Source organism: Emys orbicularis, chromosome 8, assembly GCF_028017835.1.
Source record: "Emys orbicularis isolate rEmyOrb1 chromosome 8, rEmyOrb1.hap1, whole genome shotgun sequence".
In the NCBI taxonomy this organism is placed as follows: Eukaryota; Metazoa; Chordata; order Testudines; family Emydidae; genus Emys; species Emys orbicularis.
The window spans coordinates 55,166,385-55,392,877 of record NC_088690.1 but is presented as its reverse complement, the minus strand read 5'-3'; the positions used below and the strand labels follow the sequence as shown (position 1 = coordinate 55,392,877).

The 226,493-nt window shown below is 43.2% G+C and overlaps 2 protein-coding genes across 3 annotated transcripts; both read right to left on the bottom strand.

Annotated features, from left to right (window-relative positions):
* Window positions 1–27,596: 27,596 nt before the first annotated feature.
* EDEM3 (ER degradation enhancing alpha-mannosidase like protein 3) lies at window positions 27,597–70,632 on the bottom strand. Of its 2 annotated transcripts, XM_065409037.1 has the most exons (21): window positions 70,561–70,631; window positions 66,930–66,975; window positions 61,781–61,881; window positions 60,195–60,234; window positions 57,350–57,462; window positions 55,835–55,988; window positions 54,483–54,617; window positions 51,850–51,955; window positions 51,154–51,251; window positions 46,614–46,739; window positions 44,967–45,050; window positions 43,743–43,826; window positions 43,007–43,131; window positions 41,657–41,822; window positions 38,170–38,324; window positions 37,090–37,243; window positions 34,214–34,402; window positions 32,962–33,127; window positions 31,445–31,630; window positions 28,681–28,728; window positions 27,597–28,003 (listed from the first exon to the last, which is right to left on the bottom strand). In XM_065409037.1, the coding sequence occupies exons 1-21, from the start codon at window positions 70,587–70,589 to the stop codon at window positions 27,597–27,599; spliced, it is 2,712 nt and encodes a 903-aa protein (XP_065265109.1). In that variant the 5' UTR covers window positions 70,590–70,631. The 2 variants fall into 2 exon arrangements, with proteins under 2 accessions (XP_065265109.1, XP_065265110.1); XM_065409038.1 differs by lacking the exon at window positions 28,681–28,728 and having other exon boundaries at window positions 70,561–70,632.
* A 7,408-nt stretch (window positions 70,633–78,040) lies between these two features.
* On the bottom strand, window positions 78,041–201,680 carry NIBAN1 (niban apoptosis regulator 1). Its single transcript, XM_065409902.1, has 14 exons — window positions 201,626–201,680; window positions 141,574–141,704; window positions 139,234–139,365; window positions 138,237–138,351; window positions 136,602–136,769; window positions 110,090–110,205; window positions 89,695–89,799; window positions 89,445–89,607; window positions 88,200–88,387; window positions 87,758–87,919; window positions 84,224–84,334; window positions 83,131–83,238; window positions 80,249–80,360; window positions 78,041–79,353 (listed from the first exon to the last, which is right to left on the bottom strand). Exons 1-14 carry the CDS (start codon window positions 201,678–201,680, stop codon window positions 78,041–78,043), a joined length of 2,979 nt encoding a protein of 992 aa, XP_065265974.1.
* Window positions 201,681–226,493: the final 24,813 nt, after the last annotated feature.

The window sequence follows — 226,493 nt, the reverse complement described above, 5'->3', positions numbered from 1 at the left end:
CACAGTTTTAGGCCCTTCACAATTAAATCAGGGGGCTGCTAGTCAGCTTGTCAGCTGATCCCCATTGTTTGGGATCTTACAAGGAAATAAATGGAGTCTGAGATATTCAGTATCCGACTCAACAATGGTTTTAAAGATTAAAACCAACACCTTAAATTGCATCTGCAAGCCAGAATAAATCTCTGAGCAGAGCCACAGCTTGTTTCTAGTAAGAAATCCCCTTAACAAATGGGTGAAAGTTTGAGTAGCCCCCATATAGGGAGCACTGCAGGTGACAGAGGAGCGGGTCACTATGGCAAAGTCCATATCTGAAAGAAAAGGTACTAACTTTTCTGGCCAAGGTTAAATGATACACGGTGCTCTTGGCTGCTGCCATAGCCAGGGCATCCAGAAACAGCTGAGGCTCCGACATGCGCCCCAGCTTGCTAAGCTAAACTCTCTCAATTGAGGGAGCTGATGTCACTCTTGATGTTTCTTCCAATGTCCCCACCCCATGCTGCCAGCATAACTTTAGTCTGTTCTAAATTAAATTTGGCAGTTTTGCCTTTATCCAAGTCTCAATCCAGGCAGCTGACTGAGTAAGACCTACTAACCAGGAAATGCCACCCATGTTTTGGAGATGCCACAGCACTCTGCCTCCCCCACAGCCTCATAGATGTTATACAGGTGACATGACTGAATAGAAGAAGGCCCTTCAAGGAGCAGATGAGCAATTATACTATATTACTCTCTGGGACATCTCAGCAAGGATAGAAGAGAGTCATACAGAGTCCTATATCCTTCCTAGCACAGGTCAACAACACTGTGTCAGTAAAATCAAAATCAGCTTGGTTTTCATCCTCAGCTAAAGATCACCAGCCAGCCAAACCAAAGTGCTCACACTACCATTCTCAGGGTTAAACCAAAAGGAGCAGGGTTAAGGAAGTCAGATGACACCGCCCTCTCTGCGTATACAACTGTTCTATTAAAAAGGAAGATTGGAGACAGGGTGACAATTGGAGAGATTATCAGTGTCAAGGAATGGTTTCCTGAGCAAAGATGAAGCAATCACTTGTTTCAGGAATGGTTCCAATATTCCCTCCTGAAGGGAAGTCACTGGCAGTCCCCTCAAATCATGGACCCATTGTCTCTTCACTACATTTGACCAGCCAGGAAGGACAAGGGTCCCATCTCACTCTTGAATAGTAGCCTGAAGCTCCATCAGAGCCTTAAGTGATGCAGACCAAATCTCAGCGAACAACTCTGCATTTGCTCAGCCTTTATGGAAGCCGAAAGCTCGGTCTGTCAAACTATCTTATTATGCAATAAAAACATCTACAGTGAGAAACACTCAACTTCACCCCAACGTGGAGACAACAAGGATCCATCTAGCTGTCTGCCTTCTAGAAGAGGCCCATTGATCATGACTAAGGATACGATTTTGTCATGGAGGTCATGGAATCCATGACTTCCAAAGACCTCTGTGACTTCAGCCCCTGCGGCTGGGAGCTGCAGGGTCCCGCTGCCTCCCACAGCGGCAAGAAGCTTTGAGGTACCCCCACCGCCTGAGGCAGCAGGCCCCAAGCTCCAAGCTGCCGCAGGCAGCAGGGGTACCCTGCAGCTCTCGGCCGCCGCAGGCGTAGGATCCCCGGCCACGGCGGCTGGGGGACCCTGGCAGCTCCCTGGCTGCTGCTGCGGAGCAGGGGGACCCCTGCAGCTCCCCACCAGCCATTGCAGCAGGGCGACCTCGGCAGCTCCCCCGCTGTGGCGGGGCTTGGGAATCCCTGCAGCTCCTCACTCTGGCAGCGGCAGAGGGATTCCCGCATCACCTCATCGCTGGGGAAGGGGCAGGGGGACCCTGCAGCTCTGAGCCCCCATGGGTGGTGGTGGCCCCAGAACTCTCAGCCACCCTGCAGCTACCCAATCCCTTCCCATTTTATCACGGATATTTTTAGTAAAAGTCAGGGACAGGTCACGGGCTTCCATGAATTTTTCTTTATTGCCCATGACCTGTCCCTGACTTACTAAAAAATATCCGTGACAAAATCTTAGCCTTAATCATGACTTTAAGGGTGATTTCCATTAGCGACCCCTGTTCTGAATTGCTGCAAACAATGAAAAAATTCTCTTTTTGACTTAGTTGCTTTATAGCTGTTTGAAAATCACCTACTTAACACAGGTGAAGGATGTGATAAGTTGTCAGGTGCACTGTCCAGGAGAGACATACTAGGTAGTTGGAAGCAACTGCAGTGGTCCTCCTTAAACTAGCCAGTTGCCTTGGAAAACTAGGTAACATGAACCTCAGTAGTTGAAGTATTATAGATACTGCCTATGCTAAGTCTAGGGAACACAGCAAATGCCATGTAACTTTTGTAAGAAAAAATTAGCTAAATTGTAAAGATGACAACTGTAGTTAAGAGTGAAACTCATCCCAGCATAAGAGGACATATGCATCACTTAAGGAGGGAGCAGGAGGAATTTAAGTGGTACATAGAGTCTTGAGGGAAATATCGGAGGTGAAATGTTACTAAATGCATACTGGATGGTTCAAGAAGCATACAAGCTCTATTTGCATATTGGCTATATCCAGTTGTCATTGTCTATTTCTGATTTAGTGGCAGGTTGCTATGTAACAAGGTAAGAATCCTGCTGTCTCTTTCCTTACTCTGTCGGATTGACTTCATTCCTCTGTGCTGTTGTGTGATCTCATTCTGGGCTCGTAGCTCTTTAAAATCCTGAAATTAACAGTGAAGGAGACACAAGTGAGTTTATTTTAAGATTGATAATAGTGACAGTTTCACCTTAACTGGTCCATTAACATGAAGCATTTTCCTGAATCTGTTTTAATCCACTGTGCTAGGCACTGGTTGAATGTAATACAAATGAATGTATAAAACTAATAATTAGCATCTTGAATCAATATCAAGCTTTTTTCTTTCAAGGGTTTGAAGGTGTATAGCTCTGTGTTGAATAGAAAATATGTCCTTTCTGTTCAAAACATCTTGAAACACAAAGGTTTAAAATGAGATTGTGGTTAAAGCCTAGATAAATACATGGAGACTGAATGAAATTCTCAGTTTCTAGCATTCTGATATTGCATCTATTAATAGCCTTTTTGAATGAGTCATATGGAGATGTATTTATTCACTGAGCTGAAGAGAGCAGCTACCTAAAATAGCTATGTAATTTTATATGATGCTGTAATGCCAGTGACATCATTTTACAGAGATACATTATTGCAAAACTTAATATAATTAATGCCAAACCTACTCTCTGTTATATAAAATATTTATGGAAATATCTCCTGTCCCTTGTAGCTCCTTCCACTTTTCCCATAGCTCCTTTTCTATTTTATTTTCTTAACTGGACAAAATGTTTCTTGAAACCTTTTTTCTAATTTTCCAAAACTCAGCTTTACGGGTGGAAAGGGATGTATAAAAATCTCCCCAAAACCCCAATATTGTCTATTATATAGATGCCACCAATGTGAAGAAGAGGGCCACATGAAAAAAAAAAATCACAGAACCATGTATTAAATCGTACAGTATCGACCTTTAAGCACCTCACCTGCACTCTGCCCACCAATTTATTTTACCTAGTGTTGCTTCTAGTATTGCAAACCTCGGCAGAGCTTCAAACAGCTGTCATTTAAATAAAAGCCACAGATGATGCTCTTTTGTCCCAAAGAAATTCTTAATTTTAGCTCAATGCACATTACGCAAAATTTAATTTTATCTCCACACACAACCCAAAATACAACAATTGAGGCAGGCAACATTCAGTACTGGAGCAGGGACTGGTTCAAGTTCCGATATCCTGTAACCCATTAGGGCTAGAAATGGCTGATTTATGCCATGGAAGAGCTGAGCATTCCTAGCTCCCTAACGTGAGAGACAGCACTTGCTTCTAACCCTAGAAGGTCCCAAAGTGTTGACCTTAAAAACAAAAACAAAATCACATTATATATAGAGACAAGCTATTTGGTAATTTATTTATTTTTAGATTTTAAAAGTGTCATTGGTTATAATTTTCTTTTCCTTCTCTGGCCTGTACAGTTGGACTCATGATACTCCGAGAACCCGGTTTTCCAGACAGTGGGACATGCAACTCATTACCAAAACTGTTGTTAAACCACTGTAAAACATTTGAAAAGGTCTTTCTGTAAAATGTCGTATTCAGAACATATGAGGATGTGGAGTAAAGGTTGTTTTAGCACTCATTTGGGACGGCCTGCGTAATTCACTCATGGCTTTGCCACTTGGGTCTTTCCACTGCTCCAAACTCCCCTTGCTAAAACATGTATGTAATCATCTGTTATACAGAATGTTGTTGTTGTTGTGGTGTGTGTGTGTGTGTGTGTGTGTGTGTGTGTGGAGTATGTATATGTACATGTGTGTATGTAGGTCTAGATATATATGTGTGTAAACACCCACACAAACACATTGTTTAGCCTTTGTTAATCTTCTTAATGTACAGCCTTCCTTGAGCCTTAAGGTCCCAATTCAGCAAAGCACTTAAATACGTGCTTACATGATTTGCTGAACTGAGGCTAGAACGAACCCTTGTGTGTTAGTGCCTTTGTTAGCCTTCCTACTGCATATTTCCCAGCATCCAAAAGTTAATAAAGATGAATTATCCTACATCAGTGTTTAATATCTTGATTGAACCTTTCTGTAACCAGCTGTTTTATAGAGGCCATTTGAGCATGACACATGTATTAACATTTTTTTTTATATAGGGCTTAGCATGGCAAATAGGGCTCTTGCACCATCAAAGCCTGGCTAGGTTTCCTCCCGAAGTTCAGTCTGTTGCAGAACTGGCTGGCTGGCTCCACAGGAACCAGGATCCAGTTTTTCATGAGAACACCTCGTTCCGCAAGATGTGTCCACAGTGAAAGAATTCGGAGTGCCTCTCCCTTCTCTGTGTTGTACTGAAGTAATCTTTTGTTTCTATTCATAGACAGGGCAAAACCCTGACTTGTTGTAATATTCCTCTTTTATCCTCCAGAGGGTTCAATTGTTTGCTGTTGTCTCTGATGGCTTTCCATTGAAAGTTTTGAGACTTAGCAATGCTAAACAGTTGAGCCTTGCATTGCATGGCCAGTTATACAGGACTGATGACAACTCCCTCCTACTTGAACGTGCCATCAACAAGACATTATTCCCCTGGTGACTGGTTACTCCAAATCCATACAGCATTCTTTCAATATAACTAAATTATTCCTTAAATATTACCCACACATGCATCTCACAATGATTACGAATCTTGACAAGTTATGAGCTTTTTGTAGATACCTTACATACTACTCTTTATGCATAAATATCCCATAAGTTTGGTGCAGTGAGTTTGTAGGGTCTGAGGTGAGAGTTGTTTGCAAAGAACAGGGGACCCTTTCCCTCTGTCACAACCTCCCTTCCTGTTTATCACCCAGCTTCACCTCCCCTTCCATTCATGTAGCAGCCCTGTGGCAGCTACAGCACTTGCTTACATGGCAAAAGTAAGAGTGGGGATGAATTTGAAAGCAATCTAGTGTCTGAAAGTGAGGAAGAGGGCTAGAGTAAGGTGAGTAGCAAGTGCTCTGTGAAACACCATTGATTAACCTCAGTTTCTGACCCCCAACATTTCTTCCGAAGCGAAGTCCCACCATGGCCAGGTTCCCATTTATTTGTAGCTTGGTGAACAATGCTACAAATATCCTAGAGCGAATCCCTTATCAGTTATCAACTGTACTATACTGATTGATATATCTTGAAACTGGCTGTTTTGCCATTAAAAATTATTCTCTGTTCTCTTCTATAGCACCTTTCATCTGTTGACCTCAAACCACTTTTCCGGCATTAATTTAAGCTTGTAACACATGGCGTAAGTAAATATTATTATTCCCATCTTATGGATGCATACATTAAAGTATAAAGAGTTTAAGTGAGTTACCCATGATCTCTCAGGCAGGCAGTGGCAAAGCTGGGATCCAGAAGTCCTGGCTCCTAGTTCTGTGCTTTAATCACTAGATATGCTGCCTTATTAATGTTCTCTTGTCACTGTGATCAAGTTCAGGGTTTCCTTGAGGACTCAGATGTTTTCCTAGGATTTTGACTGGAAAAGAATTTGCTTTGGTCTTTACTGGCTGATTTCTTATTTGGGAATGGTGTGGTACTTTGGGAAGTAGACAGACAACCCTGTGGCTAAATGGATGCCGCATAAGCATAATTTGCTACCTTATATTTTCAAGTGTCTGACCTTGTGTGTGGTGATCATCCCAAAACAGAGAATGAAATTACAATCACACATTGGGGGCCAGATTGGGGGGCCTTTATGCGAGGAGTCCCACTGGAGGGGTTTACAATCTGGCCCTGGAGCCTCTACAATTTCAGTTGTTTTGGGTAGACAGAAATACAGCTGCCTCTTCTACTCCTATAGCAGATCAAGTTATCATTGTAATGGCAGAGAAGGATGGGCAATTTGTGACAGGAGCAGAAACCTCTTAGTTAAATAATATAGAATCATAGGACTCGAAGGGACCTCGAGAGGTCATCTAGTCCAGTCCCCTGCACACATGGCAGGACTAAGTATTATCTAGACATAATGGATAAAGATGTAATAGAGAATTATTTAAAAAACAAACAAACCTGAAAACACAGAAAGCTACTTCCCTTTGCAAATCTGAATTCTCAAAGGGCTAACGGAGGCCATTACTAAGAACAGAACACTCCATCTCTCTTACAGGCTTCAGATCTTTGGGAGCTTTTATTACTAATTTTGGGGGGGGGGGGAGAACTGGAGCTTGCTCCATATTGGCTTAAAGGGCTCTCTTACCAACCCCGATAACCTAAAGTCCAATTCTCTACTTTCTGCTATTGTTAAATAAACTTTTGAACAGTATCAGAACTGGGGATTGAAAACTGAAACAGAAAGCAATTTGCCATAGGACTTTATACATCATAAATTAAAACTGGTGATTTCACTCTAGGGGTGACCTACTGATAAGTTGCTGAACTGCAAGAATGAAGGAAAGAGAGCAGATCACAGAGACAAGGATGAAGGAAAGAGAGCGGATCACAGAGACAAGGGCTGAGGGAAGGAAGAAGATCTTTGTAAGGAAGATGAAGTTTAGCAGAGGTGTTGCTGGTGCTGCTCCTCAGACTCCTGGGCCTTGATCCCACACACTCAAGTCCAGGAAAAAACTCCCATTGACTTCATTGGGCTCTAGATCAGGCCCTTTGTCCCAGACATCACCAGTGTATTTATGATATGTATTATGGTAACACCTACAGATTGCAGCTGAGATCAGGGCCTCGTTTGGCTAGGCACTGTGTGGGACACACAGCAAGAGATAACATTGCCTTGGAAAACTTACAGTCTCAATGGAGAAGATGAAGGGTGAATATGCACACAGCGGTGAAGTGACTTGGCCGCAGCAGGTTGGTGCCAGAGCCAGTAACAGGACTGAATCCCAGTCCAGTGCCATATGCACTAGACCATGCTGCCTTCCTATACAGAAAAGGAAATGGAGGCAGGAATTATAAATATTCATACTTAGGGTGACCATATGTACTGTTTTGGCTGGGACAGTCCCTTTTTTAAGCCCTGTCCCGGCTGTCCCAACTTTTTTGGCAAGATGGCCATTTGTCCCGTTTGCTTTTGCCACCTGATCAAAAAGTAGGGTGCAGACTAGAGAAACATTGGGGAGGCAAGCGGTGACACCAGCCCTACACAGAGTGGGAGGCGGGGCTTGGGCAAGCAGCGACAACAACCCCAGCCTCGCATAGGATGCAGGCAGGGCTCAGGCGAGCAGCAATGCCAGCCCCCTGGGATGGGGGCTTGTGCAAGCGGCTTGGGCCAGCCCCACATGAGCGGGGTGCGGGGGAGCTTGGGCAAGTGACTGGAGCCATCCCCGCGCAAGGGGAAGGAGGAGTGGGGCTTGGGCAAGCGACTGAGGCCATTCATGTGCCGGGGGGCCTTGGGGTAGCCCCATGTGTTGTCCCATTTTCCCTTTGGGAAATATGGTCACCCTATTCATACTCCACCTCCCACTAGAGTTTTATAATGGAAGGTTTTGTTTTGACTAGATACTCACTTTCCGTGTGTGTGTGTTTCCAACTGAACAATGGCCCCTTTGGGCATTGGTTCATTAGAAAGGCGTAACGCACTGAGTCGTCATCACCACCTTTTTCGCCACTCTGAGCTTTCCTTTAGTCTCCTATCCAAATAATGAACAAGACTGGCCCTGCGTATCTTGTGATATTTGACAAAATAGCTTGTATGGGTGCTGGGAAATGCACCAATCTCAGAGCATGAGATATCCTCTCAGCTAGAAGAACTTTGTGGCAGTTTTCAGTATATTAAGATACTCTTTTGTAATTAAGAAAAGCTACTAATCTTTCCCAGGTGAGCTAGATTCCCACACCATTATGCCCAGGATTGTGTCTGATTGAATTACAAGGGTTTGTAATTTTTCAGATAGGAAAAAATCAGACTAGAGATTAGAATGAAACGTCCATATTCCACAATAGCATTGCTTGTCTCGTGCGATTAGCTCATTCAGCAGGACCTTAACATAACTGCAGGGAGATGGAATTGACACATTGCAGCATCTTGGGGGGGAGGAGGGGAGTGAGTGATGCTTTGACTCAGTCTGTGAAGCTGAAGCAGAGCAATGAAGGAGAGTAGGGAATGAGGATGCAGATGCCTCTGTTTTGCTTTGTATTTCCAGTGGATTTTTTTTTTTTTTTAATGTTCTGATTCAAACCTCCGGTCTAGTTTCACCATCTGCTGGCTAGAACCCCCAAACAGAGCTCTGAAGCTGGTTTCCCAGTGCTACTCTCTGACTTCAGCTGCTGGAGAAGGTTTTTTAGTTCACAGAACATTCTTCTTGAAGGGAGCAGATTTAAGCCTGTCCCGCTCTATAAGCAGTGAACAAACAATCAGAGGTGCCTCAGCATTAAGCGGAGAAGGAGAGGGCAGTGTCAGGGTGAAATATAGCCCAAATCACCAGCGTTTTGGTGGGCAGCTCAGCATGGCTGGGGGGTGGGAAGTGAAGCATCTCACCCTATTTTGTGGGCAGGGTTCCCTTCAAGGGTGTCAAACCCCTGGCCTGCATGATGAATTTGTCACCTGCGTGAGACAATCAGATTGTGCACAATCTAACTTTTTTTTTAAATGCATGTTTCTGGCCCTCACAAGTGCAAAGAGAACCTGCCAACCATGAACTGAATGTAACTGAGGGAGTGATGTCTGCCTGAGTCTGCTGACAGCCTGAAAAAATGGCTCTTAGAGGTGGGGACTCCTCTGTCTCTTTCAGTCACACTGGGATGTAAATTGTGACGCCCAACAACGATACTTTAATGTCAACATTTGACTGTTGCATTATGGATCATTTTAGGGGATGAAATGGAAAAGGGAGTGGCAATTGTTCCAGGGAAAGAAGAGCAGAGGGGAGACTAAAAAATGAAGAGAGAGACAAAGGGCAGAAACAGTGAGGCTCCTAAAAGCAAGCGTATTTTCCTATTAAGTGACATAAGTGGCATAAGCCAGTGAACAAATAAGTAATAATGGAAAGTTCAGTTATTTCAGCCTTCATCTTTGTGAAAACTTCCCTTTGACATCTGCGGGAGAGCCACTGTAGATGCATAGTCCTAAATTTATACCCTTGACCAATGAACCATAATTAGAAATGGAATTCAGTCCTCGGGACAGAATGAGTTTGACACCCTGATCTAAAGTAGCTAGGCAAGCACACTATTCCCATCACTGTTCTATCTGGCTATCTGGACTAGAATAGCATCAGCTGCCACTCTGCTAGAGTTTTGGGCCACTAGATCTGTGTAAACATGGCTCTTGAACCTACCCTCTGCTCCCAAATAGCCCCTCTACACCAGCCTGTTTGGGGTTCCTGCAGATCCCCATCTCCCAAAGTAATATGCAGAGGGCACAGAGGACCGTTGAATGGCTACTCTGCTAGTGCCCCCCTCTGCAGGTGACTTGTTTAGTGTGAACATCCTTGTTTAGCCTCTAAGGGTATGTCTACACTACGAGAGTAGTTCGATTTTACTTAAATCGAATATGTGGAATCGATATTACAAAGTCTAACGTGTGTGTCCACACTAAGGACAGCTATTTCACCCGCAGAATCTTCTCTCCTTGTGTAGAGTAGTCTGAGTGTATCTAGTTAACATTCACCCCGACTGACCCACTGTTGTGCTGCTGTTTTATCTCTATTCATCTCCCTATTGTTCCATCAAGTTTTGTGGCCGCCCTGCCAGCATTTTCATATCTTGATTCCAGAGTGAGACTGAGCAGAAGGCTGTGTGCTTGCCTGTTAGCGCCCCCCCCCCCCTTCCTCCCCCCCGTGTAGCATAATGGAATAGTGGCTTGTTGCTATTTCCAAATTCTCTGAAAAGAAACATCCTCTTAACACTGGGGTTAGTTATTTTGAAAATGTTATGGACTCCTCATGCTCTGGCTGTTTATCAGACTGCAAACTTTCCCCCACTGTTTCTGAAGAAATAATCCCCTAGCCCCATCTCTCTGTCACATACCCCTCCTCACTCCTTTCTCTCCCTCCCCTTTGGGTAAATTTTTTTAACTAATTTTATTCCGCCCTCTTTTTCTGAGAAGCACAGGTTTGTGTACGAATCTTGGGCAGATTTCTTAATTTGAGGGCCTCTGAATAATTTTCTTCCTATCTTCCTTTGGCATATTGCTTTATTTCCATTTCTGTCCATCCCTGATAAAACTCTGGGCTATCAGCCTTTCAAAAAGGCTGTTTCTGTTGAAGCAGCTTCACTGTCTCCCCCACATTGGCGTATTAACTCTGTCTGTGACTACATTACTTTGAGCTATTTCTGATTGCCGGTTTCTTTACATAATCTTTCTAGTGCAGCAGCCTCTCTTTACTACACATTATTCCCATGTGTGCAGTTTGCTTTTCTCCCTGCACTAATTGTTCTAATAAGTTTGATACTACTACTTTAGCTGAAGTCCAGCTTCAGCACCACAAAACCAATATTGTACCTGAGATGCATCGCTGATCTTTTCATGCTCTGGACAGATGGCTTAAACGCCATCATAGATTTCCATTAAACTCTCTCTGGAACACTTGCACACCAGCATCTACTTCCTGGACACCACAATCAGCTTCAATAATGGAATCCTACAGACAACCATATACAAGAAACCCCAGGATCACCACATCTGCCTTCACAGATCCAGTAACCACCCCAAACACACCAAGAAATCTGTTATCTACGGCCAGGCACTCAGATACCAAAAATATTCTCCCAGGAGAGAGGTTGGGTTATGCACCTTAACACACAAAACCATCTTCACCAAATAAGGACACTCTACCAGAAAAGCAGATCACATCATGGATCAGGCCATCCAAATACCCCAAGAGTACCTGATTCAATATATAAATAACGCCCCCCTCTGACCTCACGCCCCTAGTTGTCACCTACCACTCCACACTGGAAGCCATATGGGGTATCATCAAACAGCTACAACCAATACTTGATGGGGAGCCCATCCTGAATGAAATCTTTCCTGATTCCCCTCTTCTGGCCTTCAAACAACCCCCCAAGTTCATCATCAGAAGCAAGTTCCCCACAGACCAGGATACACCAACTCAGAGCGGCACCAGATCCTGGCAGAACAACAAATACAAAACTTGCAGACCGATCTCCACTGCTACAATGGTCGACACCCCCCACACCTTTCAAGATCCATGGGTCCTACACATGCCTATCACAACATGTGGTGTACCTCATCCAGTGCACTAAATCCCCAGTAACAACTATATGGGTGAAACTAGACAATTACTACGCTCTCAAATGAACTTCCACAGGAAAATGATAAGACAAAAACACTGTATCACCTGTGGGTGAACACTTTTCACAAAGCACTCTCCCTGTCTGATCTATCAGTCCTCATCCTCAAAGGAAACCTGCACAACACTTTCAATAGATGAGCCTGGAAGCTTAAATTCATAACTCTGTTGGACACCACAAATCATGGACTGAACACAGACAGTGGATTTATGGCTTATTACAACACTCTGTAACCCACAAAGTCCCATTTTTGTCCTATGACTGCAGAGGTGTTAACTCTATCTTGAATGGTCCCTTAGAACAAGGGTTCTCAACCTTTTTCTTTCTGACTCCCCCCCACCCCCACCCCGACATGCCATAAAAACTCCCTGGCCCACCTGTGCCACAATAACTGGTTTTCTGCATATAAAAGCCAGGGCCGGCGTTAGGGGGTAGCAAGCAGGGCAATTGGCAGGGGCCCCTGTGGTGTGGGGCTAAGTTGCTCAAGCTACTGCTTCAGCTCCACGTGGCGGGGCTCAGGGCCTTGGGCTTCATTCTCATGCAGTGGGGCTTCGGCTTTCTGCCCTGGGCCTCAGCAAGTCTAACACTGGTCCTGCTTGGTGGATCCCCTGAAACCTGCCTGCAGCCCCCTGGTTGAGAACGACTGCCTTAAAATATGTGTTAACTGCTTATGCTAAACAACCTGTTCCACCTTGCATTTAGCTGAGATGCTGGAAGTACCTTTCCAGGATCTAAAGAAGAGCTCTGTGTGGCTCAAAAGCGTGTCTCTCTCACCAACAAAAGTTTGTCCAATAAAAGATATTACTTCACGCACCGTGGCTCTCTAACATCCTGGGACTGACATGGCTACAACCAAACTGCATACAGCTTTAGCTGGTCTGTTGTTGCTGTGTTATAATAGCAGTAAGCCTCCACTGGTCATCTGATGGGTTCTTGGCGGGAGTCCTTATCCCTATAACCCATATAATGACATGAGGCATTTCTGAGCTGCCTTTCCTTCTGAATAGTACGTTTTCCTCTCCATAAACATCAGGTCGCTCTAGAAGGAGAATTCTCACTGTGGGCTCAAGCTTGGAAGGCACTGCGCGCCCTCCGCTCCCGCGGAGGTCGATGAGCATCTGGCAGGATCTGAATAAAATGCAGTGGCTCTTTTCCTTGTGTGTCTCTTACCAGGCTAGGTGGATAGCTATCCTCTGAAGGGGTATTTGGCATTTAGAGAATTGTTTTTCTTCTCTCTGTTTAATACCTGATGGCTAATGGGCCTTTAAATAAATGAATTTTATGCTTATGTGAAAATCTCCTTTCCAGGAATTGTAGATTGATGGGAAGGATTCCACAATCCTCCTGGTTAGTAATGGGCCACACAGGAGAAACCTCCTCTTCTTCTAGCTAGAAGAGATTCCCTTGGCCCCAGTGAGATGCCTGGGCCTTAGTCCTCCATTTATTGGAGTTAGGGGATAGAATTTATCAGGGATGAGTCTTGCCATATTGATTCTTGGAGAAGTGCTTTTGTGAGGAGTCTGGGCACCAGTTGATAGAGTTAATTGTTCCTGCCATAGGCGGATTAAATCAGGCCCATGTAATTGTTGTAAACCCCCTTCCCAATAGGGTGGTGGAATAGGTGAGGTGTTGCTGGCTAGTTGGGAGCTCATGCAGGAGTGGGGAGCTACAGCCTTGTATTCCATAGTATTTCCTTTGTGGCACCGCCATCCCCAGTAGCATGAAGACTTGTTTTGGTAGCAGGGTGAGGTGTGGGCACAATCTCTACCGTAGCATATATGGATCAGCAGCCAAAATGCACTGCGAAGAGAGGAAAGCCTTTGTGCCTAGACTTCTAACTGACTTCCTCACAAATTCTCCAGCTGAATCCTTGGGAATGCACCCCTTGTTTCTTTACAGGATGTTTGGTTTGTTAAACCCCCGTGCAAGACTGAACAGACTGTCGAGAATTTGGATCTGATGATTATTAGAAAAATGCCTTCAATGCAGAAGCAAACTAGTGCCACTAATTCCACATCGCTATGCATTAGTGGCTGTTCACTGGCTGTGAAAGCCATCATGTTGACCTAGGTCTTGTGTAATAATCTCCAAAAGTTGCTAGTGTTTCAGCCAATTTTGGGGCAATTGGTTACTCATATGCAAACAACTATACGTCTCCTTCAGAACCATTTTGTACCTGTAGTAGAACTAACTGTATTAAGCTGCACTCTTATACTATCTTCCTAGTATTAGTATTCTAAAATTACAAAATGATGTCTCCTTTCAGAGGAGAAGTGTGACTAGTGGTTAAAAGAGAGCATGGGGAATTGGGAGGTCTGCCTCCCATTCCCACTACAACATGCTGCATGATATTTGGCGCTAACTCATCTCTGCCAATATACCCATCTGTTAAATAGGTAGGTTAAAACTTGCAGATCTCAACAGCCTGACTCTTCTAAAGGCCTGAGATCCAGCAAGCTGCTGGGCACCTTCAACTCGCATTGAAGAAAATGCATGTTGAGGGCTTCTAGCACATTCCATGAGCTGGCCATACACCGAGTGCTAATGAAGTATGATTTTTGTAGACTGCATTTATAAGGAATTTTAGAGTTAGTCCTTATTTTTGGATTCAAATGTCTGAAAGTTTAATGCAAGCTAAAGGGTATATTCTAGATTAAATACAGAAAATTATCCCAAAGTAATCTAAACATCTGACTTAAAATGATAAAAGTATAAACTGTTGGAATTGTGGCTGCCAGTCTGTTAAGAGGTAAGTGATGTGTGAGACACAACGTGCCTGTAAATAGAGCCACTTAATGTTTATGAAATCCTGGTTTCTATCAATATTGTACACAGATCGTACAACCCTGAGTTGGGCGAGAGGTCCCACTGAAGTCACTGATGTGCTGCAGGACTGGGCCTTTGGAAGTTATCACCAGAATTATGTGCTCAGTATCAAAAGTTGATTTGTTTTATGAAAACAAAAAAACCCCTCACCATTCTGTGACTGTGGCCCCTACTGTTCTCTTTAACTCTCTCTCCTTGCTCTTGTCCAAGTGAGATCTTTATTGTTTAATAATAAAAATGCAAAAATAAAGGACCTGAAAATAACTTCCATGGCCATTACCCCCAGTTCAGCCTACGGAGCCTTGGCAATAAGGAGTCAACTACATCTCGCTTGGTAATGAAATGAATGTGTTGGTTTGTGCAGAACACCTGCCCTCTACTGGAGGAAATATCAACTCTGCTGCAGTTGCTGCACTGCTGGAGCAGTGGTTCCCAATCTTTACAACCTGTGAACCCCTTTCACTAAAATGTCAAGTCTCGCAAACCCACTCCTAAAAATGAATATTTCCAGGGATTTTCTCCTTTATCTGAGTATAAATTATAAAAGCAGTGATCTTGGAAATATAAAAATTTGTTTTTATGACATGCGTATTACACACTATTATTAATTACTATTTATCATTACAGTATTTTTATTACATTATGAAAACGGCAACACTCTTCCAAGATCTCACTTTCGTAGCTTGTAGCACTTTGAATAAGTCTGTTATAAGACAAGGCTCCTATGTTTCATCAAGGAGTATCAGATGTGAAACAGCATGAAGGTATTTAAGAAGCCAACTCAAAGAGTTCCTTCTACACAAGCATTCAGGTCTTAAGCAGTCCAAGGAAACAACGCACATTGCGACAAAGCTTAAACTTGTTCTTCATAATAATTTTAAAAACAACACTAGCTGCCTATTTAATTTTAAAAACAGCAAAAAATATCCTTCCCCTTTCCATTTCTTATAAGGAGTCTTGAAATTTAAATCTCCTCAGTGTGATAGATATGCTTGCTTTGATCTGCTTAGCTCTTGGAAGTCCAGGGGCTCCGGGCTGCTGGCCCTGTGCTGTCCAGGGTCCCTAGGGACAGCTCTGCCTACCATTAGGGAATTAGCCCATTGTATCTAGTTATGCAGAAGAATGACTAGTTTAAAAAGTTACTGTCTCTTTATGCAGTGTTAATATTTATACAATGGGCAATAATTACTCACTGCATGTGTTTAAGGAACTGCTTGTCATTACCCAGCTTTTTTTTTAAAAGCAAACAAACAAAAAAACCAATCAGTTAAGTCAAATTAAGATATTGTACCTGATCGTAAAAGATGTTTTAGCTCAGTTGCTCTCAACCTTTCCAGACTACTGTACCCCTTTCAGGAGTCTGATTTGTCTTGCGCACTCCAAGTTTCACCTCACTTTAAAACGACTTGCTTACAAAATCAGACATAAAAATACAGAAGTGTCACACCGCACTATTACTGAAACATTGCTTACTTTCTCATTTTTACCATATAATTATAAAATAAATCAATTGGGATATAAATATTGTACTTACATTTCAGTGTATATTATTTACAGCAGTATAAACAAGTCATTATATGAAATTTTACTTTCTACTGACTTGGCTTGTGCTTTTTATGTAGCCTATTGTAAAACAAGGCAAATATCTAGATGGGTGGATGTACCCCCTGGAAGACCTCTGTGTACCCCCAGGGCTATGCATACCCCTGGTTCAGGAACCACTAAGAACATAAGAATGGCCCTACTGGGTCAGACCAAAGGTCCATCTAGCTCAGTATCCTGTCTTCCAACAGTGGCCAATGCCAGATGCCCCAGAGGGAATGAACAGAACAGGTAATCATCAAGTGATCCATCCCCGTCGCTCATTCCCAGCTTCTGGCAAACAGAGGATAGGGACACCATTTCTGCCCATCCTGGCTAATAGCCATTGATGGTCCTATCCTCCATGAATTTATCTAGTTCTTTTTTGAACCCTGTTATGGTCTTGGCCTTCACAACATCCTCTGGCAAGGAGTCCCACAGGTTGACTATGCGTTGTTTGAAGAAATACTTCCTTTTATTTGTTTTAAACCTGCTGCCTATTAATTTTATTTGGTGATCCCTAGTTCTTGTGTTATGAGAAATAGTAAACAACACTTCCTTATCTACTTTCTCTACACCAGTCATGATTTTATAGACCTCAATCATATCTCCCCTAAGCCGTCTTTTTTCCAAGATGAAAAGTCCCAGTCTTATTAATCTCTCCTCATATGGAAGCTGTTCCATACCCCTAATAAATTTTGTTGCCCATTTCCAATGCCAATATATCTTTTTTGAGATTGGGGCGACCACATCTGCACATGGTATTCAAGATGTGAGCGTACCATGGATTTATATAGAGGTAACATGATATTTTCTGTCCTACTATCTATCCCTTTCTTAATTATTTCCAGCATTCTGTTAGCTTTTTTGACTGCTGCTGCACATTGAGTGGATGTTTTCAGAGAACTATCCATAGTGACTCCATGATCTCTTTCTTGAATGGTAACAGCTAATTTAGACCCCATCATTTTATATGTATAGTTGGGATTATGCTTTCCAATGTGCATTACTTTGCATTTATCAACATTAAATTTCATCTGCCATTTTGTTGTCCAGTCACCCAGTTTTGAGAGATCCTTTTGTAGCTCTTTGCAATCTGCCTGGGTCTTAACTATCTTTAGTAATTTTGTATCATCTGCAAATTTTGCCACCTCACGGTTTACCCCCTTTTCCAGTTCATTTATGAATATGTTGAATAGGACTGGTCCCAGAACAGACCACTATTTACCTCTCTCCATTCTGAAAACTGACCATTTATACCTACTCTTTGTTTCCTATCTTTTAACCAGCTACCAATCCATGAGAGAACCTTCCCTCTTATCCCGTGGCAGCTTACTTTGCGTAAGAGCCTTTGGTGATGGACCTTGTCAAAGGCTTTCTGAAAATCTAAATACACTATATCCATTGGATCCCCTTGATCCACATGCTTGTTGACTCCCTCAAAGAATTCTAGTAGATTAATGAGGCATGATTTCCCTTTACTAAAACCATATTGACTCTTCCTCAACAAATTATGTTCATCTGTGTGTCTGACAATTTTGTTCTTTACTATAGTTTCAACCAGCTTGCCCGGTACTGAAGTCAGGCTTACAGGCCTGTAATTGCCGGGATCACCTCTGGATCCCTTTTTAAAAATTGGTGTCACATTAGCTATCCTCCAGTCATCTGGTACAGAAGCTGATTTAAATTATAGGTTACAGACTACAGTTAGTAGTTCTGCAATTTCACATTTGAGTTCCTTCAGAACTCTTGGGTGAATACTATCTGGTCCTGGTGATTTATTACTGTTTAGTTTATCAATTTGTTCCAAAACCTCAATCTCGGACCGTTCCTCAGATCTGTCACCTAAAAAGAATGGCTCAGGTTTGGGAATCTCCCTCACAGCCTCAACCGTGAAGACTGATGCAAAGAATTCATTTATTTTCTCCACAATGGCCTTATCGTCCTTGAGTGCCTCGATCGTCCAGTGGCCCCACTGGTTGTTTAGCAGGCTTCCTGCTTCTGATGTACTAAAAAAAAAATTGCTATTACTTTTTGAGTCTTTGGCTAGCTGTTCCTCAAATTCTTTTTTGGCCTGCCTAATTGTATTTTTACCCTTCATTTGCCAGTGTTTACGCTCCTTTCTATTTTCCTCACTAGGATTTAACTTCCACTTTTTAAAGGATGCCTTTTTGCCTCTCACCACTATCTTAGCTCATCTAACTAATCTAATATTAAATGTCTCTAGGGATGGGGATTTTCACTATTTTCCTTGAGGGGTTATTGCTACTGATAGAGGTTGGGCAACATTTTTCTGATCCTTAGCCTAAATTTTCCTTTTCTTCATGTCCTCCTCAGTTCCTTGTTACACTCCTCCCTATGGTGTCTACACACATCAGATACTTGGGGAGATGGCCATCATTTACCCAAGCTTTTCCTTTTTAATCTTTTCTCATGAGTTAAAATATTTCCAGTCCCTTAATCATGTATGTTGCTCTCCTCTGACTTCTTCCTCCAGTTAGTCAGTCTTTCTGACAGTGAGGTGCCCAGAACTGAGTGCAGCATCTGGTGTGGTAAGACCAGAAACAGTGCCTCACCTTCCCATTTCATGATATAAGAACTCTTTCTGCATGCCAAAGTCTTATTAACTTTTTATTTGCTTCTATAGCGCATTGCAAGACCAAAGCTAATTTGCTTTAGTACATAACCGCCTTCAGCCATAGTCACCAACCATTCAATCGCGATCTCTGGCTGCGCAGCGGAGCTGCAGCTAAGGCAGGCTCCCTGCCTAACCCAGCCCCATGACACTCCTGGAAGCGGCAAGCGTGGTCCACAGCCCTGGGGACAGCGGTCTCCCGCCACACGCTGCTCCTGCCTGTAAGCACTACCCCCGCAGCTCCCATTAGCCAGGAATAGGGAGCTGCAGCCAATGGGAGCTGCTGGGGCGGTGCTTGCAGGGACGGGCAGCGTGCGGAGCCACATGCCACCCCACCCCAGGGGCAGCAGGGGCACATTGGCCCTTTCCAGGAGTGGCATGGGGCTGAGGTAGGCAGGGATCCTGCCTTAGTGGCAGCCACACTGCGCCACCGACCGGGAGCTGCTGGAGGTAAATGCTGCCTGGTGGGAGGCCGCACCCCAGCCCTGAGCCCCCTCCCAGAGCCAGCACCCCAAACCAGCCCTGAGCCCCCTCCCAGAGATGGCACCTCATACCCCCTCCTGATCCCCCTCCCAGAGCCAGCACCTGTACCCCTTCCTGCACCCCAAGCCCTGACTCCGGTCCCAGAGCCAGCACCCTATACCCCCTCCTGCACCCCAACACTCTGCCTCAGTCCAGAGCCCCCCCTGCACCCAAACTCCCTCCTGGAGCTTGCACCCCTCACCCCCTTCTGCACCCGAGCACCCTCCCACACTGTGAACCCCTCGGCCCCAGCCCAGAGATTGCGCGCACACACCAACCCCAACCCCAGCCCCAGCCTGGTGAAAGTGAGTGAGGTGGGAGGAGAGCGAGTGATGGAGTGAGTGGGGTGTGGCCTTGGGGAAGGGGCAGGGCCTCAGGGGAAGGGCGGGGTAGATCCTGGGTTGCCCTTAAATTCAAAAAGTTATCTTGGCGTAAAAAGGTTGGAGATCACTGCCCTACAGTATGTCACTCGAGCTACTCCTCGCTGGGCAAGGTGTATTTGCAGCCTCACCGGACACTGCTATTCGAAGGCTCTGAGCCCAAGCATCCATTGTTTGCAGTGATCTAGGCAGGCAGTCATCTCAAAGAGCCATCATTACTATGGTAAGTAATTTACAATTAATTTTTGTTAAGATAAATTGAGAAGCGTTGTGACAGTTATGTATGTGTGCACTTAAACTGCCGTTTTCTTCTGTCTCATCCTAAACGAAGACATTAGATAGGACTGGCCCGCAGACTGGTCCCTCAGCGGCCCAAGACACATTTAGAGTACCTGCACCATTTCATTTTTCAATAAGTAAATGGCTTATTGAACATCTGGGATAGGGATGAAAATATTTTATCCCTAACAAGTACCTGAACCACAGTTAAAATGAAACTTGCCCCCAGCTCCAGGTTAGGTCAGAATTTATTTATTTTTTAAGTTGCACTTTTGCTGATATTGGGGAAGTTTTTACAGAAATACGGCAGAGCCAAAACAACAGGGCTGCTTTAAATAGGAAGATTGCCTATTATAGTCGAGACAGTCACTTAAACAGGTTATTTGCCTCAAACTGGAAGATCTACATGCTTGGGATAGGCCTATACGATCCATCTCTGAGCTGGAACTCCTGTCTGACCTTTGGCTGTTAGAACTCTGGGCATACAAACTCCTTGTGATACTGAATGTTTAGACCCAAGATTCTACAGGAGTCATGGGCTGCTGTTTAATTCTTTTAATTAAAACTCCATCACTTGGACTTAAAAGAAGTGGAGCTGGGTCATGTGGAGCTGTACAGGGAATCAAAGAACTCATTACAACAGAGTACATGGTTCACTCTGAGTATTGCCTACATATATAGAGTGTCATTCCCGAAAGTTTTACTAGCAATCATCCTTGTGGAAGATCTAATTAAATAAAGACAAACAGCCACATAGAACATCAGATTCCGAGGCTATACCTAGGGAGTAACAGTGTGAAAGAATGGATGATTCTCTGTGTAGCAGCTGTGCATTTCAATATTTGAGACAAGCAGTGGTGATCAGAGCTTGGTAAAAATTTTCAATGAATAGTACAGTAGCTGGAAAATACATTTTGCGGGAGCTCTGAAACTGACTTCAGGTCAAATTTGGCAGTTTGGGCCAAAAAAAATTTTTTTTGGCCCAAAGTCTAAACTGTTTAGTTTTACCATTTAGAAACAACATTTCAATCCTTCATTTCACTTTTCATTTTGAAAATTAGCTATATTTAAGCAAACATGAACAACGCCCAAAGAGAAACAAAAAACTTAATTTTGTTTTATTTCAGTTTTTTTTCCATTTCTGGTGTGTTTTGATCTGAAATGAATTTTTCAACTCTGTCTTGGTAAGAAAAAAAATAAGTTTTGGTTTCAAACAGATTTTTTGGAAGGGATCTTTTGGTTGGTCCCCTAAACCGAAAAATTAATTATTTGCCCAGTTCTAGTGGTGGTTGCTTTGGCTCAGTGGCTTGAGAACTGTGACGCTTAACCAGCCCCTTACTTTGCATCAAGACATGTTACAATTTGTTACATAGCTGTGGGTTTATGCCCATAAGCTACAAATAAATGAGGGGACATTTCAACTGAATAAAATCTACTAAGATAATAGCTCAGTGCACTCTTGACATACAAGCTATGTGGTTTAGGGCAGGTCTACTCTTCAAATGCTGCATTGGTGCAGCTGTAGCACTTAAGTGAAGATACTCCAATGCTGATGGGAGAGCTTCTCCCATCGGCATAGTTACTCCACTTGCACGAGAGGCAGTAACTATGTTGACAGGAGATGCCCTCGCACTGACAGCACTGTGTGTTAGCTTGGTGTGACTATGTCACTCAGGGCTGTGGATTTTTCATTCATATATATCTATATATAGTGGATATAGTTATACCTATGTAAGTCAGTAGTGTAGACCTGGCCTTAGTCTTTGTTGGTAATTCTTCTGGTTTGGTTGGGAGGTTGAGACTGCTAGATTAAAACTTCAGGTGCGGCTGGAAGGTCACCCTATCTTCAGGGAAAATTGTATATGAGAACACCCACCAATTTAATAACCCTCCTCTCTGATGTCAATAAAACAAGGAGGATGGAGAGCTATTTGAAAAAGTGTGTGTGTGCGCGCGCGCATTGGCTTGCTAAACCCAGGGTTGTGAGTTCAATCCTTGAGGGGGCCACTTAGGGATCTGGGGCAAAAACAGTACTTGGTCCTGCTAGTGAAGACAGGGGGCTGGACTTGATGACCTTTCAAGGTCCCTTCCAGTTCTAGGAGATAAATTTAAATAAAATTAATGGAGATATCCTAAGTGTGTTGAGGGGTAGTTTAAATCTCATAGGTGTGGGTCTATGAACAGATGGCATGTCATATCATAGCCTCTTGAGAAATCTCTTCACTGAAAAATGACCGAACAGAGTGGAGTCTTGAAAGGGAATCTGCAGCAGGATGGACTCTGTCAGTAGTAGGAGATGGAACAACAGCAGACCCAAGCTCAGTCTGGTTGCAGATTGCCCCAGTAGAGAATATTTTCCATTTTGCAGCATGGGTTTATCTAGATCAGTGGTTCCCAAACTTTAACAACCTGTGAACCCCTTTCACTAAAATGTCAAGTCTCACAAACCCTCTCCTAAAAATGAGTATTTCCAGGGATTTTCTCCTTTACCTGAGTAAATTATAAAAGCAGTGATCTTGGAAATATAAAATTTGTTTTTAATGACATGCTTATTACACACTATTGTTAATTATTATTTATCATTACAGTATTTTTATTACATTATGAAAATGGCAACACTCTTCCAAGATCTCACTTTCGTATCTTGTATCACTTTGAATAAGCCTGTTATAAGACAAGGCTCCTATGTTTCATCAAGGAGTATCAGATGTGAAACAGCATGAAGGTATTTAAGAAGCCAACTCAGAGTTCTTCCTACATAAGCATTCAGGTTTTGAGCAGTCCAGGCAAACAACGCACAGTACAACAAAGCTTAAACTTGTTCTTCATAATAATTTTAAAAACAATACTAGCTGCCTATTTAATTTTAAAAACAGCAAAAAATATCCACCCCCCTTTCCATTTCTTATAAGGAGTTTTGAAGTTTAAATCTCCTCAGTGTGATTGATCTGCTTAGCTCTTGGAAGTCTAGGGGCTCCAGGCCCCATGCTCCCTAGGGACAGCTCTGTCTGCCATTAGGGAATTTTTCCCCCTGTAACATTTCGCGAACCCCAGTTTGGGAACCACTGATCTAGGAGAAGCATTACAGCTTCTTGGTAACTCTTGCACTTACAAACCTGCCATGTTAAGGCTTCAGACAGCTGCAGGGATTTCAGGTCCAAGTGTAGAATGCTACCTTTTGAAAACAAGTAGGCTAGGAATATGCTATGCATTAATAGCTTAAGAATAAACCTTTCTACCTGGAAACTATTCTTGCTAAGAGTAGACTTGTGGGTCATAGTAGTTTTGGAATACCCCATGCATCCAAGTCTTTGGCCAGTTTAATTACAATAAGGTACCGTTCAATGAAGGATTGGAGTCACAGCAGCCATGCAATCAAACAGTCTGAGTTTTCTCTCAACAGGTGTCAGTTTCAAGCATAATGCTGTAGATAGGCAGGTTACAGATTTCAAAATCTTTCAGGGCTAGTTAAGAGGGGAGATAGTAGCTGAGGTCACTGCATCCTGCGAGGAGGAGGAATAGGTTCCTACTCTCTTGAGGATTCAGTCTTCAGAAAGAAGTGCAGGGACTATTACCACAGTTAACAGCCAGAATGGACTATTATGAGCATTGATCTTACTGTCTGTATAATACTAGGTAAAAGTCTATGGCCTGTATTTCCTACATCAAGCCCATTGGCTGTGGTTGACCTAAAGCTTACTTTCCAGAAAGACATCCGATCTTGATCATGCAATGGAAACCCCACCACATGTTGTTCCAATGTTTTAGTTACCCACATAGCCTCAGATCTAGCCTGATTTGAGCAATTTATCCTTTGTAGAGCCTTGCAGGAGACCTGAGTTTGGGAGGTGAGGTGAGTCCCTGCTCATGCCAACAAAGCACAAGGCCCTTTGCTGAGCATCTCCCTGGCACAAGCGAAGCTCCGTATGTGTGTGTGCAACATGTTACCTTATTAGCCACACTGGTACTGAGTGTTAGTCCCTCTCAACTGAGACTAAAGCAGTTATTTAAACTGGAAGATGTACAGCTCAATGGTACTAAACAGTTAGAGGAGGTTGTGATTAGATTCTTTGGCTGCGGGAAGGAAATGAGTGATGGGCCAGGACTCCTCCTATATTCTTTGATACTGAAAGGGAAGATGTGGATCATGCAGGCAATTCTCAAAGTAGTTTGACCAGAATATTTACATATTTTATTAAATCTTTACAATCAGCAATTATAATCCAGTACACAATTATATACAAGGATTATATACATTTTAGCCCAGACTTTTACATCACAGTACACAGTTGCTCTTAGAAATATTGTATACACTTATCACCAGACAGTAAAACCCAACAGTAGTATTACAGCACCTGTTATTAGATATTTTGTAAGTTACATCATAAGAAAATATACGGATGTAAATCGGGCTGGTAAAAAATCCTATAAAATCTGAACATACAATATTTCATTCACAGAATGTTTTTTCTATGTTCTGACTGAAGCCTTTGCATAAGGTGTCCTGTTAACATTTACTACAATCTCGACACACACTGTTTCACTGACTAAAGATAAGCCTTCAGCTAAAACCACGGTGGGAGGAGGAGGAGAAACAATGCTCATCTTATTTTAAAACTTCATTATGAAACAGTAAGTGTAAATAGAGAATATTCCTTTAACACCAAAGGAGATATTAAATTGGTTCTTTGAATTACATGAGGGAATAAGATGTACTAGTTCTAAATAAGAATCCTAAACTCTTCAGTGTTCTAGTTAACCAAATAGCACAATCATACACATGATATTGACTTACAGTGATGCAAGAGCAATATTCTAAGCACAATGAAAGTTTTTAAAAATTTGCAAAGTACACCCTACTCCCCTCTCCAAAATTATCTTCTGTTCAATCACATATTCCTTTTGCTTTTTAAAATGGCATTAACGTGTTACAGAAAATTTTATTGTATTTTTAGAGTGATACGAAGAGGTTAAAACTAAAGTCTATTTCCATCTTTATTAGGAAAGACACAGTGAAAAAACCTGAATAAAATTGTCCCCTAATTTATCCTTTTCTTTCCCAAAAGGTCAACTTTACCTGATTCAGTTCTGTAAACCATGGATCTATGGCGGTCATAGTCACTTAAAAAGGTAAAGTTAAATTATCTCAAAAAAGGGGACAACATTTATCTGAGGTAGACCACCACTCTCGAGATGCTTCAAAAATGATAGCAAGGGATTCTCTTAACAATCCCTCACTTCAAAGGATGGAATGTGCCTGTGTCAGAACTGTCGTGCCGGTGTTTACACTTAATGTAAGGTTAGTCAGTCATAAAAGATTACCTTGTGGTGACAGGGAGAATTAGAGGATCAACTTCTAATAATGTTTCTAAAGACAAATTTTAGAGTTAAAAACTAAATCACTTTCTGCAGGAAGGAACTGAAAACTTGAGCTGTCATATTAAAATTTAATTTGACAAACCTTTTGCTAATGTAATGACCAGAGAACCACTTTACCTACAATCCTTAAAAATACCTAAATGGAGCGACTAAAGAATATAAACACAGAACCTGTGCAGCTTTTATTAGTGGCACTACATTCTGACGTTTGGAAATATTTAACTCCTTTTTAGAGTTAGATTTCTGAACTACACCACCCTATGGTGCAATTGGCCACTTGCAGCCACCTCACTTTTTGCCCAGAAAAACACGCACTGAAGTCAATGGATTCTGTGGCCATACCAGGCATGCCTCAATTGCATGAGCTGGGCACCCAAGTTACAAAGGACACTTCAAAGATTTTGAGGAATAATCCCATCCTTTAAATCAATCCCTCAGTCTAAAATGACAAAGTATTAAGCTTCAGCACTGTACCAATATATTAAGCCCAAACCTCCATAGTTATTTGTGCAAAGAAATTAAAACTAAGTTTTAAAAGGACACTTATTCACTAGTTCCCTACTGCTTCACTATCTCAAAGTTAACTACACCTCTATTCAGTTAAATTGTCATTCAATTTCTGTATAGTATTATGATTGACTAACATGCTCTCAAAGGTACTTGTGCATTTTGATACTCTTGAGAGCAAGTGTCACTGTCAGATTACATGTATACAACATTTGTCTGGGACTTGAAACCATATATGAATATACATAAGTACAATACAGTATGGCTGAACTGATTGACATTTGCATATTCGGCACATTTTAATCTCACCAGTAAAATGAAAGGTGCACTTCAGACAGGGATATATCTGTCTGCCAGTATAAAGATTATATATAAATATAAAAACTTTCAGTTTTAGTCTGGTGCATGATATAGGCAGTGTTAAGTCTCTCTCTGAAAAGGAAAAAACAGATTAAATACTGAATTGAGCCATAATTAACTAAAACCCATGTCTATAGATCAACTTAAACTAGAATTTTGGCAGTTTTAATTTGGACAGTTAAACTAACTGCTTCTTGTTTGCTTAATCAGATTTGTGGTTTAATTGGAGGATGCGTCCGAAAACATGATCAATTAGGAACCATGCTGACCTGTATTTAAAAAACAGAAGTATCATATCAATTATTCTTTGACTTCACACCACTAAATTTTGAATTATAGACCCAACAGCTAAAGGTAAACAGTTGTGCTTCACTATTGATACTAGCCTTCTTGCCCAAGTGTTGACAGATATATTTATTGTAGAGAAAACAGAAATAGTCATTGAAATTTTCAGAGAACAATAATAATGCTAAGTTGTGTGTCTTAAGGTAGTTTTAAGCTTGATAACTTTAAGCATGGAAGGCCAAAAAGGAAAAATTGTATTAAAATGTGTTTTGCCCAATTTACCTTAATTCAAGTAACAATCTTCATAATCACTGTGAACCTTTATGTACTAGTCCTCTAATTAGCATAGCTTTCTTAATTTTCCTAAAAGAGCTTCCTAGTAGAGCATGTTACCTTTGGTTTATACAGCCTCTCTAGTTGAAATAAGAGCAGAAGAGGAAAAATCCAAGTCATCTTGGTCATTCTTCAAAACAACAGATGGAAGGAGTGATAAGCAACACTGCTATATCTTATTAGGATATAAATGTCAGGACAAATTGAGCTGTTTCTAGCTGTGTCTTAAAGACATTACAGCTGGAAATGTCTCACAATTTCACCTATTTCTCTCCATAAAGGCCTTTATCAGTGAAACTGCACCTTCAACTAGAATAGCCTCTGACTATTGCCTTCAAGTGCCATAACCAGCCAACAAGTGGTGCATTAATCCCATTACATTCAACTTCTACCTTTCCAGAGGCCAAGGCAATCTGCTCTCCCGATGCCTGGAATGCAGAAATCTGATTAATTCCCTGAATGAAACCTCCTGTATTACAGCACCATGCAACAGAGCCATACAAACAGTTCAATTGCACATTCCCATTTCAAAACAGGAAAAATTAAAACTATATAAATTATAACATGTGCTGGGTTTCTATTATATTATCCAGGCGAAACCTGGTTGCTCATCACAATACTGAACAATTTCTAATTCTTAGATATTAGGGCCTTACTTTTACCCAACAAATTCACCATTTTCTTTATCCACAAATAAGTTATTAGAAGTCATAGTTCATCCTTTTCCATCATTTCAAATGCTTCTATATCTTCATTCCAATCTGCTAATATGGATTCCATAGGCTGGACTTTATTATCCCAATTAACATTGGAGCTGGAATCTGTCTCAGTCTGAGATTGTTCCTGAGGCTGGTTATCTAATTCTGTACTTTCTGTCTCTTGAACATTAGCCTCATGGATTTCTGTGACACAGGCCTCCTGGTTTGAAATGGAAATGCTATCACTGTCTGCATCAACAGGAGATAATGAATCAAGGGGAGTAACATCAGAACTTTCTTCTCCCTCAGGCTCTTGACTGGCCAAGCTGAGGTCCTGAGATGCTGAAGTCTCTTCTGGTCTCTGCTTATGTGAATCATTTTCAGATGACTTCTGGTCCATGTTTTCCATTTCCAGATCTTTATTTAAAAGAAAAAAAAAAAAAAAAAAAGAATTTTGTAAGTACTTTCAAAAGGCAACTGAAATACACTGGAAAATGAACACTTACATTTTATTTTCAATTGTCTCCCTTGATCTTATTCCAGACCTCATGAAGGTTCAGATTTTTATTAGTATGGAGAATCTTAATCCCTTTTGAGCGGTGTATATTAAGCCTTTTGCAAATACTGTTCTTTAATTATGAAGTTAATTTATCATTTGCTCATAAGTTTACTCAATTCAGGGTACTAGCATCTGTAGTGGTTCTTCATGCTTAGCTAGCAATGCTCTTATGTCACTGCTGTCCGCTTCTTAAACATGAGTGTACACTCCAGCCCACCATGGCTCTTGAATTATGAGACTGGAGTTTAGTGCAGCCCAAAGATCCATGGAAGGTAGTGGGTACAGCCACAAGGTCTTCATTTGATAAACTCGCAAAGCTATGATCTATTCTTTTAAATTTAAATTCAGACATACTAGTACATAAAACTGCACCCTACCTTGGCTCCCCATTATGTTAATGTTAGAAGGTTCTTCTGGTTCAATTACGTAAATGTTCAAAACTAAAGAAAACTGACACTGCTAAATAAAGGAAACTGTTTAAGAATTCTAGGTAGTCCAACTGTATATAACTTGATTATTAATATAAGATACTTACTGCTATCAATAATGTAGTTTGGAATCATTTTACCTTTAAATATTGTTGCTGAAATTCCAATGGTAGCACAAGAAGGGGAAAAAGCACATGTGCATTAAAAATCCATAACACATAATATCCTCTTGTGTTTGGTGGAAGCGAAGGATTGGTTTGTTTATACTGCAGTTGCCCCAGAAAGGATTTAATAGCAAAGAACTATTTTGAACAGCTCACCCGCTGGTATAAATAGGTGGACATCAAGATTCCATGTGAGGAATCCAGAAGTGCTGTAACTTGGGTTTCAGCTTTGGAAATACAATGGGGGGAAATGAATGTGCTAATGTTAGTTTACTAGAGAAGTTAAATTTCATATGCTGCTCCCCAAATAGCCTGTTTGAAAAAGCAGTATTACCAGAATTTAAATTCTATCTGGGGGAAGTTTGCTAAAAGAGAGTCTAGAAATAATCTCCTAGCTGTGCATTTTCACTGAAAATATATCCACTATCTACGCTGATGGAATGGATAGAACCACACCAGCAGGATAATTAATATCATGTAAAATTACTGGTACTGACAACTTTAATCTCATAACAGCAGCCATACTGGGTCACACCAAAGGTCCATCTAGTCCAGTATCCTGTCTCCTGACAGTGGCCAATGCCAGCTGCCCCAGAGGGAATGAACAGAACAGGTAATCATCAAGTGATCCATCCCCTGTCGCCCATTCCCAGTTTCCGGCAAACAGAGGCTAGGGACATCATCCCTACCGCTCTGACTAAAAGCCATTGATGGACCTATCCTCCATGAACTTATCTAGTTCTCTTTTGAACCCTGTTATAGCCTTGGCCTTCACAACATCCTCTGGCAAGGAGTTCCACGGGTTGACTGTGCTTTGTGTGAAAAAATACTTTGTTTGTTTTAAACCTGCTGCCTTTTAATTTCATTTGGTGACCCCTAGTTCTTGTGTTCTGAGGAGTAAATAACACTTCCTTATTTACTTTCTCCACACCAGTCATGATTTTATAGACCTCTATCATATTTCCCCCCCCTTAGTTGTCTCTTTTCCCAGCTGAAAAGTCCATCTTATTATTCTCTCCTCATACGGAAGCTGTTCCATACCCCTAATCATTTTCCAATTCATCTTTTATGAGATGAGGTGACCATATCTGAACACAGTATTTAAGATGTGGGCGTACTATGGATTTACATAGAGGCAATATGTTTTCTGTCTTATCTATCCCTTTCTTAATGGTTCCCAACATTCTGTTTGCTTTTTTGATTGCCACTGCACATTGAGTGTATGTTTTCAGAGAACTATCCACAGTGAATCCAAGATCTCTTTCTTGAGTGGTAAGAGCTAATTTAGATCCTATTATTTTATATGTATAGGTGGGATTATGTCTTTCAATGTGCATTACTTTGCATTTATGAACATTGAATTTCATCTGCCATTTTGTTGCCCAGTCACCCAGTTTTGAGAGATCCTTTTGTAGCTCTTCGCAGTCTGACTGGGACTTAACTATCTTAAGTAGTTTTGTATCTGCAAATGGGGTAAACACCTCACTGTTTACCCCTTTTTCCAGATCACTTTATGAATATGTTAAATAGGTCACCTCTGGAGCCCTTTTTAAAAATTGGTGTCACATTAGCTATCCTCCAGTCATTCAATACAGAAGCTGCTTTACAGACTACAGTTAGTTGTCCTGCCATTTCACATTTCAGTTCCTTCAGAACTCTTGGGTGAATACTATCTGGTCCTGGTAACTTATTACTGTTTAGTTTATCAATTTGTTCCAAAACCACCTCTAATGTGTTCATTCTATTTTCCTCACTACCACTTTTTAAAAGGATGCCTTTTTGCCTCTCACTTCTTCTTTTACTTCTTCATTGTTTAGCTATGGTGGCTCTTTTTTGGTTCTCTTACTATGTTTTTTAATTTGGGGTATACATTTAAGTTGAGCCTTTATTATGGTGTCTTTAAAAAGTTTCCATGCAGCTTGCAGGGATTTTACTTTTGGTGCTGTACCTTTTAATTTCTGTTTAACTGACCTCCTAATTTTTTGTGTTGATTTCCTTTCTGAAATTAAATGCTCAATGAGAACCACTTTTGCCTGGTCTTTGCAGTGAGAAAACTCAGGTCTATCTTTACAGATATGAAGGCGGGGGAGGGATAACTCAGTAGTTTGATCACTGACCTGCTAAACCCAGGGTTGTGAGTTCAATCCTTGAGGGGGATCTGGGATAAAAATCTGTCTGGGGATTGGTCCTGCTTTGAGCAGGGGGTTGGACTAGATGACCTCCTGAGGTCCCCTCCAACCCTGGTATTCTATGAAGAAAATCACTTGGAACTGAGAAGCATCTACAAGTCAGGATCCTGAAACACACACAGCCTATTCCTGCCTTGATATCAAAGCAGAATATGAAAATCTCTTCCAAGAAAAAAAGGGTTTAAGGGTTAAAAAAAAAAAAAAAAAAAAAAAAAACATGCTGTAGCACTACTAGTCAAATTTGTTACACCAAAATTATAATGTTCACTTTTTCTATTTGGGACTTTGTTTAAAGTGTTTCAAGTTGGACATGTATTGGGAAATTCTAAGAGATTGTTAGTTTGAATGAAACTAATTCAACAAACTAGAATTATGGAGGTCAGATGGAATTTTCACCTCAATCCCAATTCACTTATTTTTTCAGGTAGAAAATAAGAACCATTGTTTGTTTTTATATTTCACATTATGCCAACAGATAAAGATAAGTAATAATAAGACACACATGGCTTTGCCCTTACCTCTGTCTTTTGCTTTATCAGAGAGAAGCACTTCTACAGACTCATATTCTCTGATTGCATCAAGTATAATATTTCCTTCTTTGTTGAACAGGAAGAGCATGGGGATTTTGATATCATCTGTATTCTTTCCATCACCAGCCATTTGGAATAGAGGAGCAGTGTCGCTGCTGCTTCCCTCATTGTCATCTAGCCAATAGAAAGTCAGAGTAAGCTTTTCCATTCTGTATATAGTTCAGATTGATGCTCTCCCATTTCACTGGATAAAGGTAGCTTGAAGAGCTGGTGTGGGAATTTCAGAGAATGTGCTACAGTTTAATTAGAATTCCCCAGATTTACAATTTTCTAACCTTATTTCCTGGTGGAGACAGCAAACAAGAGGTTTCTGAGTGGACAGAAGCAAGTTAGAATTGAAATACATTCCACCTTTCAACTTATTTGCTTGCCTAAGATGGTGATGAGAATTTGCAGGTGGGAGGGAATATTCTTTGGCATCTCCAGCAGTTTTAATTTTGTATTTTCAATTTGCCCCAAAAGGCTCAATGGCTGGTGGATGCCTGCCTGGCTGTGGAAAGTCAAGAATAATGCTGGACCTAGAAGGAAAAAGCTATTTCATGAGCAGATACATTCCTGAATGTAAAAGGTCTCAATGTACATCTTTTCAGGATTGCTACTAAGCAGTTATCTCTTTTTCAATACTGAAAGAATAGTTACTCAACTTTTAATAAGGATGTAAATGGTACATTCTTCTCTAGAACTACTAACTTAGCTAGGAAAGCATAGGCGAGGGAATGAAGATGATAGAACAGAGGTGGGCAAACTACGGCCTGCAGGACCCTCCTGCCCGGCCCCATAGCTCCTGGCTCAGGATGCTCAGCCCTGGCCCCTCCCCCGCAGGGCTGCGAGCTCCTGGGGCAACGCAGCTGCAGAGCCTGGCCTGACCCAGTGCTCTGTGCTGCACGGCTGCAGTGCCACGGGAGTTCGGGGGGATGGATAGGGGTTGGGGTGGTCAGAGGGTGGGGAACAGGGGGGCAGTCATGAAGGACAGGAAGGGTTGGATGGGGTGGCGCAGGGGTTCTGGGGGTGGTCAGGGGACAGGGGGGTTTGGATGGGCCAGGAGTCCGAGGGGTGGATAGGAGGTGGGCCACGGCCCCCCATACAATTTCTAAAACCTGATGCGGCCCTCAGGCCAAAAAGTTTGCCCACCCCTGCGATAGAACAACCATTCTCTTTCATTTCACAACATTCAGCTGCAAACAAAAGTTAATTTGTAACTTCCGATTTGTCAGAACAAACCCCCTCACTGAATTTCTCCACTAGTAGGTTTCTGTCTGGCTCCATTCTTGTGTGCAAGCAGGATATTAAGTATACACACCTCATTTGTTCCAATAAGAGGATTTCTGTACCGACTGCTCACAGATGCCTGCCAGCCCTGAAAATATGCTTATATATAATCTAAATAATCTTGGGAGAAAAAACAGGTTACATTTGTACAAAACAATAAGGATAGTTTTATTTACCAATAACAATGCCCCCTATTGCTCCAGCTTTTTGGATGTTTCGTGCCTTTTCAGCAAACATGCACTGGCCTCTCTGCATCATAGCAATTTTCTCCTTCACTGCTTCAGGATTAGTGATCTCCGAGCATCCATTGTAAGGTTTACTGGTTGCAACAAATCCTCTTGTCTGTTTGAGAGATGTAATGATTTAAAATACTGGAGTAAAGCCTGTAAATGTTTCCTACCTTTTATAATTTTTCCAGTCATCCCAAAAAGTCATCTGGTGTTTCCCAGCATACTATAGGACCTTTATCCTAGAGTCTTTATTATGGCAGATTCTCAAAAAAGTTGTCTAATCAACAATTTTTGGACTGATTTGGTTTTCACATGGGCCAACATCTGTAATCTTTTATGTTTGTACTAACATCTTATAATAGCCTTTAAGTACAGTCAACAAAATACAGAATAATTTATGGTTAAGATATCACCACAAACCATGTGAGAGCACAGATATCCTTAGAACTTTGTTTTAGATCTACAGTATATACTCTGTGGGCTGAAATCCTGCCCCCCTTAAAGTTAATGGGAGTTTTGCCATTGACTTCAAAAGGGACAAGTAATTTCTCCCCATTTTGTCTTTATCTAGAAAGGAACTTTCTCTGGACTTCTGATGGCCTAAGGAGAGCCTAATCCTCATTAAACTTTTAAAATGTTGTAAATTCACAAATGAGCGGCAGCCATGCTGAATCCTAGCGGCTTGACAAGCTCTCTTCCCTTACATTGGCCCATCCCTCTAGGATGCAAGAGTTATATTCCACATATAGCATTCAGAAAACAACTGGAGCACCTGTGTGTGGAGTCTGAATCATGACTGGTGCCAAAGGAGAGAAAGACTGAACTCTAGAGTGTCTGAGTCAGAAGAAAGAATTTTAGATTGTGTGTTTCTAATAGGGTGACCAGACATCCCGATATTTCGGTGTCTGTCCCACGTCCCAACCGATCTTTGGTCGGGACGCATTTTGTCCCACTATCCGCCTGCTCTGCCAGCGAGCACTCTCCCACCCATGTGTCCCGATATTTTCTTCCCCTCATCTGGTCACCCTAGTTTATAAGTATTTAAATGCCTATTATAAATCTAAGAGCTAGCTGAGTATTTTGAAAAAAATGCAATACTAGAAAATTAAGACCAGTGCAACAGAAAAAAAGCACAAATAAATAAAATTCAAGAGCAAATCATATGTTCTTAAGATTTTCACATTATACACACCCCTACGTTGTGTTTGGATAGGTCCATTCCAAATTGTGCTGGCCCAGCTGTCAATACTACCCTGCCAAAGAATGGGTGGGAAACAATTTGAACAGCACGTGGGGGTAGCTGCTGCTCTTTTTGTTGCTGACTGGACAGTTCAATCATTTCCTGCATGAATCGCAAACCATCTTCAGCATCAAGTGAACTTGCTGCCTAAGGAGTAAAGATATTAGGGTAAGTGGCTTCTTAAATATTTTGCAGAACCAAAATTTTACTGTCGCTGGTGAATCCCTCCAAGCCAACCTCCTGGAAAAAGAGCTGGCTTCTTCCAGAATCTGTCAGTATTGCCTCCAATCAACCAGGCTGAGAAGGAAAAAGTAATTGAGAGCACTACATTCTAAAGTCTAGCTCCCAGAGGCCCATGACCTTTCCATCAGCTGTTTTATTGTAATTCTTTGTTAACAATTATACTTTAAACATCTATCAAATTTGTCACAAAATTCATTTTTTCCAAATCTCCAGTTTATATAAGTTTGATTATTTTTAAATTGCAGTGGAAATAGTTGTTTTTAAATAAACCTTTCCCTGCTATGTCTATTTCCAGGTATTGCAGCAGAAAACCTGAAGCCAAATCTAAACAAATTCTCATTGTCCAGTCTGAGAAATGCCAAAGTTAAACAGCACAGACTATTAAAACCAAAAATTTTTTAAAAAATCTAATTTTTCTTTATCAGTAACAGAATTATGTTTACAATAAGATAACTGACACGTGTTCTTTAAAATTTAAACTAAAGAAAAATACTAATGTAATAGATAGACTTATATGTGGTCAAGTTGACTGACTCTTTTTTGTATAAGATAAATAACTAGTGTCTTTTGACTACTGTGTAAAATACATGAATGTGTTATTTTGCTGATCTGGAATTTGTGGTAAATCCATACTATTAAAGCAGTCTTCAAACAAAATATGGTTTGCAGAGAGTTAAACTGTTAATGCTTTATCAAATAAACAGAAAAATGTGAAAGGTAAAAATAAGTTACAATTATTTATGTGTTGCACAGTTGGTCAAACAATCATACTAGAAACACCACCAATTAGAAATTTCTGGATGACACTGAAGACCAACATTAGGGTTTTGTCATACTGCTAAAGTAGTTCCAAAAAATATCATCTGATAATTACAATACTTATGTATTTGTACAGCACCTTTCATGTGCCCTTTAACATTTTTCACTTTACAAAAGTGGGTAATTATTTTGATAGCATTCTGGTTTCTTTCTCTAATCCTGAAAACAATTTTTATGTTCCAAACTAGGGGCTTGTGTGAATTTTGATAAAGCCAAGTATAAGATTATAAACTCTAAATCCATGATACAGCAAGTGCAAAGTATTTCAAAATGTATTTGAAACCATCCACCTTAATGTATCCTTGGGCTACTATGACACATTAGGTGCACCAACTTAATTTCTAGAGACACACTTAAATAGACATCAAATTAATCTTTTAAATATCAATTTATTTATGGCATTTTCGTCACATATACATATGTGCCAATATTATATTAGATAGTGATCCAGGTCTGGGATGCTGCGAGACTTCATTATTACATTCTCTTACTATAATGAAAAAAAATCCATTCACATACATATGTAGTACCAGGACTGTACTGTTTGAAAAAGATACTTTTGTTCTATTATATAAAAATTGAAAAATAAAACTACGCTTTATCTAGAGCTTGATGCCAATCTAAATAAAACACTAGAAATACACACTTAAAATGATTTAGTAATTATTTTATGATCTTGCTATTTGAAGGGGGAATTTTTACTCTAAAAAAATTACAAATGTGCTTTAAACTACTCATTTTTTCCCCCTTGTCTGTGCTATTTTTAGATTTGTTAGAACAAGTGCTCTCTCTTTCAGTCCAGCTTCTCCTTACAATGAGCTCTTAATTAGGGCACTATATCTTCTACAATTCAGAGACTGCCAAATCTGCTGCGGAAACTAACAAAATTATGCCTCACAATCTATGCATTCATTTTAAAAAAGAAGTTTTTATTCTTAATGGCAGCAAAGAAAACTTTCCAAATGTGACCTGTATGCAAACTCATGCAGTGATGTCTGCTTGAATCTGCAGACAGCCTGAAACAATAGTTTAACTTTGCTGGAGGGCTGGTTAACTTTGAATCTACAGCTGATAACACGTAAGAACTGCACCTCTGATCATGCTAGTAAAGCTTATATTCTTCTCCCACATTCTTCAGGTGCCAAATGTCTAGGGTGATAGCAAGTGTGAAAAATCGGGACGGGGGTAATAGAAGCCCATATAAAAAAAAGCCCCAAATATCGGGACATCTGGTCACCCTACAAATGTCCAAGCTACCAAAATCTGCAGCTTTCCCTCCAAAAAAAATTCTATTATGCTGTTTAGTGCAAAACTGTAGCACACTGAAAATTAAGTTTACAGACAGCAAAAAACTGCATGTAATACCCAATTAAACAAATGCAAGGATTACTGGTTGAACTAAATATGAAAATGAATAATACAATAAAAATTCACATTAATTTCTGCAGGTGTTGCACAATCCAAGTCTTTTGCTGCAACGTAAATGGGGCACCGGTTGTAACAAGTAGAGATAATGGCAAGACAAAGTTGAAGAAAAAGAGGCAAAAAAACTTAAACCAGTTTAAAATTATTATTTATCACATGTAGCAACAAAGGAAAGGTAAAAAGGTATGCTGAAAGCTTCATCAGGTCCCTTTTTAAAACTAAGCAACCCAAACTGTGGAAGTAGAGAATGAAACCAAGGGATGAAATCTGCTCCTATTGCAGACATTGGGAATTTTTCTACTGATTTCAATGGGCCAAGATTTCTACAAAATATATGTGGGTCTTACTTGAATTGCATGCTGCACTAATTGTACTCTTCCATCTTTGAGGTGAATCAAACTGACTCCCATCTTCTTCAGTATCTCCAAATGCTCAGGGTTACTGGCCATGAAATCCCTGGCTCTCAGTGGTGGTTTTGGTCCACTCCCAAAACTCTCTTCTCTGCCAAAGATGGTAAGGATAAAGTTTCATACTGGTACATTTGTTAAAAAATTATCTAACAGTTTTACACATGAGAGGTGTGCAAAGCTAGAGACATAATATACACAAAGCCATCAGAACCCATTCCTATCCTCCACTGTATGAACATTCCACTGGAGTATCTCAAGCTGAAAATTAAAGTTCTAGCAAACAAAGCTCTTGGTAAAATGTTACCCTAAAATTATAATTGTTTTAAAAAGCTGTGAACTCCCCCAACCATTTTCCAGTGCAATGTTGGTAATGTAAAACTGATACATCAGCAATCTGGTTAAAGTGTGAGCCAGCACCCTTCAATATCATTTCTAAATGTTCAGCCTGTTGGCAATAAATTTTTAATAAAACCAGAAAAGCCAGTTTTCCTAACAGACTGAGCATCAGATGCATATAATGCAAATGTTACTCGGCCCACTTAATTTTCACCTGCATAAATATTACAGAAGTCATATAAAGGCATTTTCCAAATTTTACAGAACAACCTAAAATAAAGTACAAGATTATCTATGGCAGCATTAATAAAATCAAGGAAAAGGGGTTGACTATAGAAAAGAACCTGTTAATTTTCTTATTTATTCTCAGTGATTTCAGATCCTCTTTGCTCTGTTTACAAATTGATTTTTTTTCTAATTGGCACTACCGCAATCCTAATTTAGGATCTGCAACTCGTGCTGAGCTCCTTTTACTCTTACATAATCAACTGCAGCTGGAGTTAGCTGAACACTGGTAGGAAATGCAGCGCCAAAAGGAATACCATCTTGTGAACAAAGGAAGCATATCTGACTAACATATGCAGAGGGGATGGGGAGGCTTTTTTTTTTTTTTTTTTAATTGAATGACAGCCAATTTTCTGGCCATTCCTAGCAATGGAGGATATAAAACATGCATCTTACACTCTGGCAACGCCCCTAGGACAGCTCTTATCCACCACATTTTTCAAAGGTTCACGGATACTCTGAGCATACATAGGATCATTTGGGAAGAGAATCTGGGTGTTCGGACACGTCCACTCAAAGTTACTGTCATCCAGCTCCATGTATTCTGTTGTCTAAAATGTACAAAGCAGATTATCTATTAAGAAACCCAATTACTCTAAATTGCTTATCAAAAGAAAATATCAAACAGTAGACTGCATCATCAAAAGTTATTTGTATACATACAAAGCATATAATTGTTGAAGGTAGGAAGATATCATATACAACTGCAATTACTAGCAAGGAGTAGTAGGACTTTGACTTGCCTGCTTTTTTGCTAGCTTCTTGGCATGTGCATAAAATTTTAAGTGTTAATGTTTGAAGCCTTTAACATTCCAAGTGTCCCCTAGTCTCCATTTTTATATTATTTTCCTTTCTGAATAGCTCTCATGTCTGTCTTCATAGCATTCCCAATCAGAATGAAACAAATGATGCTGGTCATGATTCTATTTTGCTGCAATTTGGCAAAGATATGAACAGCAGCAAAGACACCAGAGGTGTGTAGCTGAAGACTCAAGTGCAGTCCTGCCTTGGTTCCTATTTGGAAGGTTATCTTTGCATCCACAATGTCCAGAATTTTAAAAAAAAAAAAAAAAAAAAAAAAAAAACCTAGTTACAGAAATTGAAGGATTAGGCCCTCTACTAGTAAGTGGTGATTTCAAGCCGTACTATACCAAACATCTGGTACCCTATGTAACAACTTGTTCTCTCAGACAGGAGAAAACTGTGTACTATAGCATGAGAAGTGCATAATAGTTTGGTATCTGTTCCTGGCTCTGCAAATGACTTGGTGGGTGATCCCAGGCAAGTCGTTTAACTTCACTACAGCCCAGTTTCCCCATCTGTAAAATGAGTATAATACTTATCTATTTACAACACACCTGTGAGAAAAGTCATTTAAGATTATTTATCAACAATAATTAATAATTTTCTAAGAGCCAGTATTTAAAGGCATATAAAAAGGCTCCAGAAAAAAATAAAGTTGCTATAGCAAAACAAAGTTGTTACTTATTTTATTGGAAGAAGTTGCTACATACAAAGTAATTGAGTGAGTAATTCTCTTAGAAGTATGACCAACATAAAATAAATAGAGCCAAACCACCTACAGGGAAAAAAGTCTGCAAACTAAGGGCCAGTAAATCTGCTCCCCCACTATCTTCTATCAAATCGAATAGTGAAACAGCAGGAGGCCACCTTGCTAATCATGCACTAGGGCACAGATATTTCAAGTAGCTGGCATGGTACTTAGAATAAATATAAGCAATGCAGCCCGTTAAGATGTGTTCCTTTCCCCCCTCCCATTTATTGCAATCCAACTGATTCTAAAATCATCAGTGTTTTGGTTTCAATAACCTCGTGTCTATTTTACAATTTCTTCCTTGACAGAAAAGCTCCTGACATCTGCTTTAAATGGGATCTTTTTCTATCTTTGCCTTAGTCAGATATTAGTAACTTAGACTGATGGATATGTTTCAATGAAACCCTACTTTATCAGTATTTAGCAATTTAAACAGTGCTTATATTGAATTTAATTTCACATCTTAGACCTGATTTTCTTCAGTTTTTACTGATTTTTAGGAGACCCTGCTTCATACTCCCCAACAGCTGGACATAGCTACCATCAAGGAAATATTCTGCCTTCTATACAGGACACAATATACTCACTATACAGAACTTCAAAGAGTTTCTACAAATATTAGTATAAACTTCATTTTAAAAGTTTTGGTTTAATAATACACGATCTGTCCCTTTTAAATCCATGCTTATCTTTTATTGGTACTATCCTGTTTTTCTGAAAGGTTTTGAAGACAGTCAACACTTCCAGGAAAAGGACAGCAATGAATAGCGCAGATAGCTATGAGGGAACATGACCAATTTTTGTTAATGAAGGTTAACATCAATGGAGTTAATGAACTCTACAAATTATTTTACAAATCTAATCTCAAAATTATTGGTCTTCAGGTCCCTAGAGCAGTATTTCCTTCATTTTCAATGTTGAATTCACTCAATATAGCTGTGAAGCTTCTCTTGAATTTACTAAGTTCTCCAGGAAGAAAGCCCTCAGTCAAAACAAGTCTGTGACCTCAGTTTTCCACAATTGATCTGAGACACATCTCTACTGGGATAAAAAACCCATGACACCAAGTCTCAGAGCCTGGGTAATCTCACACAGGCTTTTGTGGCTTGGACTGCCAGGCTATAAAATTGCAATGTAGTGGTTCAGGCTCCAGGCCAGCCATGGGTCTTTTATTATGTTTATTATAAACATACCTTGAGTGTCTTGTCTACAATGCACAGTGGGTGAATGTGATTTCTAAAGCACATCAATGCGTTGCACACTAACCAACTGGTCTGCTGCCAGGAACTAAAAGTTCCCTATTATACATCAGTGTAGTGCGCTTTCAAATAGCACTATGTTAACGCACACTTGGGAGCCTTTAGTTTGGGCCAGTTAGTGCGCAACACCCTGGTGTGCTTTAGAAGTCTCACCCTTATAGTACATATTGCCATGCTGTGTAAATAAGTAAGAAAATGCTAAGTAAGGGATTAACTAGGAATTATCCAAGAGTGAACACACTTCAAGTCAAAAATAATGGCAGATTAACATTGGGGGAAATACCTAGGTGATAAATAATCCTCTGTTCACTTTCTCATCTGTTTATTTAGCCTGTCAGATGAGCTACTGATGCTGGAAATATCAGTCTCTCAGAATGAAAGAAGCAAGAAAAGTACTGATTAGACTACATCACCATGACCACTTCCAGCAGAGTCTGAGTATGCTGTTTCAACGGGTTGCCAGTTGGCCTGGGGAGAAGGAGACTAAGAGCCTGAGCCTCAATTTCTGCTATTTGCTATAGCTCAACTGATTTCAACATTTTACACCAGCTGAGGATCTGGCCCTAGAGCTGGAAAGCTAACTTGGGTTTCCTCCCAGGTACTAAACCCTAGGTCAGCAGGCTAGCTCTCTCTGCATTTTAGTTTTCCCTGAATATAAAAAAATGACTTGGCAAATTTAATCTACCCTATGGTTAAAGTATTTTTAAAGAGGAAATAAATCTGAGCTCCACAAAACAAGAAAATGTTGTATTTATTTGAACACAAAAACTGAAGATTAGGGTTTTATTGGTTTGTTTTTTATAAGCGTGTTCTGACACCTTTCTGCCAAGTTCCAGCCTGGAGCAAGGTTTTATGGTTCAGTTATAAATACCTAAAAAACAGGTTTGGTCATGGAAAAAATTGACAATATTCATGGGTGCCACTAATTACTGTCATGATAAAACAGTTTGCATTAAATATCTGTCAAAAATCTTATATTGCTTAAACTTACCCTTTACCCTGATTTTTCCACCTAAAAACACATTAAAGTGGTATTAAAAATAGACTAAAGTTTAAAAAGGTCACTCACTGTATTTTTCTTAGACATTGTTTGGTTTGTAGTAGAGAGCCAAAGAGGCAGTAGATGAGCCTCTGTAGTGAAGATATAATCTTCTATATCAAAAACCATGTCTTCCTTATCAGCAAAGAGCAGGTAAAGGTATTTAAACATCTCAGCCAGGAAGAAAGAATCCATTCTATGGGGCAAGGGAGGGGGGAGAGAGAGAGAAGAAAGCCTTAAGAACAGTGCTATTTCCCAAAGTGGCAGTAAAACACATGCTCAGGATACTCAATTTCCAAATAGTTAGTGCTACTTAGCATTGCAGGTTTGTCATGGTGGGGGAAAAAAATCAAACAGGGTCATATTCCTGTTTTTCCGTGACTTCTCCACAGCTGGAGATCCTGCCCTGGGTGGCTGGGCTCAGCTCCCCACTCTGTGCATTGTAACCTGGCACATGCGGTCGCAGCACTGCTCAGGTTTAGCTCATCTGCCTGTATGTCATGATGAAGAGAAAGGAGGGAAGCAGGGCGGCCAGGCCGTATTTGACTGAGCTGAATAGCCGCACTGGGTTGTGCTAAGCCCGAGCCTGAGCCTGGGCACGGAGCACAGCCCAGAGAGGGCAGAGGGAGGTGCTGGTCAGCCCTGCGTGCCTCCTGCAGCTGCTCTCCTTGGGGGAAGCTCCAGCATCCAGGCTGCATTCCACCTTCCCAATGATGCTCCATCCTGGGAAGGGGGCTGAGGAAAGTGCCAGGGTCCTCCCCTCCTAACCCACAGTGTCAGGGTTCAGGCAGGGGACGCAGCTTTTACAGGCTGTTCTAAGTTTACCGAGACTGCTTTGTGTTTAATAAAAAAGGCTGTGACAAATCTGCAGCCTTAAATGATAACTTTTGATCTTATTAGCCCTGCTTGAGTGCTGCAACTACTGCAGAATTCCAGTAGGAGGAAACTGTGTTTACAGAGGGAAATAACAGTTCAAGAATTTCAATGGAAAAGTGGTGTTACAATAATAATATACTGCTTGAGAATTCCAAAGTCAACATTTTTCAAATGAAATATGCTTCAAATTTAATCTACTTAACCATTGTCAAGTTTTATTGAAAAGATCTATAAAGAAAATATCAGAATAGGCTGTCTTCACTTTAATACAGAAATGTTATAATTTCAGGCTATGAATTTTGAAGGTGTTTAAGGCCAATTAGACTACAGATATTCCATTAACATCAAATCAAATATGCATAATCTGAGGGATGGTTTATTTAGATGAACACAGAATACACCATCAGCATCTATCCAAAATTCAATTAATCTCAATACAAAAAAAAAAGTTAATCAGACTCCTTTTATATTTTCTAATAAACTTAAAAATCACTACACACTTACCTGTCCTCATGGCTTCCAGTACGAACATCCTTCATTGCAGCAAATCCACAAGGTACTCTAGCATATTTGTTTAAATTTTCAATGAGCGTTTTTCCTACTTCTAGGTAGTAAGGGTCCCCAGTAGCCTATTTTTAGAAAAATTGCACAATATTTAGATGTCATGTAAAATGTATAGCTGTTTTTTTAGAACTACTTGCTATGCATTAGTTTCTGGTATGTTGCCTTTTTTACACATCCATGAAATTTAATGTCATTGTTTCAAAAGAGAAGAGCCATATGCAGAGGAGAAAGTTCCTTTCAAATAGAGTGCATTACCATTTACATTATATGGACAAGCTATACTATGCTGGGACAATCAAAGGAAGACAAGGGAGTTACACCCAGATTTTTAAAGATATTTGAAAATAAGACTTAGGCCTTGCAGTGCTGAGTGCAGCAATGCCTAAATACCCTTAAAAATCTGGGCCTCAGGCACCCAACTGTTACTGAATCTGAAGGGGCTGGGCCCCTTTGTACCTTTGAAAATCCTTGCCTTAATAAAACAAAACTCTGAAGACATTTTCTAATAACAAAGAGTGCCTACATCTGGCTTGCATGCCATAAACATTTAACTCTGACACCAGTGGACGAATTGGGGTCCAGTTCTACTCTTTCAGCTTTGGGACGCAGCACCAATAAAATCCAAACCTTAGTACCAAGTGTCAAAAAGCCAAAGTGATGAAGGAAGTAGTCTTACTTTATACAAGAAATAGGTGCTTTCTGCAAATTCTGGTCTTAAAGGGTGCTGAGCCCAATGAACCCTGAAGTCTGTTGTGAAAGCCTGAGGAAGAAAGAATAGAGATAAATAAATGTAGGCATAAAAATATACAGACAGTGAATTATTATTTTAGATTTCAAAACAAACAGGCAGAAAGGTGCAAGTCCTGATCAACAAGCTCTACTCCTTTCTCATTTATTTCCATTTCTAATTATAAAAAGACCCTATCCAAATTTGCTCTAGGATTCCTGTCAACAGTTAGAAGATTACTTTTTGAAAAAAAATTGATAGAAAGTAATATTCTCTGATGACAGGCCTGATTCTGATCTTACATACACCAGTATAAGTCAGGCAATGGCGTTACTTCAGAGTAAAGTCAGAGTTCAAAATTAGGCCCTATGCGCCCATTTGATTTATTCTGCTCTATTCTGGATTCATGTAGATGGGATAAAGTCAGACATTCAAAGTTCTTCATCCTTCAAGTGTAGCAAAGGAATAGATCCAGAATAGGCAGGTCTGATTATGTTAGAAACAAAACAAAACTGCAACTTGTTATCTCTGAATGCTAGGACAGGCAAGCAGCCACCTACGGTATGAATACTACAGCAGCTAGTCAGCAATCGAATGAGTACCAGAAAAACAAGAAAGCCTCTGTCCACTGAAGACCAAGGACCAAATTTTTAAGTGCCTATGCAAACGTTCCAGTAATGATTGTACACAGGCAAACAGGCTTTTGTGTGCACAATTAACTTGTTTTCAGGCTCAACACAATATCCGTAGGTATGTTTTCAGAGGCTCGATGCAAATATGGCCCTGAACATGTTACTTCTCCAGTGGATTCAGGTTTCACTTTACCAAGAAACGGAAGGAAATGAAAAGTCAGTGTGATTTAATAGCAAAAAACCATTACATCACCAAGAAGATAGTTTCATATCAATGTTATGTAAACTTTGTATACTAGTGTGAAGTGATCCACGGTCAGTTTAAAAAATAAAATTTATTCATTATCACTTATCTGTTATATAACAATTGTTTCCCACTATTGGTAGTTACAATATCTCAGGGGAAATGTTTCATATCCAGAACACCACTCCAGTTGTGCATGTGAGTTTGTACCAGCTTTTTTTTTTTTTTAAATTATACATTATGTCTAGTATTACTTGAACTGAGATCACAATCAGTTTATATAACCTTCCGCCTTACCTCAGGAAGAAAGTTATGCTTTTTTATCACCTGATATAACATCTCATGAGTTTCAATAGCAGGTCTAATGTCACCTTTCAATACCTACAAATCGAGAAAAATAGGAATAAATACATAAAAGTCAGGCATGATATCTGTACAAGACTACACACCAATGTATACATTGCCAGCATACACAATAATACAGTAAATCATGATCCTCTGTTTCAGTGTATAATCTGCTTTATTTATGTTTTTCTATTTAGCATGGGATAGGACACATATGAGTGGCTGCAACCCTTAAGAGACCACTATTTCACAGCAATCATAACTGACTTGCGGGAAAGAGGACTGGATCATACTCGGACTGAAATCCTGGTTTAAAAGGGAATTTGCCCAGGTTTGTGACAGATGTTACAAAACGCATCTGTAGCCCAAGACTTGAACGGACCCATTCCCTTCAGTTCAAATTTTGCTACCAGAATTGCTTTTGAAAGCTCTAAGGACAGATTCTCAATCAGATATTTAAAGTCCCTTGGGAATCCAGAGTGGCTCATATGATTTTAAAGGCCTAGCGGGCTGCAGAATGGACTTCTCATGCAATCATAATACCAGCCTTCTGAATCTGGTTGTAAGTAAATCCTGGAACAACAGACTATTCTTTTTATGCATCCATACAAAATGTATTCTTACAAAGATTTATTCTAAATAGAGGGAAGAAATACAAACAGGAAATTTATCACGTTTCAGAGATTCAGCAATGAACACTCAGAGAAGGGTGTGAAAAAGGTGGGGGTGGGGTTGTTTTGAAAATCAACACTGCCACCAGTTGCAAAATCATTTAATCTGGAAGACTATGCAAAGTCATTTAATCTGGAGGTCATGGAGGAAAGACGGGCAAGGGAACTCATGACAAACATCTGTAGCATATACATTGGAGGGGTGGGGGGGGCAGGAGAGGAGATATAATGAAGGGAGCCAATGACAAAGGTAAGACAGAAATACCAACAGAAAGCCTTAAGACCCATGAGTAGGGTGACCAGGTATATATTTTAGACAGCTAGAAATGGAAGTTGAGCATCTGATATGCCTTGGAACCTTTTGGGCACCACTTTGAATTTGGGTAACAAAATCAGTAAGCTGTGAGCTTGGCAATTAAGAACTATACCCTAAGAAGAAAAGGGATCTCTATAGTTGAGAGTTAAGCGAAGGGGGGAGAGAGGAGAGGAGAACTATCTTGCTCCACTCTTGCAGGAGTTTGTTTTTTTTCCTCTCCCCTAAAAAATGATTTGCATATGAATTAAAAAAACTTCTGCGGAAGACTATTAGAGTTTAAGTCAAGCATTTTACATGATCATCAAGGAGTTAAGAGGTAAAAGAAGCAGAGCCAGGTAGATAATGAAAGGGTATGAAAGTTCAGACAGTTTCCCCTCTTAACAGCCAGTACAAACTTGGAAATAATGTGATGGCTGCATGATTTAATATAACCAGCAGAGAAAGCAAAGGCAAACAAATCCCTCTTCCACATCAGATAACATTTTTAAAAGTTAAATTACTGAGCCTAAATGGCAACAACTATATTATGTATTTTTCATATCTGTTTTTATGAACAATTATTAGTAAATCCATTTAATGTGATCTGGGGACTGGAGGTTTTAGAAACCTTACCTGCAAGCCTGGGAAGAACGCAAGCAAAGAATCCATCCAGGTCCGAGCATTTAGCATTGGTTTGTGAATATGAACATCAAGCAGAAGAGGTGGTTGACTAATATACCTCATTATGGCATCATAGTGCTAACAAAAACAGAAACATCATGAGCTCACATCTCTTTCAAAAGGGACATAAAAAAAATGGTTACTCACCTTCTCGTAACTGTTGCTCTTCGAGATGTGTTGTTCATGTCCATTCCAAGCAGGTGTGTGCGCGCCGAGAGGAGGAAGGCATCCGCGAGTGAATTGCATGCTCTACGCAAAAGTCCCATAGCGCGAGGGCTTCCTGGCACAGGGGAGAGGAATGTGCACCCCTCTGTTTGTTGATATAGAGGGACGGGGCCTGGTGGGGCAGTAGGGAGGAGAATTGGATAGAATATCCCCTCTCTACCATGCGGCGCACCCAGCGGTCTGATGTGATTCAGGACCAAGCACGGTAGAAAGGGGATAGACGGGACAAGAAGGTAAGGTTGGTAGGATCCAAGGTCCTGACTGGAGATCGTCCTTGACCGCACCATCAAATTTGGGGTCTAGGCCCCAACGGAGGCCTTGGCTGACCCAAAGACTGTCCAGCAGACGGATATTGCCTCCTCCTGCCACTCCTACTCCTCCTGTGTGGAGCCTGTGGGCGGTTCTGGAGCTGATACGACAGCGGGGCTGGCTGTGGCCTAAATTGTCTACGCTGAGTGGCCGGAGTGTGCAGGCCGAGCGAGCGTAAAGTGGCCCTTGAGTCCTTTAGGCTATGGAGCCGCTTGTCCGTTTTCTCAGAAAATAACATGGGTCCCTCAAAGGGAAGGTCCTGGATGGTCTGTTGGACCTCGTGGGGAAGGCCGCCGCATCACCACTCCAGTGGCCAGTGTGCGGGAGGCTGCATCCGCCGCGTCCAGGGCTGCTTGGAGGGATGCTCATGAGATCAGCTTCCCCTCCTCCACCGGAGCGGAGAATTCTGTTCGCGATTCCTGGGGAAGGAGTTCAGCGAACTTGGATAAGGTCGAGCATGTGCTGTGTCCATACCGGCTCACTATAGTCTGTTGGTTGGCTATGCGCAGTTGCAGGCCCCCCGTTGAGTAGACCTTCCTACCAAAGAGGTCTCGTTTCTTGGCCTCTTGGTTCTTTGGGGCAGACCCCTGGAACCCCTGACGTTCCCTTTGGTTGGCCGCATCGACGACCAGAGAGTCCGGGGGAGGGTGGGCATATAGATGCTTATGCCCCTCGGAGGGTACAAAGTAACGTCTCTCCTTCCTTTTGGCCGTAGGGAAGTGTCTACTACCGTCTTGATTAACGGTAAAGCGACCCTAGATGGGCCCAAGGGAGCTAGGATGTCCACTACCGGGTCCACATCCATCTCAACCTCCTCAGCCTGAATAGCCAGGCTCTGGGCAGGTCGTCTGAGCAGTTGCTGAAGCTCCTGGTTGTCCTCCAGAGCCGGTGCCATTGAAGTCCCCACAACCGCTTCATCCGGCGAGGAAGAGGAGGAAGTCGCCGGCAGACGACCTTCCTCGCTACCCTCAGCTCCTGCAGGGTCCCGCAGCACACGGTACTCGGGTTGCGTGGCTGGTGCAGATGGAGGGGGCGGCACCACGACTGGTACCGGGGTCGACGCCGAACGACGAGCCATGCTGGGCGGTGCCTGTGGCGTCGAAGACATGGCCCCCATCGGTGCCGGTGTCTGAGGAGGCGGTGCCAGGTCCTGTTGAATAGGTGGCACACCCCTCAGGGACGGCGATGCCACTGGTAGAGGCAATTGCGCTGGAGCTACCGACGTCGTGGAGATCAACGCGGACCTGGAGCGTGCACCGTGCACCTGCCCCTGGGTCTAATGATAAGCCCAGGGAGTCCAGAAAGGCCACTGGGAAGGCAGCTGCCAATGCTGCTGCCACGGTGCCGGGTAAGGTTGCTGACTTCTCTGTGAAGCTGACCTCCTGCTCCTTGATCTGCTGGAGCAATAGGATTCCCCCTCCAACTCCGAGGTCTCCGAGTATGAAGACCAAGGGGGGGCAGTACCCATCGTTACCAGTAAGCGGTGCCACGAGGCCAGGGAACGGGGAGGCACTTCCCTCTGTGCCGGAACCACGCGAGGCGGGGACTGTGGCGCCATCATGGCCGGCTTGCCACTTGATTGGATCGGGGGTCAGGCAGTTACTGACGGCTCTTCCTTTCTGCATGGGGAGGCCAGCACCAGCAGGCTCATCAGATCTGAAGCTGCCTCGAATGCCTCCGGCGTCGATGGGAGGCGTACGTCCTCATGATGGTCCGGGGACTGGGACTGGTCCAGACTTGACTGGACCCCAACAGGGACAGGAGTCAGCGCGACCTTTCGGAGGAGGCGCCAGTGGCGCGGCTTTTCCCACCACACTTGTGGACACCGCCGGCCTTTTAAGGTCCTGATGGGGTGACTGGCCCCTCACCGGCCTCTTCTTTTTCGCGGGCATCGGGGATGGTGAGCAGTGCCGCATGGAGGCCGACTTCCTACATCCTGAGTCTCTCCGGCGCTGGGGTCTGGAGTCCTTAGACTGGGCCTCCCCTCTTACTAGCGGTGCCAGAGCGCTGTGCACCGAGGACAAGGTGCTAGGCGCCGGGTCAGCGGGTTCGGGGTCTGCGTGCGGCCGCAGGGCCGCCTCCGTCAGGAGAACTCTAAGTCTCTGCTATCTTTGAGAGTCCTGGGACGGAACCCCTTGCAGATACGGCATTAATCTCTCTGGTGGCTCTCTCCGAGGCACCTCAAGCAGGAAGAGTGCGGGTCACTCTTCGGCATAAACTTCCTGCAGATCGCACAGAGTTTAAACCCTGGGGACCTGGGCATGCCCCAGGAGGGGACAAGGGTTGAGCTGGGGGGAAACCCCCCAACAGCTGGCTGACTAACTTCCAACTAACACTAACTATAAAACTATGAGAATCAGAACTATATACACGAACTGAGACACTGGTAGGCTTGCTGCGGGAGCGCAGCAAAGTTCCAGCCAGCCGTTACTGACGGTAAGAAGGAACTGAGGGGGTGGAGGGTTGGCAGGCTCCTATATTGGACGCCATGGAGGAGCCACTCCAGGGAGCGCCCAGGCTGACCCTACGGACTCTGCTAAGGGAAAATCTTCCGGCTGGCGTGCACGCAGTGCGCACACACCTGCTTGGAATGGACATGAACAATCACTCGAAGAAGAACCCAGTAGTTTGCTGTATTTCATTTCAGTAAGGTAATGGTTTCAGGGAATGGCACCCCTGCAATTAGTGATACATAAATAAAAACACAGTTCCTATTTACGCAAATCAGAATGTAAGAGCCTGAATAATTATTGCACAGCTATACAGTAATATATACATATACATGTGCACAAATATATTCAGCAACCATGACTATGAATATCCAAGTTTTTTCTCTGTTTGGCTACTATACCTCATCTGCATTGACTGGCTCCTGTGGCATGGTTTTTAAGCTGGCTAACAGCAATAAAGATGGCTGCAGTTTCTCACTTACTTTGGCTGAAGCAGAGAACTCCAAAATGCATGTATAAGAAAAACACTGAACAGGACTAACTGCTGTAAAGAGTTTAAAAACCCTTTGGATAACTTGTCTGCTTACCCACTCCTAATCCCTCTTTTCCCCAGGACAGCTCTCTTATTTGTGTTTGCGTTGCAGTTTTTAATATAAAGTCCTCAACTTTCAGTTGAGGAGTTTAGGAGGTAATACTATATCAAGGGCTGAACAAATAGGAAGCCCAATTAAATTATTATAATGGCAGCTATACACATTAGCAATATACATTATTTTTACTGTTGTGACAGGCTTTTAACTGTATGGTTCTGACTTTTATATTGCTTGCAAGAACCAAGAAAATTCATTTCATTTGTGCATCACCATTCTGTATTATTTTAGTGAAAAAAGTTCATGATTTTCAGAAAATTTAGCAGTCTTATGAATCTAATAAACCTATGAACAAGGGCACATATATTTTTGCAGGTTATAATCATATAAGAATTGGGCTGGCTTAGTGTCTCTGTACTCATGGGTCTGCTCCGATAGATGAAACCCAGAATTTGATTTTCGGGTTCTATCTGTTGCTCTGAGAGCCAGTAGGAGCTTTCAGCTTACTTTGTGATAAGAGAGGCCTTACATTAATAGGGTTTTCTGTAAAACAGTGTAAAAGTAGCACTGTTGAGCTCCAAAGTAAGTGTCAATACAGCCCTCCATGGTTAGAAAGTTATGGTTATACTGGTGTGGGAAGCAAACAAGGAGAGATATATAGGAGATCCTTCAGTCCCACAGCTACATAGGAGGACTGCACCCTTTTCAGGCAGGGGAGAGGAACATACTTGGGTACGGTAGTCAATTCAAGTTTGGCTACAACCCAACAGAAAGAATGAGAAGTATAGACATTGCAAGAGTCTGAAAAACCTTGCAAAGTCCATGAAGTACAAAGCAGGAATCTAACAGCTAACAGACAACACTAAAAATTATTCTTAAATGGGGAAAATACTTGAGCAAAAAGTTAAATCAACTTACTGTATTAAATCTTTCCAGGAAACGGTCATCTCCAAGCAAGACATAGGCTTTTAATAAATATTCATAATACGAGTCTATTCCTGCTCCAACTCCACTATCTAGAAATAGCACAAGATACAAAAGTACTGTATTTTTAAATTTAAATAGTTTCATGGATAAAAGTTTTCAACTGCTAATTTTCAATTTCATTTCAATGGCTATTGTTTGAATGAAAGAAAAGAGGGGATGTTCAGGACAACTGACGGTGCAAATAAAGGAGCAGGTAGATTAATGAAGGGCTGCACTGAGTGGTGTGCAGTATTTTCCTACCTTTTTGAAAACGTGTTCTAGTACATTTGAACATAAGAGTATGCTCAGGCATGCTATTAAGTCAAGTGTTTAATTTCCTTGTAGAAAAATATTTTTATTGGCCTGAATACACAATTACACTCTTATTTGTACTTTACTGTGCACTTAAAGTAGATTATTTGAAAATTTAGCACTAAAATCTCTCAGCATCCAGGGAATTAGGGAATGTTTTCCTTGAAACAAAAACTGATTTCTCAGGCAAGATATTCTTGCAGAGAAAGACCAGGCTTCATTATACCTGGTTTCTTCAGATCTGAAAGTCCACTTGCCTTCCTGATGGTATTTTAAAATAATTTAAACTCCCAAGAGCTGCATGTGATCACGGGTCTTAGAGTCAAAGTCACATACCTTTGCGGACCCAGTCTCCAGTATGTATATTAATGGTAACTCCCACTAAATTACTGTTGCGTTGTCTTTTTTCCCAAAGAAAATCAAGTGCCTTCCGTGCATATTCCTGCAACCAACAAAAAATATTTTAATTTAAGTGTAATTACAGAGCAATCAATGCAGGAGGCAAGGAAAAGCATCAGGTGCTGGTATACCAGCTTTTGGGGTTTTTGTCCACTAAAATAATGGAGCTATGAAGTAGAATATATTATATAGAGAGATTCATATTTAGACTGAATTTCCTAAAGGTAGAACTACGAAGCTCAATAATGCACTGAATTCTCTTGAAAAGCAGCACTTATTCCATTTAACTAGTCATTTTGTTGCTAATTAAAAGGATTTGTATTCTATCTGTAACGGTCACCTACACACTATATAGCTTTGGGCAAGTCACTTAACTTGTCTGTGCCTCTGTTTCCAACCGACAAAATAGGTATAAAGACCCTTTTTGTTTATAACCATTAAAAAATCCTTCAAAAATTAAAAACAAAAAACAAAAACCTTATATAATATTTGAAGACCCTCTAATGAAATGGTGCAACAACTAATTTCTTCTAATCCAATGGGATATAGTCAGATTGCCTTCTAAATTATGCCTACCCCATCCCCACTGCCACACACATCTTTTCAGATGTTCCTAGGTGGCACGGTAGCTCTATCCAATAGTTAGGCTAAATATGTGCATTAGCCCCCTGTAAATACACAAAGGGAGGCATGAACTGGGGTGACAACCTAGCCAAAAAAGGATACAGACAACCAGCCAGGCATGCTAGGTTTTAAGGGTGAGACAATCAAATGTACTCAGTGTTGGCCTAACTGGTCTCATTGACTTTAATGAGAATAGAGTTAGGCCAACACTGAGTGCTTTTTAAAAATCCAACCCCATCTCTCTCAGAGGATTTCTATCTTTAACATTACAAACAGAAGACAATACAGCTATGTATACAGCACTTTTCATACAGACTACTGTGAATCTGAGTTGGTTGCTCACTTGGCTGAAACAGGGCACTGCTGACTTAGAGTCTCTTGGATGGTGACTCCCTTCTACAAAACAACAGGAGAGAGTGGCAGACAGCAGTGAGAGTCAGAGGGCTGTTGAAAATATGCAAAAAGTCTCTGATTCTAAAGGCTTTAAACCAAATGCTTGGGCAGTTTATATTAGATCGTTTGTATTGCAATATGTTACATAAAGGGAATAGATCGGTATTAAAAGGGAGTAAACCATGAATAATTTAAGATGTGTTGAGATACAATAATCTAAACAGAAAGCTAGCCGTGTACTCCAGGAATTAACTCTGAAATATTTGGTTAATCAAATTAAGAATGGAAAATCTCTTACAGCTGAACCCAGAATAAATCTTGGTTGAGCCTGTTTAATTTGTTTACACACTACATCAAAGAGAGAATCTGTCTCAGATCTCTAGTCCAGCACTCGGATTTGACAAAGCCCTATCAGTATGTGTCAGATATTTTTGACTTTCCAATGGGAATAGTTACTTAGGCACTTTTGAAAATTCTCACATCTTTAGTGAATAAATTGCAGTCACCACACTTATACTGCTGTAAAGTTACAAGCCTTATTTAAAGAAGTTAGAGCCCTTAGTTTTACTATTTCACTTTAATATCTTTTTTGCTTTTCAATGAAGCAGAACAAGAGAATGCATTTCAAAAACAGTTCCACTCTTAAAAGTGGCAGTGTGAAACTAGCACCTTGTTATTCCACTTAACTGTGTATTCAGAATTGTATCTGCATTTTTACTGCTTTTTACTCCGGTTAGCCTTGCACAGCCAGTACAGTTAAGAGAAACTAGATTATATTTCCCCTTATGAAGTAAAAAAAAAAAAAAAAACTGTGTTGCATGGCAATCAGTACACCTGTACAAACCCAGTGAAGAGAATGGGGGTTGCACACGTCACTAGGGCATAACTTGGAGACCACAGATGTCACTGAGGGCCTAATCTGGTCCGCAGAATTTTTTAGCAATGAAGGTATGTAGGAAGGAATGAACCAAGCTCAAGAGTCAGGGCCCTATTTAAGTATACTGGGCTGTCAGTCAAAGCACACCTGGGGGGGGGGGAGGGAAGAGTAGAACATAAACTAAACTAATTTGCCTTGAAATCATAAAACATGAAAGTTAACTATGCTATTCTCAGAGTGAATTTTCAGAACAGAAATGCACTTTAAATACCATGTGCCTCAATTCTCTTCTTCAATGTTAGTCAAACAAATCAATAGAACCTTTCTATCCAAGCACCTTGGAGAGAGTCTATTAACCTGACTCTTCAATAGATTAAGTTTACTTAGTTTTGTATTGATATTACTACTTGTACTGTAAATCACCTTCTAGAACTTTTTGAATAAAAAATTTAAAATAGTACTTAATTAGATATGCCATATTAGTGTTTTTCTGAAAACACAACTTATCCTTGTGCACAGTAAAGCTAAAAGATGCAAAATCCATTACCAGCCACAAATACAACTAATCCGAAATTCTTTCACTCTTTACCCATGGATTTGAATTAGAATTACAATAATGTAACAGCACGCAGTTCAAAATCTAACCCCAATAAATAAAAGACTATAGAAAGCAAACCTCAAATATTGATGTTCCTGTGAATCGGCTTAGAGCAGCAAACTCAAGTATCAAGGTACCTGCACAAGCTGTACAGGTATCAGTCTCTGTTCCTGTTCGAGCTTCTGGACTTCTTAAACCAAATTTTAAATTAACCTAAAAGAAAGTAGAGATTGTATCTTTTATTAGCTGCAAATATATATACGTCAATGATGGGAAAGATATAAGAACTTAGATACTGTACTTTATCTGTTCTTATTAAAAAACCAACTTAATCTAGTCTCAGCTGACACTACAACCACTCTTAACTCTACGGCCACAAAAAGGTATGTTGGGTAAAATTTTCAGAAGTGCCTATGTCACTTAGAAGTAGAGCTGCATGGAAACTGTTTCTCATCCTACAAAAAAAAAAAAAAAAAAAAAAATTCAAGATTTCAAAAAATTTTCTTGTTCTGCATCAGGTCAAAACAGAGACCTTTCAAAATTATTTGTAAAAAATGAGAGAGAATCCAATATATTCAACAACCCAGTGGTAATGGCTACTCGAACCTGAGTGTTCCACATCCTAGGTAAGTCCCTGCTCTGTCTGATATATTATAATTAACCAATAAGCTAAGAGTGTGCCATGCTTTAGCTTCATGTAATGAAAAGTTACAAATATAAAGAAAAATTCCAAATTATACCCCAACAATAACCTTTGCAAAACAAAAAAAAACTGGAGACTTTTTTTTTTTTTTTTTTAAAATAGGCAAACTGAAAGTTAGGTGAATTTTGAGTTGAACCCAAAGGTGCGTGCTGAACAATCCCAATTAACCAGGCTGTAGAAGGCACATCAGTAAATTTGAAGTAACTCTGAAACACTATTGTTGTTCCAGATTATTTAGTCATGCCTAGAGGTGCAAGATACTAGTAGACAGTGGTTTCATGAGATTTCTGCCATCTCTAATGAGTCAGAATGATGCACTTTGGGTCATTGTCAGCAAACCTGGAAAAGCAACAAGCTTAGACAGCCCAAAACAAAATTTAAGAAATTAGTTAGCACCAGTCACAAAAATATTAATTGATCTGCATTATTAGATGTATGGAAAATATAAGTATCTGTGATAACTGTTTACACCCAAAACGGACACTAATAAAAAAGGGCTTATAAAAAAGTTTAAATGAATTCTGTGCCAAATGCCTCCACAGCCTAGTTAGCAAGGACATTCAGCCTGTTTTTAACTCACAACTGAACTATTTTCTGATCCTAGATACAAAGAAAATTAATGCATAATCTGTCACAAATAAGGTTCTCTCCCTTTCTACTACATAACTTCCTGAAATATTAAAGTCTTGCCTATCGTGTGGGATGATCTGGATTATAAAACACTTACTCTTGGATAAGGGAGACCACTAGTAGTGTTAAAAGCAGGTAAAAGTTTGTAGCCCAGTTGTTTTGCCATGTGGAGAAGTTCACCACTGTACCACTGCATGTATTCACCTTTTTCTTTCAGCATAATTGCCACAGAGTGCCCACCTAAAAGACCTCTAAACACAAGAAAAGATATTCACATGTATTTCACGTCAGTAGGTCACAGTAGTGCAATAATTTCTATCATTCTATTATATCATGACAAGCACTGTATAAACAATTGTGATGTGTGTTTCAGAAGTGTGAGCACATACAATTCCAATTGAAATCAATGGAAGCTGTGGTGCACCTCTGGGGAAAAAAACCAAGCACTTAATGACTAGGGTGAATTTTTTTTTGCTGTAAGTAACAGACTTAAGGAGTGATGAGGAGATCATTAACAATAAATTGTTCCCTATAGCATTTCACTGAATATATATAAAAACACATTGAAGTAGTAGATTATTGAAGAGAACTAAATGATTAATCCTGCACATGGATGGGGTAGAGGTCAGTATCTTAAAGGTTATCATGAGCTAAATGAAGTGATGATGTTTATATAAGCCACTAGTAATCAAATATGATTATCATTTACTTCTATGTGAAAACTTTCTGAAACAATAGTAAAGATATCTGAATTCTCAGCAGGGGTGGCTCTATGTTTTTTGCCGACACAAGCCCCTTCGGAGGCACACGCGGATTCGGCAGCATTTCTGCGGGTGATTTGACAATCCCGCGCCTTCGGCGTGCCCGCCACCGAATTGCCGCAGAAGCCGCGGGACCGGCAGACCTCCCGCAGGCATGCCACCGAAGGCGGCCTGACTGCCACCCTCACAGCGACCGGCAGGCTGCCCCCCGTGGCTTGCCGCCCCAGGCACACGCTTGCTGCGCTGGTGCCTGGAGCTGCCCCTGATTCTGAGAAGCATACTTGTTTAGTATCTATAAACAAGCTTCTTTGAAGGAACCTGTCAGCACCTTGATGATTTTTTTAAAAAAAAATACAAACAGATGTTGTCTGTGTTTTTCATTCTCAAGAGTGATTATCACATTTCAGAATTATCCCTTAGCCACAGACCTAATATACTGCACACTCCTTTTTGACTCAAAACTCAAATAACTAGAACCCATGAGATTGTACAAGTCGAATTTTATAAACTAGAAAAATTTGACATCGTGTATATCGAATGTTTGACAACATAATCTTAGCTTTGAGGCCATGTGTACGCTAGGAAAATGAGCTTTGACACACAGGTTGTCAGCCACTGCTATCCTGGCACTTTTTTCAATTGGTATTGAAAATAGCTCTCCTGCTGGTGTCGACAGCCAACTGAATTTGACATCTATTATATCAGTTCCTTCCTACAACAGAAGTTAAATTCTGTTGATCCAGGGGAACCACCATTCTCAACATCAGCTGAGGTGGAAGGAAATGTTTGACAGGACAGAAGCTTGAGATCACACTTAAGTGCACTGAAAATGAAGAAAACTAGCTACTTACCCAAGGACTCTTATGTTAGTTTCAAACACTGATACAACTATGTCATTATCTAAATTAACATCTTTTATCACATTTTTTACAGCATCTTCAAACTCTTTGGTTTTATTTAACACCTGGAAAACAAAAATAACTTCAGTCATTTTAGGTTCTGATGCTGTAAAACTGATCTACTTCAAAAAGTGCTAGTGTAGTCAGACATTCAAGTACGATATAAAGTTCAACATGTTAAAAAGCAGGAAATATTCAAGATGGCTCAAATTGCTTTTCTGCCTGACCATATCATATTCGGATACATTATGTGAATAGGTATCAGTGTTAGTCTGGTTTGCTATAGTGACATACGTCAATGACAAAGTAGTTTTCAACAGGGAACAATTCACTGAAAATGTGTCTGATTACCCAATTTTGTTCCTTTCTTTCACTATAGTGCATTGTATTCAGTGTTTTCTACTGCCTGCACCCACATATTCTATTCCTCGAAATCTGGAACTGAACTCCACAGTTCAAGCTCATGCCTGCTATAAGGTCTGAAAATAGGACTGTCAAGTGATTTAAAAAATTAATCGTGATTAATCATGCAATTAAAAAAAGTAATAGTTTTTAATCGTGTGATTAATCGCACTGTTAAACAATAATAGAATATCATTTATTTCAATATTTTTGGATGTTTTCTACATTTTGAAATATATTGATTTCAATTACAACATAAAATACAAAGTGTACAGTGCTCACTTTATTTTTTATTACAAGTATTTGCACGGTAAAAAACAAAAGAAATATTTTTGAATTCACCTAGTACAAGAACTGTACTGTACTGTAAATTTTGCCTAAGAAACATAAGAACAGCCATACTCGGTCAGACCAAAGGTCTTTTTTCCTTCAGAACTGATGCTGCAGAGCTACTTGTGGCCACTAGGGGCCATTGGACCCGGCAGAGCCCAATTCACAAATAGAAGACACTGCTGGAGCTGGAGAGCTCCCCGCAGCTGCAGTTCTTGGCATGCCTGAAGGAAGGAGGCATCATGCAGGAAACTCCATACAAGCCTGGGGTGCAGCATCAGGCTGTTTCTCCCTCTGGATCCCTGGGCTCTGGGGTGGGAGCACGGCTGGCCTGTAGGGTGGGGAGGGGGTGTGGGTGTCTGAGCTGGGGAGGCCCCTGCGGCTGGGCTCTGAGTGCGGGTGTCTGGGCTGGGGGGCACCCCGAAGCGGTGCTCTGGGAGGCGAGCGTGGGTGTCTAGGCTGGGAGGCACCTGCAGCTGGGCTCTGGGGGAAAGGGGTGCGGCTATCTGGGCTGGGGGGACCCTGTGGCTGGGCTTTGTGAGGAGGGAGGGGAAGAGAAACAGGAACTGGGGTTTTGTAGGGGTTTCTTTACTCACTCCTCTTTACTCCTGAGGGAATCTTTTTTGTTGTCTGTATTGTTACAGACATAGTTGCTAATAAGTATTTTGAAATGAATTATCAAAATAATTGAAACTGGCATGATTATATTGTGTTATTTTCACAAATAAAATAATCAGAATTGTGCGTAGAATTTTTAATTTTTTGGCATAGAATTCCCCCAGGAGTAAAAGCCCCAGAAGTCAACAGATTAACTTGGGCCTGGTCTACACTAGAAATTTACCCATGAAAGCTTATGCTCCAATACATCTGTTAAAGGTGCCACAGGACTCTCTGTTGCTTTTTACAGATCCAGACTAACACGGCTACCCCTCTGATACTAGAAATTTAGCTCAGTATAACTACGTCACTCAGGGTTGTGAAATATCCACCCCACTGAGCAACAGAGTTAAACTGACCTAACCCTCTGTGTAAACAGCATCTCCCAGGGAGGCAGAGTACCTACACCAGGGGTAGGCAAACTATGGCCCAGGGGCCGCATCTGGCCCTCCAGACATTTTAATCCGGCCCTCGAGCTCCCGCCGGGGAGCGGAGTTGGGGACTTGCCCCACTCTGCATAACTCCTGGAAGCAGCGGCATGTCCCCCCTCTGGCTCCTACGCATAGGGGCAGCCAGGGGGCTCCACCCACTGCCCCCACCCCAAGCGACGGGGCAGCGTGCACTGCCTGTCTGCGCCTCCACATAGGAGCCGGATGGGGGACATGCTGCTGGTTCTGGGAGCTGCTTGAGGTAAGCGCCGCACGGAACCTGCACTACTGACCCCCTCCAGCGCCCCAACTCCCCTGCCCCAGCCCTGATCCCGCTCCTGCCCTCCGAACCCCTCAGTCCCAGCCCAGAGCACCCTCCTGCATCCCTAGCCCCTCCCCAGAGCCCACACTCCCAGCCCAAGCCCTCACCCCCTCCCACATCCCAACCCCCAATTTTGTGAGCATTCATGGCCCACCATACAATTTCCATACCCAGATGTGGCCCTCGGGCCAAAAAGTTTGCCCACCTGTGACCTACACTGACAGAAGAACCCTTCCCATTGGTGCAGGTAGCGTCTACACTGAAGCGCTACAGCGATGCAGCTGTGCTGCTGCAGCATTTTAAGTGTAGAAAAGCCCTTACATTAGTAGGGGAAGCAAATGTATATTACTGTTATAAGTTAAAAAAAAAAAAAAAGTAACAGCAACACAATGGGCATTCATTTGGATCAACTACAAGTAAGGAAGTATCTTAGTATTTAAAAAAAATTCCAAGTAACATCACTGTCTATTGTATCCATTGTTTACAGGTCTTTACAACAGAGTAGCTGCCTTTTTGATGGAATAAGAGACTTAACTGAGTTTCCTTACTTAACACTTCACGTTTATTTCAAAAGAACAGAATTCTAACCTGGAAATCTGACTAGAGGTAGATAAACAGTTATTTGTCAATGAAACATTGCAAAACAGATCAAACCTACCACAAGAGTGTCCAAGGTATCAATCAGTGTCAGTGAAAACCTATGAAATAAAATTTAAACCAGATATATAATTAAAATTCGGCATGGTTTTGGTAGATATTATGTTATGATGTTATTTTTAACCCAAAAATCTTAGAAATAATATGACGCAATCATCACAGATTGCCAGTTAATAAAAAAATATGCTAGTTTTAAATTATGGATATTTAAACAGAAAGGTGTAAATACTGACAACGATTAAACCTATTCTTCTTTGAATAGACATTAACAACTCCTACTGACCAGAATTGGAGCTAATGAATAGTTTACATTTATGATGGTAAGAGTCATTTTGACTTCTTGTTTTTAGTTACCTTTGAAAGCTTTCTGTCATTTAAAATGTGGCTTATTAAACTAGCACAATGGCCAATAGTCTCTTGCTCTGAAGAGCTGATAATGAACCCAGCCACACCCGTTTCAGCCACTGAATTCACTGGCGGCCTTAAGTGTGCACTGATGTATCGATGATTTCTCTAAGAAAAAAATTGTACTATCCAAAATTATTCTAAACTCTTATCCCATTTGATGAGATCAATTCCATTTTTCTTGATAAAGGAATAACTACATATCAGTTAACCTCATGGGAGGAGAGGAAAAAATGGCTATAGAAATTACTAAACTATGTTTTGTACCCACCACCTCTCTCATTTATAATATGACAATTCTGCATTTGTGCGCATCTTTTTGGACAAACTTTTTGTTCCGAGGGCCACATCTGTGTGGGGAAATTGTATGCAGGGCCATGAACGTAGGGCTGGGCAGGGGTACAGGAGGGAATGCAGGGTGTGGGAGGGGGTGCAGTGTGCAGGAAGGGGTTCAGGGCAAAGAGTTGGGGTGAAGGGGGGTGCAACAGGGGGCTCAGGGCAGGGGGCTGGGATGCGGCAGGGGGCTCAGGGCAGGGGGTTGGGATGCAGGAGGGTTGTGGGATGTGGCAGGGGGCTCAGGGCAGGGGTTTGGGGTGCGGGCTCCGACCCAACGCCGCTTACCTTGAGCGGCTCCAGGGTGGCAGCGGTGCGTAGTGGGGCTAAGGCAGGCTCCCTGCATGCCCTGGCCCCACACCGCTCCCGGAAGCGGCCAGCACCACGTCCCTGTGGCCCCTGTGGGAGGGGAGGGGGGGCAGAGGGCTCGGCATGCTGCCCTCGCCTGCGAGTACTTCCTCCGAAGCTCCCATTGGTCACGGTTCACCATTCCCGGCCAATGGGAGCTGTGGGGAGCGGTGTCTGCAAGCGACGGCAGTGCACGGAGCCCTCTGCCCACCCCCCTCCTCCCAGGGGCTGCAGGGACATGGTGCCGGCCGCTTCCGGGAACGGCGCGGGGCCAGGGCAAGCAGGGAGCCTGCCTTAGCCCCGCTGCGCCACGGGGCTAGCAATCCCACAGGCCAGATCCAAAGCCCTGATGGGATGGATCCGGCCCGCGGGCCGTAGTTTGCCCACCCCGATCTAGAAAATCAAACAAGGGTTTTGAGGGTGCATCAACTGAAGTATTAGCAGCAAAATGTGTTAAAATTTGCATGTTCATATAAGATAATCACTGCTTCAAATACTAACTTTCCCAAGGCATCGTCTACATCCCCACGACTTGGTTCCCGACCCCGAACCCGTCCACGGCAAGTTAAAGGCATGAGTTCATCAGCTGGGTAGGCATGTTCCTGTAAGAACAAAACCAGAAGGTAAAGAGAGTACAGTTCAGTTTAATTAAATCATTGTAACCTGTTGAAAGGAAGCAGGATTGTAGTAAACTTATGAAAAATCTATGTATCATCTATCTGGCTAAACTCAAACTCAAGATAACACAGCAGCAGCTTCCTCTTCATGGTCAGTGACTGACAACCGTTAAACCACACAGAACATACTAGCAGCCAGGCCATATAGTACAATGCCCCTCCTCCCCGCCCCAGAGAAACAATAGTTTTGGAGTACTTAATGGCATCTCTAAAATAAATGCTCAATTTGAACACTTCAGGTCCATCTTGTGTTTCCTGCAACAAATGCACAGGAGATTGCATTTCTGCAGTGGAGAAGATTTACACTGTGAATCGAATAGTCTTTTTCCTCCATTAAAGAACTAATCTATCATCCAGCGTTAATGCAAAAACAGTCTGGGTGGAAGACTTGCTCATTTTTGTAAAATGAGCAAATTAGCTCCATTTTACAGAAAGGAGACAAGGAAGTTCAAAGGTTAAGGATAACATTTTAAAAAGCACTTAAGTGACGTAGAAGCCTAAGTCTCACTGAAAAAAATCAAAGGGATAGAGGCTCCTAAGCCACTTTTGAAAACTGGACCTAGATGCTTTGAAAATTTTACCCTTCGTGATTTGTCCAAGGTTACAGAATCAGTGAAGATGAGAAAAGAACTCAGTCAGAATATAAAACAATAAAATACAACCAAATGACTATGTGTAACAAAAGAAAACATGACAAGTTTGGAGTAGTTTTTGAAAATGATGGCCATTTCAGGGGTGAGGAGAGGGATTACTTTCCATTGCTCTAGCAAAACAGTTTTACTCTAACACTACATACACCTCTACCTCAATATAACGCTGTCCTCGGGAGCCAAAAAATCTTACCGTGTTACAGGTGAAACCATGTTATATCGAACTTGCTTTGATCCGCCAGAGTGCACAGCCCCACCCCCCTGGAGCACTGCTTTACCGCATTATATCAGAATTCGTGTTGTATCGGGTCGCGTTATATCGGGGTAGAGGTGTACTTAGCATCCTTCAGTCAGTCAGAAATATCAACAATGTCAGTATAGCCCAAATCAGGTGTGCTGAATAAAATACCTGTTTATGGTCCCACTGAAGTCAATGCAAATTTTGTAGCTGACTTCAATGTGAGCAAAATCAAGCCTTAGGGCCCTAGTTCAGAGTTTTGGTAACTGTCAAAATAAAAGGTACTAAAGTTGGAGAGTCAGAAACTGAAATAAGAGTGATATCAGAGACTGGTGAAATATTTTGGTGTAAGACTTGATTTTTAAGTTTCTTTTTAAAATAGCTTTTCAAAATTCTATTTGCTCCTGGCTTTTTTGACAAGCACATAAAGTGCTAGCTTTTTTCTTAGTAATCAATAGAGGAAAGCGCAGGAAAGTAAGTTTTGTACTTGGGCTAGTAAATTCAAAGCTTTTCACCAAACAGTTTTATTTTTAAACCCCACTACCAGAATGACACATGTAAAGAAATAAAAACATACATACAAATTTTAATTATGAACAGTAACCCAGGTTTTTTGGCAAGTTATGAGAATCACCAATAGAATTAGGAAAATAAAGCTTTATAAAGACCAAAAAAATACTTAAAATAAATGTTGTGCAAGGTGTTGACTTCCTATAAGATGTGTAGTATGAGGGAACAATTAGTGATGGAACAGGTCTATCTCAGTTCCACTGGTTGCTGTATTATACTATCTAATTCTAATTTTAGAGTAGAAATCTAATGAGCAGCATACTAGAAGCAAAATTGCAGCAAATGAATATATGCAGTGGAACATATTCAATATCATTTATGAGTATGTGCTGTGACATATTAGTGTGACTGTTTATCCAGACACATGGGGTAGGGAAGAAAAAGTATGGGTTGTTTTTCAATTGATGGCCTATTGTTCTTTGAAAACTCTGGTCCTATCACCACCTTCTAATCTTCCTGAGTTCAGCTACCAGAGCCAAGGTATAGCTCTCATTTTGAATATAGTACACTGTACAATTATCCTGAAAAACTGATTAATGAACTGTGAAGTAGAAGCAAATTCAAAGTTAAGAGATCACTAGCTAAAATTGTGGAGAAAGCCAATAATCAGGTAATTCTGATAAAGCTACCTTCAAGACAGACAGAAAGGGAACATTACTCACTAAAACAAAAGTAATAGTCTACATCCTGAAGAGCAGGAAACACTCTGAAAAATGAGGGAATACAGGTTAGTTATCTAGATCTATCTAGAGATGGGTTAAGGCTATGGGGCCAAATGCTGTCCTGAGCTATACCCCCTTCCAATTCAATTGAGATCAGTGGATAAAGAGGAGATGTATCAAGGGCAAAATTTGGCACACAAACTACATAGGTTTAAACATCTGTATGTCTTAAATTTATAAGAATGTGTCCTGATAGACCAAACAGCCCTATTTGTCAATGTCAGGACTCTAAATTAAGAACAGCACTGTTACAGTCCACTTGCAAAAAAATGCACACAGCTGCCAGTGCTGTATGATTAGGACTACTGACCCAAGGGACTAACAACTGGCTTTTCACATATCCTTTGTGAGAGTGTGAAGAAATGCTCCTAGTTATTAGACTTGTCGGTGAGGGAATAAAAAGCTACTATCTGCCCTCCCAATTGACATATGAAAAAGTATAAAAGATATTCCACTGCATGCAAACATGAAATGTGAGCCTAATCCATTCAAGTCCAAAAACACAGAAATAGTAAATCAACAATTTTCAGCTCCTTGTCTCAAAAACTGCTGTAAAAAAAAAAACAACAACAATAATTTTCTTGCTATCAGTGTCAAGGTTGAAACTCTAGTCTTTACTTCAAGTTAAACAAACACAGAATGTGACTTGTTTGTTTAATGCTCTAGCATACGTGGCAAGTAAATATCCTTTTGACATTCATGCTTCCAGGATATCTGAAGTCATACTTCCTCTTAACCCAACATTTTCTTGACACAAATGTAGAGAAGGTAGCTATTAGCTTCAAATTTACAGTAATGCAAAGTAAAGGACAAATATCTCAGCTGACTTAAGAGTTTTGTCCAATGTTAGGCAAGGTAGGTTCTCTAATTAAAAGCAATAAAGACAGAACAAGGCAGATTGAAAGCCAGACATTTTTATGTAGTCGGGTTTCAAGTAACTAACTAGAAATTATTTCCATCCAGAGAAGCCAGTTGCAAGTCACACTGTTAGGCAATATACAGAAGAGTCAGAATGTCAACCAAAAACAACTACTTGAAGTTTTGTTTTTCAAAAATCAAACAATTCTGTATCACTTCATAGCCTACATACTTAAACATGTTTAATAAAAAACAATCCTCACAACAGCTTCTCTTCTGTGCTTTAATACCTTTGGTATTTATAAACAGCAAAGAATCTCATTTACTGTATATATTATCTATTTACATGTCTCATTGACTTTTAACCTCTTTGGAAGTTAAAGGGTTACAACATAATATTGAGCCCTACAGTCAACATACTCTCAAGGGACAGTGATTTTCCATGTGTGAGCAGGTGCAATTTACGAAAGAAAGGTCTGTGTTGTAATAAGAACACGTATATGCCCAGCCGAGAAAATACAAAGATGAAAACAATTAAAATGTTTTTGTTAAACAACATACTTTACTAGACTAAGGTACCATAAGAATGACTGGTATTTCAGGCCGTGTCTACACTACCGCTTTTGTCAGTATAACTTATGTCGTTCAGGGCTGTGGAAAAAACCTTAGATGGCCTTAGATTTTCAGATGTACAGTTAACAGGGGTCACCTGTTTCCCCATTTCAGTGTATTGATAGTATTGTATTCTTCTTATCAATAACTACTATTTTAAAGGTAGAAATTCTACTGTTGAAATAAAAACATTTATTCTGGAACAGGTCCAAACTAATAAATTAGGATATAACAAGACTGACTAAACAACAAAACAGTCTCATGTCCAAGACAACTGAAAGAGACCTAAAATTGTTTTGACAACACTAAATTACAACACACACACATATATATATATATATAGTAGCAAATGTGGACCACTTAATTACATTACAATTGCCTATTTAGCACCAGGTTATGCAATATGGGTCTGATGCTACAGGGTTTTTAAGTGAAATGGAACTTTTGTGAGCAAAGAGGCTGCAAAATCTACAACAAATATAACATCACAAGGCCAATATGAGGTTACATAATTAATGTTAGGCTGACAAAGTGTAATCAAAGTTATCTGCAGGAATATATAAACATTTTTATATACTATTCAGTAGCACAACCAATACATTATTAACAATTATTGTGTTCACTAGAATTTGATAACTACAGACACGTATCTTTTCAAATGTTCTTGGTCTGTAGGTATTTTGCAACATTTTTGTTCAGAGGTCTCATGCTACCAAATAAGTCAAGGGAACACTGATTTAGTAAGAAATTTATAAGAGGAGACAAACTACATTAAGAATAGCAAGCAAGTTTACATAGTAAGGTCCTGATCCTGCAATGAGAGAAATGCAGGTTTACCTGTACAGAGCCCCATTAGCTTTTAGCTTTGTAGGCCACCTGTAAGGATCCAACTGGAAAATTCAGACCTTAAGACTGTATTGCAACATCTTCTTCCCTTTAAAATATTTTTAAATTCCATAACTTAGCACCTTTTATTTTCAATTATCTTTACAAACACTTAAATGCTTAGAGACTACTGCATTTCAGATCGGGGGGAGGGGGGAGAAATCAAGTATAGGTTAAGTAACCTGTCAGGAATTCCTAGCTACTGTTCCTGTGATCAAACATTACTATCCCCCTACATTCATATTTCTCATATGCAATTAGACATTTCAAAAGAAAATCATATAAGCTGCACATACGAACTTCAACTTCAGTTTCCCCCCAACAGAGTTTCAGCAAGTTTTTTTAAATCTGCCAGGTCGATGATAAAACTGCTGACAAATGCAAAACAAACTTTAATTTATATGTAAGCAAAATTGAAGAAATTGGTATTTTACTTACCATGTAATTGCTATAAGCATGATCAAACATTTCTAACACTTGAGTCCTAAGAAAAGGAACAGGAAAAAATTTGTTGAATTAATTATCAGTTTCATATTTCCTCTTCTATTTGTCAAACTTTAACACAATAGAAGTACTGTAGTTTAATATCTGGAGATTAATATCAGATGCCCATAAAAATACATAACATTCACTTCATCTCTGGAACTTTGCTTAAGTAAAGTTGATGAAGTAAAACAACCAGTGGCAAGATATTTTATGGTCTGTTTGGACCTTATGAAAGAGAGGAGAATGAAACACTATCTAAAGCTAGTCCAAGAGTAGCAGGTGGTGTGCAAACTGACCCCCCAACAGGCCAGTCCTGTAACACTACTGCTATTCCAATACTGGGGCTTCTTCTGAATAAAACTTGTTAATGTCCCTAAATTTATTGTGCAATTATTTGTTTCTGGGAGCATTGCACTTGCAAAAAGAAAAGAACTTCCAATCATAAAATCCAGTTTTCCAGTGCAGTATATTTTCATTTTTTAATCATAATTATTATACTGAAAAGACCAAATAGGCTACTAGATACTTTGCTAGACACTAAAAATCATGGTCTTAGGCTATGTCTATAATATGCAGCTTTTAGCGACATGGCTGTGCTGCTACAGCCGTGCCACTAAAAGGCACGCACTGTAGCCGCTGTTTGTCGGCATGAAAGAGCTCTCCTGCTGACAAAAAACTTCCACCCCCCACAAGCGGCAGCAGGCGCTGTTCACACCGGTGCTTTTAGTGGGTAAAACTTTTATCGTTCAGGGGGATGTTTTTTTAACACTCCTGAATGATAAAAGTTTTGCTGATGAGTGCCAGTGTAGACATACCCCCAGTGTAGACAAAGCCATAATAAAGACAGTGGATTTATGGCTTATTACAACAATCTGTAAGCCACTAACCCCCTTTTTTGTCCTATGATTACAGGGGTGTAAACAGGCCACTTCACCTTGAATGGTCCCTTAGAATATGTGCTAACTACTTATGATAAACAATCTGTTTGGTCTTGTATTTAGCTGACACCCTGAGTCTCTTTCTCAGACCTGAAGAAGAGTTGTGTTGCTGGAAACCCTTTTCTCTCTCTCTCACCAACAGAAGCACCCACCTTTCTACCTAAGAACCAGTCAGGAGGCACACTCCTCATTCAGCAAAACCCCAGTACATAGTTCTGTGTTCCTTCTGCAACAGTTGGTATCATCAACACCCAAAGCTATTTTACGTGTTAGTGGAATCATAAGTTACCAGGTTCCATATTTTCCCTGAATTACAATCTTGGTAAGTAACGAAAAAATAGTTTCAATATTATTTATGAATGTATATATTTGTAATGTCTAAATAGTGGTCATGATCAGAAATGTCACTATATTCAATGGCACTCACTCTCTCAATAGCTGCTTCCTGTCTTAGCAAAGACTATTTTACTAACAAAAGAGGTTTTTCCCTACTATTAGTAATGCAAATACAGAGCAAGTTGGATTCTATTCTGACTTGGGCGTCATCAACAATGTTCACAAAATATCTATTACTGTTGCAGCTGATGTTAGAGGCAAGAAGAACTCAGCTAGATTTTCAAACACCCAACTGAGATTACTGGCTTGGCAGTTAAAAAAAAAAAATTTTTAACTCATCTAAACAAGTTTATTATGAAATTAGGAAAAAGAATAAACATGGACCCCAATGATGCCTTTTTCAGTCATTTCACCAATTATAACCATTTGATGGCCTCAATTCTGCAATTTGGCTGTGCAGGTGAAATCCTAGGCCCACACAGAGCCCCATCCACTTCAATGTGACCATGTGGTCTACCCATACAGATCCAGATGCAGGATCAGAGTCTAAGCCTATAAACATTGTCCAATAATGATTTAGCACATTAAAAGGTTATAACTTTTTTTTTCTCCTTGAAATGGACTGTATTGTCAGACCATTATCTGAAGGGATCTCTGTGGAAGGTACATTCTTACCGTATATCTATATATACACACCGCTACCTCGATATAACACCACCCGATATAACACGAATTCGGATATAACGCAGTAAAGCAGTGCTCCGGGAGGGCGGGGCTGCGCACTCCGGTGGATCAAAGCAAGTTCAATATAATGCGGTTTCACCTATAACACGGTAAGATTTTTTGGCTCCCGAGGACAGCGTTATATCGAGGTAGAGGTGTATCACCTCCTACTAGCATAGGTGCTCCAACCCAGACCTCTTAGTAAATAAGCACCTCTGAAAGGAAGGTGGCTTCTTTCCACCTCTGCAGCATTGCAAAAGCTGAACAAATACCTGAAGCAGTCCACATTTCTGCCTGTACTGGTAGATCCTAGCTCACCAATACATATATAGTGATGGCGCATACAGAATATAACAAGTTAAACAATGCACCTAAAAATGTAAACAGGCCAGGGAAAGGAGTCTAAACCACTGGGGTAGCCATGTGAGGAACACATAGCTAAGGTATTTTTCAAGTCTTTGTGATGTACTCAAAGTGCTTTGAGATCTTTGAATGAAAGATCCAATGAGTGCACATATTATAATTAAATAATGCCTTTTACCTAAGGATCAAATAACTGTATAATGAAACCTCTTAATGAAGTCTCACAACACCCCTGTGAAATATTACTATCTTCATTTTACAGAAGATGACAGTAAGCACGAAGGAGGTAATGAAATTGTCAAGGTGACACAGGGAGTGTGTGGCAATAATGATCAGAATGCAGAACTGCCTTCTAAACAATCGTACTCTATGCACTGGAATACATACCTCATCACAGATGTTGTACTCTTTATCCTTTACATATAAGAATAGTTTTTTAAATAATTAGCTTTATACACACATGCAAATTGGGCTCCCTAAACAATCTACTTTATTGCTCACAGTGACTGGGCAACTCTTATCAATATGAAAGATGTAATCTCTTATTGCTCTAAAACCTTGACGTGTTCCAGAAACGCTGTCATAATTAGACCAACATGCCGAACACCTAGTGAGTATGGTTTTGACCTTTGACCACTTTTACCCATAATTATATACAATGGCTGATTTGACATTTTCATGACCACACAGATACTAGGGGTGTCAACCACGAGGGGGGAAGATGACCTGATAGGCAGATAGATGTGACTGTCATACCAAAAATTCAGGGAAGGACAAGGTCATCAAAGTACATCTCTGAGGGGCTAGGCACCACTCTCATGCAGACTGGGAACGTCACACAGGTCGCTAGCTGGGGATCAGCCCCACACGGCCGGGATCCATGCGTGGGCGGAGTGGGGCTCAGCCACACCCCAGTGGGAGCCGGGGGAATGGCCAGGCCCCATGGGGGAGTGCTCCCCACGCTCGGGGGGGGGCAAGCAACAGGGTCCGCACCCCTTCCACGGGGCCAGATGCTGAGCCCCTGCAGACGGAGCTGACAGCGCGGGGGCTGTCGCAAGGGCAGTCACAGTGGTCAGCCCCCCGGGGAAAGGGATGCCAGAGGGGGCGGTGGCCACTTCCACCCGCCCCAAGGGGCAGCGACGCCTAGAGCCGGTCAGGGTAAGCGCTCGCCAGCTGCGCACAACCCACCCTCCCCCAAGCCCCCGCCGCGTCTCCCCACTTACCCGAGCCGGCGCTTTTCCTCCCTGCTCATGGCTCCGGCGCCCGGGGCGGCTGCCAACACCGAGGAGGCGGAGAGAAGGCCCAGGGCCAGCAGCTTCCATCTCCCCCAGCGGGCTGTGGGGTCCCCACTCCCCCCCTCACCACTAGCAGCTCCGCTCATGGCAGCAGCTGCCCGCCGCCCCGCTAGGCCCGGCTCAGCCCCATCCTCGCCGCTCGCAGCCGGCCCCTCTCACTGGCGGCGGCGGCTGCTGCTGCTGCCGCCGCTCTCAGCGCCGCCGACGTGAAAACGGAAAGGACTGGCCCTTCGCTTTCCTATGGCGTAGCCAAGGAAACAATCTCCTTCCGCGGCTTCCGGGTTTAGCCCGTCACGTGGCGCCGCTGTGGACCAATCGGAGCCGAAGGGGTTGGGGGGGGGGTCCGTTTGTGTGCCACGTGATTCCGGTGAAAGACTTCAGTGGAGTGAGACGTGGACAAAAGGAGGGGTCGGCTATTGGCTCGGGAGATGGCGCGCGGGGACTGCAAGTCCCAGCATGCAACGCTCCACCCCGAGCTGGTCGCTAAACTCTGGAGGGAGCACTGCCTTCTGGGAGCTGTAGTCTGGATGAGTCTGAGCCGCATGGCTCCTCTGAGAGCATTGTACATTAGGACCAGTAGTTTGTGAGTTGCCCTGAAAGGGCGTTATATAAAGGGCCTTACTTATAGACAATGAGGGTGGATACAGTCCTACAAGCCAATGCAGTGGCTTGGGAGCTCTTCTTGCTGGCTCTAGAGCCCCACTCATCCTGCTGCATGTAACAAGTCACTGTGGGTGGGGCAAATGTCTTGTTTCTCAGCATTCACCCCACACAGGAGCACTTACTGCCTAAGGGAAGGGGGATTTCCCAACTATCACAATTTTGGCAGTAGTCTCATGCTATTTGGCGTTTTTTTAAAAGCTCCAGGTGCTGGACTTGTGGTTATGTGAGAACCACAGCTTTCATTTAAACAAAAAAGTTTGCAGCATTCAGCACAAGCTTGAAACTAGCATCTGCATGTAGCTCCAAAGGGTCAGAAATTAAAAGGCAAATAAAGACCTTCCACCCAAGTCTCCCCCTACCCCACCCCCAAGCAAATAAATATATGATTTTTGAGGCCTGACTTTTTTTAAGCTTGAGACTGGCCCTACTGGGAAATGACTTTGCTATGAATAAAACAGTGAAGAGTATCTTACACAGTTGTCCTATATTTTCTTGAAGCCTGTGTGGACACTGCCCAGCATTAGCATTGAATGTGACCTTGAGCAAATCACTTCACTGCTCTGTGCCTCAGATTCTAGGGCGACCACCTCTGATGAATGGAAATAAGGGAAAATCACATGAAAAATAAGGACAATGCTTTGTTTTAAGGGATGTTTTAGGGAAACTCCCTTTCTCCCTTAGCATATCATGTATTTCTCTCTCAAGTGTACATTTCTACTGCCCTGAAGTATACAATGGAATTATCATAAACTTCAATTTAATGTTTAAAATGGTACTAACGATCAGTTTTGATACATTTCAATACATTTTAAACCAATTTATAAAACTCTTTACATGTACAATTGATATTTACTTAATTTGAAGTGCAGCCTTAAAAAAAATGTAGTAGGTTTCTGCAATCTAAGTCTGTTTACACAAGGAAAATATTATTTCCACTGCTGAATCTGAGGTAGGACTGAATATATAAATTCCACCAGTTTTAAGAAACTGGGAGGAAGAGGAGCTGGATACCACGTTTCAAAGCTCCACCTCTTCCCCTACACACAGTACTCACTGTACCTTCCTTGCAATAAAGCATACTGGTGTCCATATATGGCAAGCATTTTCTGTTTACTTAGCCATTGAACCTTTACCTTTCCAGAAATTTTCTCAAGTCTTCCTAGCATTTCCTTACTTGTGTTACAAGTGCATATAAGAATAGTTTTTACACGTGCAAAAACAGAGGGCTGAGTAGAAAAACTTCTGAATGTTTTAACAGGCAAAGTCTCAAACACGAAGCCACATCCTTGATTTTCATGTTAGATGTGCAATTCAATGCCGTCTGAGAACACAAAAGGGGAACCTTTTGTTAAAGGGACTAGGTTTCTTCAGGTTGATTTCTACACTGAAAACAAGATTTAATCAACAGTTTCATTCCTTAAGTACTGCTCTGCAAAGCCTCCCTTTACTCATACAACAAATCAGTGAAATAAGAGATGGTCCTTTGAAATAAGGGATGTATGGTCATCCCCAGCCATTCAGATTTTTGTGACAACAGAGATAAAACCCAGCTGCTCCCACTTCCAAAGCATAGGCCACTGCAGCTAAAGGCAGGGGGTTGATGTAATGAGAAGCTAGAGGCAAAGATATCTCCCCTCTCTCCAGCTTGGTTAAGTAGTGCTCCCTCTATCATCTTGGTTGGTGTTAAGAACTGTTGCAGTCTACATTAACCACTGGCTGAAGAGGAATCTCTTTTTGGTGTTAACAGTATAGAGCCCATGACACCAAATTAAGCACTTCTGATTGTATCCAGTAGAGGGATGTAGCCAACAAATACTAGCCAGTAATCTACAGCACAATTATAATTGTAATGTTACGTCAATTAGATGCATTATAGTGCTGGAGGGCCATAGCTGCCTCTTTTCTTTTGACTGACAGTCGATTTTGACAAGTCCTATTTCAAACCATACCTTATGATTTGACAAGGGTATTTCTCATCTTGCAGCCTATATTAAAATAAACCTAGAAATCTCTTTTGATGGGGAAGAAGGTGATGAAGCAGAACAGCATCACAACACTACAATGCCGAGAACCTGCCCCAGAGGACAATACCTAAAAATTGGCAGCCTTATGGCTCCTGGCAAATTAAGGTACAGCCCTAAATTGGGCAAAGTCTGAAAGAAAGTATGGCTAAGTTATTCAGGCTACTTTCATTGCTCAGGCATTTGGCGAGCATTATATAAACATTTACTATAAATTTTTTGCTATGTGGGTAGGGTCAACTCTGCCATACCAGAGGAACAGGAGGTGGCTGTGGGTGGCAAGCTGTTGAGTGTATATGTGGCATTATACATTAAATCTGTGGGGCATGAGGTAAGTATGGCTGCTTTGATAAAGTTACATTGAAGAACAATATCGAGTCAAAGAAGAGTTTAATTTTTCCTTTACATTTCAATTGATTTTGAATTTGCCAGCCAGGAGAGACAGAGAAAGGTGAGAACACAAGTGAGCATCCGATCAGTTCATCTTGATATAGTGCAGAAATTACATCTTTAAAATAAAAATTAGTGTCCCCAAGAAGGCAATGTGTGCAATTATTACACTTGCTTAGAATGCGAAAAGGAAGTGCTCCATAAAACATTTAAACATACTCCATTTAAATCAATTCTGACTATATTGCACATTCTGTATGGCTGTATTGTAGTGACATGCATGAATGGAAGATTATCTTTAGGAACTCTTCTGGTTTTGTTGCTTTTTAAAACATCCTTCCTGTACAAATGTTGGAGCACAGGGCAGAAACCAGTCTCTTCCATTCCTCTCAGTCATTTACTGCTGCTTCCATTTTGCTCTATGGGGTTGAGATTGACTCTTCTGCCCTCCCTCCTAGCTTTCTCATGGGTGTCCTCGTTTCCTCACACTAGTTGGTTTCCACTTTACAAGTTCATGTGGGAGTCTGTGTGATGGCATCTGGCGTACCAGTTGCTGCTTATTCCCTACCCAAATTCCCAGTCCCTCCACGTTGGTGACATCCTGGCTTGTCTATTGTATTACTGTAGCACCTTGAAGTTCTAGTCCTAGATCAGGACCCTATTGTATTAGGCACTGTACAAACACAAAACTATGGAAGTACTTATAATGTCACCTGATTTAAATGAAAACCTCTTGTTACTTCAAATGTCCTGAATAGCAAAAAATAGGGTAAAGGAACTTAAAATATTTTAGTTAGAAACAATTCAGACTCTAATTTAAAAAAAAAATGTAAACAAAAATATTTTTCTATGGGACATTAGCTTGTTGCATTTAACAGTGGATTTAAAAAGAATCATTTGAATGGTTGTAAACAGCCTGGAGAAGAAAGGCTGTCTCCCAGCACTGATATTGGTCCCAGCTTTTCTGTTGTAATTTAAACATTAAAGCCACAGTGCTACAATGGACATTTTCCTCTCTTATTCTCACCAGTGTCCAGAGGTCAAGTACATGGACTCACAACCTGGGTTTATGATGAGTGGAAGTGAATTCAGAATTTCAGCACTTTAAGAAACTCTTTTTTAAGCCTAACAGTTAAACAGACAATACCTCTTCTAGAGACAGCATCACATATCACCACCCAGGAGCATCAGAGCTTAGATCTACAGCTGGCAATAATCTGAGATTGTTCTCTAGTGACCCCTCTGATAAAAATATGGACTAGCATGTATGAGATCTGAAGTAAACTGCATCTGGTATTTCTCACAAGTATCAAATTCACTTAAAAAACCCACCTCTGACATCCAGCAATGAAAGGGATGACCATATTTTATTTAGTTATAAGCACTTTACAAAGTTATAAGCAAGTTATAATGTGTTTCTTGTTTTGTCTACTCAAGCTGGTAGCCAATAGAAATATAATAATAACAACAACAATACTTAATACATATATAGCTCTTTTCCTCTTCAATGCACTTTAGAACTCTTAACCAATTAATTCTTACACCCCCAACTTATGAGGTAAAGGAATAAGTCTTATTAGCCGTACTTTAAGAAAATTCAACCTGGATAATGTTGCTGGAAATGCTAAGAAAATTGCACACAAAAAATTATGATTCATCAATAAACTATTTCTATTGATCAAAGGTCCAAAGCAACCTTCCAATGATGGAAATACCAGGGGACAGATCCTTGACACCATAGACTGCTTTGTGCTGCTCCATTCAGAATAAAGCAAATACATTTAATGTTCCAAGACTATGTTGAAGTGGGGTATGCAACTGTTTATCCTTAATCTTAGTACATAAGAAACCAAGAAAAATGTAAATAAAAACACAAAACAAACACCTACTGATATGAATAACTTGAATTCAAAACTGTAGAACAAAAGATAATAAATGAGATGAGTCTTCTCAGTTCTTCCCTGTTCTACTTACAAAAAAACCAACCACACTAAACATTTGTAGTCAACACTGAATTACCAGATGTCTACAGAGAAGTATTTCCCCAAATCTAAACCTGTAATGTGAATGATTAAATATTACTTTGGAGGAGAACGTTTATGTTAAATTCTCTTTTGTTCTGTACATATAGAACAGGGGTTGGCAACCTTTCAGAAGTGGTGTGCCGACTCTTCATTTATTCACTCTAATTTAAGGTTTCGCGTGCCGGTATTACATTTTAATGGTATTAGAAGGTCTCTTTCTATAAGTCTACCATATCTAACTAAACTATTGTTGTATGTAAAGTAAATAAGGTTTTTAAAATGTTTAAGAAGCTTCATTTAAAATTAAATTAAAATGCAGAGCCCCTGGGACCAGTGGTCAGGACCCGGGCAGTGTGAGTGCCACCGAAAATCAGCTTGCATGCCGCCTTTTGCACGCGTGCCATAGGTTGCCTACCCCGATATAGAAAGTACATCAAAAGAATTTCATTTCTAAATAGCTTTAGTTGTAAAATGCAGTCTTGTATGTAGGACATAATTGCTACTATCCTGCTATTCTTCTATCACACAGAATTCCAAACTGGAAATATGTCCTTCCACCAAAGAAAGGGTTACAAGAGACATGCACTGATTAATTGTCAAGCACAGTTGAAATCACTCCTTAATGTTCAGTATCAATAAAAAAAAAAAAAAAATCTGGAATGATCCATAAGACAGTTAGTTGACAGTTGGTTGTGTGAGACTTTAGTATGAACATTTCTGCATCAAACAAACATTCATGACCAGTCCCCCCAAAAATCTGGTATTTGACTTTATTCCTATAATTATGATGTATGAATACACCTTGTAGTAGCATTTATTTTACAACAGCAACCTTCCACTTGCTCAAGTTAACCAATATCATGGCATTTCCAAACAGATGTTTGTCTGTTCAGATAGTGTCACTTCCCTGTTAGTACTGTATAACAGTTTGATTGTCTCATGCTATGGACCTTACAAAATTTCCTACAGTTAAATGCCAACAAGACTGAGGTTATGCTGTCAGATCTTTATTATCGCTTGAAAAGGACATTACTTTCCAGTATTATTCTTTATGGGTCCAATTCTGCAACCCTTACTCACATTAAATTGTACTTATTCCCTGGGCCAAACTTTTAAGGTATCTCAAACCAACCTCTAAAATTGCAGATACAATTTTAATGCTCAACTTACTAAAACTCCATTTTTCACCTCTATGATTTTCTGTGTATTGCTGATTTTTGAAGCTGCTTTTGAAAATATGACCAGTTTGTCTCCCAAAACCTAAGCACAACTGGCTATTCCTTAACTACTTTCCCTTCCATTGCATCAAGAAATTGGAGAGTAAATGGTATGGTTATGGTATATGGGACATTTCATACTTCGTTCTGATTTCCCACGCTTTTGAGATTTGGTGATACAGTCTTATGCGTGTGGCAGTACTGCAGTTCAGACCTTAGTATTTTGGATTGTGGGTGAATGTACTGTATACTAGGAAGTGCAGTAGGTAGGTGCTGCATAAGGGTGCTAGCTGGTTTTATTGTAAATATTCTCATTAGATCCAAAAAAAGAAAAGAAAGAAAATAGCTGTAAAGTGCTCTGAAAGGCTGTGTAACCCAGAAGTGCAGAGTGGGATTGAGAAACCTGCTCCCAGTGTTTTCCCAGTTTTAAATATAGCAAAAAAAATCAGAACATTTCATTGTCTTAATCTCTGTCAAAACTTTAAAATACTTAAGTAATCAGTCGGCTTGCAAAATTCAAAGTTTACATGCAATTTGGCTGCTGAACAGCCTACTAATTATTTGTTTCCTGTTTAATTACTTGAGAGATATAAATGTTTTCCTTCTAACACACTGAATGCAGATCCTAAATTAATTCATTTAATAACATTTTGATTGACTAACTTCAGTTAAGACCTGTTGTAATATTGCCAATCCCAACCATTCAAAAAACATGAGTCGGCCCCCCCAAAAACATAAAGTTGTCTTAAAATTTGTGAGATTTATAAATTTTTGGTTCTTTTTATTTGCCTTGACGTGTTCAAGCATTTAGGGAGTCATGCTTTCAAGCTTTTCTCCACAATGAGGGCTAGAAATTTACCTTTTTTTTAAATGAAAGCTGAGATTCGCAGGTAATAACCTGATTCCAGCAACTGGGCCTGCAACAAAACCCTCCAAGTACTGCAAAACTTGTGATAAAACTGCAAGAGTTGGCAACACTGCAATTAGGCCCATTCCTGCAGTCTTTACTCATGTGAATATTCCTGACTTCAAGAGAACTGCTGGAGCGAGTAATGGCTGCAGGATTGGGCTGTATATTTCTGAAGAACACTTTTTACTCTTCAGAGTGCTGCTCTGTAGAGCTCTCCTCACTGTTTTCTTGTGTGACAGTTTCACTTCCTACTGAGCTTGTGATTTCAGCACATAGAGAAGGTGCACCTGCTGGCTGACACTCATCACTTGCAGTAACAGTAAAGCTTTCAGATTTAATATCGACTGTAACCTCTGCCGTGCTAAGCTCCTCTTCCTCTAGCACTAGTGAAACCTGAAAATCATTAGTTGTTTCTATTCTTAAGTTTTCAATACTCAGAATGGGTACTTGTATTGCATCAGGACTTTCAGCAGAACACCCAGGAAAGCTCTCAGCCTCTGTTTCCATTGGGTCAGCATGAATGTGATCTTCACCTGCTTCCTCCAGATCAGATCTTCTGTCTCCAACTATGCTTTCGGTGTGTGTCTCTGGTTGCGATTTGTCATGAAGACCTTTGCAGCTTTCCAGACCAGTATACCAGACACTTTGGTTGGTCTCCATTTCTGCCTTTGACTCTTGAGACACATCTAGTTTTTCAGCGACCTCCAAACATTCTGCTTGAGTCGCATGGTTGCCTGCCTCTGAAATGATCATTAATTTCATATCGCCTGTACCAAAACTGGATGGAGGTGGCTGCTCCACCTTGAGCTCAGAATGTTCTACTTCTTTATTCACTACCTGGTCTGTTTGACCGGTTTCTGCATTAGTTTTGCTGTTTTCATCACTCTCTTCACCATGTTCTTGCCACTTCAAAATTTCATATTCATTTGCCACTTCCTTTTTGTTCTCAGATGGAGCGACTGCTGGTAATTCAACTGTCACCATCAGCAAGCTTCTGATCTCATTCACAGTACCAGGGGCTGTAAGACTTCTCTCCTCTTCTTGTACCTTATTTTCTTTTTCAGTGTTCCCTCCAAACTTGGTCTCCACCGCATTTTCATTCTGGGAAGTTATCATTTCCTCCACATCCTTTTCTTCCTTAGGAGTAAAAGGATGAGACGCCGGTTTGTCAGTGATGTCTGTAATGATCACCTTTTCTCTACTAATTGCAGGACTGCTCGACACATTGACATAAACTGCTTCTTCATTGTCTGATGGCTTTCTAGCATCATGACACTTCTCCTGGATCATTTTTTCTGACACAACAAGCAGTTCATTACTTTGAGTTTCAGTATCTGATGTTTCTGTTAAAGTGGTGGATAGTTTCTTAGCAGGACTGGCTTGTGCTGATCCTGAAGGGGTCTTCAAGTCAGTTAAACTGGACACACTTTCATAAGGCAAGTTTACGTTGTCCTCAAAAAGGTTGTGTTTCTTCAGAATGGCAGCTTCTTTTATTACTAAGTAAGACAAAAAGATCAAACGGATCTAAAAAACTGACATTTTAAGAACACTCAAAATAAAAATACTCCTTTACTATGTTTCTAATATCATGGATTATTAACAAGGCCTAATTTTAATTATCTGTGCTATTTTCATTTCACTCAGCTTGGACAATGGAACGTTAATAATAAGTTACACTTCCCATTTCTCATGCACTAACAGACTGCTTCTGTTTGGGTTCACAACACTATAGGAGGATATTTAAATCTAGAACTAGAGAGCTATTTTAATTGAATATCATAAACATTTCTATTCATTTTTTTTAAAATGCAAAACCTAAATTTTGGGCCAGAAATCCAACCAGAAAACCATTTGGAACTTGTAGAATACAGCAACTTCCCTATGATCACCTATACATATTGACTGAGAACTTTTTCGTTCTCCAATGCCCACACAGATAGATCTTTGGAGACTGCTCTTCTTAGTTCCGGTGACCTATTGGCAATTCTATTTTGGCAACATATTTCATTCTGAGAAATTCAGTCTGAATGTCATTAGATGTAATCAATTATTTGAAAGTTCAGGGCTTTGAGAGTGGCTTTGCTTCTTGGACCATTGAAACCAAGGTATCCTGGAGGTAACATGATTTGCATTAGAAAGAGGCTTGAACCACCCTATGGATTTGAATATCCCAAGCTTTGCGGAAGTTCAGATCTGAATCCAAATTTCATGGCTTGCCTCATCTCTTTAGTGGGGTGAATCAAAACTCTTAGACTCTTAACACTTCCAACCTCTGGGAAAATTGGGACCTGGATCTGAATAAGGCAGCTCCGATCTATCACTAGCTCTGAAATAAGACCTCACAGACCCACATTCTAAACATTGTTACTATCACCTCAGAAGCATTCCTACCTTTTAGGGTTTCATCAAGCAATGTCTGAAATAAAATCTCTTCATAGACATTCTCTACTTGTATCACTCTGGTGTAATCAGCAAAGATGAACTGTTCATATTTCTGCAACTCCTGTGCAGAGACACAAAGAAGGAATAAAAGTATGAAAATGTGGCAGTCTGGGGTCCTCAAGGGTTCATCAGCCCAGAAAAGAACCTGACAGCTCCTATGTGAGAGATCTTTTCATGATGACAGCTCTCCAGGTCTAAATGAGCTGCATATGTTCACAGTATTTTTCACATTTACCAGTACTTTTTATATTGCATCACCTTAAGCACTCTAAATAAATAATTCTTATATTCTAAATAATGCAGAAGGTCAGGAAGTGACTGAGTCTATGCCTGTCCTCTGAGGCAAATTCATCCTCATCAGGGTACTGGGATACTACGGCATTTGTTACTGGGATATAGCACCTGTAGCTCAGTGGTTCATATACAGCCCAGCTACGTAGCAACTGAGTCATTACTAAGATTAAGATTTTATCTCGGTTATTTTTAGTAAAAATCACAGACAGGTCATGGGCAACAAACAAAAATTCACGGAGGCCCGTGACCTGTCCCTGACTTTTACTAAAAATAACTGTGACAAAATGGGGCTGAGCCCCAGCCCTGCTGCAGGAAGGGAGAGGATACAGCACCTGCCTCCACGGTGGCTAGGAGCTCTGGGGTTCCCCACTGCGGCTGGCAGCTGTGGGGGCACCCACTGCCCACGGCAGCTCAGAGCTCCAGGGCCCCCACCAGCTGTGACAGCTCCAGCTCCGTCACTCCAGGGCTGAAACGGAGAATGTCATGGAAGTCACAGATTCAGTGACTTCCATGACCTCCATGAGATAATCTTAGCCTTAGTCATTACCACTGGATGGCTATTTGGTGGTTTATGTGAAGGGAGTCTAGAGGCCTCCGTCAAGTCCGTAGGAAGGTATCTGCATCACAAAAACCATCATCTCAAATGGTCTTAATAGACATCCTTGTTGGCTTACCAGCAGAGAGGTATGTGAACTATATTACTCTCTCACTCCTAGAGTTGAGTACATGGAGGCACACTAGCAGAGTGACCGCAGGGAAAGTTTGCTCCACCACTGCCTTCCCTATCCCTGTTCAGTGGAGAATATGAGAGGACTCCATTCTCCAGAATATTAAATCATAGAGTTATCATAGACTATCAGGGTTGGAAGGGACCTCAGGAGGTCATCTAGTCCAACCCGCTGCTCAAAGCAGGATCAAACCCCAGACAGATGTGATAGAAGTTTTTGATTTCATGCTTTATTTACAAATAAATACCACATCCTGGATATATTGCCAATTGTCTACAAACCGTAAAAAGACTATTAGATTTGTGGATCTGAAAAGAAATAGAGAGGCATACCCTACAATGTACACATGTGCTTTTGAATATATTAAATAGTCATGAATTTTAATGGTCAGATGATTCACATTCACAGACTTACAAATATAACATGCTAAAATTCATTTAATACTGACAGCTTATCCACTATAACTTCTTGCATCTGTTATGTTTCACACATTATTTCTGCCATATGTTCTCACAGAAAAGACACCGGTTATTCCTAAATCATCCCATGTGACAAACGAATACATGGCAGTGCAATTTAGGGCACCAATACATTTCAGTATTCTAAACAGCTCCAAATCGATTTCTTCTTATTCCTTTTCACTATAGAAAGAACAATTCTGGTTTGAGACTGTTGACCATTCCAGACTATTCACTCAGGGGCCCTGGTAATTCTGTGGTGCAAGACACGGAAAGCATGCAGCCCACTTGTGCTCCCAAGCAAATCAGAGAGGACTTTGTTTTTATTTGTGGGTGGGGGTGAGGAAAAGAAATCTGAGACAGCCACACTTGGTTATGTCTACACTAGAGTTTTGTACCTCATGTTAATTGATTAAACATACTAAGTAAAAAAGACTAATGAGGAGATATGTTTGTTTCATGTTTATTTATCCAATGGATAAACAGCGAAGATTTGTTGCCTGGAACAAACATGAGAGGAGTATCCACAGTAAGCTTTACAAATGTTTTAAGCACCCCTTGTTAGGTGGCAATCAATTAACATGAGATACAAAAGTCTAGTGAAGATAAACCCACAGTAGTTATATATCTGCTCAACTCCTCCCACTTCCCTTCCCCTACATGGCAGTTGGTGTTGAAGGTAGTTAACAGGGAAAAAAGTGAGCAAGCACACTGCTCCTCCAGTGTCCTACTGCGAGGAACAGACTTTCAGCTCAGTGGCCTCCCAGAGGTGCTGTAGAACATGAAGATGGAACTACAGGCTCAGAACTTAGAACCTTAGCTGTCAGCCAGAGAGAGAAGATCGGTTTGATGGGGTCAAACATCTGCCCTGACCTTGTAATCAGATTTTCTGGGGGAGCATCTCCCCCAGAGACTGCCCCAATGTCTCCCTGCCAAACAAAAACAAAACAAAACAAAAAACGCATAAAGACCCTAGTCCCTTCCTATCTCTCCATAAACTGCTGGAGCAGCATGAGGGTTATTGCAGCTCTAGGGCTGGAATAATTCCCATTACCCCTCACTGCATAGAAGAGGTGATTGGGATTTGCATAGGGCTGCCAAAAGATTTTAGAAGGGAACTTATTTATTTGAATTCTCTCCCCACCCCAAATCAGATCCACATCCATTATCGTTTCACCACCACTGATGCCCCAAACTGACCACCCTCAGGATCATGTTGGCCCTGTGACCAGCCACTTTACATGACCACCTGTAGCTAATTTGCATTTGGTGGCTTAGGATATAGCCATCAGTGTGCTAATTCCACCTTCCCTTTAATTTTATTCCAGCATGGAGCCATAAAGTTACCTACTGGTTTGCAAGCTGAAGCCAGTGTCTTCTGCATTGTGGACAATGTGATCTGTACCAATGCTTCCTGAAATATTTTCTTCCGTATAGTACTGCTGTCATAATCATATTGCTGTCAAAACAGACAACAGAAAAAACACAGTTAGAACAATTAATTTATACAAGTAGTTTGTTCCCGTTGGCCTGTTCCTGCTGACAGGCAACCCAAAGAATATGAATTGGTGTCTTTAACTCAAGGTTTGAGGACTTCAGTAATTCTGCCAGAAGTTATGGGCCTATTAAAGGAGTGGGTAGGTGAGGTTCTGTGGCCTGCAATGTGCAGGAGGTCAGACTAGATGATCAGGATGGTCCCTTCTGACCTTAAAGTCTGAGAATTCAGATGAGCACTCTCCATGAGAGCTGCCTCTCTCATGGTATTTCAACACTTCCACTTCTGGGACCCGTTAGAATTTTGGGGGCAGATCCTCTAAATTGTCATAACTATACTGAAGTCAGTGGATCTATGAAAATTTACACCAATTGAGGATCTGTCCCTAAAAGTGCAGTATTGCATGCAAATGAAGTGTGCCATAAATATTTTTTTTAAATGTTAGCCAAATTATTTTGAGCCTCAAAAAATGTTCAAGTTTGGGCCAAATTTTATCCATATGGTTTGTCCATAGCTACTTGAATACCATGAGACTAGAGAAAGGCATGGTCCAATGATTTGAGTATAGGAGTAAGAAAAACAGTATTATTTGAAGTCATCAGACCATTTAGGAAGGACCTAATTCTCCACTGCATTGCACCTGGAATAGTCATTTGCACTTTTGCAAAATGCTACTAAATTAGCGTTCTCCACTCACTTACACCAGACGTAGCATTTTACACTCATTTTGCACAGGGATAGATAAGGTGCAAGGCAGTTAAGAATATGGCCAATCATTCCAGTCAGTGAAAACAAGTGGATGCATTGAAATATTTCCCATTAGATGGTATGAAACACATTTCTTCTCATTATTAAAATAATGCATGTAAAAAATGCCTTCAATTTATTACAAAACACCTAAGCAGATCCCCTAGTTTTCTAGTACACTTAAGAGTCAGATAATTTTTACCTTTAGTACTCGTAGTTTGACTTTTTCAATGGCAGTTGAAATTTGCACTGTATCTCCTTGGCTACTCAGACTGAGAAGTTGTTCAAAAGTATACACTGCATTTTCCATAAGCTAGAAATAAAGACAAATGTAATCAAGGCAAAGGATTAAAATTGCCATACTTATTGCCGGGCCCACTCCTGCTGAAGTTCATGGCAAAATTCCCATGACTTCAAACTGAGCAAGATCAGGTGCAGTTTATGATCCCTACTATTTTTAGATAGACTTCTGAACTACAACATGTTACTAGTTACAAGTTCTTCCAGACACAAATAGACATTGTAAACTTAATAGTTTGTTAAAGTGTGCTTGTGAAGTGGAGGTGGAGGTGGAGGCGGGGGGAAGGGAAGAAAGAGTACAAACCCTAAAAATCAATAGAAACGTTTTCAGGATTTCTTAAAACAAGATTTAAAATGTCAGTGGAAAAAAGGAGTTTAGATTGGATTTGAACACTCTCTGGGGACTGGAAAAGCAAAAGAACACAACTGCAAGAGAATGCAAGAGAATAAGAAAATGGAACTTACTATTTCAATTTCTAATTCAAGTCTAAGGACAGGTCTACACTAGAAAAGGTTTGCCAGAAGAACTATACAGGTATAGCTATTCTGGGAAGCCCCCTCCTAGTGCCAACTTATATATGATGAAAATTAAAGTAGATTCAGAATTCTCTGTTTTCAGGGCTTGAGAAATTCTCACACCATCCAGTGACACATTAAAAAATTACCCTAGTTTGGAGAAATTTCATTAGCAACAATTTTGCAGGTGGAAATTATTTGTACTTTATGTTTTCAACTTCATTTGTAAGGGAAAACAGCCCATGACTCCATATGTCCTCTGCTTCACATGGGAATTTTCAAATTAGTATATAGATATCCATGTAATACTCTAGGGATTTTCCTGTTGCAAAAGATATGACCTTGTACGCAGTGCCCTTACCTAGGTTTTTGTTTTTTTTAAATGGCTAAACATAGGTTGTGTCAAGTTTTGAAGTGTAGTTTTTAGAATTAGGTTTGCACCAGACTCAGATTAGAACACGCAAGTTGCATTTGCACATGTAAATTAAGTACCCACATGTCTACTCAATATATGTATAAAAGTGCATGAACATTCAAACTTTGGGCACGCAAAATCTTGGACATTAAAACTGCAGGTCTAGTTTTAGAGAGCAGCTGGAAAGCTTAGCCACTCATGTTTTCTATGCATTTGCAGATCTTGGACCAGATACTCAGCTGACTTCAGTGGAGCTACATTGATTTATATCAGCTGACCACGTGGCCCTAGTTTTCATAAATTAGCCAGAAGATGACAATAACCCCGCAGGCTTTAAATACTACTTTTTCGGCAACTTTGAAGAGTAGGGACCTGATGCTCCAGTGCCTGGCACTTTGTGTAGGTCATTTACACCTGTACAAAGTTAGTGGGAATTAAGCCAGAGGTTTCTTTTAAACTAAAACAATGTTAATGAAGACATATTGGCCTAGCGGCTTATTAATAAAAATAAATATTATATGCCCACAAACACAAAGTGAAACCGTTTTATACTTCTCATGAGAAAAATAATGGCCTCTTTAAGAGAGAAAAGCAATATAAATGAGCTTGTTGGAACAACTTGTACTCTCCCTTTCAAGCAACTTATGGAAAACCTTGAAAAACGTTCTCTTCTATCTATCTCTTCTTTCTCCTGTTTCATTATGAACCTCCTCCTTTGACGGATGTTTTGCCTGAGCAGGAGTTCAGGGCAGTCCCTACTCGAAACAAGGGAGTGAAAACAGAATTTTGTTTCTCAAAAATTCCTTAGCTGCTGATCATGTCTTCATTTCTTAAAGACATCTATGGTATCTTCTGTGACATCACAGCTGGTTGCTTTGACAAAGATTATGGTGTCACAAAAAACAACATTTAGAGGAAAACGCAGTGCAGCTGTGTGAGGGAGCAACTTTGCTGGAGTTGGATTTGCTCAATAGGTATGAATTTGGCCCTCTAATTTCAGGTGGGGAAAAAGCAGCAGGAACCAACAAGATCATAATCAACACAGATCTTGTTTATAAGTAAGTGCCTGAATGATAAAGTCTAGGGAAGAAAGTGTGATATACAGGCAGAGATATTTTTAAAGAGGTTGTATTTTACAATGAGTTACAGTAGTTTCTGGAATACTAAGGGGGAGGGAGGGACAGGTGGCACATGAATCCATGTAGCTACCAATACCACTGGCTATGTCAAGCACCACCACCTCATTTGCTCTACTGCAGTTGGAGTCGCAACAGAATACAGCTTCGTGTCACACAACAGGTGCCTTGTGAGCCCCACTCCACAGAACTGTACCAATTACACTGCTTATAGGTCCCTACTGAACTGGTTATATACCTTATTGACTACATTACTAAAAATACAGAAGACAACACAAGGCTATGAAAGCTTGTCCTGTCCTGTACTCTGGCAATCACAAGACGTCTGTGTGGCATATGCCTACTTGATCCTAATAGGTGATCTCTGTTTAATGCTCCTGAAGTAAAAAAGCCAAATATCCCTGCCAATACTTTGTGAAAGTAGGAGGGGGGTGGGATTCCTTTCTAATTAAGAATCAGGCAGGCAGTTCAGCCCTCTGCATGGGAACTAGAATCACCATGGTTATTCTATCTAAGTCTCAAAGGGTACGTCTATACTTACCCGCTGATTCGGCGACAAGCAATCGATCTTCTGGGATCAATTTATCGCGTCTTGTCTAGACGCGATAAATCGATCCCGGAAGTGCTCACCGTCGACGCCGGTAATCCTGCTCCGCGAGAGGAGTAGGCGGAGTCGACGGGGGAGCCTGCCTGCCGCGTGTGGTACCTTTAAGTTCGAACTAAGATACTTCGACTTCAGCTACATTATTCACGTAGCTGAAGTTGCATATCTTAATTCGAACTGGGGGCTTAGTGTGGACCAGCCCTAAATTCATTTATACCCTGAGATAAAAATGAACATAGAAATAATTGCCCATTTTTCTAATGAAATGCCTTACTGCCTATCATGACAGACTAGAACTATAAAGGAGAACCCAGTCCATTCCCTTGCATAAATACCAAAAATACATTTTTATGATCTTTCATAAAAGACATGCTTGAGTACGTAAATGAGGCAGACTCTTCGTCACCTGATTTGTGTGTGCCAACAGCATTTTTACTGCACAAATTTAGAGGCCAGGCTGAGGGCACTCTGAAATTTGCCCTAAGAATCTGAGACACTAAGATTTCAGAAATTCAAAGGTCAGATGAAGAGATGATCAACCTTTAGCTCCTAACTACTGTGCCTTTAAAAGGAATAAACACTGATTTAAAGATGATGCCGCCCCCGTCAACTGTGATATTCCTGGATTTTGTAATCTCTATTTTCATTCTAGTCTATTCACCATTCTGTGAATGTGCATAACTCCCTATCAAGACTACTTTGAAGCAGAGCAGATGGGCAAACCTAATCTGTTCTTCCAAAGTGGAAAAATGGATCTTACAGTACCTCCTGCATGAAGTTCTGCGTCCTCTGAACCACAAAATCAATATGGTAGAATTTGAAGCGGCTCTTGAGGTCCTGGAGTTGTTCCTGGAGGAGATTGACTTTCAGATAGCAAGGTTCCATTTTCACAGAGTTGAATGGCAGGTTCATCAGCTGCTTCAAATTCTGTATCCCAGTGGGAAAAAAATATTTTACAAAGAAAGCAAACTGAGATGGATTCTTAATATAGAAATTTAGTGATGGTTACACAACTGATTATGGCAAATCATTATTCAATCTATTCCACTCTGTGTGTCTGAGTCAGATGACTATTTAACTGAGAAAAACAGGAATTTATACCTGTTTGGCTCTGCAGAGCCAATATAGCTATTGTCAGTTAAGATCTATAGAGAGAATTTTTATAACATGTGAGAGTGTAAAAAAGGACCAAGACTTCTTTTCTTACTTCCTTCAGCTTTGTGGCATCATTTGTCTTCTGGAAGTCCTGGCTGATCTCATTAACTTCTTTTTCAAAGAGCAAACGGACTTCACTGAATCCAGAGCTCACTGGGCCCATGAGCTCTTCCAATATGGAAGGCAAAAATGGCTGGATATTCTCCATGCAGCACTTCTCAGCCGGCTCGGAAACTGTTGCTGAGGTATTAAAGAATCAGACAGACGTGTTTTAGGCCACCGGGTGGTAGACTGAAGAATCTAAATGAAAGGGCTACAGACTGTAGAATGAGTTCTATCAGAATACTTTTCCCAGAGCCATTTATGACAGGTGTCCTCCTCAAATATGACTTGGGTAAGGAAGGGAAGAGTTTGTGGAGTTTAAATGACAATTTAAAGATATTTTTTCCTAGTCCTTCCTGCCAAATTATAGTGGATTGGATGCATTGTGAGCGAAGAAGAAGAAATATAGGCAGGCATTGGCAAGCACTGGGATGTTTGTAAATAGCATGGTCATTGTGACATAAGGTACACTGTATTACATGTTAATTAAACAGAGAACTTTACACAGCAAGGAAAACAATCTACACTCCTTTGCACAAAAGAGTGCCCTAAAGAGGAATGCTCCAAGTTCTTTGAAAATAATTGGCTAAATCTTCATCTATTTCTTGTCATCTATGGTTTCTAGAAAGAGTGCTTCAGCAGCATAAGCTAATGTTTTGTCTACTTTTTATGTTAATTTACATATTCATTACAAAACTATAATCGCTCACATCATACGAGTTTTAAATTATTCAATAAGCCATTTGTTTTAAATATGTTTCAGCACTATAGACATTTATCGCTTAATCAAAACTTCCACTGTGGAGCATGTAGGCCATATTCTGCTTTTGGTTGTGCTTGTGTAACCTATATCTTCATCATATAATGTTGTACAGGTGAAACTGAAAGCAGAATTAGCCATTCTAATCAAAATTTTCAAAAGTGGCTGGTGATTTGGGTTGTCTCCACTTCCGGGAATCCAGTTTGAAATACCTGGCCCCTGATATTGAGAAGGGCTAAGCATTCACAATTCCCACTGAAGACTGTGGAAGCTACAGGTGCTCAGCACTTTCTGTAAATCAGAGTCTCAAGTCGGGCACCCAAACCAGTGGGCACTTGATAATTCAAACACCTGAGGGCAATAGGTAATTCTGAAGAACAGCTCCAGAATAGTGAGACATGGGGAGAGGAGCTGTTTTTTTTTATCCCCACTAACCTTTGATTTTTCCAGCTAAATAGTTCTTTGAGTTCAAAATCTGATCCATGTCTGAACGAATGGTTCCTTCTAGATTCTTTGTAAGATCTTTACATTCTTCCTTCAAGGTGTTTAATCCTTCTGAAACCTGCTCCTGGACCAGATTGTATGTTTCTTCTACAATCTAAAAACAAAAAATAGAAATATGCATGGACTAGCGCATTGGACAATTGCTATGCGAGACAAGAGTTGTGCAAAGGATGGTACTTACTGCAAACCAAACCCTCTTCCTATCATTCCTCTTTCCTTTCATTTTAGGCAGGAGCATGGTCTGAAGGTTAGGCAGGAGCTCCTCCATCACAAGGTTGCTCAAGATCTACAAGGTTAAAAAAAAAACAGAATGACATTTTCAGTCCTCACCCTTCTGCTGAACACTGCACTTGTGCTACATTTTCAAATGTGGGTAGCCTCAAATATTACATAACTGTTTTGCCATTCCAGGTAGCCAAGACATCTTCTCACAATACAGTTTTCACAATGTTAAGATTAATTGATTGCATTCAAATTGAGAGACCATTTTTGGCACTTCAGTTACACTGGGGGGGGGGGGGGGGAAGAGGAGAGAAACGGGACCTTTATGCTTTCCTCTGACGCATTTGCTATCAACCGCAGTAAGAGACAAGAAATGTGACTATGTGGGCCATGGATCTATTAAAACACTACAGATCACGATTTTCTTTCCTAAAACTTACTACATGGTTTTAAAGATAAAAGGCTGGATCCTCTGCTGGGGAAAGTCACTGGAGCTACTGTGATTTACATCAGCTGAAGACCTGGACTAAAATATTTACAAGATGAAAGTGGTGCGTTTTGATAAAGGTTCAGAGTGGAAGCCTTGGATCTCATGCTGCCATTGCCCCAAACTGTCTGCATTCTCGGCCACTGCTAGCTGTCCTGCAGAGGTCACCACGGTGGAGAGCCTATTCTACAGAACTACTGGCTGAAGGGTGCACCTAAGGCTGGATAGCCCTACTAAAAAGTGTTTCTAAGGGATGCTGGGCCCAACAAAAGAAGATATAAATATACCAACGTGGGGAATCCAAGGACTGTTTTTGGTGAGCATTATCTCAGCAAGTCAAAATGGAGGAAGAACTGGTATGTGAGCAGGATGTAAATGGAAACAGAGTCCACAAACTCAGTCTAATCTTGGAATGAGTTAATGCTACCCCAGTGCTTACACTATCAATACTGATTTATTTTTCCAGTGACTCACAGCATAGCCCATAAAAAATAGTAACTCCAGGCTGAGTCTTGAGAGAATAGCAGTCGCTCCAAAATTGGATTTTATGGAGGAAGAATTCACACATTTAAGGTTATGATGATAATTAATACCATTATGAGCTGGGTGAAACCTTGCTATGGGTTAGGTTAAAACCCCATTGAGGTTGATAGGTGCGAACTCACCCTTCAATCAACATAACTTTAAACATAAGCCCTTCCTAAGAGAAAAAGGTGTGTGTGACCCTGCCTGGGAGCTTTTGGGCTGAGTTTTGCTTTGGATATGTGTGTGTGGGAGTGTGAGAGAACACAGAGATACTGAGGTCACAGACAAGAACAGAGAAAGAGGGAGAAGCAAAGAGGCAAGGTAAGCCAAGCAGAAGCCTGTGAGCACAGTGTGACCCTGGAAAAAGCTAGAGAGAGAGCTTTTGGGTCTGGTATTAGATAAAGAGGCTTCAGGGCAGTAAGCAAAGAAACTGTTCCTTTTGTTCTTGGTTCCTCCTGCATTCAGAAAGACAGGACTTTGTACATTCTTTGTAAATAAACAAAACTGCACCAAAGAAATACCTATCACAAATTTCTACTTCCATCTGAAACATCCCAGGGCCCCAAACCTTGACTAATGGCTCAGGTCAAAAAGAGGCAACAATATGATGGAATAGCAGTAGCTGCAAATTTCCATGCTGTGCTTTAACTTAGAACCAGAAATTCAAAGATTTCCCTTTCCCCACCCTTTCCAGCCCCCACAACTACAATGTTCTTCTAAGGATTTTATCTTTTAAGTTATTGATCTGTTCTTCTTAACCTTAACTCTATCTTCATAAAGTCTTTGTCTGGGAATTTTGTTATTTACAAAACATGTGCTAGATGGTTTACAGCATGAAAACATGTTGTTTGCTGCCACAAGTATCTTACAATCTAAATATCAAAGTCAGATTCAACTATGCTGAACCAAGTACATATCAGGAAATAACTGATCTAAGAAAAGGTCCTGAAAGGTCATCCAAAAAGGTTTCATTAATGCACACAAAAGCTGGGATGTCATGATCAAATAATAGGCAGTAACAATCTTCATAGTGACCAAATACCTTAAAATTCACATTGTTCAGTGTATGTAAAAGTTACCTTTTTAAGAAACGTTAGATTGGATTCATATTCCTTTAATGAAAGGTATACTTTAGGGGCCCCAACAAAAAGACGGGTTACTCACCTTCTCGTAACAGTTGTTCTTCGAGATGTGTTGCTCATATCCATTCCAATTAGGTGTCTGTGCGCTGCATGCACATTCATCGGAAAGTTTTTTCCCTAGCAGCACCCGTCGGGTCGGCTGTGGCGCCCCCGGAGTGGCGCCTCCATAGTGCGCTATATATGACCCTGCCGACACAGCACCTCCTCAGTTCCTTCTTGCCGGTTACTCCGACAGAGGGGAAGGCGGGTGGGTTTGGAATGGGTATGAGCAACAGGTCTCAAAGAACAATAGTTACGAGAAGGTGAATAACCGTTCTCTCTGCAAGTGATTGCTCATATCGATTCCAATTAGATGACTCCCAAGCCTTACCTAGGTGGTGGGGTCGGAGTTATGGAATCGCTCATTGGAGCACTGCTCTGCCAAAAGCTGCATCATCTTTAGCATGCTGGACGATGGGGTAATGAGAGGTGAACATATGCACCCAGGGCGCTTCCAGTAGGTGACCCTAGGCGGTCGCCTAGGGCGGCAGGATTTGGGGGGCGGCATTTTGCCGTCCCCAGCGGCAATTCGGCGGCGGGGGTCCTTCCGCTCTGCGTCTTCAGGGCGCTTCGGCGGCAGGTCCTTCACTCGCTCCAGGACCCGCCACCGAAGCACCCCGAAGATGCGGAGCGGAAGGACCCCCGCCGCCGAATGCTCCGAGGAGGAGCGCTGCTGCCTAGGGTGGCAAAAACCCTGACGCCACTCCTGTATGCACCAAGGACCAAGTCGCTGCCCTGAAGATTTCTTGTCTCGGGACCTGGGCCAGGAATGCCATCGATGAAGCCTGTACCCTTGTGGAGTGTGCCGTAAGTGTCAGAGCTGGGATTTTGGCCAACTCGTAGCACGTGCAGATGCAGGACATGAACCAGGAAGATATTCTTTGTGATGATACCGGGAGTCCTTTCATTCGGTCAGCCACCACTATGAATAGCTGGTTCAACTTTCTGAACGGCTTAGTGCGTTCGATGTAGAAGGCCAACGCCCGCCTAACAACCAGAGAGTGCAGCCTCTGCTTGCGGTTACTGGCATGAGGCTTAGGATAGAAAATGGGCAGGTATATGTCTTGTCTCGTATGAAAATTGACACAACCTTAGGAAGAAAGGCTGAGTGAGGCCTAAGTTACACCTTATCCTTGTGGAAGACTGTGTAAGGTGGGTCAGAGGTGAGGGCCTTTAACTCAGACACCCTCCTTGCTGAGGTAATGGCGACCAGAAAAGCTACCTTGTACGATAGCTAGAGAAGGGAGCAAGTCACTAGCGGTTCAAATGGGGGTCCCATTAGTTTGGAGAGGACCAAGTTAAGGTCCCATGCAGGGACTAGCTGTCTAATCTGGGGATGGAGGCGTTCCAGGCCCTTGAGAAAATGTCCCACCATGGGGTTGGCAAATACGGAGCGTCTAGACACTCCTGGGTGGAAAGCCGAGATAGCAGTGAGGTGAACCTTGATGGATGACACTGCCAGGCCTTGTTGTTTTAGGTGTAGGAGGTACTCTAGGATGAGTGGTATAGGCACCTGGAGTGGAGGTGTGTGACTCTGGGCACACCAGCAAATGAACCTTTTCCACTTAGATAGATAAGTGGCCCTGGTGGATGGTTTCCTGCTGCCAAGTAGGACCTCCCATACAGGTTCCGAGCACAGAAGTTCCATGAGATTTAACCATGAAGCTTCCAAGCCGTGAGATGGAGGGACTTGAGGTTTGGGTGGAGCAGGTGACCGTGGTCCTGAGTGATCAGGTCAGGGTGGAGTGGCAATGCAATCAGGGTGTCCACTGACAGTTCCAGGAGTGTGGTGTACCAGTGTTGTCGAGGCCATGCCGGGGCCACCAGGATTACCTCTGCTCTGTCCCTGCAGACCGTGTGTACAAGAGGGAATGAGGGAAAGGTGTACAACAGGCAGCCTCCCCAGGGTAGCAGAAACATGTCTGTGACCGAGCTTGGGCTGTGATTCTGGAAGGAGCAGAACATTGGGCATGTCCTGTTGCTGCGGGGGGCAAACAGGTTGACCTGGGGAAACCCCCACCTTTGGAAGATGGAGTGTATGACATCTGGACGGACGGACCACTCATGACTGCAGAACCATCTGCTGAGGTGGTCTGCCAGGTCATTCTGAGCCCCTGGGAGATAGCCCACTCCATTCACCTGGAAGCATCCTATGCAGAACTCCCAGAACCTGAGGGCTTCTCGACACAGAGGGAGGAATGGGCTCCACCTTGCTCGTTGATGTAAAACATGGCAGTGGTGTTGTCCGTCCTCATTGCCATGCACTGGCCTTGCAACCAGGTCCAAAAAGTTTGGCATGCTAGGCGTACCACCCTGAGCTCCTTGACGTTGATATGAAGGGAGAGCTTGTCCCGAGACCATAGTCCTGCGTTTGTTGATCTCCCAAATGTGCACCCCCGAACCCAGAGCTGACGTGTCCGTTACCAGGGACAAGGAGGGCTGGGGGCTGTTGAAGGGGACTCCCTTGCACACCATCTGAGGGTCAAGTGATCATTGGAGGAACTTGAGTACATGCTCTGATACCGTTACTACTAAGTCCAGGTTGCCGCGTCCTGGGCGATAGGCCAACGCAAGCCACACCTGCAGGGGTCTGAGCCTCAGCCTGGCATGACAGACCACATAAGTGCAGGCTGCCATGGGGCCAAGGAGATATAGGTAAACCCTTGCAGTAGCGGTCAGGAATCGCCTGAGGCCTTGAATGATGTTCGACATGGCTTGGAATCGTGTCTCTGACAAAAGCGCTCTTGCCTGCACCGAGTCCAGCACTGCTCCGATGAACTCTATTCTCTGGGTCGGAGACAAGGTTGACTTGTTCACATTGAGGAAGAGGCCCAGTCTCTGAGAGCGGATCTGACGAACCGGACCTGAGATTCCACCTGCTCCCTGGTGCACCCCCTGAGCAGCCAGTCGTCAAGGTAGGGGTGTACCTGCACCAGTCTCTTGCGAAGGAAGGCTGCTACGACTGACATGTACTTGGTGAAAACTCGGGGGGCTGTCAACAGACCAAATGGGAGGACCGTGAACTGATAGTGTTTGTGGTCGACCACAAACCTTAGAAATCGCCTGTGCGTGGGGCAAATGGCTATGTGAAAGTACGAGTCTTTCATGTCGAGGGCGGCGTACCAGTCTCCTGGATCCAGGGAAGGGATAATCGTGCTCAGGGAGACCATACAGAACTTCAACTTCACCATGAATTTGTTGAGTCCTCACAGGTCTAGAATGGGTCAGAGACCTCCCTTTGCTTTGGGGATTAGGAAATAACGGGAATAGAATCCCTTGCCCCTTAGCTCCTGAGGAACCTCCTCCACCGCTCCTATGGTGAGGAGTGACTGCACCTCCTGATAAGGAGCTGCTTGTGAGAAGGGACCCTGAAGAGGGACGGGGAAGGGGGGTGGGAGGGAGGGGAAGAGCAGAATTGGAGAGAATAGCCTACTCCTCCCGTGTGAAGAACCCAGCATGGTCCGATGTTATTTGGGACCAAGCACGGTAGAAGTGGGATAGACGGTTCAGAAAACATGGGGAAGGATCTGGTGTTGAGACAGGTGCTCAGTCCTGGGGCACACCTTCAAAATGACTGCTTTGAACCTGACGAAGGTTTAGTCGGGCTCTGGCCCTGCCCAAACAGAGGATGGGAGGGCTTGCGCCAGCCATTTCTGCCCCTGCGTCTGTAGGAATCCTGCCTTGGCCAAGGAGGATATGACCACAGTTGCTGCGGTTGGGGCTTAAAGGGCTTTTTTTGGGTTGCCAGGGTGTGCATACCCAAAGATTTCATTGTAGCCCTGGAATCCTTTAGGCTATGCAGCCTGGAGTCCATCTGTTCAGCAAACAGACCCATCGAAAGGCAGGTCCTGCATAGTTTGTTGAACATCAGGCGGAAGCTCCGAGGCCTGCAGCCATGAGCTATGCCTCATGGCGATTCCTGAGGACAAGGTGTGCGCTGCCAAGACCGCAGCATCCAGTGGGGCCTGTAAAGAGGTCCGTGCCACTGCCTTGCCCTCCTTGATAATAGCCCCAAACTCCTCTTTGGACTCTGCTGGTATCAATTCCTTAAACTTCAGCATTGCGTTCCAGGAGTTGAAGTTGTATTCTCCTCAGGATTGCCTGCTGATTGGCAATCCTGAGTTGTAAGCCCCCTGTGCAGTATACTTTGTGTCTGAATAAATCCAGGCGCTTGGCAACCTTGGACTTAGGTGCTGGGGCTTGCTGTCCCTGCCTCTCCTTCTCATTCCCTGCAGCCACCACTAGGGAACAGGGCTGTGGGTGTATGAAGAGGTATTCATACCCTTTAGTGGGGATGAAATATTTCCTTTCCACCTCCTTGGCGGTGGGTGGGATGGAGGCTGGAGTCTGATAAATGGTCTTTGCATTGGCCTGGATAGTTCTGATGAGTGATAGAGCCACCCTAGATGGTCCCTTCAGTGCCAGGATATCCAGCATAGGGTCCACGGACTCTACCACCTCCTCGGCCTGCAGGTTCATATTTCATGCCACCCTGCGTAGGAGTTCCTGGTGGGCCCGGCTAGCTATAGGGGGAGGCCCGGAGGTGGAGGTGCCCACCACAGCCTCATCCGGGGAGGAAGATGAGGAGGCCAGAGGGGGAACTGGCTCCTCCTGACCTTCCTGGTCCTCTGGTACCTCTTGTCCTGCCTCTAATCCAGGGTCAGCCACCCCAGGATCAGGCTCAGGAACAGGGGTGGGTTCCAGAGGAGGTGGTAGGACTGGTAACTTCTCCGCACCGCTCAGGGTGGGACGACTGGCCGCCGCCTCTGGGACCCTCGCCTTGGACACCATCGAATGGGAACCCCTGGACTGGGTGCCCTGGGCCTGGTGGTACACCCGAGGGGTCCAAAATGCCCACTGCGCTGGCCCCTGCCACTGTGCCGGCCAGGGTGCCACACCTATGTCTGGTCTGCCCCGGGCCGACTTGCATGGGGCCCGCTCCAAATATTTAGACCCCGTCTCCGAGCCCGAAGACGGGGGACCTAGAGTGCGAGGGCCAGGGTGGTGCCGAGCGCTGTTGGGACGGGGAGCGGTGCTGCTAGGCTGGGGAACAGCGCCACAAGTGGGGTCTGCGCGATGACACGGAATGGTGCCGAGACGGACTGTGCCGGGACCTCTTGCACGACAGCGATCATTGCCGCGAACAGGAACGCTGGCGGGACCTGGAGTGGTGCCGTGAGTGCAACCGGTGCTGATTGTGACTGGTGCCACGAGTCTGATCGGCGCCGGGACTCCGAGTGGTATCTTGTCTCTGGTGGTGGCGCCGACAGGCAGAGCATTGCAGGTTTTCCGCAGGACGGTGCTGCACGCTGTGGCATCAGAGGCTTGGCACGAAGGGCCGGGGACCATGGTGCCGTCATGTCTGTGAGGTCTCTCGCAGCCTCAAATGTGTCTGGGGTGGAAGGCAGTTGTACCTCCTCCACCACCTGACATGGTGAGTCCAATTGCATCGGACTCAACAGTCCCCCTTGCAGAACTGAAGTCGACAGTGCCTGCTCTGAAGTTTTTGGCACTGGGTGCTCCTCCCTGGGATGCGCCCCATTGGCTGGTTCTGAGGAGGTGGGTCCTGAAGTCGGGGAACCATCTCTCCCTTGTTTCCGGTGCCGCTTCTAACCCGGGGTATGGGACTGGTGCGGAGTCGTCTCCGACTGTTTCCACACCGGAGAGCGGCGGTGCCGCAGGTCTCGTCCACAGTCCTTCCACAGTGCTGTCTCCGTGACCGATGCCAGGGCACTATGCACTGATGCACTCAGTGCTGGGTCCTGCCACGCCGTTGCTGGTTGTGGTCGAAGTACCACCTCCATAAGGAGCTGCTTCAGTCTAAAGTCCCGCTCCTTTTTCGCTCTTGGGTGAAACCCTTTGCAAATCCTGCACTTATCCGCCTGATGCGTTTCCCCCAGCTGCTTTAAGCAAATGTTGTGGGGGTCGCCTGTTGGCATAGGCTTGTTGCAGGACTTGCAGGGTTTGAACCCCTGGGACTTAGGCATGCCCTGAGTCCCCAGGGAGAGTGCAGTTGGGTTGGAGGGGAACCCCCCACTCCCAACAGCGAACTATTAACACAACACTAACTAATAACTAACTACAGTAACTAAGGAAGACAAACACTAAAGTAGATAGAAGCTAGGGAAACATGGAGAGCTTGCTGAGCAAGATGCCACAGTTCCAATGATCATTACTGGCGGTAAGAAGGAACTGAGGAGGTGCCGGGTCAGCAGGGTCATATATAGAGCACTATGGAGGCGCCACTCCAGGGGGCTCCACAGCTGACCCGACGGGTGCTGCTAGGGGAAAAACTTTCCGACAACTGTGCATGAGGCGTGCGCACACTTAATTGGAATCCATATGAGCAATCACTCAAAGCCAAATAATTGATTTAACTTTTATAAAAACAATGAGCTTAATTCACCACTGTATGACTCCACTTTACATTGATGTATCATTGATTAGAGGAGTTACACCAGTGTAAAACCAGAGTAGCACACTGGTGAATCAGGTCTAATATGTAGACCCACATCAACACAAACTTATACTGCCACAGCCCTCAACCCAGTACCCCACAAAGTATTCCTTTACCTTTTGTATTTGTCATGCTTTAATGTTTTGTCAACAATCCCATGTATCTTTATAAAATGATGTAAGCAACAAAACAAAAACTTAACCAGGGAATTTTAAGGGTGCACAAGAGTATTTCATATGTCAGTGGGAGATGTTGAGTATTTGTCTTACTGTATATTATAGGCTTGGCAGAATTGATCTTTTTTAAAAAAAAATTTCAACAGATACTGATGTTTATTTTTAAGCATCTGTATAGATTTTTATTGATTTAAATTTTCACAGCTGTATAAAATTATGGGTATGTTTAAGCATTTTTAATTTTTAATCTACTTAAATTTTCACAGTTGCAGCTAATTATGGGAGGAGGGTCAGACAATTATTTAATAACAGAAAATGCTGTGATTAAAAAGTTTTAACTTATAACTTTTAAAACACAAATTGTCAACATCATGTCAAAACACAGTAAATATCCTTAATTCAAACTCTAGTAAGCTCTCAAACAGCATTTTTCTTACTTTGCCTATCTGTAAATTTTGATGATCATCGATGGCAGTATTTTTTTGTCAGTTTGTGCACATACAGAGAAATCAATATTTATAAACTGTGGCAAGGCTCCCCTTCTGCCTCGCCAGACTTAGCACTCCCTCCTCTGGCAGGGACAGGGCCTGGGGTAAATCAGTCCCCAATTCTGGAACATGTCTATCTTCCCTCTTCAGGGTTTGTTTCTCAGAGCCTTCCCAGTAGGCCTCAGGACAGACCTGAGGAGTGCTCCTCTGCCAAACAAAGGGAAAAAGTCTATAACACACCAAAACAAAAGGGGAATACCTTTCCCTGGCCCCCTCACTGGGGCAGGTGTTGTCCTGACGCTGGCCCCAGGTTATCAGTCCTTCCCCTAAACAGGCACTGGATTTTGGGTGTGTAGCAGAGCAGTCACCCCGCTCTGACCCTGAAGGGGTTAAAACAGCCCTGGGAAAGGGCTGCCATGGGGGAGCCAATCGTGGGCAGATTTGAGGCAGCCAATCAGGGCCCGGGTGGGCCAGTATAAGAATGGCTCTGGGGTAAAAAGTAGTCTCTCTCTTTGGAGAGAGAAGGATCTAGCTGCCTGAAGGAGCAAGGGTACCTGAGGCTGAGCAGTGCAGGGGAAGGGTAAAGGAGCTGGGGAGCTCCAGCCTGGCAACTCCCCAAGCTGATGCCTTGGTTAAGGCCTACAAAGGTACTGGGGCTGCAGAGGGGCAGCCCAGGGATAGGCAAAAGCGGCAGGTCCTATCGCTTTGCCAATGATGAGTGGCCATTATTGATTGCAGTCTGCCCCAGGGAAAGGGGGCTAGATGATGACTGGCAGTAGCCACTGAGGCAAGGTGGGGATAGGGGGTTGGGGTTTCCCTGGGAGGGGAGATCCAGAGTGTGGGGACTGCTGGGGGACAGAACCCCAGGGTAAAGGGGTACTGGGGTCCAGGAGGGACATGGGGGGGGGGCACCAGGCCAGACACTGGCCAGTAGGAGGCACTCTGTATGCTGGAGAGCTAATTCCCAAGATGACCAGCAGGAGGTGCCACAGTGGTGAGTGCTTGACCTTGCTACAGGATGTCTCCCCTATAGGGAGGAGAACAGTCTCTCACACTAGAGAAATCTATCTCCCTGCTGCCTCCAGCATTGCAGCAGTTTGTCTCTCTCCCCCCATTCTCACCAGGAGAGAGATTTTAACAGGTTTCAGGCAGCCTTTGGACTCAGGTGTCACTAATTGACCTGAAGTAACCCCTTCCCAGCTTATAGGAAAAAGGGCCTTTAGCATTTTAGGGCTAACATACCTGTTTTCCCAGACCCTCCTGCAGCTGTCTGGCCTGACTTTGTCACATAACATTTACTGATAAAAATCTATTTCTTCCAAGCCTATGTATATGTGTTGCAATACCTAAGCAGAACAGGAAAGTTAAGGACAGCTTCGATCAATACTGGCAATACTGTGTGTCATAACAAGTAATCAGGATGTCAACGAACGTATTAACTAGCATTCTGCAGTTTTTTGTTTTTTAAATAGCAACAAACTTGTAGTCTGACTGTTCTAAACCATTCACCTAGCTTGGATATTTGCCTAAAACAATTATTATACTTGGTCAAAGCACTTACTTTGAGAACACACTATACAGTACTTCTAGTATTCAGAATAGTTACATTATCATCTTAGTAATGAAGTCCTCTGATGAAGGTTCTCTTGGGATATATGGGTTATGAGTAGAAAAAGATAACGAAACTAACATTGTAACAGTTTCATGACTCAAAACAAACTTTTCAAACCTGTCAGAGAATACTGTCCTCTTAACCCTTTTGTGGGCAGGATGGGGGTTCCTTGATGCTAAGGGATTTCCTATTAGTTGATATCAGGGAATCTTGACTCCTGACACCAAAGCATGAGTAGATAATGGTTATACACAGGGCTTAAATTTGGGGTGTTGTCTGGAGAAGAGCTCCAGTAAATATTTTCAACCCTCCTGGAGTTTTTACAGGATGTTGGGGGGGTGGGGGGAGCATGGGGTCTCTGAGAAATACTCTAAGAATTTACGCCCTTCTTGTATATTTTCATCCCGTTTCCACATCTTCCACGGCAGCCTATCAGAATTATTCTGGTTAGTGAGGATAAAACCCTGAATCACAAATTCCTCAATGGACCCCTGCATTTCCCTATGAGTGGCATGATTTTCAAGGGTGATGAACACCCAGCAGCTGGCATTAAAGTCAATGAGAGCTGTTGAAAGCTCAGCATTTCTAGGGGGGAAAAGTACCGGTAATCAGGGGGCAGATTCTCTTAGGCCTGGTCTACACTACGTGTTTAGGTCGACTTTAGCAGCGTTAAGTCGAATTAAGCCTGGACACGTTCACACGACGAAGCCCTTTCTTTCGACTTAAAGGGCCCTTTAAACCGGTTTCTTTACTCCACCTCCGACGAGGGGATTAGCGATAAAATCGGCCTTAGGGGGTCGGAATTGGGGTAGTGTGGACGGAATTCGACGTTATTGGCCTCCGGGAGCTATCCCACAGTGCTTCATTGTGACCGCTCTGGACAGCACTCTCAACTCAGATGCACTGGCCAGGTAGACAGGAAAAGCCCCGCGAACGTTTGAATTTCATTTCCTGTTTGCTCAGCGTGGAGAGCACAGGTGACCACACAGAGCTCATCAGCACAGGTAACCGTGATGGAGTCCCAGGATCGCAAAAGAGCTCCAGCATGGACAGAACGGGAGGTACGGGATCTGCTCGCCATATGGGGAGATGAATCAGTGCTAGCTGAACTCCGAAGCAGTAAACGAAATGGCAAAATATTAGAAAAGGTCTCCAAGGCCATGAAGGACAGAGGCCATAACAGGGACGCACAGCAGTGCCACGTGAAAATTAAGGAGCTAAGGCAAGCCTACCACAAAGCCAGAGAAGCAAACGGACGGTCCGGGGCAGAGCCGCAAACATGCCGCTTCTACGCGGAGCTGCATGCCATTCTAGGGGGTGCAGCCACCACTACCCCAACCGTGTGCTATGACTCCCTCACTGGAGAAACACACAGGGAAGCGGGTTCGGGGTACGAGGAAGATGAGGATGGAGATAATGTAGATAGCTCACAGCAGCAAGGAAGCGGAGAAACCGGTTTCCCCAACAGCCAGGATATGTTTATCATCCTGGACCTGGAACCAGTAACCCCCGAACTCACCCAAGGCGTGCTCCCATCCCCTGAGGGCACACAGGGGACCTCTGGTGAGTGTACCTTTGTAAATATTACACATGGTTTAAAAGCAAGCGTGTTTAATGATTAATGATTAATTTGCCCTGGCAATCGCGGCCAGTACAGCTACTGGAAAAGTCTGTTAACGTGTATGGGGATGGAGCGGAAATCCTCCAGGGACATCTCCAGAAAACTCTCCTGGATGTACTCCCAAAGCCTTTGCAAAAGGTTTCTGGGGAGGGCTGCCTTATCCCGTCCGCCATGGTACGACACTTTACCACGCCAGGCCAGTAGCACGTAGTCTGGAATCATTGCATAACAAAGCATGGCAGCGTATGGTCCCGGTGTTTGCTGGCATGCAGACAACATCCATTCCTTATCGCTCTTTGTTATCCTCAGGAGAGTGATATCATTCACGGTCACCTGGTTGAAATGGGGCGATTTTATTAAGGGGACATTCAGAGGTGCCCCTTCCTGCTCTGCTGAACAGAAATATTCCCCGCTGTTAGCCACGCGGTGGGGGGGAGGGGTGAAGTGATCATCCCAGAGAATTGGGTGTGGGGGGGAGGGGAGTTAGTCGGGGTTTGTGCTGCATGTTAACCCTGAAACCGCAGCCCCTCCTTTTACATTGCAAACCCATTTTAAATGGCCAACCCAACGTATGGTATGGGAAATGAGAGCGCTACTGTTTGAAACCATTCCCACGTTAAGAAGGTTAAAAAAGCCAAAAGACTCTGTCTTACCATGGCTGCCTGCAAGCCAAAATCTGTGGCCTAGCACTGCGTGAGTGATCTCTCACACCAAACCGGCAGGCCCTCAATATAAGAGGAAAAAATGCGACCTTGTAACGAAAGCACATGTGCTGTGTAATGTGAACAGCAAAATTTAACGTGAAAGAGTGTACCCATTGTTCTCTAAAATGTGTCTTTTTTAACCACCTCTCCCTTCTCCTCCACCAGCTGCAAATGTTTCTCCTTCACAGAGGCTAGTGAAGATTAGAAAGAGAAAACGGAGGACGCGGGATGACATGTTCACAGAGCTCCAGATGTCCTCCCACGCTGACAGAGCACAGCAGAATGCGTGGAGGCAGTCAATGACTGATTACAGAAAAGCACAATATGAACGAGAGGAGAGGTGGCGTGCTGAATCGCGGGATGAACAGAGCAAGTTGCGGGCTGAAGATGATAGGTGGCGTCAGCTTGCAGACAGAAGGCAAGAGTCGATGCTCCGGCTGCTGGAGCATCAAACTGATATGCTCCAGCGTATGGTTGAGCTGCAGGAAAGGCAGCAGGAGCAGAGACCGCCGCTACAGCCCCTGTGTAACCAACAGCCCTCCTCCCCAAGTTCCATAGCCTCCTCACCCAGACGCCCAAGAACACGGTGGGGGGGCCTCCGGCCACCCAGTCACTCCACCCCAGATGATTGCCCTAGCATCAGAAGGCTGGCCTTCAATAAGAGTTAAAGTTTTAAACTGCAGTGTGTCCTTTTCCTTCCCTCCTCCCCCACCCATCCCGGGCTACCTTTGCAATTATCCCCCTAGTTGTGTGATGAATTAATAAAGAATGCATGAATGTGAAGTAACAATGACTTTATTGCCTCTGCAAGCGGTGCTCGAAGGGGGGAGGGAAGGGGGGGGTGGTTGGCTTACAGGGAAGTAGAGTGAACCGGGGGGAGGGGGGCGGAGGGTTCATCAAGGAGAAACAAACAGAAGTTTCACACCGTAGCCTGGCCAGTCACAAAACTCGTTTTCAAAGCTTCTCTGATGCGCACCACGCCCTGCTGTGCTCCTCTAACCGCCCTGGTGTCTGGCTGCGCGTAATCAGCGGCCAGGCGATTTGCCTCAACCTCCCACCCCACCATAAATGTCTCCCCCTTACTCTCACAGATATTGTGGAGCGCACAGCAAGCAGCAATAACAATGGGGATATTCTTTTCGCTAAGGTCTGAGCGAGTCAGTAAGCTGCGCCAGCGCGCTTTTAAACGTCCAAATGCACATTCCGCCACCATTCGGCACTTGCTCAGCCTGTAGTTGAACAGGTCCTGACTCCTGTCCAGGCTGCCTGTGTACGGCTTCATGAGCCATGGCATTAAGGGGTAGGCTGGGTCCCCAAGGATCACGATAGGCATTTCAACATCCCCAACGGTTATTTTCTGGTCCGGGAAGAAAGTCCCTTCCTCCAGCTTTCAAAACAGAGCAGAGTGCCTGAAGACGCGAGCATCATGTACCTTTCCCGGCCATCCCACGTTGATGTTGGTGAAACGTCCCCTGTGATCCACCAGGGCTTGCAGCAGCATTGAAAAGTACCCCTTGCGGTTTATGTACTCGGTGGCTTGGTGCTCCGGTGCCAAGATAGGGATATGGGTTCCGTCTATGGCCCCACCACAGTTTGGGAATCCCATTGCAGCAAAGCCATCCACTATGGCCTGCACGTTTCCCAGAGTCACTACCCTTGATATCACCAGGTCTTTCATTGCCCTGGCAACTTGGATCACAGCAGCCCCCACAGTAGATTTGCCCACTCCAAATTGATTCCCGACTGACCGGTAGCTGTCTGGCGTTGCAAGCTTCCACAGGGCTATCGCCACTTGCTTCTCAACTGTGAGGGCTGCTCTCATCCTGGTATTCTGGCGCTTCAGGGCAGGGGAAAGCAAGTCACAAAGTTCCATGAAAGTGCCCTTACGCATGCGAAAGTTTCGCAGCCACTGGGAATCGTCCCACACCTGCAGCACGATGCGGTCCCACCAGTCTGTGCTTGTTTCCCGGGCCCAGAATCGGCGTTCCACGGCATGAACCTGCCCCAGGAACACCATGATTTCCACATTGCTGGGGCCTGTGCCTTGTGAGAGGTCTATGTCCATGTCAATTTCCTCATCACTCTCATCGCCGCGCTGCAATCGCCTCCTCGGCTGGTCCTGGTTTTGCTTTGGCATGTCCTGGCTCTGCATATACTCCAGGACAATGCGCGTGGTGTTCATAGTGCTCATAATTGCCGCGGTGATCTGAGCGGGCTCCATGATCCCAGTGCTAGCTATGGCGCCTGGTCTGAAAAAAGGCGCAAAACTAGTATCTGACGGACCAGGGGAAGGAGGGAGGGAGGGAGGGAGGGGCGAGTGACGACATGGCGTACAGGTACAGGGAATTAAAATCAACAAAGGTGGCTGTGCATCAGGGAGAAACACAAACAACTGTCACACAGAATGACCCCCCACAAAGATTGAACTCAAAACCCTGGGTTTAGCAGGCCGTTGATTTCACGGAGGGAGGGGGAAGCTAATGAATATAGAACAAATCTATTTTTTACATCTTAAGCTGGCAGCCGACGGTGCAGCATGACTGATAGCCACTGCAGTATGATGACGATGGATACCAGTCGTAATATACCATCTTCTACCAAAAGGCAAGGGGCTGCTGCTGTGTAGCAATGCAGCCCCACGTCTGCCAGCCCCACGTCTGCCAGCACCCAGATCGCCCTCGGCCTCTTCTGGATGCTTAGCAGAAAATACTGGGCGCTTGGCAGAAAATAGCATACTACGACTGATAGCCATCATCGTCAAGACAGTTCAATAGGACTGAGCATGTCTGCCCAGGTGCCCATGATCAACAGCCACTGCAGTACGATGACGACGGATACCAATCGTAATATACCATCTTCTACCAAAAGGCAAGGGGCTGGTGCAATGCAGCCCTACGGCTACCAGTCATGCTGCACCGTCTACCGCCAAAAGGCAGTTAGCTGCTGCTGCCGTGTAGCAATGCAGTCCCACGTCTGCCGGCACCCAGATGACATATGGTGACGCTGAGCTGAGCGGGCTCCATGCTTGCCGTGGTATGTTGTCTGCACAGGTAACCCAGGTAAAAAGGCGCGAATCTATTGTCTGCCGTTGCTCTGACGGAGGGGGAGGGGCCTGACGACATGTACCCAGAACCCCCCGCAACACTGTTTTGCATCATTCAGGCATTGGGATCTCAACCCAGAATTCCAATGGGCGGCGGAGACTGCGGGAACTGTGGGATAGCTACCCATAGTGCAATGCTCCGGAAGTCGACACTAGCCTCGGTACTGTGGACGCGGTCCGCCGACTAGAGCACTTAGAGCATTTTATGTGGGGACACACACAATCGGCTGTATACAACCGATTTCTATAAAACCGGCTTCTATAAATTCGACCTAATTTCGTAGTGTAGACATACCCTTCGTTATACTGAAATATATCTGGAATAATGCCAGTGAACTCATTGGAGTTATGCAACTCACACCAGTGTTCTAAGCCATTTATTTTAGATGTCCAAGTATGGACTTAGGAGCCTAAATTTAGCCATCCATTTTAAGTGCTGTATGAGGCAGCGCATTGGGCTTGTTCCACTGTGGTTGTTGCTATGCAATGCTCTGTTTCACCATTTGTCACAGTAACTGCAGCATCTACTAGTTTATCCACCCAAGACTAAAAGCTCCTTCCTGAAGGAGGGGAAAAGCATACTAAAGAGATTCTCCAAGAGTTTCAGGTAGCTGGTGTTCCATTCTCTCGTTGGGGGTTGGAGCATTGCAGTGGGGCAAGGAAAAGGTTTTCAAGCCCCAGAGGCTAAGGAGTCTTGCGGAAATCTGACACCAACCTTACGCATCCTGGAGGTGGGCCTGCTCCTCTGTGCTGTTCTCTAGGCTCCCCTCCCCACCAGTAGAATGGCAGTGGTGTTAAACCTGAGCCCTAGGTTCCGATCCCACATCCAGTGCACATTTTGGAAAGGGGACGACAATGATGCCTTCCATGTGAATTTCTGCCCAGAGGGGAACACAATGTGTAAAGTGGCAGATCCTCACCTTCATCTCTTCCCTGGAACTTGCAATACCCAAGATGCAGTAGGTTCTTGTGGCAGAGCTTCTGCAGGCTCCTGGGAAGCTCACCATGTTTCTAAACTGATGCTCCCTACTTCTGTTGTTTTCAGGGCTTGTTCCAACCCTTGCTCTTCTGTGCATACTTTGCCATGGAGAGGGGTGGCTGGCACCAAGTAGTAGACCTAAAATTTATTTTAGGCTTTTGATTCTTAGGCTAGCCATTTGTCACTATAATTTGGAAATACAGGTGCTCTCTCTACTCCCTGGATTTTACATTAAAGCATTTTTAATATAAAATTGCAGACAATGAGATGCAAAGGCCTATAGAAAGTTTTGGAACCAGTCAAACCCTGCAGTCCGTATTTACTGCCACTGTTGACAATGGCATCTTTTCCTGAGTAAAGGATATCAGGATTTGGCCCACCAGTAGTTTTACTGAGCTAGGGCTATGGCAAGCCCAGTGGGAGCTGGCGCTATGCTCAGAACCAAAACAAAGGTTTTGGATGATAGGTGGAGAGCTGGGGAAGATGTGGAGGGTGAGAGTAGCTCATTAAGGCTGTAAACATAAGCTTGTTTTCCCCCAAATATCCTTTATTGCTCAACAGATTTAAGCTGCATAAATGAGTAAAATGTTTTTTCTTATCCTCATTTCAAAATTAAAATTGTATATCTTTCACAACAATTTTTTTTTATGATTACAGTATTACTAGGCTTGGCAGAGTTTGGTTTTGTACAAATTTTTTGACAACATTTATTTTTCAGCATTTTCTTATCTATTTAATTTTTCACAATTGTGAGAAACTATGGAGGTGGGATTTGGACAATAATTATTGTGACAGACCCAGACCAGTTGGGAACAGCAGAGTAGCAGAAGGGAGATATACTGGCCACTGGATAAGTAGTTTTCTGTTCCCTGAGTGACCAGAGCAGGGGTGCTCCAGGCTAATAGACCACCTGACTCCAATTAACCTGCTAAGAGTCAGGTGAGGCAGTTAAGCACCTGACTCTAATTAAGGCCCCCCTCTCAAGCCAGGGGGAGCCAGAGGAGAGGAACTGGGAGCAAGAGGTGTGCAAGAAGCTGAGCGTGAGTAGGCGTACTGCTGGAGGACTGAGAAGTACAAGCGTTATCAGACATCAGGAGGAAGGTCCGGTGGTGAGGACAAAGAAGGTGTTGGGAGGAGGCCATGGGGAAGTAGCCCAGGGAGTTGTAGGTGTTGTGCAACTGTACCAGGAGGCACTCTAAACAGCTGCAGTCCACAGGGCCCTGGGCTGGAACCTGGAGTAGAGGGTGGGCCCGGGTTCCTCCCATACCTCCCAACTCCTGATCAAACACAGGAGGAATTGTCCTGGACTATAGCTTATACCAGAGGGGAAGGTCTCTGGACTGTTTCCTGACCCACAGGGTGAATCTGTGAAGCTAGCAAATCCGCCAATAAGTGCAAGACCCACCAAGGTAGAGGAGGAACTTTGTCACATTATTTAATGAGTACATGTTGAGATTCAAAAAGCTGAAGCTATATAACTGTTAGAGCACAAATTGTCAACATCACACATCAGAATAAACAAAGTAAATATCCTTAAATCAAACTCTAGGTTTTCAAGCAGTATGTTTCTTACCTTGCCTGTCTGTAAATTTTGATTCTTATTGCTGGAAATATTTTTTCATTGTACAGTGAAATTGACATTTACGATAAAAATCTAATACTTCCAAGCCGAAGTATTACTATTGGCTACTGTGGTACTTCACTCTACTGTTGCACTGTTTTTTATATTCTATATCTAAGCCTCTTTTCAAACACCTCCTAATGGCCCAGCTGGAGAAGTTGTTACCAGCTTGCAAACTGCTCCCCCTCATGGTAAATCACCCATTTTGAAAACACCCACCTTACGGTATGGAAAGAAACAGGTGCAATTCAAGTTTCACTGAGCAATAGCAACTGAAAACCTCCTAGTAGGTATCTCCCTGGGGAATTTTTAATTAGCCAGATAATATTTCATTTCCTGCAATCTAGATAGCACATTTAAAAAATTTCAAAACCATAAAATATATTGTGTGACAGCATGAACCTCTGCAGCGGGATCTGGAGGCACTAGACAGAAAGCAATTGGAAACTAGTGCAGTTATTAATGTAGTCAGTACCAACAGGGAAAAGAAGGTATTTTACCTGCAAAATCATTACAATGGGAAGGGACAGAAACATTGTAGAGCCCAATCCTGCAAACACTTGTTACAGGCCTTGTTACACTGGTGGCAGCATGTAGAGTTCACCTAGCTACATACAGCAGTGAAAAGCAGGCTGCGTCCACACTGCGGTGTGTAGCTACACACAGCGGGGAAAGGCTCTGGCAGGAAGGAGGCAGCGGGGAAAGGCTCTGCTGCTGGAGGGGAAAGGTTCCAGCAGCAAGATCCTACACTTCTAAAAATAGCAGTGCATGTGTGAGAGGCACAGCTCGGGCAAGTAAAGAGCTGAGTAGGGTGTATATACAGCTGTAGAGAGCAGTGTAGGGGTCTGACTTGATGTCTTTACTTGCCAAAGCAGTGCCTCACTAGCTACACAGCTATTTACACCTGTGCTAGGGTGATGTGCAGTGTACATCAGCCACTGTAAGTGTAGACATAGCCAATGAGTAGGTTGTTTACTACTTAATCCCACTGACTTCAGTGAAACTTCTCACAACAGTAAGCACTATGTTCCCCAGATCTTGCAAAGACTTACACAGGTGCTCAACTATAAGCACAGCAAGTGGTCCTGTGGGATTGCTCAGTGCATGAAGTTAAAACACCAGCATAAGTCTTTGCAGGATTGGGGCCCATGCTCATTGACTGGCATTAGCAGGATTGGGCTCTCATTTTGTAACTACATTGCAAACTATTTTCACTTGCAGTGGAAATTCACTGCATAGACCATTGAATAAATTCGGTGTACATGCTTTGTGTCTGTTTACAGATATAAATGAGATTTTTTTTTTTTACTCAAGGTTACCTTCAAACAACTTTCATTTTCTCACTACCTCCACCATCCTCAAAAGCCACCATGGACAAAGAAAGGGAGATTCTATTGTACCTGAATTTCATTGCCAGTTATCATTTCCCAAGACCCATAGTGGCCTTTCTCCTGACGGAAGAACTGGACGGCTTCTAAAAATGCCTGCGTGTCAAACGTGGTCTGCTTGAGAAAATCTAAAGAAAAAAGAAATAACAAAGTTAATTGACTGGTAAACGAGTGCTGAGTGTTTTTAAAGATCTTTTCTGATTTAATTTTATATATTTCTACTCAAGCTCTAATTTCTGAATGCTTTGGCACAATCTCCTTTCAGGCCTTGTCTAGACTAGAATTTAGAGGTGTGATGTTAGCTCTTGCATGCTAACACACTTAAAAAGTCTAGTCCTTAATTATTTAATTTACCCATTTCTTCGTTATGATACATATAGAAAAAATTACCTTGACAAACTCCTAACTACTCTGCCTAGGATAAAAGGTATGTTAAAGTTAGCATGTGTTAGCTAGCATAATGAAGAGTGTAATGTTAGCACATATTAGCTCTTGTATGCTAACCTGCTTAAAAAGTCTAGTGTACACAAGCTATTCATGCGTGTTAAGACTAACAACCATCTTAACACATTTTGAGAGCAGTGTGCCTTGTCTACACTAGACTTTTTAAGTGTGTTAGCACATATTAGCTCTTGCCTGCTAACATTACACTCTTCATTATGCTAGCTAACACATGCTAACTTTAACATACCTTTTATCCTAGGCAGAGTAGTTAGGAGTTTGTCAAGATAATTTTTTCTATATGTATCATAATGAAGAAATGGGCAAATTAAATAATTAAGCATCTCCTTTTTTCATGTTTTACCTGCAAAGACTAGTTCTATAAAAACAGTCTATTATTCAAGATTATTTGCTGAACACTTTATACAGACATATCCTGTCAGGTAACTATCCATTGCCACTATTGCTTAGACCTGCAGTTCACGGCCACGCTGGCTTCCATCTGTTGCTACATGAGAAGGAGTCCCGGGGAGGTTTTAGTGCACAAAAGGGGGCTGTGGTATGGACAAGGTTGAGAACCACTGGTTTGGAGTATTTGCTCTTTGTAAACTGTAGATGATCAGTCACAGAGTGCAAGTTACATCACATGCTATTTTCTCTGCTCTCTGTCCAATCCCACAAACCACTTTCAAGATAGCTGCAATGGACTGTTCTGTCATGAATACATCAGTTACTTAGGTCCATTGGCTGTTCCCTTCACATGGGAGATACAAATAGTGCAGCTCTCTCACTGGAGTAGCAGCCATTTAGTGGATGTATTTTCTCCAGGACCTATGGGAAACATTACACCTTCTCTAGCCCTGGAGAAATCCCATAGTACAGTCCAACTGCTTGAGCTGTGTCCTTGGATAGGGGTCTGGGCCTAAGACAGCACTTTGCCAAGATTCTTTGAGAACCAGAAGAGCTGTGGCCTTCTCAATGGATAAGTACCACTTCTGTGAGGATTACCATCTTGAGGAGATTATGAAGCTGCATTACTTAGTTCCCCCTTTTCAAGACAGGATACTTTCAGCATAAATAGTTCTAATCCTAATGTGCACATAGGGGTGGGGGACAAGAGATGTGAATAAGAGGAAGGGGAAGAATGTTTATTCCACTGAAATTAGTTTTGCTCGTGTTGTTTTAAGACAATATTTATAAATGAGATTTATGAGGAAGGCCAGGGAATGAATACATGAGTCTTGTCTGTAAAATCTCTCATATGAATGTATGCTGCTTTTCATCTGTGTAGGAAACTTCTATGGATTAGTGGGGGCTCTGCACATGCACCAATGGCAGACCACATAGCTCATACAAATGAGCTTGGAAAAAAAGAAATAGAGACAACCTAAGGATTTTTTAAAAATGAAACCAGAGTTAAGCTATGACACTTAAAGGGTCCCCAAAATCAGTAGATTCACAGCAAAGGTCCTTATAGACCCTGAAGTGTCTCTGGGTTAAGGCCACTCCAGGAGACAAACTCTTTTCCCCTGTTGGTGCATCTTAATCATGGGAATAACCTAACCAGTTTGGAGAAGACTGCCCAGAACTGGAATGGGACTATTTTTGAGTGTTGAAAACATTTGGTTAACATTTCCCATTACTTCTCCTCATTTTCTTCCAAGGTTGGAGAATGAAAGTGCTGATCTGCTATGACGAGACTGTTCTCACGCTATTTCTAGCCCTGTTTTGCACACTGTTGTGAGGGAGCATGGCCTCCTTCCGAGACTGACAGGGAGAGACGGCCATGGACCACTACACAGACAATGAGGTTCAGACAGACAGCTAAGTTTTTGGATGCCAATCTAAACTAAACATGAACTCTGAACCATCTGGGGTCCCCTTATAGTAATACACAGTCATGTCTGCACAGTGCCTAGCACAACAGGGCCATGAATCTTGCCATTACTGCATTATAAATAATAACAATACGTTGCGATCTTGTATCAAAGCCACTATGGAAGAGCAAAGACCTTTACAACTGTTAAGTTTACACTCAGCAAAACTGAGGAGAGGGTGTGGGGAAAGTGTTTAAGCCACCTTTCCACATCTGTGCACCTGAGTCATATACAGCCTGAAACAGCCCCTGGCATAATGAAGAACAGCCCTAAGCTGCTCTAAATTACATCATCAGCAGCAAATCTGGTGGGGCATGCTGCTCTGTGCCCACATCTGAAATGCCAGCTCTCTGTCCCCTACACCAAGATGGGGAGCAGAGAGTATAGAACCAGCTGTGCCAACATTGTACAACCTAATGGTTCCCCTGCAGCAGGGGGACTCCTTGGCTGTCCCTTAAGGGTAGCCCTTGCCATGTACCAGAACTGGGGCAGAGGATTGAGCACTAATGGCCCAATTCTGCATACTTTATTCATTCAAACCGTTCACTGAAAGTAACAGGAGTTGCAGATGGGTAAGTTCTGCATGCTTTGGCTCTAATTAGTAAAGCCTCACAATACCACTAAGAGATAGTAGGGAAGTATTATCCCTATTTTACAATTAGGGCTGGTCTACACTGCGGGGGGGAGTCGATGTAAGATACGTCGACTTCAGCTACGCTATTCCCGTAGCTGAAGTTGCGTATCTTATTTTGACTTACCTCGGGTCCTCACAGCGCGGGATCGACAGCCGCAGCTCCCCCGTCGACTCCACTACCGCCGCTCGCCCTGGTGGAGTTCCGGACTCGACGGGAGCGCGTTCGGGGATCGATATATCGCGTCTAGACGAGACGCGATATATTGATCCCCGATAGATCACTACCCGCCGATTCGGCGGGTAGTCTGGACGTACCCTTAGTCTGGGGCCCAGAAAGGTCAAGCAACATGGCCAAGGTCATACAGTGGGTTAGTATCAGAAATGGTAATAGACCCCAGGTTTCCCCAGACCTGTGCAAGCCTCTATATAATTCACTAATCATGACTGCAACTAACTACATGAACTTTAACACTGTCCCAGTCAGGATTCCAACCATTTCTCTGTTTCCACAACCTTGGCTTATAAAAATTGTTGTCACAGCTTACATACCAAGATATTAAAACTGTAGGGTAACAATACATTTCATACAATTAATTCTATTTTGTTGGCTGAAAAATTAAGGACGTGTCAGGCCTACAAGCTTTTTTTAGTATAAAAATTAATCATTTTGACCACAAGGGGGCCAGACTGTGCTGCTTGTATTTTAGATGGATTTGGCTAGAAGAAGTCAGAACTGTAATTGTTGCGACGCTGGGATTCTGACTCACATGTTTTCATTTTTAACAGCTGTGGTCATTTCCAACCAAAAGGGAAAAAGGGATGAGCCGAAGGGATGGTACTTGGATGGTGCAGATGTGACAACAGGCTAGTGGTGATGGGACTCTGCTCTCTAGAATTTAGAGTTGTCATTTCCTAACTTAACAAGAGAATTTATACTCTCTGTCCAGAGGTCTCTCTGACCCCAGTGAAAAAGAGGAAGGTGGGATGGTTGAGAGGGAAAATAACAATTCAATCGGGAAACATATATAAAGCAACAAGTACAATACTGTCCCAATCATGCTGTCCTTTGTGTACTAGGCAGTAGAGGAGTAGAATGCAATTGCACCAGCCCTATGAAAAGCTGCATAGAGTACAGGGAAAGGCAGTGCTATTATGCACCTTTTGGGCTTGATTCTCCAGGGCCTTGCACTTCATGCAGTCATTTACACCTGTGCAGATTGTGTGCAACCTCTACCATTCTGATTCAGTGCAGTTTTACATTCACTTTGAATAGATGTGAGTGACTGCTCAAAGTGAAAGGCACTGGGGAACCAGGACTTGTGTGTGCTGTACTGTGCAAAATTCAGTCAGAGTGAGGCACACAGGTCCCGGGTACTGTCAGAAAAGGGGGCATTGTCTGAGAACCTTTGAGGTGTGGTCAAGCCCAGAAGGAGCTGCACTGTGTGACTCCCATGATTTCAGTAAGGGACCCATGCTCATGCACTTGTCTGTGGGCAAGAGTGCTTAGGCTAGATAGCTGCAAATATCATAGAATCGTAGGACTGGAAGGGACCAAGAGAGGTCATCTACTCCAGTCCCCTGCATCCACGGCAGGACTAAATATTATCTAGACCATCCCTGATGGGTGTTTGTCTAACCTGTTCTTAAAAATCCCCAATGATGGAGATTCCACAACCTCCCTAGGCAATTTGTTCCAGTGCTTAACCATCCTGACAGGAAGTTTTTCCTAATGTCCAACCTAAACCGTTCTTGCTGCAAATTAAGCCCATTGCTTCTTCTCCTATCCTCAGAGGTTAAGGGGAATGATTTTTCTCCCTCCTCCTTGTAACAACCTTTTATGTACTTGAAAACTGTTACCCTGTCCCCCCTCAGTCTTCTCTTCTCCAGACTAAACAAATCTAATTTTTGCAATCTTCCCTCATAGGTCTTCTCTGGACTATCTCTAATTTGTCCACACTTTTCCTGAAATGTGGCACCCAGAACTGTACACAATACTCCAGTTGAGGCTTAATCTGCCCAGAGGAGAGCGGAAGAATTACTTCTTGTGTCTTGCTTACAACACTCCTGCTATTACAGCCCAGAATGATGTTTGCTTTTTTTGCAACAGTGTTACACTGTCAACTCACATTTAGCTTGTGATCCACTATGACTAAGGCTGCGTGTCTGTCACGGAAGTCATGGATTCCGTGACTTTCCATGACTTCTGCAGTGGCCAGTGCTGGCTCAGGGGCTACCTAAGCCAGGCAGCCCCTAGGCCAGCAGCAGCAGCAGTTTGGGTGTGTGGGAGGAGGCTCAGGGCTGGGGCAGGGGGTTGGGAGCAGGGCAGTGCTTACCTCAGGGGAAGGGGGCTCCCCGGCTCCCATTGGCAGGTCCCTGCAGCTCCTAGGTGGAGAGGCCAGGAAGCGCCGTGTGCTGCCTGCACCTGCAGGCACCACCCCTGCACCCGCAGGCACCACCCCTGCAGCTCCCACTGGCTGCAGTTCCCGGCCAATGGGAGATGTGGAGCCAGCACTTGTGGTGGGAGCAATGCGCAGAGCCCCCCTGGCTGCCCCTCCCCCTAGAAGCTGCAGGGACCTGCTGGTCGGAGCCAGGTAGGGAGCCTGCCAGCCCCGCCAACCCTCCCCAGCAACAGCAGGGGTCCCGGACCCCCCCACCCCCCCAAGCATGGGTCCCGGGCTGTGTGCCACTGCCCGCACCCATCACCACCAGCGGGGGTCCCAGGCTGCGTGCTGTCACCTCCCTCCCCCCCAGCATCTGCGGTGCCTCCGGCCCACTCCCCCAGAGCACCCGCGGCCCCCCAGCTCAAGTTTTAGTTAGGGGTATATAGTAAAAGTCATGGACAGATCATGGGTCGTGAATTTTTTTTATTGCCCGTGACCTGTCCATGACTTTTACTAAAAATACTTGTGACTAGAACATAGCCTTAACTATGACCCCCAGATCCCTTTCTGCAGTACTCCTTCTTATGTAGTCATTTCCCATTTTGAATGTGTGCCACTGATTGTTCCTTCCTAAGGAGAGTACTTTGCATTTGTCCTTATTGAACTTGATCCTATTTACTTCAGACCATTTCTCCAGTTTGTCCAGATCATTTTGAATTTTAATCCTATCATCCAAAGCACTTGCAACCCCTCCCCGCGTAGTATCTCTTCAAACTTTGTAAGTGTACTCTCTATGCCATTATCTAAATCACTGATGAAGATATTGAACAGAACTGGACCCAGAACTGATTCCTGCGTGACCCCACTCAATATACCCTTCCAGCTTGACTGTGAACCAGTAATAACTACTCTCTGGGAATGGTTTTCCAACCAGTTATGCGCACACCTTATAGTACAGATGTGGGCAAACTACAGCCCGTGGGCCACATCCAGCCTGCAGGACCATCCTGCCCGGCACTTGAGCTCCTGGCCGGGGAGGCTAGCCCCCGGCCCCTCCCCTACTGTCCCCTCTCCCCTGTAGCCTCAGCTCGTCATGCTGCCAGCGTTCTGGGCGGCGAGGCTGCGAGCTCCTGCTGGGCAGCACGGCGGCGTGGCTGGCTCCGGCCAGGTGGCACGGCTGTCAGTCCTGCTGTTCTGACCGGCAAGGGGGTGGGGAGCGGGGGGGCTGGATAAGGGGCAGCGGGTCCTGGGGGCAGTCAGGGGATAGGGAGCAGGGGGCGGTTGAATAGGCATGGGAGTCCCGGGGTGCCTGTCGGGGGCGGGAATGTGGATAGGGGTCGGGGCAGTCAGGGGACAGGGAGCAGGGGGGGTTGGATAAGGGGTGGGCTCCTGGGGGGGTGGTTAGGGGTGGGAGATCCCGGGAGGGACGGTCAGGGGACAAGAAGCAGGAGGGATTGGATGGGTCGGGGTTCTGAGGGGCCAGTCAGGGGGCGGGAAGTGGGAGGGGGCGGATAGGGGGTGGGGGCCAGGCTGTTTGGGGAGGCACAGCCTTCCCTACCCGGCCCTCCATACCGTTTCAGAACCCCGATGTGGCCCTCAGGTCAAAAAGTTTGCCCACCCCTTTATAGTAGCTCAATCTACTGTTGTATTTTCCTAGTTTGTTTATGAGAAAGTCATGCAAGACAGTATCAAAAGTCTTACTAAAGTCAAGATATTCCACATCTACTGCTTCCCCCTATCCTCAAAGCTTGTTATCCTGTCAAAGAAAGCTAGTAGGTTGATTTGTTCTTGACAAATCTATGCTGACTGTTACTTATCACCCTATTATCTTCTAGGTATTTGCAAATTGATTGCTTAATTATTTGCTCCATTATTTTTCCAGGTACTGAATTAAGCTGACTAGTGTGTAATTCCCCAGGTTGTCCTTATTTCCCTTTTTATAGATGGGCACTATATTAATACTTCCATATTTCACAGTGGTGCTGGGAAGATAAATTCATTAATCACTGTGATGTACTCAGATACTCTGGTGATTAGGGTCATATAAGTATCTAGACAGATACTTCAAACCTGACTAAGGATTTTTCTACACTTGGAAATTAACCAAAATAGCAATTCTAGAATGATTAATATAGTGTCCTTTTATTACAGATTAAGCTAAAAGGAGGGTTGGGGAAGCCCTTTTATTGCAGAATAAGTGTCCACATTGAGGCCTATACTGAAATAATTATTTCAGAATAATTAATCCATAATAGCAATTTCAGTAAATTTCCTAGTATAGACAAGCCCTGATTCTTAGTAGCCATTGCAGATGGGAGTGCTTGCTAATGGTACTTTCCTTTTATAAACTTAACCTGAAAGCAATTCATTAGTACATTCTCTGCTACAAAGCTCCTTTTCAAGGGATGGAAAGCCATCTGTAAGTAATATGACACCTCACATTTCTCCTGAAATTTGCATGTCTCACAAAGGCATTTTTGAGTTCATTCAAAGCATCAGATAGGTGTGTGCAATGAATCTTGTATCTGGTGAACAGAACGAGCTTCCAATGTAAATCCCTCTGAGAACTCTGAAGAGAGATTCATAAACTCAACCCTAAATTCGTCAAAATAGTACACGGGGGATTAGCCAGAGGACACCCATTAATATTGGGAACTGCATGGCTGAATCCTTTGGTACTCCATTGTAAATGTAGGGGTACACAGATACTAGTCAAAATACTGACAAACTTTTCTGAGCACCCCATGGGCTTGACTATGAGAGGTGATAAGTACCCATCCATAGCTCCCACTGACTTTAGTTGAAAATGGGGATACTCAGTATGTCTAAAAATCAGGTCCCTGTAGGTGTCATAACAATTCAGTTCAAACTGCTTCTATTTATGTGTGTATTGTAACAGATTATATGCTCACAGTTTTGGTTCTGTGACTATTGTTCAGAGGCAGACTGCTCAGACAAGCATTGGTGTTTTGATTTGCTTAGATGCTGGTTTTCTTAAACAGGAATTACAGAAATGCAGCCATCTCTGAAACAAAGTGTGGCTCCTATTTTACACCACCTAACACTACACCACAGTTTAGAACAAGTGAATAATTCTATATCCAGTTTAAAGTACCTGACAGTGTCTTTCTGAGTGATTAGTATGAATATAAGGCCATTCTAGGCTAAGTCATTGCACCAACAAAAGAACCGTTAACCTGGTTATAAGACAACACAGCAATGCGAGTAGGAGTTTGAAGAAAGCCAATGAATTTTTGGCAATTTAACAAATGCAATGGCAACAACTAAGTTCTCAATCAGCAGAACTCACTCTTCATTCTGTACTTGTATGCAGTTGCATGGAAAAACCTATGTTTGGGGAGGTGAGTGAAACTCCTAAGGGACTAGAAGTGTTTCCTCGGCTCTTGCCAGGACTTTGATTAAATGTGATAACCAGATAGCAATATATTTCCACCTATCAAAATATATTAGGCAGTTTCGTCTACTGAGACTAAAAAGCTTCGTGGCTTTGTTTTGGATCTTCATTCATTCTGCAGTGCTGACACTCACTGACTCATGCCCTTTGGAAGCACCATTACTTTTCTAAACTGTACAGCTAGCCAAGCACTGTATTCAGGATACTTTGGGATGTGTGAAAACTGAACATGTCATTCATCAAAACAAACAGATCATTTCTTTTGCAATACTGTAAATGCTATTCTCCAATATGGAAAAGAAAGACCTCCCAGGTTGCCCTTCCTTACAATAGAAGTTTAATAAATATAATATAATATAATATAATTATAATAGAATATATTAATTAATTAAATAAATAAACATTATAATTAAAATTAATACAGACTTTACACTTCTAGTACTTTTTGCTTGAGGATCTCAAAGTGCTTTACAAATGTTAGCTAAATCTCTAAGGAAAGTTTTTTTTAAAAAGTTTAACTGACAGGGAAACAGGCCCAGAGAAGTTAGGTGACATGCCTGAGAATAGGTAGGAGTCCAAGACTTTGCTTCCCGTGGGGGTAGTCTGCTTCAGCCTAGTGCATGGATGATTGGCAATTAAGAGACCATTAAGCTAGGCAGACTGCCTACTATAAAGGAGTCAACGACCTAAGGCCACTACACACAGGTGAGCATGTTTGGGTCCAATCATCAAATCGCCGCATAAAGCAATGGCAAAAGGCAACAGTCCAAGCTGCAGTAGGACACAGGTCAGGCAAGGCAGCTACAGACTCAGGACAGTGGTGGAGACAAAACCAAAGACAACTGCGGAGTAGATGCAGACAGCTGGCACACATGGGGCCCAGGCCACGGGACGGCTAAACATGTGGGGCCAAGGCCAGGACCAGGAGAACATAGAGCTTCTGCCCTCAGCTTGCCTGATGTAAGAGAGTCAGAAGAAACAAGGTATATGAACAATACAGAGCATCAACAGGACACCATTGTGACACAAAGGCCCATTAGTGGTTCACTACTCTGTGTCTACAACTCGTCAGGCCTGAAATGCTCATTACACCCACCTCACTATGGTTATAATCTGTATCTAAAAGGAGTCATGTAATACACTGTGGTCCCGCACTCGCAACGCCACACGTCGCCTGAGGAAGTGCATAGGCTGCCACTGGGAGTGGTGTGAGGAGTGCCAGGAGCTGGAGTCCAGGTGCCGCAGATCAGGTCCGACGACAACACCATCGTCATCCCGAGTGCTAGGGGCTTGCTGGAGAGGACCCTGAAGGCTGCCGTCCACTCGCTGTATGTGGAAACCCTAAAGCGTAAACCGGACCAGGGTAAAGCCTTTGAGTTGACCAGCAAGTGGGACGCCAGCAACCACTTCCCCGCCGGGGGCGGCTTCACCCGTTTTGCCGACTGGCGGTTCATCCACCGTGCCCGGCTCAACTGCGTCCCGCTCAACGGAGCCGTCCGCCACAGGAACCGAGACAAGCGTTGCAGGAAGTGCAGCTACTCCAACGAGACCCTGCCCCATGTCCTGTGCAGCTGCAAACCCCACTCCAGAGCCTGGCAGCTGCGCCACAACGCCATCCAGAACCACCTGGTGAAAGCCATCACACCACGCCTGGGGGAGATCTCCGTGAACTGCGCCATCCCCGGTACTGACAGCCAGCTATGACTTGACATCGTCGTCACCGACAAGGCCCAGAAAAAGATCATCCTCGTCGACATCGCGGTCTCCTTTGAGAACAGGACCCCGGCATTTCACGAAGCCTGAGCTCGTAAGCTGGAAAAGTACGCCCCCGTGGCAGACACCCTGAGAGCGAAGGGCTACGAGGTGCAGATGGACGCCCTGATCGTCGGAACCTTGGGCGCCTGGGACCCCTGCAACAAGTGTGTGCCGCGGACCTGCAGGTTCGGTCGATGCTACGCACGGCTCATGCGGCGCCTCATGGTCTCAGACACCATCCGATGGTCCAGGAACATCTACATCGAACACATCACCGGCCACCAATAGTACCAGGAGGCGTGAGCAGGAGTGACATTGTTCTTCGACTATGAGAAAGGGACCAAGAGACTTTCTCCACTGGATCATATGAACTGGAACCATCAGGGCCGCCCGGGGGGGGGGGGCAAGTGGGGCAATTTGCCCCAGGCCCCGCAGGGGCCCCCACGAGAGTTTTTCAGGGCCCCCTGGAGCAGGGTCCTTCACTCGCTCCAGGGGCGAGCTTCTTCCGCTCCGGGTCTTCGGCTGCAATTCGGTGGCGGGGGGTCCTTCCGCCCCGGGACCCACCACTGAAGTGCTGGGTCTTCGGCGGCGGGGGCATGAGGTGTTTTATGAAAACCTCTGACACACTGGTGATTAATAGAATAGTAAAATGTCCGTATTAGAACTTTATAAAGAATTACGGATACTCATTGATATTAGGCTTTACAGTCTGTGTCCAAACAAAGGGAAAGCAGGACTCTCTCAGAGAGGATTAAACATCACAGCTATTTACCTGTCTCCTGTGTAAATTAAGCATGATGGAATCAAAACAATGGAAGCCCCATTTACGTACAGGGGGATGGGAAGCCCACAGAAAGGGAAAAACAGTATGAGATCATCCTGCCTCGTCAAACAAAGTCAATGAACTTTGCAAGGTATAAGCAAAGACAGAAGCCATCTTTGACATCCATCACTAGACAGACACAAGGGAACAGAGCTCTTGCAAGCTGAGAAAGATGGGTCCTACAACAAAGAGGGGGTGGGATTAAATCCTTGGGAACTGAATATAGATGAGAAACCTGCTTAGGTGAAGTTCTTTCCCCTACGAAGACAAGGGAAGCCAGCATCTTGTACTTCTGTGGAAGGTCCTGACTTAGGGAAAGTCAGTCATGTCTGGAAAGAAGGAAGGTTGGTGAGCAAAACTATCTTGAACAAAGCCTGTACCTTGCTAGGTTAAGTTTTAGACTTTTAGATGCATGTTTTCCCTTTTATTTGCTTGTAACCCTTTCTAACTTTATTCCTTTTTCTTGGCATCACTTATCCTATGTCCTTTTGTTAATAAATTTGTTTTATTTTTACTATAAACCAATTCAATGCTGCATTTGAAGGGAAGGAATTACTCACTTTATGCAGTAACTACAGTTCTTCAAGATGTGTGTTCCTATGGGTGCTCCACTTCAGATGCGCATCTGCATCTTGAGACCCTGATTGGAGATTTTCAGTTAGTTGTGTCCGTTTGGCCTGTGTATGTGCCTTATGCCTCCTCTTACTGGACACCAAGACTATATAGGGATGTATGGGTGAACCACACTCATTTTCTTTTCTACCCAAATGTTCCCTAGGGAACAGTCTAAAGCAAAGGGGAAGAATGGCAGGTAGTGGTGCACCCATAGGAGGACACATCTCAAAGAACTGCAGTTGCTGCACAAAGTGAGTAACCCCTTCTTCTTTGAGTCATGTCCCTATGGGTGCTCCACTTCAGGTGACTTCCAAGCAGTATCTCCAGATGGAGGAGGGAGCTTTGGGACAGAGTCCAGAACTGAAGATAGAGCTGCACAACCAACTGCTGAATTGGATTCGACAGCATGGGGATCAGGGCGTAATGTTTAGAAAATGTATATATTGAAGCCCATGTAGTGGCAATGCATATATCTCAGATACTAGCACACTCTTAAGTAACACCGTAGATGTTGCCTGTGATCTGGTCAAATGTGCTATCACCCTCTGGAGGGAATGAATGCCTGCAGTATCGTAACAAGCAATAAAACACCCAGATATCTATCTTGATAGTCTCAGAGCAGAGATCATGGACCTCTTGGATCTATCTGCAAAGGAGATGAACAGCCTAGGTGACTTTCTAAATTGCTTGGTCTCATCTAAGTAGAAAGCAAACACCTTCAAACAGGCAGGGTATGGAAACAGAACCCTGCAGAGAAGTTTGTGGCTTAGGAGGGAAAAAAACACTCGTAGATTAATGGATTGATTATAGTGGAACTTCAATAAAACTCTAGGTAAGAATTTAGGGTGGGGACATAAAGAGACCTTGTCCTTGTAGAATACCATAAAGTGGGGAATCTGCCATCAAGGCTCCAATCTCCCTGAACCTATGGGCTAACATTATGGCTACTACAAAGGCCATCTTCATAGACATATAGAGCAGAGAAGAGGTTGCCATTGGTTTAAATGGAGGTCTCATTGAGTACCAGATTGAGATCCCAGATTGGGGTGGAGCATCTAATCTGCAGGTAGAGATTCCCCAAACCCTTAATAAACCTAGACAATACTGGGTGAGCATATATAAAGAATCCTTCTGCCGGAGGATGAAAGGCTGATATTGCAGCCAAATGGACCTTAATTGAACTAACTGAACTGAACTAATCGAACAAATAATCCAGGATGACTGAAAATGGCATCAAATCAGGCAGGAGGCAGCAATGACAACACCAGTGGAAGAATCACTTCAGGTAAGTATTGTGGATTCTTTCTACTATTCAGTAACACCTGTTGTACCTCTGTAGAACAGGAGGATTCTAACCCTGTGAATCATCGAGGAACCCTTAGGTGGATAACCACTAGGTTGGGATGAAGCACATGACAGGAGATGGGGAATGATAGGGAGCTTGAGCTAAGGTTGCATAAATAGGTGAAGCAGGTGAGGGTACCAGGCTTGTCTCAGCCAGACTGGCACTATAAGGATAACTTTGGCTCTGTCCTGTCTGATCTTGTTCATCACCCTTAGTATCAGAGGCATTGGAAGAAAGATGTCTACCAAGGAGTGGCGGCACAGACCCCCTTTTGAGCAGAAAAGAGAGCATTTCCTGTTCCTGGAGGTGGAAAAGAGCTCCACCTCTGGCAGTCCCAATCTTTGGAATATACTGTGGAGAATTTGAGTGTCTAGCTCCCATTCATAGTCCTGTGAGAAGTGCCTGCTGAGGACATCGGCTGTGGTGTTCTGAATGCCTGGGAGGTAAGCTGCTGAAATTTGGATCTGATGAGCTATGCACCAGTTCCATAGTTTCATGACTTCGGCACACAGGGAGGGTGATCTTGCTTCTCCCTGCTTGTTGATATAGAACATGCAGGATAGCTTATCCATCATGACCCTGATTGATTTGCCCGAATGAGAGGTAGTAATGAAGGCAAGTGTTCCTGACAGCCCTGAGCTCCAACAGATTGATGCAGAGACTAGTTTCCTGAGTTGTACATCTACCCTGAATCATGATGGCACTGAGGTGAGCTCCCCATACCCCAGAGAACAGGGTCTCAGCATCGAGAGATGCTTGGTACCCATGAGGAGAGGGGACTCCATTATATCCATTATTGAGAGGTCTTTTGTATATCTAAATTCTTATGGTACCAAGAAGAGGATTGGTACTGACACAAAAGCTGAGGACATGGTTGCAGAAGCTGACAGTATCATCGATGTCTGGCACCATTGCTTGCTTGGTGCCAAGGGTGCTGAAGGCATAGGTACCGATGGCTGGACTGAATGCACAGGTACCGACAGCAGGGCTGAGCTCAACAGCGTCAGTCCCAAATGCCTATGCTCGACCTTTTTGCTGGTACTTAAAGCTCCAGGACTTTGCGCCCCCACCGGTACTAGCAGAGGAGTCCTTCAACTCAACGGTAACAAGTTAAAAGGTTGAGGCTTTGGAGACTGTAAATCTCAACGGTGACCTGGACTTTTTTGGAGCTGGCTCCTTAAGGTGCCAGTCCATACTTCTCTTTTTGGAAGCCTTTCCTGAAGCATCCAAAGTCTTCCTTTTCTTAGGGGAAGACTGCACTGAAGTTGAAGGAGCGTTGGATCTATCCAGAGATAGATGTACGGGGATGGGGGAGAGGGTCACTGACTCAGAAGTTGACCAAAGCATTTCATCTTCAACAATCTGAGTTTAATCTCCCTATTCTTCCTTGCCCTGGACTTGAGGGCCAGGCAGAAACTGCACTTCTGGGAGATGTGGGACTCCCCCAGGCAATGGACCCACTTTGAGTGGCCATGCTCACAGGTATAGTCTCTTGGCAGGAGAGGCAGCATTTGAAGCTAGCTATCTTAACCACTATAGAAAAATAGAAAAGTCCAGGCATGTTCAAGGCAGACATGCCAGGGCTCCATCTCAGCCGAGGTGGTTGAGAAGGAATTAAGGGAGGTTCTCTTGTTCAGCCATATAGAGTCGCAATGTCCGGCACAAGGAGGCACAGGGTGCATGCACAGGCCAAACAGACACTACTGAAAATCTCTGATCAAGGGCTCAAAAGGCACATGTGCACCTGAAGTGGAGCAGAGTAACTCAGGTTGTGACCTACATGCTTGTAGGCTAGCTGGGAGCATCTCAAGCTGGGAGCTTCAGCAGCAAAGCATTGTAACTTGGCACCCAGGGTTGCTGGGCAAGTGGTGACACAACACATTACTGGTCTGGATTGCACCCCCCAGGCTGTGACAACCATCCAAAAGAATAAAGGCAGCAACAGGGTTGAAGCAAGTCCCCGATCACCTGCAAAAACACAAACAAAAAGTGGGAGACTGGCTCAGGGACTAATACTTGATAGACTGTAAGGCCTAACAGGCTGCAACTGGCTTATGGTAAAGACCATGTCCCTACACTGAGCTACGTACTAGTAACCTCTGGCCCCGGCAAGTCAGCAAATGCTTTCACAAAAGACACAACAACAGTTATTATAAGGAAAGATGTAGCAACCCGTATGGAACTTGGCAGGAGCAGCACAATATGCAGGAGGAAAGAGTTTTAAGGAAGTAGCAGGAAGCCAGTCTGTTTGCACATGGCTTCAACACTAGTTGCAGTTGCAGCATCTCTGTTAATCTGCATCCGAAGAAGTGAGGTTTTTACCCACGAAAGCTTATGCCCAAATAAATCTGTTAGTCTTTAAGGTGCCACCAGACTCCTTGTTGTTTTTGTAGATACAGACTAACACGGCTACCCCCTGATACTTGACATCTCTGTTAATATTTCTCTTCATAAAGAGTTTAGTTTTAGAAACACTGAGTTCTCTCGCTCTCATGTTATTACCCAGCATATAGTACATGTAACAGTAATGAAGCAGAGTGGTTTGGATACATGAAGCATCAATAATACAATGCTGATGTTTCTCTAATGGCAATACAGTATCACATTATTCATAGATCATGTGGTAGAAGACCACTAACCACTAACAGAAACTCGATGAGGTCACTTCCAAACAGGATACAGCCCTGCAATAACATGCTGTATTTATAGCAAATGAAGCCTCGTAATGCGAGTTCCTGCAGAGAACAGCAAAGCATGCATTTATTGGACTTCACTGTCCTAGAGAGATTCCAAGTTACTCCCATCACTTGGGAGCACTGCCTTTGTGTTTCAGAGTAAAAACACCAATATGTTATATACCTATAGAATAAAGTCTTACATTTACACAATGCCTTTCGTCCCAAAGGATCTCAAAATGTTTTTACTACCTAGCTGCTATATTCCAGTTACAGACATGCACATGGCTCCCACTGAAAGTTATGAATTTTTAGCCTGGATATAGCCAGCCATGTACACAGGGGAATAATTTCACCAGCCACTGAAATACAGCCACCTCTCAGATGGAATATGGCAGGTTTTTTGGCAGTGCACCATACCTCGTAATAGTTTGAAGACGGAAGGAATAAATGCCAACATATTAGGGTCAAGTAGGCAGAATGTAATCACAATGTGAGTTTTATGCATGCTAATAGTCTTGACCTTTCAGAAGGAGTACACCTCCTACAGAATGAAAGACCTACCCCTCCAGGAAAGTCAGAGGGAAAGCAAAAACAAATCCTAATGTGCTTTGAACTAATTGATGTTGCAGAGCAATAAAAACAGCAGGAAGATTAAATCAGTCTTATTCTTGGTCTTTATCCACACACAGAATCCTAGATTGTGGCTTTAAACACACCATGGGCTTTTAAAAATTTCCTTACTAATGTCTTCTGGATCATTTCACCTAAGAGAAGCAACAGAAAGCATTCCTTTCTTCAGCTGTTCTTGCCAGGAAACATTGCCTTGTTTGCAGCATAAGGACTCCAAAATACTTTCTAAAGTCATTTTGGATACTTAACTATTTTGCATTATACATGGATGAGCATATGTGGTACATAAGAAGCTTTTGAGAAGGATGGAGCGTGCTCTTTGAGGAAAGGGGTAGGAAAGGGATGAAAGTCTGAGATGTGCAGAAAGCAGTAGGGAAAGAGAAGAAAATGTCTGGGGAAAGTCAGCATTTCTTCTGACCTAGCCCACTTATCTCATAACTCAGCCATTAAATATCTCCTGTTTACAACTCTGACTGAAGTGACAGTTTAAATCATTATCTTGTATTATGTCCCAGGAGATGCTGAGACATATTACAGGAATTAAAAACATGTAACTTAAGACAAGCAGAAATAAATGAGGAAAAACACCTGCCAGCCTGAGTAATTACTCAGAGGAAAAATAGATCGAATATATGGGAACTGTAGACATTTTTAATGGAAAAAATCTGAGATCATCTTATCTCCCCTCCCTCTGCTCCCAAATTTTGGCCAGTACACGAACATTCCCTACACAGCATTCAGAGTACATTCAGCTCCACTGCACTTTAATCTTATCAATCATATTTATTTATATCTTGTCAAGTAGGGTCAAATGCTAGACAGTGGTATGTGTTTTTGAAAGTCATTGGGTTTCCTGTATCATGATGATGGTTATCAAGATGAGATGTATCATGTCTGCTAACGGGATATTAAATCTTGAAGGGTCTGCCCTAACTTTGAGTCTCTCAGAATTTCACTAACAGCTTTCCCCCCCGCCCCTCAGTCAGACTTCTTTAGATACCAGCACTGAGTGTAAGATTTTTTTCCATTTTGATTCCATTCTGATTTCACAAAGAACAGGAGAAGGTCCAGCAATGGGCTAGTAAAATGGTGGTTTTAACGGAAGAGCAGCCTCTTTCAAAAATGCAAGCAAAAGGTGCAGCTGTGATATAAAACCATTTACTGATCTAAGGATTTTGCTTTTAATTAGTAAGTGGTGGTTATCAACGTCTTCCTCCATCTACAATCCAAAATGTACACTGGGAAAGTTAAAACCACATAACATAATATTAGTAGTCAAATAGTTCTCCTTTCTGCTGTCAGTTGTATCAGGCCAATCAATGAAAAATGAGTATTAGGATACAGGGAGACAAACTGGGTGAAACAGTATTTTTTTAATGGACTAACTTCTGTTGGTGAGAGACAAGTGTTTGAGCTTACACAGAGCTCTTCTTCAGGCTGAAGAAGAGCTCTGTGTAAGCTCAAAAGTAAGAGCTCTGTGAGCTTGAAAGCGTGTCTTTCTCACCAACAGAAGTTGGTCCAATAAAATATATTGCCTCACCTATTTTGTCTTTTTAATGCCTGGGACTAACCTGGCTACACCACCACTGCATATTAGGACACAAGTTTACTAACCAATACTATAATTTTATTTCTGAATCAGTTATTAATCTCAAATTCTCAAGTGGGTGATTTTGCAAGTCTTGAGTGAACCTATACATTCACTAAAAATTAGAACTGTTATAGGCCTGCATTCTTAACATTCTCCAACCTCAACTAGGTCAAGGAGTGAGAGTCCCCAGGTCACTCCTGATCCAAATCTCTCACGACTACTATCTTTTGCCCAGCTCATTTGTATTTTTGTAACAAAAACAAAAACTCTATATGAATGTCAATCTAGAAAAAAAAATTGTGTTTCATTTCAATGTTGCTTAAAGAAAAAATAAATGTAGTGACCCTGGGAAAATATTCTGAGTGCCATATAAAATAAGGAATGAAAATAATGAAGTAGACATAATTGTGTAATACTGCAATCAGAAAATAACGTATCTTCTCCAGTGCATTTTGACTATACCTTCCCTGAAACAACTGACTGACTTTTATGCCTCATTACTGAGGAACAAAGCTTCTAAGGTTAAATTTGATCTGATTCACCAAATCTCAGAAAAGGGAGGAGGCCAAGAATTACTGTCTTAATTTCTCAAGACTCATCATTATGCCATTTTACTCTGTCCCACTAATATTACTCTGATAAATTTGCTGGCTTTGAAAAAGCCTCCTTTGCAAAGTATGTTTTGTGGTTGACCTGTGTGTCATGTTTAGTTAAGTCCTTTAGAAATCCTCTTTCATAATACACAAAGCCATTTGTTTCACTTGAGAATATTTTGAAGGTGAAATTAATCCAGATACATTATTCATTTAGCACCTGAACAGTGCCCAAAGACTCCCATTAATTTCAGTGGGCTTCAATTAAGCCCTTAGGCCCAGATTTTTAAAAGTATTTTAAAGCTGCATTCATCACTGCAACACCTAACTGATTTAAAGCCCAGGTTTCGTTTGTGAAATGTCAACTGCCAATGGGATTTTGGCTCCTAAGTGCCTAAATCCCTTTTGAAAATGAGATTTAAGCCCCTAAATCAGTTAAGTGTTGCAATGCTGAGTACAAGGTTGCCACCCATCCAGTTTTCACCCAGATAGTCCAGGTTTCAGCTTGTGCATCCGGGTGCCATTTGACAAGCCCTGATGTCTGGTTTTTTTATCTGGGGGAGGAGGAAGAGGTGGAGCATGGCGGGGCTTGGGGAGAAGAGGTAGAGAAGGAGGCAGGGCCTGGGGGAAGAAGCAGAGCAGGGGTGTGGCCTTGGGGGAAAAGGTGAAGCATGGGGCACGACATCAAGGGTCCAGTTACCAGCCATTAGAAAGGTGGCAACCTTACCCAAGAAGCCACTGCATTCCTTAGTTATTAAACTGTTGGTGGAACAAGGAAAATATGGTAGTAGAGGGAGTTTTTTGGATGTTTGTGGCACTGTACCAATATAATTTAAAGTCAGCCTACCACCTCTTTCAAACTACTGGTGAGGCATTGGTGAGTGATCAACAGTGGCAAATTTATACTAGCCATGTATATTTACCTTGACTACTCTCCCACACCAATTGGTGCTATAGAGATTTATTCTGCATCGATGAAGCCAATCAGACATTTGTCACTTTTGCCAGAGACTTCAATTAGCAGTGGTGAAAAGGAACTAGAAAAAGTATGATACTGGCTTTGAAATATATTGGCTCCAAAAACCAACCAAAAAAAAAAAGAGAAGTGAATGCAAGTATAGCTTAAAATCAAGTTGCATTTGATTTGCTCTCACAATAAAACCTGATGTATCCAGAAAGCTGACAAAGTAGAACTGTGTTATAAAGATCTAGTTGGGCAACTCCCATTTGGATCCCTACAGCTGATTACTACACTTATATTCATCGAACAGTGAATTTGCCAAAGGAGACTGCTTCAAAAAATCAAAGCATACAGCAAGTTCTGCAAGTGGGGTTTTTTTTTGGTACTATGGCTGGTTCTGACTGGCTCAGTCACTCCCAAAATTTTTAAATATTCTTTAACTGCAGCTGAATTGGACTCAGAAAAGGTGCAAAATTTGTAACCAAACCACTGATAATGAAGAAAATCAGATTACTTCAAATCTGAGGGCTTGTCTACACTTAAAATGCTGCACCGCTGCAGCTGTGCTGCTGTAGCACTTCAGTGAAGATGCTACCTATGCCGATGGGAGAAGTTCTCCCATGGGTGTAGGTACTCCAAGTCCTTGAGAGGCTGTAGCTAGGTTGATGGGAGAATTCTCTAGCCAGCCTAGTGCTGTCTACATCAGGGGTTAGGTCAGTTTAACTGTGTTGCTCACGGGTGTGGATTTTCCACATCCCTGAGCAACGTAGTTATACCGACCTAATTTCCTAGTGTACAGCAGGCTTGATCCTTATAACCCGAAAGCCTCATTGATCAGCATGAATGAAGGGCAAACACACCAGCACCAATAGGAATTGATTTCTGGAAAAATAACAGGAGTACTTGTGGCACCTTAGAGACTAACAAATTTATTAGAGCATAAGCTTTCGTGGGCTACAACCCACTTCTTCGGATGCATATGTGGGTTGTAGCCCACGAAAGCTTATGCTCTAATAAATTTGTTAGTCTCTAAGGTGCCACAAGTACTCCTGTTATTTTTGCGGATACAGACTAACACGGCTGCTACTCTGAAACCTGATTTCTGGAAGAGAGTTGATTCATATCTAGAAACAGTGATCAGTAAATCCCACTGTAATTATTCCTTGGACTCTATGAGTTCTGACCAAAAAAATGAAACAAAGCTGAAACAGTTAAAACAGTTTAGAAAAAGGAAAATCCAGCAGCACTCCCTTGTCAAGATGACATGCTGACTCACTGCAGCTCCACACTCTACAAGAAACAATCTGCGTGCATGAAGGAATTAACTTTGTCTCTTGGAAGAAAACAAATATTTCAAAAAACAAACTACAGAATTTTCAGCTATAAAACAGCATTATAAACTCAGCTTAGAACTTCCAGTGGCATTTTCCCGGAAAATAGCATGGCAATTTCAGATAACACATTGCATCTAGATACCTGGTGCCATTTTCTAGGAACTCTCCTGGCAAAAGTTAAAGCTACCTAGCACTTTTTGAGAAGATTTGGGGAGAATGGTGCCTTGACTAATGCTCCTTATCTTAGTATAAGACATTCTAATGTCCAGTACTTTGAGTGAGTCATTGTTAACGCTGCGATTTAGTCACGGAGGTCACGGAAGTCACGGATTCCGTGACTTCCAAAGACCTCAATGACTTCAGCCAGCCCCGGCTGGGAGCTGTAGGGTCCCCTGCTGCTGGTGGCAGATGGACCTCCCGCATCTCCTGGCCACTGTGGGCGGCAGGGGGGACCCCCGCAGCTCAGGGGGGACCCCAACGCTCCCCGCCACCATGGGAGGCAGGGGGGAATCCCCGCAGCTCTCCACCTCCCCAGGTGTCAGAAGGGACCCCCAGAGCTCCTGGCCTCCGTGGCGGCAGGGGGAACCCCCGGAGTTCGGAGCCACCAGCAGGGAGGACCCTGGAGCTCCCAGTCCACTCACAGCTGCCCAGGTTTCTCCATGAATTTTTCATTATTGCCCATGACCTGTCCACGACTTTTACTAAAAATGTCCGTGATAAAATCTTAGCCTTAATCATTGTTGATTGCATATATAACTTTCATGACTCCTTGTGTTTCTTTTCTATTTCAATCTAGGAAATTGACATACAAAAGCTTTGTTCAGTATCGTTAAGGTTGTTACAGGCAATTCAACAACAAGACATACTATTACACACATCACTAAGGCATGGTCTATGCTAGGAAATTCGGTCAGTATAACTACATCGCTCAGGAGTATGAAAAATGCACATCCCTGAGTGATGCAGTTAAACAGACCTAACCTCTGTGTAGACAGCACAAGGTTGATGGGAGAATTCTCCCATTGACCTAGTTTACCACCTCTCAGGGAGGTGGAGTACTTATGCCGCCAGGATAACCTCTCCAATCAGTGTTGGTAGCATCTTCACTGATGCGCTACAGCAGCACAACTGTTGCAGAGCAGTTGCTCTGCTGCAGTGTATTAAGTGTAGACAAGCCCTAATAGTCTAAACATTTAAAACCAAAGGAACTCACAAGGTAAAGGTTACATATGCAATCCTGACACCAACTTTAACACTCAGTTCTCATATACATCAAACAAACAAAAAATCTCTTCCCTGACCAGCACCAAATCCCTGTACTTCTCTGTGCAATATTTAAAAGGCACACACAATATTAAGAAATATAACTTCTATTAATCAGAAGTGATTGATTGAATTGAAAATGTGAATTACAAACTATTGCGTGTATAACTGGTATTGTGCATGTATTTGTTCTGTATACTAAGTGTGATAGTTTGTTACAACACTGACAGTTGCAGTTTTCATCTGAAGAGCACTTTTATGCCTTGCATGGTGATTAGAATTGGGATATGTTCATACAGTTGCTTTGTGTCTCATTGTGTTTGTCTAGTTATGGGTATATGGATTTATTTTAATCAGTGGACAACATTATTTATAGGCCATTTGTGCAGTCATGAATTGTTAAAATGTCTGGTTGCGTATGATTGCATATGATTGAGCAAAAGCATAGACTTTATAAAACTTTGACATGAATAAAATGAATGCATTTCACACAGTTATGAGAGAAAGCATATAAACCAATATTAACTCCCTCAAATAACTGTTAGGAATGTTTTCTCCAAGGGAAGAGTTACAGTTCTTTGGGTGCTGGTCAGTGCGACATTTTCTGTTAATGATGTGTTCACAAGCAACTGCATGTAAGATTATAAGAATTATGTAACATTAGCTTACAATTTCCTTAGCTTTTAATGTGCGGGCTCTTCTACTGGAATAATGATATGTTTTATTCTGATTTCCTTTTAGCAAATAAGTTTCTTGAGTGGGAATATACCAGATGTAATGTGCCTTGGTATAAAAACCTTAGTGTTCATTAAAAATCTTGTATCAGATAAAAGCCTGACTTCAGGAAAGAGGCGAGCAAGAAATCTTGGAACAGGCACATATATCAGCAACAGCTGAAATGTGTGAAATATAGTAAAACACTGAATCACACACATTAAGATGGAAAAGACCTATTAGGTCACCTACTCCCATCATCTGCCAGTGCAGGATTGTCCCCTAGAGCACATGGTGAACTTCAGTTAAGAATGGAGGCTGCCAAAAGCCCTGTCAAGTCTGTTAATACTTGTCCAATAAGAAGGAAAACAAAATCCAAAAACTTACAAACGATCCAAGTCACAGAAGATGTACACAGTGCCAGGAAAACATGATTCTATCCCTATTGTGAATTCTGTAACTTGCTGTAGAACCAAAGTATTGCTGTTTAGTTTGGAGCACTTTTGTACTGTATGATCACAGCTAAAAGAGCAGACAAATCAGAATTATAAACCACAAGGGGAAACTTTCCCTGTAAGAATGCTGTGGGAAATTGGCTTCAGATGACAGCTATACATGGAATATTTGTTGAAGCTTTATAGTTTCAAGATACTTGAAAGTGCTAAGTGCATATGTGTTCCTCCTAAACAGAGGCCTTTCACATATAAATCCAGCCCTAATTTGGTAAATCTTTATGCTTCTTGTGACTGAGGTCGTGTCTACATTAGGCTTTTAGCCACTAATATAGCTACACCTGTGTAGAAAAGTGCAGCTTACCCAGATTTGTACAAGGTAAGCAGAGAACAGAGAAAAATCTCCCTGCTGGTGTCTTACTAAATTTGGTACTAGCTTGCAAACGAGCAAGGAAGGAACAGAAAGGAGGTATGAGGGATCACAGGCCTTGATCCCCAGATCCCCAGACAATGGTCAGACTGGGGCTGCCACCCAGCAGCTCACCTGAGCCAGTGGAAAAAGGGGGCTACCAAAGCTCTAGCTCACAAAAGGCCCCACCCACAAAGCTCCTGATTGGGGGAGAAACCCAACCCCATTGATTGGCTGAGATGCACTACTTAAAACCTGAAAGAGGCACAGGAAGTTGTCTGAGCAACTAGGTGAATCCCTGACTAGCTGGTGCTATGGACCCTGCTTACTTGCCTGACTCCCAGCCTGTTCCTGTCCATTCCTGCCCTCCTAATCCCAGACCTGGTCTGTTCCTGGTTCCTGCTTTCCTGCCTTGCTCCAGGTCCCTGATCCTATAACCTACACTGGATGCTGACTTCAGCTCTGACCCCTGGCTTGGTACCTGACTCTGTCTCCATCTCTGACCCTTGGATTAGCACCTGGGTCTGACCTCAGCTCCGGTTCCATGCTCCTGACTCTGACCATTAGGTCTGACCACCCATGCCTGGTCCCTAGAGGAAGGCTGCAGTACCTTGAGAGAGTCCATGACATCTGTTTACTGGTGAGGCATAGAGCCCCCAGGTGTTCATGGGATTATGTGACTGCCTATGACCACCATTGAGTTCATGGGTGCAAACAGTTGCATATCTTAAAAAATCAGTTAGACACATATTGCAATATGCATCTCAGTAAGTGAGAAGTGGGACTGAGCCCTGAATGAAGACAGGAATGAAGCTGTCTTTTGCTGTTAAATGAACACTTTTGTCCCTTGGTCATTTCTTTAGATACTAACGGTCAAAACTCATTCGGAGAGGGAAAGACAGCCTCTACTCTGGAGGTTGGAAGTGTTTCTTATGAGAAAATATCTGCAGTATTGTGCACTAATGGCCCCCCAAAAAACCCAGTGCGTAATTGTTCCTGTAAGCTGCAGTGTTTTGGATCATTAACATGCAATACCCTAGTATTTTCAGAAAGGTTCCTGGAGAAAAAATAAATCAATAATATTGTATCTTCAGCCAACGTTTACGCAGTGGAAACTTCACATACATTCACCACTAGAATTCAGACATTTACCATTACCAAACAATGGTAGCTGATATACTGCAGCTATTTCTAATCTTAAATATATAGAAATACTGAGGTCTTCAATAGCACTATATGGAAGCTGTTAAATCCTGAAATTTTTCAGTAGTGACTATATTGTAACCTCTTAATACTGTCCCATGAAAACCATTAGCGGCTCTAAGAACTCCTTATGAAACTGGTGAGGTCAGGACTTCTTCATCTTTTTGGCAAGCCTTTAAGAAGTATCCTCAACTGACACCTCACTGTAAACCAGCCCAACATTTTACTTTTGTTGAAATTGCAAACCAAGCACAACTTTCAAGAGAGAACTTTCAGGCATGATGCAATAAAGGCACTATAGACATCTGTGGACCCTATATTCTCTTCAGTGGCTGCCTATAGAGAGGTCGCTTTATTTTAAGAGAGAAGTTACTATGTTTTAAGGTAATCCAGTTTAGTTTTTGGACAGTGAGGGATCTGGCTATATTTGATCATTATTCATTAAGTCTTGCTCTGACAATTATGTGTGATTTGGCCCCAGCCATCTTCCAGGGGTTTTATCTTCACAAGCTAGAACAACAAGTAAACAAGCATTTGATATAGTAATCCTTTGGCTGTGGCACTCACTCCCTTTGGATACCCACCTCAGCCCAGCTGTCTCGAAGATTTTAAATGATTTCTTTTTATGCAGGTACTGATTCTGCTCCCACTGAAGTCAATGTAAAAAAATACTCCCACCAATTATACTCATAGTGAACTCATAGTTTTAAAAAAGCCTTTTAGTCCCAAATATTGAGAAAAATCACAGAGTGAATGCACCACTCAGGTTCTACCGGGAGGCCTTACTTGGTGCATAGCCCTTGCGCTGCCATCAGTAGAGGGGTGAACATCCCCCAAAGAAAACATAAATTCTAACATCACCATTGATGCACCATCATGATCTCAATGTGATCTCTAACATATGATTTCTATAACATTTGACCAAAAATTTGATAGTGTTAAATAGCATGCATCAGATTCTCATCTTGCAGCCAGGATACATCATAGATGGTCCGGTAGACCATGTATACATAATATAGCAGGAGTCCAATAAACTCTTTGGATGATTTTACTTTATGGTAAATTCCCATGAGGGACTGGAACACCATTTCAAAGAGGCTAACATGTTTTGCATCCAAGCACACTACAACTTTTAAAAGCCATGTTGAATAACTGCTTGAATCCTATAAAATGTAACGTGCTCACACTTGCTAAAATATAGCTTAACTTTAACCAGATTTAGCTGTAGCACTGAAAGAAAATTATCTATATTAATACAGATTTTATTCAAGGCACTTACAGGGAAGCACCTCTGAGACAGAATGGGACTCCCATCATATTTTATTTTTCCACAAGATGGATCTTACAGCAGGCTAATCAGGCTTAACCACAGGTAATGGGTGCACAAGAGGAAGCCATTGTTGTACTTACCTTGGTTTAAGTGTCTGACACAGTCATTCAGCACTGCACTAAATTGTTGCTGAGCTTCTGGATCCTCGAAACAGTAGTAACTGTGTCTGAGGTAGGGCTGCCACAGGTAAACTGGAAACTCTTTTGGCAGGAGAACAAATGCCTGGGCATTTTCCTTCTCATTAGAAGCTAAATAAATAAATACATACATACATAAGTAGAAATATCTGGTTTAAAACAAGTTTCTGGGCTTTTCTGGCCAGTTTAACAAACATTTTTACCTTGTGATTAAAACTATAGGAGAAATAAATCCATTAAGGTTCTCAAACAACATTTCTTCTTTATCATGGAGATCTGGCCTAGGAAAAGTACAGGTCTCAGGATGAAATGGTCCATCTTGATCCAAGCAAATGGTCATTCAGATTACGTTGCAGCATTGCATGCTTGGGACCTGCAATCTCTGCAGATGGCACTTCCATGTTACAGGGGCACGTTTGTATTCAAGTTAGATACAGCCCTCAGATGGGCAAAGTTTAGGCACCTTGGAGAATCATAATTTTTGATGGATTATAAAGGCTAGGCAGCAGGGCTTTCATGGTAAAAAAAATTAAGCATGGGGAATTTTCATTTCTTTCCCTACTGTCTCCTCTGTATAATGTATTGAGCAAATTATATTTAAGCAAAAAGAAAGAGTGTGCATTTCCTCACCCCCAGTTTTCCTTCCATTTAAGCCCAGACGCACTGTCTTCGGAAAGCTCTGTGCAATTCTGTGCTCTTGGACAGATCAAAGAAGGTCCAAAGTCCCTTAAAACATCAGTTTATGTTTCTATCTGGACCACACACAGATATTGTAGAACTCCATTTATAGTTAAGTAGAATAAAAGTCATTGTATCTATGCTTTGCAATGTGCAACGGGCAATTCCATTTACGGTCTCTTTAGAGACTTTGCTTGGAGTAAAGATGTTAAACTCACAAAGCCAGATCTTTGGCTGGCACAAAGGGGACAGAGCTGCCAGAAAAAGGCAGCTAGGAAGTCGTTGTATAGGAGAGTCCCCAGATGGCCTAAAGCTGGTGTATGATTACTATTATTATTTATTTGTATTAGCAGGTGTTCAAGGACCATGACAGGGCATGACTGAAGCATGCTGCCCCTGGCAATCCTGGGCCAACAATCACAAGTTAGAGCAGCACTGAAAAGACTTAGAGGTCAGAAAGGCAATGGAAAGACACCTGTGTCCCTTATCCCCCTCCTTAGCTGTTCCAAATCCACATCTGGCCCCTTAGATTTAGAGCTTTCTTCCTCTTCATGGGAAGAAAAATCATTGTGGTGTATAAGCAATACAAAGTAATGTGGAGCTATCCCAATGATGGGATAAGTAAAATATGGAAGTGGTGTTTTCTAGTCTGCTTGTGGTTTTGCTTTGTGCAGTTCACAAAACTATTTTGTAGTGACAGCATGACAACAAGTATCCAGTACTTATTCATTAATTAATTAATAGCATGTAGTATGTGGTCTTCTGGAATTATGTTTCGATAATGGAAAACATGGAGCATTCATCTTCTGTTACACTGCTTAAAACATAGCCTCGAGATCTAAAAAAAGACGGTGGAAAAAGTGGTTGAGATTGGGCATTTCAGTTTTTGACAGTGCTTACCAACTGGGTCTGGAAAATGCTTATCAGACAGCAAATTGTAATCTTCTTCTGAGGTCAGTACTTTGCCTCCTGCAGGAAGAATACGATATTTAGGGCTGACTCCCTTCTGGTAAGCCTGGGGGAGGAGGGACATGAGAGGGAGAGAATCAAAATAAAGATTTTAAAAATGGTAGTCTCAGCCTATAACATATCCCCAATTCATTTACATGGAACTAGTACATAGATCCTCCCTAAAGACAGCAGTTTTGGTGGGCTAAATTCAGATCTATTTCCTGAAAGCATCAAATCTGAATAATGTTTAAGTGTAAAAAGGTCAGCAAAATGTGTACAAAAATGGCCCTCTGGTACTGCTTATCTGGTATTGTGCAACTTTCAAGCTATATCTACTTAGTTTGATGGCTAAAACTAGTTTGGACATTGGCACTATTGCAGGGCCAACATTCCGGCTAAACAGAAAGCTGCATGGTGGTATATGGGAATCAACAGATAAATTGCTAGTTAAATTCCAGTTCCAGAAACACTGGTTAGGTACTACAGTGACAGACCCCTTAGAAATGTTGATAGATGGATATATATGGGGAAGACAGAAGTGTTGTGAAGATTAATTGTAAATACTTGCAAAACGTTTGATAGATGAAAAGTGCTTAATGGATGTTGCACCTGCTTATCTGAGCTCAGAATTTGATCCATTCATAATAAAACAGCATCTGCACTAGCCTAGAATCCACTCCTATTCAGATTATCGACAAGTTTGGGAATATTGAGTTCAGTAATTTTTTTAAATCTAATAGAAAGAATGAGGTGCAACAGACCCAGTCATATGTTACCAACTCCACACGGAAGCAGTAACATGCGAGAGTGAAGCTTAGAGTGACCAGATAGCAAGTGTGAAAAATTGGGACAGAGGATGGGGGGGTAACACTATATAAGACAAAGCCCGAATATCGGGACAGTCCCTATAAAATTGGGACATCTGGTCACCCTAGAGCAGCTTTACCTCTTTGCTCTCAAAGCTCTGCACTGCATAGTCGTTTCTGATCACAATATATCTCTCCTTCCATTTCTTCAGATCTTCAGCAAAATGCAACAACTCTGCTTCATACAAGATCATCCCAGATTCCACAGGGGGCTAAAAAGAAAGTGATCAGATTTGAAAGCATTTTGCACAAATACTGGCTATTCTGAAGGTTTTCCTTCTACATTTTCCAGAGGGCATATTAGCAAGGACCATTTGGGAGCTCTTTGGGCCTTCTCTTGAAATTCAGAGTAAGGATCATCTGTTTGAATCAAGTAGATGCAACCCAGGTGATTGAATTCATATGGCTTCAGAGGGTTGGGCGCTAGTGGGCCTAATTCTCTCCAAACTTATTTCTAGATTTCTGTGGCAGAGGAGTTCTTATTAACCTTTCAGTTTTCATGGTGGTAATATTAGCAAGTTCATTAATAATCTTTTGTTTTAGATGTCAGTTCTGCAGCAGAGCTGGCCCATTGTTCCCAGGTGCTTCTCCATTACGTGTTAAAAGACCATTTTATTTTGGAGACTAACTTTATGATTGAAAGAATCAATTCTATGGGCATAAAATATTTCATGTTTCTTTCATTTATACTTTTTTGGCTTTGCTGTCCCTATTACATATATATCTTTTCGAAGGGCAATGCTTGTGTTTGAGTGCTGGTTCTTTGCCTAGCCAACCCACATAAACAGTATAAACTATGAGGTTTCACACCTCTCAAGGCGAGGACTTGTGATTTCAGGCCAATCCTAGTGAAATGCTTAAGTTAGCACCTATCTCTCAATTATGGTCAACTTCTCTGAATTTCCTTCCCTTATCAAAACCGTACATACATGCTTCTTTAGATTATTCCATGAATTAGTTTGACAAGTGTTGGCCTTTCCTATGGAATCCTGCAGGCATGATTTACAGATTTGGCTAACTCTCCCACAGAAACGTCCACCATAATTAAGGCTCAGATTTAGTCATGAGCAGGTCACAGGCAATAAACAAAAATTCACAGCCCCGTGACCTGGCCATGACTTGTACTATACCCCTGACTAAATTTTTGGTGTTCTGTGGAACTCCAGGGGCACAGCTGCGGCTCTGGAGGGGGGGCTCTGGGGCACCCGCTGGTGTTGGGAGGGGCCTCCGGGATGCCTGTTGGTGCTGGGCGGGGGCCTCCGGGGCACCCGCTGGTGCTGGGGGGAGAGACTCTGGGGCACCTGCTGGTGCTGGGGGGGTGGTCTCCAGGATGCCTGTTGGTGCTGGGGGGGGGCCTCCAGAGCGCCCGCTGGTGCTGGGGGGAGGGGCTCCAGGGCACCTGCTGATGCTGGGGGGAGAGACTCCGGGGTACCCGCTGGTGCTGGGGGGGGCAGCATGGGACCTCCACTGCTGGCAGGGGACGGCCCCACCGACCCAGGACTGCCACCGACGCTGCTGGCGGGGGGCAGCCTGGGAGCGCCATTGTTATGGGGGGTGGGGAGGAGTGCGGCTGGCCTTGGGGTCAGTCACACCTGCCAGCGGCAGAAGTCATGGAGATCACAGAAAGACATGGAATCCGTGACTTCCGTGACAGACTCGCAGCCTTAACCATTGCGTATCGACTTTATCCTGAGATACCTACAAAACTTTGCAAGTGATCAGAATCCCACTATTCCTCCCCTCCACACCAAATTTGATCCCTGTTGAAACGTATGTTTCATATCAGTATTTTTCTTATTCCAAAATATTCTCTTCCCCAAAAAGGTAATACAAGTTACTTCATGTCTAAACCACAAAACAGCCAAATTTTCAAAAGGCCTCAAACACAGCAATTGAAGTCACACTTATACACATCTTTAACATTTTTACCATGTGCGAAAAGAAAACAGTTCTGGCTGGGATGCTAACTGCATCTGCACTTGCAAGTTTGTTACAGATCTATCCAATCATGCACACACCATAGCTTTAAACATACATGGGTTTAACTGTAAAAGAGATGCACTCAAGATGTTTTGTGTCCAAATTTACAGGCCATTAAAAAGATAGACAAAAATATAAGTAAGGAAAATGGAAATACATTATTTATTTCTTATATATATGTCACAGTTAGGATACTTTGGCCCTGATTTTCAGAGGTCCTGAGTATCTGCTGTTCTCACTGACTTTAACTGGAGTTGCGGGTGTTCAGCACTTCTGAAATTCTGCCTCTTTTGGTTACAGATGTAATCTTGAGTTTCAGAGTGCATTTTGTGTATATTTAAGATAGTTATGCTAATAAGGTCTGGCTGTTTCTGTGTTAGCAGGGCAGAGCTATCAGGCAACATCATAGAACCTAGGATTCCTCCAAGATTTCCTCTTACCTTGGTTTTCAGGAATTGAGACTGGAAGTTTCGGTGCTGTTCCAGTTCATTTTGTATGTGCTTACAAAAAGCAACAGCATACTGGCGTTGGTAGTGTGGGCTGAAGTTTTTGATTACAGCCTCGGTTTTCCCTGAAACAGAACATATGAGAATAATTACATTTAATTTATATTCATTTTAGGAATAGCAGTACAAACCATATCAACATACTGTCTAACAGCAGCCAATGCTCATTGCTTCAGAGCAAGCCAGAAACCTATAATGTACTCAACTGTGTGATACTGTAAACACAATGGAAGTTTCTTCTTGATTCCAGCTGGCGAGCCATTTGTGCCCCAAATTGTTATTTTACACAATCTACTGCAAATGCTGTTCTTATTCATACACTATAACTACCTAATCTTTTTCTTAAAACTTACTAAAATGTATTTCCCTATAAGATAAGATGCTATCTTACCATTCTCATGACATAGTGTCTCAGAACAGCCGATGTACCTTAGCAGGAAGATAAGGGTTTCAAGCCAAAAAAAAAGATATACACAAGATACTGGGGGATGTTCATGTAAATTAGCCAGCTTTGTCACATGTCACAGATTGTATTCTGGCTCAGAAACCTTTCTCCAATCTCTTTAAAAAGGACACTTTCTAGGTTTGGCCATTGTGGTCTCTTCTCATAAACACGACACAGACACACTCTATGGGGAATTTTTTTTTTAACAGATTTAAGTTACTTTTGGACTCCAGATATCATCAGCACCAATACTGCTATGTTGTACTTCTATAATCTCCTATATGAGACTTTCAAAGCTCTTTACAAATAATAAATGAAAATTCAACATTCCTGTGAGGGAAGAAAATAAGATTATCCTACTTCATAGACAAGGAAACTAAAACAGAAGTTAAATGATTTGCCCAAGGTGACTCAGTGGGCAGTTGAAGAACTGGGAACCTAGCACTCCTGTCTCTCAGTCTGCATGCTAGACAACAATGCCTCTTTAGAGATACTATGAAGGCTCAGTTACAAAGATATTTATTTGAGCTGGGTGGAGAAAGGTATCTAACTCCCTTTCGTGGAGGATTTTGATATTTTGAAATTTTGGTTTAGCTCCAATTTGGAACAAAATCCAATAATTTCAAGATTCTCCATGAAAGGAAATAGAACCCTGGTTCTGGGGTAATTCACATGGCAGGCTGCCCCAGAACCACAGACCCTAGGAGCCCTGGGGTCCCTGACTCCAAAAGCAGTCCAGCAGGTGGGTTGGCTGGCAGAGTTCCAGCTCAGAACTTTTTCAAAATCAAACCATCTCCGCAAAAAGGTTTCAATTTTGACAAATTGGCAAATTCTGACATAAAAAAACTTTAATAGGAATTTTTCCTACCAGCTCTGCATTTTATAGAACAGGCCACAAGTCCATAGCAGATTGGATGTACTCTAAAGGTTTTGACATATATGTTGTTACTGGAAATGTAAAACCATACAAAACTTCATCCACCATCCTCTATTTTAGTCTTACTGTAGTTGGGAACAAAGTTTTTAAAAATGAATGCATTCCCCAGAATTTTTTCACTTAATTTTGATGTTTAAAATAATTCAAGATTTTTTTAAAATATAAATTGGGTGAAAAAAAATCTCTGTATTTTCCAGAGACAGAGTTAGGGACATTTTGACATTTAAAAGTGTGAGATTTAATATTTTAGCACTTGTGAGTACTTTATTTCCTTCTGCAAATGGGTCTCAGAACTCCCTATAGCTGACACTGCTGTAAGACAGAACGCTTCTCTGCTGGGGGCTCAGGGCAAACTGCTGCTGCAAGGTGGGTGGAACTTGCAAAAGTGTTCAACACTACGGTCTGGTCTGCTCCCACTGAAGTCAATGGTAGTTCCACAGCAATGAAAGTGTAATTAAACTAGGGCATAGCACTTCTGAAAATCCCATCCACAACGATGTTTTGTTATTATAACGTGACGCTTGGTATTGAGAGCTGACTTGAATTTAGCAGCCATTATCCAGTGAGCCCACCTTGACTTCCTTTCTAATCCTTCATGTATTTCTGGGCCAGCAGCTCTCTAGACTCAGAAGCCCATCTGAAAGGCTTTCCAGAGTAACTGGAAGTAATTCTGTCCTATATGCCTAGATCCAGTTAATTTCTTGATTCTTGCATAGAACCTAAGGTAGTTCTTTCTCTCTCAGAGCATGTACAGACATAAAAAACCCCAAACACTCCTGCTCTGGCAATTTTATTTTCGGCTAGTTGCAAGTCACATAAAACTTCCTGCTAATGGGGGAGCGGGGGAAGCTATGAGAAAAAGAAGTTCCATTAAGCAGGCTTTGGTGAGTCTATTCTATAAAGTGAGTATGGCACAAATGGCACCTTCATACTCATATCTTCTCCCTGCATGTACCGAGAGCCATATCTGCTGACTTTAAATAAAACTTTTACTCCTGTTCACCCTGTAGAACCAGCTCAGCTAAGAGTGAGCTGGATTCCATTTCTACTTGGGCATCAATAGCACTGCAGAGTAAATTCCAACTGAAGGGCTCGATTCTGCTCTCATTTTATACCTCTACAACCACACAGAAGACAGTTACAGCTCCACAACTCCACTGAAAACAACTGCGTCACAGGTGCACAATTCCTCTGCATAGAGTGAAGCTGCAGAGGTAGCCTGTGAGATCATTATTGTTGAGGATGGTCATATGAGCAGGAAAGATCCAGCTTGACTCTCAGATCCCAGGTTGAGTTAAATTTTCAGATCTGTCAGTTAGACAGTCTTTTCACTAGGAAATTGAGCCTGGGTGTTCTTTGGTCCGGCAGTCTCAAAGGGCCCAGTCTTGTGGGCTCCATTGACCTCAAAGGGAGTTAAAGGGCACTCAGCAACCTTGCAGGATATCCCCAATGGCTCCCAGACAAAAGATTACATAAAAGAGTTACCCCAAAGTGGTCAGTAAGACAGTTTTCAGAATCATCTATATAGAACTAAAAAGGTCTTTCACACAGGAGACCTCCAGGACAGCAGAAGGTGCTGACTGTCAAGAGTCTGCATTTTATAGGGCCCCAGACTCTACCCCTTCCCAGCAGGCTTTGCAAAAAGAAGATTGACAGGCAGGCATCATTTTCCCCACTCTGTCAATGAAACATACCTGTTTTTCACTGACAAGCCTCCCAGGGCCTGCTTCATAGTCTTTTTCCTGAAACTGGACCGTCTTAGCCTAGTTACACTGGCATGAAAGGGGAGCCCTGACCCACCTAGACTGGAGGCCTAATAAACAAATAGGGGAATAAGCCCTGCTTGTTAAAAACTTATTTTTTTCTTCTCTGAGACTCCAAACTTCCAATGTCAAGTTGCTCTGTCACACAGGGTCTAAGATACTGGACCTTAAATCCACCAGTCTGCATCTTGGACTAGTAATTTTTTCAGGGGGAGGGAGGAAAGTAAGCAGGGGTGCTGAAACAATTTGTATAGTGGGGGTGCTGAGAGCCATTGAATCAAACTGTAAACCCTGTATATGATGGAAACCACTTCAAGCTAGGGGGTGAAGCAGCACCCCCAGCACCCCTAGTTCCAGCACTTATAAAAGGGAATAAGTTCTACCTCTGGGGAGAAAATAGTAAATCTCCCTCCAACAGGCTGTGTTTGGGAGATCTTTTCAACAGTGACTGAAGTGGCTCAGAGGTTTGGTGAATACAAAGCAGAGATGAATTAGTAGGCCAGGTACATGTGAGGTAGCCAAAGATCTAGGATTAATTCAATTTATCATATAAAGATTATGTCATATATTTCTTCTATGTCTGTGATATGTATGAGGCATGATATAATCAATTGCAACATTAACCAATGAGCAATTACCATATTTCTATTGTGTTTATTTCAACTTCTGCACCACCTGTTGTATGTTGTCATTATGCTAGAATAAGCTTCTCATAATAATAAAAGAGAAGAGAATATTCAAGTGTCATTCAGAATCTCAAACTAAATTAAAACTTGATCCTGCACCACTCAAATGAACGGGAGTCTTGACACCAGCTTCAGTGGGAGTAGGAGTACGCCCCTGATGTACTGTTCATGTTAACTTTTTTAGTTTGTTCACGACAAGACTGTGTTATCTGAAAATATAAATGATTGAAGTACAAGTAAAGGGTAACCCTTCCTATGAAATGATACTGTGGTATAAATACAGATCAAACCACTTTGTTTTCTCAGCATTATCAGAACACTCAAGGAACGAATTCCCCAAGTTCTTTCCCAAATTTAGTGCTTCTTTCTTTTTTGGAGTTGTTTATATCAAGCAGAGCCAAGTTTCCCACTTGGTTTGTTTGGCTACACTGCAACACCCGCCTTTACAAATGAAATGTGTTTTGAAACCTAACTCTTCTAGAATAATGTTTATCCTAACAGAATGTGATATGGAAGACTAATCAATGGAAGACTAATCAAAGCTGAATTTACAAACAAGAACAAGTCAGCCATGGAGGTTGAGGGATTTTCTACACAATTTGGATGACAATACTCTGCACAGATGGATGTTTTTCCTTCACTGAAGATTTACATTATGGAGAATAAACTCTGCTAAGGTTGCACAAGTCTTCAGGATTCACTTCACAAAAGAAAGCCTGCATTTGCTCTTTTGTGTTGCAAAGCCTTAAAGGCAAACAACAATATATCTTTAAGAACAAGAACAAATGCCATTGTATTAGAAACATATACTGGTGATCCCTTCGAGGCAGGGAGGGATCTAGAATTCCCAACTAATGAAAGGTCGTTTCTTTTCTTTCTTAAATACGCTCTTTTAAATTTCTTACATCTGCAGTTTGTTATTCTCAGTGGAACAGATTATGGGTTCTTGGAATTTTTTTTAATCCAAACCCTTCTTTTTCTTTCCATCCATCATCAGCTAATTGGTTTGGATTTCAGAATCCAACAAGAGAATAAGAACCATCAAAATCCAGGAAGTTGGAATGGAGGCTGAAGAGTTCTCCTTTGTGTTATCAAAAAGAACAGGAGTACACCTCTACCCCGATATAATGCGAACCGATATAACACGAATTCGGATATAACGTGGAAAAGCAGCGCTCCGGGGGGGCAGGGCTGCGCACTCTGGTGGATCAAAGCAAGTTCACTATAACGCGGTTTCACCTATAACGCGGTAAGATTTTTTGGCTCCCGAGGACAGCGTTATATCAGGGTAGAGCTGTACTTGTGGCACCTTAGAGACTAACAAATTTATTTGAGCATAAGCTTTCGTGGGCTACAGCCCACTTCATCGGATGCATAGAATGGAACACACAGAAAGAAGTTATTTATCCATACAGAGAACATGAAAAGGTGGAAGTAGCCATACCAACTGTAAGAGGCCAATCAATTGAGATGAACTATCATCAGCAGGGGGGGAAAAACTTTTGAAGTGATAATTGAGATGACCCATAGAAGGTGTGAGGATACTTAACATGGGGAAATAGATTCAATTAGCGTAATGACCCAACCATTCCCAGTCTCTGTTTAAACCTAAATTAATTGTATCTAATTTGTATATTAATTCAAGTTCAACAGTCTCTCTTTGGAGTCTGTTTTTGAAGTTTTTTTGTTGCAAAATTGCCACCTTCAAGTCTGTCACTGGGTGGTTAGAGAGGTTGAAGTGTTCTCCCACTGGTTTTTGAATGTTATGATTCCTGATGTCAGATTTGTGTCCATTTATTCTTTTGCGTAGAGATTGTGTTATCAGAATTCCTCCTCAAACCCAGTACACCCCATCCCCTCCATGGTGCTTTAACAAAACCGTGACACTTTGAGAACTCACTCTACATATTTCTTAATTTATTAGCTGAACACATTTTAACAGAGCACCCTACCTCATCTTGTACACCTTATCTTCCTTTGGGGTTATGTTTTGGATATTTGCTAAAACGAGTGTCTGGGGTATATTAAGTGTGAATCGTGTGCTGGACACTCTTATGAAAATTGTGAGTAATTTGAACTAGGGTATATAGCATGTCCTTATGTGCTCAAATAGTTGAAACTCATTCCCCAAGACAAATTAAATGTACATGCTTTTATTAAGATAAACAGGTTATACAGCACTTTAAACAGAGCACAGCTTGTTCTCTGAAATTCATTGCTTCCTTATTAATCTCTCTTGGGCTACCCTGGAGGCTTTCACGCCATTGTTTCCCCTCTAATCTGCATATCCTAAAAAATCATAAATTGCCAAAGCTAGGGCTAAATTCTGTCTCATGTTGAGTAAAAGTGTATTAGGGGTGCTAAGAGACGCAGGCAAACTTTTCCCCACAGCCACATTGGCACTTCTGTAAGAACAGGCAGATTTTACTCTGCAGTGCTATATCAAGGCTTGGCATGCCTAGTAGCACTCCTTAGAGGTGCTGTAAGGTGGCTTGGAAGCTAAGGACACCTGCAAACAGGAACTTGGTAACACATATTGCTCCTTTCAGCACCAGCTGTAGCAGCCCCCACTGCTCTCCCATCCAGGCAGTTCTGCCTGCATTTGCCGTGCACAGAAAGAAAAATTCAGAGACTCACTACACAAACACACACACATGTTTTGTAAGTAGAGCCAGAACTTGGTCTTTAGGATTTAAAGATGCTACCAAGTTTCTTTCTCTTCACTGGAGAAATCTCCAGCGTCATTAGCTTTCTTTACACACTACAGCTTTTGGGTCGGATATTCTAAAGCACCCCCCATTGAGGTCAGCTCCTAAATCACTTAGGCACTTTTGAAAATCCCTTCCTTCGTTCCTCGTATGATTCTCAGTCTGCAAAAAACTGAGAAAATGTTTACTTTAACAATGCAAATCCCAGACAAAAATACATGTCTGAAACAATGAGCACTGCATACTCTGAGTGCCACTAAAGTTATCACTGTAAAATGTTGAGAAAGAAGCAGTGACCCATGATGAAAGTGTCATAACCAATAAAAGAAAATTAAGAGAAGATAACTAAACTGACAAAATAGGAATAGGAAAAATTAAAGTTAAACAATGTGTAGTATTTGCCTGCCATCAATACAGCTAGCATTGGGAATACATTTTTTAAACAATACCTAAGCTCTGAAACCACCACAGGATCCTAATGTGTTACAGATGAGGTCAAATGATGAGCTTTAATGTTACCTATACCCATGGTTTTATATCCTCCTTCTCTAATTTCAGAGCTCGGATTTGGGGTCAAATTCTCCCTACGCGCCTGGTGAATTTAGTTCTAGGTTCAGATAAACACCCAAAAGATTGGATGCTTGCCTGAATCTCATGAGTCTTCAAAACTGGAAAAGAAATCTCATTAAAATAGGCTATGCTGCAATATTTTGGGTAATACTTGTCTCTTCCAGTTAACTAGAAATATTGCAAGAACCAGTTATTTCAACCTTTCCATTTCTGTCTATAACTTGGAAGTCCATGAAAAGAACAAATATTAGCCAAACTTTTTTGAAGGTCAGAAAAACTTTGGTTTGGGCTTGAACTTTGTATGGCTCTTATTTAAATCCAAAACTTTTAGCCCATTCTTAACACCAGCAACAAACCCTTTAGTATTTCAATAGCACTTGTTTCTCCCAGCTTAAAAGTCTCCATTTATTTATACCAATTGTTTTCCACTTCTTTACAATATTAATCAGTTTAATTACCTTTAAATTAATCACAAGGCCCTTAACAGTTCCATTCCAATCTGGACAGACTTATTTTGTTTCTGAACTTCCATCCCCTTGATACTATGAGTTAAGAGCTCCTATTTCTCAGTGCACATGCTAGTGTTCAATATTAGTAAAACTCAATTCTTAACACCAATGATAAAAATCTACTTATCTATCAATGAATAACTCTTGGTGCAGCCACAACACAAAAGTATGCCTTTAATGAAGATAGTCTTCTGGCTAAAGAATGTGCCTGGGAGTTAGGGAATCTGACTTACACTGCTGGAGAGGCCCTGATTTTACACCAGTGTAAATGAGATCAGTATTTGTCCCTCTTGGCTTTAAAAAGGAATTTGGTGCTTGTGAAAGATACCAGGCCGAGAGCACTGGGCACGTGCAGAACTCCTGTATCCACAGAATTAAACATTTTATTAAGATGATGATTAAAAAAAAAAGTGAACGGTACAGAGTTTAAGCATAGAAGTTTCTGGTTATCAGGGAATAATGTACAGATTATCGAGGGGTGCAAAGTTTGGTTTTAGATCGGGTGGCATAAGGAATACATAATCTGAAATATCCCCAATTGGGGGCAAAAGGTTGATGGGTCAAAGTACAGACATTGAGATGTGAAGGTATGAAGTTCATAAAGTGGCTATGTTCGGGTGTGGAGTATAATGAGTGGATATGATGATGAGGATGGATTGACCCTCATTTGGTGAGATTTAATGTTCAGGGAGTTTATGGTTCCAGTTCATATGATCCAACGGAGGAAGTCTCTTGGTCCCTTTCTCGTACTGGGAGAACGATGTCACTCCGGCTCACGCCTCCTAGTACTGTCGGTGGCCGGTGATGTGTTCGATGTAGATGTCCCTGGACCATCGGATGGTGTCTGAGACCATGAGGCGCTGCATGAGCCATGCGTAGCATCAACCGATCCTACAGGTCCGCAGCTCACGCCTGTTGCAGGGGTCCCAGGTGCCCAGGGCTCCGACGATCAGGGCGTCCATCTGCACCTCGTAGCCCTTTGCTCTCAGGGTGTCGGCCAGGGGGGTGTACTTTTCCAGCTTACGAGCTCAGGCTTCGCGAAACGCTGGGCCTGTTCTCAAAGGAGACCGTGACGTCGACGAGGATGATCTTTTTCTGGGCCTCATCGGTGATGATGATGTCAGGTCGTAGCTGGCTGTCAGTACCGGGGAGGGAGCAGGTCATAGAGATCTCCCCCAGGCGTGGTGCGATGGCTTTTACCAGGCGGTTCTGGATGGCGTTGTGGCGCAGCTGCCAGGCTCTGGAGTGGGGTTTGCAGCTGCACAGGACATGGGGCAGGGTCTCGTTGGAGTAGCCGCACTTCCTGCAACGCTTGTCTCAGTTCCTGTGGCGGACGGCTCTGTTGAGCGGGACACAGTTGAGCCGGGCATGGTGGATGAACCGCCAGTTGGTGAAACGGGTGAAGCCACCCCCAGCGAGGAAGTGGTTGCTGGCGTCCCACTTGCTGGTCAACTCGAAGGCTTCACCCTGGTCCGGTTTACTCTTCAGGGTTTCCATGTACAGCGAGTGGATGGCGGCCTTCAGGGTCCTCTCCAGCAAGCCCCTGGCGCTCGGGGTGACGATGGTGTTGTCGTCAGACCTGATCTGCGGCACCAGGACTCCCAGCTCCTGGCGCTCCTCGCACCACTCCCAGCCGCAGCCAATGTGCTTCCCCAGGCGACGCGTGGCGTTGCGAGTGCGGGACCACAGTGAAGCAATGTCGCGCCCGTCCCATCCAAATTCCCCATCCAGGGAGCCGCTCAGGAAGGTGGCAATGTCTTGGCTGGAGGGGGCTCTGCCGATCCGCTTCTCTGTCGCGTCACGCAGGGTGTTCACCGCGATGTTCCGTACCGTGGCGAGTGGGTGATCACTGCGACGTCGCACAGGTCTCCCAGGCGGGGGATGTTGGCGCCGCCATGCCTGTGGGCGATGTAGACCAGCTCGTTGCTGGCTCTTTGGGGAAGGAACAGCCACTTCTTCACCAGCTGCCGGATGATCTTGTCTGCCTTGTTGAAGGGCACCTTCGCCACAGCGGATCCCCTTAGGGTGAACGAGATGCATGGGATCAGGAAGGTGTTCAGGGCATTTATCTTCTGCCACGGTGCCAGCACGCAGGCGTCAATCTTGGCGACGTCCTGCAGGATCTCCTGGATGGTGTTCTCGGGTGTCTGCCGGACACGGAAACCAGTCAGCATGCCCAGGTGCTGGTATGCCTGCCCCTCTGCCAGGGGGATGACGGGCTCATCCTGGATCTGGAACCCTGTCGCCTCCACCGAGTCCCTTTTGCAGCCGTAAATGTGCAGAGTTGCGCACTTCTTCGCATTGAAGCGGAGCCCCATCCAGTCGGCAGCTCGACTGGTGGCGTCTAGCATACCTTGGAGGCTCTGTGGGTCGTCCACGGTCAAGACCAGGTCGTCCGCGTAAGCCAGGATGCTCACCCTCTCACCGTGGAGGATGAAGCCATCTGGGCCGTTGGAGATCGCTCGCAGCTACGGCTCCATGGCGAGGTTAAAGATGATGGGGCTGAGGGGACAGCCCTGCTTTACTCCGCTCCAGATCGGGATCTCGGCGATCTCCCCTTCGATCGATCGGATGGTGGTGCTGCACCCCTCGTACAGCTCTCGGATCACCCGAAGGAAGTTCTCTGGCATCCCGAACTCCTGGAGCGTGGCAAAGATGTGGTGGTGGGGCATGGATGGACAATAGCTGAACAAGTTCCCCCTGACTGTCATGCCAGCATGACCCAATCCTGATGTGGAGGGACCATCTCCAGGGAAGAGACACTGACACTACTTGAACTGTACTTAGGTTCACTAGGATTTTCCTGTGTTACATCTAGTGAATTCCTTAATGTAATCAGGAAACCTGTGAAAGGAGTTAATTCATAGGATATTGTCAGCTGCTTTCATAATGTCTGCCTTCTTCCAGTCCTCTGAGATAAATTCTACACTAAAAGTTGAAAGCTGTCTACTCGTGCTTTCCCATTTTCCATGGGGATTTTGCAGTGTAATATACACAAGATGTCATCTGGAAATGGTGTCTATTTAAGTCTGAGAGCCTCTGTGCTTTTTCCTAAACATTCCCTATCGCATCTACAAACAGTTCTTCCTTTTGTTATAATTAGAAACACGACCTAGTTTTAAAGTAACTATCATCTTCATTTATAAAGAGAATATTCCTGTAATACTCTAATTAACTCTAACTTACCTTTTATTATGAACAAGAGGTGGCAGAGAGAAATGGTCTAGTTCTGATCTCACTGAAGCCATCCCTAGGCAGATTTGTTTCCACAGGTGGAGCTAAACCAGGGAAGCTACACTAGTGCAAACCCCCAGTAGAGACGTGTTGAACCAGTGTACAGTGGGGCTCGCCCTCAGTAAGTTGCCAGGGCAAGTCGCACAAGTGCAATCCCTGTTTTGCATTAACACATGTGTTCATGTTAGGAATTTGCAACAGTATAGTTACATCAGAGAAAATGTCTGTAGTCCAAATCAATCTTAATGTGGGTTTTGCACTGATGTAATTCCAATCAGTCACTGCAGCGTAGAATCCACGTGAGGGAGAGTAATTTGAAATAGGTCCCAAATCATTCTCTTCATATGTCTAAACATTAAGAAATCCTTGAGACTATTAGCCAATGTGCTCTACTAGAATTGTGTGAAAATCATCTGTTTCCTGTGCAGAAACAGAATTTCTGGTGAAATATTGCCATTTATTTTAAGACTTTGACATAGAATTTGTGCTCCTCCAGAAGCAAAGCTGTTCTTTGGGTTTCATAGGCAAAGCAAAATAGTTCGGAATGTTTATGTAAATTTGACCTTTTTATGCCCCCTTTTAATGCCTCTGCTCCAGCAGGGGAGAGGGAAAGAAAATGACAGTTTCTGTTCAAGTTCTTAATTTTCCATCTAAATTTTCCATTTAACTTATTCCTATGTAATTTCTACAATTTTACTTCAATGTGAAGATATTTCATAAGAGTCTGTTTAATGGACTCATAATTTTGTGATAGGCTAAATTTTACATTGAGCTACACCCTTGTGTTATCACGGGAGTTTCAATAGGGTTGCACGGAACAGTAATCAAGGTAGAATCTGCTCCTAATGTCCTTTTCATATAACTTCCTGAGCAGTTCACACTTCACTATGAACACTAGACTAGAGAGCACAGACTGCAGCTGGGGTAAGTGACCCCTCTCTAACTCTAAGGAGGATGAAGGTCAAAAACAGGCTGTGATTTAAAAGGTAGATCTTGAAGTCGCAGATTAAGCCTGAATATGACCAAATTGACCAAATCTATGGGGCACAAAACTGGCTCACATATTTCCTAGATTAGAGTTCTTCTGGGAGCAAACTCCTAGAGTAATTCCTGGGGGCACATTCTTCTCCATCTCCCTCATGCAGGAGTCATAAGGACCATGGGGACTCTCCACTGGAGTCCACAGAGAGGATAGGCCAGTTCTTTGATCTAGTCTTAGTCATTATTAAGTTAACAGAAACTCAACAGTTCTCTTTCGTAATGTCCACTAAAACCTATGTGTGAGTGCTCTGGAGAATAGGTTCATCAGCAATCAAATCAAAACAACAAAACTCCAAATACTTTCATGTTACCTCTTCATTAAGAAGCTTGACATTCACTTGAACTTCATCCACAAGTTATTTATTCTAACTTTCATAGGTCTAGGGTGCCTGGGGTAATATATTTTAATATCATCCAAAATTAGCAGCGCCAGAAGCAAAGTCATTGGGATGGAGAGCATGCCTGCCTCACTTTTTGCACATTGGCAGTCAGTTTTGTAACAATTAGGTGGTAGCAGGCAGGAAGACATTTGGAAAGAAATTTGAGGGACACTTATTTTGTTATTGATGCCTGCATCCTCCTGCATAGTTCAGAATCATGAGCACTTTAATCAGAATGGATAACAAACTTTACATCGCAGCAACTGGCTGATCTGGATCTCATCATAGCCAGAAATGAAAGTGATGATGAAATACGGTCAGAGGATTTTTGTTGTACTGCATCTTAGTCCAGATTAAGAGAGAGAGTATTGGAGGTCACTAAGAAAACTTAATGAATGAGTCTTCACAACTCATCTGGTCACACATGTGATATAAGTATTATTTCCCCTACCCCAATTTTGGGGAAACTCGTGCATACAGGTGAAATAATTTGCTCCAGGTTACAGAAAAAGTCCATGTAAGAGAGCTGGAATTAGAACTCTGGAGTTCCAGACTACTAGTCCTGACCACAGCCCACTAAACTATACATTTAAAGATACACAGGAGGTCAAATGCACTACCAGGTTCCAAACCAGGGCATATTCCAAGGGCAATTACTAGGGTCTTCCTTCCTCCTCCCTTGCTTCCTCCTAATACAAGCAAGACTGAAGGGGTAAGAGGGTACTGCTGGTGACTTGTCCCCTTTCCTACACATTCCACTTTTGTGAGAGATCTGGGACACCAATGTATTATGCTTCTCTGTGACTCATTCATCTCCAGTTGATTCATCTACTCCCTTAATACATGCACTCTCTCAGACATGTACCTCTTCATGTACACTGTCGCCATGTGGGTCACTCTCTTCCCACTGCATCTGTGCAGCCTTGTCCAGTGAGAGGCAGACGGGTGCCCCCCCTTGCCAGATAAGTATTACACACACACAAAGAAGGATATAAATAGCTCTGAAAGCATAACAATAACTCTGCCTCATCTATAGCAGGAAAGAGCCAATAAACACAAGCAAAAGTATTGGCTGTACTGCCCTAGTTGTACGCACGTATGACTGGGGCATAGAGCTGAAGGCGACTATTGGAAAAATCTGAATGTTAACCCTTAGGGGACGGAATTCAAACATTAGCACAGCAGAACTGCACTTTAAAGTGACAAGTGACTGCATAAGAGTGGCACCTTTTTACTCAGCAGATCTGCTTCTTGGATGCATTTAGTCATTCCTGCTCATTAAAGCAGGAACAGTAAGTTTCATTAGTTTTTGTTCCTTTTAGCACTGCACAGGCAAGCTGTCAGAGAGTGAGCAAGTTGGTTTGCAGAACCTTTAGTAGTGGTGATGAAATGTGAGCAGATTAACTTTCATATCCCTAGTTGAGTTTGCAAGCCTCGCACTCAAAAAACCCTCTGCTTTTTATTTATGAAATTAATTTATGACATGGAAATAATTGACAGACAATGAACAAAGAGTCTCACAACAGCATTGTCATTGAGTGTCTGTTCAGGGTAGACTAGCACTTCATGGGTTGTCCAAATTTGGCAGTTTTTATTCATGAAAAACATCCCTTTCTCTTAAACCCAATGTGTTTATTACAAGTGTAAAAGAGGTAGTCTGTCTTGAAAGTTTTTGAAATGTATGTTCTTTATTGGTAACGGGTTTAGAATAAAAATGTTCTGCTTGTAAACAACTAATCAAGATCAAATTCTACAGGCCTGGGGTCTGAGAATCTTTTGTTTATATACGGTATTTCCAAGCATCAGCAAACTTTTAGATTAAAAAAAGACCTATAAATTAATCCAGTCCAACTCCTGGGGAACAACAGCGGATTATGCTTGCTCTACAATATAGTAGTGGCTTACTCTAATTGAAAGTGAACAGGCTGTCAGGCTCATTACTGCCAAGTTGAACCAAATACTAAAAACATTGTAAAGAGATGTTGATATCAAGTTCTAGAAATGCAAGCCAACACTGCAACAGCCCTTAAATTATGTGTCCTCTCTCCTCCCCTTTAATGATGAAACTGCAAGCAGATGTCACTTTTCTGCACCAATATCCATGAGATAGAATGAAGCAGAATGAATCAAAAATATTCCACATCAGTGATTTGATATTAATAGAAATAGTCATCTTCACAGAACAGTGATGCAGGATTTGACACCATAACACCTCTTAGGCCTGATTCTCATTTACACTCAGACTGCTTTCCAAGTGACCTTCAAGTGGACACAGATTATATTTATGCTCACTTTAAAACTGTTTTATACTTGCCAGACAACCTCTGCTTCATCTGGACACTAGCTTTCCATTAATGCAGTGTTGCTGTTTTTCAAACATAACAACAGGAGGCACTCAGAAGACTGACATAATGTCTACTTAAGTGGACAACATTTAACCCAAACAGCCATCTCACCACAGGTAGTATTCCAATGCTGCAAGACCCTATACCACTGGCACATCTATCAGTTGGTCTCCACTCTCCAAGACCATTCTTTTTCCTTAGCTTGTGCTTCTTCCATTGGTCCAGAGCTTAGGTCTGATCTATACTAGGAATTTTTACATCAGTATAGCTACGTTTCTCGGAGTGTGAAAGATATACCAGCCTATTCCCCCCACCCCACCTCCCATGTAAACTGCACTAGGTCGATGGGGATTAGCTACGCCAATGGGAGAATCCTTCCTCTCAGAGTACGTAGTGTCTACTCTGAAGCACTCTGTGCCGCTGTAGTGTTTAAGTGTAGACACCCTTACTCTTGTTACCCTTCAGGACAATAAGGTTGAGTAAATAGAATGGCCTAGGTGGGATGATCATGAGGAATGTACAGAGCTTCATTCTGAGGTGGGAGTTTATCCATATGGCATTTGTCAATAAACTGGTTTGGTTTATATTTTTTGTACCTGCATTCAGGGTGCTTGTAAATCTCAAAATAAATGCTTCCCAACCTAAGTTCCCAGGAAGGTAGGTGGAAACTGAGAATCTGGGGTGGTGGGCCTAAATAGGAAGTATGTAAGAGTCTTTAAATTGCTACACAGGGATTCCTACTGAATGGGCATCTCAGAAAAAGAGCAGGACAAAAAGCCTGATTGAGATGAAAAGTTGGAACAAAGAGCAAGGTACACCCAATTAATCTCAATCACCACAACAGAAGAGTGGTGAAGCAATATAGACTAAACTGAAGAAGTAACTCTCTCAAAGATTCCCTAGAATTCAATCTCCCACTTCAGTTTGTGCTTGCTTGAGAGGTTGCAAAAGAAAGCCTTTTGTGACTAAGGCTAGGTCTACACTACCCGCCTGAATCGGCGGGTAGAAATCAACCTCTCGGGGATCGATTTATCGCGTCCCATCGGGACGCGACAATCGATCCCCGAATCGACGCTCTTACTCCACCAGCGAAGGTGGGAGTAAGAGCCGTCGATGGGAAGCCGCGGAGGTCGATTTTGCCACCGTCCTTACAGCGGGGTAAGTCGGCTGCGATACGTCGAATTCAGCTATGCTATTCGCGTAGCTGAATTTGCGTATCTTAAATCGACCCCTCCCTGTAGTGAAGACGTAGCCTAATGGTTGCTTATACTGCCCTTGTGTTTGTCTCACTTCTTTCTTGGTAATCTTAATTTTCTAAATCAAGTCTCTGACTATATCATTCCAGGAAACTCTAATAACCCAAACCACAATAAGTCACCTCCATGCTGCAAGCTTTATTCACAAGCATAAAAAACAGATAGGCAGTTCCAGTGTATTTAAAATGTTTTTCAAACTATGATTAGTTATCTGGGAAACAGAGAAGCATCCTGGAATAAGAAAAGATGTAAGTGGGGATTTTAATGTTCAAAAGTTCCAATTTCTTCTATGTACCAGTGTTGAGGAAGTGGCATGGCAAGAACAGGTTAGAAATATGACTCCAAGCAGATGTGGTGAACAATCTAGGCTTTCAAATTGTAAACATGTAACCCTTTGAATAAAAATCAAGAACTTTATTTCTCACTCTTCTCCATATTTTAAAGGGAAACTAATTACCGGTAGTTTAAAATCATATTTTAAAAATCTTCACCTGTATAAATAATTTAAAAAGTGAAATATTTAAATATAATTTACTTTTCAGTGTGTGTCTATACATACACACACACACATACACTTAAGTTTAGTCCATTTTCATTGTCCAATTTGTTTCACTTTGATTTGTAGTCAGTTTCCAGTCATTTTCACTTTCAGGTTTTCATGAATTTCATTACAATAATATTGGAATACCGGAGTAAAAACACCAGAGGATAATATTTACCTGTTTCTACTGGAATTGGGGGGGAGGGGAGGCAGAAAAGGGGGAAGTCATGAAAAAACTTCTATTGATACTAGAGTTTGTAAAACCTTGATTTTCCAAAACCTAAATTTTGGGTTTAAAATTAAGGTGCCCATTTAATTATACTTTTTAATTTTATTGTTTCAAAGCCCTGTGACATAATGTGATTACATTTTAACACCACATCACTACATTGTATTGGAGCACTATATCACAGGACAACAATGTAATGTCATAACATTCCCATGTTATAACATTTCACGAGCCTGGGGAGTCATTTTGCAGAGTTGCCCTGATAAAATTGGGATGATCCTGGTAATAGCAAGACAGGTGGCAACAGTGTACCTGGTACCTGAAATTCTGAAAAGTATAGGAACACAATAGTGTGAACTATAGATAGTAACAGCCATAACTTTGAATCTCCTTGTTTTGTCTTTTTGTATAACAACTGCAAGTTCAGTTTGTCTCTAGTGATAAGATACTTCAATCATCATGTCACATTTCTATACATCCATATAATTAATGCATAGTATGGTGACTGCTGTGGCCTAGTGGACTCACATTGGAACTTACAATGTGTGACCTTGTCCAGACCAAATAGTGTCTCTGGTTGTCATTTACCTGATCTGAACCAATTCTCCATTCCTATGTTTACAAAAACAAGGGTAATATGTTTATCCACCTTTGTAAAACCCTGAGAGATCAATGGATAGAAAGTGCTCTGTTTATTCAAAATATCATGTTTATAATTGAAAAATATTTGGAAGTAGTATGTCACACTAGTCAATCTATTTTAGGAGCAAATCCTCCCGTGCCTCTCCATAGGAATGTACCCTCCGTTAGGCAGAGAACTGATCCAGTTCTGGTAGGGGTTTGATGTTGGAAAGAGAAAGGAGGAAGTCTGAGTGTCAACTGTGCTGCGAGGGAGCTCCTTCTACACTACTATAGGAGGGCAGCAACTGGTGATAAAAAAGGTGTGTACAGTGGACCTATCATTATGCAAATGAACTCACCAACCCCTTTGTGGAAGTGAAGGCACAGCTACTACAATGGCTACTTGTTTGTGGATTGTTTGGGATGATCCTGGTAATAGCAAGACAGGTGGCAACAGTGTACCTGCATACTGCAAAGGAAACATACTTCTCCTTGATGAATATGTACAGACAGCATCAAATAAAGTTGTAAAAACCAAGTTAAATAAGATATAACAGAAATACTAATTATTTATATTAGCACAATACCTAGGAGCCCTAATATCCATTCCTGACCTCCCTGTTTTAGCTGGAGGACATAGAAGACAGGAAAGCTGGACCCTGATTCAAAGCCCATTGAAGTGAATGGAAATTCAAGTCTGAAGGGCTTTGGATAGGATCACTGGAAGGGAAACCCCATCAACTCTTAATTAAATGTGAGATGGGAATAGAATCTCCCCTCTCAAAACCTAGTTTTAAATGGTCTGACTAAATATTCCCTCCCCACTCATGAATGATTCTGGGGAGGGTCCCAGAGCTCGGACTGCAGCATGAGCCTGGAAGTCTACACAGCAATGAAACAGCCCCACAGCCCAAGCCCTGCAAGCCTGTTGGCTAGAATGGGCCAGCTGCAGGTTTTTCTTTGCTGTGTAAACATACCCACAGTTGCCTTCGGAAACTGGAAGGCCAAGAGATGACTTTTTGGTCCCTCTGACACACACCCCCCATCCCTCCATGTGCCAAGCTCAGAATCAGGGTCTTGGTGTTTCTGCCTTAAAAAACCCAAGCAGGATTATTTTTTAAATCAAATCACCAAAAAGCAAACATTAATTTTTTTTTTTTTTTTGCTTTGCACTTCACCTTTAAACATTCTACACAAAGATAACAGGGACTATTAAAGCCAATTAACCACTCCCTCTATACTTGGCAGGGTTTGCTTCACTGATTCCTTCTGGGTCAGAGAGAACCTGTTGTATAAAAGTTAGTATGAAGTGTTCAGATTTAGAATTAATACCATACTCCACAATTATATCCTGGAAGCAGTTAGATTTGTATTTCAAAAAAGTTCTGCAATTACAAGAGTGAAGATTAAAAGGACACTTCCTTACTCAGCAAATCTGCTGCTTGAGTCATTTATGTTTGTTTTATGGGGGAAAACACAAGGATTTTACACCTTGGCCCTGCAAAGTCAACATGGATACAGGATGGCCGAGTGAGCTCACACCTATTCTGCCTCATGCATAATCTGTAAAACTGTCAGTTATGATTGTAGAATCTCTATTACAAATCACAGTGAAAGTGGTAGAAAGAACCACTTAGACTTTTCTAATCCCAGGTTGAGTTTGCAGGGATGACAGTTAGAAAAATCAACTTTTAATTAAGAGAGTGAATTTGATGACAGTCACTGAGGAAAAAACTATAAATATGGGGCATATTGTCATTTTGTAGTCACTTATTTTACTACAATTGCACTTTAATAATTAGGTTCTCCTTGCCATAACAAGAAAAGCATTTCTTCTGGGGAAGATCATGGTTTTCCCCAAACTTGTATTGTTTTTAACTTTAATTAGCAGGACTGTCAGAACTAAGTAATATTCGAGTGAGATTCCTGTACAGCATGCAACTATAGTTTAACGATGAAATAAAGGTGTTGACATCAAATATCACTAGGCTGGGGTTTTGAAATCCTCTTTGTCCTCCATGGGGCTGATTTCATCATATCCTTGTTTATATGAGGAGAAAGGAGTTTCAGAGAGCTATTATAGCCACTCCAAAGACCTTGACAATCAGCCAACTCCTCTACATTATTTCTATCTCCCTGGGATGTGCTTCACTTTCTCTCTCAAGGGTTCATCAACGCTTCCTTGAGAAGACCATAGGTACTGCTTGTTATTGCTTTGTCATTCTAATGAGAAGATGATGTCCTTGGTTACCCATTGTATTTCTTAATCACTGCATATGTTTTAAGAATTTCCCAGTCCAACCAAATGCTGCTGTCTCAATACTTCAATGTTACTTCCTTTTCTAAAATAGCTTGCCTCGTTTCCTGTTTATTAATCTTCCACATTTACCATGATAAGTCCTGGTAACAAGTACCACATTTATTTATTTATTTTAAACAACTTTTCTATTGTGTTTGGAGTAAAAGTTGGGAGGGTACCTAGTGAAACAACAACTGACTTTACTAGGGTTACCATTCGTCCGGATTTTCCCGGACATGTCCGGCTTTTTGGATTAAAAATAGCATCCGGGGGGAATTTGTAAACAGCTACAAATGTCCGGGATTTCCCCCCCATGCAGAGCGCAGCAGGGCTGCAGGAAATTCAGCCGCTCGCATGGGGCTCCCGCAGCCAGAGCCCTTCCCCCGCAGCTTCAGATCAGCTGCCGGAGTCCAGCCCGGCCAATGTAGAGCTACTCCCCTTCCCTCCCTCCCTGCATTCTCAGATCGCCGGCCGGCCGGGCCATTCGCATCGGGTCTCAGCAGCTCCTCCTCCTCCCCCACTTCTCCTCCTCCCCTGCTCCTCCTCCCCTGCTGCCCAGCGCCCCACTCCGGCAGCACTGTGCGGGGGCAGGGACCGGGTTGTGTGTTGCGCTGGGGAGTGCAGCCACGTGTCGGGCTTCGCACAGAGCCCGACATGCTGTTCTGAGCGGCAGGGTAAGGGAGCCAGGGGGCTGGAGAAGGGGAAGGGGGTTTCTGGAGGGGGCAGTCAAGGGACAGAGAGTAGGGGGGATTGGATGGGTCACGGGTTCTGGGGGGGGGCTGTTGGGATGGGGGTGTGGAGAGGGGTCGAGGCAGGCAGGGAGCAGAGGGGGTTGGATGGGTTGGGAGTTCTGGGGGCCCTGTCAGGGGGCGGGGAGCGGTTGGATAGGGCGTGGGAGTCCCGGGGGGCTGTTGGGATGGGGGTGTGGAGAGGGGTCGAGGCAGGCAGGGAGCAGAGGGGGTTGGATGGGTCGGGAGTTCTGGGGGTCCTGTCAGGGGGCGGGGAGCGGTTGGATAGGGCGTGGGAGTCCTGGGGGTCTGTCTGGGGGAGGGGGTGTGGATATGGGGCAGGGGTGTGGAGAGGGGTCGAGGCAGGCAGGGAGCAGAGGGGGTTGGATGGGTCGGGAGTTCTGGGGGTCCTGTCAGGGGGCAGGGAGCAGTTGGATAGGGCGTGGGAGTCCTGGGGGTCTGTCTGGGGGCGGGGGTGTGAATATGGGGTGAGGGTGTGGATAAGGGTCGGGGCAGTCAGGGGACAGGTAGGGTCCTAGGGGGGCAGTTAGGGTGGGGGGTTCTCAGGAGGGGCAGTCAGGGGACAAGAAGCAGGGAGGCTTAGATAGGGGGTGGAGTCCTAGGGGGCAGTTAGTGGCAGGGGTCCCAGGAGGGGGCAGTCAGGGGACAAGGAGCAGGGTGGGGTTGGGGGTTCTGAGGGGAGCAGTCAGGGGGTGGGAAGTGGGAGGGAGTGGATGGGGGCGGGGCTAGAGCGGGGCTTCCCCCCCCCCTCCCCCCGTGTCCTCTTTTTTGATTGTGGAAATATGGTAACCCTAACTTTACTAACAGTAAGAAATTTATTCCACTGAGCTTAACTGAAACTACATAAGCAGGTGAGATAACTCCAACTTTTACTACTTCCAAAGTAACTCCAGCCACCACAGCTCTCCAGCAGGATATTAATTTACAAAAACTCACTCATCAGAGAACACTCACTGGCATATACATACTGTGTGAAACAAAGCAACTTTCAGCTGCTTTAACCCTTTCATGGACATCACAGAAGGCACCAAAGTTGGAATGTTTTTAAAATCAGATTTTTTCTTGACTGCAATCCTTTATTTAGTAGATTAGCAATCAGCCTCTTTCCTACCCTTGCCTTCATATTGTCAATTATGCTGCCCCTACACTGTGTCTCCCACTTCTGTCTTTAAATTCTTCCTTAAAATCCACTTCCATTAATCCATCCTATGTTAACTGCAGCACTGATATTTATTTCCCTTTCTGAAAGGTGGTCCTGTGTTCTGTTTTGTGCATATCAGATTGTAAATTCTTCAGGTCTCTATGTTCTGTAAAATGCCTTCTATATTTACAGTGCTATATAAGCATTTAAGAATATTAAAGAGCTGCTCAGGACTTATGGAAGACATTGTATTCAGAAATAATTCTACTAGTATAGCATTTTTTATTTTTCTCTTCTGTCTGACAAAATATTTTTCTAGAAATATTATGTAAACCAAATGCTCAATTTGAATTTACTTAACACAAAAATAACCCCCCTTCTGTATTAAGTTAATGTATATATTCTATATATATATTTGTAGCTCTCATTTAAACAAACATATATAGTGATTTACATCTTCAAAGCACTGCACCAGCATTAATCTTTCCAACACCCCTGCAAGGTAGGTGAGTATTATTCTAATTCATAGATGGAGACTCATAGATCAAAGATAAGGGTCTGGTTTTCAGCAGCACTGAGCACCCATACTCCTGTGGAGGGCCATCCATTATTTGGACATTAGTGAGAGACTTCATAAGCAAGACAGTGCAGATTTTCCGAGACAACATTTTAGTAAATTAGACTAAAAAATATTTCAAAAAGGCAAAATCAAAACAAATTGTTTTAACCCAAACTGATGGTTTTTTGGATTGCAAATTTGCAAAAATCTGATATTAATTTTTTGTCCCATTTCAAAACAGTATTTTTTTTTAATTATCAAATTCTTGTGGGATGGGAAAACTATTTCCTGCCCAGCCCCATTCATAAGTGACTAAAAAAATGGCCATAAAATATTGCAGTCTTTGGTGCTAACTGGTACAGTAGTTACAGAATTAGGTTGTCTATTTCTAGAGGTGTTAAATGATTCTTTTTAAACATCTTCTGGACTAACTTAGGCCTTTATGGGCAACTGTCCCATCAATTGGAGCATCTGTGTTCAGTAAGACTGGAGTAGACACACCTGAAAGATTAAGGCCAAATTTTTCAAAAGTGTCCACAGATTTGGGTGCCTCTAGTTTAGGGAACCTAACTTGAAGGCACCTTGGGTCTGATTTTTTAGAACTGCTGAGCACCCACAATTACTATGAGTTGTCAGTGCTCAGCACCTCTGAAAATCAGGTTCCATGTGTTGTAACAAATATTTTTATATACCATTTATTTATTTAGAAAGTATTAACAGATTTATTGCCATACAAATAGAGAAACAAAACAATACAAAAAATCTGTCTAATAGATTTCAGAATAGTTTCCAAGGGAAGTGGTGGAAGCCTTATTGCTTGTGTCATTTAAAACTGACCAGCAGGAAGCATTGGAAAGTGAGCTGTAGGAAACAATCCTGCCTTGACCCTGAAACGGAGCAGATGATCTGAGAAGTCTTTTCCTTCCTTAATTTCCTATTAACTTTTTGACATTTCTAATATGTTTTGTTTGTACTCCTTCTATAATGTTGTATTCTGAAGTTAAGCTACAAACATAAAATTCTAGCACACACCTGGAAAAAATACACAGAAGCAACAGTAGCCCTGCATTCACGACTAGCTCACTTAAACTTCAAATATGCTATAAAAAGAAGCTTGATTTTTTAAGAACATTATTAAAAATGAACAAATTATTTTCTGCAGAACTATTCTGAAAATCACCCAGTTATTCTTAGGCCTGGTCTACACTATGACTTTAATTCGGATTTAGCAGCGTTAAATCGAATTAACCCTGCACCCGTCCACACAACGAAGCCATTTATTTTGAAATAAAGGGGTCTTAAAATCGATTTCTGTACTCCACCCCGACGAGCGGAGTAGCGCCAAAATCGATATTGTCATTTCGAATTAGGGTTAGTGTGGCCGCAATTCGATGGTATTGGCCTCCAGGAGCTGTCCCACAGTGCACCATTGTGACCGCTCTGGACAGCAATCTGAACTCGGATGCACTGGCCAGGTAGACAGGAAAAGCCCCGCGAACATTTGAATTTCATTTCCTGTTTGCCCAGCGTCGAGAGCACAGGTGACCACAGATAGCTCAGCTCATCAGCACAGGTAACCATGCAGGCCAATAATCGAAAAAGAGCACCAGCATGGACCGTACGGGAGGTACTGGATCTGATCGCTATATGGGGAGAGGATTCAGTGCTAGCAGAACTTCGTTCCAAAAGATGAAATGCCAAAACTTTTGAAAAAATCTCCAAGGGCATGATGGAGAGAGGCCACAATAGGGGACTCAGATCAGTGCCGCGTGAAAGTCAAGGAGCTCAGACAAGCCTATCAAAAAACAAAGGAGGCAAACGGTCGCTCCGGGTCAGAGCCGTGGACATGCCGCTTCTACGCCGAGCTGCATGCAGTTCTAGGGGGGGCCGCCACCACTACCCCACCTCTGACCGTGGATTCCGAGGCGGGGATAATCTCATCAGCTACACCTGAGGATTCTGCGGACGGGGAAGAGGAGGAGGAGGAGGACGAGCTTGCAGAGAGCACCCAGCACTCCGTTCTCCCCAACGGGCAGGATCTTTTTCTCAGCCTGACTGAAGTACCCTCCCAACCCTCCCAAGCCAGTATCCAAGACCATGACCGCATGGAAGGGACCTCAGGTGAGTTTACCTTTTAAAATATAAAACTTGTTTTGAAAGCAAGCGTTTTTTAATGATTACTTTGCCCTGAGGACTTGGGATGCATTCGCGGCCAGTACAGCTACTGGAAAAGTCTGTTAACGTGTCTGGGGATGGAGCGGAAATCCTCCAGGGACATCTCCATGAAGCTCTCCTGGAGGTACTCCAAAAGCCTTGCCACAAGATTTCTGGGCAGTGCAGCCTTATTCCGTCCTCCATGGTAGGACACTTGACCACGCCATGCTTGCAGCAAGTAATCTGGTATCATTGCATGACAAAGCCTGGCAGCGTATGGTCCCGGTGTTTGCTGGCATTCAAGCAACATCCGTTCTTTATCTCGCTGTGTCATCCGCAGGAGAGTGATATCGCTCATGGTAACCTGGTTGAAATACGGGAATTTAATTAAGGGGACAGAGGTGACCGTTCCTACTGGGCTGTTTGCCTGTGGCTGAAAAGAAATCCTTCCCTGCAGTTAGCCAAGCGTGGGGGGGAGGGGGGGAGAATTGGCCCTGAGCTTTTCGCGTTTGGCTAGTAGGGATCTTCCCTGTGTGACAGTGTACCCCATAAGGCTTTATGGGGAGGGGGTGCTTATAAATGTATGTATGACATAACTGGAATATGTTTTGTGCTGCCTGTGCCAGGTAACATATCTCCGTAAAGGTTATAGTCTACTATATCTATTCATCCTATTTGAACATATATATATCATTTTCTACTTGAGGTTAAGAATATGGGCTGTATGCTTGCTCGGTTTCTAAGTAAGCTTTGGGAGGCATTTGGTCAGCTTCTTTAGGAAGGAATTCGCCAGGTTAAGTACCTGATCAGGAAACACTTGGGGAACAATGCATCTTGGAATGCTCCAATCCACATAAGAAGTCTTCCTGGAAACATGCAAGATACCATGTGGACAATGGCTTCAGCCTGTAAAGACTGAGTCATGCAGGGACATGTGACTTGTCCAGGTGACTCCAGAACTCCATCTTGGAGCTGGACTTTGCATAGGAGGGAGGAGGGGGGTCTCCTCCCACAAGAGAGAGTCTATTTAAACCTGGGGGAAACCCCTCTATCTTGTCTTCAGCTGGCTAAAGAAGGAGCCTCTCCACCCCCCCAGGATACTTGGAGGAAACTGAAACAAAGGACAGTAACTACAGGGGTTGTGAGAGATTGCTGGACCCAGGCTAAAAGGAGATTAGCCTGTAAAAGGGAGCATTCTGGAACTGGTGAGGAACTTATCTGTATTTAGTTTGATTAGACATAGATTTGCGCATTTTATTTTATTTTACTGGGTGACTTACTTTGTTCTGTCTGTTACTACTTTGAACCACTTAAATCTTACTGTCTGTATTTAATAAAATCACTTTTTATTTAGTAATTTACTCAGAGTATGTATTATTACCTGGGGGAGCAAACAACTGTGCATATCTCTCTATCAGTGTTATAGAGGGCGAACAATTTATGAGTTTGCCCTGCATAAGCTTTATGCAGGGTAAAACGGATTTATCTGGGTTTAGTCCCCATTGGGAGTTGGGCATCTGAGTGCTAAAGACAAGCACACTTCTATGAGCTGTTTTCAGGTAAACTTGAAGTTTTGGGACAAGTGATTCAGACCCTGGGTCTGTGTTGAAGTGGACTGGAGTGTCTAATTCAGCAAGACAGGGTGCTGGAGTCCTGAGCTGGCAGGGAAAACAGAAGCAGGGGTAGTCTTTGCACATCGGGTGGCAGCTCCCAAGGGGGTTTCTGTGATCCAACCCGTCACAGTGGCGTAGTCGAGCAGGGTCTGTGCACAGCTGATTGCTTTGAGATACTGGTAGTGATTTTAAGTGAGTTTAAGTGTGGTGGCCGGAGAACAGACAAAGTGGTTACTGGTTTGTTATTTTCTGTTTGCTTATTTCGGGCAAGGGAAGTAGGGACAGAAAAGGAAGCAAAATAAGTAAGACGGAAGATCAGAAGAAACTAAAACTGCACAGGGTACAAATTGCCCAGAAAAGCTGAACGCTGGACACTGTGAAAGTCTTTGTTAACTAAGAATCCCCTGAGCTGAGTGCATCTCAGTTTCAGTGAACTGCAGAGGGGTTGTGGCCCAGCACAAGAAAGCAGGAAAATGAGTACTAGTGATCTCAGTTTCAGTGAACTGCAGAGGGGTTGTAGCCCAGCACAAGAAAGCAGGACAATGAGTACTAGTGACGCTGCTAATAAACTAAAGCTGGCCAGGCTGGTAGCAAAAGAGAAAGAAAATGAACATAAGAGACAGCTGGAACTAAGACAATTAGAAATTAGTGCCATGGAGGCAGAACATGCAAGGGAAGAGGCTGCCCACAAGAGAGCTATGGAGGTGGAGGCAGCGAGGGAGCGAGCGGCGGCAGCGAGGGCGGAGGCAGAGGCAGCTGCCCACAAGAGGGCTATGGAGGCCCAGAGGGAGGCCCGGAAACATGAACTGACTGTTATGGAGTCGAGGAGACAAAACCCTCCCCCTGCTGGCTCCACTTCCCCAAAAATCCACAAATGGGAGCGACTATGTCCACCGTATGACGAGTCCAGCGATATCGCCGAATATTTCATCACCTTTGAGAGACTGTGCACCCTCCATGCCATCCCTGAAGATCAGAAGATGACCACATTGATAGCAAAATTGACTGGCAGAGCTCTGGACATATTCAATAAGATGCCTATTGAGGATGCTTCAAACTATGGTAAATTTAAGGAACTGGTTTTGAAACAGTTTCAGGTTACACCTGAAACCTACAGGGTTAAATTCAGGAGCCTTAAGAGGGGATCTGGATTAAGGAATGTGGCTTATGCCAATGAAATGAGAGATTTGGTAGATAAATGGGTGCGGGGAAGAGGCATTACCAGCTTTGAAGGGATGTGTGATCTGGTTACTCAGGAACACTTCCTGAATATGTGCAGTGATGAGGTAAAACAGTATTTGTGGGACAAAAAGGTAAATGCAGTGGGTGAATTAGCTGAGTATGCTGACTCTTATGAGCAAGCACAAGCTGCAATCAAACATAAACCACTGGCGGAGGGGTATAGGGTTGGGGGAAAGCAGAATCACCGTTTTACCCCTGGGTCTGGGAAAAAGGAGGCTGGGCGGTCACCTCCCCATTCCCCTGGTACTCGTCCCAAATTTCCTGTGCAAGCAGAGGAGCCCAAGAGGTGCTATCATTGTAAGTCCACTGAGCACCTGAGGAATAAGTGTCCCTTGCTGAGTGGAAACAGGCAACAAGTAACTCATGAAGCTGTGGCTTCTCAGAGCCAGGCTGTGGCCTCTTTCCACACAGGATTTGTAAAGCTTGCTTCCACACAACCAAGCAATGAGCATATGCATGCTGTTAAATTAAATGGTCAAATGCTTCTTGGATTAAGGGACACGGGTGCTGAGATTTCTGTGGTCAGGAGGGACCTGATCCAGGAGAAGGATTTCTTGCCAGGTAAAATGGCAGAATTAGAGCTGGTAGGGGGTTACAAAGTCCTTGCACCTTTAGCTAAAGTACACATGCAAACTCAGGATTTGCAGGCTGAGCTGACTGTTGCAACGGTGGCACACAATTTTGCACCGTTTCTTTAGTATGGCAGAATCTGTCCCAGGGTTGGTTAGCAGCGAGAAGGAATCTTGTGCTAAAAGCCCCAGAGGGGGGGGTGAAGTCACACGAACTGCTGGGGGAATAGGAGAGTGTGAGATTCCTCTGCAGCAGTAAAGGATGCAGCTTCGGGGGCAGGGCTGGTTGTAGCCAGTTCCTATAGCCCCGGGGCTCAAGGGAAGTTCCAGAGGGAGGAGCTGGATAAAGCTAGCTCCTGTCCCGTAATCATCTCCCCGGGGGAGGGGGATGTACCACCTTGTAGCAAGGAGGCCACCACAGCTGCTGACTGCCAGAAAGTTGCAGGTCAGCAGGGGGCCGGGCCTGCCCTGGGGTGCACAGAGGCGTGTGTCCCAAAGGTGAAAGATGGGGTCCTGGGGACCGCTGCGGTGGGAACAGGCCCCAAGGACTCTGTAGCTGGGTGCCAGCCCAACCCGAGTGAAAGGGGGGGGATTTTGCTGGCCAGTAAGAGGTCTGTCGTAGCTGGTAGCTGTGAGTCCACAGCTGGGGCAGGATCACCTTCCCTTTTGGGGGACACAAAAGTGTCGGGCCCAGAGGGGAGCCCAAAGAGGGAAGCCCAAATGAAAGGTCAGGGGGGGCCAGAGAGTCCACCCACCTTTTGTAGGGAGGGGCTTTCCCAGGAGGAGGGTGAAAAGTCTGCATTCAAAAGGCCAGCCCCCTCTCCTGTGGATCAGGTTTTAAGGGAAACCTGGGGGTCAGGTCTCCGGGATGAGGGGGGTCCATCCAGCTGACCCATTGAAAACAGAAAGTGGGGTGCCCAAAGGGGTCCAGACTACCCCAGGGAAAGATGTTGTTCTTGCTACACTTGCAAGAGATAAAACTCTCTCTCCAAGACAGGGGGGGGGGGGGGGGAATCTCTGCATGGGAGGAACTTCACAAGGGAGTGGGGCCCAGCCCAGAGAAACTCCAGAGGGAGGGGCCGAGGGCAAGCATGGTCGTAGTACACCCTTTCCGGGCCAAAGACCCAAGCACATGCCCGAACTAGAAGTCTTCCCCAAAGAGGCAGAAGAATCTGCATCAGAGTGTCTACCAGAGGGCACAGAGAGCTGGGAAAATGCAATAGGGGCTAAACAAGTCAAATTGAGTGAACGAAGCCTGTCCACCGTAGATTTGCTGTTAACCTTGTGTCTTTTGCTAATTCACCTATGGGATAAAATAAAAGAATTCACACTAGTGGTAAACCCTTTAAAGACGTGGAACATACCTAATTTGTGGAAGAAGCTGTTATACATGCTGGGGATGGTAACAAGACAGCCCCACCAGCATGTTACTTTACAGCCCATACCTGTAAAAAGCAGCAAAAGCATAACAGGCCCATGCTGCTGTATAGAAGGGGAAACTGAGGCACACCACCTCATGGCATTGGTGGCTAAATGCCAAGATACCCCCACTTTAACGAATATTGCTGCCTGCATTCTGTTAGCAATACTACATCCCTACCTGTTTGCAAGCAGCTGGGGACCAGGAACCCCAAAACGTGCTAGAACCCCTAGGAGTGACATCATATGGTTTCAAGGTACTGAAAGGGAGTGTGACCAAAAACAAACAGAAATTTTACAGGTACTGCCTCCGCCATGGACAGTGTCCAAGTCTCTGGCAGTAAGTTCAGGGGGAGGGTGTGACAGTGTACCCCATAAGGCTTTATGGGGAGGGGGTGCTTATAAATGTATGTATGACATAACTGGAATATGTTTTGTGCTGCCTGTGCCAGGTAACATATCTCCGTAAAGGTTATAGTCTACTATATCTATTCATCCTATTTGAACATATATATATCATTTTCTACTTGAGGTTAAGAATATGGGCTGTATGCTTGCTCGGTTTCTAAGTAAGCTTTGGGAGGCATTTGGTCAGCTTCTTTAGGAAGGAATTCGCCAGGTTAAGTACCTGATCAGGAAACACTTGGGGAACAATGCATCTTGGAATGCTCCAATCCACATAAGAAGTCTTCCTGGAAACATGCAAGATACCATGTGGACAATGGCTTCAGCCTGTAAAGACTGAGTCATGCAGGGACATGTGACTTGTCCAGGTGACTCCAGAACTCCATCTTGGAGCTGGACTTTGCATAAGAGGGAGGAGGGGGGTCTCCTCCCACAAGAGAGAGTCTATTTAAACCTGGGGGAAACCCCTCCATCTTGTCTTCAGCTGGCTAAAGAAGGAGCCTCTCCACCCCCCCAGGATACTTGGAGGAAACTGAAACAAAGGACAGTAACTACAGGGGTTGTGAGAGATTGCTGGACCCAGGCTAAAAGGAGATTAGCCTGTAAAAGGGAGCATTCTGGAACTGGTGAGGAACTTATCTGTATTTAGTTTGATTAGACATAGATTTGCGCATTTTATTTTATTTTACTGGGTGACTTACTTTGTTCTGTCTGTTACTACTTTGAACCACTTAAATCTTGCTGTCTGTATTTAATAAAATCACTTTTTATTTAGTAATTTACTCAGAGTATGTATTATTACCTGGGGGAGCAAACAACTGTGCATATCTCTCTATCAGTGTTATAGAGGGCGAACAATTTATGAGTTTGCCCTGCATAAGCTTTATGCAGGGTAAAACGGATTTATCTGGGTTTAGTCCCCATTGGGAGTTGGGCATCTGAGTGCTAAAGACAAGCACACTTCTATGAGCTGTTTTCAGGTAAACTTGCAGCTTTGGGACAAGTGATTCAGACCCTGGGTCTGTGTTGAAGTGGACTGGAGTGTCTAATTCAGCAAGACAGGGTGCTGGAGTCCTGAGCTGGCAGGGAAAACAGAAGCAGGGGTAGTCTTTGCACATCGGGTGGCAGCTCCCAAGGGGGTTTCTGTGATCCAACCCGTCACACCCTGTTACCAGCCACGCGGTGGGGGGAGGGGTACAGCGATCATCCCAGATAATTCATGGCGGGAGGGGGGGCGGGGGGGTTAGTTTGGTTTCTGCAGGGATCTTCCCTGATACCAGCCACGCGGTGGGGGGAGGGATAAAGCGATCATCCCAGAGAATTGGATGGGGGGGGGGGTTAGTTTGTTTTCTGTTGCTGAAGGTTAACAGGAAAACCACAGCAGTCAACGGGCTTTGCTTGGTATGTGGGAAAGGAGGGCGCAGAAGCCGAAAGACAATGGCTTACCATGGCCGCATGCAAGCTGAATTCTGTTGCCCGGACCTGCGTCTGTGATCTCTAACACCAAAGCCACAGGCACTCAATATTAAGATGGAAAATGCGACCTTGTACTGAAGTCACATGTGCTATGTAATGTGAATAGTGTTGTTCACCATGAAAGAGTATAAGCATTGTTCTGTAAAATGTATCAGTTTAAAAACTTCTCTCCTTTTTTTCAACCCTCCCTCCAGCAGCTGCAAATTTTTTAAGCCTCCCTCCTCCGTCCCGAAGGCTATCTCAGATAAGGCGGCGGAGAAAGAGGACGCGAGACGAGATGTTCACGGAAATAATGGAATGCACCCGCAATGAAAGAGCTCATTTGAATGAGTGGAAGGACACGGTATCTAAATTTAGGAAAGATGCCAGTGAACGTGAGGTCATGAGGGACGCTCGAGATGAGAGGTGGCAGGCTGCAATGCTGGGGCTGCTGCGTGATCAAACGGACATGCTCCGGCGTCTGGTGGAGCTTCAGGAACGGCAGCAGGATAACAGACTGCCGCTGCAGCCGCTGTATAACCTTCCTCCTCCCTCACCATGTTCCATATCCTCCTCACCCAGACGTGTAAGAACGCGGGGGGGGGGGGGAGGCTCCGTGCACCCTCCCACTCCACCCCAGTGGACAGCCCAACCAAAAGGCTGTCATTATATTGAATTTTTTCAGTGGCCTTTTACTTCCCTCCTATCCTCCTCCCAAACCTCACCCAGATTACCTTGTCGGTTCTCTCCCTATGTTTATAATCAATTAATAAAGAATACATGATTTTTAAATGATAGTGACTTTATTTCCTTTGAAAGCCAGCTGGGGGAAGGGGGAGGGTGGGTTCCTTATAGAGAATGAGTCAATAAAGGGGGCGGGTTTTCATGAAGGAGAAACAAACAGAAATTTCACACTGTAGCCTGGCCAGTCATGAAACTGGTTTTCAAAGCTTCTCTGATGCACAGCGCTTCCTGGTGTGCTCTTCTAATCGCCCTGGTGTCTGGCTGCATGTAATCAGCAGCCAGGCGATTTGCCTCAGCCTCCCACCCCGCCATAAAGGTCTCCCCCTTACTTTCACAGAGATTGTGGAGCACACAGCAAGCAGAAATAACAATGGGGATATTGGTTTGGCTGAGGTCTGAGCGAGTCAGTAACGATCGCCAGCAACCTTTTAAATGGCCAAATGCACATTCTACCACCATTCTGCACTTGCTCAGCCTGTAGTTGAACAGCTCCTGACTCCTGTCCAGGCTGCCTGTGTATGGCTTCATGAGCCATGGCATTAAGGGGTAGGCTGGGTCCCCAAGAATAACTATTGGCATTTCAACATCCCCAACGGTTATTTTCTGGTCCACGAAGTAAGTCCCTTGCTGCAGCCGTTTAAACAGATTAGTGTTCCTGAAGACGCGAGCGTCATGAACCCTTCCCGGCCAGCCCACGTTGATGTTGGTGAAACGTCCCTTGTGATCCACAAGTGCTTGCAGCACCATGGAAAAGTACCCCTTGCGGTTTATGTACTGGGTACCCTGGTGCTCCGGTGCCAAGATAGGGATATGGGTTCCATCTATCGCCCCACCACAGTTAGGGAATCCCATTGCAGCAAAGCCATCCACTATGACCTGCACATTTCCCAGAGTCACTACCTTTGGTAGCAGCAGCTCAGTGATTGCTTTGGCTACTTGCATCACAGCAGCCCCCACAGTAGATTTGCCCACTCCAAATTGATTCCCGACTGACCAGTAGCTGTCTGGCGTTGCAAGCTTCCACAGGGCTATTGCCACTCGCTTCTCAACTGTGAGGGCTGCTCTCATCTTGGTATTCTGGCGCTTCAGGGCAGGGGAAAGCAAGTCACAAAGTTCCAAGAAAGTGCCCTTGCGCATGCAAAAGTTTCGCAGCCACTGGGAATCGTCCCACACCTGCAACACTATGCGGTCCCACCAGTCTGTGCTTGTTTCCCGGGCCCAGAATCGGCGTTCCACGGCTATAACCTGCCCCATTAACAGCATGATCTCCAAAGCACCGGGTCCCGCAGTTTGATAGAATTCCATGTCCATATCCTCATCACTCTCGCCGCCGTGCTGCCGTAGCCTACTCCTCGCCGCCTAGTTTTGCAGGTTCTGGTTCAGCATAAACTGCACGATAACGCACGAGGTGTTTACAATGTTCATGACTGATGTCTTGAGCTGAGCGGGCTCCATGCTTGCCGTGGTATGGCGTCTGCACAGTTCACCCAGGAAAAAGGCGCGAAACGGTTGTCTGCCGTTGCTTCCCTGGAGAGGGGGGAGGATATACCCAGAACCACCCGCGACAATGTTTTTGGCCCCATCAGGCATTGGGATCTCAACCCAGAATTCCAATGGGCGGAGGAGACTGCGGGAACTATGGGATAGCTATGAGATAGCTACCCACAGTGCAATGCTCCAGAAATCGACGCTAGCCCCGGTACATGGACGCACACCACCGAATTAATGTGCTTAGTGTGGCCGCATACATTCGACTTTATACAATCTGTTTCCAAAATTCGAATTATATAAATTCGGATTAATCCCGTAGTGTAGACATACCCTTAGTCTCCGTCTGATAGTCTGTTAGCTTGCATACTTTTGGTTAGCATATTATTCTGTACAGACGAATTTTATCACAAAAAGATGCCTAAACTAAACTATTGAATTCTGTAGCCCTACAGTCATAAATGGGAGCTCAAGACACGTTTTATGGGTCCATCATGACTTGGGTTCCTTCACATACATGGCAAATAGGATACAATGTCCAGATTGCATATTATTGTGGTTGCAATAAAGTATAACATGACACAACATTATGGAGCTTGTTTCTGCATCATTCAGGTCAACTGGGTTTTTGAAGGGGAGCAGGATCAACAATACTTAGATCACTTATGAGAATAAAGCAAAACTAGCCACACAGTGTAGAAAAGAACTACAGACTATGATCAATATACCATTTTTATCAGCTGTAGTCACTTGACTATAAGAGTCAATAAAGTTTTAAATATTTAGTACACATTTTCTGACCTTCCAGAGATGCAACAGTAGATAGATATATCTGGAATTATAAAGAAAACGAAAAATGGCACAGAACTGATAAAAAAATATTTTCAGTTACCATAATTGTATTGGTTTAAACTTACATCAGACCAGAGTTATTTCAACAGGAAGCCTGTCAGCCAACAGCTGGAAAAGTCATAGGCTTATTCTGGTAGGGGATTTATTAATTTTTACAGATGTCTCAGTTCCTATCTTTCAAAAGAAGTTAAAACACTGACTACAGATGGGCCCCACATCTCAAAATCTGGATTTCAGCTCCTCACAAGATTGGGGGAGGAGGATAGATCTATGGTATCAGATTACTTTAAATACAGGAGTCATTTGCAAAATTTGGACCTGGGTATTTTGTAGAGTGTCCCCAAATTCAGCATTTAATTTACATTTGGTTCAGTCTGTTATAAAACAAAGGACTCTTTCCAAAATTTAGATTCCAAGCATGACAACAGTCAGGGGTGGTTGGATTCAGAATTTTTTTTAGGCCATCTCTTACATGAATGATAATGATGTAGAATCCTAGTGCAGAACCCCTATGGTGTGTCTGGGATGAGCACTTTGGTCATTGGAGGCTAAAGTCACCAATTCCTTAGAAGCGCATGGCCCTAAGCACATCCTCTAAAAAAGAGGTGTTTGCTTTCAGTTTAAATTAATGAAACTAACACCTGCTAATGCCAACTGGTACAAGAAAAGCACACATTTTATTTCAGTTGACCACATTTCCTGCTGCCTAAATATTTACGGCACGCTAAGGAAAAACTGTGTAGCAAGATTAATAACTAACAAACCACAAGCTCTTGCTCAAGTTACCATGTAGTAGTATTTTATACCCGTACTGACTCATTGTTATTACATGTTTGTTTATGCTGGGAACACCTCGGTATCCAAGTGCGGTCTCACTTATAGGGCTCCCCAATCTGGTATATGCTAAGTAACTTCATGCTTTTCCATATACAAGTGAAATCAGTGACAAATTCAGACCAGTTCGAGTGTATTCTTTGCCCACGCTCTCTGGACCCATCCTTTCTTCCACCAAATTCTAAACCTGCCTCTCATGTGGTTACTTTAAGTCACCTTCCTTAGCTGTGAAGCCTCAGACAGACAGCCACCATTACAGTCAGATCAGACTTGCATAGCTCAGTCATAACTGACAAGAGATTACTACAAACCAATCAAGCCAACTGACTGAACCCGCGCTTCTAAAGACAAAGCATTCTATCCTCCAACATGAGGAACGAGACCCCTACAGCATCCAAAATGTTTGACTACCAGTCACAGTGTAATAAAGATGGGGTTCCACATGGTAGAGAACCTACATTTTGTCCATTTTGTGGGCTCTTGTGCAGGTAACTGCCTCTCATGGCTTCACTGATGGGAGAATAAATCCTATTGGGTCAGATTTTCAAGAGCTCAGCTCCCATTTAGGCACAAAAGTAAGTGGCCAGATTTTTAAAAATACAATGGGTGTCAAGTTCTTCTGAAACTCTGGCCCTAATTGTGGGTGTTAATGACTTGAAAATCTGACCCAAAGCATCTACAACTTCGAACAAATCTCTCCTGTACACATAATGACTATATGCTGTCTTTGACTCACACACACAGAAATCCCAAGCACACCATAGGAGTACTGCACTAGGATCCCAGGTGGCATAAACAGGTCAGGGCGAAAGGACTAATGTAGCTGCCTTTCATCAATCAACTAAGGACAGAGATTCCATAATAAGGAAGAGGACTTCTAACAGCTGATCCTTGTTTGATGGAGAGAATCACTGCAGAGACCCTATTACTATTGTGATGTGATTCTTTTTTAAGTAATTTATATAGCCTTATGCCCAATGCCCCTGTATGCTCTGCAGCAACCTGGGGCTAAATTCTGTGATTTCCATGGCACTCTGGTATGGCAGATCATTGATTCTGTGGCACATCATTTAAAACTAGCCTGATGCAGAACCGTCCATGTGCTTTTATCCAAACAGTGGTACCGTGAAAGACAAGGACAAGGGAAGGGAATTAAGCCAGGTATTGAGAGAGATGAATTGCAGAAGAACATGCCTTTGTATTCCTTCTGCAACTTATGAGAAATCTAGGAGACTACTGTGCAGATGAACATTCCATGCTCATCCTTCCAGTAGTATGGCAACTGACTATCATGAAAACAGGCACGGATACTATAACCATCCCTTAACAGAAGATTCCATATAATTAAAAGACCTATCTCAAAAGTCTTTTCACTATGGAAATACAAATAATAAAATAATCACCACCACCAAGATATGTGTGCAAAAGGTAGTGGACTGGTGAATATATCAAAGTAAAAGTGTATGCACTTAGGCTAAATATACAGCAAAAGGAACTCAGCTGCCTGAGATTACTTTGTATTTTCATGTCTACCGTGCCTGGGTTTTTATAATTATTTTGAAGGTCATTTATTTTTAACCATTAATATGATATTAAAGTAGTACCTGATTTCTTAAAAATAAGAACCATTCAATGTAGATCAGTTTAATAGGCCAAGATTTTCAGAAGTGGCTTATGATTGTAGGTTTCAGTTTCAAATCCCAATACGGATTGAGATCCATGGGAACACTATCAAGGTGACTGCAGGGGTGGTCCCCAAGCTCCCCTACCTGGTCTTAATTGGCAGGGACTTTCCCGGGTTTAAAAGCCTAATCCCTCCCATCAAGCTAGGGAAGGGCAGTAAACCCCGGGCAGAAATGGAAGTGCCCATGGATGGCCCTTCCCCAATTTTTGTTGGGTTTTCCCCAGAGTTATTTTCACCCCCGCGAAGTCCCGGAAATTTAGACAGGAAAGCAGGGCAGATAAAAGATTAGGAACCAGAATTTTGGCAGCAAACCAGAGAGCTGCCCTGGTTGGGAGGCGGCCCCATCAGGGAAACCACAAGGTAGCACGGAGCAGTGGAGACCAAGAGACAGCCCCCAGCATGAGCGGAAGCACCCCAAGGGACAGAGGGGAGACTGATCGAATAGAATCAGGCCAGATTGGTCCCACACATGAGTGTCTTGGGCAGGACCAAGCCTATGACCCACTGTATGCAAACGTGAGGGAGGAGGTAGTAGAGGTAAATGGCGTGCAAGTAGAAGGGAAAACCAAAGGCCCGGGGCCATACTATATAATCAAACATGATCTGTTGTACCAGGTAGTGCCTGTGACGTTGCACTCCATATGTTTATGGAAATATGCTTATGAGTGTAAATATAATGTAACTGGAATATGCTTTATGCAAAAGGTCTCTTGTAAGGTATCATTACAAAGCTTATAATCTACTGAGTGTGTTCATCCTATTTGTATGAATGTATCATTCTTGTACCTGAAGCTAGAAATATGAAGTATTACTCTGAAGTCCTATTGTAACTATGCAAAGTGTGGGCCATTAATGGTGGCTTGGAATCTTGATGGCTCCCATTAACTAGGACAATTGGTTGTAAATGGCTCTGTTTACTTGTAAGTCTTCCTGTATATGTGTGTGCTGGCAAGTGGGCAATGAAGTCTTACAGTGACATCTGAACATGTCACATGATACTGGAATCCATCTTAAACTTGGTGCTTTTCCATTTAGAAGGAAGAGTAGGAACCCAGAGAGAGACAAAGGATTCCCGCCTTCTGAAAAAGATATAAAAGGGGGCAGAACAGAACGAAGAGGGTTGTCAGTCATGAGAAATCCCCTACTTACCACTTGAGCTGGAATTAAGAAGAACTGTACCAGGGGAAAGGATTGGGCCCAGACTAAGAAGGAATCTAGTCTGTGAAAGAAGCTTATTGGAACATCTCTGAGGGTGAGATTTACCTGTCTTCAGTTTCTTAAATGTACTAGGCTTAGACTTGCGTGTGTTTTATTTTGCTTGGTAACTTACTTTGTTCTGTCTGTTATTACTTAAAACCACTTAAATCCTACTTTTTATATTTAATAAAATCACTTTTGTTTATTAATTATCCCAGAGTAAATGATTAATACCTGGGGGAGCAAACAGCTGTGCATATCTCTCTAGCAGTGCTATAGAGGGTGAACAATTTATGAGTTTACCCCAGTGGTTCTCAAACTTTTGTATTGGTGACCCCTTTCACATAGAAAGCCTCTGAGTGTGACCCCCCTTATAAATTAAAAACACATTTGTATATATTTAACACCATTATAAATGCTGGAGGTGAAGCGGAGTTTGGGCTAGAGGCTGACATTTCACGACCCACCATGTAATAACCTCGCGACCCCTTGAGGAGTCCCAACCCCCAGTTTGAGAACCCCTGGTTTACCCTGTATAAGCTTTATACAGAGTAAAACTGATTTATTTGGTGTTTGGATCCCACTGGGAGCTGGGTGTCTGGGTGCTGGAAATAGGTGACTTGCTGAGCAGTTTTTGGTTAAAGTCTGCAGCTTTGGGGGCGTGGACAGACCTGGGTCTGTGTTGCAGCAGACTAGCATGTCTGGCTCAACAAGGCAGGGTTCTGGAGTCCCAAGCTGGCAGTGGAAAACAGCTGGCAATTCCAGCATTTCAGGTGACAGCCTCAAGGGGGTCTCTGTGACCGAACCCATTACAGTGCCAATACGGGGAGGAAGTAGTAGAACAGTTCTTGGTGCCACATACGCACACAAGGGTCATATTAGAGTTAGCTCACAGTCATCTGTTTGGGGGACATTTAGGAGCAGATAAGACCCTGGATAGAGTCCTAACGATGTTCTACTGGCCGGGGGTACAGGCGGAAGTCCAGCGCTATTGCACCTCCTCCCCAGAGTGCCAGCTACATAGCCCTGGCCTCAGTTAAGGGCCTCATTGGTACCCTTGCCTGTAATTGAAGTCCCTTTTGAAAGGATAGCCATGGATCTAGTGGGCCCACTAGAAAGATCGGCCCGGGGCCACCAAAGCATACTCGTCATCCTGGACTACGCTACATGGTACCCCGAAGCCATTCCTCTAAGAAACCCCATGTCCAAGGCAATCTCAAAAGAACAGGTCCAGGTTTTTGCTAGGGTAGGCATCCATAAGGAGATCCTGACAGACCAAGGGATTCCCTTCATGTCGAGAGTAACGAAAAACTTATGTATCCTGCTCCACATCCAAGCCTTGCAGACCTCGGTCTATCATCCCCAAACAGATGGACTAGTCGAGCGATTTAACCGCACTCTCAAGAGCATGATACGAAAGGTGGTGGCCCAAGACGGAAAAGACTGGGATACCCTCCTACCGTACCTGATGTTTGCGATATGAGAGGTTCCCCAGGCATCTATTGGATTCTCCCCCTTCGAGCTACTGTACAGACACCACCCACATGGCATATTAGACATCATAAACGAGAAATGGGAGAAACAACCCAACCCGGGGAAGAATCTCATCGCACATGTGGCCCAGATGAGAGAACGAATGGCCCAAGTGACCACCATAGTACAAATGCATTTGGAGAAAGCACAAGAGGCCCAGCGAACCTACTACAACCGTCGGGTAAAAACACTGAAATTTCAACCAGGAGAACGGGTGCTGGTACTGGTACCAGCAACAGAAAGCAAGCTCCTGGCCAGCTGGCGTGGACCCTATGAGATCGTTGAAGCTATTGGGGAGGTGAATTATAAGGTGAAGGAGCCAGGCCACCGAAGGCCAGAGCAGATCTACCACGTCAACTTACTGAAACCCTGGCTCGATCGGGAGATGTGCCTGGACATCCTGCCGGCTCCATCCCAGGCAGATGGCCCACAAGGACAGGTAAGGATATCCCCCAAATTAGCCCCAGAACAACAAACAGAGATGATCCAGTGGAAGCAAGACATGTTCTCCACACAACCAGGCCATACGACACTGATCCAACACCACATCATCACCTGACCCGGAGCAAGGATGACGATAAAACCATATTGCATACCAGCGGCAAAAGGAGAAGAAATTATGGCAGAGGTATTGAAGATGCTGGAACTCTGGGTGATTGAGGAATCCCACAGCCAGTGGTCCAGCCCTATTGTCTTGGTCCCCAAACTTGACGCCACCCTGAGGTTTTGTAATGACTTCTGGAAATTAAACGAGGTATCCCAATTGGATGCCTACACAATACCACATATCAATGAGCTGGTGGATCAGTTACGCAAGGCCCAATACTTGACCACCTTGGACTTGACAAAAGGCTACTGGCAGATCCCCCTGGCTGAGGATGCCAAGGAAAAAACTGCTTTCTCTACACCTTACGGCCTCTTCCAATATACCGTCCTCCCTTTCGGGCTCCAATGGGGCTCCCGCGACTTTCCAACAGTTGATGGACAGATTACTTCGACCCCATGCCAAGTATGCTGCCACCTATTTAGACGATGTAGTAATCCATAGCCCTGACTGGGAGACGCACCTTGGGAAAATGAAAGTGGTACTAGATGCTCTTAGACAGGCCGGCCTCACCGCTAACCCATCCAAATGTGCAATAGGGCTAGCCGAAGCCAGATACCTCGGCTATGTAGTCGGAAAGGGCCTAGTGAAACCCCAATGGAACAAAGAGGAGGCAATACAGGAATGGCCCCGACCAATCCGCAAGAAGCAAGTCAGAGCGTTCTTAGGGATAGTGGGGTACTATCACCGGTTCAGTCTTCCCTTTGCCCCGAGGGCAGTGCCTCTGACCGACCTGATAAGAACTCAGGGCCCAGAGATAGTTAAGTGGACCGAGGTGGCAGAAGAAGCTTTCACAGACATGAGGATGGCCCTTTGCAGTCATCCAGTGCTCATAACCCCAGATTTCAAGAAGGAATTCATTCTACAAACAGACGCCTCGGAGGTAGAACTTGGGGCTCTCCTTTCACAGATGGTGGGGGATGAGGAGCACCTGATCCTTTACCGGAAGCTCCTGCCCAGGGAGCAATGGTACGCCATAGTAGAAAAGGAATGCCTAGCGATTAAATGGGACATGGAGATTCTACAGTTCTACCTACTTGGGTGGCAGTTCACTCTTGTGACGGATCACACCCCACTCCAATGGATGCACACAAACAAGGAGAGGAATGCACGAGTGACTCACTAGATGGTTCCTATCTCTACAGCCTTTCCACTTCTGGATACAGCATAGAGCCGGAAGCCAACACGGCAACGCAGATGGCCTGTCACGACAACACTGTCTCTCATCCCAAGTAGCCCAACCCCATGGTGTTGGCGGGGGGGGCAGGAAGGGGGCAGGGAATGATATGTGATACAGCGGGGCCAGGGAGCAGTGGGAGAGGGGAGATATATAAGCCCTAGGCTAATTAAGGCATGGTTCCCTGTAGACTAGGGAAGGTTCTACAGGTTAATTGGAGCACCTGTAGTCAATTAAGGCCCTGTCAGGAACCTAATAAAAAAACCCTGCTTCATGCAGACAGGGTGGTGTGAGGAAGGAGAGAGGACTGGATTTTGGAGGTGTGTTGCTGAGAATTGAAAGACCAGAGAACCGGAGTAAGGGAGACCCTGCCCCAGTGTCAAGGACCAAGGGTAACCCTACCCAAGGGGGAAGAGGGTAAGAAACTCGCAGGGGTTGATAGGGCTGGTGCTTAGTGAGGAGCAAACCCAGACTCCTTCCTGCTTCCCTCCTCTACCACCTTCACAGGCCACTAGCGGGGCCCTTGGCACCCCAAGAGCAGGGACAAGGGGTGGCGTCCTAGCCCCCCCGCCAAGAAAAGCGTGGGACCTACCATACCAACATCGGCCATTCTGCCACAAATGTTAAAGAACTGGACTAGATTCATCCCTGTTCTAACTCCATTTATGACAACTGAGTTGCACTAGGGGTGAATTTGGCCTAATATTTTGTACCTAATTCTCTTGTGCTTTCAGGATTTAGCAAGGGAAAAACATCTTTAACAAAGTTACAGCCATATTTTTACCCAAACCAAGTCTGGTCTAGTGGTCTGAACACCATTCTAAAAGCCCCAAACTTTTGAGTTTTAATTCTAACACCCTCAATCACCCTAGGCAAGTCACTTGACCATCCCACACCTTCATTTTCCTGTCTATGAAGCAGAAATTACAGCACTCACTCACCTTCATCACAAGGGTATTTCATGCTTACCTAGTGACTTTGTAAAATGCTGTCAAGGTTGCTCTGTGTTAGCAGTTTCTCTGTCTTTAGTGCAAATGCACATCTAGGCAGTTATTTGAAAATACCTAAGAGCCAAATTTTGCCCTTTTTACACTCTGTGCAACCCCATTAACAGCAACAGGACTGAACACAGTGTAAGGAATTTGCACCTGTGTAGCAACACCTCTAATGTAGATGGTCTGCACTGGAGTAAAATGGAGCTTGCACTGGGTTGACTTACACCAGTAACTTACTGGAACTGGGCTCCAATAATGTATCCGATAATCTTGGCAACTCTAATATGTTTTCAAATACTTTGCAAACAAAGGAATGTGTTAAAGCACATGGTGTCCTCCCCATATATTTCCATATGAGAGTTGTGACTAATAATCCTTCTCCATTATTAAAGAAATATGAAAATAATTGCCACTGAATACTTATCAGTGGGATGGAAGCATGCTAGATCACTTCAGAGCATCAAGAGAGGAAGTGCTTAATGGTATGATTTCCCATTAACACATGATTTGTTTATGCAATTTGAGATGCTGTAAACCAGATTAAAAATCATATTCTTCTAGTAAATCAGCTTCGATGGAGGCCTGGATGATTCAAGGACCAAGAATAGAGTATAAACACCTTTAATCTTTAGCTAATATGTTCAAATCAAGCCCATTTCAGTAAGGACTGAAAGTTATTACCATCTTGTGGCTTCTCAGTGGCCTACTGGTGGTCTTGTTTTAGACCATGGTGCATAGAGGCCTGCATCACAAAATTGGCACAAAATCTGCCTTCTTGTAGGTTACAACACAAGGTGAAGGTTACAATGAAGGTTACAATCAAAACAGCACTCACAAAACAAAAGAGTTCCCAATCTGACCTATACATTCCACCCCACCCCACCCTCTCTCTCTCTCTCTCACACACACACACACACACACACACACACACACACACACACACACACACTCCTAACATCAGCATGTCTTGCCCTCCCAACACTACATTTGAAGTCCTCGCTCCAAAGGACGGAGATACTAGAGCTTATACTCAAAACTGGTGTAATAATAAGGCATAATGTATTTTTTCCTAACCTAGCTCTCAAATTGCTAGGCCATTTTAGCTGATGCTTTCCCAAAAAATTCAGTTTGAGGCAGCCACCTGACAGAGAAAATTTCAGCCTAAATGGTTAGAGTTTGGTAAAGTTATCAGCAACCAAAACCAGGGTCTTACAGTGGAAAATGTCTGGCAACCTACATTATACATAGTGCTACCTAATACACTGGATCAGTGAATATCCTTTATTATGAAAAATACTTATGATAATACTTCATTGAATATGCTTAAAAGGACTGTGGTGTATTTTGTAAAAGTAATGATGTCTTAGGAATATGAAACTTCAGTACAGAGCTTTGCTATTACATTTTTTTCCTTGAAGTGGAATGAAGCTACCTTTTCCTTTAGTGTGAATGGTCAGCTTTACAGAATAGTGAAGTGAGAATAATCAAAGTTTCACTATGAGTTAAAAGAAAAGCAAAAAAAAGGGGGAAAAATCGTATTTCCATATATATACTTAGACCCTGATCCAGCAAGGAACTCTGTGTGGGCATCACTTGCAGAGCTGCTTGCAGAATTAGGTCTTCAGTCATTATCAGCGTAACTATGAAACACATTCTAGAATCACAAATAGCAACTGTGGTTTCATACATAGGAAGAGAGAGATCACTTGCGAAACAAATTTTAGAGTTTTACAAAGCTAACCAATGAGATGGGTTTAAGAAGTGCTACTTTAAGGAACACAGATGAACTAGCTGTATTCTGAGCCAGAATTCTTGTTAGAGCTATCCTTTCTACCTTTTAAAGGATGGTATGCCTGCATGCAATTGAAGAGAATACTGAATAACTCTTTGATGGGGATTACATTTCTTGTAATATTGCTAATGCATATAAGGCCAAATCCTCGGCTGGATTTTGCTAGTGTTTAGGTCTCAAAAGTAGCAGAGATTCTGTGTTGGTGCTGCTCAGCCAAACAAGCTATTTGAGATGCTCTGCAAGGGAACCTTACAATCTCATATGCACCGAGGTCTTGCCTACACTTACCTGGGGATCGACACACAGCGCTCGATGCATCAGTGGTTGATTTAGTGGACTTGCTACATCTACTGCAGATCGCTCTCCCATCGATCTGTTGACATAGCGTAGTGTGGACCCCACGGTAAGTAGATCTAAGTACGTCGACTTCAGCTACATTATTCACGTAGCTGAAGTTGTGTAACTTAGATCGATCTCCCCCTGTAGTGTAGACAAGGCCTGAAAGAGCCAGCCTTTGAGTTCCAAAAAGCTTGTGGGCTCCCTTGATTTGCGGAACCTAAATGTGTAAAAGGAAAATCTCCGATTATTTAGTATTATACAAGCAAGTTTCTAGACCTTTTGCAAAGACTGGGCATGAAAGTATAAATCAATCATTAGGGATTAAAAGAACAGCTGGATTCAACTCTACCACATATTACAAGATATTAACTCTTTCTAGGTTGTCACTGAGCTGAGCATACACTACATATAGACAGGCGTAATGGTTTGGTGGCTCAAGCACTGGCCTGGGAGTCAGAAGATGTGGGTACTATTCCTGGTTCTGGTACTAGGTCATCTTAGTCAAGTTACTTTACCTCTGTTTCATTCTTTATATGTCTTGTCTACTTAAGACTGTAAGCTCATTAAATCATGGACTGTCTCACTCCGTGCAGTGCTTAATATAAAGCTCTAGTCTTTGTAGGGGCTTTTAGGTGCTACCATAGAAATAGATGTGATGCTGGCAGACCAAGCGCCAGCTCACATCAAGGCCACTAGTCCTCACTGACCACGGAGAACTGCGTAGCTGGGACGTAACATTTAAGCATTTGCTGGGTTACCATAAAAGTATTTGGTCTGAAATTGTAAACCCAGTCAAAGAGAAGTATTAGCAAGTGTAAAAAACTAGTTTACACAGAGGTGTCCTCTCCTCTCCAGCAAAAAAAAAGGCCCACAGACACCAGACAAGCTAGTTAGGAACATCAGTGGACAAAAGACTTTGTGGATTATTTTCACCACATCCATGAAGAGGATACATGCACAAGTACTCATCCCATCTGCTTGAACTCTGGGGGAAGGGAATAAAAATCCTTGTCAAGAAGAAATTATCTCTATGCTGCTTGAACGGTGAGGGGCAAAGATTCACAAGCATAAGCAAGGGATCCCCAGCTGCTTAGCTTGGGTTAGCCCTAGAGGACGGATAGAGCTTGCATATTACAGAAGCTTCAGTTGTCTTTTGGAACCTAAGACTGTACATTTGTGTGTGTTTGTTTACCTGCTTTAACCTCCTAAATAATTCTTATTTCTTAGTTATTAAATCTTTAGTTAATTATTATAAGGTTGGCTATTCTAGTGCTTGAGAAGTTCACACTCGATACTGGTTGGTAAAATCTAAATATAGAACTCACAACTAGTTTGGGATTTGTGCCCTGCTTCTTAACAGTCTGCCCTGAGGTTGGTGCTCATGAGCCATTCCAGACAGCTTGACATTAGATATCAAACCCAGTTTTGAATTCCCTTTCTAAAAGAGCTCTTGTTGCAGTGAAAGAGGATCAAGTTAGAAATCTGAATTTGCCTTAGAAGCACTGTATAATTGATTTAGAATATAAGCCAGAGTACCTGAAATTTATTACTCTGACATGTGTCAGGTTTATGCAAAATGAGTTTGTGGTGTCAGCCCAATTTCAAATGGATAAGAGTTCACGCTGTAAACATCATTACCACCTCAGCTGGCATTGGTCACACTCTTCTTAGTTTTCTTATCAGAGAGGCCAAAGATGGAATGAACAGAGACTGAACTGTTTCTCTTTTACAGGTGATCTGTCCAGGTCCAGCCTGAGGGGAAAGGAAGGGAAACCACTGTCCCTGCCAGTGCTGTAGAGAGCACTTATATTTGCAAGGCTGTCAGTTAACCAATGATTTCACTTACAGTACAAATCTTAAAAAGAAAAAACTCATAGGGCCAGATCATGGCCTCCCCTTGCACGTATGTGCAAAGTGGGGAGGATGCAAAGAGCGTTCCTCTAATGTGGCTGACCCTGTGTGAGGGCATAACTGCAAACCCCCAAACACACAGGCATTTGCTTCTCCAAAGGGATGATGAGGAGTCAGGGCTTTGACCTTGCTCTAGGCAGCAAAATGGGCCAGCCACAGAGTAGAGTGCATACTGCACATGCACCTGCGTAAAGGGTTGGCCCAGTTCCTGTGCTGTCTGAGGGCTTGCTCTTGCCCCTATTAAAGTCAGCAACAACTCCCCATTGCCTATTGTGGGTGCAGAGATAGGCTTCAAAAAGATCCGGTAGTCACCGCCTGGAGCTCAGTTGCTTTACACCTTCCCTCTACTTAGGCCTGTTCATTAATAACTCAATCTGGTCCATAGTTTATTGAGAAGAAAGTAGTAGCTACATGAAAAACACTTGAATTATTTGGCATTGAACTGGGATTTTCTTAAGGCACAAAACACACTTGGTGCTTTATTGTGCACACACCACAGAAGGCGGCTATGGGACTTTTGTATCCATAGTGTAACCCTCAAGAATGTCAGATCTTTCAATTCAAGGCATCAATCTCTTTTTTTTTATTATCTAATCAAGAGGTACCAGAAGGATTCAGACTTTTTAACTTCCTATATTCCCTTTTAGGTGCCAGCTGTCCCTCAAGTAATTCTTTTCCCAGTACCAAAAAATATAAACTGAATTATGCTCTTAAAAGCACTGCTAATGCCCAATACTATGCAGGTTTGAAGATTTTTGTTGTTGGCGATGGCTGAAGATCAATCCTTAAGGCCTAGGATACAGCTGAGGCCTTGTCACAAAATGAGATTGAGGTCTTAAGAATCTTTTAGGACTTAACCATGTAATCAATCCTACTGAGATCTTGGGAATCCTTGTGTAAAGTTAAGCATGTGCTGTTTGCAGAATCAAGGCCTGGGGTTTTTTATGTATAGTGGTGGTCAAAAAACAGGATACAGTTTCCACAAAAATGTTGACTAACTCCTCAATTTTTATTTCTTCCATAATATATACCATTCTCTTCCTCTGCCCAGTGATAAAGACTGTTTCTCTGGTAACCAGTGCTAAGGTTATGGATGTGGCTGAGTTCCACTCACTCAAGACTGATTCCAGAGCCTCTTATGACCCTGGAAGAGACACTGGGAAAGTCAGGTACAAGAATATTACAGAATCCACTTTTAGGGCCTTCCCTCAATTGTTCATGTTTTCAGCTGAATGATTTTTTTTAAATGAAAGTTTACAATCTTGCTCTATAGCCAGGAAAGTCTTCCCAATAGTAACCAATGCTTAACTCAGCCTTACATAAAGCAGTCTCTAGCCAAATAGCAGCAACAAAGGTATGAATCATTTAATTACCCTCCTCCCAAACTTACCTTGCTTTAACTCAAGTGAGGTGGTGTTTAAGGAAAACTGCACCCATTTTGCTCCAAGCAACAATCTGAAAATGTAAGTGGCCAGAAACATTTCTCACCATGACTATACTGAAGCATGGTTTAAATTTAATTGTAACTGACACTTCTGAACTGAAGACAGCCATCTTGTTAATAATGTCATTTGAAGCCAAAGGGGTTGCACCAGTATAGCTGTGACCTCAATTTGATCCCGTGTCTTGGTTACCCATAACATCAGCTAATATACAGGGTTGAATTCTCCTCCAGTATAGATCCTTTGAAGTCAGTGGGGTTCTATCAGTGTATCCAAGAGAAGAACTTTGTCCATATGGTTTATATATTGTAATATAGCATTAGCATAATCATGCAGTTATGCATCAATCTTTGGCTCATTTATATCTACCTCACTTGGTGAGCTGCTAAAGCATTCTGTACCATTATGCTATTTATACAGATTGTAAACTCTTGTGGGCAGGAACCCTGTCTTCACAGACTGCAAAACACCAGTACACCCATTCTCTTATAATACTACTACTATGTTTAAATACTGTAACCTCCATGTATTATGTAAGCCTTATGTACTTTGTAAAATATCAGTTAGAAATACTCTTAAAGAAAGTTAGAAACTGGATTACAGATTCTTCCACTGAGCTCCCATGCCGCAAATTTTACAAAGACAAGTCGCAAGATGGCCACTAGTTTGCAGGATATCTGCCTACAGCGGAAGTTTCAGAAAATGCAGCACGTAAGGATATATCCCTTTAAGCCATGCATAAGGCACAGACTTGTCCCCAGCCCACAAAGAGCCCACTGCCACACCCGAAGTCTCTTTCGAGGCATAACTGTATTTTCTTCTCAACATAGGCAAATCACAAACACAGTTTCTCAGCCCACCCTGAGCTACAGGTCCTACAGTATTTTCCCCCTTGTCTCTCCCAGTCCTTCCTGCTTCAGAGCCCACTGCAGGATTCTTCCATGCCCTTTTAACAAAGCACTTTCTCCCAAGAGGCCCTTTTCCCACTACCTCCCCTCCCGGAGGTAGGGGGAGGCTGGCAGCCACTCCCAAGCAACCCATTCCCACTCTTAGCCCACCAACCTTATTGACAGCCTGGTTCTTTATAGCCCCAGATGCTGGCCCACCATCTAACTGGCCAAACTGGGAGCACCTGTTCTAGCACAGGGGTGATGGACCTGCTTCATTTAAAGGGGCCAGCCACCCTGTGACACCACCATACATCTGTATACAAGTACCCCAGGACTGCTGGCAAAGTCAATCAGCATACAGAACTTCTTACTGAGTGTGAAGCCTACTGGTGGAGCCTAGCCTGTAAGGCGGTATTGGATGTGTTCCTGTGCCTGGATTTACTTCCTAGCAAATAGCATGCAGCAGAACATAGCAGCGAAGGTTAAACTCAAAAACAAAATTAATCTGGAAATTTTAAGAACTTTGAGTGCAGAGCTATAGTCACTCAGTGCAACTCCCACGCAGCAACTGCAGTTCTGGGTCCATTGTCTTTGTTTATATTTTCTCTTTCCTCATCCATTGCCTAGGAGGCAATGCTCAAGTGTTTTCTAAGGTAGGATGCTCCTGCCTATCCAATATTCCTTTAAATCTTCCTTTTTATTTTCCAAACTCAACCTCTGTAGCAACTTCCAAATTAGCACCTCTTCTCTTCCCAGAGAAGAATGGGCATTTTACTGTTCTTTGTTTAATTTTTGCATAAACATGAGAAGATGTGGATTGCTTTGGTGTAACAAAGCCTACACTTTGCCACTGGACACTGATACGTTTGCAGGGCCCAGTGCCCAAACCCAAGTGCATCTTCCTAATACCTTCCTGAAAGAAAGAGAGCTACAGATGAAAAGTGCTATATAGGAAATAAATATACATAGACAGCTTCACATATATGTCACATTTTATACTATATCCTCAGTTACAATCCAGCTCACTTGCAAAAATTCAAGACGACTGATTCCCTAAACACTGCAATGCATAATTTGTACAGATTAAGAGAAAAAAATCTCATCAGAATTTGCCAGTCTTTTGCAAAATTCTGTACTTGCAGACATACAGCAAGTTAGAAACTGAAAGTATGTATTACAGTTTAACAGAAAGTCAAATGTACAGTCTGAGAGCTACCCTGTAATCCCCTCCCCCCAAAAAGGCCCAATTTTTCATAATCTATTCCAATTTATTCTTCCATTCTCCAGTGTCCCTGTTAATGATTAAATTCAAACTGGCTCCCTCACTTGTTACAGCTGAATTCCACAGCTGCCTGTGTTCACCCTGCAAAAGCAGCCTTTCTTCAAGTTGCAAGGACCAACTTCTCTCCTCGATACCTAGGGGATTTGAGAGTATAACTTCAAAAAATAAGTTTCAGAGTGGTAGCCGTGTTAGTCTGTATCAGCAAAAACAACGAGGAGTCTTTGTGGCACCTTAGAGACTAACAAATTTATTTGGGCATAAGCTTTCGTGGGCTAAAACCCACTTCATCAGATGCATGGAGTGAAAAATACAGTAAGCAGAATATATATTACAGAACATGCAAAGATGGGAGTTGCCTTACCAAGTGGGAGGTCAGTGCTAACAAGCCAATTCAATTAAGGTGGAAGTGGCCTATTCTCAACAGTTGACAAGAAGGGGTGAATACCAAGGGACGGAAAATTACTTTTGTAGTGCTAACGAAGCCAATGCAATCAAGGTGGCCCATTTCCAACAGTTGACAAGAAAGTGTGAGTATCAGTAGAGGGAAAATTACTTTTTGTAGTGACCCTACACTCGGGTCCAATATAAGCCCAAATAAATTTGTTAGTCGCTAAGGTGCCACAAAGGCTCCTCGTTGTTGTTTTGGTTTTTTTCCTTCAATAAATAACTGACTGATTTCCCTATTTTTTCCTTGTGAGTAAAGAGGAAAATAGGCCCCATCTAGTCTCTAAAACCCTCACACACAGAACATAGTTCTATTTGGAAGTTGAGGGTGTCCAACAACCTCAGAAGTTCATCGCGTTTAATTAATCATTAAATGATTAATTTCATCCTCAATTGTAAATTACACTTTTATTAGTTACATACTAACCTTATAGACAAAAACAATTACTAGGAGCCCATTACAAACAGAAATAAGTAATAGTCTTCACAGGTGAAAGAAAATTAGCATTATAGGGAAGATTTGGTAATGAAGAGTCAAAAATTTGGTATTCTGTATGGTTCATTACTTCATGCCAGATTCTCTACTCAGTTACAACTGTGCACCCCCACCTCATTCTATAGACAGAATTTTCAGAAGGGCTTAGCACTAGAGCTGTTTAAAAATATATTTTTTAAAAACACATACAAAAAAGTGTTTTGCAAAAAGTTTCATAAAAATGACCATCTGTCATTTTTCCCCAGCTTTGCTGGTACCAACAATTGGTGGTAAATTTTAAGAAGAGCTCAGCTCACATTTAGAGTCAGCTCTGGGTGCTGAACTACTTTGAAAGTCTAGCCCCAATTATGGGTGCTGGGTACTTGAAGTCTGCTCTTAAACCCTTTCAAAAATCTGGCCCTATAAAGCGCATATGGATTACTGAGCAGAATTCGGCCCATTAACTCTAAATTGGGAAACTGGTAAGATCTGCCAGGTAATCTTGTGCATCCTCCAGCTATGTAGAATTGTATCCTAGACATTACACAAGTATTTTTTCCTTGTTAATATTAAATGTCTCAAACAATAAGGCTTCTGCTACTTTCCTTTGAAATCTATGGCATGGTCTATTAGATCTTGCTATCAAGAAATTTTTCCTTAATTTCACCACATTACTTCTAGTTATACTCCCAAGTACCACCCTAAATAATGCCTTTTCCTGTTGGGTGTTGCACCCACTATTAGACAAATTATGTTACACACACCCGGCCACCACTACAAATTTAGTTCAAGCTTAGTCAAGTTAGATTTATAAAATGTTATAATTTTTCCACATAAATCAATCCCTCCAGCCTCCTACTTATCACTGTCACTCTTTTCTAAACTACCTCCAGCTTGTTAACAACAATCTGCAATTCCTTCTTTTAGGGCCTGATCCAAGATCCATTTAAGTCGATAGAAAAACTTTCTTTAACTTCGGCAGGTTTTAGGTCAAGCCGTTAGTATTTACATTTCTTATATATTTGTCATTCTGACATCCTGGGGAACTTAAAGCTTTATTGAATTAAAAAAAATCAACTCTTTTAAACCTATAGTAAATTAAATACCCCCTTCCTGTGTGGAAGTAACAAGAAAACCCTACCAATTCCCAAGACTGCAAGCCATGGTAGTGCCCAAACTCTGCAGAGCAGTGTGAGATATGGGGGAGCTGGATTTCAAGGAAACCTGTAGGTCTCCAATGTACTACGAGGTAAGGGGAAGTCAGGACCCCAGTGAGCTACTAACAAAGAAAGGCCCAAAAATACAGAGTTTAAGAAACAACAAAATGGACAAAGCCTTTAACTGAGGTTGCAACTACATATGTTCAACAAAAAATCTTACAGTATTAAAGCCCTAAACCCTTAAAAATATCGAAGTGAACAGGTAAGGGAAGAGAGATAAATACCTAATTCCACTCTCAGTTCATATAATCTCTTATGTGTACATGTGTACAGGAAGTGGTGTTGGCAGCTCAGCGGTGATGCACTCTTCCTTCTGAGTCAGTACTGATCTAATACGTCAATAGGCACTGTGCTGCTGGAGGTGCCATCTTTTAGATGGTTGTGTTCATTAAGGATCCTATGCCACTTTTTATAAGATTAACATTGGTGTTAACCTTGATGTCTTGTCCAAATTCCAAATAGGGCAATTACACATGAATACATACATTCCACCTGCAGTCATAATTGGCTGTGATACACAGCCCTAACCCGCTATCAAGTGTTGCTGTGTGCTATTAAACAGCTGCTGCTTTTCAGCACAGAGATTACTACTTTTCAGTGAGGAAAATATTCCTTTGGAGAGAGATTTTCAAAATCACCTAAGGGATTTGGATGCCTGCACCAGGGACTAACCCACTCTCGTTTCAGGTCATCCACTGCCACTCAGGTGATTCTGGGGCTCCCAGCAGTTAGGTTGCTGAGACAATTTATCTGGCTAAATCACAACAATCCAGAGTTAATCCAAAGGAAATGTAAATAACAGAATAAATAAATCTTCTACACTAGACAACTGCCCCTCTTCTTTTTAGGGTCTGCCTCTTCTTCAACACTCCTTAGCCCATCTCTTAGGCTCAGCTTTCAGTCCCCCTGGGCTGGAATCAGTCTCTTTTCCCCCATTGTTGATGGGAATAAATGTACCCCCTCAGAACATGGCAACATAAGGGAACTCACCCTTTACTGTGGGTTCCCATCTCTGTGTCCCTAGACAACTGGGATATCCACCCCTGTACTGCAAGCTTCCCTGTTTTTTATTCCCTGGCCTTTTTCCTATATGCTCAGCCTGGCCTTCTCACTGACCCTTTCCTGCCTATCCTCCTGCTCTTTAACAGAGCATCCCCTTCCAGGTCCACTCTCTCTGGGTTCTCCCTCACCGAACTCAAGCTGACCTTTTCATCTCCCTGCAGGCCTAGCTCTGACTCACATGCTCCCATCATATTCATCCTGGACTCATTCCCTTTCCCTGGGGTGTCGGACTACAGTTGGGCAAGTGTAGCTGAGCCCCAACCCTTTAAGAGAGCCAGTTCCCCTGTAAGAATACCCTATTCTCATCAATTTCTAATGGAAACTGAACATCCGGATCTCTGAAGTGGCATTGAAAACTCTACCCTATACACTTCTGTTACTTAACCCTCACAAAATCCTAGTGAGTGAAGTAATTACTGCATGAAGCAAAATACTGAGATCCTCACATGAAAGGCCCTATACATATATTTTTTCCATATGCATCTTGTTAGACATTTGTGACCTTCTCTCCCTGACCCAGACCTCAGCATGGTGATCCAGGCCCTCATGGCTGTATGAGTAACCTTTATGCTATACCTAGTGAGGATCATGTGCTAACTACATGTGCTAGTGAGGATCATGTGCTGAGCCATTACACACATTGAATCTATTTCCCCATGTTAAGTATCTTCACACCTTCTTGTCAAGCTGTCTGTAATGGGCTACCTTGATTATCACTACAAACGTTTTTTCTCTTAATTAATTAGCCTCTTAGAGTTGGTAGGGCAACTCCCATCTTTTCATGTTCTCTGTATATATATATATATATATATATATATATATATATATATATATATATATATATCCTTACTATATGTTCCATTCTATGCATCCGATGAAGTGGGCTGTAGCCCACGAAAGCTTATGCTCAAATAAATTTGTTAGTCTCTAAGGTGCCACAAGTACTCCTGTTCTTTTTGCGGATACAGACTAACATGGCTGCTACTCTGAAACCTACAAGTAGAATGTGGACACTTGCCTATTAAGAGTTGCTAGCCACCGGGAATATATTGTATTTGCATTTCAACAACTACACTGGCTTCCCATTTGCATTCAGGTACAGCTTTAGGTGTTGACTCAGATGTATAAATCCCTCAGTGGTTTGGGACCTGGATATCTAATGGCTAGCCCCTGCCCCAGCTGCCACAATAGTTGAGTAAGTTGGGGTACTTGAGTTTACAGTCTGCAGATTTGATAATCCTGGGGCTGATAGCAGGGTGTTCTCAAAGGGTTGGACACTTGTCTCTGGAATTCACTTCTCCAACTGGTTCATCAAGGCCTGAATTTGTTGACCTTTAGGTCCCAGTACAAGGCCTAACTCTTTTTCTAAGGGTATGACTACACTGCAATAAAACATCCATGGCTGGCCCATATCAGCTGACTTGGGCTCATGCAGCTCAAGCTTCAGGGCTACAAAATTGCAGTGTAGGCATTTGAGTTTGGGCTGGAGCCTGGCATTATCATTCCCTTCTCAATTATCATTCCCATCTTATTTCTTGATTTCCTTCCATGCTATCCCATGTATCTGAAACCCCTTCTTAAGCTGGTTCCACCCTCTCTCCTCAAGGGATACGTCTACAGTAAAGACCTTACAGCAGCAAAGCTGTACCGATGCAACTGCTCTGCTATACGATCTCCCGTGTAGCCACTCTATGCAGACAGGAGAGAGCTCTCCTGATGACATAATTAAAGCACCTCCAATGAGCAGCAGTAGTGATGTCAGCGGGAGAGCGTCTCCCGCCGACATAGCACTGTCATACCAGCGCTTCTGTCCTTGTAACTTACGTCAGTCAGGGGGGTGTTTTTTTCACGCCTCTGAGCGACATAAGTTTTACCGACAAAAGTGATAGCGTAGACATAGCCAAATTCTCCTTAAAATATTCTTCTTCCTGGAAGTCGCTATACTCTAGTACTCCCCTCAAATACACAAGGAACAAACAAAGCCCGGAACCATGGAATCTATCAGAGTGTCTATTTGTAAGCAAAGTAACCACGTGATGTTACTACGTATCTTATTCATCCTTACCCTTACCACACATCACATCAAGTAAAAATGTGAGACGGGGGTTATCTTATTACCATTTTTGAACACGGAGCAGTGTAGATAAGCCCTTAGAGTCAGATCCCAAAGTCTTTACTTAGGGGCTCCTCTAAATGGAGACACTCAGAAAAATTAATCCAAATTAACTAAAGATGTGAATTTAAAGTGGATTAGTTAAACTGCATTAAACCCCTCTGTGGACTCTCTCATTCAGAATTAAAGTGGCCTTAATTCACTGTGAATTAAGTAAACTAAATTAAGGCCACTTTAATTCTGAATGAGAATGTCCACAGAAGGGTATAATGCAGTTTTACTAATCCACTTCAAATTTACACTTTCAGTTAATTTGGATTAAGTTTCCTGACTGTCCATGTAGACAAATCTTTACTTAGTCAAACTGCCACTGACTTTAAAAGGGATGGAATAAAAATGGAGTAAGAACCTCAGGATTTCGTCTTTAGGTTGTAAACTCCTCAGAGCTGAGACTTCATCTTTTATCTGTCGAGCACCATGCACATTTGCCCATTATGGGCCAAATTCACTATTGGTGCAGAGGTCTGGCAAAGCCTCGTGCACTGCTGAAACCTCACATAGGAGTTGTATGGGTGACAGATGAGCGAAGCTGCTACATCAGGGTACCGATGAACCACCTCAAAATACTAAACTGATCTCTGCACAGAAATTTATGGGGCTGGTATGGAAGGTCAGGAGCTGCAGATACTAGGCCTGCAAGCTGGAATAGTAGCCTAGCGCCCTGACACCGATTTGGGCGGTTGTGGAAATGACATTCATAATTATTGAACATGGTGCACTCCATCTACACAGAGCACCAGACACTGGGGCTTTATGCCAGTGGAGTGTTTCCCCCTTTCTAAGTTATTCCCATGCAGTCTAGGATATGTAGCTGAATGCATTTTCTAAATAAAATAAGACATATGAAGTACTATTGTTAAGCCTGATCCTGCAAGACTACTCATGTGAATAGCTCCACTGAGGTCACATGAATAAGTGTTTGGGTTTATTGTTATTTAGAAATTCACATGCTACTGACATATAGTTTTACTGACAAAAAAAAGAAACAACAACAACAAAAGGGAAAAAACAGCTGACTCTTCTCATTTTGCTGTTATTTCTAAAGCCCTCCATTACCCTTGTTGTGAAAAACATTCAACTGACTTTCTAAAATTAAGCAAGATTGTTTTAATTGCTTGCCTTTCTAATATAAACACTGATTTATCCTCCTCCCTTTTCGAAAGAGAAGCATTGTCACATCCTCCCTGGTTTCTAGAAGAACTTGTCCCATGACCTCTACCAAAATATAGCCATTGATAAACAAGGTCTGAATCTTGCAAACCCCCACCAAAGCCAACTGGAATATTGTTTGGAGTGCACTTGTTGGACTGGGTCCTAAATAGGTATCAAGAATTAAAGACACTCTTCCATCTTCCTCCCCTCTCCCACTAAAAGTAGTACTGTAGGCTGCTTTCTTCCCAAAATTAAAACAAATAAAAAATAAAAATCAACCATTATTCATAGCAGGAGTTTGAAGCAGGGACTGTTTAGTTACACAAAGACCCTTTCCAATAGATCACTGTACGCAGACTGAAAATGGATTATGGCCCGACACATTCTAAATAAATATTTACTTCTTAACTGTCTGGCAATGGCTCTCTCCATTCCCCTCACAGACAAGAGTGCCAAGAGCAGAAACTTGCAAAAGTTTTTGCTTTCATGCATCTAAAGGGCTCGTATAAAACAGTCTTCTTAGTATCTGCAGTAACTAGGTATTGGTCCTTTAAGAGACTCTCAACTCTCATGATCAGGTCTCAATGACCAAGAATCTGAGATACTGGCTTGAAGTTGAAAATTATACTGGGACAAATCTTGCCCTCTTGTCCTCCCCCACTGTATGAATGGCAGGAAGGGGAGCCAAGGAGGAGGAGCCCATTGACATGTTTCTCGTGGTTCTGTCCTGTGCTGAGTCTATCCTCCACAGTCTGGAGGAAACTACCAGAACTGCAGAGGCAGCTGATCTCCCCCTCTTGCACATTAGGAAGCATACAGATCTCCCATGTAGGCTCCACAATTTGGCCCATCAGTCTTCATCTGATAGTGATTTATTCATTTTAAATCTTTCTAATTTGAGCAGACTCATGAGAGACACCGTTCATTATTCATTTTCCATGAGGTTCCTAAAGGAGTTGCAGTTCTACATTCTTACTCCAGCACAGATCACACCACAAACTAAATAATGCAGTGAACGCCAACTAAAATAGCAAACATCACTGAGCAGTCAGACTGCATTTTGTACCAAAAGGGTTTTGACTCAGTTGGCCCTGAACCAGTAGGACTCATACTGGCCTCAATAGAAGTTTTGTCTCAGTACTGACTATATGATCCCCCCCTACACACACACCTTTTTATACACATTTTGTTTAGCAAAAACAGATTTTCAGACATAAAATTGGTCACATAAACATCAGCTGTTACTACAGTGATGGGGGCATATATATATCTAGACAGATAGTAACAAAATGTTTGATACCTTTTTATCTATTTCCCTTTACAAGAAAATATATATATATTCTGGAAAATTAAGCTGTCATTTTCTTTATCACTTTAACAATAAGCATATAAACACAAGTTTTGTAGCAGGTGTGACAATCCAGGTCCAGACACCCCAAGAACAAGAGGAGTTGAACCCCAAGAATAAGCAATTGAATCAACTGATTGTATACAACGTTATTGTGTATAAATATACATCAAGTAAGGTCTTTTAATAAAAGCTTGTAATGTTCTGTACTTGATGGTCATTGAGAAAGATGTTTACAGATTATGGCTATGAATTTATGCTTGCATAAATGGCCAGGTCTACACTGCCACTTACTTAGGTATAACTGACATTGCTCAGGGGTGTGAATAAGCCACCCCTCTCAGCAACATAAGTTACACCAACCTAAAAGCAGGTGTCAATAGCTATTGCCTCTCACAGAGTGAATTTATTATGCCCACTGGAGAGCTCTCTCCTGTCAATATAGAGCACCCATGTAGTGCTTCTAGTGTAGACTAGCCCTTTGCGTAGAACACTAATGGTAACTAGGGTGCAACTGCCACATCACTTCAGTGTGGGGAAGTAATCAGGCAGGGAGGGACGTCTCACAGGCTAGTTGCTTCCCTGACACTAATTCCAACAACCTACTATGGAACAACACAGGGGAAGACAATAGTGGACTATTAAAGTTAATTGAAAGACATTGAAATTGAAAAGAAAATCCCAGTCTTGGATAACTAAGGAAGGAGGGAGTTTCCCCGGCTCTGTATAAAAACGAATTCCATAGTCTGAAAGGCGAAAGGGGAATTTAGATAATATAGAAGTGTAAAGCCTGAGATTGCATCTTTATGTTTATTTTCTGTGTAACTTGTCTGTGTTTGCTTTTCCTTACTGTTTCACCTTTGATTCTATGATTTCTCTATTACACAAACTTTTATTTTACCCCAAACTGACCTCTGTTGTGCAAACTGTGGGGAGTGTGTTTGCCAAAGTGAACTGATAGGTGGGGAGAGGTTTCATTCCTTGAGGGGTGATGAGCCAAAGTGGAAAAGTCTGAATGCCTGGTCATTAAGAACTCAGGGAAACAGATTTGGGGGAACTCCAGACCAGAACAGGGGTTGTTGAAGTCATTCTGCAAGGAATAATTAGGTTGGTGGAAGGCAGAGTTTATGCTTTATGCTTGTAGGCTGGCTACTGGTGTCAGAGCTCTGAGCCACATAGGCATAGTATTAAGGCACCCAACATTACAAGGCAGGTGGTGACAGAACCCCTTAGTGGTCTGGGTAACTCAAGTCCTTTCTGGATTATCTATCTAATCCAAAACCCAGAGGAAACTTTATTGGCTTCAAAGGACTTTGCAAAATCGGGCTCTTAGGGCCAGCATACAAAGCTGATAGTGCCATTGAGAGGACCACAGAGTTGAGGTCTTGACATCAGGTGGACACTCTTTCCAGTTTCAGGGCATTTTGGCCCTCTCTGATTTCATGTGTTTATTTTTAGGCAAAGCATGACCAATCATTAAGAGCAAAAAAGCATTATTATCGGCATGTGAAAAATCATTTGCTTTGAATCATGTTGGTCCTCTCTGAAGTGATCTGCCCCATTCCTCAATTCAGCACATGGTTAAATGCTTTGCTGAAGTCCCACAACTTTAATGGGCCCCAGACAGCATGGAAGGCATTTTCAACAATGGCAAGATGGTCTAGTTCACATACTTTCAATGTATGATTGATAATTATCCAGTCTCAACTGCCTGGTTTTATTTGGTTACCCCTAAAATTGAAAAGCCTCCATCTGGAAAGGGCGATGCAAGCAGATGTATTTACTTTCCAAAAACAAAAATATTTGCCTCCTTCCTGCCCTCCTCCGCTCCCCCTTGCCGAGTTTGCCTAATTTGTACACTAACTTCAGGCTGGGACTCTAGTTTACTGGGAGTCCCTCTGTAAAAGGGCACTAGCACCCAAACCCACCCATTCAGTCCCCTGTCCCAGTGCCAGGCAGAAAGGTCTGGGGCACTCTGTCATGCAGTGAACCTGCCATTCTAGCTGTGCTGCTTTCTGCACGTCTGGTCCTGGAGGCTCCTGAGAACAGGCTCTGCCTGATCCGTTGGCCGGCAGATACAGCAGGGTCGGTGCTCATTACAAAGAGTTACCCAGAAGTATCAATTGCTCCTGCCTACCTCTCAGATCTCTCCAGTGGCCACTGTCCTGTCTGCCCGCTGCTTTCACTTTCTGCAAACACCGAACACTGCTAGACTTTTAAGCAACATCGTTTCTCCCCAAAGCAGCCAGCTTCTCCCCCTCCCCTTCTCCTCCCTCTCCGGATTAAAATTGAGATGCAAACGTGGTGGTGTGGCCGCTGCCTGTCTCCTGTCACTGGGTCTCAGGGAGCATCCAGACTGGGAGGCAGCCAGCCGCCAAATACTTTGCAACTTCAGAACCGCCCCACGAATCGCCGCGTCCCCCCGCCTAACTTGTACCGACTGTCTGCGGGCCGGCAGGCAGCAGCGCCGTACGGTACCTCGGATGTAGCTGCATTTGCTCTCGTCCAGCAGGCTGGAGGCAGAGCCGCCCATGGCGCGGGCAGGGGCTACAGCGCCGGACACGAGCTGCGGGAGGGCGAGAGCGGCTCCGAGCGCTCCCGGGGCCGGTCTGCAGGAGAGGCGGCTGGCGTGGGGGAGCTGCGCGCCTCTTCGCAAGAGCCGCTCAGCCGGGGCTGGCCGCTTCGGATCAGGGGGGTGTTTTTTCTCTCTCTCTCCTCTTCAGTCGGAGCGCAAACTTCCTCCGAAAGGCACCGCCTTCTCGTGCGCCTCCTCCGCTCCCCGGGCGGGGGAGCTCTGCTCGCCCCTGGGCTGGCTCCCCCCTGTAGTCACTCACCTCTGTTCCCGCAGCTGGCTCCTCCCGCCCTTCTCCCTCCCCAACTTCTCCCGCCCTCCGCCCCCCCCCCCCTACTTCCCTCCATTTCTTGCTGCCCCTTCAGGCTTCACGGTTCCTGCTCCCCCGCCCCTCCTGCGGCTTCCCCCGCCGTGGGGCTGTCACAGTTCAGCGCCACTGTCCCCCTCAGGGAGTTCGGGGGTCCCCCTCTCCGGGCCCAGCCTCGGAGGCGGAGCCCGCCAAGGGAAAAACTGCCGCCCTTCGCCAGGTAGCGGGGTGTTAGCCCGTTTGACGCCGCACAGCGCAGCCACAAGCAGCTGTGTCGTCCCCCCTCCTGCCAATCCGCCACCCCCTGTCACACGCTGCCTGGGTCAGAACAAGGGGAAACCCGCTTGCACCAGGTGAAACTTCTCCTGCGTGGTGACTGAGGCTCCTTCAGACACTATATGTTTCCACACAGGAGGTATCAGAGGAAAAGCCCCCCCCCACACACACACACACGTTCCAAGGAATTGGGGGGGGGCGGGAACACACCCTATTTCAAGGGCAGATGTTTTTTTCCCAGAGGTGTGTTGGGATGCTATGGGATCCATGTGCCTAAATCTCCGCCATCACTGCCAATGTTGCACTAAGGTTAAGAGCTTGGTCCTTAGTTTCAAAGCCCTAAATGGCAGGTGGGAAACCCGTCTGTGCAGGAGACAGGAGAGGGCTGGTCTCACATTTCCACAGGTCCTTAATTCAGTGGTCCGATCTGTGGAAATTAGTTGCACAATTCCCACTGGGAATTGCGCAACACATTTTAAGCCAAGTGCATTGAATTGTGAACATATCTCAGTAAGGATGCGTGATAGACTTACAAAAGCAAGAAACAAGATGGTGAGATAATATCTAGAAGTTGGTCCAGTAAAGGATATTACCTCACCCACCTTGTCTGTCCACTATCCTGGGATCAATATAGCTACAACACTGCATACTACAAAAGCAAGGTAATTGTTGTCACCACAAAAACTGTTTTATATTCAGGGGATACGATTAAACAAATACCTCTTGATCAGTGGTTTTCAACCTGTGGTCTGCAGCCCCCTGTGGGTCCACAGACTATGTTTAAGATTTCCAAAGGGGTCCGAACCTCCATTTGAAATTTGTTAGTGGTCTGCAAATGAAAAAAGGTTGAAAACCACTGCTCTAGATAAAGGATCATGTGTTTGCAGCATAAGGCACAGAAGTGAGAAATTGGTGCAACAGCAAACTTCATTCAGAATTTCCTTGCTTCTGAAGACTAATTTCTGACCTTTACAGTTATTTTAATGCACCTTTCTTCTACTGTTTGTGGTTTTCTAATGTTTTTCCCCCATTTGCTTTTTTTTTTACAATAATAATTAATTGAATGGGATCAGCAGCATGCCACAATAAATTGTTACAATTTAAAAACACCTTAATTCTGTGTATAAAGTGTATAATTTTATTATGAAGTGAGTTGCTTTGAACAGAAACTAATTATGTATTGCACATTTCCAGTAACTGAAAATTGTATATTTTAGACATTTGAATACATTTGTTTCAACCATTCTACATTGATCACATGCTCCAAATTTGTTTGAACAATTTAAGCCTACTTTTGTTCCACCAATTGTATTAATGCATTTGATACCTCAACAATTTAATATTTTGCTATTTCATCATCAAAAGCAGGTTAAGAAATTTCTAGGGCTGTCAAGCAATTAAAAAAATTAATCACGATTAATCGTGATTAAAAAATAATCTCAATTAATCGTGCTGTTAAACAATAATATAATACCATTTATTTAAATATTTGAATGTTTTCTACATTTTCTAATATATTGATTTCAGTTAAAACACATTATAAATTACAATTTATATTTATTTTTATTACAAATATTTGCACTGTAAAAAACAAAAGAAATAGTATTTTTCAATTCACCTAATACAAGTACTGTAGTGCAATCTCTTTATCATGAAAGTTAAACTTACAAATGTAGAATTAGGTACAAAAAATAACTACATTCAAAAATAAAACAATTAAAAACTTTAGAGCCTACAAGTCCACTCAGTCCTACTTCAGCCAATCACTCTGACAAACAAGTTTGGTTACAATTTGCAGGATATGATGCTGCCCACTTCTTGTTTACAATGTCACCCATAGGCACCAACTTTGCCTGGCGCCGGTGGGTGCTCGCGCCCCCCCCCCGCCCCTGGCCCCGCTCCGACTCCACCCTTTCCCCACCCCTGTCCTGCCCCCATTCCAATCCCTTTCCCAAAGTCCCCACCCCAACTCCGCCCCCTCCCTGCCCCATTAGACCCCTTCCCCAAATTCCCACCCCAGCCCCGCCTCTTCCACAAGCACTCTGCATTCCCTCTCCTCCCCCCTCCCTCCCAGCACTTGCCACCACAAAACAGCTGTTTCGCAGCGCAAGCGCTGGGAGCTAGGGGAAAAAAGTGGGCATGCAGTGCGCTCAGGGGAGGAGGCGGAGGCGAGCTGGGGTGGGGAGCTGCCGGTGGGTGCAGAGCACCCACCAATTTTTCCCCATGGATGCTCCAGCCCCAGAGCACCCACAGAGTCGGCACCTGTGATGTCACCTGAAAGTGAGAACAGGTGTTCGCATGGCACTGTTGTAGCTGGCGTCGCAAGATGCACCAAAGATTCATATGTTCCTTCATGCTTCAACCACCATTCCAGAGGACATGCGTCCATGCTGATGATGGATTCTGCTCGATAACGATCCAAAGCAGTGCGGACCGATGCATGTTCATTTTCATCATCTGAGTCAGATGCCACCAGCAGAAGGTTGATTTTCTTTTTTGATGGTTCAGGTTCTGTAGTTTCTGCACCAAAGTTCTGAAAGCATGCTCCACACCTCGTTCCTCTCAGATTTTGGAAGGCACTTCAGATTCTTAAACCTTGGGTCGAGTGCCGTAGCTATTTTTAGAAATCTCACATTAGTACCTTCTTTGCATTTTGTGAAATCTGCTGTGAAAGTGTTCTTAAAACGAACATGTGCTGGGTCATCATCTGAGACGGCTAACACATGAAATATATGGCAGAATGCGGGTAAAACAGAACAGGACAATTCTCCCCTAAGGAGTTCAGTCACAAATTAAATTAATGCATTATTTTTTTAACGAGTATCATCGGCATGGAAGCATGTCCTCTGGAATGGTGGCCGAAGCATGAAGGGGCATACGAATGTTTAGCATATCTGGCACGTAAATACCTTGCAACGCCGGTTACAAAAGTGCCATGCGAACACCTGTTCTCACTTTCAGGTGACATTGTAAATAAGGAGCGGGCAGCAGTATCTCCCGTAAATGTAAACAAACTTGTTTGTCTTAGCAATAGGCAGTAGGACTGAGTGGACTTGTAGACTCTAAGGCAGTGGTTCTCAAACTGTGGGTCGGGACTCCAAAATGGGTCGCAACCCCATTTTAATGGGGTCACCTGGGCTGGCGTTAGATTTGCTGGGGCTTGGGCTTTGGCCCTCCCACTTGGGTGGCAGGGCTTGGGCAGGCTCAGGCTTTGGTCCCCTCTCCTGGGATCATGTAGTAATTTTTGTTGTCAGAAGGGGGTCACGGTGCAACAAAGTTTGAGAACCACTGCTCTAAAGTTTTACATTGTTTTGTTTTTGAGTGCAGTTATGTAACAAAAAATCTACATTTGTAAGTTACTTTCACGATAAAGAGATTGCACTACAGTAGTTGTATGCGGTAAATTGAAAAATACTATTTCTTTTGTTTATCATTTTTACAGTGCAAATATTTGTAATAAGAAATAATAATATAAAGTGTGCACTGTACACTTTGTATTCTGTGTTGCAATAGAAATCAATATATTTGAAAATGTAGAAAAACATCCAAAATATTTAATAAATTTCAATTGGTATTCTATTGTTTAACAGTGTGATTAATTAATTATTTTTTTAACTGTGATTAATTTTTTTAGTTAATCGCATGAGTTAACTGCGATTAATCAACAGCCCTAGAAATTTCACATCCAAGCTGACAAGTTTTTAAATTAATAATCAGCTTGATACAATTTGAAACAGCCAAAAAGATAAAGAAATTTGTATACAATATTAATTCAGTATTGTGCTAAACAACCTTTCGTAAGCTGACAAATAAAGCTTACTTAAGGCAATTGATCAATATTAATTCACAGTATTATGGTGTCCCTCACTGGTGTATGCCACTTTCATACTGAAATGAGGCAATTGTTTAACTGTTCTAGCAAGGAGACTGGATGCATGCAGTGCCTTAATAAAGACTGGCTCTCATAAGTATTTGGATATCTTAACTGAGACTCAAATCAACAGCACTCCTAGAGGTAAATATTAATAGGGGCCTTTCATCAACATCTTCGTTTGTTAAACTTTATTCACAAGGTTTTAACTTGTAACAATGTGGTGGTTGCAGTAGTGTGATCATTGCACATCTGCTGAGCTGTCTGAGTAAAAAATAAACAAACGAGCTACATTGTGCACTGTCTTGCAACTTTAAAGTGTTTCATGTAGCATCAGTGCAGAATATTAATATATAGTGTTGCATGTCCTGTAGTGTCAAATTTATCTCCAAAGCCTGTAGACACATCTGAGACGGAAGAGATAAACCATGCAATTTGCATTAAGTATGTTATTCTAAAACAAACTCCTGTTCTATCTTTATAGTTCAGAAAATAAAAATATATCTAAGAGCAGAAGCCTTAGAATAAATTCTGAGGAGCAGAAAGGCAGAAGGCAGTGCACATACAGAATGGAAGTGAGATTTTATAGTCTACACACACTTAGGGTAAACAAAAATAGAAGAACAATGTCTTTAACAATAATTATTTACACTTCAGTAGTACCTTCCACCAAAGAGCTTGGGGAGGGGGGGAGGGAGTTAATCTACATTCATTCAAGTTAGTCCAGTGTGAAAATGCTTCTCTGAACATCTGCTTTTCAGTATGTCCCAAAGGGCAACACATTTGGGCTATTTCAGTCCAGGGGACCATGGATTCAAAAGTCAAAGATATCTCTCACTCCTGTACAAACTGCATAAATATCAGGCAGAACAGTAGTCCCTGCTCCTTAACTACTCCTCTGGAGGTGCTGGGTGTTCCAAAGAAGGTGGTGGGAATGGGTTAATGGGATAATTAGATTGGCCCACCCTACTCTCCACATGTAGACCAATAGAAGTCCTCCGTTCGAAAGGACTCTTAACAGGTACAAACTAGCCCTAAAAGCTAGGGTGACCAGACAGCAAGTGTGAAAAATCAGGATGGGGGGAGGGGGGAAGGAAAGGAGCCTATGTAAGAAAAAGATCCAAAAATCGGGACTGTCCCTATAAAATCGGGACATCTGGTCACCCTAGGTCACAACATAAAGACCTTTTTTATACCTTCCTTATTTCTTTGTGCACACCTCACTATCTGTAGACTGAGAGTAGTGGATGCAACTGACTCTGCAGTCCCTGCCAACAAAACAATTACCTGTTACTTGGAATTCTCTCTAGAAGGAATCTCACATCATTTGAGACTTTATCCTCAACTCCACTAATATGCTGTTACAGCTATTTAAAATATCTCCAGAAGGTGAGAAGAGGTACAAAGAAAATACTTATTCAATACTTAGTCTAATATGAGTAATGCAGTATTGCAATAACCATGTTGGGCCCAGGATATTAGAGACAAGACTGGTGATCTTTTATTGGACCAACTTCTGTTGGTAAGAGAGAGGCGCTTGCACAGAGCTCTTTTGCAGGTCTGGGAAACATACTCAGGCCTGGTCTACATTAGAAAATTAGGTTGGTTTAATTTCATTGGTCAGGGGCATGGGTGGCAGGTCGCATAGGCTGGGGGAGGCTTTGCCTCCCCAAACAGCCAGGAATGCCCCACCTCCTGCCATGATGCTCCATGTGTGCGGGTCCAGTCCTCCAGCTCCAGCCCCCCAGAGCTCCAGCTGGGGAGACTGGGGCCGCATGCTGCCCGCCAGCCTGTGCTCCAGGGCTGGGAGGGCTGCGCGCCACCCACCATCCTGGCATTCTGGGGTTGGGGGTGCTGGTGCTGGGGGTGCTGGCGCTGTCTGCCTTCCCATGCTCCGCATGCCGCCCACCTTCCCAGTGTTGAGGGGGCTGGGGCTGCGCACCACCCGCCTTCCCTCACTCCAGGACTGAGGGGATGGGACCACATGCTACCCGCCTTCCTGCACTCCAGGGCTGGGGGGCTGGAACCGTGCGCTTCCTGCCCTTACGCTCTCCAGGGCTGGGGGGCCTGGGGCTGCGTGCCACCCACCTTCCTGATGCTCCTTTGCGGCTGTGGGGCTAGCTGCGGGACTGGGCCGGTGACCACGGTGGAGGGGGGCTCTGGTCTCCGGCGGGGGATGGAAGGGGCAAGGCCTTGGGCCAAAGGGGTGGAGCCAGGGGATAGCCTCCCCCAGCCGGTGGTTCACGTGCCACCCGTGGTCAGGGGTGTGAAAAATCCACTACCTCTCAGGGAGGTGGATTACCTACACCAATGTAGAATATGCTACAGTGGCACAGCTATGCTGCTGTAGTGTTTTAAAACACAGACAAGCCCTGATAATATCACAGCCAAAGGTAGAACAGAATGTTTACCGTAAGTAGTTAGCATAACACATATTTCAAGGGACCATTCAAGGTGAAGTGGCCTATTAACCCCTCTCCAGCTACAGGGGGGAAAGGAGGGGGGGGAAGCAGGGGGAGTTAGGCTATGTCTACTACACTATGGACCTTACATCAGCACAGCTGTGCCGCTGCAGTTGTGCCACTGTAAGGTCTCCTGTGTAACTGCTCTATGCTGGCGGGAGATAGCTGTCCCACCTGCATAATTAAACCACTCCCAATGAGTGGCGCTAGCTATGTGGACGGGAAAGCATCAGACTGTCGCCTTAGTGGGTTACAGATTGTTGTAATAAGCCATAAATCCAGTGGGTCTATTCTGTCCATGATTTTTAGTGTCTAGCAAAGTTATTAATTTGAGGCTTTGTCTACACAAGCAAAACATTTGTAGGTCAGAGGTCTGAAAAAATACACCCCTGACCAATGTAAGTTTCACCAACAAAAGTGCTGGTGTGGACTGCGCTATGTCGGTGAGAGACATAATAGCTACCACCGCTTGTTGGGGTTGTTAGTTATGCTGGCTGGAGAGCTCTCTCCTGCTGGCATAGAGTGGTTATACGGAAGACCTTGCAGCGGTGCAGCTGCAGTGGGACAGCTGTGCTGCTGTAAGGTGCAAGGTGTAGACATCGCCTAAACTCATCGTTTGAAAGTGTTGTGTGGGTTTCCGTTGAAGATGTGGACTGAGAAGTCAGATATAGAATGATCACTTTGTAACAACTGTTCACCCACAGGTGATAGGGTGCTTTGTCTTTTATCATTTATCTGTGAGCGTTCATTTGAGAGCATAGTGATTATTTTGTTTCACCCCTATAGCTGTTATTGCGCCATTTAGTGCACTGGATGAGGTATACCACATGTTGTGATAGGCATGTGTAGGACCCATGGATCTTGAAAGGTATGTTGTGGGGTAATGGTAATCATAGCAGTAGAGATAGGTCTACAGGTTCTGCATCTGTTGTTATGGCAGGGTCTGATGCTGCTTTGTGTTGGTGTGTCCTGGTATGTGGGGAGCTTGCTTCTGAAGATGAGCTTGGGGGATTGGTTGAAGGCCAGAAGAGGGGATCAGGAAAGTTTTCTTTCGGGATGTGGTCCCCATTGACTATGCATTGTAATTGTTTAATGATACCCCATTTGGGTTCCAGCGTGTGGTGGTAGGTGACAACTAGGGTCTGCGGTCGGAGGGGTTTTTATTTCTGTGTTGAAGCAGTTTCTCTCAGCATATTTGGTTGGAGGGTCCATGGTTGGTGCAGGTGGTTTTAAGTGTGGTAAAGTATGTATCCTAGACTTTCTCCTTGGAACATATTCTTTGGTATCTGAGTGCCCTGTTGTAGATAACAGATTTCTTGGTGTGTTTGGGGTGGTTACTGGATCTGTGAAGGTAGGTGTGGTGATCTGTGGGTTTCTTGTGTATATAGTTGTCTGTAGGATTCCATTGTTGAAGCTGATAGTGGTGTCACAGAAGTTGATGCTAGTGTGGGAGTGTTCTAGAGAGTTAATGGATAGGTGGTGGCTGTTGACGTTGTGGTAGAAATCTGTGAAGGAGTTCAGGTTGCCATTCAAAAGATGAAAATATCATTGATGTATCTCGGGTGTCTCATTGGTTTTGTGGTGCATTTGTCCAGAAATAATTCTTCAGGTGGCCCATGAAGAGATTGGCATATTGGGGAGCCATCCTAGTACCTATGGCTGTTCCCATGGTTTGGACAAAGTGTTTATTGTTGAATGTAGAATTGTTATGGATGAGGATGAAATGGATGAGTTGGTGATGTGTTTGGGGTGTCTATCAATGTGGGGCATGTTGAGGTATAGGGAAGGTAACATCCATCGTGGCAAGGATGCTGTTCTGAAGGAGGTTGTTAATGTTGCAGAGTTTCTAGAGGAAATTGATTATATCCTGGAGGAAACTGGCCCTTTGTGTTGAATAGTTTGAGGATGGTTTCTATGAGTCCTGATATTCCTTCAGTAAGAGTGCCATGCAGGGCCGTCCCTACCCATACTCAAAGTACGCAGCTGCGTAGGGCACCAGGAAATTTGGGGCACCACATTTCCTGGTGCCCTGCATAGCTGCGTACTGTTCCAGCCCCTGCTCCACCTCTTCCCCATAGCCCCCTGCCCTGCTCTGCCCCAGCCCCGCCTCTTCCCGCCCCTGCTCCACCCCCACTCCACCCCTTCCCTAAAGCCCCCACCCCTGCTCCACACCCACCCCGCCTCTTCCCGCCCCTGCTCCGCCCCAGCCCTGCCCCCACTCCCCTGAGGACTGCTGCAGGAGTCGGGCCTGTACTCACCGACGGTGGTAAGTGCAGCAACCCGGCCCCAGCCGTGCTGCTGGTGAGTGCTGGGGGGCGGTTCCCTGTGCCCCCCAAGGCTGGGAGCCAGGGGAGCACAGCAGGCTGGGGCCAGAGGCGAGCCACCCCACAGAGGCCTGGGGTCCCACACAGCCCCCCCGCGGGGGGGCTGCATAAGGCACCAAAATAGCTAGGGATGGCTCTGGTGCCATGGCCAGATATGCTGGGTTTGCCTGGATTCCCTGTTTGTGTATCTTGGGAAGCATGTAGAAGGTCCCTGTGGTGGGTTAATGGGGGATGAGATTATAGAGTTTCTCTTGGAGTTGTTTGGGGGAAGATTTAATGATATCCTTAAATTCCTGGGTACATTATGATGTGGGGTCTTCTCTGAGTTCTTTATAGTAGGTGCTGTTGGAGAGTTGTCATTTGGCATATATACGATGCAACTAGAACCATGCTTGAAAGAGAAAGAGAAAAAAAGGAACCAGCACTCAAGCATGTACAGACAAAGGCTGGGAAACCAGAACCTTCATTCATCCCACTTCTCTCTACCACTGTTGACTATTTTGTTGCTGGTCCTCCACTGTAGTGGTGGTTTTCATAATTAATTCACTGATGGAAAAATCTCATCAACACAGACTACAGTCAACTGGAGGTATCTTGGGCCCTTCCAGAACATCAGGTTCAGCCAAACTCAAACTTCTGAAAACCAGGCAATACAGAGTTAAGGTACATGCCACCATAGCCTTAACTTTGTCGTCTGCAGCTAGCAATAGCCACTGACTCCTGAGGATTATATGCATGCACTCCAGCTGCATTCACTGTTAGGTGTAGCTATATGGATTGAGGGAGGGATTAGTTGGATCAGCTTGGCAGAGCCGTGATTATGATATGAAGGGATCTGGGGAAGAGGGATTGCACCTCTGCAGCATGCCTCATTCAATGCTGAGTTCTATAGATTGTCAATAGTGGTACACAGTGCCCTCTCACATGGGGGTGCCAGGAAGTGGGGTAATACCTCTCGAACAGGACAGGACCCCTCCCCCCAGGTTCCAGCACACATACAGAAAGGGAGAACATGGAGCTGACAGGCCCCCCATTCCAATTCCACTATCACTCACCCCATATCCCTGCTCCCCCCCTGTACCTCCCACTTTTTCCCTTCATCAGGGCCCCTAACTGCCACTAACTATGATGCAACCTACTTTGCCAACAGATTTGGACATAGATTTAGGTCTCTCATTTTTAAATGATACAAGAGAAGGGAAAACTCATGATTATGTTCTGTTAGCCACTCTTAAGCATGACTGTTCTGGACTCAGCCTATCACATTTGAATTTGGGATTAGTCATGCTGGCTAACAGTAATAGAAAGTTTCCATAGCTTCTATGAATCATCTCTGACTTTTTCTCTTGTGTTTCCAGTTCTCTGTTAATTCGATCAAGTTTGACTTCCACTGAGACTGTGACAGTAGTAATTTTTAATCTGCCAATTCCTTCTGAAATCTTCTTCAGTTACTTTTGTAAATTTAATGTCTCTGTAGACAGCTCCCTTGTGATGTTATGTGAGTGCTATGTTTTGATCAAAATCCTCATACTTGCAATTATCAGCAAATGGAAAAGCCCACCTTGTCATATTTCTCTGTATTCTTGTTTGGCATTTACCACAACTTAAACACAATATTGCATCCCTTCCACTACTGAGTTAAAAAAATAATAATTGCCAGCTTCCAGCAACCACAGTTTGAGAAACACTGTATTTAAGAGGTTTCAGAGTAGCAGCCATGTTAGTCTGTATCCACCAAAAGAACAGGAGTACTTGTGGCACCTTAGAGACTAACAAATTTATTTGAGCATAAGCTTTCGTGGGCTACAGCCCACTTCATCGGATGCATAGAATGGAACATATAGTGAGGAGATATATATACACATACAGAGAACATGAAAAGGTGGGAGTTGTCCTACCAACTCTAAGAGGCTAATTAATTAAGAGGAAAAAACTTAATAAATTAATGAATTAGCCTCTTAGAGTTGGTAGGACAATGCCCACCTTTTCATCGGATGCATAGAATGGAACATATAGTGAGGAGATATATATACACATACAGTACTCAGTAGGAGGTGGTTTAAAATAAGTCAGATGAAGAGGGAAAGCCACTACCCATCTATCTTCCATGCTTGGGCGAGGGCTCTGAGCAATACACCTGGAGACTGAGTTCCCTTCAGTCCTCTTCCTGACCCTCTACACCTTCTGCTCCTATTAGTGGGGTTAGTGTCAGGTTTGCTGCTCCTCCCACTGTGGCCTAGGCTCTCCTCAGAGGTTCTTGGCTCTGTGACATACCCTGGTGTATCTGGACCGGTGATCTGCTAGGTCTCTCCAATCCTTAACTCTGGGAGCCAGCCTTACCCTGCTCTGCTGTGAGAACCCCCACTCTTGGGTTGTTCATGCACAGCCTCTGGCATGTAAGCTGCTTGGATTGTGCAACCGAATGACACATCTCTGGTCCCAGACACAACCATAGGAACCTCCATCTTGCAGTGTCCAGTTATGCCCACTGGATGCTGCAAGCTTATGTGAGTTCGTCAATTTAACAAAGAAATTGATATGCACCAGGCTTGTTATCCCAAGGGGAATCTCTGACACGCTTCAAACCAAACGCACTGCTTCAGGTAGGATAAACAAACAGATTTATTAACTACAAAGATAGATTTTAAATGATTATAAGTCAAAGCATAACAAGTCGGATTTGGTCAAATGAAATAAAAGCAAAACGCATTCTAAGCTGATCTTAACACTTTCAGTGACCTTACAAACTTAGATGCTTCTCACCACAGGCTGGCTGGTTGCCCTTCAGCCAGGCTCTCCCCTTTGATCAGCGCTTCAGTCACTTGGTGGTGATGTTTGTAGATGGAGGTGGAAGAGAAAGGAAGAGCATGGCAAACGTCGCTCCCTTTTATCATGTTCTTTCTTCCCTCTTGGCTTTGCCTCCAACCCCTTCAGGGTCAGGTGAGCATTACCTCATCGTAGTTCCAAACTGACCAAAGGAAAGGGGGGTGACTCACTCGAGAGTCCAACAGATCCTTTGTTGCTGCCTAGGCCAGTGTCCTTTGTTCCTGTGAGGCTAGGCTGGGTTTGTCCCATACATGCCCTGATGAGGTGTGAACTGCCCCTCTGCTCTTGGAGAGTTTTTTCCTGAGCTTGTTTTAAGCCATGAGGACACATTTTCAGCCTCATAACTATATACATGAAATTACAATATATAACATTACTATAACAACAATTGCTATAACATTACTATAACAACAATGCTCAGAGCATCATGTGCCTTCCGAAGACACCCAACATGACAAACTTTGCATTGGATACCACACAATCATATTATAAGGATGTACATGGGGGTGTAGGGTGTTCCCCCGAGGTACAGAGCGTCACAGGCTCCCCCACTCTTTCCACTGGGTTGGATCTTCCTTCAGAAGTTCACCCATTCCACACTCTCCTTCTGCTATGTCATCCATGGCATCTGCTCTCCTGACCGGTTCACCTGCACATCTAGCCCTTGAGAGCAAGAGCAGCTGCTCCCAGTCAGTGCATTACAGTGTATGTGCACTGGGAGTGGAGCTGAATCCCCCTTTAGCCAACTTCAGGAACCAGCCTAACGGAGCAACTAGTGAGCAGTGCTGTCCAAGAATTCAGGGAAGGAAGGGAAAAACTATCTGCTTTTAGCAGAGGAGTGGGAACTGTATTCCCCCTAATTCTAACTCCTGTCTATAGGACAACCCAGTCTTACCATGACTGTATTGCACAGGAAAAAATAAAATCTTAATATGCACTTACTTGACTGGCACAGTTCATATAAGAGTATGCAAAAAGGTGCCTTTTTACCATAGTTGCTAATCTGAGTATACCCGCTGTGATAAATGAAGGGGTGGGGGTAGCTCCCTTTTATGGACACCCACCCAGCCAGTTAGCTGTAAAATCCCTGTTAGTAGCTGTTCTCTACTTGCTTTACCTGTAAAGTGTTAAAAAAGTCCAACGTAAAAGGAGCCAATGGGAGGGCTAGAACTTTTTAAAATTGGGGGAAAACTTTCCCTTTGTCTGTTGTTGTTCTCCGGAGAGAGGGGACAGAGCAGAGACAGGACTGGGACTATGCTGTAAGAAGCTTTGAGTCAGGTATGAAAAACCATCAGATCAGACCTAGAACTACTGATTTGAACCCCCCAGATATGTAAGTAGATCAGGGAATGTCTAGGAAGACGCAATTAGGTTTGTCTCTTTTATTTCTTTATGGCTTGTGGACTCCTCTGCTTTTGTTTTGCTTGTAACCTTTAAGCTGGACCTCAAGAAAACCATTCTTGATGTTTAATTATTATATTTGCTCTTTTTAAATCTAGCCATAACCTAAGTTCCAGATGTATTTTCTTTCTTTTTGTTTTTAATAAAATTTACCTTTTTTAAGAACAGGATTGGTTTTTTTGTGTCCTATGAGGTTTGTGCATATGTTGTTTAACTAGCTGGTGGCAACAGCTGATTTCCTTTGTTTCTTTCTTAGCTCTTCCCCGGAGCGGGGGTGAAAGAGCTTGAGGGTACCCCACAGGGAGGAATTCCCAAGTGCGCCTTCCTGGGTCCAAAGGGGTTTTTTGCACTTGGGTGGTGGCAGCATCAACCCATCCAAGGTCAGAGAGAAACTGTAACCTTGGGAGTTTAATACAAGCCTGGAGTGGCCAGTATTAATTTTTAGAATCCTTGCGGTCCCCCACCTTCTGCACTCGAAGTGCCAGAGTGGGGAATCAGCCTTGACACCTCCACTTTAAAGTGAATATAAATGCTCATGCAAGATTCCACACTTGACAAATCAGGAGACAGAAGTCCCTCTATTTATATTTACCCATCAGGGATAGCATGATAGTGTCAGTGCAAGCCTTCCTCAGTGACATTGCTCTTTTGTAGTTACAGTATGTCATGGCTGTGCATGCTGGTGAACAAAATCATGGTTTGGAAGACTAGTAGAACTCTAACTGACACCTGGAAAGCTAATGAGAATTGTCTTTAAGGAGTAAGTGTCACTGTGAACTAAATCTGGTTGATCAACTTGAACAAAAGGTCTTGATTTTCCCCACTTGATAAAAATGCAATTGCAAATGTATCTGTGGCCAGATTATAATTCCCTCTGCCACCATTTTAGAGGGAATCTCTGTGTTGATGCTGTAAAAAATCCAGAAAGGGAAGAATACAAAAATCAGAAGAATTCAAGCACTAAAATGCTTCTTTTTCCAGTTTGTGGAAAACTCCACCAGGGGGCACCAGATAGCTACCTAAGAAATTCCGTCACAGGGATAACAAATTTGTTAGATTTATGTCTACAGTACTTGTTTTGTTTCTTTGTTTTTTAATATATCTAAAGATCAACAGAATCATTAGTTGAATACTTCTTATATCTTCAGTATGTAGTATGAGCCAAGTTCAAGGTCTCTGTCCTTCAAGGCAATCCATAGCTAGACCCAGCATATCTAAAAGATAACCTAAAACTTTTGGATGAAGTCGGCGGTCATCAGTCCCATTTCTCAGGCATAGAAGAACTTTCTACCACAAGGGTAAGGCTGATCTGTGCAGGAGACAGCGCTTTCTGGTGGCCCTGTCTGTGACTGAGGAACAAAACCCACAAACCTCACTCCCTTCCGCTCAAAGCACGCTATGTTGGCCTTGCCTTTTCTAATTATAAACACCTAGTATGTACATATTTATTAAAATAAAAACTAATTCAAAAAGACTACACGGTGCACATGACAAATGTTAGTCATGCTGCTTAATGCACTACTGAGGGCTTCTATGGTGGTGAGGGCAGTACAAGAACTTCTGTTGAATAATATATGCACGTCTCTTGAGGGAGGATGAACTGTACAACCAACTGGTCTCTTCTTCTCTGACAAATATAATTCTACATCATATAGCATTGCAAGTAGCAACTTTTAGTTAAAATTGAAAACTTTTTATTAAACTCCATGTTTCCATTAATACTATAAAATATTCACTATTAGAGCTGAAACATTCTATGCTTGGTCTCTGCCCTGAGACTAACTTAGCTGCTTTTCTGAAAGTCTGAGTAAAATCTCCTGAACCTCTTTTGAATTATAGAAGAGGTGAGAAAGTAACATGCTCCTCCCCATCCCCACGCCACCGCACACACAGTGAAAAGTTTGCCCACACCTTTAAAAAAACAACAACAGGATTACTGCACCAAAAAAGAGCTGAATCTTGACATCTGGTGGCCTGGATTCTGTTATACTATGCATGCCCATCTGAAAACATCTTAAGTCTACAGATGCTGACTTAAAATAGATGCACAGTTAGATATTCACTTTTGATTATTTCGAACTAACCTGCTCTGCAGCAGAAGCTGCTACATCGAGCAGGAAGGCTTAAAGTAAGTAAAACTAACTGTGACCTGGGAAAATCCAGAAATCAAGGACTTTGGGTTAGGTTCTGAGAGAGAAGATCAGGTGAGCAAGGTACAAGGCCTATTACAGCATCCTATCCCAACCACCAAAAACAGCTCTGTTTTTATCTGGTAGTGGTTGATGTTACTGGTAATTTGTTCTGAATTTTTCATGTGGACTGCCTCTCAAACACTTTGCCTGAAAGCCCCAACCACAGTTCATGGTCTGATGCTTGTGATTGTGCATTTACCCATCCCAAGAAGATTCTCTTTAACCAACCCATCATATGAAGTCCAGACTTCACTTAAACAAGTATTCTGCCTATTGACAAATCGGAGGTGTGCCTGACAGTCATTTTGTCCAAGAGTGGGAGAAGGTGGAACATACCCAATGATGTACATTCACACAAACATTCTCTAGAGTATGTTTGGGGGCTGGGGAAAATTATTCTGTTATAATATCTCTAACCCACAGTGGGAAGCTGACTTCCTCTGCTATTACCCCCCAGGCTCCTGCTTCCTACTTGTTATCAACCATGTGTCGCATAATTGTCTGCATATGGTGAAGGATGTGCATCTTCATTGCCCTTTAGTTTTTGAACTGGCAGAGCATTCCTTTCCTATGCACCACCAGGGAAGCAATGACCAAACCAGTGTGGAATTTCTTTTTGCAGGAGGCAGGACTTGGCTTCCACTGGGTGTCCCTTCATCACACTCCTAAGGGGAGGTGTATATTTGGGTGCCTATGCCCCTTCCCTGAAGTGAGTAAAGGATTAATCAGCTTCACTACAAAAGGACCACAACTGTCTGTTAAAGTAGGGTGGGGTCAGTGACACTCTCTAGCCTCCTTCAGAAAGGGAGCAGAGAAGGGGCCCAGCCAGGAAAGAGAAGGATGCTTTTTGGGTTGGGAGTCTTGAAATGGAGCAAACCTTGAAGCAGTCAGGTAAGCTAAGTTTAGTTCCTTTTCCATTCTATACTGTATTACAGTTTGGAGGATTCATTTGACTTAGTCTTCAAAAGGGAAGGACACGTTAGCTTTCTTTTCCTGACTATTTGTAATACATTACTTCTGTCTGGAGAGCTTTGTCCAGTTCTGTATCATATCTCCTGGCCCTAAATGTCTGGTTATGGACAGATGCCCAGTTGCAATGTATCTTTATGGACTGAATATTGCTATCAAATAGCTGCACTCAGCCAGTCACAATAAAGTGACATTCCGTGAGTGGAAAAACAGGACAAACTTGTTGAGTGAATTCTTCTCTCAATTCTAGGAGTAGTGTGGGCAAGAAGAAGCCTGTGCTTCTAGTGCTGAAGCTGCAGGAACACTCCAGCCAGTTGGGGATTAAGTCAGACAAGAAGTTTATGTAGTCCTGGAGCACATTACTTTGGGGCCCAGGGAGGATAGGAAGTGGAGAAGCTCCTTTCCCAGGCTGGTTTACAAAAGTCCACACCTGGAATGTGGTTGGCAGGAATACGGCCCTGCCTACAGAAAAGAAACTTTGCACTGATTAGACTACATTGTTATATTGATACAGCTACCTTCTATAGATGCACTACACTAGGCTAAATCGCAGTTTCCATGTGTTAAACTTACACTGGTGTGCATCAGGAGTAACTCCGCAGATGTAAGACAACAGAGGAGAATTGGGGCCCCGAACTGTTAGCTCTTTGGTACCACATGCAAGCAGAAGCAGTTATTACTATTATACTAGTTGTGTCTAAGAAATTTGTTTTGGTTAACTTGAATGGCTTCACATCCCCCACACTGTATTTCAAAAGCTAAAGAAAATGCTTAGATTGCCTTCCATTGGAGAGGTCCATCTTTTAAATAAGTCACATGAATCTAAACTGCCAGGGTTTCCCCCCCCCCCAATAAATACCTTATCTTAAATATTACACTTAATTGGCTTCTACTTCTACTATATGTTGGACCATTCCAAAGCCCAACTTAAAAGCAAAATTTAAATTAGTATATATTTGTTCATTCTTATGCAGGGCCACCTCCAGCTTCTTTGCCACCCTAAGCAGCGAAGAAAAAAAAAAAGCCGCGATCGGCGGCACTTCGGCGGCAGCTCTACCGTGCCGCTTCATTCTTCGGCGGCAATTCGGCGGCCGGTCCTTCCCTCCGAGAGGGACTGAGGGACCCGCCACCGAATTGCCGCCAAATTGTTGCCAAAGACCCGGACGTGCCGCCCCTTCCCATTGGCCGCCCCATGAACCTGCTTCCTGCGCTGGTGCCTGGAGCCGGCCCTGTTCTTATGCCATTTATTTCCATAAAATACACACTATACATAATATACAAACAAAAATTAATTTGTATGAAAAATGCTCTGCAAACTATAAGTTGGGGTGTTCTTTATTGGTGTCTGAGTTTAGAATGTTTAATATTCTCTGGGACAAGTTCTATGGTTTCTTCTCCGTTTTAAGTTTTTGTGTATTTACATGTATACACACACTTTGTAAGGCTACCATATTTAGGCTTTATTGTTTTATCTTGTTTAAGAACCTGGGTTTTATCTATTCAACCCTTACATTTTATTTTATTTTTAATTTTTATTTGGTCACTTATCTATGCTGTAACACATAGGGCTTTTGAACTAAAATAGGTTTACATATACTGTCATGTATATTTAAAAGTAGGTCAAATTATTTTCTCACTTTCTTTGATATCTGTAATTCCTCTTGATGAGGTAGGCAACAGAATCTCACAGCTAGTCCTAATGTCTTCAGGCTGCTTCTGCTACTCTGATTTTTACCCCATTGATGTGACTTGCTCTGAGAAGTGAATGTTTTATTGGTGTAATGACAATATCTAATATAAAAGATTAAATATCCCTTCAGTACTGCTACTCTGACACTGAGCAGTACAGACAGATGTATGACTGCTTTGCTTATCTGGTCTTCTATTGTATTCACATCATAACTACTCATTCTCATAAATAACTACCAAAGCATCTATTACAACTTACTGCCATCAACTTGTCCCTCTTTCTTAAGGAATCTGTCTAGCTTTGAGATAACCTTCTCTCTTCTCGCCACTCTTTCCTATGTAAGCAGAGTCAGGATGAGCTCTACCCTGACATCTGGTGGTGAATTATGGCGAGTGTGGAAAAGAACTCCAGGGGCTGATCTTGTTTGCATAGGCACACCCACTCGCCTGGCATGAAACAACAGCAACTGAAAGTGGTTACTTTGGCTGGTGTGGGATCCCCAGTTTCTCTGTTATTGGGGCAGGAAGAATAAAGTTTTGTTACCCTGATTCTGTGAATCAAGGCCAGTGGAACTGTTGTATGACAGAAGGACTGAGTGAGTCCTTCACCATTACCTGAGTAGCACTTGCTTGACAAGGGGCATGGGTTACAAAACCCAGTGAATTGAGAGAGGATGGGGACAGGTATTTGTACCTGATGTTATGGGTCTCTCTGAGGGTTTGAAACACCAATTGCACTATCTCCTTGCTCCACTGTTGAATGTCAGAGCTAACTTTGATTCCATTAGGAGTCTAGTTACAGGCTGCTGAGCTGAATTCACTTTGGGCCAATGGTGTACCTGCACTGGGGCTCCACCTACTCTGAGCTGAAATTGCTGAGAGCTGAAATCACAAAAGAGCTAAAGTTATTAAGAGCTGAGATCACTGAGTGCTGTGTTAACTAGTGGGGGAGCCTGAAGCTATATTGCTAAGCAGCCGGCGGAACAATTTGTGGGGATGACTGGAGGAGCAGCGAGCGGTGCGGAGCCTTGCGGGGCTGGTTGGAGCGGCCCAAGGAACGGTGAGCGGAGCTGTTTGCGGGGACGGCTGGAGCGGCTCACGGGTCGCGGAGCGGAGCAGCTTGTAGAGCGGAGCAGTTCGTGGGACGGCAGGAAGTGGACTGGCTCGTGGTGAAGGCTGCGGCGGAACCCCACGGAGAGACGGCCGGCCGGCCTCGGATCACGTAAGGTGCCCTGTAACACCCTGCGTCCCCCCCCCTTTTACTCTGGGGCTGCACTGACCAGGGACAGAGACTTTGGGGTTTGTTGGACTTTTGGGACTTTAGGTGGTTGCTGGACCCAAGAGACTTTGGGGGTGTTGAACTTTGGGGACTCTGGGTGATTTTTGGGTTGCTGGATTCAAGAACCAAAGGGAAAGGACACAGCCCAATTTGCTGGGGTGGGTTTTTTGCTCATGGTTTGTGTTATGAATCCTGTTTGTGGTGTTTTTCCAATTTAATGCTGATGTCGTTTACCTCATGTTATTAAACATTTTCTGCTACACTCAGACTCCGTGCTTGCGAGAGGGGAAGTATTGCCTCTTAGAGGCACCCAGGGGGTGGTATGTAATTGTCCCAGGTCACTGGGTGGGGGCTCGAGCCGGTTTTGCATTGCGTTATTGAAACAGAACCCCTAGATACAGAACCCGGCCCTTGTTGCTGCCAACTTAGATGGGCAGAAGGGTTACACTTATAAGCTATATGGGCTAAAGAATTTGGCCCGACACTACTGCCATCAAAATTGGTGGGAGTTGCCATTGATTTAATTGGGAATAAGTTTGTATTTTTATAGTTTGTGTTGTATTGTAGATTCCTTAGAGCCAGGTGTTAATTAAACCTAATCTGGGATACCCAAAAACATTTAGACTAGCTTGGGGAGGAAGAAATGTTCTTGCCCATTCCCAAACAAGCAGCAGTGTTTAATATCACTTCCTGCTCCCACTCCTGTTTCCCTTGGGTCACTCATGACAACAGCCAAGAGTTGCTATGGATTCCTAGGTTTCTCCTGGGGGAATTCTGCGCCACTGCGCAATGCAGAATTTTGCAGAAATTAATGTTGTGTGCGCAGAATTTCCTTTTTCCCCACAGAAATTGGCTGCAGAGATGTTGGCTGACATGAGGTGCCAGCTCTCAAATAGAAGACAAGGCCATGGGGAGTGGGAGGGAACTGGAGGGTTCGCAGCAGCTGCAGTTCTCAGCACACCCTGAAGGAAGGAGGCAGCAACACAGAGGAAATTCTGTGCAAGCCCAGGACCCAGCATCAGTCTGTGTCTTCGTTTGTATCCCTGGCCTCTGGGGGTTAGGGGGTGTGAGTTTCTGGGCCTGGTGGGGGGCCACAGCTGGCCTCTGGGGGGTAACGAGTGTGAGTGTCTGGCCCCCCGCTGGGCTCTGTGGGGGAGGGAGCAGAGAAACAGGAACTGGGTTGTCATAAGGTTTCTTTAACACTCTACTCCTGGAGGAATTTGTGTGTGTGTCTGTGTTGTTACAGATATACTTGCTGACAGGTATTTTTAAATAAATTACCAAGATAATTGAAACTGGCATGATTATATAGTGTTAAAATTTGCAGAATTTTGCTGAATGTAAAAAATATTGTGAGCAGAATTTTTAATGTTTTGGTGCAGAATTCCCCCAAGAGTACCTAGTTCATCTTTCTATCCCTGGGTCCTGTATCAGCAGTTAAGTGGCCAGCAGGCAGCAATCTCTGCTGATAGCAAGATCCTTCTGAACATGGGGTTGAATCTTGAATCTTATGTCCTGATCTGTAGTTTTTCCTCTGGCAAAACTCCTTTTGAAACAAATGGGAGTAAAGAGTTCAGTATCAGATTTCAAATCCTTCCTGGTTTAGAGCTCATTTGGTTTTGGTATGAAAATTACTGCTACAATCATCATTTGTCTTATGCACACATCTACCCCTCTGAAGAGTTAACAAACCATGGTTTCCTCCTCCTCACTCATTTTGCATAAAAGTCTCAAAATAAAAACAAGATTATTCTTTTAAAGGTTTTAACAAACACATGACTGTGGTATTGTGCTTACTCTGTCAGTGCAGGAAATTAATCTCAATTATAGCTGAGCTAACTGGCTCTGGCACATAGTGCATTGTTTTTATCATGTGCGTTTGTTCTCTTGCAAGGATAAATAGATGCCTTGCTAATTCTTGGCCCACTGCTGGAATAAATTTTAAATGTAGATTTCATTGGCTGGCCTCCAGACATTGAATATACCTCTGATACTCCTTCCAACGATATAATATGTTATCTCCCCATAATTAGCTTTGAGGTGCTTAATTGATAAAACAGCTGAATGTTACACAAAGCAACATGTAGCTACTTCCTCAGCTACTGAGGCTCTCTTGTCCTAGATGTGCCCCTCTATCATAACTCTTGAGAGGCAGATTGTCCCTTCCACAGTGGAAAAACCCACATAAGAGACCAGAAAAAACCCCATAAGCCATGAGCTTCTTTGGAACTGAACTGTCCCCATAGACCTTGATATGGGGTTCTCCCTTTGGTGGCTCTCCTATGATCCACTGAAGCTGTCTCTGGATTACTAACTGGGCCCAGTGGCAATATATGGCTTCTACAAGAGCTGCTTGTGTAAAAGGGGGGGAGGGATAGCTCAGTGGTTTGAGCATTGGCCTGCTAAACCCAGAGTTGTAAATTCAATCCTTGAGGGGGCCATTTAGGGATCTGGGGCAAAAATCTGTCTGGGGATTGGTCCTGCTTTGAGTAGGGGGTTGGACTAGACGATCTCCTGAGGTCCCTTCCAGCCTTGATATTCTATGAGCTCCCTGGCTAGTTGCTAACCCAAAATATCTGTCCTTGGATGTGTGCATACTGTGTTGTATCCCTCATCATGCTAGATACAAAACAACACAATACCTGTTCTCCCACCCTACCTGTCCCTTCACCATGAACATGAAACCCACAGATATGGTAGCAAGAATAGCTCATTATGTAGTTTCCATGAGTGGTCTTTTCTTGGGAGAGAAGTGGAGGATACTCTCCAACCTAAACATGAAACTACTTTAACCTCATTTATCCTACCTGGATAGGATTTGGTCCTGAATAGCCACTGGCCTTCTAGCCTGCCCAATAGATTGGGTTAAAGAGGGGTGTGGGGGAACCCACACACACCATCTATGCAAACATTACTCCATTTCTTGATTTTATGTATTTTTTTTTCTCTATACCCATATCAAGCTGCTAAATCATGTGAATTGAACTCCAGCTATATTCCAGCTCTCTTTTCTCTAGGGAAGAAATCCTGGTCTGTCTGTGCTAGAACTCTATAAACTCAGTTGATTAGCTTTGTCTAATCAGACAAACATTTGCTTGACACAGCAGAGACTAATTTCAAGTAACATTTTTGGTATTTAGAATGGATGGTATACCAGTGTTATATGAAATTTGTAGTGGATTCTCCTGTAATCAAAATTTTCTCTGGAATAAGATTTAGCATGACAAATTTCAGTTTGGGGATTTTATTTTAATAAAAAAAGTAAGCTATGAATGCAAAGGAAAAATTTGGATATTGTAAGGGTCACTGCTATGATAAAAACAGGGCCGGCTCCAGGCACCAGCCTGGCAAGCAGGTGCTTGGGGCGGCCGCTCCGGAGAGGGGCGGCACGTCCAGATATTCGGCAGCAATTCGGCAGACGGTCCCTCACTCCCGCTTGGAGCGAAGGACCTCCCGCCGAATTGCCGCTGCAGATCGCGATCGCGGCTTTTTTTTTTTTTTTTTGGCTGCTTGGGGCGGCCAAAACCCTGGAGCCAGCCCTGGATAAAAATAATACAAAATCTACTTGATTGTACTTAATAATTATACATACAGTATATAAAGGCATTCCCACAAACTGAGCAACAAAACCAGACAATGAATTGGAGAATTTCAGTCTGGTCCCTGGTCCTTCTCCTTGACCCAGGGAGAAGTAATCAGTGCACAAAGTTGGCACAGACTCAGCTGAGCTGACAGGTGCAGTGAAGAAGTGAACCTTAGGCTTTGTCTACACTGGGCTTTTATTGGCAAAACTTTTGTCATTCAGGGGTGTGAAAAAAACACACACACCCCCGAATGACAAAAGTTTTGCCAATGAAAAGTGCCAGAGCTCTCCTGCTGACAAAGCTACTGCCGCTCATTGAGGTGGAAGGTTTTTGTCAACAGGAGAGCTCTTTTCTGCTGACAAACAGTGGCTATACTGCCTCCTTTTAGTGGCACAGCTGTGTCACTAAAAGGTGCATAGTATAGACATAGCCTTAGTCCCCACCTTTTTTCACCTGCATAGGAGAGTGAGTAATAGTGTTGCAGAGGCAGCCTTGCTACCCATGATATAGATAGTCAATACAGGGGAGTAAGGGTTGCCTTACATCCCCTTATTCTGATGCTCAGGCAGGTACATAGCCCAATTTATTCTCTTCTCTCCCTCCTCCCCCATCATCAATACCCAATTTACTACTTTTCAACATTTATATGCTGTTCTTTTTCTTGTTGCATTTGGACACAAACTAGTTTTACTTTCTGGTTCTGATGCACTAGTACAATGCACAAAAGGGAGTATATATATCCTAACTTTACCCATTTGTGTGTTGTTTCTATTCTTTCAAAGAGTTTCACTAGAGGTGTTTCTTTCCCTGTCTTTCCTCTTCTCCACCATAACCCCTTTGTTTTAAAATGTCATGGATGGCCTTCAGACCATTTTCAAAGGTAGGGAATTACTTCTATTTAGAGGAGGGTCTCTTGCATATCTCAAGCAATTGGAACAGGGTGGGAATTATGTTTTCTTTACCTCCATTTTGCTGCTGTGAAAAGAGGGGGGAATGCTTTGGCATTGTGCTGGGAATCATAGTAACCCAGAGCTGATTAAAGCTATTTCAGACTCTGTAATATACTGAATGCTTTCGCCAACTATCACAGCCAAACCTGCAGACAGCAAGAAATGTGTCATGACTCTGAGCTTCTAAATCTCACCTACTCCCCATGCCTTCCACCTTGCCATATAAAGATCGTATCCATGATACTCAGATCAAACAGTTATCTGTTGTATTCTGACTGACTGATCCTTCTATCTAGGCCCTATTTTTTCTGACCAGGAACCATCAGTTTTTGTTTTTAATTTCTCATACTGAGAACTTGCTGAGTGGTTGAGTGCACCAGAGAAATCCACAAGGACACTTCTTGCCTTCCTAAATCTGTGACACCATATTGAGAGGTTTTGTGGGGCTACAACTAAAGCATCAGATTCTCATGTTGCTATCAGTATAAGCTGATTGAAGTGAGCCAAAACCTACATCAAAAATCAAATGTCCCTTTAAGTCCTGAATCTGGCTTAAACACAGTAGGAAGTCTTGATTCCTGTGATATTTTTACAATTCAACTGCCATGACTGATGTGATTTTGTCACATGATTTCATCATCTTG

Excerpts from the sequence above, each read along its gene's own strand:
- NIBAN1 (XM_065409902.1), bottom strand. The coding sequence starts at position 201,680 with ATGGGCGGCTCTGCCTCCAGCCTGCTGGACGAGAGCAAATGCAGCTAC. Across the intron at positions 141,705-201,625 it reads CAAATGCAGCTACATCCGAG|GGAAAACCGAGGCTGTAATC; the intron begins GTACCGTACGGC and ends GTTCTGTTTCAG. Across the intron at positions 110,206-136,601 it reads TGTCAGACACTTAAACCAAG|ATTTTCTCAAGCAGACCACG; the intron begins GTAAGTACAACA and ends TTTTTTCTTTAG.
- EDEM3 (XM_065409037.1), bottom strand. The coding sequence starts at position 70,589 with ATGAGCAGGGAGGAAAAGCGCCGGCTCGG. Across the intron at positions 33,128-34,213 it reads TGGACCTATCCAAACACAAC|ACAAGAGGATTTGTTGCAAC; the intron begins GTAGGGGTGTGT and ends TCTCTCAAACAG. Across the intron at positions 28,004-28,680 it reads AAACTACATTATTGATAGCA|ATCTGGAAATGGAAAACATG; the intron begins GTAAGTATCTTA and ends TTTTAAATAAAG.